The sequence below is a fragment of the Megascapheus bottae genome, chromosome 4 (genome assembly GCF_031878675.1).
Source record: "Megascapheus bottae isolate mThoBot1 chromosome 4, mThoBot2.hap1, whole genome shotgun sequence".
Taxonomy (NCBI): Eukaryota; Metazoa; Chordata; class Mammalia; order Rodentia; family Geomyidae; genus Megascapheus; species Megascapheus bottae.
In genome coordinates this window covers 71,808,469-72,092,832 of record NC_143512.1, presented here as the reverse complement: position 1 = coordinate 72,092,832, position 284,364 = coordinate 71,808,469, and the positions used below count along the sequence as shown (strand labels likewise).

The following is a 284,364-nucleotide window of genomic DNA, read 5'->3' as shown; positions in this document are numbered from 1 at the left end:
TAGTATTAGCCTTTTTCTTTTCCTTCTTCTCCTCATCCATTTTCATTTTTCCTTAGTGTTTATTCTTTTTCATAGATTTGGTAGTAATCCTTGCTTCACCACTTCTAAAATATCTGATAAAGTACATTGTAATGGGGGACAGGATTTGATCAAGAGAGACAAGATTTTTTTTTCCAGCTTTCATTGAAATACAGAAAACAGAGCCTGTATTTTCCTCAACTCAATGCAATTTAATAAAATGTGTACAATAAATTCCTTAGTAACAGAAAGTAAGTTGGGATGATCAAGAAAAAGTAGGTTAAATTGAGTTCTCAAGCCTGAAGAGTTTCTTTCTAAGGTCATGCCTTTTAAAAAATTCATTGAACTCTACACAATGAATGCATTTTAGTCACTATCACACACACACACACACACACACACACACACACACAGAAAGAGTTTAGTATTGTTATAGTTTTGTTTAACTGTGTACTAGTGTATGCATGTGCATTTATAAATGTTCAACTTCTGTTTCTCAATCATTGAATTCCTGGATCCATAAGCCAAAGAAAACTTATCTGATTGCTATATTGTAGTTAGTTAAAAACATATTTATAGAAGTCATTACTTTTCTATAGTAGCATTTTATGTGGATATTAGAGTCACTTTTTTAATGTGTATCCATGTAAGATAACTACAACCACCAGTAGATAAACTATTGGAGTATGTAGAAACCACAAGAATTATTTAAAACAAATAGCACAGTGCACTGACTTCCTTTTGGTAAATATTGTAGTCACATAAGGTACAAAATGATTCTATAAGTATGTTTCCAATTCTTTATTATTATTATTATTATTATTATTATTATTATTAATATTGGCAAAATTGGGGTTGAACTCAGATCTTTGTGCTAGCAAGCAGACACTGCACTTCATGAGCCATTCCTTCAGTACATGAACGCAGTACTGAACGCAGGCATTTAGTCATGCTGAGAAATACTCTACCACCATGCAGTGCCCTCAATCCAAGATCCTCATTCTTCATCTCAAAGGCAAAATTCAAGATTCTTAATCCTTGATTTAATCTAGTTCAACTTCATTGGATGTTCTATTTCTTGAGATCATGCCTGTGTTTCTAGAGTGATCATTGCCCACAAACACGTTACCATCTTTAGTCATCTCAGGCACGTTGATAGTACTGTTTCAACATAATTTTGCTGAAGAATAAGTCTCAGGAAGTGTCATCAGATTCTTGAAAATGCTGCCTATTTTCTTATCTGTCTTCTTTTAGACACAGGCCTTTGCTGGCTTCTGCTTGTAGAATCTGATTCAAAGCACAAGGAAAAATGGTTTCTCCATTTTCTTATTCTGCTCTATGCAAGAAACATCTTGAGCAAAAAATGGAAGGCAATGTCAAGAATCCCAGTCACTCAGTACCTGAGGAGCAGGAAGTTGATGGTTGAAGACATAAACCAAAAGTCAGGAAAATTCCACTTCTAAAAATAAATTAGGCAGCTTAGAGGAGAAATACCCAAAAGAAAAACAGATTTAGGGCATGATTTGTGTGGTAAGGTGCTTGTCTAACATGTCTGAAGGGCCTGGGTTCAAACCTCAAAATTAACACAAACACAAAAATTCAACTTTGATACCAAATGTAATAATAAATTTGAGTTTTGAAGCTGTTATTAAGACTCAAATTCAGACATTAATCTTTCTCTTACAAAAAATGGCTTTAATACTCTTTATTAATGTTGTATGTGACCTAGAAGTCTATAACATATACTGTTTTTACTTCTGTAATCTGTAGAATCATTTAAAGATATTTTCATTTGGTTAACCTGTCTGAAAATATTCAGATTTTTTATTTCAGGAAAAAGTTATTTTCTACAATCAAACTTCTCATGATCCTGATCTAAGAAAGTGGCATGTTATCAAACTGTAAACTTAATTAGCATTTATTTGTTATCATTAATAGTTTATTTTGTGTTCGATCACTTAAAACATATTAATATGTATTAATTACATTAGAAAGATAAATATGGATTTTTTCATATCCAAAACTTTATCACAGGATTAATGTATTTGAAATTCATGTCAGTTTTGTAGAAGTGAAAAATAAAATTATTACAAATTATGAAGATACAGAAAACAGGTGCCTTTTAGACCTGAAATTAAAAGGGAAATGTCAGGGAATGCAGCTAAGATTTCTTGCTAACTCTGAAAGACTTATTTTTCTGCCAAGAACCATGGAGTTTCCATTTCTTTCCCACAAAATGGTATTTTGACAAATCAGTTATAACTAAAAGAAAGTTGATTGGTAATTTACCTACAATTTGCAAATTATATACATTTATGCCAAAAAGCACATATTTTCCACATGTTAAAGGGCTTTTAATTTGCATCACATACATAAAGAAGCAAAGTTATCTACTTTACATATTGACATTCTGCTGGCAACAATTTGTATTTTATATTTTCTTTACAATTGCTGTAGAGCCTTTGTCCTTGAAATAATCAAGAGTAAGTAGAGTATCTAGACTGAAAAGGGTCATGATAATAATAACAATAAGACAGGATAATTAAAGGAAAACATCCTGAAGGAAGAATGGTTGGGGAAGGGAGATGGTGAGCACGGCTGAAGGTAGAAGATTCAAGATGCTACTTATGTTTATATGAAGGTACCGTAGTGAAATTTACCAAATACTACTTGACAAAGGGGAGGCAAAGAAAGAGGCTAAGGGAATATAACTGAGCCAATGAACTTATTCAAAGTACAGTGAAGTATCTATGGAATTATCAGAGTAAAATTCCCTTGTGATATTGATGTAGACTAATTTTTAAAAATCCCTCTAAATAATAAAGCAGTTCAATAAAGAAAAGAGAAACAAAAAAATGTATAGAGTAGTTTATTTGTATCAGGATTTCATGCTCATGTATTTTAATTGAGTCATGATAATTAGTAGGATGATTATTTTTGCCTGAAGTTAAGTTTTTTTTTTCCTTTCTATTTTGGCTCTTAGGTCAAAGACATAAAACTAAGTAGAAATTTGTATAATTATCCTGTGGATTTCAAAGGTTCTAAAATACCTAGTGAATTTAAAATCTGAAACATTTTTCTAGTGAACTACAAAGCCCCAGGGTCATAATTAATCCAACCAAGATACTATGTTTTATATTATTTTTCTTACCCTCCTTCTTACACTCTCAATATTCTTAACTTCTATATTAAAAATAGTTATTTTTATTTTAATCTCACTATTTCTGACATTTGAAAATTAACACTTAGACCAATTTACACAACTTCTCAGATTATTTATGCAATCCACAGACCTGTGCCAAATACTGAGCTTGCCAATGAATAGAAAGGTAAATAGGACTTTTCATTACATCAAGTTCAATACACATTCTGAAGAAAGAGACAGAAATAGTCAAAGTGGAATAGAGTGAAGGTGGTGATTGATAAGTGTGCCTCTGATTTTAGTAATGTGGAGGAAGCCTCAAGTAGACTGGTCGTTGGGGGACCTTTCCAAGGAAAGTTTGCTTGCTAGCACAATCCTAGAGTGCTGGATAGTCCAAGTTTTATTGGATGAAGGAAGACACATCCAAACATTCATGTTCTCACACTGACACACACACACACACACACACACACACACACACACACACACACACACACTACATAGACACAGATATCAAACATTATAGAGTATTTAAACAGATAAATGTGTGTGTGTGTGTGTGGTGTGTGTGTCTTGGGGTTCAAACTCAAGGCCTGGTGTTGTTCTTGAGCTTCTTTGGCTCAGGCATAGTGCTCTACCATTTGACACAGTGCTGCTTCTGGCTTTTCCTGAGTATTTTATTGGAAATAAGAATCTCTATGGACTTTCCTGCCCAGGCTGGCTTCAAATCATGATCTTCTGATCTTCAGATTTCAGCCACTTGAGTAGGTAGGATTACAGGTGTGAGGCCCCCAGTGCCTGGCTACCATATATAAAGAAGTAATAAGAAGAAAAACAAACAACCAAAAAAAAAAAAACCCCACTATAGACCAGAGGTTAGACTGATGAAAATTTAAGTGTTGAATTTGAAAATGATACTAAAATAGAGGTGAATTGCAATAAAGCTTCCTTGAGCTCTGCTTCTTTTTCTTTTTTTTTTATAATTTTTTATTGTAATTAATAAAAGGGGTTACATGATATTTGCCAGATAGAAGGTGCATTAATTCACATACATTGATACCCTTTCATATGTCTTGGTACCCATCACCCTCCCCCTCACCCCACCCCCCCCCCGTCTTGGTTTTCCCCCCTTCCCTATCAAATTTCAAATAACCAATATACAAATAAATTCAATATATCAGATAACAAAGTGAGATACTGTAACAATATGAGATACCCAAGAGACAGCAAAGGAGATGAAAGAGAACATAGTACATTAGGGACAGCAATCATTCATTATATGGCTTTTGTTTCAGTATCCTGGAGGTCCTTTCAATTAGCTCTACTTCTTTTTCATAATTACTATTTGAGCATAGACAGTTTCATGACAGAATGGTCATAAAACTCAGATTCTGTATTTGAAATATTGGGATAAAATATACCTATATATTACAAATATGTGGATATTTCTTGTATGAGTTTTTAAGGTTCAGTAAAACCAATATTTATATACTGAGTAGACTTCTTAATTCCTTAGCTCCACTCATGTTTCATCACGTGTTTGCTGAAATTATTGCTGATATTTTATGTATTTTCATTATATAAATATTATTATTATTATTATTATAGCAGCTCTATACAGAAGCAATTAAGAAGAAAAGACCCTCAGTCCAGAGAACCCTTTAATAGAATCTGACATCTTTCCAGACTATAAAACAAAAAATAGTAGTAATGTTAGCAATAAAATTAAAACATAACCTCCATATGCTTAAATATATTTTAGTGTCTTATATCATGACATGAACTATTTTAATGCATTATGAAAAACAGTGCTCCAATTAAGATATCTGGGTTTATGTGTGTCACTCTGTTTCTCTATGCCTCTCAGTTTCTCTGTCTCTGACTGTGTGTGTCTTCCTCCATCCCTCCCCCTTATCTCTCTTCTTTCCTCCCTTGTCCTCTTTCTGCTCAACCTCACTAGGAGAATTGTAATCACACAGTGCAATATCATATAAAAATTACCCCTGACAGAGTAATTATTCACAGGGGTATTTCATAGTATTAAATAGTAATGTGTGAAATGTCTGAACTGAAGTTGAGTGTAGAATTAGATGCCCCAGTACATACTCAGGATGTGGAACCTCCCACTAAAAATATAGAGAAGAAAGAATGTTAAAGAAAGTACACCTGTATGTTTGCTACACTTTATTTTAAATGAGTAGGAAGCTGGTGGTGAGATTCTGAAAAGTAATGGTGATAGAGGAAGAAGAAACAGTCTACTTTGGATCAGTTCAGTTTTAGCCTCATAAAACATTAAGCAAAAACTGACATACAGCCTCTTTATGTAAAATTGTTCAATGAAATCAAAAGCATTGCTGTCTCCAGCTCCTCCATTTTCAAATGCCATCCTATTTCCTGAACTATCTTTTCATATTGAACTACTCAGCACCCAATTTGTCTGTCAACATGCACTCTGTTCATCCAGTCACACTGCCCTGGGTGAAGTGACATCTAAATTTTTGGTTGGGTACTCAACAAGTAACAAAATTCCTGATCCCTACCATTAAGGAACAAATTGTTGGTACAAATAAAAAGTTGCTGTTCTTGCTCAAAGCTTGGTCAAGCAAGGATGCATATTTAGTTAGAAGTATAAAATAGTAGGGCAAATTAATGCGTACTTTTAAGTCTCCTGATTAAATTTTCTTCAGGATGTGACTTGCTAAATGTAATTGTCTTCATCAATTGTTATGGTTCATGGACATGGTCATCCCTTTCATATTGAGCTATTTTCAAAATGCACATCATTCTTCTGCCTCTGTGCTCCTGTAATGAGATTTTAAAAGCCAATAATGCATTCCAATGCTGATTATGAGAAACCTGAACCAATTCCAAAATAAAACAACTAAAAGAAGAACTAATAATCAGTTTGTATTATTTTTGCATATTAACCATTTTTCAAAAAGCTCTATTTTCTCTCTTACTGGCAAAAAAATAGCACAGCCTTTTCCTTTCTTGGCATCAAATCCATGTGTTTTTTCCTATTTCCTTAATTTAGTCATCCTTTAAATTTGTTTTGATAGTGCTTTGACATTTTGATAGAATTTTTAAATGCCATAAATTAAAAGGTAAGAATTCTAATCACTAAAATATAATGATGGAAACTTTAGAAGCTCAAATTCTGAAAACCTGTAATGTACATGGATTTATGTATTTCTGAAGGGAAATCAATTCCACATGACCTGATTTATATATTCAATTTCAGGTCCTAAAATTCCATCTGCCTTGTGACATTGGGTCATATAACAAGTGGGTGAGATTATTTCAGGGGCACATAGGTGTCTGGTAAAATTGTGCTCGCCAACATGCACTCCTGATTTTTCATCCCAGTGGCTGTCATAAGGTCTCCTTCTCCATTGGAACCCTTCTTGTCAGGAATGCATGCATCTGCAAATGGATTAAAGCTATAAAAAGAGTGGATGAGAAGGGAATTTGAGTAATGAAGATTCATTGGGGATATTTATAGCACAGTCTCTGTACATGACTAATTTGAATAATTCGCTGAGAAAACTCAAAGACAAAGAGAAGTATCAACAACTTGTATTTAAAGCATGATCCCATCATGAAAAATGAAATTGCACAATAGACTCCCTTATAGTAAACACACTTAAATCAATAATAAGCAACAAATCCCAAAGTTAAAACTTTCCTTTACTTATCTATATACTCTAAGCAAAATATAATTCTTTATATGTTTTTGACTACATTTGATCCAAGATTCTAGTAAATGTGGACGACTTTTGTCTAAGTTTCTAGTGAATAATGCAGTGTTAACAATATTTGTGAAGAAAATTACTTACACACAGATAGAAAACCTCATGCTTCCTATTATCACTAAGATAGAAGCATATTACAAAAAATATAATTTGGTCGCTATTAATTGAATCATACTTATAAGTATATTTTGTTAATGGGTCTTATTTTTTAAGATATGAAAATGTATATGGAATATTATACCTTAAATGTATTTTTTTTTAATTTGCTGCTAGGGGAACATTTGCAAGGCACTTCAGTGCAAAGTCGTCTTACCTGACCTAGCTGTAAGCTGAAGATGCTTTACGTGCTCTGCGCACTCCATTGATGCTGCCCTCATTTTCTTTATTTTATTCTAATGTATAAAGGGGTTACAGTTATTTTTGCAGATAGTAGGTGCATTACTTCTCACCCATTATACTCCTCATGTTTTTGTCCCAATTTCCTTCCCCCTATTCCTCCCCAATCATCTGGTTTCCCCACTGCCTTCCCTTTCTTTTGTCCTGTAACACAATTCAACAAGTATTTGGTGAGTGCCCACTAGGTGTCAGTCCATCTCCTAATAATTACTGAACAATTATCCTGCAATCACCACAGGCATTGGTGAAAATAGACTGACAAAAATACGGCGTAAAAAATATATTTACTACTTAAAAATGAAGAAGCAGCCAAACGTTTTCTATTTGATTAACATTTTTGCACCTTTTTAGAAACACAGCTTCAACTAAAAATTGAGGATAGTAAGGTACTTTTTTTCAATTTGTTGACACTCATATTTGACAATTTCCTGAGTCCATGCCCAACAACATATTAATATATTAAAGACTCATTTCTAGAAAATGTTGCATTTTCCATCCTAATGGAATATGTGAATCCAGTCTTTAAGTAATTGTTTTTTATTTATTCTGAAAGCATTCTATGAATGTCTATTTTATGATCTGTCCCAATTGCCATTGTTGTAAAGATATAGGACAAAAAGGAAATATTTATCTTTGCTTTGAGAAGAAAAATGAACCCCAGAATGGCATGTTGAAATGTGTGAACTACACAATTGGCAATGACCAAATGTTAGCTAAACTGTCAACCAAATCTCTTCCTTATACATTTGAATAATTTTTAAGTTTTCTTTGTTGTAACTAAACTATATTTTTTTAAATAAAATTTCAATTCAAGTTCATTAAAATATTTTAACTTCTTCGTATTTTATAACAACAAAATTCTTTTACTTTCTCTCACGCAATTAATATTTTTTTTCAAATACCTATACTTGTCATTGAAAGATGTATAATTTAGAAGAAACTGATGAAGGCTGCAGGTCTTATGCTTGCCTAGCAAACATGCATGAGTCTCTAGTTTTTATCTATAGGAAATATTTTAAATTAAATTATAAAAAATTATAATCATTTTTTTTCACAGATGTTTTTCCTGCTGATTCCAGGTATTGAATTTAATATCTTGCTCTTGCTCTCTAGTATGGCTTTTCTATCCAGGGCTGGTGTTCTACCACTTGAGCCATACCCCGAGTCTCTAATTTTGCTGGTTAACTGAAAATTAAATCTCAGGTGCTTTCCTGTCTGGGCTGGCATTGAACATTGATTCTCATATCTCAGCCTCCGTAGTAGCAAAGATTATTATAGTTGTGTGCTACTGATACTGCTGACATTTGTTTTAAAGCTATACCATAAGCTACATGTGAAAAATTTCTTGCAGCTTTAAATTTGTTTCCCTGAGAATGTTTGTTATCCTAACCAATAGTTATTTACAGAAAAAAGAGGGAGGGAGGAGGTAATTGTTCTTTATGTACAAGAAGTGGCTCTACAAAACCTCTGTTGATAGAATTGTCTTTCCTAGGATTCTTTATAAAACCTGAAATTCAGTTATTAAAGAACCTGGAATTCTAAAAGAGAAAAAGAAGGAAAGAGAGATTCTATAATCTTAGAAAAATAATAGATAATCTCAAAGTTCACTGTGTGATATTTCTTATAATTCAAGAGCTAACTTTCTGAAGTTGCTTATTCTATTCATTTGGAATTCTTCTTTGAACTATCTTCATTCTCTTTTTTATATAGATTTAATTAGTTGTTTCATTATGCTTGTGGAAAATTTTTCTCAGTTGATTAGAATTAGTATTAGTATTAGTATAATTGCTGTTAGGGTTGCCTTACTTTTGAGTATTTCTGGCCAGAGATATTAGGCTTACTCCTTGGTGAGAAATCTGTATATTATTTTGAGTTTATTTCTTGTGAGGCTGAGTCTCACTATATAGCACATCTCACTTGGAACTTGAACAGATAACCTAACCAGTCTTCAACGCATTATCTTCCTGCTGCAAGTTCCTAAATATGGTATTCCAGCCATCACTTTGAGTCATTCTTATTTTTCAAATAGCGTGTGTGTGTGTGTGCGCCAGAAATAGGGCTTGAACTTGGAACCTGAGCTTTGTCCTATAACATTTTCTTAAGTCTGGTGTTTGACTACCTGCTCTACTTCTTGTTTTTTGCTGTGTAATTGGAAAACAAAATCCCATGGACTTTTTCTGCCTATGCTGGCTTTGAAATATAGTCCTACATTCTAGTCACTGAGTAGATAGAACTAGAGGCATTAGCACAATTTTTATTTTTTACTAATACTTTGAGAAATATTAAGTGAGAAGAAAAATATGTGTATTTCTCACTTTAAGGATCACTAACTTCTAACTGTCTATATTGTAAAGCCACATTAATCTTTGAGTACTCTGCACACAACACTCATTTTTGCTAAGTTTAATTATTTAAATGTAACATATTAATTTATAAGCCTGTTTATTTTCCTCAAAGAATGACAATAAAATCCCTCTAATAACCCAATGAAAACTTCTATATTTTCTTTCTGTGTTCTTTCTAACTTATTATATTTAATCCAGTTACTGGAATTATTTTGGTTCATAAATTAGAGAATAGTTTACTAGCTTCTATAATAAAACCAACACAGACGTGGCTTTATATATTTAATATAGTACATTGCTGCTTATTGAGTTAAATTTAACATTTTTTTCTGCTAGAATTTTTAACTTTTAAATTAGATTTTTTTCTTAATAAGGATTCCCTTAGTTATATATATATATATATTCCTGCAATTTATATTTATCTCTCCCTCTCCCTCTTCTCTCTCTCTCTCTCTCTCTCTCTCCCTCTCTCTCTCTCTCTCTCTCTCTCTCTCTCTCTCTCTCTCTCTCTCTCTCTCTCTCTCTCTCTCTCTCTCTCTCTCTCTCTCTCTCTCTCTCCCCATCCTTTCTGTCTTTCTTTCTATCAGTGGTAGAACTCCAGCTCTGATGCTTGCTAGACTGTACCACTGATCCATGACTGCTTTTTGCTTCTTACATTTTAAAATACGGTCTAGTGAAATTTTATGCTTGAACTAGCCTTAAATGTCAATCCTCCTGTACTGAGAATTCTGAGTAGCTAGAAATACAAACACAGGGTGCTAACACCTGTCTTGATACCCATAATTTCTTGACTAATCAAAGATATTTACCTCAATTGCCATTGACTTCTTGAATACTCTCAAAGCTTTTCATGCAACAGAAAACATTACTTCTAAAATGTCAGTTGTGCCGCATTTCCTCCGAATTCTTAAGGCCACTTGAGAATGACCTGATACATGGTATTTTACATTGAGCTCATATCATTCTGAGTCCCAGAATATACCATATTGAGGGATCCTCATTTCTGGTTCTCCATTCATTTTCTAGTATTTTTGAGTTGAAAATCACATCACCCTAGTACAGACATATTTCACTTGAAAATTAATCCTTAAATACTCTGTGGGGCATGTGCGCGCGCGCGCGCGCGCGCGTGTGTGTGTGTGTGTGTGTGTGTGTGTGTGTGTGTGTGCATGTGTGTTTAATGGGACTTAAATTCTAGGTATCTAGGCCTCACACTCTAGTGCTTTGTCTAGATTGTTGTGTCACTTTAGCTATTCTTGTAATTCTGGCATTTTGTTAGTTAATTAGAGATAGGACATCTAATATTTGTTTGCCTCAAATGGTTTTGAAAGTTTTGCTCAGATCTAAGCCTCCTCTGTCGCCAGAATTATATGCATGAAGTATGTGGCTCATCAATACTACCTGAATGTGTATTTATAACGGAAACTAAATGATGAAAAAAAAGGCAGTGTCATTACAATTGTTTAATCTCTTATTTTTCCTTTTCTAGCAACCTTACCTCTGTTCCCAGTCCTATGTACTGTTTTTAAAAAAGCATCATCTTACTCAATTCATCAAATTTTGAATCGTTTTATTGATCATCAAGCTAGAAAAATTATGCTGATATTTACTGTTCTACAGTACAAAAGTTCAACATTCAACTTATACACTAAGTTAAAAGATAGAACAGTATTTCAATTTTATTGAAACTACTTAAATATAACTTTACTAAATTCAATTATATTAGATATCAGATATCTGTTTATATAACAAATATCAATAGATATTTGTTAAAGTTCTTGTATGGGAAATTTTATGTGCTTTAACCTAATGTGTGTAGTATAAAGTTCTATAAAATGTCTCAAAAAATCATATTATTTATATGATTTCGCTTCTGGTGTTTACGTAACAATTATCATAGATTTATTTCTCAAGCACAAGACAATATAACCATGTCTTTAATGTGTATGGTTCAGACATTTTCTCTAAAAAATAGTTTCATCACCTTTTTTAATAGAGTTTACTTTAAAGAAAGTAATAATTCTATAGCAAAATGCATGGAATGTTCACATAACGTTCACATATTCTCTCCCTTGCTCAAAAATTCATCGTCTTGTGTATTAATGCTAATACCAGAGTATTGCATCGATTACAACTGGTGAAATTGTCTTGGCACATCATTACCAACCAAGGTTTACAACTGACCTTAGGATTCACACTTGTTTTATGTTTTTTATGTTTCTTTAGCAAAGTATAATGTTATGCATTCATCATTACAATATCATCCATGGCAGTTTCACTGGTCTAGAAAATCCACTCTGTTTTACTCATTCAGCCATCCCTCCGCATTAATGTGTTAGAAGATGCTATCATTTTATTGCCTACATAATTTTTAGTTGAAGTAATATTGTTTAAATAGTATCATTCAATAATATATAAAAATTTCCAATTAGTTTCTTTTCTCAGTAAATAATATTTAGGTATTTTAACTGTATATTCATGATTTCATAACCAATTTTAAAATTTCTTGCTTGTTATTGTGGCTGCTGTTAATAATGGATGATACTCCATTGCCTCACTTTGTCTGTTGTAGACCTGCCTAATTACTTCCAAGTATTGCCAAAGTGTAATAAAATTATAAATGGATTGCAAATAAAATAGTAAATCAAATAAGTAAAAGTGTCATAAGTATTTGAATTTAGGTTTTATAAATCTATACGTTTTTATTCTTTTGGCTCTAGATCATAGAGACACATTGCTTAATCATATGGGAAAATATACATTTTTGTTTTTGGAAAAAGCTACTAACCTACCCTCTGTACCAGTTTGTATTCTTTCTTTTTGTGACTCCTGGGACTTGAATTTAGGGCCTGAGCACTGTCCCTGGGCATTCCTCAAGGCTAGAGCTCTAACACGTGAGTCTTAGCACTACTTCTGGCTTTTTTCTATGTATGTGGTATTTAGGAATCAAACATGGGTCTTTGTGCATGGTAGGCAAGCATTCTATCACTAGGCCAAACTCCTGGCCCCCCATTTTGTATTCTGATCACAAAACAGATTTTAAAATTCTTGACTATTCCCCCAGCAAGGGATTATGTAAGGATTTTGGCTAAGGAAAAAGTAGTAGATTGAGTTTACTAAGTAATAAAAATAGTAACATTGTGTTGAATCTTCATTACAAGCACATATTCATGTTTTAGTTTTCCTTATAAAAGACTAAATCTATCAGGGGTTAGTCAGCACAAGCAGATTGGCTGCTTGATTGACAGCTGTCACACTCATCCACCGTGACCAGTCACAGTAGCCTCAGCCTCAGGTCAGGCAGAATCTCAGGCAAATGGGATTTTATTACTGTCATCCACATAGCCCCCATGTCTTGCTGAGCTTTAATAAGGTTTCTGCCACTGGAGCTCTAGTGGCAACTGTAACTTCAATACATCAGTTTTCAGTCAGTAAGGGAGTTGCCAATCAATTCGCTACTTTTTCCATGATGTAGGAGGCACCATTAAGACAGCCCACATGGCTTGAAATGTCCCTGGGCCCTCATAGAGACTTTATTCCATCTACACGAATTGTTCCACTGCAGTGGAAACACTAGATTTTCTTCTAGAGCCCACAAACATGACAGCAAGGACTATGGGAAAAAAAATCTTTTTTTTGGGTGGTATTATGTCAATGTATTTCCTTTTTTTGTTATCAGGATAATGTAAAGACAGATTACAGTTAAATTCATCAGGTAGTAGGGGCATTACTTCTCACACAATGTTTTTGTCCTTGTTTCTTCCCCACAACCTCCCAATCATCTTGTTTTCCCCCTTCCCTTCCCTATTTCAAATAAACTTATATACAATATACCAGGTATATTGTAAGATACAGTAATAAAATACAGTAATAATATGAGATTAACCATAAGGGCAAAAAAAGAGAAGAGAAATAACATAGTACATTAAGAACAATCACATAAGATAAACCGCTTGTTTCCATATCCTAGAGTTCATTTCATTTGGTCTCATCCTATATGACCTTATGTTCTAGGTTTTGAGCTATTGTAATCCTCTGATAAGAGAGTCTTAGATGTGTACTAATTATTACAAATGAGGAAAACTATGTTCCTTTGGGTTTGGCTTACTTCACTTAAAAAGATTTTCTCCAAGTCTTTCCATTTCCTTAAGAATGGGATGATGTCATTCTTTCTGATGGCAGCATAGAATTCCATTGTGTATAATTACTACAGTCTTCTTGATTCATTCATCTACTGAGGAGCATCTGGAGTTGGTACCATATCTTTGCTATGGTAAATAGTGCTGCAATGAACATTGTAGTGCTAGTGGCTTTAGTATGTTCTTGTTCCTGGACATTTGGGTAAATGCCAAGGAGTGGGATTGCTGCGTCATGGGGAGCTATATGTTTAGTCTTTTGAGGAACTGCTATACTGCTTTCCATAGTGGTTGAACAAGTTTACACTTCCACTAACAGTGTAGTAGTGATCCCTCCTGGCCACATCCCTGCCAGCATCTGTTGTTTTTAAATTTCTTGATAATGAACATTCTAACTGGAGTGAGGTATAATCTCAAATTTGTTTTGATTTGCATTTCTTTCATGGTCTGGGAGAATCTTGTTTCTCCTATGACCACTACAAATCTTTCTAATCATGGCACCAGAAGCTTCTATCCCAGCCATAATGGTTTCAGGTGACCCTTTCCCTGCACCTTTTTCACTCTATCTCATTTGCATATTCAAGTTTGACAGTAACCTTTCCCTTATCCTATTTAACCTTGAAAAATTATGTCAGAAAAGTGTTAGATAACAGATAATAAACTGCATAGAAGAGATTGGTTACATTACCAGCCAGTTCACATTCTCATTAGGTCTGTCTGGGGGGCTTCCATCTCGTTCAATGCCCCTCTTTTTGCAGCAGAATATCTAATAAAACTCCTTCCCATTGGATGATTTTATTGCTTATTCATTAATTTAATCTTCCGCAGAGTTTAAAGAGATAGTTGTTTGGAGAGCAGATAACACCAGAGGTCTGTTAGCCCCAAGTACTTCTACCAGCTGCAAAGCAAATAAAGAGCCTGGAGTGGCTCACATCTGTAATCCTAGCTACTCAATAGACTGAGATCTAAGGATGACAATTTAAAACCAGTACAACAGTGAAAGGGAAAGTCCTAGAGAGACTAAGAACTGTGGAGAGTTACAAACTGAAGAAAGCCAAGGGCTCTGGCATGCTGAGAATGGTAGGGGGTGAAATACAGGAGAGAGCAGATGGAATAAGTAAGAACTTCAGGCGGTATCTGTCCATGGTGTCTGAAAGACTTCTAGATTGCTGCCAAGAAAAACTTAGCTTTGGTTACTGCCAAGCCAAGAGTGAGTGAGAACTGAGTTGCTGAGTCTAGGGTGTAAACTAACAATAATGGCTGAAGGCCACCATTCAGTATGGCACTCACATGCAGACAAAGCCACTCTAAGTACATGCAGATCACCAGAACCCAATTACATATAACATGCATGTATGGTTCCATCTTTTGTGGCCTGAGGACAACTCTGCTCAAAGATATAAATATGCTATCTAAAAAATAAGTAAAACGACGATAACAAAAAGAAGGGAGTGTGACTCAAATGGTAGAACTCCTCTGGGTCAAGATCAAGGCATGAGTTTAAACACCAGTGCTACCAAAAAGTAAAGAGCTGACACCACGTGGTCAAAACCCAAAACTGTAACGTTAAACATCGAGGCCTCTGATCCTAAGCTGTGTTTTTATCTTTTAGTAATTCTTTCTTTCTTTCCCTTTCTTTCTTCTTTCTTTCTTTCTTGCTTGCTTGATTTTTGTTGGCCATGGGGCTTGAACTCTGAGCCTGGGCACTGTCTATTGAATAGGTAGGATTATAGATGTGAACCATCTGCCCGCTACACTGCTTCCTCCTGGTTTCTACAACAGTTTCAGAATAGGCTTTATGAAAAAAGTACCTAATTTCAATTTTGAGTCATTTTTAAAACTGTGATCTCTACAAAAATTTACAAAAGGAATTTGGAAAACCATATAGAAATGTCCAGAAATCAGCTGACTTGTATCAGTCATTACCTTATAGGTAATAGGCAGAGAAGAATTCTTGAAAAATTGGAATCAGTAGAGGATTAAATATCTTGAAGAAATAAAGTGTGTGGCTAAAAAAAGTGTGTATATATCAGAATCTACTACTCATTAGGATTACTCTTGGTTTGCTGTACCAACATAGTATTTCACTTGGAGATAAAATAAAAATTATTGTACTCTGAAACAACATGTTATTGTAAGAAACAAAATTATTTTTAGATAAATCAGTACCATTATTTAGATTTTATGGGTCTAAATAATCACATTTTATTTATATAATATTGAATATTGGACACTAATAGTTTTATTTAGTTTGTCAATTCAATTGTGGTCATTCATACCCACTATGTATTTTTATTTTTTTTAATTTTATTTATTTTTATTTTTTTGCTAGTCCTGGGCTTGAGCTCAGGGCCTGAGCACTGTCCTTGGACTTTCTCAAGGCTAGAGCTCTACCACTTGAGCCTCAGCACCACTTCCACCTTTTTCTATATATATGGTACCAAGGAATCGAACCTGGGTCTTCATGCATGATAGGCAAGCACTTTAACCACTAGGCCAAACTCCCGGCCCCCCACTATGTATTTTTTTTTTTTTTTGCCAGTCCTGGGCTCAGGGGTTGAGCACTGTCCTTGGACTTTCTCAAGGCTAGCACTCTACCACTTGAGCCTCAGCACCACTTCCGGCTTTTTGCTATGTATATAGGGTATCGAGGAATCGAACCTGGGTCTTCATGCATGCTAGGCAAGCACTCTACCACTAGGCCAAACTCCTGGCCCCCCACTATGTATTTTTAAACAGTCTTATTTTTGATACTATTATTATCAAAGAAAAATTGTATTCATATATTTCTGTTGATAAGTGACTTGAGTAAATGGAGAATTTAATAAAAATCTTCCAGAGGACTGAGCTATTACAATCTCAGTTTCCACACTGAAAAAAAAAAAAACAGTAGGTTTAAACTGTATGTTCACATATATAACTGCTTGACAAATAGACAGTGATTGTTTAAACATTGTGTTTTTCTCATCATTAAACAAAATGAAATTGACAGAAACAAGAAGCTCTGCCAAGAAGAGGAATATTTATTTCCTACTTAAGGAGGTAATACCTTTTAGACATCTCAATCTCTCAAATATCCAAAGTTAGAGGAAATCGTAAAAGTTTGGTTTTATTAATTTATATTAACTTAGATTACCAAATTCATTACATGGCATTATTTTTAATATAGATGTTATTGCATGTGTTTCTCATCATTTAAATGGTGTGTGTGTGTGTGTGTGTGTGTGTGTGTGTGTGTGTGTATGCTTCTTAATGGTTGCTTTTAAGATTTTTCCTTGTCTCATAGAGGAGAACATAAATTCAAGTGTCAAGTCTTATTTTGACAAATTTTGTATCTGTATGACCTTGAGTAAATTAATCATACAACTATCACGATGTGTCATGTGAATTAAATAATCTCACATCTCTAAACTACTTAGATTAGTCCATTCAATTTTCAAAAATCATTACCTTTATAGATTATAGTATAAAATACATATAATTATCTTAACATGGAAATAGTTTACAAATTTCCAAAACAAATTATGAGCTAGATGTACAACCTAATATCAATATTACAAAAGATATTCAGTAATTTATGATAACCAGTGCACTGAATGGACCATAAATGCCAAATATGGGCCAGGTATGGTGGCTTATGCCTGTAATCCTAGCTAGTCAGGAGGCTTAGATCTAAGGATCAAGGTTCAAAGCCAGCCCAGGCAATACAAAGCTGAGAGACTCTTATCTCCAATTAATCATTAGAAAATGGGAAGCGGGGCTGTGGCTCAAGGGTAGACTGGTAGCCTTGAGCTGAGAGCTCATAGACAGCTCCAAGGCCAGATTTAAGCCCCATGACTCCCCCACCCCACCCCCAAAAAGCCCAAATATGGAAATAAGGCAAGAGTATACTCTCATCTCATTACTTCTAGTCACCATTGTTCTTAACTTCCTAGTTGAAGAGAAAGAAACACTCAGGTTTAATAATAAAAATAAAAAAAGAACATTATCCTTTCTGGAGTAAAGATGATTGGTTATTTATATAATACAAGTACATAATAAAACAAATTTAAATATGGGAGAGTGGGCAGGAAAGAGCGGAGTGAATGCCCTAAGGCTCTTAATAATGTGAGCTTTATTGAGGTTTTGCAGACGTGCATGGTTATATCTGGAAACTGGGTTGTGCACCATTAACTTCTCCCACATATCTAATGGAACAGAGTTGTGTTCTTACTTGGTCACATCAGTAATTTCATGACACCTGAGTGGGTGGCTATTTTGTTTAGCTGCAATGCTAATGATATAATAAATAATCTTAAGGTCACTAATTGATCATCAGAGCTGCTGGGATTTTTTTTTTACTTCCAAAGGCTATATGAGCAATGAGGGTCATGATTGTAGGATGCAGATTCATATTATAAATTGTTCTATTAATGTCAACATGAAGTTTTCTTAGTTTCCACGATCCTTCCTTCCTTCCTTTCTCCCCTTTCTCCTTCCCTCCCTCCTTCCTTCCTTTCCTTCCTTCTTTCTCTCTTTCTTTCTTTCTTTCTTTCTTTCTTTCTTTCTTTCTTTCTCTGTCTCTTTCTTTCTTTCTCTGTCTCTTTCTTTTTCTTTCTTTCCTCCCCCCATTCCTCCCTTCCTTCTTTCTTTCTTTTCTTCTTTCCTTCTCACTTTCTTCTTTCCTTTCATTCCTCCACCTAACCTTAATGTCCAGTCACTCAAGGAAAGTGGACAACACTTATGATCTTACAAGGAGGAAGTATTGTTGATCTCTTCTTTTTTTATTAAAGAATTTATTAACATTGATTTTTACATTATATTTCAAAGGATGTGTTTAACAAACAAGTATTCAAGAAGGGAATCTCTATATAAAATCTCAGGCTCTTAATTTTTAGAACATAATCAAAATTAGGCTATGGGTTTGTATATCATAGATACATATTAATCAATGTAATAAAACATTATGCCTATAGAGTCATAAGTTTTTATGTCTATGTATTTGTGTTTATATTTCCAATACCATGACCATAGCATTGGGTATGCAAATATTGGGTCCTCGCTCTTGTGCTGTTTGGATTTAATAGCCACATATTAAGGACACCATGCACCTTTTGTTCCTTTGGTCTTGTCTTGTCTCACTCAACATGATTCACTCTAGATTCATCCACCTCCCTGCAAATGCCATTAGTTTAAAACTGCTTCATAATAAGGCTATTGACTCAACATACAGGTCTACTTTTTGTCTTTGGTGACCGTAAGAAGAGTTCAAAACTGACATGGTACAAAAAAAAAACAATGTGACAGATGGATATAAAGATATTAGTGGTAGATTTATCCAAATTGCAGAAATTGGTGGATGACAATGCATCACTGTTTGACAATTGTGAAATTTAAATAATAAATGTAAATTTACAGGAAAAAATGGAGAGAGCACAGGCCAAATTCCAGGTCTTCACCTTAGTCCTCCTCTGTACCTGCTGCTTCACCTCCTTCCCAGGCGCCAAGCACACAGGTAATGCATGTACAGCTGGCATTTTTGTTCATTCCCACAATGCTCGGGGGGCGGTCGAAATAAAGAATTATCTGGAGAGGAAAAAATATGCTCTGAAAACAAAATTATTAATACTATTGGCACCAAAGATAAATATATGTAGTTAGCCATAAAAAGATAGTTCTTAAGTCAACTAGTAAAAAACATTTGTAAACTTAACATAGATTCAATAATATTTTTAGGTCACAGAACATACTGTGGTGTTCTAACATTATTCTCTTCAATTGATGTTGGTGAAGAAACATAAAGATATGTTGATCAGAGCACAAACTACGCCATGAAAAATGGTGTGGTACAAAGGACCACTGACAATCAAAAACCATTTGGGCAGATAGCAAGTTGGAAATAAAGAAGTTTTGACTAATTTCTATTGTTGTGTTGTCCATGGTGTCTATTTTCAAATTTTTTCTGGAAAAAGTAGTTTAATTCTAGAAAAGTAAACATAACTTGTAAGATGTCTTAGCTTTATACCAGTGCCTGGGGCTCTGGGAAAGGAATTAACAGAACATGGTGAATGGTGAGATCATGGGGGTCATGGAGCTTGAACTCAGCCTGGGCATTGTTCCTGAGCTCTTCAGCTCAAGTCTCAGTTCCTTTTGTTCCTGGACTGGCTTTGAGCCTTGATCCTCTGATCTCCTGGGTAGCTAGGATTACAGGTATGAGCCACTGCATCCGGCTAGGAATATTTTTTTTTAATCACGGAAGGAAATATCATCCTTAGGAGCCATCCAGACTCTCAAAAGGGCAATGGAGAATTTCAAGATCAGGAATTTGACATATCCTCACATAATTTATCCAGCATTTTATTTAAAGTCTGCTTTTCCCTCTGTACTTTTCAAGAGAGCAGAAGTCTCAATATTTTACCCAACATCTCTCTGTTAAGATGGCCCAACTATAGAACAACATTTTTTCAGCGAACACTTCACAGTTCCTAGATTCTTTGCAACATGAGTTTGAAAGTCTTACTTCTTTTTTCATATATTTTATTGTAATTAATAGAAGGGTTACATGATATTTGCCAGGTAGATGGTGCATTAATTCCCATACATTGATACCCTTTCACATGTCTTGGTCCCCATTTCCCTCTCCCCCACTCCCACCCCTAATCTTGTTTTCCCCCATTCCCTATCCAATTTCAAATAACCAAATACAAATATATCTGATATATCAGGTAACAAAGTGAGATACAATATGAGGTAACCATATGAGATAGGTAACAATATGAGATAACCAAGGGACAGCAAAAGAGATGAGAGATAACATAGTACCTTAAGAACAACAATCATTCATTATATGGCTTATGTTTCTATATCCTAGAGATCCTTTCATTTAGCATCCTACTATATGGCCTTTATGTGGTATTTGTACACAATGGAATTCTATGCTTCTGTTAGAAAGAATGACATTGCCCCATTTGTTAGGAAATGGAAAGACTTAGAAAAGATCATATTAAGTGAAGTAAGCCAGACTCAAAGGAACTTAGGCTCAATGATTTCCCTCATTGGTCATAATCAGTAGAAACCTTGGGCTCTCATAGCAGAGATTTGCAATAGAGTACAACCTTGAAAGTCTTACTTAAGTGAAAGTGTCAATAAATCCTAGCAAATCCATGTGACACATATATAGACACCTTAGTGAAATCTATCTGCCAATCATCACCCAAGAGGATTTCCTCTGACTTTTCTTTGCATGGGGCTGTAATTTTGGAGGTTTTGTAGATTTACCTATATATCATATTGGCACACAGTTACCCAGTTTAGGTGTATATATACTAGAAGGTATCCCCTAGCCTGAAATGAGCCCATGTAATTTGGAAAGAGATTATCCTCTAGATAACAAGAATAATGATATTTTTAGATTAATTGAGGGATTCAAAGATTTTTTTTTCTATCTAAAAATCCATAAGAGTTGACAGTGAATCCCTGCTGAATGGCCAAATCTTGCTTCCAAGGAATATTTAAAAGGTAGGGTATCAGAATGAATTTAGAAGGCATCTCAAGCATGTGAAAATACATCTCTGATGAGAGTCATGATTAACTCAGGAACTCCCATACACTGTAGGAGACAGGAGAGAAGGAATTAAATGGGGTAAGAATAACTTACTCCTTTTGGAGTACTCCTGGAAGGCTGGAAGAAGAACACTGCATATCAGAGTTTCTGATATTCTTATTTGCTGTTCCAGAGAAAGAGGACCACTTGAAGAGATCATTAACTGATCTCAGCATGATCAGTAACAGGCATCACATTTCCCAGTGAACATATCCAGGCCTAGTGCCTGCCACCTCAAAGTTAAATAATTTCCTGAACCATCCAAAAACTCTATAGCCAGTGATCACTTTGGATATCTGAGGGTGATGATCTCTAGATTTTGTTGAACTCAGCTCACCAAAGAACCTATTCCCCTTTTTAGAGAGTCATTCATACCAAAGAAAACCTGTGAGTGTCAATAGAGAAGGGATTATATCATCAAGAACTCTTTTTCAGTAAAGTCAGACCTCCAAAAGTTAATAGTCCATCCAAGTCAACCCAACTAAGGGATGCCATATTTTCATGCTAAAGCAAACCACTGGCTGACTTTTTTTCTAGCCAAATGAGCCTTTTATTAGTCTATTTGTAAAGTTTGCCTTAACTCATTTAATATACTGTTTATCTGTTTCTGAATGAACTTTTTGAATATTTAAAATGATTTGAACATCATATTTTGGAATTATTTTTTCTAACTCAGATTTTGAAGTCTAATTAATAATAGTTTATAATGTACCTGGAATTTTATAATTGTGTTACAACCAATTGGTGTTGCAACATGCATGGTCTTGCCTCTGCAATGAAAATAGTGAATTGCCTTTACCATCTTCACCACAGCTTCAACCGTTCTCACCCTGTAGATAAGTTCTATAGTTCTGAAGGGTGGTGTTAGTATAGCTTAAGATTCCCACAATAAGAATTTATCTTTCTCTAAATAATTCAACCTTGTCACTAATAACTACCTGAACTATGATAAAAGAAAAACAATAATAATTTCTTAAGGTTTATAATAACTTAACATAAATAAACAGTGTTGTTAAAATGCTGAGTTAAATTTAAATGAATGTATGATGATAGTATAAATTAATATTGAGCACAAGTCATATTTATGGAATTAATATTTTTATTTTATCATGTCAGGATTTATGTGTTGTATGTTAGAAGTCAATTTTAATTGTGTTCTTTATGTAAAACTAAATGAGTAAGAAAGGAGAGTTTGTTTAAGCTTTGCTGCTGATATACTTCCTGTATAAACTCAGGTCCTACTGTAGCTGTCTTATTCCTGTAACCTATGAAAACCACACTAAAGTGCTCAAACCTAAATCCCACACCAACCTTTATCTTTTAAAATTATTCTTATATTCAGAACTGAGTCCCCCCCCAAAATTTCCTTGCATATTTATGCCTCTTTAATTAAAAAGCAATCTCTTAACTAAAGACAATCATGTAGAATAAGCACTTTTCCTTTATAAAGAATGTGATAAGGGAAGTTAGTCGTTGTGTTTCTATACTTCTTTCATTATATTTTGAAAAGATAGTTGTATTTATCATTTCTTTTCTATTTTTTTTGAATAGTGGTGCATGAGGAGAAGTCTGACATTTACTTATTTTCTTTTTAATTTTTTTAAACTTTTACTATAATGGTAATGTTCAGAGTTACAGTTGCAAAAGTAAGGTAATGAGTGCATTTCTTTTTGAACCGCGTTACCACAGCCTTCACTTTTTTCCACATTCTCATCCCAATTCCCCAAATATAGAGTTCAAATAATCAGCCCCTCCAAATCATCAAAATAACAATCTCATTAATAAATGGGAGAAAGACTTAAAGAGAGACTTCTCTGAAAAAGAAAGAAGGAAGAGACAACAGACACATGGAGAAAATGTTCAACATCTCTGACCATAAAAGAAATGAAAATCAAAACACCCCAGTTAGAATGATCATTATCAAGAAAACAAATAAGAATAGGTTCTGGTCAGGATAACAAAAAGAGTATGCTATTATATTGTTAAGGGGAAAGTGAAATTGTTCAACCACTCTGGAAAGCAATATGGAGGTTCCATGAAAGACCCAATTTAGACCTCTCTTATAACCCAGCAATCTCACAACTGGGCATTTACTCAAATGAACACAGATAAGACGAAAGTACCTGCCAACACAGCCATATTCCTTTCAGCATTATTTACCACAGTTAAGGAATCAACCCAGATGTCCTTAAGTAAATGAGTGGGTCAAGAAAATGTGGTATTTATACACAATGGAATTCCATGTTTCCATTAGAAAGAATGGCATTACCCATTCTTAAGGAAATAGAAAGACTTGGAAAAATGGTAAATTAAGCAAAGTAAGCCAGATCCAAAGAAACATAGCTTTGTTTTTAATCAATCGCTAGAGTATGTCTAGGATATTTTTAGATCACAATAACTCAACAACTATGTGCCTATAAGCATATAAAGCAATGCTTATGAAAATCAACTCCAGGAAATAGAAGAATTTTTTATTGTACTGTTTACAATTATTTTTTATCTTTCACTTCATTTTCACTTTGGTTTACTCCCTGCTATCATTTTCAAAATTTTTGCAAGTTTTGTCATATGTTTATTTGATTCAGGGAAGGGAAGTATAATCACAGAAATGGTGAGACAAAGGGTGACACAATGCAACAGTGACACTCACTAGATACTGTATTGGATGGTTTATAAAGCAAGAAAGAGGCAGAATGTCATAGCTTCTTGTATCCTCCAATGGGATGGAGCTAAAATGGTTGAAACTGAATGTTTAAATATGCAATCAAATCAGGCATTGCCTGTTGGGAGCCAGAGTGGAATCAAACTGTACCTTGACTTGCATCAGACGATGGCTATATTGTCTTATTGCTTTCTGGCCCTATTCTATGTAAATGACCTGAGAATTACCATATGAATGTAACACCTGGAGGTTCCCTGGGAGAGGAGGAGGGAAGAAGGGGGAGTGGAAAATAAACGCGGCAGTCTCGGCAGTCTTTGCCTGGACTGCGGACATCCCGGACCCGGTGTGTCTGTCTCTCTTGTTTTTCTTCCTAGTCCTTGTCCCCTATTTCAGGAACCCCAATCTGCGAACCCTGGTTTGCTGCCGGTTGGCCCCGGCAATTGCCCTCAGGAAATGTCTAACTACAGTACAGCAAAAATAATCACAATCACTTCCCACACCACCATGGAAACAGGGTAGCAAAATAAGTCTAAATAAAAATAAGAACTGGTTGGTGCCAGACAAGAGGGAAGAGATCCATAGAAAAGTGCTAAGGATGAGATCGGGTGCATTCAGGGTAGTAAGGCTGTAGACATTTGTTAGGAAATGGAAAGACTTAGAAAAATCATATTAAGTGAAGTAAGCCAGACTCAAAGGAACATAGGCCCAAGAGTCTCCTTCATTTGTCAAATTCAGTAGAAACCTTGGGCTCTCCTAGCAGAGGTTTACAAGAGAACAAAATCTAGAGACATTAGGCCAAATAGTATGACACTAAATGTAAGGACCTCCAGGAGAAGGAAACAAAAGCCATATAATGAGTGATTGTTGGCCTTAGTGTACTATGTTATCTCATCTCTTTTGCTATCCCTTGGTTATATGATATTGTTACAATATTTCACCTTGTTATCTGATATATTTTATATGTGTTTAATTGGTTATTTGAAATTGGATAGAGAAGGGGGGAAACCAAAAAGAGCGGGGGGGGGGGGGGGGGGAGAAGGAGGGGGTAATGGGGACCATGTCATGAGAAAGGGTATCAATGTTTGTGAAGTTATGCACCTTCTATCTGGTGAATATAATGTAACCCTTCTATTAATTACAATAAAAAATAAGTAGAATACCAAAAATAAAAGTGCTAAGGAAATTGGGAAGCAAGTAAAATATGAAGTAGACAAGATTCTATAGCTAAAAACACACAGGAAGTAGTTTGCTTGGACGATTCCCATCATCTCTAAGTCAAGACATACACATTAATTTATGATTGGTCAGATGCGGCGCCCGGCACCCCTGACCAGCAGGGATCCTTCTTGTATCACGCTTTATTGAAGAGCAACTTGATTGAAGGGAGAGCTGAAGCAGAGGGGCGCTGGGCAGGGAAGTACAATTGCTTATATAAGCCCAAGGAACACGGGGCTCTTTACCATTGGCTGCTCTGCTGCCAGGGCCATTTTAAAACTCCAGATTGGTCAGGCCCTTAACGTCATACGCGCAGGCTCAGTGGGACGAGTAAAGGATCTGCACTCACATACCAAATAAGGAGAACTAAGAAGTTGTTTACAAGGAGTGAGGCAGGAAACAGGCACCATCTTGTAATGGCGGCCGCTCCGGCTCCCCACAGTCAGAAGTTTTTATATTAATGTTACTCGATCCCATTTGGTCACCTGCCATGAGATCGTTATGTATGAAGTCTTCAAACGACATTTAATTTGTGCACTCTGTATCTAACTTGTGACAGCTTGGTTTTAATCTCTTTGAAGTAAAACAAATAAACAATAATTAGCAAAGGGATAAAGTCTAAACCACCAGAAAAAAAGGAGGATGAAATCTCCTGATCTGGTAGAAATCTTTCTCTTATTCAGTCTGTTTGATGGCAAGATGTCACTGATCTGAATATGAGGGAGAGTTTTTTTTTTATTTTGCACAAGGAAAAAAATATCAAAAATGGATAAAGATTAGCCATATTATGAGTGTTTTTACAACACTTTTGAGAAAAGAGAGTTGGCTTCTTAAAAAGGAACAGTTGTCTGAGTGTCTCAAGATATTTAAATTTTATTAAAATCTGCAGATATCAAGTTGGTAAGTTGGTCATCAGTGTGACCTCAGGTTGTGCTATTAACTTCTCCCAGAAATCTGACAGGGAAAAGGAGTTTTTGTACTTAGATAATCACATTGGAATGGTTTTAGTATCTCAGTAGGTGGAGATTTTTTTCTAGCAATAATGATAATGATATGTTTACTAGCTTTATGGTTTTATCAGAACTTTCTACTTTGCTTGGGTTGTATGGGTTTCAAGTTAACAGGATATGACAGCACATCATGAATTCTCATTAAAATGAACATGCCAAAGTTCTCAGTCATCAAGTGTCCTAACTCCCAACCCCTATGTTAACAAGATTATAAATTGAAGTCAATATTAAAAATAAATTACATTTTAGCATGAAAAACGGGTTGACAGATAATGTCAAACTTGAACCTCTGGTATTGTTAATATGTCAAATCTTCAAAAAGAGTGGAAGTGATAGGTTTCCTTCTTTCTTATAAAAGACACAAGCAAATTGGACAAACCATGAAAGCAGATCTATGGTCTTGACTCTAATATCATTGTTAATATAAATCTATACCAATGAAAAAGTGTCAGGTAGTACAAGTAGATAAGTAACAGAAGAGTACAGAACTAGACATAATATCAATTAACTTTATAGTAACTTTTTTTTTTTGGTCAGTCGTGGGGCTTGAATTCTGACCTTGGGCTCTTCCCTGAGCTCTTCAGTTCAAGGTTAGCACTCTACCATGTTAAGTCGCAGTGCCATTTCTGGTTTTCTGGTAGTTAATTGGAGATAAGATCTCATGGAAATTTTTGTGCCTGGGCTGACCTTGAACCCTGACCCTTAGGTCTCAGACTCCTGATTCCTGAGTGGCTGGGCCTACAGTTGTGAGCCACCCGAGCCAGGCAAGCTAACTAATTTTAGCTTAGTTACCTAATTTTAATTGATTGGGAAACACCAATGATATCTGCTACAATGAATGAGTACCTGTTTGAAGGAATATATATCTAAATTCCTGCCTCAATGGATGCACATAAATTGAATAAAAAAGAACCATAGTTGAACACAGTAGTTTAACCATAAGACTGTTAAGAATTGGAAGAATACTTTGTGATCTGTAAATTTTATCCTGAATAACATCAAATTGGCAAGCTGATAGAGTAGTTTTTACCAAATATTTTCCTTTCATCCTAAAATATATCTTTGGGATAACAAAATACAGTTACCAGTAATCAGAAAGCATGTAATACCTGTCTAAAAAATTGCCTATAACATACATGTGTGTATTTGAGATGTCTGACAAGTTATTAAAATTACAATTAAAATTATAAAATTGGTAAAAGATCACTAAATTACATTATGGTATTTTCAAAATCATTAATCATCAGGAAAATGCAAATTAAAACCACCAAGAAAAATTAGTTGATAAGTTATTGCTTTAATAACCAAAATTAAATTAGATTGGCTTCAAATGCTAGCAAGCATGAAGTAGAACTCTATTCTATATATGGTCCTATGGTAAAAAACAAATGCAATAATTTCAGAACAGAATTTTTTGTTTTGTATAAAGCTAAATAACACCTAGGCTGTGAGCAATAAATTCCAATCTGAGGAACATACAGCAAAATGATTGCTCGCCAAATAATATTTATAAAAGCTTCATTTAGAGTGTCAAAAGGAATAAGTGGCAATAGATATCCATTTACAAATAATGGCTAAAGGAGTTTGGCATTCACAATAATACATTCAACAATGAAAGGAATATAAGGCTGACATTTGTAAGGACACAAATGTATTCCACAATCTTTGTGAAATGGAAAAGAAGCCATTTACAAGAAACTGTGTATAGCATGGTTGTGTGTTTACTCAAGTCTCCAAGGCAAAACTGATGATAATAAAAATACTGAAGTATGTTTGTAACAGGGACTAGATAATACAAAGTTATTGAAATAAAGACTACAGAGTTGAAAGTTTCATAAACATTAACTGGAATTAGGATTACACATATCACAGTTCATTAAGCTGAAATAAATCCTATACTTAATTTTATGTTATTAAAATCTGTGACAGCAAGACAACTAATTCTGTCTATAACAACTAAATACTAATAAAAATAACTCTAAAAATATACCATGCAAAGCCACATACATTAACTCTGTAAAAACATATAGATATTACATGTATATATGTGATATGTTCATATACATAATTTTATTAAAATTTTATTATAAATACTTGGTTTGTACATATATGTATTTGCACATAGGCATATTTGTTCTCATCTGATAAATAAGATATACTTATTTTATTCTATCAGGCTTCCTCATGTTATCATAAATATACTGAACTCCGAGCAAACCTCTGACTGACAGAAAAGTGATAGTCAAAGTAATGCAACCACTGTCCTTGAGTCTCTGTCTCCAATTAACCACCAGAAAATGCGTAGTGGTGCGGCGAGCTCCTCGACCAGCGAGGAAGAACGACCACCGCTCGAGGATTCTTCTCAAATCATACTTTATTGGAGAGCCTTTTGATTGAAGGGGGAGCAGGAAGCGAAAGGGGTGAGGCATCAAAAAGCAGCTGCTTATATAGGGAACAGGAACACGGGTCGCTCCACCATTGGCTGCCGCCCTACTGCCACAACGAGGTGCCGTGGGATTGGCCAGGGATCATCATGTGATTCGCGCATGCGCATAACTTAGGACACGTAGTCGAGCACAGCCTTACCTTATATTGAGTTGTTTACCTCTAAGGAGTCAGGAAACGGGCGCCATCTTATAATGGCGTTTGTCCCGGCTCCCTACATAGTGGAGTTGTGTTTCAATTGGGAGAGCACAAGTCTTGTGCTCAATAGCTCAGGGACAGTGCTCAGGCCCAGAGTTTAAACCCCATGACCAGCCAAAAGAGAAAAAAAAGAATGAAGGAAAGAAACAAAGAAAGGAAGAAAGAAAGAGAAGAAGAAGGAAGACACTGTACTTAAGAAGAATGAAAGAACAAAGAAAAATAAAATAAAGATAAGAAGGAAGATAAAATAAGGAAAATAAGATTTAAATGTTAATTAAATGATAGTTAAATGATATACTAGGAAAATATAATATCCATTGTTCAAAAAACATCTAATGAAGAAAATATGCATGCAAATATGAACATTACGTGTGTGTACACACATGAACAGGAAGGGATCAGTGGAGCTTTGTGACATGGATCAACTCCCACCATTAGGGAGCCATGAAAGTGCCCAAATGTGTTATCTGTTAGCTGCAGATCCAGAAAATCCCGTAACAAATTGTATCTGAAATCTAAATCTGAAAAAACCAAAAAACAAAAACCAGGAGGCACACTGCACAGGGCAGGAGGAGGTGGTCCTTTCTCTGGTGAAACATGCCACACTTGCTTGCTTTTGTCTTCCTCAGCCCCTTACAGAGCTAGGGGCTGCCTGACTGTGGGTGAGCACCCTTACTCCATGACCCAATTCAAGTAGTTCTTTTCAAAGATACATTCAGAAATGATGTTTATCAGGTTGTATCCCAGGCAAGTTCATATTTAAAATTAATCACAGTAATTAAATATTCTATGTTGTCACAGAAAAGAAAAGATACCCGTTGGGAGCCAGAGTGGAATCAAACTGTATCTTGACTTGCATCAGACAATGACTTTATTGTCTTATTGTTTTCTGGCCTTATTCTATGTAAATGACCTGAGATTTACCATATGAATGTAACACCTGGAGGTTGCCTGGGTCTGGAGGAGGGAAGAAGCGGGAGTGAAAAATAAATGCGGCAGTCTTTACCTGGACTGCGGACATCCCGGACCCGGTGTGTCTGTCTCTCTTCTATTTCTTCCTAGTCCTTGCCCCCTATTTCAGGAACCCCAAACTGCGAACCCTGGTTTGCTGCCGGTTGGCCCCGGCAGATATCAGTAAAATATGGGAGAAGTTGGAAAGAAAGGGAACATCAATCGTTTAGGTTATTAAGAAACCAAAATTATAACTTCAGAGAGCATGCATGATACAAGGATTGCTAAAAATTTCTGAGAAAAGGACTGGGGATTTTGTTCAGTGGGATTGCACTTACATGCAAGGTCCTGAGTTCAGTCCTCAGCTCTGGAGGAAAAAATTGCTGTGAGGAGTGGTAGGGGGAGACAAGAAAACAAAGAAAACACACATACAGACATGTATGGAAGAGAGAAGAGGAGAAAACAGAGGCAAGAGAAGATCAAGAGAAGTACCAAATCTACCTTGTGCCATAGGCTGGAATGTTTAGCTTACCTGAAGACACGTGATACTGACTAGAAAGAAATCTCACCATGTTGTCCAGAGGTGGAAGAATGGACCAAGAGCAGTTGGTTCCACACATCGTTCCCTTTGACCCACACTATTTAAGGCTCTAAGTGTAACAGGTTAAGCTACGGAATGGTAGCATCATTAGCTTCCTCACTGTCTTTGTCCTCGTATGGCCAGAAATCCAAGGAATAAATATTGTCACCTATGTGCAGGAGGCAGGCTCTATTTAGAGGCAATACGAGCCTTCTCTGGATATTGTGATGAATATAGAATTGTTCCATATTCAGTAAGAAATTTGGGAAAGGAAAGGTTTGTTTTAGAAATATGAAGGGTGATGCAGATACCAGAATTTTCTCAGGAATGTACATAGATTGAGTATCACATTAAAGAATGTGATAAAGAGCCGACAAAAATAAATCAGATCAATACATACATAGGTTTAAATTGGCTATCCAGAGTAAACTGATTGTCTCATAATACAAAACCCCATCCTTTCTTTTTATTATATGCATGTTAGTAATTTGTTTGAATAGCAAAAGAATACCAAGTCTTAATGAGTTTATCATTCAGTTGTTTTTATGGCAGCCAAAGGGACTAGTGTAGTAACACCATAAATCACAGGTATATTTTTCCTTCTATGTTTCTTAATGTACAGGGTGTTCATATCTCAGACATTTCCTGGCATTTATGCAAAGTATCTAGGCACTACGAAGCCCAGCTTTTCATGATGAAGAACTTTCATGATGAGCTCATCAAGCAAGTTCAATTTCACTAAGTACAGAGCATTCAATTACAGTGTCTGTGCAGCAAACAGCCTTTGTTGAACCAGGTACAAATTATAAGCTTAGTGATTTTTCTGGAAACATGCTGTCTGTCTACAACCAACTCCTCATAAGAACATTGTCCATTGTCAGGCTGTGTGTGGTAGGAAGTATCTGTAATCTTGGCTGCTTGTGAGAAATAGGTAGGAAGATCACAGTTTAAGCTCAATACTTAGAAAGTTAAGTTTAGGCACTACCTGATGAAACAGAACAGAAAGCTTAAAGGACTGGGCAATGGTCAAGAGTTAGATCACTTCTATAGTGAGCAAGAAAGTCAACAGTTCAAACCTGAGTACCACACAGTTTTTAAAGAAGCAGTCATATATTTTAAAATTTCTACGAAGGTATTCTAAGCTGTCAAGAACCGGCCAAAGGCCATTAGCTCCAGAAATAGCATATCATAAATAAAGACAAGTTAATATCATCCTACACCAAATAAGTCTGTATATAGAAGATGTACTAAATCCAGATAATTGAGATGGAAAGCAAAAAGAGAAAAAAGCAATGAAAATGCAAATGGCAAGAATATAAGTTACCAAGTTGGTATCAGGTCAGCAAATCTACTTGAAAAAACTAAATGAAAAAGAAAAGGAAAAATTATGATGTTAAATGGATCTGCAATGTAGACCTGGCAGTTATTATTGACACTCTACCCAGCAGAAAAGTAATTATTAAATATTGCAGCAAGCACAGGAGAGGCATTCGGAGAAATAGATACCCATCACTAATAGATTATAATAACCCATAATTACAAGACATGTTCTAAAAACAAGAATGCTTATCTGCATTCAAATTGCTGAATGGCAAGTAAAATTTAGCTCCAAAATTATTGGAGTAAGAAGTCTAAGTTAGAAAAAAAACTTAGAAACTCTATTCAGATTTCTCCTAAGCTGTCTATAAATACTAAGAATTAAGCAAATTACAAATGAAAAGTAAAATGCAGGCCCATATATGGGTGAAGAGACACAAAGGGTATATTTTTATATGGCAAAATGAACATATTTTCTGACCTTATTCCAACTGGCTTTCTCTTTATCCACTCAAGTTTGCATGCTCATCGAATTCATTCTAATTTAACTACCAGTAAAGAAAAAAATCTAAATTTGTCTGTGTTTCTTTTGACTCTTACTTTAACAGTTCCACCAAAGCAAACTAGAAGAAATCTAGTTTCTAATGTTGATCTGTGTGAAATTATTTATATTCTTTTTAAGTAAAAAGAAAATTTGAATTCATTAAAATTCTTACAAAGTCAGTTGTGATTTCCCCATTATTGGTATGTTAGCTAGGTATGAGTTTCAAATACCACCTTTATAGTCCAACCAATGTGTCAACACAAGTTGATAGGGATCTTTTCACTATCATAACTACCCCGAGATACAGAGTATCAGTAATCACAGTTCACTGGTTAACTGACTGTAGTTTGCTTTGCTTCCATATCCACTTCTAAACATAAGTGTTTTTGGGAAATATTTTTTAACATTTATTCCAGAATTTTCTTAATGTATAAAAGAAAGATAATATCACTTACCTCACAATGTCATTGTGACAAGTAAACAAAATATATTTAGTTTATGTAAGGTAAGAAATATTCTTAATATATCAAAGGCAAATAAATGTCAGTTATTCTCATCATCTGCCCTATCTGTATATCCTTAATCATTTATCTTATCATATTAAAACATATTCTGCAAGGCCCAATGACTCACACATATATAATCCTAGCAACAGGAGAGATACAGAATAGAAGAATCAGAGCTCAAGGTCACTCCTGGAAAACTGCTAAGGAAGGTCCTATCTCTATCCATAAAGGGGATATGTTGTAATATACCTGTAAGCCTGGCTACATTGAAGACTCTACATAGCGATTCAAGGCCTCAGGACACGCTAAGTCAGAGTAGATATGGCTCAATTGCATAATGTTTTCCTAATAAATGCCAGGAACTGAGTTCAAGCCCAATGCAACAAAAAAATCCCACCAAGTTATTATTGCATATAAGTCTCCCCCTCTTTCTTTCTTTGCTCTCTCACACATACATATTGAAGATAGAATATAGTAAAGACAGTTACACACACATGTTCATTCCTAAACCAGTCCACATAGACAAGAACATGAATAGCTAAAATGCCCATCAATGAACAAATAGATCAAGAAAAAAAACCTGATGCAGATACATATATATATATATGTAATCTATAGGTAAATGGGTAAATATAGGAATTTTACTTAACAATCAGGAAGATTATTATGCCATTTGAAAGGAAATGTATCGATTCCTCTGGAAAAATAACTAAAGTAAGTCAGGCAGAGGGTCAAAGGACAAATGGTTTCTTTTATATGTGGAAATTAAGTCAAACATACAAATATATATGTGGACCTACAGAATATCATCTGCATTTATACAAAAACATATTTGCTGAAGTATGGTATATGCAGAGGAAAATTCCAATCATGCTACTCTTATGAGCAACTGAGTTAGGTTTTAACAAATTAATACCAGGAAGTTAGAGCATGCGTTGCCCAACTGGGAGTGGGGGACAATAGGGAGAGGAAAGATGGGTGAGTACAATTTTAATACATATATAAAACATGCACACCAATTTACAGTTAATGTAGAGTGAAAATGGAACAAGATAAATAGAAGGGATGAGTAAGTTTGGGAAAGATTGGGGAGAATAACTGTAGAATTGATCAAGATGCATATGATTGATAAAAATGGCATGTTGAGTTGCAATTCTTTTGACATTTAGTTAAAAGATAATAAAAATTAAAGCAGCAGTATATGTGAAAAAATGGTAGTGTTTATCCTCGGCATTGTGTGCGTTTAGCTCTATCACGAGAAAGATACAAAATAGCATCATTGGTTGTTTGGATGAACTTTACTTTCTCTTTATCTTTCATGCTTCTTTCAATAAAGTTGAAAAATATATACTGAAGAATGTATAATGAAACAGAATTGTTTCCTATTCAACATTATACATTGATTAATTTTTTTCATAGCTTGAAAGAATAAAGATACAAGAAGATTAGTTTTTACCATGTTAAGTCAGCCCGCTTACTAGCAAAAACAGCTGGAACATTAAATTTCATCAGAGCTATTTCTGTTTCAAAAATAAAGTTTATTAGAGAATGTATCAGATTTTTGCTTCCTCCCATTGGATCATCTACATGCTGTCTGCTCAGGCTATCACTTTGGAAAAGATGATGTAAAAAAGTTTCAATATATAGCTGGCATAATTGCCCATAGTTGCTGTCAAGAATTCCTAGGCAGAGACTGTCATCTTAAAAGGTTACTGTGACATTTCTAGAATATGCTTTTTTCAAATATGAATGAAACATGTTGCCTTTTTGGTTGAGGGAGGGGAAGGTATGGAACCTGACATTTTCCACACTGCCAAAATTAGAAAACAAAGTATTGCCTTGCCAAGCCTAATCAATCACTCAATGAGTGCTTATGCAATACCTACTTAGATGTCCAGTGCCCTATTGGAATGTGCATTTTATCAAGCGCTTAACCAAATGTAACCTAAAAGGCAAAAAGTTGCTTTCATCTAAATAAAGTGGATCTGTCAGCACAGTGTAACATTCCTACATTGCAACTAGTCATAAAGCTGCATCCTTTTGCCTGCTCAAAGTAATTACAATTGCAGCAAAACTCTGACTTCAATGAAATTGAACTCTTTGAGGGAAGAGAATTCTGAATATGATTAGGGGTTTGATACTATTTTCAAAAATTTCTTCACGATACCAATGTTCTGTTTTTCACCAAAAAAAAATGACAGAATGTACAAGAAGCAGAAATAACCCATAGACTCTCTTACTTTTGTCTCTATTTTTACAAAGATGAATTGATGTTCATAAAATCACTTAGGGAGGTTTATTTAGATTTTGTTCGTAGAGACAATGATGGAAATAGAATAAGTGGACGTAGAAAGCCACAGAGTATACATAGGGAAAAAAATAACTGTTTTAAATCAGTTTGAGGGGAAAAAGGTAAAGACCAGACAATTCTGGGGCATGCTTCTAAATATTGTACATCATGTGGGAGGTTGCTCAGATAAATGTGGGAATGAGATTTCTGTACTGCTGTCCTTCCCGTCGAGTTGTAAATGTCATGTTCCAAATTCAGGATAATTCCACAGCTGGAAAAAAAAAACATGTTTTCCCAAATGCTGAACCATTTTTATGTTATGCTCACTTTTAATTAGTACCTGAATTGATTCTTTAATTTAATAAATACTGGATCTGTGAATATAGTTTAGTTGTAGTGTGCTTGCCTAGTATGTATGAACCCTTGGGTTCAATTCTTCAGTACCACATAAACAAAAAGCCAGAAGTGGCACTGTGGCTGAAGTAGGTAGTGTGCTAATCTTGAGCTAAATAAGCTTAGGGGAAAATGCCTGGGTCATGAGTTCAAGCCCTGGGACTGTCAGAAAAAAAAATCAAAGAATATTGTGTTGCTTTATATGCATTCCTCTAAAATAACCCCATTTATAAGAGTAGGAAGTAAAGTGGTGCAGGTGATTTTCATGTGCTCTTTTGACTGTGGTGCTCACTGATTAGATTTAACAGCAGCTTCTTCAGCTTCAAATTCAGTGGAAAGAGAAGGATCATGTTTCAAGTCTAGCATGGGTAAAAAGATACTGAGACACTGTATCAACCAAGAAGCTGGAAATGATGATTCTAATCTATAAAATCTGCCAGAGAGGAAGCAAAGATCAAGGGATGTGGTCTTGGGCTAGCCCTAAAGACAATCATTCCTTCCCCTCTACTCCTCCTTTTTTTCTTCTTTTTTATTATTTTTGTTGTTGTTATCGTTAAGTAGTTGTACAGAGAAGATTCAGTTCAACAACCTTGTAATGGGTAAGATGTATCTTGAGCAATGTCATTCCTTTCATCATTCCCTCCTATCTCTCCAAACCCTACCCATCCCCTTTTTTAGTTTCATTTTCAGATATTTATATTGAGAGTTATGCCTGTTTTTTCTTACCTTTCCTCCTGGGGCATGAGGCTCCAGTGACAGAGCCCTGAACTTAAACTCCAATGCCCCCAACTCCATATTGAAAACGCTATAGGTACATTAAAATGTTTTTATGAATGTTTGAGTAGAAAAAAAAAATAGAACTCAGTGTTTGGTAGCCCAAACTGTGCTACCATCTGGAAACAAAATATTTGCCAGAAAATGAAGAAATAATTCACAAAAAATATCTTTCATAACTTTGGTCTAAAGGAGAGAGAGATGCTATAAACATGAAATATTTGAAATTAAGTGGTAAAGTATTTGGTCATTTTTCCCAACAAATATTTATTGTGCACACAGATAGACAAAATACTATGCATGGAGAATCTTTATGAAGGAAATATATGCCAATCAAAATGTATGATTTAATAATGTTTCAGAATCCTCTTTGTTAGGAAGAAAGAAAATATTCCTACTAAAAATGTATGATTAAAATGTCAAGAATATAAAATTTCAGGATGGACAGTCTGGGACCACAGTAAAATTTTAGTTTAAAATTTAAACCAGGTAGAAAAACAACTTGGGACAGACAGGAAATAGTGTCAACACAGGACAATGGAAAGTAGTAAAATTTTGAGATGCTGGCTTTTAGAACATTATTGCAATTATTTCTTGTACTCTGATTAAAATTGAGAATACTCTAAGAGTTTAAAAGAAGAAAACAATCACACAGATTTTCATTGTGAAAGCTTTTTTCTAACATTAACACTGTTTTAGTAAGTAACTGGACCAAAATAAGAAAGGTCTGGAAAAGGAACACAAATGTTCATAATTATATTAGGACATCATGCCAGGGGCCATAGAGTAGAAATGGGAGATGTTCTGGAATTCTCTGAACCTTACAAATAAACCAAATCAGACTACTTGATTGGGAGAATTGTATCATAAACAAGAATATGTTGGGAACAAACTTTACAATTTGGGAGTGGGGAGTAGGGGTAGGGAAATTGGGAGAAAAACAATATTTGACAAGAAATGTACTCATCACCTTATATGTAACTGTTATTCTTCTGTACATCACCTTGACAATAAAATTACATTAAAAAAGAGAAAGCAGAAAAGTGAAAAATAGCTATATTGTACTTTGGAAACTTTGTAATTGGAACCTTTGTAACTTTATTACTGAATAATCATTTTCTTTGTAAAAACAAAATTGTCATTGACACAGGTAACTGTAAATCAGTAGATTTCTAAAGTGGAATAATGGATACCAGCTGAAGAATTAAACCTATGCTTGTCAGATAGATGAATGAGCAAGTTTTATGAATGTTTTTGGAAGGTAATACCTAACCTTGATGAGCAGTTCTCCGCACTGGGAGAAATCAATGAACGTTTGGATTTCAAGGTACAATCCAGGTTTGAATATGAACAAATTATCAATTCTAGGGTGAAATAATAATAATGATAATGATGACAATGATAATGATGATAATGTAGATGTCAGAATGTCTCCAAAAAGTTGGCTTGAGAAATCATTGGAGAAACAGCATTGTGAGAGATAGTAGATGTGGATATCAGGTTGAACTGTTGAGATGTTTGTCTGGTGGGGAATAGATGTCACTTCTATGGATTGTTAAGAATATGATATTTCTGTTAGGTTGTAGTAATTGTTGGAATTTTAGGAAGAATCCAGAATAAATTCAATGACTACTAGCTTTAAGATGATAATTAAATCTCTCATTGGCAGTGAAAAAATCATAACTAATATTAAATTAAGAATAAAGGTGCTCTGGTTAAGTGAGAAATTAATCCTGAATAAAAGTAAAGTTTCTACATAAGGATCGTTCAAGCCTTTGAGAATAAACAACTGTATTGTTTTCTTTCTTAGCTTTAGGGAAATTATTAAGCTTGTTGTTTATTAAAATAGGCTAGATGATGAGCAAGAGTAGAGATAGATGGAAAAGTTTGGAAACAACTACAAGAAGTTGTTTTATTACTTGGTTATTCTATTAATGATTTATTATTTGCAGTATGATGGTATTTCAACCCAAAGTAACTTATTTTCATGAATAAAGATCAGCATTTCAAAAGGAGTGATAAATATTTGAAAGCTAAATGGTGGTAGATCAGTGCATGTTCACTTTTGAAAATTCTACAACAAAAGTAAATTAGTATGGATAGGAAGATGATAGAATTAAATAAAAAGGCTTTGATTTTAGCTTGAATAATCATAATTAATGATGAAGAGTCATATTACTGACTACAGATAAGATGTGTTATATGGATGTTACATGTAAAATATGTTGTATGTAAAATATGAAAGTGAATGCCACAGTCAGAGTATTATAGACTTGCCTGAGTCCTGGAGGGAAAGACAAACCTTATTTTTGAATTAAAGTAGTTTTATTTCTGACTTTACATCTGCCTACTCTCTATTACTTTTGAGCATACATATAATACTTTCTGTACATAAATGGCTAGGGAAAAGGCCTCACACATCCTGGCTCTCAAAGAAATTGAACATCTGTGAGCTTTATTTAATTTTATCCACCAAACAATCTTATCAGGTAACTATTACTCATGATTAATGTGCTCTAAATAATTGTAGGACCACATCTGTCTTTTAGTCTTTTATATGAGCATTTGAAAACAAGGAATTCTTGTATATAGAGAAAGGCGGGATATGTACACACATGAAGATGACATTATTTAGTGTGTGTCTCCATGTGTATTTATAACTGAACACTGCAGTCATTTTCCTGAATATTTTGTGTAGTCTATCACAATTTTAATTTATATGTGAATACATTTGTATAAAATAGAAATTTAAATTATATAAGCCTGAGTAAATATCTTGATAAATGGACTAAATTATAAAGATATCCTTAATATTAAATATTAGGCTGTTTATTTTAGAAAACTTTGCATATAGTTAGAAAGAAATCTTAATATCAAATTATGCATTTATAAGAATGTATTAATAAAAACAATGGAAGTATATGTAATTATGACCAATGAACAATAGACTTATGACTAATTTTCTCATTTATCAAATATTAAAAATGAAGGCAGAACAGTTTTTATAATTTTGCTTTAGAAATTTCACGTTAGAAAAGCTAGTTTTTTTTAATGAAATCAAACTTTTTCAATAATTTTATATCTTCATTTTTATTTCTAGAATCACATATTTATATAAAAGTTTTATGTATGATTTCTTATTACAACTGTAGGGATTAGAACATTCCTTTATTTTATAGTAATTTCTCAATAAATATTTGATGAATGAGGATATAAATTGTTGAACAAATGGAAACCCCACATTGTTTCAATAGAATTAATCATATGCTATTGAGAGATATTGCCCATTCCCACTAAAACAAACTTGAGGCATAGGATGATGTGTACATTGGGCATCTCTGAATTAGCATAATGGCAAGGGGAGCATTTATAGAATTAAACATAATGTGCATATAATTTGATTTCTAGACTGTCAACAAATCAAAGCTAACATACCAATCCCATTGCTGACAAGTAATTAGAATACCTGCTACTGAAAAAAAAAATCTTTATAATATCGGCCATGTCTTGTCAAAGAAGCCACTCAAATTAATCTTCATAAAGATAATTTTCAAAGACATAGCTTAGATGACATCAGACATCACTGTCACAATCCTTGAATTTTTAAACAATTGAATGACAAAATAAATGACTAACTCAAGTCAAAGTCACTTTGAAAATAACTGAATGAGACTTAAAAAATCTGAATAGTGATTTCAATGACTGATCTGTAATACTATTGATAAGCAATAGTGCCTGACAAAGTTGTTTTGTAACTAAAGTTAGGCTTTGTAGTGTACAATGCACATACATATTTTTTCTGTTCATTTTTCCTATGTTGCCAATTTTGTTTTTAATGAATAATCTTTCTACAATATCAACGGTATTTCACTGCTTGCAAAACAATATAAATAAGAAGGCTGTGTGTGTTCATGAGCTAGCCTTCAGTGTGAATTCGTAGGTCTTTCAACTGGCGGTCTTCAGATGAATCCTTAATATATGTGATTTGCAGCATCATGAATTTTAAGTATGATTATATTTTAAATAAGCCACAGTAGTTGTCTTTCCACAATAAAATTACGGCACAGATCAAAACATCTGTGGCGAAGGATGTGGCCTGGAAATGAGAAAAAAAGAAATGACCATTCAAGGAAATGGAAGTCTCATCCCCCGGCACATGCCAGCAAAGATTAAGATAAATAATTCAGTATTAAGATTATGTCAATATGGCATCCTCACTTCAAATATGTACCATCTTCTTTAATTAGTACACACATCTCTCATTTACAATGTACTCAACATCGACTGGCAACTTATGTGTGTCAGTGTCATAAAGTTTCCATTCATACAAAAGTCATGTGGTAAGAAGCATGAAGAATAAGGAATCAAGAGCATTTAATTCCCAATTCTCAGAAACTTTCGATGATTTGCTGCCCATATTTTTATTTTCTTTTACTTTCCATAGAGTTATTTACTGACAGACAAGCAGGCTTCATTTCATATACATATGTAATACAGTTTTGAAAATATGACATAAGATTAATGATCTGTCTTCATGGGTTTCTCATCATTTTGGTTATCCACATGGATAGCCATGTATAACTGATCACAAGAAGCAAATATATTTTTCCACTAAACTATTATTTCAATCTAGGTTCTGTCTACGCTACTATTGCTTATAAAACCCATTAACAGAATGTCATGGAAAGTAAGAAAAAAGTCTTATTATTTGGGGCATTGCTTTAACAAATATGAACATGATTTAAATTATATCTTACTACAAGTATAGCAGTATTTTAAATTTATTTGAGTGATAGATTTTAAGAGGCTTGTAAATGGTTACTATCAGCATAAAAAACTTAATGAAAAATAATTCTTACCTTCTATCTTAATTTGACTAGACTTTTCAATATTAATATCATGACTTTGACTTTCTCCTTACCTGGATTGAATGTAATTTTGTTTCAATGTATATATTTTCTGGAGAAAAAAAAATTCTTCCTAGGAGGAAAATAAAAGAAGCTGGAAACAAAATAGTTGTAAAAACCTGTTTATTTTTTTAAAAATAAATACAAAAATATAAATATAAAACATCAGCAGATAGAATTTGATGAAATGAAATTGCACGTTTGTATACCAGGTTGCATACCACACCTACTAACACCACATGTACACTGTTTTTTTTTTTTTTTTTTCTCTTAAATTTAATGTACAGAACAGGATAGGCCATACAATTTTTTTCTTTCTTTTTTTTTTTCTTGACCTTTTAAAAGCTTTCTTTGCAAGGGCAGGGCAGATAGATATCTAACAGAAGCGCTTTGTTTGTGAGGTTCCTTAAGGGTCAACTATCCTGTTCGTGTTTCTGAAATTTCTTTTATTTACTAAGATGGACAACACGAAATTTCCATAGCTTTGGCTTTTGGAAGTGATTAAATAAAATGTCATATATATTCCAGGAGACATCCTATGGGAAAGAGTGAATGTTAAGTAATGGACAAATTAAGGAAGAAAGGAGGGGACCGTTGTGCTGAGTGGCAGGCAGGCTCTCCTGAATCTCGAATCTGGTGACAGGTCAGGCCTCCTGGTCGCTGTCCCCGCCGCCGCCCCCGCCGCCATACATCTCGGCCAGCTTGTTAAACCGCGGGCCCCATTCTCGAAGGTAGTCGTAGTTCTGGTCTCCCTCGGTGGTCCCCGACTCCAAGGAGCTCAGGGACTCGGCGATGGAGTCGTTGCCCTCGTAGGCATAGGTGGCCAGCGAGTCGTAGGGCGGGGCGGTGGGGTCCAGGTCGTGCTCCTGGAGCCGGTCGTGGATGAAGTCCCGCACATCGGTGTGATCCGGGGCGGTAGGCGTCCTGCGGGGGATAAACAGTGTCTCCGGGAGGATGTCCCTCCGGAGCTTCTTCTCCTCCATGGCGGCGGGGTTGCGCAGGGTGCCAATGTCGAAGGCCTGCGTGTCCTCCTCTCCGCCGCCCTCGTCGTTGTAGCTCACGATGTTGTCGCGGATGTCCTCCTTGGACAGGATCAGAGGCTCCTTCTTCCGCTGCCTCTTCAGAGCCGCGAACAGCACCACTATCACTGCAGGAAAAGACAAGACTCAGGACATGGCCAGGGCGGGATGGGTGCTATGGGGACAGGCTAGACCCCAGACCGCTCCTATGCTTTGTTGTCTTATTATTATTATTATTATTGGAGGATGTTATTATTATTGGAGGAAGATTTATTATTATTATTATTATTATTGGAGGATGATATTATTATAGGAGGAGGATTTATTATTATTATTATTATTATTGGAGGAGGATTTATTATTATCATTATTGGAGGACATTATTATTATTATTACTATTATTGGAGGACGAGGTGAGCTTGTAGCTAGGATGGATATTTCCAAGAGGCATTTTTAAAGCAATGTGGAAGGTTCCTCAGGTTCAGTGACATATATTTATTTTACCTATTTTTTGTTTATTTTCCTGAGAATGGCCCAGAGTTAGTTCCTCACTGTGCAGAAGGTATTGATCTGTTGCAGTAAGTAGTGACAAAAAAAATGCTACATGAACCTTCCATCTGGTGAACATAATGTAACCCTTCTATTAATTACAATAAAATATATGGAAAAAAAGAAGATATTTCACAATTATGTGGATTAAAACCCAAATAATATACATCTATAGATGCATCTGCAACAGAATTCCTTATTAGGAACACAATATACTCTTTACAATAAATTAAGCTGAATGAAATTTAAAAAAAAAATAATTAGAAAAAAAAATCGACTTTGCTTCCTAATCAGAGAAAAAGGGCTAAAATATGGCTCATTTTTCCCATCCTTACACACTATGAAAAATGATATTCTTGGCAAGGTATGCACTGATTTCTATTAAATAGCTTTGCTGATGGGTTGCCTTAGTTCTTTTTTTTTTTCTCTCATTTTATTAAAAGAATAACTCATTGAAAATAAAACAGACCAAGTTATTTAGACATCATACCTCCTTACAGATGTTTAAAGATTTTTAGGGATGAATGCTTTTTTAAAAAGGAAAACCTTGAATATAACTATCTGAAAAGTCTTAGATCAAGTGACAAAGTATACACTTAAGAACTACAGGAAACAGGTATAAACCTTGAGTAAAGTAATTGTAAATGAGACCCAGAGGAAAACACATATTTCTTAGAAAGACTTCTCTACTTCCATGAGAAAATCTAATAAATATAAAACTGATGCTATTACCAATTAGAAAAATGTTCATAAAATAAACTCAACAGGAAATTTGAATTTGTGCATCTCTGATTGCAGTACAATTTCCTACTTTTATTTCACCCAAATGTGTCAGTCTTGATTATTTAAAATGATTTGCAGAGACAGGTATAAATTGAATTAGGCAAGAAAATACAAGGACCAATCTTATTTCTTGAATGAGTTTTATATAAAATTGTATAAAGCATATGTATATTTTATTATTATATAAATGTATATGCAGTGATAAAATTTTTCTTTTTTATTAATATTAGTCTACATGTGTTCAAATTTTTCTAAGGGTCAGCTTTGAGCTTTATTAATGCTATAATATCAGATGTTTTAATGAGCTGGTATATGTTCTTGAGTTTAAATAATTATAATAATAAACAGTTTATTACAAAGGTAGAAGACAAATATTTTGACTTTTTAAGAAAAACGTATTTTGTTTTGTATAGATTTGTATACTTGGAGGCACACAAAAATGGTAGATTTCAGCTGGGTGTGGTGGCTAGCTACTCAGGAGGCTGAGCTCTGAGGATGGAGGTTCAAAGCCAGTCCAGGCACAACTGGAATACCTGAGACTTTTATTTCCAATTAACCTCTGGAAAATGGAAAATGGAGCTTGGCTCAAGGGTAGGATGGTAGTTTTGAGCTGAAGAGGTCAGGAACAGTGCCCAGGCCCAGGGGTAGAACAGTAGCCTTGAGCTGAAGAGCTCAAGCCCGAGTTCAAGCCGAGTTCAGGCCCAAGTTCAGCCGAGTTCAAGCCCCGTGACCCACAAAAAAACAAAGAAAAAAATAGATTTCACATTAGTTATTATCAACCGATGTTGCTCAGCAAGCAATATTCTTGTAAGAGGAATGAGAGTGAACATTTGCTTCAATCGGCTTCAAGTCTAAATGTATTTCTCTGCTGCTTGGAATGTCAGAAAATGATTTTCACTTAAGATTATAGCAATTCCCCACAACAATAATGTTAAGCTCATTGGACCAGAAAGTACATATACTCTGTAATGTTTTAGTGTTCATTTGTTTGTTTGTTGCTGAACAGCATTTTTTTTTTTAATTGGTGGTCAAGTAATGTGCCTTAGTGGTAGACTGCTTGCCTAGCACTCATGAAGCCCTGTGTTTGATTTCTTGGTGCCACATAAACTCAATAAATGAATAAAATTATTTTTAAAGCAATCTGTAGGCTGCAAAGCCAAGTATTATTATTTTGGGGACAAGCAAACCAGGTTAAAGTCTAATTTACAACAGATTCAATGTGTATGGGTGAGATAAGGAGGTCTGAACCAAGCATGAGGATAAAATAATGGTAGTAATCTGAAGGAGCCATTGGAAACTAAGGGGGGCAAGTAGTAAGTCACTCAGAAACTGTAGGGCTTTAGAGAATGTATCAACTAAGTCATCCTTCCCTATCACTGTGTATGAAGTATAGATAACTATCTCTGGATGCAACACTTCGTTCTTTCAAAATGAAAAAGAAAAATACTTCTGGTAAAGTGCTAATGGGTGCTTAATAACAAGCAAACAATGAATAAAATGTTGCTATGATCAATGATCAATATTCCTTAATGTGTGAATTATTCATATGTCAGAAGGATGACCTCACTTATACAATAAAAAATATGAACTCCAATTATTAATACATAATTTCTAATGTAACTTAATTCAAATATTGGAAATTATGTATTGGGCCACTCTTCATGTGTGTACTTTATTGATGGTAAGCCAAATTGTTCTTCGTTTACTTTGAATTTCATTTTGTGAAGATTTGCATTTGTATCTCTATCTTGCCCAGGCTGAGCTCCATCTTTAAAGTCTACATTCTCACCCTCCCAAGCAGTTGGAAAGACAGATATGTATCATCATGCCTTGCAGAAAAATTTTATCAATTCTTACATAGTCTGAAAAAAATGAAATGAAATGAAGATTACTCTTTATTACACATGGAAAAGTCATGTGCTGCCTCAAATTTGTATTTTCTAATAGAAATAACATATAAAGTAACTTTGGCAATACAAAACAAAGAGTTGAGTATAGGTTGGTAGGAATGCTTTTTTTGTTTGTTTTTATGTGTTTTTTTTTTTTTTTTTTTTGGTTGTTGCGTTTTTGGTGCCAGTTCTTGTGCTTAAACTCAGGGTGTGAGCACTGTCCTTGGGCTTTCTCAAGGCCAGAGTTTTACTACTTGAGCCATAGCACCACTTCCAGCTTTTTTTTTTTTTTCTATGTATGTGGTACTGAGGAACGAAACCTGGGTTTTCATGCATGCTAGGCAAGCACTCTACCACTAGGAATTTTTTAAAGATTAAATGGAGATTTAAGATGTCTTTGTAGAAAAAAAATGGTCAGCTTGCATTTTGACTTTATGTCATCCCACTGAGATCTGTTAATGTCTAGCTTTCAAATGTTGTAGGAGTAGTGATGAGAAGCTATTGTACACTGCCAGCTGCTTCAGCTCCCACTCTACCCCCAAAATAAAAATTTGGGGGGTGAGCCCGGAAGATGTTCTGCCATAGGGCTTATTACCACACCCCTTATGGATGGAGGAAAGAAAAGCCTGGCTAGAAGGTAATTGGGAGTGTTGGTTATTAATATCTATTTCTCCATTCTTCTCTGGACATAGGATTTCAAACAATACCTGATTTCATCAAAACATTCAGCAAAGCTTATGGAGTGGGTTGTGTTGCTGGCCTGTCATCTTTACAAGCTCTCACAGAGACTATCCTACACTCATCTTCCTTGTATTCAAGTCATATATTATAATAAAAGACAGTCTGGGAGTTTAGCCTAGTGGTTAGAGTGTTTGACTACCACTCATAAAGACTCGGGTTCAATTCCTTAGTACCAAATACACAGAAAAATCTGGAAGTGGTGCTATGGCTCAAGTGGTAGAGTGCTAGCCTTGAGAAAGCTTAGGAAGGGATGCTTAGACCCTGAGATCAAACCCCAGGATGGGAAATACATACATACATATATATATATATATATATATATATATATATATATAAATGAAATTTTTTCTTTCTTCCCAGCTGGATTTGCATTTGAATAAAGTTCTGGTTACAGAGAAAAACCCCATCGTTCAAATTATAAACATTTCTATACAAATACCTACGTCTTTTGAACAGGTCTTTTCATGTAAATACTATTGCATCATTAAGTTAGATCGACCTGAAAACCTTGGCATTATTTGAGGGGAGGAAGATGTCTTAATAATATTTCCTATTCATCAACATACTGAAGAAGACACGCTGGCGGATGGTCCTGTTACCCTGGCAGTATCTTACCTAGAAGGATAATGATGCAAAGGAGAATGGCAATCAAGGCTCCTGTGCTGAGACCCGCGGGCAGGAGCAGGGCCTCGGCGCTGCAGGACTGCATGTTGCCTTGGCTGTCACAGGCACACACTCGGATTGTCAGTGTGCCTGTGCTGCTCTGAATGGGATAGTCATTGTCCGATATCACCACAGGCAAGAGATAGGTGCTGATTTCGTGTCTGCTAAAGCCATTTTTCCTGGTTAAAATTCTGGCAGTGTTATCTAAAACCAAATGTAAAATATTAGAAATTGTTTAGGAGAGTAAAATCTATTTCAAACAAACCCAAATAAAAAGAATTTATGTAAAATGCAAAACTGGCCTATTTGCTGCTACCCAGCATCTGCAAGGCAATTCCTATGGATAAGAAAATTAGGTATCCCGCCCAAAATAAAGTAATACTATGGACTGTTTATTTGCTAAGTTTTTGAGTAATTATCATATTTCTTAAAAAAGTTGAGTCTATATAAAGAACTCACAAAGACTACATAGGTGATATTATGTCTCAGAGTTGAAAACATACACTGTATATAGGAAAAATAAATTATTTTATTACATATCTGAATATGTGCCTGTTTATTTACATATCAGAATGATACTATCCATAATGAAAACATGATTTGTGGTATTCTAATCACTATTGTGTTTTAAAGCTTAGCATTAAAATCACCAGGAATCACTATAAATCACACTATATGATCAATAGTGTGTAGATTATGTGATGTTGTTTAATGATAGCTTCTGACCATTAAAATCAATGTATAGCTTTAAGTTTTGGACATAGCAGAATTGGCAAAGGACTTAGAAGAACTCTTGTAGAATGTCTAATAAAATTCTAAAGAAAAGAAAAATTCAATAAAAATCCTCCAAATAATCAAGGAATATTGAATTGCCACGAATACTAACTTAAACCTGTTGATTCACCCAGTATTCTTTAATAGAAAGTCAGGGGATTAATTAATTTAAAAGGAAACATTAAATAAATAAAACAATATTTTCTAGATCTCCAAAATCAATGTTTACAGAAATGCTCAGTAAACATTCTGTTTAATTATTTGTTTGTCTATATATAATATATTAACCATGTCTTTTTACCCTAGTCACCACAGGGATATTTAAATGCCAAAACAGAACAGAAAAACAGTGACAGTATCTTGCTGGTTTTGTGATTGAACATAAATCATCTATTAAATGAAGAAAGAGAAGTTAACATCACCAGTCAACTACATAAGCTGGAGAAGAAATTTAGAAGACAAGACAGAAATGCATGAATACATTTTAAATATGTAGTTTCAAGAAATATTATGACACACTTCTTTCACTTTGAATCTCACTTTGAATTTCATTTTGAATCTCTCAGATAAATATTAGCATACATGTGGTAATTTTAATAAGATATTCAAAGCTCCATTCATTCATTCTTTCATTCATTCAGGTTTTCCCTTTGTTTCAACTAACTTATATAGACTCATGAATTCTTCCTAGTGTAACAAAGTGTAACTGTGAAATGCTAGGTTAAGACAGCATTATTTCAATTCTACATCACTTTTTAATATCCAGTGCTGGGTTTCACAGGAACAAAAAAGCAAATTAAAATGCACTTAGAAACAGGATCTATCAATTCAATATCATCTCCTCGATCCTGTAAATTCCTTACTGTATGACAGCTCTTTTTGTTGCCAGGTTCAGAATATTGAAATGTTTGATAGCTTTTATTTCAAATTTAGATTTAACTGGCATTTTGTATTTTAAATACAGCATCTAATATACATTTTTTTTTTGCCAGTACTGGGGCTTGAATTCAGTGGCTGAACACTGTCCTTGGGCTTTCTCAAGTTCTACTATTGGCGCCACAGTACCACTTCTGGCCTATTTTTTTTTTTTCTCTATATATGTAGTACTGAGGAATCAAACCAGGGTCTTCATGCATGCTAGACAAGCACTACCACTAGGCTCAACTCCTAGCCCAGAATGTAAATATTTCTAATACCAGTAACTTTAGGTGTCTAGTACCTTATAAAGCATGTTAATTTTGCAACTCTAAGTAGGAGATGCCACCAATGGATATCTTCCCTTTCATTTATGAAATTGGTATACAAGATAAATGTCAAATAAGAGTTGTCTCAAAGTAAAATAATCTACTATATTAAACTATAATCTTATGCTTAGAAGATCATCTAAAGGTGTTAGAGCATAACTTTTAATAAGTATAAGCTAAGGTAAGCAATGCAACATAAAAAGTACTTGGCATAGGATAGTTTCTTTCTTAAATATTTTAATTGTAATTAATAGAAGGGTTACATTATATTTGCCAGATGGTGCATTACTTCACAAACACTGATACCCCTTCTCATGTTTTTGTCCTCATTTCCCACACCTAGCCCTCCCCTCATCTTGTCTTCTCTCTTCCCTATCCTACTTCAAATAAACAAATAAACATATATACAGTACACCAGATAACAAAGTAAGATACTGTAACAATATGAGAACAACCAAAGGAAAACAAAAGAGTTGAGAAATACAGTACAACAATCACACATTATATTAAGAACAACAATCACACATTATATGGCTCTTTTTTCCATATCTGGAGGTCCTTTCATTTAGCCTCATCCTATATGGCCTTATGTATCTAGATTTTGTCCTATTGTAATCCTCTGCTAGGAGAGTCCAAGGTTATACTAAATATGACAAATAAGGGAAATCTTTGAGCCTATGTTCCCTTGAGTGGGGCTTACTTCACTTAATATGATTTTTCTAGCAATTCCATTGCTTGGCATTTACCCAATCGCTCAGAAGCAAGAACATATTAAAGACACTAGCACAACAATGTTCACTGCAGCACCATAGCTAATATATGGAATCTATCCATATGCCCTCAGTAGATGATTAGATCAATAAGATGTGGTATTTATACACAATGGAATTCTATGCAGCCATCAGAAAAATGACATCGCCCCGTTTGTAAGGACATGGAAAGACGTGGCATAGGATATTACTAATAACATAATTTTCCATAATATATATTCATCAAGAAACTGTTTAAATTGTTAAAAATAATAATAACCATTTTCAACTGGGCAATTTGACTCATGCTTGTAATATCTAGCCCAAATATCAGGCCAAATGCAAGACTGGAGGCAAATGGTTAGGCTCAAGTATTAGACCTGGGTTCAAACTCCAGTTTCACTGAGATAAATAAATAAATATATAAAAAATTCATAGAATTTTTATTTAAAAATTTTCTAGCATGCAAATATAAGAAACAATGTCAAGGACATAAAATTTCTGTATTTCAGAGAACAATGTCTAATTTTTCCTGACCTGAATCTTCTTACTAGTAAATTTGACTACTTATTGTCATTGCACTATTTTATGCATACATAGCTTTAGTGAATCTTCTGCTTTTAAATCCCATTGGAGCCATTCATATGTCAACACATCTTACCTTTCCTTATTAATAAACTAATTATTCTAGCATTTCAAAAATTTTCCTAAATATGTCAAAAGGCAACCTATTATTGCAAATTCAAGATAGCAAACATTGTTAGGCAAAAAATAAACATATCACTAAATACATAGGCAAAAGTCGTGATATTTTTTCAGTCATAGTGGCAAATTAATATTGAACTGGTCACTTTGGGGGAAATTTAATGTTGGGGTCTTCTTAACTGAAATGAGTAAATACTAAAAACTTACCTTCATTATCTTGTACTGTGAAATTTGGATTGACAGCAGCTAAACTGAAAAAAAACTTCTGTCCGCCTAAGGGATCATCTTTATCTACTGCACTTATTGTTTGGATGAGCTGCAAAGAGAGATTATATAATCACCAAAGTTCCATGGATATAGCAGCATTTGTAATCTGTACATTTTTATATTGGTCAAAAAGTTTTAAAGAGATAATTAGTTTCCTTCATTGTGTATATATCTGGAAGGTTTTTAAATGATTACTTTACTTTTGAATATCTTTCTCATCATCACTAAGTATTGCCTTTTTTCCTAATCACATATTCAAAATCACAGCAGCTATATTTTTCTAAATGTGCTCTAAAGACTTGCAATGGACTTGAGATGAAGGCAACAAGGAACAGACAGTGCCATTTCCCATGGCTTTCTGTATGCAAACTCACTTTTATTTCTATTGGATGCAAATTTCTTGTAACACAGTTCCAATAAAGTAATTGACACAACTAAGAAATGAAAAATGACAGTATCAAGTATTACATCTGAACATTTGAAAAAGGAATAAAATTTTTCTGTTTCATGTCCTTAGGTAAACTATAATTATAGATAACTTGTTTTCTCAAGGTATATTTTAGTGATCATAATATTAAACAATATGAAAAATGAGTCCATTTTTCTTATTACATTTAAAGGTACGAAAGATGAAAACACTACGGTCAATATGTTTTATTACTTACCTTGAGAAGACTAGTTTTGTTTCTAGTTACAATATCCATTATTAAACAATAACAAAGGCTGCCTAGAATTTGGCCAAAAGATTATTTTACTACACTATTAGTGGGAACATCAACTTGTTCAACAACTCTGAAAGGCATTATGGAGGTTGTTCAAATAATGGGAACATAAACTTGTTCCACAACTCTGAAAGCATTATGGAGGTTGTTCAAAAGAAATAGTCATAGGATTACTATCGCATCCAGAAATTCCATTTTGGGGCAATTATTCACCAGAACACACACATGATCACAGTAAATCCACCAATGCTCATCACAGCACTACTTATCATTATCAAGATTATGGAATTAAGCTTCATGCCCCACAATAGATGAATGGGTCAAGAGAATATAGTATATGTACGTATTGGAATTTCACTGATCCATTAGAAAGAATGACATTGTAGCATTCATAATGAAATGGAAACATTGAGCAAATAATTATAGTAAGTATTTAAGCCCAACCCAGAGAAACAAAGGTTGTTTGATTTCCCTCAGTTGTGGTAGATATGATGTGCTTACAAATCTATAAGAAAAAACTTTATTCGGCAAACAAGTTGCTACATAATTAACTGAAATATAATAGGCTCTATGGAAAGCTCAAGCAGTGTAATTTCTTTTTAGAAACATTGGTCAAAACCAATGTGGGAGGGGGAATGGTAAAGAAAGAGGAATGGAAGGATGAAGGGGGGGATGTAGGGGAGAATATAGTTGAGAATTCAGTGTATAAACCTCACACTTAGGAAAAGTAAATGAAGTAGTGGGTCCAAGAGGGATGAGAGTGTTGAAGGGGTGACACAACTGATCACAATGCATTGTATTCATAAACTGCTTTACTCAAAGCAACCACTTTTGATTGTGGGAGAAATAACTGACCAGTGTCCTATGGAATATATGTATTTTTCTGACTGAAATAGTTTTGAATATGGGTTTCTATAGGTTACTATTTCATATCGCCTTTCAGAAGTGTTCTTTGAGATTCAAATTCAATTTTGTTCCCCTAGTTATGAAAAAATATTCTATTATCAGCTAAAAGAATGAGCCTAAGAAAAGGAAATGGATTGAAAAAAAAAAAAAAACTAGGCAGACCTATCTTCATTTTTCCAGTCTCCTGTCTCTCTAAGATGAAAAACATGAGAACTGACGTTGTCTATGATATGCACATGAGAGGGCATTTAATATTACATTGGTGGAATGCCACATCTTTTCTAAAAGAATAAAAACCTTCTATCCTTAGAATGAGTGAAAAGAAGACCAGAAGTACAAAGGAGACAATCACAATTTGCTTTATTTCTTTCTTCTCAATTTCTCCACACACTGAGAGCATGGAATTATTTCACATTGTTTCAGTATTCTAAGTGATATTTAAAGAAACATAGTTTCCCGGAGTATTGGTTGGGTTGAGGAGCTCTTTGGAGAACTAAAGCTCCTTCTTAGAAGAAGAGACAAGGCTGTCAAGTAAATTCCATGGAGGGTTCCTTGAAGAAGCTGATCAAATAAGCACCTGGATATCATTTCATGTCCAAGAGTCTTGTATAAGAATTTTTTAAGAAAACAAGACCAAAATGACACCTAAGAAACTGGTCTGATTAAAAATGACCAACATGAGAAACAGATGAATCTGCACCCACCTTTCCCTGTGAACTTGTTCAAGGCAAGCTATTTTTAAATTAATTTCACTTTTAATCTGAATGTTTGGCTTGTACAGGAGTTTAGAGACATTACTGGGCTAGTTGCAAAGAGGAAAATTATAAAGAAATAAAACATGATTATCTATTTTGTATTTCTAATACATGGGTTTAATACATTTAATAGTGATGACTGGAATGTTCTAAAAAGACAATCAAAATTAAATAATCATAGAAGGAAAAGGATGCACTCAGAAGTATCAAAGTGGTTAATTTATATTTTCAAAGAAAGATTTTTAACTGATATCATGCTGAGATATCAGGCAAAGGACTGTTTGGAACCTTTTGTGTAGGGTAGACTTGGTTTCCTTAAGAAGAAAGGTAGAAGCAGCTAAATTATTTTAATATCCCAAACTAAGTATTGCCATAACACTTTGAAGTAGAAAAAAAGGAATTCAATTGCTGCAATTTTACTATTTCAAACCATAGGCTATTGAAATCTTATTAAAATGTTCAAAAGGAAGAATTTGAGCTATTGCATAATATAATTTGCATAAAATATAACGCTGACATTGATGTTTACAAAGCATCAAATGATGTCAGAGCACAATACAGTTTCTCAGTTGCTTTCCTTCTTTAATAAAACCCAGTCAATTTCCAATTATTATTTATGGCATGCAGCTTCCTTCTGTGAAGATAGCACTCAAACCAATTAAGAATATTTTCTTCAACCATACATGCTGGAAATTTTCAAACAACAAAATGAGCCCACTGAGGGAAAGATTTAAATAATTATAAACAAAGCTAGTGTAAGAAGAAATTTTTAAAGAGCTACAACTGAGTCATTAGGCACTTTATGTATGGCTATAATGATGGAAGGCATGTTTAAGTCTATAAAAAGCACATTCTGCTGTCCTATTTCAAAAAAATATTTCCATATATTCATATATTATTTCAATATACCAATGGTCTCCTGCATTTGTCCTTGGGTTTCCTCTGAGCCTTCACTTCTCATTGCATTAGCAGTTTTGAAAATACGTCTGATGGTGCATCAGGAGCTGGTGTTCAATCTTATTTTTGAAAGTTATAAAATTTGGAATTATTTTTCCATCACTTTTGTGGCAAAAAATTATCTTTGCATTGGAACTTTGCAAAGAAAACCCCAAACTTGAACTAATAGCATTTAAATCTTTTCAATTCTGATAACATTAAATCATTTTTTAAAATACTCTTAGGCATTTATGTAAGGACTTCCTGTCCCTGTATATTCATTTTCTCAAGATTTGGAAAATACTGTTTGCAAAGCTGAAACAATCCCATGTTTTTAATGCTCACGATGCTTACCTGTCCAGGTCTGGCATTTTCACATACAAAGGTGTCATAGAACACAGCAAATTGTGGGGCATTGTCATTAACATCCAAAATCCTAACAAAAACAGCCACACGGGTTGTCTCTTTGGGATTATCTAGGAAAAGGAGAAGAAAAAAGATTAAGGAAATGCTTTTTTTCCACCACACTTAATTTATAGAGGTATCTTGGAATATTAAAAGCTTGCTTACAGATAAGCATGCATTTGTTCTCCTAAAACAATGGGCAACTATAATAGAAAATCTTATTTTGTCATCTGATCTTTAAAAAATCATGAAGATAGCTGCTATTGAACATATGACTACTACTCTCATTTCTCAACATCTTTTAAAAGTATAAAAAGTATGAAAGAATAAATGTTGGAGGCTGGAAGTGTGGACTAGTGGTAGACTGCTTGCCTACCATGCATAAAGCCCTGGATTAGATTCCTTGGTACCACATGCACAGAAAGAGCCAAAAGTATTGCTGTGACTCAAGCCACAGAACATTAATCTTATGACAGTTCAAGGACAGTGCCAAGGCCCTGAGTTCAAGCCCCTGGACTGGCAAAAATATGTACAAAAAAGCATTTTGAATGAATGTGTTTTATTTATGTCTCTGCTTTCCTTGTATACCATTCTGTCTTTTATATTTTGCAATACTTTTAGATTTAAATTGTTTAAAATGAATTAAGAATTAAGAATCTAAGTTACTATCCTCTTATTAATTTTAATACAAATGGAAAAGCATTAATTGCTAAGGAGATATACCTTACTGCTCTAAAAACTTATCCTCCCTCCATATTTGGTAAGTTAATGAAATTAATACGTAAAAAAATAATGTGTAAGAACTGATTTCTTTGCAGATCATTTACAAGAGTGAAACAGTACAAAAGATGACAAACAGAATTCTAAATCCAAGTGTAAAACATAGGCTTTGTCTTGAAGAGGAGATAAATTGTTGGGGACTGACTGTGGGGTCAGTGACCTTGGACCCGCACAATTGAGTACACAAGGAAGTAAGCTCTTATCATGATTTTGGGCTGTGTCAATAGCTTCTCATTTAACCTGTTTGGGACTTGATAGCTTCTCATTCAACCTATTTCAGACTTGATACTGTTTGTACGAATGTAGCCCCTGGCAGTTCCCTAGTTTAAAGATGTGTATTTAAGATTGAGAACTGGAAATAAACTGGGCTACGGTCTTGGGCTACAGGCTTCTTAAGCAGTGGCTCCTGATTTGGGCTGTAGCCCTCCTGAACCCCATCTGTTTGTCTCTCTTCTATTTTTTCCTAGTCCTTGCCCCCTATTTCAGGAATCCCAATCTGCGAACCCTGGTTTGCTGCCGGTTGGCCCCGGCATCTGGCGCCCGAACAGGGACCCTGAAAATCTGGGACGAAGGTGAAGGACCCCTCCCTGTGGTGAGTAACACATCGTAGGACTATTAAGAGAGTATAGTCAGGAGTAAAAATTATGGGTCAAGCTAATAGCCATGGGTTATTTCTACCGATCTTAACAGGCCTATTTGAAGCCCACGGAATGTGGGTGGAAAAAGGGGTGCTTCAGAGCTTCCTACAGTTTGTCGAGGAGGCATGCCCGAGGTCTATAGAGGAGGAATTCCAAAAAGCCTGGCAGCGGATAGGAAAAAGAATTCAAGATTATTATGATGTATATGGCCCCGAAAAGACCCCAGTAGAGGCTACTACTGTATGGAATTTAGTAAGTGAATACATAGATCCTCTACATGAAAATGCTGAACTTAATCTTGAATTAAGGGAACTTTATGAGTTAAAGGACCCTTCTGAAGAACCTGAGGCTGAGCCATATGCCGCAGCCCAAGAGAGTCTAAGTGAGATCTTGAAAAGGGAACAACAACCAGTAGATATTGAGTATCAGAATTCAGGTTTGAATACCAAGGAGGAAAGTTATGATGAGTCATTGGAGGGCCGGGTGGCTACGATAGAGAAGAAGTTAGAAGAAATGCTACATCTTCTATCGAAAATGGGGACAGAGCAGAGAGCCCCCCCAGAAGTAGGAAAGAAATATGACCCTCAGGCCACTATGGTGTCTGATTCTAAACCTTACCCCTCACACCCACCGCCTCCGGCTGCAGCCTTACGGCCTCAATCCCTTTCTCAACCTTTAGGCAAGCCTAAAGGCCCTAGCAACAAGTCCCTTTTAACAGGCACTACAACCAGGCACAGTGCATCACAATTAAACCTGACTCAGGCTGCTAGAGAGAGGGAAGATATTTCAGGGCCTCGATGCTTCCCTAGTTTAGTTGATCATGATGAACAAGTATACCATCAACCTGTTCCTGTTCCACTGTTACAGGATTTAAAGAGTGCCTGCTCCCAATATGGGCCAACTGCCCCTTTTACTCAAGTAATATTGGAGGCCGCATGTGCTGGTATTGCATGCCCAAATGACTGGAAGCGGCTTGCCAGAGCATGCCTTAGTGCAGGAGAGTACTTATTATGGGAGACAGAGTTCACTGCACAGTGTCGGGCTAAAATTGAAACAAATAGGTCTAAGAACCTGCCTTACACTGTTGATCAGTTGTTAGGAGAGGGAACCTATAAAAACACCGAAGATCAATTGGGTTATGCAAAGGAGGCCTATTTGCAAATAAATGCTGCGGCTAGAGAGGCTTGGAAAAGGTTACGCAATTCCAATCGTACAAAAAATCTAGTAGAAGTTAAACAGGGACCGAATGAACCTTATCTAGAATTTTTGTCTCGATTAATGGAGACTGCAGACTGCCTAGTACAAGATGAGAACGCAAGGAAGATTATAGTTAGACACATAGCCTATGAAAATGCCAACGCCGCCTGTCAGGCGGCTATCAGACCCCATAGGAATAAGGAAGGAATCACTGACTTTATTTCACTGTGTGCTGATATTGGACCCTCCCATGTACAAGGCCTTACTTTAGCCGCCGCTCCTCAAGAAAAGACTGTTACTGAATTTCTAAAATACAGAGGTCAGCGGCATTCTCAGGATGCTAGACCCCCAGGGCGTTGCTTTTCTTGTGGACAAATAGGACATTGGGTGACGCAATGCCCACGCCAAGCCAGGTTAAAGAGAGAAAAATCACCTGGCACATGTCCACGCTGTGGTAAAGGGAAGCACTGGGCTAAAGATTGCAAGTCAGCAACAAATCGCAATGGCCGCCCGTTTTTGGGAAACTGGAGAAGGGGCCAGCCCCTGGCCCCGCAAAACCATGGGGCAGTCCCTCCCTCTTCTCGGCCACAAGTGCATCTTCTAACAACCCCCCAAGATCAGTCTCCAGCCTCCTCCGTGCCACCCCAGGCAGTGCAGGATTGGACCTCTGTTCCTCCACCTGCTCAGTATTGACCCCAGAGATGGGGACACAAGCTCTCCCCACGGGGGTCTTCGGCCCCCTTCCCCCGGGAGTGGCTGGATTGCTGTTAGGGCGAAGTAGTTCAGCCCTTAAAGGGATACAGATTACACCTGGCAATATTGACCAGGATTTTACTGGAGAAATCAAAGTTATGGCCTCTGCCCCGAAACACGTGGTATCGATCCCAGCCGGTCAAAAATTAGCACAACTAATACTTGTGCCTTTACCTCCCGGGGAGACTGCTAATTCCCCATGTGGGCAGAGAGGATTTAGATCTTCTGATATCTATTGGGTACAAAGCATAAAACAAGAGAGGCCTGAGATGACTATATTTATACAAGAAAAGCCCTTTAAAGGAATATTAGACACTGGAGCAGATGTGTCTGTGATATCTAAAAAACATTGGCCAGCCCAATGGCCCCTGACAACCTCTATGACTTCCCTACAGGGGGTTGGGCAAGCAACTGACCCACAGCAGAGCAGTGCGATCCTTGTTTGGAGAGATGAGGAAGGGCACTCTGGTCATTTTCAGCCATTTGTCCTGGATCATCTGCCAATTAATTTATGGGGTCGTGATATCATGGAAAAAATGGGAGTGTATATGTTCAGTCCTAGTGCTGCGGTCACTAAGCAGTTACTTGATCAAGGCCTCCTCCCCTTTAGGGGACTAGGCCGAGCAGCACAGGGGGAGCTAGAGCCACTCCAACCCCAGTCTCACCCTACGAGACAAGGATTAGGGTATTCTTTAACGGGGGCTGTAGTTTGTCCTGCCCTTCATGCTGATCCCATAAATTGGCTCTCTGAAGAACCGGTATGGGTCGAACAGTGGCCTCTTTCACTAGAAAAGATCATTGCAGTACAGCAGCTGGTACAGGAACAGCTGGACTTGGGACATGTGGCCCCTTCTAACTCTCCATGGAACTCTCCAATTTTTGTTATAAAGAAAAAGTCAGGTAAATGGAGGCTGTTACAGGATTTGAGGAAAGTGAACGCCACCATGGAACTGATGGGAGCCCTACAGCCTGGCTTGCCTTCACCCATGGCAATCCCAAAGGATACTTATAAGATTATTATAGATTTGAAGGATTGTTTCTATACTATACCCCTGGCGCCTCAAGACTGTAAGCGCTTTGCCTTCAGCGTCCCCTCTGTTAATTTTAAAGAACCCATGAAGCGATATCACTGGCTTGTGCTTCCACAGGGCATGGCAAATAGCCCAACTTTATGTCAAAGTTTTGTAGCTAGAGCCATTTCTTCCACTCGTGAAAAATTTTCTTCTGTTTATATTGTTCATTATATGGATGACATCTTGTTGGCTTGTTCTGACCCTATCATCGTACGACAAGCCTTTGGACAACTAAAGCAAGATCTGAGCCTCTTTGGCCTTATAATAGCAGCTGAAAAGGTTCAGGAACACCCCCCTTTTACATATCTAGGCCATATATTAGGCCCATACTATTTTAAAAGCCAAAAAATACAATTAAAAACTTCACACTTAAGAACTCTTCATGATTTTCAGCAATTCTTAGGAGATATAAATTGGCTTCGGCCTTATCTAAAGCTCTCCACAGGAGAGTTAAAACCCCTCTTTGATCTCTTAAAAGGAGATACCAACCCTACATCCTTGCGCGAATTAAACCCTGACGCCAGGAGGGCCATCCAAATTGTAGAAAAGGCAATTTCCCAGCAACAAGTGAACTATTGTGACTATTCTAAACCCTGGGGAGTTTACATTTTAGCTACTTCTCACTCCCCAACTGCTGTATTGTGGCAGGATGGCCCACTTTTATGGCTTTATCTACCATCAACACCCGGCAAAGTGCTGACCCCCTACTACGAATTGGTAGCTAATCTGATACATATGTGCCGAGTGGATTCCCGTAAATATTTAGGTCAGGAACCTCATTTTATCTGTGTCCCATATAATCTACAACAACAAGATTGGCTATTCGCCCATTGCGATTCTTGGGCCATTGCTTGGGCCAATTATACGGGGAAAATTTTGCATCACTACCCGTCTAACAAACTTCTCCAATTTGCTGCGTGTCATACGTTTCTATTTCCTTCCATAGTACAGGCCTCGCCTTTATCTTCTGCTGCTTTGGTATTTACAGATGGATCCTCTAATGGAAAGGCTGCTTTGACCATTAATGGGAAAACTCAATCTTGGGTTACGGGTTTTTCCTCCGCCCAAGAGGTGGAATTAGAGGCTGTTTTACAAGCACTCGTCCTGTTACAAGACGAGCCCTTTAACTTATACTCAGACAGTCAATATGTAATTCGTGCTCTTCAAGTCATAGAAACTGTTCCCTTTATTGGAACTACTAACTCCAATATTCAGACCCAATTTCGCCAAGTACAAACTTTGCTTTGTTCTCGCAACCACCCCTGTTTTTTTGGCTTTGTTCGAGCTCACACTAATCTTCCTGGCCCTTTAAGTGAGGGCAATGCAGTTACTGACTCCGCCACCAGAGTTTACTTAACTCAGGTTGAACTTGCTAAGCAGTCACATGCCATCCATCATCAAAACAGTCGAGCCTTGCGCCAACAGTTTAAATTATCTAGAGAAGCAGCACGACAAATAGTTAAGACTTGCTCCAACTGTGTCCCTTTTTCACCAGCCCCCCATTTAGGCATAAATCCACGAGGACTGCTTTCTAATCACATTTGGCAGATGGATGTCACACATGTTCCATCATTTGGCCGATTAAAATATGTTCATGTTACTGTAGATACTTATTCTAATTTTATCTTGGCCACCCCCCTTGCTGGGGAAGCCACTAAACATTGTATCTCTCACTGCATTCGATGCTTTGCTGAGATGGGGATTCCCTCGCAAATAAAAACAGATAATGGCCCTGGCTATGCAAGCCGAGCATTTCAATCCTTCTGCCATTCCTATAATATCACTCATATTACAGGCATTCCTTACAATCCTCAAGGTCAAGGCATCGTGGAGAGAGCTAATGGATTATTAAAACATCAAATTGCTAAAATACAGAAAGGAGAGTCATATCCCGCTACCCCTGTGAATATACTTAATCATGCTTTATTTGTTTTAAATTTTTTGAATTTGGATTCAAATAATTTATCTGCTGCTCAGCGATTCTGAGAAAAAAGAGCGCAGCGTCCTTTTGCCTTAGTAAAGTGGAAGGATCCCCTAACTGGTGCTTGGCATGGACCCGATCCTGTTCTAACCTGGGGTCAAGGGCATGTATGTGTTTTTTCACAAGGAGAAAATGACGCCCGCTGGCTGCCTGAACGCTGCGTTCGGATCGTGGAGAGTGACAGTGGCCATCCAAGCAGCGACTCACTGGGCCTACACCCCCAACCCTCCAGTGGTGCATCCTGCGATGTGGGAAGGACCTGAGTTATTTGTGCATGTCAATTGGGACTGCTACTGATCCACTTGTTCCACACATTCATATGAGCTGTGTTTCTCCTCCTTTTACTATTATGTGGGGACCTTTTAACATATTCATTGACTCTACACAATTTAATATGTGACATTATTTTGTCTTTACCATCCCTCTTCTTAATAACCTTTTTTGTAAAAGATGCCCAGGTGAAAAGCAAAGGCCTCCAGAGGTAAGTAGAAGTCGGCCGACCCCCCTGTATGTCTGCGTTTTATTTTATTTTATTTTATTTTATTTTTGTTTGTTTGTTTGAAAAGGTGCACTGTGGGCCTAAAACAGAGGCCTGGGTGGTCAAGGGACGCCTTGACCCCCCTCCCCTTCTGAGTTTCTTGTCGATAACAAGGCATACCTGAGAGTCCCACCAGCAAGACATGTCTAAATCTAAAAATAACTGTTTGGTGAAAACATTCATTTGAGCTCATGTTTTTTGTGTTAAGTGTATCTGATTGAGTCCAATTTTCTTGTTATATGTCAATGTCTGATTATTTAAAAGTCTCCGTTTCTCTGTCTTGTTCGTGTTACATATTTTTTCTTGTCCAGTTTTGTCTTTAAAATTGGTACCATTTCTAAGTATGGATCCTTATGGTTTTTATGTATGTACTCAAGCACACATCCTTGTTATTTTTTTGAACATTTCTGGGCCTAGCATGGCCGCTCCCCCATGTCTGCAGTTGTAACAAGCCCTGGAAAAATAAATTCCAGCTAAGTTGCCTTGCAAAAAGTTTTGTTTTGAACCTGGTTCTCATCTGTAAGAGTAAAATTGGCAAAACTCTCTTGACACAAACTTCCGGAAATTGAACGGCCGATATTAATTTTGCGCGCTTTATGATCGTTGAGTATGAATGTGTGTGAATGAGTGAGTGAACATGTTCAGGGTTAAATTGTCAGCATGCTGTATAAAACAATGGATAAATTTATACTTAAACACAAAGACAATTGGGTAAATCTAAGCTTAAAACTTCAACAAAAATATTAGGTTTGAATGTTTACTATGCCTCAAAGGATTATTGCATTGTCTTAAAGAAAAACTGGTAAATATTTTTCTAGATCCTGAAATCTGCCTTTTATTGCAAGGCATACAGCTGTTTACATTGTAAACATTGTATCCTGTTTAGCACAGAGGTATTAGGGAATTTGGGATTTATTACCTTAAGTTAAAATTTGGAGACATGTATTAGAGATTTAAATGTAAAATTGTTCATTAACGTCAGAAACTTTGTCTGTCTGTCTTTTCTTGCAAACTGACACTAGAAATCTAATGGTAAAATGTGGATAATGTGATTAGTATTTTAAAGGAATGTTTAAAGGTTTATCTCTGTATGATTTGGTTTCATGTTACTGGATTGCAATTGGATGTATCTTAGAAAAAGGAGGAAACTAAGTTCAGACTTAGATTTTTGGTGCACTGATGATGTTTGTAGTTCTTGCATTAAGGAAAAACATATTTGGGTTTAAACTGTGGGAGTTCTAGGCAGCAATCTTAACTGAAAAAAAAAAAAAAAAGCCTCTTCTAAAAGGAGGCCTGAAGGCAAAGGGCGTTCCTTGAGCCCAAGGAGACCTGGAGAAAAGGGAGTGCCTTGAGCCCTTAAAGGTTTTTCAAATGCAAATGAAGACTAAAATGTTAAGTGTTTAAGTTAAAAAGTGTAAACGTTTTAAAGAACATTAGAAATGGGTTTCTGAATAATATTTGAAAGTGAAGTTGTCTTAAATGTTTTAAGAAAGAGAAAAAGGGAAAATCAGGACTACCAAAGTAACTTCCAGCTAGCCCATGGAGAAGTACAGCAATCCTTATTCAGATGTAACTTTGGCTTTTACCAGGTTCTAGGTAAGCTCATGCTTAGAGACTATTTCTGTGTTGACCACCTTGTTGCTTTAATTGGAGTAACGTGGCCTTTTGTAGGACTCACTGATTTGAAAACTGCAGTTCTGAGCCAACCCCGGGCAAAGCAAAGTCCCTGTGAGACTGTGGTGTCTAATCTGGCAGCAGAGTGCTAATTGAGGCAGAGTTGCTTTGGAGCTCAAAGTGGCAGAGTGCTAGCCTTGAGCTGGAGAGCTGAGGGACAGTACCCAGACCCCGAGTTCAAGTCCAGCAACCAAGCAAGTGAAATGCCCATGGGATGTTTATCCCTGTGTGGAGAGACACTACTGGGACAATGAAGCATCCAGATGCAGAAAGCCTCTGCATGGATGGCAGAGATCGTGTCAGATCCTAGAGTCACTCGTGCTTGGCCATTCAATATTAATCAGAGCCGGGAGGTCATAGAATAGTTTGTAAGCATGCCTTACTAATGCCCGTGCCTTCCATAACTGGGCAGGAACTTGTCAATCATCTGTGATAGTGGTAGTTTAAAGTTCTGAGTCAAGTTTGATTTGACTCCAGCCACAAATTCAGGAAAGTTTGTGGATCTGACAACTAAAGCATTGTTTAAAGTTGCAGAAATTTAGTTCCCCAGACAATCAAGAAAAAGCCTTTGCAAATGGGTGCTATGTAAGCTACAGTATTGTAGCCAAAGATGGTTTGTGCAGTTGTTAAATGTCAAATATGATCTCTAGTTTGGAGTAAATTATTGTTCCTAATATCTAATCCTTGCAACCCCTTGTTAAAACAGGCTAGGCTTCTTAAGGTCCCTGGTCAAGCACAGAGACAACACCCCTGAGTCAGCTTGAAGAAGTCACAGAAGTTGAATCTCCGCCCATCAATCCCCGTTAGACCAAGGGACCAAAGTCATTTTTGGAAAATGTGACAGGATAAATTAGGGGTATAGAAAAGAGTAAAAAAATTGCACTTGTGTTTCTTTTAAAATAAAGACGGTGGAGATGTTGGGGACTGACTGTGGGGTCAGTGACCGTGACTGTGGGGTAAGTGACCTTGGACCCGCACAATTGAGTACACAAGGAAGTAAGCTCTTATCATGATTTTGGGCTGTGTCAATAGCTTCTTATTTAACCTGTTTGGGACTTGATAGCTTCTCATTCAACCTATTTCAGACTTGATACTGTTTGTACGAATGTAGCCCCTGGCAGTTCCCTAGTTTAAAGATGTGTATTTAAGATTGAGAACTGGAAATAAACTGGGCTACGGTCTTGGGCTACAGGCTTCTTAAGCAGTGGCTCCTGATTTGGGCTGTAGCCCTCCTGAACCCCATCTGTTTGTCTCTCTTCTATTTTTTCCTAGTCCTTGCCCCCTATTTCAGGAATCCCAATCTGCGAACCCTGGTTTGCTGCCGGTTGGCCCCGGCAATAAATAAAATGCATCTGTTCATCAACATTATTTATGTCTACTCATGTCTTCTTAACCTTCATGTATCCAGCTGACAAATCCTAATTTCATATGTGCCACTCTAGAGATGCATGTTCTCACTGGTGAGTTTACTGGGTGGTTCAGAGCTGGGGTCCTGGAGAGAAATGAACTGTTTGATTAACAAGTCTGTTTGTCAATTATTGTGGCTTGGGGAGTACATCAATCTGGAATATAATCTAATGACTCCATTTACTACTCAATGTACACCAAAGTAGAACTGCCAATCTCTCAGTTATATGGAAAATTAAGAGAGCTCAGGCATGGAAAGTTTTTACAAAAGCACTGATGGTGTGTACTCCAGTTTGTTGATCTCCATTAACACCATCTTTAATATTTTCCTGGTGCTACTCAAGGACTAATGTCCCATTTATACATATAAACTTTTTCATGGTCAACAGTTTCAACTCATTTTCCCATAATTCACATGGATCTGAAGTGAGCTAACTGTGAAAATACAGAGGAAGAAAAAGAAAAATGTCATTCTCTTTCCACTCTCCCTATTTACAGATCATTTGCAAAGACCTAGAGGCACACTTCAGGCCATCACTAGCTTGTTACTTCTTGCTAGGGTAAAAAAGTAGTAATGTATGGAGGCAAAGCATAAGAAGCAGTTGTAATCAATACATATAATCACAATATTTATCTCTGGTACTGTCTAAACAGAACACTTGCATTTGAAAGCCATTCATTCACTTTCTTACTGTGCTACAGAACTCCAAAAGAGCAAAATAGTTCCCTGTGTCAAAAATCGCTATCAGGATCTTCCTTGAGACAGGCTGAAGATCCTCGTTCCAAATAACTCAAAAGGCAATTCAATCTAAAGTTAAATCCATGGGGATGGAAGTGCTTTGTAAAAGCACCAGGCCTGGACTCACCTATTTAAATACAGTGTTTATGGTAATCTTCATGCATTTATATTTCTTGATATATGCAGCAGCTTATGCGTCAATAAAAATATAAAGCATTCCATGCAAGTATACTGAATAGCAACAGGTTTATATGTACCAGCCAAATCTCCCTTAGATTCTTTAGGGAAATTGAACTGTAGCAAGAATTTAACAGTAATAAAGGCTCTTACAATGTGTGTTCTAAGGTAAAACCCTGGCTACATGTCCACAGGCATTCCTTTTCCTCCAAACAGAGAAAAGCTTAAGTCATCCTCTTGAAATCCCAGGCTGCCAAAATATGGACATTCGTTTCATATTTAGGGCACTCTTAGATTATTATTCATATAGAACTAGCTGCAGACAAAACTAGCTCCTGCATGCTCCACAATGACTGCACACCATAAGACTGAGTTAAAAGAACTCTATTTTTGTTGTTGTTGCTGTTGTTTTACAATAATCGTTTCGAAAATCTCAATTCCTTACTAAGACACTAGTTGTGACCTTAATTTCTGATTTTATTTTAAACATCTCCACATGGCAGTTAAAAATAATGTTAAAGAAGGAAAAGAAGATTATGCCATGGTATAATGTGTTAAATAATTATCTGCAGGAGACAGCACTTGCCACATGAGGTGATGTATAACTGTAGCACACAGAATTAAATTGTTAGAGCAAGGCCTGGAAACACATTGGTAAGGAGTACATTTACAAGTCATTCTGTCCTGCTCAAGCCTTCCTATGTGACACATTAGCTATGAAGCCAGTGTTTAAAGTCTGGTTAAAGCAACTCTCTACATGCTGTTTCCCTCCCCTTTCCCCCTCCCCCCACATTGCATTTAATCCCCAGAACAGCATAATGGGACCCTCACTGCTTGTGGTTTGGCAGGTAGGTATTTCCAGCAGTTGTTCCAAAGACTGATTTTATTTAAGGGCAAAAATAGGTTTCGTTCTTAAGAAGAAGTAATTGGCTTAGCTTTTTACAGAATCATAATTACTTCAACTAGCTTTAGCAGTTAAAATTTTCAAAGTATCTGAAATGGAAAAATGCGATTCTAAGCTCAGTGGGCTTGAATAAGAATCTTGAATTGAGCAGAATGTACAATCTGATTCTGGAATGTCCAGATTGTATCTTTTTGCACAAGGAGACAAATAAAGAAATAGAAGATTTCCATTTTAGGGGGAAAAAGTTAAATTATTAGTTAGGCTTAAAAGATATTACTATTTATATCTCCATATGAGAAAAACTGGATCTGTTGAGATTAACCTATATTTCAGAGCCTAAATTAAATGAGAAAGATAAATGAATTGTTTTATCTTGACGCATTGAATGGATTGCTGATGACCTGCGGAGATTGGCTCATGATTCTGAGACACAAGGATTAAGACTAGCTACTTAGATACCATGATCTGTAAATGAATTAGCGTAGTATTTCAAACATGAAATTTTTGAATTTAGGTTTTCATTAGGACTCCGTCCTAAATGAATGCTTCTTTTTTTAAAAAAAAAATATTTGAGTTATTCTATTCCATAGATGCTACATTATGGGATCAAACACTGTGAACAACTTTGTGAGTTCCAGAGCTTGGGATTCTGCCTGATGTCTAGACTAACACTTAAAGGAAAACTAGCTTAACTTAAGGTTAAGCTAGTTGCCTTCACAAATTTTAAAAGTATTTCATGTGTCTTGAAGGTGGATGCCTCTAGTTATGTCAACTTCTTTTTCTTTTTTACTAGGTCTCTGTGGAATACAAATTGGCTTCCAATTTACAATCCTTAAAAATTATTTCACATATTACTTTGACAGTATATACCAATGAGGCAGACCATTCTGTGAGTGCACAATATTTTACATTAAAGGAAACACAAGGCTCCGGGTGTGACTAAAATGGTAGAAGTCCTTCCCAACAAAAAGAGGTCCTGAATTCAAGCCTCAGAACTGCGAAGAAGGTCCACAATAATGACAGCAGTTACAATGTCAAAATGTGGAATTTCAACCCTGGGTTTCCACTTATGGTTGGCCAAAATTTGCAAATCATGCATAGAATTAACCACTAGATTTGGAGGTTAGATTAAGAGTCCTGAGTCCTATTCTACTCCTTTTGCCATTGTAACTTTGGGAAAGATAGTCTAGTTTCTAAGGTCTTAAACTTTTTTTTTTTTTTTTTAATTTTTGTCAGTCGGGGAATTTGAACTCTGGGCCTGGGTGTTGTCCCTGAGCTCTTCAGCTAAAGACTACTAGCCACGGTGCCACTTTCCATTTTCTACTGGTTAATTGGAAATAAGAATCTTGGGGCGGGAGTTTCGCCTAGTGGTAGAATGCTTGCTAAGCGTGCACAAAGACCCAGGTTTGATTCCTCGGTACCACATACATAGAAAAAAGCCAGAAATGGTACTGTGACTCAAGTGGTAGAGTTCTAGCCTTGAGAAATGTCAACGACAGTGCTCAGGCCCTAGGACTGGCAAAAAAAAAAAAAAAAAAAAGAATCTCACAGACTTTTTAGTGCTCTGGCTGTCTGTGAACCTTGTCCCTCAAATCTCAGCCTGCTTAGTAAGTAGAATGACAGGTGTGAGGTGTGAGCCCCCACACCCAGCTTATCTTCATCTTTTTTTTTATTCAAACGATGCTAACAACAGGTAGAAAGAGAAAACTCAGTTTGTAAATCTGAAAACCATTCCTGGCATGCAATGCTAAACACTAATTAGTATTATCTAAATATACCTTATTTTTGTCTTCTGTAAAAGACAACACAGAATAGTTACTTGCATGATTATCAAGATTTAATGATGTCATTTACATACAGTATGTCTTGCAGATGCTAATGCCAGTCACGGGGCTTGAGCTCAGGGCCTAAGCACTGTCCTTTGGCCTTTTTCAAGGCTACTGCTCTACCACTTGAGCCACCACATCATTTCCAGCTTTTTCTTTGTGATATTGAGGAATGGAACCTGGGTCTTTGAGCATGCTAAACAAGCACTCTACCACTAGGGCAAACTTCCAGTCCACCTGAATGTATTTTTAAATCTCAAGTTGAGTTGATTCTTCTTCGTTGATAGCAAACGTGGATATATAGAGAATAATGGGTTGCAGATTAAGCCATCTTTAACTATGTTGTATTGGTAGAAGGATTCTTTTGAGCCAAAATAATTTTTGTAAGGATATGATGCCCCTCTTTTCTTAAAAGGAGGTAAAACCCTTATTTATTTGGAAGCTATATCACCATAAGATGAAGAAAATACAGTTGTCAATAGCCAAGGAAGGATAACTTAATTCTCATTTCCAGTAAAATTGCAAAAGTGAGCAGTGTTAATAATACTTAAATCTATCACTCAGAATGTAAAGGAAACACTGAAAAAATGTATACATGTTTAAGAAGCCACTTAAATTTTTAAATTGAAATCATCATTTGGATAGGAAATGAGCAAATATTACTTAAATATAAGACTTACAAGTATGGTAAAATGCATAAAACAAGCACTAATACAAGCATATAACTCTATAATAAATATACAGAGAGATAAAATCCATCTTACTGATTTCCGCGGCTAGAACAGTCAGGTTGTGCCACTGAGATAGTTCACGGTCAAGTGGTTTTGATGTATAAAGTGATCCATTTCCAGAATGTATGTTAAAAATCCTGTCCAGATCAGTGTGACGATCCAAAGAAAATCTGAACAGAGAGGCAAAGAAAGCAGTATCAATGGCTTACATGAGAAGACAGTAAGATGGAAAAACACATATATTACTGATAACTGGAGGAAACAAGCTTGGACAATCTAGAAGGCAAATTATTTCATCAGCATGGAAGACACACAACTAAGCCTCTTCAATGTATATAAGCAGTGTGATATATGTGCTTGTTCATCTTACGAATGTCTTTGGTATTTAAACCATTGCCTATTACTATATCCTGTCAAAAATATATCTGGCCACAAAGTAGCATTCATCTACTACAGTAAAATTAATAACTGAGTTTCTTCTTGTTTTGTTTTGTAATTAGGGTTCTGATGAAGAATCATTACAAGTACCTATGCAAAAGGTCAAAATAAATAACCAAGTTATTTTCTTAATGAGAGATTTGTGAACAACATTTGTTTCATCAAATTAGTAGGTCATCAACATAGTGATATGTAGCTTCATTTATGATACTCAAAGTATCATTAATTTCTTAACCACATGCATCATTATAAAATGCGTAACTTCTCGCTAAAGATCATTTAAAAATAGTGTGTTTTAGGATAAGAAAATATTAAATACCTGCATCAAGTAAAACCCATATTCTCTTAAAGAAACATTGATCCACAAACATTGCACTTTATATCAATTTGATTCCTGATATAGGGTTTATCAAAATCAGGATAAGAGAATAGCCTTGCTTTTATGTATCTATGATATTATATTTTATATCATCATAAAAATATAATAAAGTATTGGAATGATTTTTATCATCCTGGAATATCCTAATAATTTTTTTTCAATAGCTAAAAATAAATCAACAACCAAACCAAATGCACCGGCTGAAACAAAAATAGACCTTCTCTGATGCCTAGAACATAAATGGAAGATCTAAAAGCATAATTAAACTTTGTTGTTGCATTGGAATTGTGTTCTGGTTGCATATTATTTCATAACCTAAAGACACAGATACAGTAATTTGCTTGTGATTTAAACACGCAGCTGACCAAGTGTCCTTGCATTCTAGGAGTGAGAGCAGCAAATACTCCTGAGAGGCAACTCAGTGATACAAGCTAAATTTTTGCCCGAGAAACAGAACAATCATAGTATGTGTCTTATACATTTCCTGCACCAAAACATTCAGAAATACTTTATTTTAAGTTTTATCCTCACCAAATTCACATAAAACCGAAAAGTACCTATCTTTTACTGTATTTTAAAAAGTCAAACAGAATTTCATAATTTTCTGTATGTATTTCAGCTCCCCCCTCCCATCATCCCCCTTTTTTTCATCTTCACCATGGATGCTTACCTAATGGGGCTGGAAGTAGAATCTGGATCCCGGGCCATTACAGTACCAATGATTGTGCCAACATCAATATCCTCATGAACCTCAAACAAATAGGATGATCTGCTGAAAACAGGAGGTTCATCCACATCTTCTATGGTGATTTTTACAATTGTAGTGTCCTTGAATGGGCCCAGGTAATAAAAACGGGGATCCACATGGGTGTTTTCTGCTTCAATCTTCAGTGTGTAAAGTCTACGACTTTCATAGTCCAGTGGCTGTATGAAGACAGAGGTCACTCAATTAGAATGAGAGAAACTGGATAATACACTCCCTTTTTATTACACGAGGACTCTACAGTGCTGGTTGAGTACTGTAAAGGTGTTGATTAACAGTGAAAAATGTTTAAAAAGATATAAAATAAAATTTTAATACCTGCATGTTATTTGTATGCTAACTTTACATTCTCGTCATTTGTCTTCAATATGAAGACCTTAGAAGTAAACAAAAATAGCTTTTTTTTGTTTTTTGCAAAAGTTGGAATGCTATTTTATCTTGTGGGGTGGACTGTACAAAAACTGGCTTGTGGGTGATATATTTGTTCTTGTGTACATTAACCCTAAGACACTCCATATAAGTAATTTTTAAATTTTATTTTATTGGCAGGGTGATGTATAGAGGGGTTACAGTTACATTCATCAGGTAATGGGTAACATTACTTCTTGAACATTATTACCCTTCCCATGCTTTTCTCCCACGTTCCCTTTCCCCATCTCTTCCCAATCATCTTGTTTCTCCCTTCCCTTCCCTATTTGAAATAAACAAATATACATATACATATACCAAAGTCAGATACAGTAACAACATGAGATAAAGCAAATGGGAAATAAAAAAGAAAATTTCACATAGTACATTAAGAACTACAATCAAGGAGATAAAACTTTTGTTTCCATATCCTGGATTTCATTTTGCTTAGCCTCACCCTATATGGCCATATGTACTTAGCTTTTGAGCTATTGTGATCCTCTGCTAGGAGAGTCCTAGACGTGTACTAATTGTTACAAAAGAGGAAAATCATGGAGCCTGTTTCTTTGGGTCTGGCTTACTTCACTTAATATGATTTTAATTTTATGGGCCCAAATGCAATCATTTCTTTCAATCTAGAATATTAACAATTAGTTACGGTAGTGCTGTGCAGCATACTGGTCTGAGTATACACATTTCTGAAATTTTGAAGACTAATATAAAACTTTCAACAGTTAAAACATTCAATATAAGAGAGCCTCATGCAATGAGAAAAAACAATTTGGGAATTCATGTTTATGAATAAACATAAAAGAGATGTTATTGATAAAATTTTATTGTCACAAGTTTGTGATCAGGTCCCTTCTCTTGCATTGACTATAAAAAGTCATGATTATTAACATTGCCATTCAAATTGTCTCCATCATCTTTTTTCATTCTGAGAAGCAACAGGATTCTAGTTGTAGTGCAACTAGTAAAGTATGAAAGTGCTATTTTTCCATTTGCTGGTGACTGGCTCTTTAAAAACAATATATACCTTAAACTGTAAAGCTACACTCACTATAGTAATACTATTCTATTTGATAAGTGTTGTGTGTATGAGGGAGAGAAGGAAAGAGAGAGAGAAGAGAGAGAGAGAGAGAGAGAGAGAGAGAGAGAGAGAGAGAGAGAGAGAGAGAGCACCAGAGAGAGAGCCAGAGAGAGTGAGCCAGACAGAGAGCCAGAGAGAGTGAGCCAGACAGAGAGCCAGAGAGAGTGAGCCAGACAGAGAGACAGACAGCGAGACAGACAGAGAGACAGACAGAGACAGAAAGAGAGAGAGACAGAAAGAGAGGCAGAGAGTCAGAGAGAGAGACAGAGATGGTTTTAAATCTCAGCCTCCTGTGCAACTAGGATTACAGGCATGAGCCACCAGCATCCAGTAAGTGGGACTGTGGAATTGTGAAACTTGGCTTTAGTCATTGCATTATGTTAGATATTCCCTTGGGATCGAAATTTCAGTGTGCTTTTTATTTTATTTTTTTTCAGTAAGGGTAATACTGACTCTACAACAAAAACTGGTTACCTTTAAATTTTATCACTGAACATATGCTAGCAGAAAAAATTAATTTATATAAGCAGAAGGGAAAATGTGAACATTTAAATTAGATTCCAGTCCATCCTGTTTCTTTTCATTAGCTACTCTAATTACTGTCTCATACATCTGGCTGGTGTGCTATTTCTTATGCTTCCAACTGTGAGGATATATTGCCATTATTAAGTATTAACAATTTTGTTCAAGGAAACAAGGCTGTCCTAGAGGTTTCCATGAACATGTCTTCAAAATATAATTAAACTCATATTAACTTTCTTCTTAATTTTTTAAATATCAAGTTTCACATTTCAGTCAACACAATCCTCAAGTCAAACGCTTATACTTGGCTATCTATCCTTATATTCATACAATATAAATTATACTTGAATATGATAGTGATGTTCCATTGTGCATGAGTAAATAGTTCATAATGGAATCTCTTTCCTAAAAACATATACATGCTTATTTCTGCAGCTAGTATGTACCTTTTTAACAATTATGATGCCTTCTTGTGTTTCCTTCTCCGTGATAATGTCAAACATATCTGTTCCATCACCATCAATAATCCGGTATTCTACTTCAGCATTTTTTCCAATGTCAGCATCCGTGGCTTTCACACTTCCAACGGCTGTGCCTACGGGGGAGGACTCAAGTACTCGAAGATGGATTGTGTCTGTGAAGAATGAAGGAAATAATCAAGATGAATCAAACAATGAAGAGAGTATTCAGAATACAATACATCTAAGAGAATACTGTGAATTTTCAACTCTACATGTTGATTACATATTGAATAAGCCATTTATGAATAATTTTATAGTCTTTGAGGTCTCGGCATAGTACAAAATGTAAGAATAGCAGGAATTCTGGTTTGCATTATGAGTACTCTCTTTTTTCATTTGTGCACATTTGCTTTGTAGGCAGATAATGTGTCCATCTGTGTTTATACAATTACAACAAACTGAAGATACACAGTGGGTATTTCTTTCAAATATTTTATTATTTATTTATTATTATTATGCTGATGATGATTAGCAATTTTCTTCTCTTCCTTCATAATTGCAGAAACCAACATTACTATATCTCCAATATGATGTAGGAACTCTATTTTTATTTGTGACAACAAAAGCATTGGATAGTCTGTAGGAGAAATATAATGATGACCCTCAAAATGTCAGAGTGAAAGCACTAAACCTGACAAACTCACCTTCATTCTTTAGCAGGACAAGAATTTATCTAAGCCCTTGGTGTGCCTAGGAGTACATTTGGTATGAAGAGTTTCTACCATTAATGAGATTTATGTTTTAGCAGGTGGTCATAAAAATATAAATTTCTGACAGATTAATTGACTGGAAGCACATTTCTGCTTATAGTACTTTCTTGCACACAAACCTTAAATAATTCTGTTTAACACATATAACAAAGTCCAGAACTCTTATCCAGTCATGATATTGCATATGTATAGCAACTTTCATGAAAGGTTTTCATCAAATTAGGACTTGTATATTTTTCCGCTATAAGAATTTTCTACATAATTCTATAAAAATTCTGCATATCGATCTACAGATTTTCCTACTTCATTCCATGCATTCTTCTCATGCCATTTTACTCACATAATATTTTCCTCTATTATTTTCTTATAACTACACTTCAGTTTACCAAATAAGAAAAAAAAATGACATTGCTGTGAGCTGAATGCTTTGTAACAAGGAACACATCAGAAGAAATCCACCTTTGGACTATACAATTCTGGAATTCCCTTTCACCATTTTTTTTAAGTCAGTCCACCCACAACACTTTCAGGGGACCCCTAAGAAACTTATAGAAGCAGGTAGATTAGCTTAATATTGACAGTAATTCTTTTTTAATTTTTTTCCATTTTTTATTGTAATTAATAGAAGGATTACATTATATTCACCAGATTGAAGGTGCATTACTTCACAAACATTGATACCCTTTCTCATGTCTTGGTTCCCATTTCCCTCCTTCCCCCCCTCCCCTCATCTTGTTTTTCCCCCTTCACTATCCTATTTTATCTTGTTATCTGATATATTGTATATAAGCTTATTTGTTTATTTGAAAGTAATTTTTTAAATATGTAGATGTTTTATGGGTTAAACTAGTAGCAAGAACTTGCCAGCTTTATCCAAATGCAAAGGAATCAGTGCCTGCATTTTATTTTTTTTTAAATCTGATATACTGTATTTATGTTTATTTGACTATTTGAAATAGGATAGGGAAAGGGGGAGAACACGATGAGGGGTGGGGGTGGGGGAAGGAAATGGGGACCAAGACATGATAAAGGGTATCAATGTTTGTGAAGAAATGCACCTTCTATCTGGTGAATATAATGCAAACCTTCTATTAATTACAATAAAAATATATGAAAAAAACTGGTATTTTCAAATTGGGAATGACCAAATCCAGTGTTGTTGAAACAACCTGAAGATTCCAATCCTGATTTACAGGTGTAGGAACCAAGATTAAACCACAGTGATGTTACCATCTCATGCCTGGAATGACAGTAGCATTTCCGCTACAGAACTCTGCTTACCAAGTGTCCATTTCAACATGAAGAGTCATAGTTAAGGAGCTGAAAATACGGGCCTATTATCACACATGAAATTTTGCCAAGTTAGGCAGAGTGGCCTGAGCTTTGATGAAGCTCCACATGTCTTTCAAAATTACAAATATGTATTTTCAGGCATGCTGGTCATGTGGCTCTTTCATATAATGGTATAACTGTGGTATATGTGATATCTCTTGCTAGATTAGTGTAGCTTTGACATTTTTTTTTAGCTTTGACATGCTTTTTTAGTGTCTACAGCACTTTATTACTTTCATAATCAGCAGAGTTTTAAGTAAACTCCTTCACTTTACCAGAAGAATGTGGGGCTACCAGGACTGCTGTTTGTTCTAAACTGCACAGCTGGTTTATAAGACATCAAAACAGAAATTTTTATATACTGGGAAATGGGTAAATATTATTAATTTCTCTTCATATATTTTTTGGATTATGAATTGAACTCGGGACCTTGGGCATGCTAAATAAACACTCAATCACTAAACTATACTGCCAACCTGAAGATGTAATTAGAATCTTGAGTTAATACTTTTCTGCTGAGAATTTTTACTATTTTCATCTAATTCTAGAAATATTTTTTTTGCCAGTCTTGTTCCTTGAACTCAGAGCCTAAGCGCTGCCCGTGGGCTTTCTCGAGGCTAGAGCTCTACCACTTGAACCACAGCACCATTTCTGGCTTGTTCTATGTATATGTGGTGTCAAGGAATGGAGCCCGGGTGTTGGTGCATGATAGGCAAGCACTCCACCACCAACCAGGCCAAACTCCTGGACCCTCTAGAAATATTTTAACATAATGATTCTTCATATTATAGATGTTCTAATGAAATATCATTTTGTATCCAATAAAATGCTTTCAATTGTTTTGGTATATAATTGGATTACCATTTATCTCCCAATGTTAAGCCATGCCAAATATTTCTATTACTATTTTTCTTTGGATTTACATGGGTGTAGTAATACACTAATAGTTTTAATATAATTACATAATATCTCAAAAGAGGAAAAAATTTACTAATTTTGTTGGCTTGATGAAAGTTTTAGCAAATCTTATTTAAACACAAAACAATGCATCAATTTAAACTTTTATTTATCATAGGCAAATTTTTTTTCAAAGATCCTTTATTATTTTCTTCTTCATGCTTGAAGTTTTCCATCCCATCTGATATTGTATGGGATGGCTTTTTATGATCATTTAAGCAAGATGATGCAATGCTTTTTCTATCTATTACAAACAGGGTTAGTAGCTTGCAAAAAAGAAAAAAAAACAACCTGAATAGCTAACTTTCTATTGCGTCTGATTTGGTCTATGCTTGTGTTTTTGTATGTTTTTCTTTACTGAACTCCAATATCTGACTGATGAAGGCAACTTCCTGCTCTTGTGTGGACTACTGCTTTCTCACTCTCTGTGTTTGCTTTACTTGTTTTTCCTCATGGGCTACCCCTGCTTGGTATCTTGATGACTCCTTCATTCAGCTGCTTGCTCAACTCTCACCAAATAAATAGATCACAAGAGCACTCTTCAGTGCTACCTGCTACATACCTCTTCTAGGCATTTTATCATCTACTGTGCATAAAGAGAATGTAAAACTCAAAAACAAGATTTTTGTGTTTTGTCAGAATTATATACCCATTCTGTTCCTTTGTGCATTGGAATCCTTTATATGATTATTTGTATAATGAATCAGTTATTTTGATACTGGGTGAACAATTGCCAACTGCATCCTGCCCAAAACCAAGCAAACTAAATTCTCTGTAGTTATTCTCATGAGAGATCTTCTTCTTTTATTCTTACATATTGATAATGACTCCAACACTGTGTTTTATAAAACCAGTAGTAGAGGAATAACGCATTCTGGTAACCATTATTGTAACCACACAAAGAAAAATGTACAGTGAGCTCCAAGTCTAAATGAATATCCAAGGTGTCTCCTAAACCAGGGCTGTGTCAGCAGCATTAGCAGGAGCATTGCTTCTCTATCACTTTGGTACTGGACTGCACATTTTCCCAAATGGATGCTACCCCCAGAACACAAAACCACTTAGACACAGTGTAGTACAGGCTCATCCACGAGGAAGCATTCCACCTCTCAAATTGCTTTTATCAGGCCCATCCAGTTCATGGGACTGGAGGCCAGAATTTGAGGGTAGGAAGGAGCCTGCAGTACACAGCTGGAGGAGGCATTCATTCTGGAGTGCCTTGTTGAGGTCTTGCAAGAGAGAGGGCCTCCTTAATTTGTGTGCCCATAAGTAAGTATGCCATTTGCTTCAGCTTCTTCTAGTCCTTCCTAGAGACCAGAGAAGTTGAAATCATATTAGCCTGCATTATGTTGTCTGTGTAATACATTTCAATTCATTGTCTGCTTACCACTTGAATCTGTACAAGTATGGCTGGCCAACCTACCCTGCGCCATGTTTCTCATATTGCTATTGTTACATGTTCTATTTACGCAGATTGTTATCATCTTTACAGAGCCCAATCAACATAGATCTATTGATTATGTAGTCTGCTTCATTTCTAAAGAAGATTTTTAGTAAATAAAGTTTCATTTTCTTTTTGAAGTTAGGAAGTGTCTAAATGCAGTTATTACCCAGACCTTGATGCAAGCAATATAGCAGCAAGTTCTTAACAGTGTGGACTCTGTTCTTGGGATGAAAATCTCATCAGATGATAGTGGGTAGGGAATTCGAAGTCTGGCTAAGGGTGAGTTCCAAGAGAGAGACAACCAGTGACAGAGATCTAAGGGACTGTACACATTATTGTCAGTATGAGTCAGAGACAGTTACTTTAAATATATATATATATATATGGATAAAGTGTATTTATGTTGTATTTAGAATATATTATATATAAAAGAATGGCCAATATATATTATTTAAGGGAGACAATTTAATATATCAATGGAAGGTATAAGAGATTATATATTCTGAGGTTGACTATTATTGTAAGTGGCAAACAGCAATATGAGCAAGGATGTACTATAGAAATGACTTGTGGGATTATTGTTTTTGATAGGAAATGAAAAAGACAGCAAATCTAAATGTCTAAAGGACTGGTGGCTCAGTCCTGTAATCCTAGCCTTTAAGGAGGGTAGGATCTGATGGTGAGATCTAGGACAAAATATATTAAACTTTTTTCAAAATTTAAAAAGTGTGTTTCTATATTTTAAGTGTTTTAAATAGTGATCCACTCATATGTTGCTACTTATTTCATAGACTTGTTATGTTGAATATGCATATACCAATTTGTCAAGTGAATCAGAATTGCTTTGAGGGTCAGCCTGTTTTCCCTACATGAATGTAAAGAAAGTAAAAATCCTTATGAACATGTTCCTAATGACGAAGAAGAGCCTGTCATCCATCTCAGATTTCATTTTTCTATAAAGATATATATTTGAATACTTTTAATTTTTTTTAATTTCAGAGATGATGGACCTTTAATTATATGGTATGTCTTCCTATCAATTCCAATTTATTGTTGTTTAAAATTCATTCCCAGGTGTCAGACTAAATCATCTGCTTCTGTGCTAATATTTAGAATGTATGAATATTTCTTCCTAGTGAGGGTATTAGCACTTAAACACCCAGAATCACTGTAATGAGAAAGGCAATTACAATTTCTAAATCATATATAGTGAAGTGTTATGAACTAAAAGTCTGGAAGAAGCATCCATGATTCCTGAAAGTGGGCAACATGTATAGATTATTTATATAAGTATACTTTGAACTTATGATAAGAAACACAAATACCCTGATTTCAAGTATTAAAGAGTATTAAAGTGTTCAAATAGCACTAATGTACTCACTGTTAGAGAGTTTTCAGTAAGTAGGACTGGTTCCTGGTCACTTGTTCTACTCTTGCATTGTATTGCCACATTAGAAATAATGGACAACTCAAAGTATCTAAGAGTCACTACAGGACTGTTACATGGTGAACTCCTTAAGATCAACAACAAAAAATGTTGCCAGAGTTCAACTGGGAGGAGAACAAAGGTGCAACTGCTTTTCTCCAGGTTTTGAGTTTAGAAACAAATAGCTGCTGTTTTGTTTTGTAGAACCTGTAGGTTCAAAGAGCTGTTGTATCTTTATCTTCACTTCCTTGCCCTTGTGCTATCCACATTTACATAAGAGCCCTCTACTTTTCCAGAGTTAAAATTAAAAAGCTCCACATATATGAATCAACAAAATAATTTAACTTTAGTTTAATTTTTTAATTTGGTTTATGTGTAATCTTACAGTAACATCTCTGTGCTGCATAATAATCTCAATACTTGCTTTAAGAAAAATGACACAATTATGCACGTTTATAAACTGTTCTATTGTATAATGCTCAAAAGATGTTTTTTAATGAGCTTAACAGGAAGAAATTAAAAACAAGATAAAGCTCCTTGGAGGCAATAGCAGAGTAGTTAAGGAAATTATACAATGCTAAATGAGCATTTAGGAGAGAGCAGAGGAGAGCTGAAAGTCACACTAGAGACTGACAGAATACGAAGGCTTCAGATTTGAAGATCTGAGAAAAGGCAGAATCCGAACTCTGTGAACAGGGGAGGTGTGATGAGGAACTTGTTGTTACATTTAAGTGACTTAACTTTCTGGTTTAAGTAATTTCACATCTACTTTTGCTCAATTTAGGAGCAAAATGAGATACTGAAGGATATCTTAATTTCCTGTTTATGCCATTGAAGAAGCAACATAGTAACAGATTTTACATCAGCTGATTCCCATAGTATGTGGTATCTACCTTAATAACTTTATAAAATCATCTCCAACTTAATTGGCATCAATGAATGAGAGAATAGCAATGTATATATGCTTTGAATTAATAATTTATAGAAAGTATTAAATTGCATTATGAAGTCTCTTTTCTAAAATGTTAAGTGTACTAAAATCTCAAGAGTAATGTAATTTTTCTAAACACAGTTACACTGAAAAGATTCTTTTTTTATATCTATACCCACCTAAGAATACTGGCATCATAGTTTGTTCTAGAAAATTCCACAATAGAGAGAAATTTGAATCCCATTATACAAAAATGTCAAGCAGTTTGGCCTAAGGCAAGTTTCCACTGAAATAACTGGAACATATCATGTAGACTTTTTTTTTCCTGTGTAACTTCCACATAGGGAGTAGTACTTAGAGAAACACATTATTTCATCACACACAGAAAACAGTGCTTCACCAGGTTCTGTCACTTCCTAACTTTTTGCTACACGTGAGTGTGTTAACTTGAGTACTGTAGATGGCCTTGTTAAATTTCTATCCTTACCTCATCTTGCTTATCTTTCAGGCCAACATGTTTGGTAGACTAGAAATTTCTCTTCAGGCATTCTCACCAAACCTGATTAGATCTGAGATGGCTTTCAGAATGACTATTAGACAACTTCTAACCTCATTACACCCCATGATCATTCTGGAGAGCTATGCCAGTCAACTACGTGGCCATGACTGCAGAAAATCATAAAAGAAATGAAAATCATAGCCCTATTCCCTGCTAAAGACAAGAAATATTTCCCTGTCCTTGTTAGCCAGTCTTCTCTTCATTTCTTAAACTATCTCCTGCCTCAGAAGTGTGAGATATCTCCTCCTACTCTCAGCTTTGTCTCTTATTCTTGGCCAAGAACAATTCTCCTTCACTGTCAGTTGATGCTAGGTCCTCTTTCTAGTTCCATAACTGCAAAAGAGGAAAATAACCAGCTTAGGAGCAAAAACTTGGACCAAGCTCCTAAATGTCTGTGTTCATTGAATTGTCACTGGTACACCTCAGAGTTTCATGTCTCAGAGCATCTAAGAGGAATTGACAGACATGCAACTATTACCTGCAGCTATCTCCATCCAAAATGTTCACATGAAATTTAAGTCTCTGGTTTCCCTCTTCAGATAAGTCTATCTGGTAGCAAGCATGAAAGTAGTGTCTTGTATTGATTCTTTTACATTTTATCCTTTAAATCTTCTATTGACCTGGTTACTAAAGCCCATGGATTATTCTCTTAAATACGTGGTAATCTCAAAGCCCTCCCTGCAGATTAGTTCAGAGGCTCATCAACTCTCATGCTAACAGGACAATAGTGTGCTTCTTCCCTATGAGTATCTAATAGTAATTAGTCCCCATAAAGAATTCTGACTAATGACCTAAAATAATTCCCTCGATGATACAGGCAACATTTTACTTTCTCCAATTTTCTTCCTGATGCTAACACTGCCTACATTATGTTTCTCAGCTTTTCATAATCCTTATATTGAATATTTAGATTCAGCCATGCCAAGTTTTATACTTTCACTGAAAATCGACCTTCTTCATGGTATTCTTCTGACTAAAATGCTTTCCTCTCAGAGCACTTTGCTTTTCAGCCTGAAAAATGTCTGGCTATTTTAAAAGGTATTTTTTAATATAATTTCCATTCCCTTGATCTCTTCATATTTGGAAGTTTATTAGTGAATAGCTTAAGTTTAAAATAGAACTGGCTTTATTGAATAAATCCATCCATGCAATATGTGGAATATATTCAAGAGAGGAGTAGGAGGATGGGGAGAGAGAGAGAGATACACTAAGGAAGGAGAATGTAGAAAGGAAAAGAAAGAGAGAGAGAAGAGAAAATATGGGTTTGCATTCTACCAGTGAAAATTGTTTGTGAGCATATGTAATTTTATTTTTTAATTTAAGGCTATTGTAATTTATTGTTTTAAACCTAGATTCATAGTCCATGACATACAGTAGGGTTTTTTTTAATCAACATTTTTAAGCTTTTGTCTTTTTTTTTCCATTTCAGTTCTGGAAATCAATCAAAGCTTAGTGAATCAACAATTATTTAGTTAATATATTGCTCTTTAATTCACTAATATCAAGTGGGAAAAACTATACACATTTGAGGGTATTATTTATTGTGGTTTATTTTTGTTTTTTGTTTCATATTAACAAGGTAAGTATAGCCAATATAAGTTGCAGTATAGCACCTTTAAATAAGGGCATTCATTTTGTTTCTGAAAATAAAAAAGAAAGATTTTTAATTTTATTTCCTCATTGCAACACTGAAGCTTCTTCCTTGGGACATACCTGACAGTTTGAGAAGTGCTTGATAACTTTAAAATATGCACATCCACCTGGGGCCTACATTACCTTGGAATCCCCAGTAGAGGAGAGGTTGACTCTATGTACAAAGTGAAAATCAGCACTTATTAAATCAAATCTCTCTTGTACCAGGCAGGGATTATGGTAGTCTCATAGCTCAGTAAGTGTACGTGCCTTCAATCCCTAAGTATATTACATAAAATTTCCTTGAAAGACCTTCTCTAATAAAAACTTGTGCATTCATCTGCTGAAGAGGTACAGAGATCATAGGAAACAGATCAGTCATGTTTTGTCAAGGACTATAAAAAACATGAACCAATATAGGTATGTTTTTCTGCTTTTGTGTAAAAATGATAGGGATGTAATGAATCCTGTGAACCCTATATTTTTTGTATAAGTAGTATACCATGGATTTAAGTACAGAAGGAATGTTCCAAGTAAAATAAAGGATTCTGAGATCCAGTCTCTCACTCTTGCTCTAGGTCTTGGAAGCCCTGATGTGAGAATGATATTAGCAAGGTCCTAACAATGTTTTTGAGATTCCAGCTGCAGATTTATGAACATATGACTTGAGTTTCTAAATTTCAGATTTTTAACTAATGCCATAGATGAAAATTACAATATGTACCTCAGGTAGATATTATAAAGAGCAAGTAGGCCTGTATTTTGTACCATTTAATGTATGTTTTAACAATGCTTACTGTTTTTTTTATAGTGCTAATCTTTCATCTTGAGGAGAACTATTTCAATATAAACTAATGGACTAAAATCAGTACTCAGCCAAGAAGATTCAAATAAAACAAGCAAAAAATAGATGCATGAGTATAAAATCACATATAGACTGACTGGTTCTGGAATTGTTTACTATCACTTCTAAATTGGCTATGGTTGTGGATAGCCTTTAGAAGAAAAATGTGTGGAGGATACAGAATAATGAATCAATGTGATCAGAATAGGAGAGGTTTATTAAGTTTATATGCACTCTACAAGATCATATATTACCTATAATTACTGAAATTAAAATCTCTGGGGCCGGAAGTTTGGCCTAGTGGTAGAGTGCTTGCCTAGCATGCATGAAGACCCAGGTTCGATTCCTCGGTACCACATGCATAGAAAAAGAAAAGCCAGAAATGGTGCTGAGGCTCAAGTGGTAGAGTTCTAACCTTGAGAAAGTCCAAGTACAGTGCTTAGGCCCCGAGCTCAAGCCCACGACTAGCAAAAAAAAAAAAAAAAAAATCTCTAAAAGTGAGAAAATTTGCATAAACCAAATGGTGGTGGAAAACTTATTTTTGTTACTATCCTCAATTATTAAAAATATAGGAAATAGCAATAATTGTGTGTATATGTGAGTTTGTTTGCTGGTCAGTGTGGTGAACAGAAAGTTTATCGTTTTATATGCATCTATATCTATATCTATGGTATGTATTTTGGGCTTGCATTATATTTCTATTACATAGAAATGGTATGATCACAATAGGAGGCTCCCTGAGCTACTTGTTCTTGTGTTTTATATTGGGCAGAAATATTAGCGATGATGATGATGATGATGATGATGATGATGATGATACTATGAGGCTAATGATAATGATGATGATGTCTCTACACAGGTTAATTTTCATACTTTAATAATTTACTGAATTAAAGAAAGGCATCATGAACCGTAGAACTCTCTAAACCTTGTATATCTATAAAATGATATTAGAATTTAAAAATTAGTCTCACAGATGCTAGATGACTTAGACTATCAAGTAACGTTCTAATTATCATGACTGAGTGTTCCCAGTGGTCAGATATGATTACATAGATTCATAATATAAAAGATAATTGACAAATTAAAAATCCATGAATTATATTTCCATATGCAGTTTAAAAATAATGAAATGAAAAGCAGAATATTTTTAAAGTCCTGGAACTCTATTATGCTATACAGCTGGATGTAGACATAGATTTCAACACATTTTTGCCATTGCTGATAATTTTTTAATGTGACAATATGCCCTTTAAAATTTATTTTTCATATGTAAAATAGAGGTCACAGCATAGGCATGAGAAAATTATTGTGATTAAATAGAATGAGTCAGTATATAGCCTGGTATAGTGGCCTATAAAAATGCCATTCATGAATTGAAATGCTGAGTATTTTCCTTCGTTACTGTTGTCAGCATGATTAAGATTATTGCCATGATGAGCATGTTGGATTTCGATTTGGTGTAATGTGAAGCACAGATGCCTGTTATAAATCTTAACTTTGTAAAAGGAGTTTATTAAAATTACTAAATCAGCCATAATATTAAACATGAAAATATACTGAAATGAATTATGATTCAACATTTTACCTTTCAGATGTCTATTTTCCAGTGAATATATCATAATGCATATAGTGGCACATTTTCCAAGTGCGCAGGCACACACACGTAGGGTTTAGAAGCAAGGTCTGGGCGTGTACCTGAATTCTTTTGGTCAAGGATTGTACTCTACCACTTGAGCTATAGCTCCACATCAGGGTTTTTGGTTTTTTTTTAATGTTTGTCTTTTGTTGTTGTTATTTTGTTTTGTGTGTGTGTGTGTGTGTGTGTGTGTGTGTGTGTGTGTGTGTGTGTGTGTGAAGATATTGTCTTACAGACTGTTTACCTGAGCTGGCTTTGAACTGTGGTCTTTAGATCTCAATGTCCTCAATAGCTAGAATAACAGAAGTGAGCCTGTGAATGATTCTCTGTCTCTCTGTCCCTCTCTCTCTCTCTCTCTGTCCCTCTCTCTCTCAGTGTCTTCTCCTCCCTCTCCCACTCTTGCTCTGTTTATTTCTCTCTCACTCTTCCCTCCTCGCTTCCTGCCCTAGTTCCCTGTCCCAGCAGAGCACGCTCACCCCTCAGCTCACTTACTCTGGGGAAATCGAGGCGGGTTGTCGTTGACGTCGGTCAGCGTGATGTTCACCGTGGTGGTTCCTGACAGGCCCCCCATCTGGCCGCCCATGTCTTTAGCTTGGATCACCACTTGGTACTGCTCCCTGTTTTCTCGGTTCATGTTGGGTAATGCCGTCCTGATGATTCCTTTGAAGAGAATACATGTGATGTTCTTAATCTCATTGGAGTAATCAATTCGTTTCTGATTAAAACATGTATTTTTGTCCTTACATCTTGTGTAACAAAACTAAAAGTGACTTCAGGGGAAATACTTTAAAGTATATGCTCTTTTTCTTAATTTCTTAACAATGAAGTATCTGTAGAGTGCTCAAAGCTAACTCACTTAGTCAGCTATTTTTAAGTATATTGTCATCATTCTTTTGTGAATGCTTACTTATTGATTGCACTGGTAATTGAGCCCAGTGCCTCATGCATGATAGGCAAGTGCTCTAGCACTTGAGCCATGACCCCAGACTTTATGTACTGTATTTGTCTTTGGGGATGCACAAACTGGCCTCAATTCCACGAATATCATGTCTCCATCTCGCATGCAGTAACAGTTACACATTTTCATCACCATGCCTAGCCTTCTATAGGTGTTAATGTTAAATTGTGTTATGTTCTTCCTTCTTTGGTCTCCTTATACATATCACAAAGATAATTCAATTAATGAACATGCATTCATTCTTCCTGACCTGTTTCAGGCTCCACAGAGAAATAGGGCTGCCCCTGCAGAATGCTGTAAATGATTCTGGCGCTGTTCCCGTAGGATGGGTCGTCGGCATCTGTAGCTGTGACTTGCACCACAGAAGTACCTGAAGTATCCAAACTCAGCTTAGTTCTGCACAGCACCAGAAGGAGGAGCAAAAGCACTGGTTTTCATGGAAGACTTGAATAGGTTTTTGGCTTTATAATTGACCTCTTAAAAAAAAGGCTGTTATGGGCCAGGAGTTTGGCCTAGTGGTAGAGTGCTTGCCTAGCATGCACCAAGACCCGGGTTCGATTTCTCGGTATCATATACATAGAAAAAAAAAAAGCCAGAAGTGGTGCTGAGGCTCAAGTGGTAGAGCTTTCACCTTGAGAAAGTCCAAGGACAGTGCTCAGCCCCTGAGCTCAAGCCCAGGACAGGCAAAAAAAAAAAAAAAAGCTGCTATATGTATGTGTGTGTACATTTATATCTCTATATAGATATATAGATATACATATACAGATAGATACACATATATCTATTTTTCTATCTATGAATGATAGATATGGATAAATACTGATTTTGGGGGGTTTTTTGGTCAGTAATGGGGCTTGGACTCTGGGCCAGGATGCTGTCCCTGAGCTCTTGAGATCAAGGCTAGCACTCTATCTTGTTGAACCACAGTGCCACTTCTGGCTTTCTGGTGGTTAATTGGAGATAAAAGAGTCTCACACATTTGTGTGCCTGGGTCAACTTTGTGCCACAGTCCTTAGATTTCAGCCTCCTAAGTAGTTAGGATTACAGGAGTGAGCCACCGGTGCCCAGATAAACTCAGTTAACCTACATGAAATAGACAATGCTAAACTATTCAGAATATCATATCTATGGTCACTTTAGAAAATATATGCTGATGTTGGATATTTAAATTCTTTCCACTTGTTTTGGGAATAAAAATATCCTAGTCACAAAGGAATAAGTATGATATTTTTTCGCTCCCTCTCTCTGCACTAATTAACTATAAAATAATTAACATCTGCTCTCAATACAATTTTATGAATAGATTAATATCCAAATTTAGAAAAAATCTAGAATGATGCCAAGACCTGTGAACTAGTAAAACCTACTGAACAAAGTTCATATTTGTAAGAACTTTGTCGATGAACAACAAAAACTCTTTGGAATGTTTATAAAGTGTTAGATGATTATTCCAGACCACATACTTTAAAGAAGATGAGGCTAAGTGAAATGAACTCCAGGATATGGAAACAAGAGAGTTATCCTTGTGATTTTTTTAATGTGCTATATGAATTTATTTTGTTTCTCTTTTTCACCCTTCTGGTTTATCCCATGTTGTTGCTGTATCTGACTTTGGTACCTGATACATATATATATATATATATATATATATATATATATATAGATAGATAGATAGATAGATAGATAGATAGATAGATGTTTTGTTCATTTGAAATAGGAAAGAGAAAGGGGAAAAATGATAGGGAGGAAGTGGGAGGAGGAAAAGTAGAGGAAAAGCACTTGAAGGGGTATCAATATCCAAGAAATAATGTACTCACTACCTGATGAATGTAAATGTAACCCCTCTAGACATCACCCTGACAATAAAATTGATTTATATATATATAACATTTGAAAATTCATTATTAATAATGTTACAAGTAAAAGCACCAGATTCACTTGTTTATTCAAATTATTAGTTTAAACAAATTCATATACATGAGAAGTGTGTTTTCTATTACATTTAAACACCTCTCTCTCTCAAAATGTATTTCTATTTCCTGAAAGTTTACATTCTTTGTCACTTTCTGTTTAGTTAAAATGTTTTGGCAGTTTTTTCCAATAAATATATTGTACTGAACTGAGAAATTTCTTCTCTGTGACTATTATAGTCCTACTCTTTTTGTGTGTTCTTTTTTTTTATTGTTCTTTATGTTGTCTGTCTTGGTATTTGAACTCAGGTCATCTTAATGTTAAATATGCTTGTTCAAATGGTGGCACACCAGTCAAGCAATTCTTCTAGCCAAGTATTTTGATAATCAGTTTGAAAATGGACTCACTTAAACTTTCCTATCCAAGTTTTCAGTAAACAATCTTCTCTATTACAGGTAACTATGCAGCTAGAATTACAGGAATGAGTCACTGACATCCAGGATATTTTCTATTTCTGAGAATATACCTAGAATATACTAGCATGTGCTTGTCATGGGATTCAATTAGTTTATTTGAATTGGGAATTTATTAAGAAACAGATCTATAAAATATTATACAGTATTTGTCTTAAAAATCTTATTGCTGGGCCAGGAGGTTGGCCTAGTGGTTAAAGTGCTTGCCTAGCATGCATGAAGACTTGGGTTCGATTCCTCGGTACCACATACATAGAAAAAAGCCAGGAGTGGTGCTGAGGCTCAAGTGGTAGGCTCTATCCTTGAGAAAACCCAAGGACAGTGCTCAGGCCCTGAGCTCAAGCCCAGGACTGGCAAAAAAAAAAATCTTATTGCTATATTAAATTATATAGAGACATATAAAATTATAAAGCAATAATATCAGTTAATAATAAGGAAAAGCTGGGCATCATGGTTCATGCCTGTAATCCTAGCTATTCAGGAGGCTGAGATCTGAGGATCAAGGGTTAAAGCCAGCCTGGACACAAAAAGACCTTAGACTCTTATCTCCAATTAACCTTTAGAAAATGGGAAGTTGAGCTTGACTCCAGGGTAGAGTGGCAGCATTGAGTTGAAGAGCTTAGGGACAATGCCCAGGCCTAGGGGTAGGGTGGTACCCTTGAGCTGAAGAGCTCAGGGACAGTGTCCAGGCCAAGTTCAAGCCCCATTATTCACAAATAAAAAAAATAATAATGAAGAATAAAATAAGCTAATCAGTCCTATTATTTGAAATGAACAATTTAATAAATAGTGAACACTGCATGTGAATTAACTTCTTATTACATGAATCCTATACTTAGTTTACCATTGGAATTCTAGAGCTATAGTGTCTGCATTTTGGCACCAGTTATTCAGGACTGAAAATGCTTAGTAGAAAGAAATACATGTGTGGTAATCATTCATGCAAAAATATTTTTGCCATTTTCCTAAACTATACAGTGCAACAATTATTTTCATAGTGTGTGGATTAAACCTTATCTAAATATAATTTAAAATATGTGAAAAGAACATGCATATATTGTAGGCACGTGATTTTATTGAGAAAATCAAACATGACTTTAGTATCTGTGTGGCTATTGACAAAATGCCTTTCAGTCAGCAAAGAATGATTATGTTCATATGATATTGGGGACCTGTTTTTTTACATAATTGCCACCTAATTCTGGGATAAATATATTTTAGCCTCCTTTTTGTTATTTTTAAGTTCCAACTCTATGCACTGTAAAGATTTATAAAACCACAGGAATTATTAATGTATTAATCTTTGTTTACTTTCATTTTTTCTTTTACTAAAACAACAAAGTTTACTCAGTAGGTAATAAACACATAAAGTCAGTTAATCTAACCTGACAATTTTGAAGTTATTTTAAAAATACTTTTATAAACAGCATAAATGAACTTACCTACAACAGACATTTCAGGCACACTAGCTGTGTAAATTTCTTCTGGGAATGTTGGCTCATTGTCATTAATATCATGGATTTTGATCACAAATTCAGACTCTGGCTCTACTGGCCTCAGAGTTCTTCTGTTAATAGCTTGTGCACGTAGAGTATAAAAAGCTTTTTCCTCCCTATCAATCCTTCTTGTGGCATGAATATCACCTGTTTTTTCATCAATAATAAAAAGAGTTCCAGCTCCATCTCCAGATAAAATATATTTGAGTGATCCATCTCCTTTATCTTGATCTGAATGAAGCTGGAGAGAATAAAATGAGCATATCCATAATGATGTCTACAGGTATAGAATGCTGATAGAATTCCCTGAGTTGAGTAAGTTCAATCACACTCATTCATTCATTGTATGGGGTAGGAATAATCTAGTGTCATGAAAAGAAAAATCATAAAAGAAAATTAAACTATCCTCCATTAGCTTGGTAAATAACCACTTTCATAGATAAATACTGAAAAGACACTGGTCTATGTTGTAAATTCTGTTCTTTCATCTTTTTCTGCAAATGAAAAATTATTTTTTTTGTCAGTCCTGGGCTTGAGCTCAGGGCCTGAGCACCATCCTTGGATTTTCTAAAACCTAGGGCTCTATCACTTGAGCCTAAGCACCACTTCTGGCTTTTTTCTATGTATGTGGTACCAAGGAATCGAACCCAGGTCTTCGTGCATGTTAAGCAAGCATTCTACAAGTAGGCCAAACTCCCAATCCTTAAATGAAAAGTTATTTTATTATCATATTTAGGGGAAATTGAATGCCATTAAACTTATTTTTTTAATTATCAGTTAAAATATCTCAGAGGCTGTAACACTGGCAAACCTGTGCAAGACCTAGCCCTTTTTGGAAATACCATGCATGTGAAAGACAGTCTTTGATGACATGGCAAATATTTGTAGGTATCAAAGCAAGGAATTACTTGCTTGCCTAAGCCTGTTACAGAAACTAAGTCCTTCAGAGGAATAGATATAGCACAATGCTGTGGTTTATGAGTGGGCACATACATCTCAGACAAGTGTATTTTTCAGCCCAATGTAAATGCTAGCCCACCAGACAGTGATTCATGGTCAAATTTTACTTAAATTGCTTTCCAATGCCTATTCTTGATTTAAGGATGTGAGTTTGTGAGTTTGTCATGTTGTTAAATGACCATCTTGGAGAGAAGAGCTTTCAAAGACTTCGAAGCAAACTTTTGAATTCAGGGCTTTGGAAGGGGAGTAATGGAATACAAGTATTTGCAGTTTTTCTTCTGACCAAGAAATAATAAACTCTCTCCTTTTGTTGGATTCTTAGCATGAAGGAAGAAGCTGAACAAATCAACTTAGAAAAAGCAGTATTATAAATTTCTCTTTTTCTGTGCATTCAACCCATATGCTTTGTATATACCAGGATCATAATTTTATTTTTCATAATAAAATATATTTTAACCATTATTACTTATCTGAGAATAAGCATAATACATATAGCTTCTCTTAATTTGTACAGGTCTATTTTATCATAGAGCTAGTTTTGTTCATTTTTTTCTTTTTCAGTATCATGTAATTGATAGATAAATCAAAATAGCTACAACAATATACCCTACAGAATTGTGAATTAAGGATAGTATTCTTCACTTTTATGAAAAAGTGAATGAAATTATACAGCTATCAAAATAGTTGCTAATTTTCTTCTTTACATTATTTCTGTCAGCACATATTTAACATAATTAAGAATAAGAATACTATGTTGAATATTAGTTATGGAAGTATGTATATATTTCTTAACAATGAATGTTTATATATATGGAAATGTTTTTCTTATAACTTAATATACTTGAATGTTAAGAAAAAAACTTTTGTGGATATAAAGATGATTGACGTAAAATATTTCATACATGATGAATTACTAGTCTTTCTTAAGTATGCAGAAACAGCTAGCATCTTCAAAGAGACTTTGCAATTTTAGAATAAGTTATATTTTTAACACTTAGCCACCATCCTGAATGCAGCTACATTTTCTGATTTAAGTATAAACAAGGCTATTCCAGAAAAAAAAAATGGGTAAGTTGTACACATGGACTTAACGAAATGCAAAGAAATGATGGAAGAATGTATTTCCTAGTACTTTTTTTTTGGGGGGGGGTGGTCATGGAGCTTGAACTCTGAGCCTAAGCACTCTCCCTGAGCTCTTCAGCTCAAGGCTACCTCCTTACCCTAGAGCCACTTTCAGTTTTCTAGTGGTTAATTGGACATAAGAATCTCATGGTCTTTAGTGCCCCGGCTGCCTTTGAACAACGATCCTCATATCTCAACCTCTTGAGTAAGTAGGAATATAGGCGTGAGCCATGGTGCCCAGCTCCTAGTAAATTTTTACCCATTCAAAAACTACAAAGTAGAGGCAGGAAATAACTCCTTTTAACTAGAAGTCTCTCAGAAGAAACTTACGACTATGTTGTCCAGGCAGCACTGTCAAAAAGTCACAAGACCAATGTTTCTTAATAATTATCAATGCATACAATTGCTGGGAAACACAATGCCAGATACAAATGACATACTGTGGTAATGCTTCAAATGGTAGATTTAAGCATTATGTATTTCTCTTTTTGAAATCAAAATATTTCAAGAAAGGATTACTGGTGTTATCAATCACATGAACTGAAAACTTCATGGCTTATAGTAGCTAGTTCTGATATCTACTGTCAGTTCATTCAAAAACTTTAATGGAGAAATACTTGCTAACAGTTAGAGGAATCAAGTATGCCAAAAAAAGCAAGTTGAAATTTGATTGCAGTTCTGTAGCAGAATCAATCAGGCATGAAATGGCAATTTGCAGGACATTCTCTAACTAGCTCATAGGAATGAGGGAGGATTTGTTAAACATGGAACTCATAGAAAGTCTAAACTACTACAAAAAGAATGATTAAAGGATTTAACTGGCTTAAAAATGTACACATTTTACATTTTTGAATTCGGAGTGAATTTAGAACATAAAACAGGAAGGAAATGACTCAGAGCAATTTGACTAGTTGAATCAGACATGTATGAAAAGGCTATTCATACAATGAGATTTTAATTTTTATCAGGCTGTGTTTTGGAATATAAATCACAGCAGGGTTTTTACCTGTACATATACTACAGACAGTGAAAATTAAATCCTGTAATTGGACCACAAACTGAGAGAGTTTCTGTTGGATTAGGAAATGTGGTAGCAGGGAATCAAAGGGATGAAATCTACAAGACAGTAATTTTAAGAGTCAGAGAATGAAATGATGCTTTATTTTTCCAATAGATAAAATTAGCAGTAACAAGCATGAAACCTAGACATTTAGAAATTTCATATTAAGAAGCTAGACTTGCAATAAATGCTTTTCCAACCATTAGATCATTGGTGATAACTTGCACTTTTTCTTAATTCTTGTTCTTAGAGGGGGAATTTAAAACAATGGTAAAATAATGAGAAAAAAGACCACACTTGGGGCCTGGATGTTAGCCTATGCTTTAATGATCATTTTTACACATATCTGAGAAATGAATGACTAAAAAATTACAATAGACATTTTCTGAGTGAGTTGAAAGTATTGATATGCCTCACAAAACCTTGAGAATCATTTCCTCTAATGATTTATGTTTACATAAACCAATACTTAACAGGTTTGTTTATGCTGAAGGCTTCCTAATAGTTACAGAAATAAACCAGTGGACAAGTTCTTTAATTACCACCTCTGTACAAACCTTCTTTTGTGATTGTAAAATTGCCATTAATCCCATTTTCTCTTTACACTTATACTTTCTGATTTCTTCCATTACAACTCATTTGCTAAGACCACATATCAATTTTTCATCACTCTCACTTTATCATTTTATATTAGGCATGTATATTTGGATTAATTAAACATTTAATTAAATAAAATTATGTACATATACAAAGACAATCAATAGATCATATGCCCAAACTTTATAGCATCTACTCTCATATTTATAGTGTGCTATTTTATCACACAAGACATTAAGTTTTCTTTAAACATAGAAAAAATATTAGATTATTGTGACTTTAGTTCCTTAGTAACACCTGTTTTCCGGTGTGAAACATTTGTGCCACAAATCTTTAAGAAGAGTTTTATGTTAATATTGACCTTTTCTTTCCTTGAGGAAAGCCTATTAAAAATTCACAACCTGCTGTGTTCCTTGTAAATTCACAGGCAGATAAAGGACATGGCAGGATACATGACAACCAATGAAAATAGAACAACTGGCTCTGCACTGCACATTTAAAAGTCATTTTCCCATTGCTTAACTTTCTGGGCTCAGAGATGTTCAAATATGACTCATTGCTGAATTGACTTATATAGAGCAGCTTTAATATTTAAAACTAATCAATCCATGCAAATTAAAGAAATATATTAAACACAAATGATTGAATAAATTCCCGGTAATTTGAATTGTGGCGTGTTTCTGTTATTTTTTCATCACTTTTTATAAAGCATTCATTTTAAGATATTGCATAGAATAGTTTATAGGCAAAAAGGAATGACTTCTTTCATATTTTAAGTAGGAATTAAGGATCAAAGACTGTATATCTGGTAGCAGTACTGTTTTTTGAAACTTACTTGAGCATATTTAGTCTGTTAACAGCAGTTTCCTCATACTGGATTACTGTGTGTGTGTGTGTGTGTGTGTGTGTGTGTGTGTGTGTGTGTGTGTGTGCGCACGCATGTGCATGTGCACACTGAAACTCCAGAAGGGCCTGGACCCTGTCCTGAGGCTTTTGTGCTCAAAGCTAGAGCTAGCACTCTACCAGTTGATCCATATATCCTTATCCAGTTTTTTTTTTTTTTTTTTTGCTGGTTAATTGGATGTAAGAGTCTCACAGACTTTTCTGCCTGGGATGGCTTCAAGGCTCTGATCCTCAGATATCAGCCTCATGAGCAGTAAGGATTATAGACATGAGCTACCAGTACCCAGATGGATTACTTTTAAATAAAAGTGTATCTTACAATTCTGGAGGAAAGATCAAGATTAATGCCCTATGTTGAATGCTAGCCATCTTTGAAATTTTCCTCTGTCAATTTAGTCTGTCATTTTAATGACAGCTTCCCACAATGTCTAAGAGGATGGGCAAAATGTGCACAAGGTTTTTGTTCTAGTGAAATGTTAATGACCTCCAGTCCATTCTGCAGTAAAGTTTGCTCCTCTAATTATCTTCTGTATCTGATCTTTCCTGTCTCCAATCTTGCTGGTATTTTCTTCTTTGGACAACTCACCAAATCACCCATTTATCTCTGATGAAAACATACTAAGATTTTTTTCTCCTAATGCTTCTAAATTTCTCCTGCAAACCAAATGCACCTGAGATACATGGTTAGGAGGGGCAAAAAGAAATTCATTCTCAGCATTCATCTCAAGCATCAGTTATACTTTATGTCACTGTGACAAAACACCTGAAAGGAAAAAAAAATACAGGAAAATAATACCTGTCTCTGTGTCAGACCTTTCAGTTTATTATCTTGAGGAGGCATGTTAGAAAACTAATATGTATTTATGGCAACCAACAAATGAGACAAAGATAAGAATGACAAGATACATTCTCTGAACACTCTCCTACTCAGCTATATCCTCAGAAATAACCACACCTGCCGGGAGTTTGGCCTAGTGGTAGAGTGCTTGCCTAGTATGCCCAAAGACTTGGGTTTGATTCCTTGGTACCACATACTTAGAAAAAGTCAGAAGTGGTGCTGAGGCTCAAGTGGTAGAGCTCTAGCCTTGAGAAAAATCCAAGGACAGTCAGTCCTCAGGTCCTGAGCTGAAGCCCAGGACTGGCAAAAAAAAAAAAAAACACACACACACACACACACACACACACAGAAATAACCACACCTTTCAAAGTTCACAGCATTGCCAAAATTCTACTCAAATTTGGTGTTCCTCCAGAAACTTAGGTAAGAGATATTACTATTGGATTGTCCTTGCAAATACCCTCAAAGACACTCAAGTGTGTTTGCCTAATATCCTATCACTTCTCTGTTCAACTAAGCTAAGCACCAAGATCAATCTTCATAGACCTCTCAAAGACCACCTTCCCCTCATCCCAATATCATATGCTTGGAGGTCGGTAACTGGAAATATGGCATTTAGAGGGAAACAAATGTTTAGACCTCTTAACATTAGTTTCTTACCTCTCAAGTGAGTAATAAAATAAGGAACTCCAGATATATGTATAAAATAAACTGAGTTTAATTTGTTACTAAAACAATGAAAAAATATATTTTTATCCTTAATATTTTGGTAGAACAAAATTGAAAAAAATAATTCTTAAAAGTTAAAGAAAACTATTAACTGAAAAAAATGCTCATTGAATAAAAATCATTAGATGGTTTCTCTTGTGAGAAATCATCTCATTCAGAATATAGCACTGATACCATTTTTGTGGTGGATAATTATTGATATTTGGCTTCAATTCAAAAACAAAGAAAAGGCAGCCGAAAAGTCAGCATTATATATATAGTAACCAGACTAGTTTTTTGAAGATGAATCAATATCTATGATACGTACTATAAATGTTTAATTATTTATTTACTTTTTCATATTCATTAACCTAAAAGTATCAGAAGTTTTTGAAGAGTTCTTAACATACAGAAATAATTTCATGTTTTATCTTCATTGTTAAATAGAAATTTTCTATTTGTACAAAATAATCTGGACTATATGCATTGGTAGCGGACTTTAGTACGCTTAACTAGTCAGGAGACTGAGTTCTGAGGATTACCCAATCTTCCCCACTTGTCCGATCCTTTCATAGAATATCTTCCTTTGGTTTTAAAAACAAAATTATATTGTGTTGTATATGATCTCTATATTTTAAAATAATTTCCTTGTCTATCTCTTCTCCTCACTCCTCTTCTTATCTTCTCTCTTCTAATCTTTTCCCTATAGTCTTTTTAATCTTCAAACTTCAATATATCCTTGATTTTTTATAATGTAAAATATTTTGCTTTCCTAAGAAGCTCCCCTCCTCTCCTCATCTCCCTCCCCCTCTCTCTTTCTCTCTCTCTCATCCATCCATACTATGACTTGAATTTAGTTCATCTAGCTCCTTAGCTTACCTATTCCTAGATGGTAGAGTCTTTTGTGTGAACAACATCCTCAAACTCTTGTCCTCCTGAGTATATAAGCATTGCTGACATCCATCCATGGCATCTGACTGAAATACTTATATATATATATATATATATATATATATATGAATGTCTTAGAGCAATACTCACAAATCAGTATGTTGGAAATGAACTTTACAACTTGGGGGTTGGGGGACTAGGAGGGAGGAAAAGTGGGAGAAAATCATGGGAGAGGGTAACAAGGTTTGAGAAGAAATGTACTCACTACCTGAACACATGTAACTGTAACCCCTTTGTACATCACCCTGACAAGAAAAGATTTTTAAGAAAATCCTCAAAAGAAAGAAAAGAATGTATTTTTCCATTTTTTTGGAGGACATGATTGAACAGTTCAGAAGTTTGTTCATCTGTTTTTCATGGGCCTCCAGAAGCTAATATTCAATATAGTAAATAAAATTCCATTGTGTGTGAGTGTGTGTGTGTGTGTGTGTGTGTGTGTGTGCATGCACAGACAAGATTACCTGACACAACATTGACAATTTATCATTCACCCACACTTTGAAAATGAACTCATTCTAGACGCTAATTTGATTTTTCTCCTTTATTATAAACCTGGCTTTTGGTTAGTCACATATTGTTACAGTATCCCACTTTATTACCTGGTATATTACATAGATGTTTACTTATTTATTTGAAACAGGAGGGGAAGAATGAGGAGAGTGGGGGGAGGGAAATGGGGACAAAAACATAAGAAGGAATATCAATGTGTGAGAAGTAATGTACCCTCTATCTGGCAAATATAACTGTAATCCCTGTATACATTGAAATAAAAATATAAAAAAAAGAATTATAAACTATTCAAAGAGGACTGACAGTCATCTGGTCTTTCTGGCTGGGGTTTGCAAACAACTGCTAGTATTTTGCTGAACTAATATGTATGAACCCTCAGCACCACATACACAGAAAAAAAAAAAAGCTAGAAGTGGTTCTGTGGCTCAAGGGAGAGTTCTAGCATTTGAGAAAAGCCCAAGGACAGTGCTCAGGCTCTGAGTTCAAGCCCCACAACTGGCAAAAAAGACAGTCATGGCTATGCATATATTACCATCTAAAACTTTAAAGAACCTCATCTGTGAATGAATAAAATATAATTACTGACATATGAACTCAAGACGATTTCTTGACTAAATCTGACAACAAATCAGACTAAACTTGTCTAAAATCAAAGTGATATTCTAGGTTACACCCATCCTGAAAAATACTCTAGATATACTTCTACCACTAATAATTTGCAAGTCATTGCTTAGTAATTATTTGGAATTAAAATGACTTAATACACAGAAAATTACAATTCATAGAATCAAAATATTAATTCCCTGTAATAAAACATTTAATACAACTATTAAACATCATCCCACCAATTTCTATTCTGTATTTCTCTATTAGTTAACTGAGCCTAATTTCTTCTTTATGATGCCATGATATTGATTACATATGAACTTCAGCTTTATATGTTAACTTGTCATGCAGAATGTTTTACACACACACACACACACTTTTTTTTTAATTTTATTTTTTGCCAGTTGTTGGGTTTGAACTCAGGGCCTGAGCACTATCTTTGAACTTTTCTCAAGGCTAGAGCTCTACCCTTGAGCCATAGCATCACATCCATCTTTTATTTTTTTTTTTTTAATATGTATGTGCTGTCAAGGTATTGAATGGGGTCTTTGAGCATGCTAGGCAAGCACTCTATCACTAGGCCAAACTTCCACCCTCCCCCCACACTATTATTTTTTATCTTAAACCATATAGAAATATTTGATCTGATGACTATTTTCAATATTTTTCTTTAAAAATCACGACAGGAAAACATATTTAGCAGTATTCGTTTTCGTATTTACAATTTTTTTTTACAATTAATACAATTTACTTATTCATTAGTACCTTCAGTGATACAAAGCAGTTTCAAGTCAACATGTCAGTTTGTGAGAAAAGTGCATCTTGATTCATGCAACCTCTCTTGCCATGTTCGTCCTAGCCCCACCCACCCTTTCAAAGTTCCCTGCTTCCATATAAAACATGCACATTAAATACCATGACCATATTCGCCCTCTCTTCCTATCTCCATTCACTCATTCTTCTAGTTGATCTCACATTTCGTCTAATTCAATTCAATTAAAAAATTATAAACAGCAGTGCAGTAGTCAAATGAGGATGAGGATGAAGTTAGATGCTTCCCTTATATTATTCATATTATTTCTTTAACTAAGGCAAAGTTGACATTATTAAAAGTATATTTTATGTTATATTTACTTTCTTTACTTCAACTTATTGTGTTTTATTCACCTCTTATGTTTACTGCTCAGAGTTCAAGTTGAAATTTTCTATTTTATTATAAATTGGAAAAATTATAATTTTATTGCTATTAGGGAAATTATGGTGTTTCATATCCAGTTTTTTCCCCTTTAATTTAAATAATGCTTTTTCTTTCCCATTTTATCCCTTTCCATTCATGTTCATTTGTGTTCAGTAATAAAGAGCCAAGTGCAGCTGAAATGAAAAAAAAGAAGAGTGGGGCTCAATATATTTCCATATTATTTCATGCCTAATTTCACTTTTGATCCTTAGCCCCTTTTACATAAAAATAAAGACAACAAATCATTAAAATTCCATAGCCTAATTTTGCTTTTCATTTAATTTATTTGCTTTAATCCTTTAGTCATTAGTCAAGGGAAAAGAAAATGAGATGAGTTCATAGCACTAATTTCAAGGGAGTTGGAAAAACGAGGCCTGTGGTTACCAGTGAGTCTCCCTGTCTAACTGGAGAGCAGATAACTTTTCCTGCATCTGTACCTGCTGAGGAGCCAGTGAAGCCCTCCCTACTGTATTGTATAGTTAAGAACTAAAATCATCACTAAACAAAACAAGGTGAATTGAATTGGATAAAAGGGAAGTAATGAGGCAAAACAGTTCTCCTCCAGTAAGAAATAAATTTAATTTTAATCATTTTGAGAAATATTGCATCAATTGTAAATTATAATATGCCAGGTAACAAAGTCAAATAGTGTAACAATATAAGATTAACCAAAGGGCAACACAGAGAAGAGAAAGAAAAAAAAAAAACATAGTACATTAAGAACAGTCACTCATAATTAAGCTGTTTCCATGGAACAAAACTTTCAACCACCCTGGCATTTGAATATTTGAAACAAGACAAAAAGGTTTAAAAACACAATGTTTGGGCTGGGATGTAGCTCAGTGGCAAAGCTTTTGCCTAGCAAGTGCAACATCCTGGGTTCAATCCCCAATACCAAAAAAGAAAAGACAAAAATAAATAAATAAATAAATAAATTACCCCAAAATGTTTTTTTTTGTGTGTGTTTGACTGCCATAATTTTGTATACTATTAAGCAAAAGAAATAGGGAAAAGGAAAAGAATAAAATATATAGGTACCTGAAAATTGAAATAAAGTCAGTCTGTTTGTTCAAAAGATCATTTAATTGTTTAAAATCTGCAGGGCTTTCAGTAAGTGATGCTGTGAATGAAGGTGCTTTTCATAATGATTGTATATCATGTCTGAATATTAGGTTATACAGTAATTAAATACCTTTCTCTTACGCTTCATTATTACTAGCTGTACCCCAGACTCTGTTTTCCAAGACATTAATTAATTTATCTTTCTGCCACTTTTTTTTTGCCAGTTCTGGGGCTTGAACTCAGGGCCTGAGCACTATCCTTGGGCATTCCTCAAAGCTAGGGCTCTACCACTTGAGCCACAGCACCACTTTCGACTTTCTCTATATATGTGGTACTGAGGAATCGAACCCAGGTCTTTGTGCATGTGAGGCAAGTACTCATCCACTAGGCCAAACTCCCAGCCCAACATTAATTAATTTACATATTTCTTATTCTTATGACACCAATAGGCAATGGCATCATAACAAAAACAAATTCAAGAAATTAATAAAGTAATAGTTTTTATCACATGGAAAATGAAAAATTGTCAGCATCTCAGTAGAATAATTCAATTTAGATGACTGTACTTTAGAATATTCATATGTGAAAGATATGTGCATTCCCTTAAAGATAAATTCATCATTTCAGGAAATGAAATTGAATGAGTTTAGTTTTGTTTTTAAGTTTAAATCAAGGTATGGAAACATTAAAAACTGAAATCCAGACAACTAAAAAGAAATGTGTGGATACATGTATGTATATATGCATGAAGGTATGTATATATATACATATATATGTGTGTATCCATATATGTATGCATATATATACATATAAAGAAAAAATTCTATTCAGAGTTTGTGTTAGTTTGTTTCAACTAAATAGAGGTCTATGATATACTCCAGAATTAGATTACTAAACATTCAACATCATGAAATCTCAGTTATTTATTTTGCAACACAAACTACCTTTACAACTTTAAAAAATTATTAATTATGAAAAACTGTGGTAAGGGAGAGATGAAAGAAAATTACTAAAGGGCTTATATTGGACAAAGATGTATTTTGTTCACAAACTTACATGTTGAGTTGAAATTCCTTTGCACAACCAATTAAACATAATGAAAGCAATTTAATTTCTTTAGGATCCAAATCAATTTCATTCAGCCTGCTTATTATTGTATTTTGTACTTTTAATGGGTTCCAGAATTGTGTCTTTAAAAGTAAATGTTGTCTTGAGGTGGATAGGGTGGAATGGTTTTCCAGTTTGAATTACTAATGCCGTGAGACAACAGTGTCCTTGCTTTTTTACTGGATTATAATTCATCTCTGATATTATTTATTTATGTAGAACATCTTATCAAGATACTTTGTGGCACAAAAATTATCTTGGATACATTGTAGTCCATTCTTTGAACAGTTTTTTTTTTTTTTTTCTGGCATTAGATGGGCAGTTTCTTTCTACATTGTTCATATCCTATTTCATGGTGTCATCCTCTCAAAAGATGCTTGATTTATCCTGTTAAAAAGTAATATCTGGGGCCAGGAGTTTGGCCTAGTGTCTACCACATGCTTACCTAGCATACACGAAGACCCAGGTTCGACTCCTTGGTACCACATACATAGAAAAAAAGCCAGAAGTGGTGCCAGAAGAGGCTCAAGTGGTAGAGCTCTAGCCTTGAGAAAGTCCAAGGACAGTGTTCAGGTCCTGAGCTCAAGCCCAGGACTGGCAAAAAAATAAAAATACAAAAACAATACCTGAAAACAAATATAAACCACTAAATGCTATCATAACTATTAGTTCTGTTGCCAGAACTAAAAAAATATGTAGCTAAACAGGTTAAATATATTAAAATCCAAATTCATACAAATATCTTTACATGCTTTCATGTTTTAATATACAAAAGGGAATCTGGGAGGTTGGTCTTTATTTTCCTTCTACATTTAAAACTTCCTTCAAAGAGAATAAGAATATTTGTTAAAATTACCCTCGTCTCTCACCTTGATAGTCAGTATAGATCAAGTATCATACTGGAAGACCAAAAACTGCAAATTCTTTAAGACAATATAGGAAAAGTAATAGATCTCATTCATATGAAAAGGAATTTCTTGAATATAATCACTTCAGTAAATGGGAGTGAGGACTGAAATCTACATAGCAAAGGATTTAGTCAGTCACTATTGTTATGGAGATTTGAGCTGAGGAACACAGTAGCTAGTTCCCAAAACATGATTTATAGATTCAATAAAATCCAAATAAAGTTCCATTACATTTCCAATATATTTTTGTTAAAGTTCAAAATTTTTATGAAAATACAAATGATATAAAATTACAGTGAAAAATATCTTGAGGGTAAAATCACATTCAGTAAGTGAAAACTTACTTTGGAGTTATTGCAATGAAGATAATGTATTGTGATATTAACATAACTACACACACACACACACACACACACACACACACACACACACACACACAAAGCAATGGTGGAGAAAAAAAGTCATTCATAATTAGAGCACAAACAACATGTTTGATTTGCTTCCGAAAAAGGAATAACAATTTCGAATGAAGAGTAGGACATATTCTCATAGTAATGCTAAGACTGGTTCTCTATATAATAAAAAAAAAATCAGCTTGTACATTGCATGTTATACAAAATTAACTCACGTTCCAGGAAAATGTTAAACTGCAAATTCCTGCAAGCAAATAATGGAAAAGAAAAGCCTCCTAATACTAAGGTAGTTAAAAAAAATTCAAACAAGCTACCCTCATCCAAAAAAAGAGAAAATATAAAGTGCATTTGATTGAGCTGAAAATATTGTTTCCCAACATAAAGAAAACAAACAGGCTAGCAAAAGATTGACAGAAAATCAATTTTCAATAACGGAATCTGATACAGACCATACATGCAAATATACAAACTCCTACATTTCAAAGAAAGGCAAATGACTCCTACATCAGTGTGAGTTGTAGGAGGCAACTTGGAAGAGTTCCAAACGTGGGGAAAAGCTAAAAAAACAGAGAACACAGGACAGTGATAACACATTCAAGTGGAAAGAAAGACTACTGGTGAATTCTCATAGCTGGGCAACAGGGAATCCAGACAATGCTAAGAATTACAGTATGTTGGAAGTGAACTTTATAAACTGGGAGGAGAGTTGGAGGAGGAAAGTGGGAGAAAAACACGGGAAGGGGTAACAATGTTTAAGAAATAATGAACTCACTATCCTATGAATATAACTATATCCCCTCCATACATCACCCTGACAAAATAAAATAAATTTATTAAAAAGAATTACAACTCGATTTTGGAAATTTATGGTATATTATATGTTCTGTAAGGTACATTATAAAAACAAAAAGTAATAATTATATTTGTAATTAATAAATAGTAACATCATATCATCACATCAAAAACATAAAAACCTAGCATTTATTTTATTTACTGGCTTCTGATCATTTGAATCAGAACACAGGAATATAATTTTCATGTACCTATCTCTTACTGACATTCTAGACAAATTTTACTTCATTTTTGCATATGTAAAAGGTATTCTAGGTCATTGACTTTTTTCTTATTTCTAGTTTTGTCTTTCTACTTGGGCTTTGCCCTTTGCAACTATTCTACTATATCTGCTTTCCATGGGCATGTGTTCCTCAAACTTATGGTCCAATTGTAATACCAATTGAAGTAGAGATCACTTTCCTATTACTGGCTTCTCCTGATGTACTATTGCTTGTCTTGCCTCTAGGATTCACTTTATTACCTTTTTTTATGTTTGTAGATAAGCATATATATGAACTTATCATCCGTTTTTCAGCAACATGGCGTAAGTTGACTAAAATGCTGTAAGGTTAAACCTTCTTATAGCTTTCTATTTTAAAAGTATTTCCTAGGCAAAATACCTGATTCAAACACTGAGGGAAGAAGTATACCAAATGATGCAAAGCATGCACATACGTACATAATTGTAAATTACATAAATAGAATATGACATTTTTGCACTTATTCCTTGAGGTGTTGGAAAATGAGGATTTGTTTAGACTATTTGTTCTGCATAAGGAGCAGGAACCTAAGAGTACAGGTTAGGAGAGTTGTTAGGAGTGGAAAACAGATTTCAAAGTTGTCACCTTCAGTAATTAGGGATATTGAAGTGATATGCCAGCACCATGACACAGAACGTTGGCAATGGACTCCATCTTGCCCTCAAAGCCTACAGCTACAGTGTTCCAGATGTATGTGTGCAGTCTATGTGGAAATCAGAAATATGCTAAATGAGATTTTTTGACAAGGTGTTTGATGCTTATATGCTAATATTATGAAAGCAATCAAAATGAATGGAATCTGTACAAGTTCTAGAAGCTAGATGAGCCCATGGCATGAAGACAAAAGACAAATACGATGTTTGCTTTAGGAATGAATGTCCTTATATAGTCTGCTCCCTCAGATTACAGAAATTGTATCACTTTGGGGACAGAAAGGTTATGGGAAGGTAGAGTGCAACATGTAATCTGCAAGGCTTAATTAATAAAGTGTACATGTTGGTCCATTATGTGTTACACATGCCTTATGGGAATTTCATTGTTCACTTTAGAGGACAGTGTGTGGGGGGCAGGACTGGGGAGTTAGAGAATTTCTCAGTTAGTCTTAGGTGCCATTACAACTAAGACTAAAACTATTACAGAGTTGATCATGTTTAAAAGTCTCTTTGAGATTATTTTCTGTGCTATTATGTGTTTGTCAACTAAAAATTAATAAAATTTCAGAATGTAGTTTACAGCACTACAAGACAAAAGGAGATTTTTAAGTAACCTCTAGTCAATAAGGGAAATAAGCCAATAGCTGAAATTGTACTACAATTCAGGGGGATATTATCAGCATGTTTAGTAAATCCTGTCCAACTTTCATGGAGGCAACAAATCCATGTCACATCATTTCTTTAACAGATTTTAAAAAATGGGGTAATACTGCCTAAAAGCCAATTTTATGCAATCAATATAAATTAATGCATAAATCTAAATAAAACAGCAAAAGGAAAAAGAATGGTGGATATACAAAATAGATGCATTTTCCTTATAAAATCAAATATTTTAATATGTGAGAAAAATAGAATAAAACAATAAAATGATATAATCAATGTGGATCTTGTCTATATAATTTAACAATTAAAATTCAAATATAAAATCTAAAGCAATCTCTCAGATTAATGCATTAAAAAGGAAATCAACAATCCAATAGATCATGCATGTATTTGGAAATGTATCACCTTTACTGACTAGTACAAATAGTAAGGAACTAAGAATAAATAGTAATCATTTATCCTGATATAAAAGTTTATTTATTTATTTTTAAACTTTTTTCTTTGGGGGGGCGGTCATGGGGCTTGAACTCTGAGCCTGGGTGCTGTCCCTGAGCTCTTCAGGTCAAGGCTACCACCTACCTATGAAGTACAGCCCCACATCCCTTTTCTTTTCTTTTGTTCTTGTTTTTCTTTCTTCTTTTTATTAAAGAATTTATTAACATTGATTTTTACATCATATTTCAAATGACATGTTTAACAAACAAGTATTCAAGAAGGGAATCTCTATGTACAATCACTGGCACTTAGATTTTAGAACATAATTAAAATTAGGATGAGGGTTTGCATGTCATAGATACATATTAATTGATGTAATAAAACATGTCTATAAATGTTTTAAAACAATTTTAAGCTCACAATAGTAACACGTTAAACTTTTCTTTGAAACCAATATCTCCTTGTTTCTGTTTTTCTTTTCTTTTTGCTTTGTTCATTTTTCTGTCTTTTGGAGGGAAAGGGACAGGGAAATGATGAAACAAAGGAACAAATAAAGCAGGGGTACTCAATAGAAAGAATGGGGAAAATGAACTATAAAACGTGTGTGTGGAAACACTGAGAGACATCAAGAGAAGGTACGACATTGTTCCAAGATAATGCACTTTTTATCTGATTTATGTAACTATAACCCTTCTGTGAATCACCTTTATAATAATTTTAAAAAGCATGAAGGAAAACAAATTGTCTGTTATCCCCGTAATATATTTTGCTCAATATTGAGTGGGTATTTTATCAATGATGAAAACCTAAAGAGACATTCTTATCTCCTGATTACTTTAACATTGTCCCCTGCCAAATGCCACTTCGTTGCATATATTTGTTCATCTCTAGTTAGACACACTCCAGTTTGCCCCATGTGCTTTCTCCTGTTTCTTCATTTCCTTTTAACTGTGTTACACATTAAGAAATGTTTACCTCAAGATGAGGGGTTGGGGTGTGGGGAGGGAAATGGGGACCAAGACACAAGAAAAGGTATCAATGTATGTGAAGTGATGTATGGCCTATCTGTCGAATACAATGTAACCCTTCTATTAATTACAATAAAAATATATGAAAAAGGAAATGTTTCTCTACCTATCACTGAAATTAGAACCATGACATCTGACAACTCTACAACTAACCAGAAAACTCAAAATTCTCCTTTTACTTTAGGAAAACCTGATCCTTTACAATAACTAAAACATTTCTTATCCATCTTCTAAGAAACAGCTAGCTCTCAGATTTAGTTACATTGAATTGATTTTTTTTTTATTTTGGTTAGACTTTTTATTGCTTTTCTCCCATGCATTTACAATTAATACCAATTCATATCAAAACAATTAATATTAGTTACCTTTGAAAAAGAAACATACTTTCTTTTCTTGGATTTCATTCCCTTCATGAATACTAATTCTAAACCTTAAATACTATTTATGCTGACAATTCCTATTAGGATTCAGATTAGAACTCAAGTCCCATTGTGTAACTAATCTGAAACTAAAATCTTCTCCATTTCCTCCCGTTTCAGTATTCCAAATGAAAACAAATCTATATTTCCTGTTACTCTGACTAGAATCCTTGAAGTCATGTATAACATCCAATAATACTTTGTATGTAATATATGAGGAATTTATTTATTTTCTGTTTGTTTTAAAGCCTGGAGCCAGCCTGAGAATTTCAAAATATAAGGATATTCTCAATCTTTTAGTAATAATTCTGGAATCTGTTATTCCACTGAATTTAGAGGCAAAGTTAGAATGTTCTCTCTCTCTCCCTCTTTCTCTTTCTCTCTCTCTCTCTCTCTCTCTCTCTCTCTCTCTCTCTCTCTCTCTCTCTCTCTCTCACACACACACACACACACACACACACACACACCACATTGAATTTGTTGTTGTTTTAAGGTAAAGAAACAGTAAATAAAATGATACAAATCAATTTTCTCATATTTCTGGAAGCCAGGTGTTATTAAACAGCTTTAAGGGAATCTTCTTCTTTAATTTTTCCAGCTATCTGAAGACCTGCAGGCCTGTCTTCATACCTTGGCATCTGGCTGCTTTACACATCATCTGAATGCATGCCTCCAGCCCCTGGATCATCTGTTAGATCTGGTTTTTTCTAAGTTTGACTGACTTCACTGTTTTAGTGGCCCTTGAGATTACAGAAAGACTGTCTGTATAATCCAAAACAATCCTTTACATCAAGTCTTAATTTAATCACATCTACATAATCTAAATGGTCATTTAAATGGTTTTATTCAAAAAACTACAGATTACACCATAGACATCTCTGAGAACCATTGTTTTGTCTATGACACCACACATATTTCCCCACAGCCCCCTTCTTGTTCCCTTTGCTCCAGAAACAAGAAAACCCTTCCCTGAAATGTTTATCATATACAGAAGACACACCACTGAACTTCCAGAAAATCAGTGTATTTAGGCTAACATCAGGCCAAACATAATATTACATTCTAACAGGTCAGTTTTCTGTAATGCTGTAATTATAATTCTGAACAAGGATTTAATGTTTGAATTTAAATTTCTAAATGTAATACTTTGATGTAGTACATGCACGCACACACACACACACACACACACACACACAGAGTTAAGTATGAAGTAAGAAAAAACTTTTTTTTGAGGGTTGAATTTATAATTTACATATGGCTCCCTATTGGCTCTTATTCTGGTTTCTGTTATGAGATAGAGCTCTTAGGAGAGACATAATTTCTCAAGGGATATTTTTACTCCTTTCCTCAATTATAGTTTTTGCACCAGAAAATTTACATGCTCTCCTTTTTCACTTTTTAATTATTTTAATAATTTATTATTAGTTCAAAATAGCAGGTTCTAAGATGCATAGCAACACAATAACAACAGAAATAATGATAGTAAATGTAAGAGTAAATATGTTGGATGTAGAAATTTCTAGTGAGAGTAATTTACTTACAAAAAAATTAATTTAATATCTTTTATTCATGCTTTTATTTGAGTTAACTTGAATTTGAATACTTGAACATATGACAAAAATTGACAAAAAGACATAAATAACATACCACTTCCTTCTTTTTCTTTTGTTTGGTCATTGGATTGGAACTCATGTCTTGGGCCCTATCACTGAGCTCTTTTTGCTCTACCACTTTGAGCCATGACACTGCTTTCAATTTTCTGCTGGTAAATTGGACATGAGCATCTCATGAACTTTCCTGCCCAGTCTGGCTTTGAACCATGATCCTCATATCTCAGTCTCTTGAGTAGCTAGGATTACCCCCGTCATGGGGCTTGAACTCTGGGCCTGAGCACGGTCCCTGAGCAGTTCAGTTCAAGGCTACCGCCCTACCGTGGAGCCTCAGCATTACTTCCAATTTTCGAATGGTTAATTGGAGATAAGAGTCTTTAGTGCTGGGACTGGCTTTGAACCTCGATCCTCAGGTCTCAGCCTCCTGAGTAGCTAGGATTACAGACGTGAGCCACTGCTATTGGCGACAAGAACCTATTATTCAAGAATTGGTAATATAAACACAACTTCATAGACATAAAAATGCATTACACTATAGACATAATGTTTTATTAGATAGATTAATATAAAAATGCATTACACTATAGACATAATGTTTTATTACATAGATTAATATGTATCTATGACATGCAAACCCTCAGCCTAATTTTAATTATGTTCTAAAATCTAAGTGCCAGTGATTGTATATAGAGATTACCTTCTTGAATATTTGTTTAACACATCATTTGAAATATGTTGTAAACATTAGTTAATAAATTCTTTAATTAAAAACAAGAATTTCTGAGAGGAAATTCCTAAAGAATTGTAGAAATTCTCTGCAATAATTTCTTTATCAGAAGTTTCTCTCAAAATAAAACTTCCAAAAATAACCAGGTAAATAATAAATCAAAATATATTCTCCATCCACTCTTTAACATTTAGGAGTATATGGAGGGAGTTGGTATTTCACTGGAATATTAACTCACAGCCTGACTGCTATCCCTTAGCTGATTCACTCAAGGTTGACATTGTGCCACTCAAGTCACAGTTCCAGTCCCTGCATTTTTGCTAATTGGAGATTAAAGTTTCAAGATGTTGTTGGCCAAGCTGGCTTTGAACTAAGATCCTCAGATCTGAGTCTCCTAAGTAGCCATGATTACAGACATGAGCCACCAACACCAGGCTTTCATTATTACATTTAATTGTTTTTTTTTTTCATTTTTCAGTTGTTATCAAACTACAGCAGAACTGCAACATGAGGATATCAGGTATTCAGCCATTGGCTATTCTGTTGTGTTTGAGGTCTCTGCTGCATCTTATATAATATATTTCTATTATATTATCATTAGTTATTATTTTTCCACTTTAAAGCCAAGTAATTTATGTCTGTTGTATACTTATTATCACAGTAAGACCTACACAGTCTTCTTGATAATCATTCTTAGAGGTGTTTGGAGAACACAGGTTTACAAAGAATGAGTTTAGAACCATTGTATGCTTACGTCAGGGGAGTAATGATTGATTTTATATAGAGTACTAAGCTTAGTAAAACAAATCCTGCTGGAATTTCTGATGGAAAGAAGTATGATGACAATTGAGAAAAGCTCATAAGAAACAATTTAAGAATAGTGAACTGCTTACTAACGGGGAAATTTAAAACCTGTGGCAAACTAAGGTCATGTAGGGCAAAGCTTCTCCATCGTACTTTATTGAACTTCAGAGAAGCCTATCCTGAGGAAATATCTCTTATGTCTTGGAAGGTATAGAGGAATCTCTTTCAGAATTACTAGAAGCAAGGAGCACACTGGAAGAAAAAAAAGTCACTTATTTTCTCTCATATACCAATAATAGACATAAAATAAACATATATAAATATATGCAAAGTTCAGAGACCCTGGTGAAACCCCATTGACTAATTAACTGTATATAATAAAAAGACATTTGAAAATTGAAAGATATCTGAAAAGGAAATTTTAGCAGTGGGAAGAAAAGGAGAAAACAAAGAATAAGTATTGTCATAAGAATCTTACATACAGGGGCAAAAAGGGAGCAAGGAAAATGGCTGAGACTGCCTGGGGAAGAGAAAATTGGGAGAATGGAAAGGAATGAAGGTGTTGATAGTATCAAGATGCACTATATCTATAAATAGACATGTAGAAATGTAACTACCTTATACAACTATTTTATGCTTTAAAAAATTAAACAAAATAGAACAGAAGAAAAAAGAACTCCAGGAGCAGAGGAATGTCCTGTGAGTGCTAAAAATATCACACAGAACAATTTCTCATCTAGGGTATTAGAGCTAGTGATAATTAAGAAAATGTAACATGGAAACAAGAGTTTTATCTCATGTGATTGTTTTTCTAATGTACTGTTATTTCTCTTCTCCTTTGTTGCCCATTGGTAAATCTCATATTGTTACTGTATCCAACTTTGTTACCTGGTATATTGTATCTACGTTTGTTTATCTGAAATAGGAAAGAGAAGGAAACAAGATGATTGGGAGGGGAGAGGGAGGGGAATGAGGAAAAATATGAGAAGGGGTATCAATATGTGAGAAATAATGCACCAACTATCTGGCAAATGTAACTGTAACCCCTCTGTACATTACCTGGACAATAAAAACTAAAAAAGAAAAAAAGAAAATGTAGACAAATAAAATAAGAAATAGAGTTGTAATAAATTGTCAAAAACAAATTTTGCTGGATGTCTTTAAGTTGGTAATTCTTTATGATCCAGAGATCTTAGCAAAAAAATACACACACACACATATATATATATATACATATATATTAAAATTTTGCTAGTGTTCTCTCATTCTGTCTCCCTTCCTGTTTCTATTATCTGTCTTCTGTTTCTTATTATAATAATATTTAATGCTATTTTTACATTTATAATATTTTAAAATGTATATATAAACTAGCCTAATCATCCTCTTGAATTTGGAAATGAGGTCAAAGAGGGTAGTTTACTATTGAAAAACAATATCAGCTGGGAGCAGTGGATCACGCCTGTAATTCTAGCTATTCAGGAGACTGAGATCTAAGGATAAAGGTTCAAAGACAAGCAGGGCATAAAAGGACCTGAGACTCTTATCTTAACTTCTAGAAAATGGTAGGTGGGGCTTAGCTCCAGGGTAGGGTGGTAGCCTTGAGTTGAAGAGCTCAGGGACAGTGCCCAGGCTGAGTTCAAGCCCCATGACCTACATATGCATATATGGTCTTTTATAACTGCTTGAATGCTACTACTGTTTCCTTCAAATTTTCTACCATTTCTAATGAGATTTTATATGAGAAATTATATGCTTTCATTTGTTTACTTGCTTGGCCAAATGATAATTTTTCCCCTTGCTATACATGCATGTAAATTTTACCCTTTTTCTTACAGCCTCATATACTGGAATGTGACTCACCCTATGTTTTCTATTCTGAACTTCCAAACATACTCATTATAGTAAGATGTCTGTCACTGACTTTTCATATGCCCATGAAAGGAAGACATAAACCTGCTTTAAATCAACCTAGAGAAACTGACACTTAGAACAAGTGTCACACTGTCTGTATCCATCAGGAAGTAAAATTAAAAAAAGTGATTTCTTAAATTTAGAAGTAGTGTAATGTAAATAAAGTCTTTATTGATTGTTTTAAAGAGAATGTTACTAGATTTTAGGGTTTTTATCCTTCATGAAAGAATGGCCTAGTGGTAAAGTGCTTGCCTAGCATGCAGGAACCCCCGGGTTCAATTCCTCAGTACCACATACACAGAAAAAAAGATGGAAGAAATGCTGTGGCTCAAGTGGCAGAGCACTAGCTAGCCTTGAGCAAAAAGTGTCCAAGGACAATGCCAAGGCCCTGAGTTCAGTTCATGCCCCATAAATTGCAAAATAAACAAACAAATAAAGAAATATAATTTAACATCACCTTACCTTTATTTAATATATATTTACTAATGTTTTTTTTTATGTTTAACTCTGATTTTAGCACACATGAGTATATATGTGTGTGTGTGTGTGTGTGTGAGTGTGTGTATGTATGTGTCTGTGTGTGCATGTATACAGGGTTTTAAATTGCAGAAGAAATGAATGTAATAAAGACAATAAGTAATAAATGCACTGTAGACAAAAAATAGTTCCATATATTCCCTAGGTCTTTTTTTTTTTTTTTTTTTTTGCCAGTCCTGGGCTTGAGCTCAGGTTCTGAGAACTGTCCTTGGACTTTCTCAAGGCTAGAGCTCTACCACTTGAGCCTCAACACCACTTCCGGCTTTTTTCTCTATGTATGTGGTACCGAGGAATTGAACCCGGGTCTTCATGCATGGTAGGCAAGCACTTTAACCACTAGGCCAAACTCCTGGCCCCTCCCTAGGTCTTATACAGAAGTAGATAGATACATAGACAGATAGATAGATAGATAGATAGATAGATAGAAAGAATCATATAATATTTTATAGAATATAAGCACTACAACAGACTTAAAATGTTGCCAAAGGACTAGGAATATGGCTTAGTGGAAGACTAAGACTAGCATGCATGAATCCCTGGGTTCAATTCCTCAGTATGATACAAATAGGAAAAGCTAGAAGTGGCAGAGTGTTACCTTGAGTAAAACAATGCCCAGGCCCTGAGTTCAAACTCACAAACTGGTAAAATCAAACAAAAAACATGGCCAAAAACTTCAGACTAGATACTCTGAGAGTTACTACCTTTACTCAATGTGCATTGAGATTGTAGTTTAGCATAAATTGTGTAAGAACCCAGTAATCACATTCCATAAAGTGATCATTAAATGTTTTTCACATTTCTTTTCATATAGAAGATTAGGGAGGATTAAATTTGACCTCCATGGTATTGATATACATATATCATGACTACTAAGTTTCATTATTTCCAGATTTAAAATTCTATATTAGTTTTCACTGCAAAAGAGCCAAATAGAACCAGATGGCTGAGGGAAATTTAGTTCACAGTGACTAAAGTTAATTTATTTAGTTAAGTTGTGTCTAAACTTTCTTCTAAAATCTACAGACAATAGGAGGTAGGTGGCAGAATGAATGATTTCAATGTATTAGTTTCTCTAGGAACTGAAAAACCAAAAAGAAAATGAGTAACATCTTGATTACCACAACAATGTATATCACATAATATTAAATCAACTTTTTCCAACTTTTATTAAATGTTTATAAAGATTAGGTGAAAGTAAACTGATGCATGGATAGAACCAAATAAAAACATAGTTTTGATGATTCAGATTGTATTATATTTTTTCACAATTGGTTTCATAACCTTATATCTTTCTATTATAGGACCCATAAACTTTACCTCCTCATTGGTCTTGAGAATTCAATCAATAAGACTTGTGATAAGTCTTCTATGTCTGGCTGCATGCTAAGATCACTTCTGCTGTTTCTTCTTTCTTTTCACCCTAGTCAGCAGGACACTTCACCTTTGTGGCAATTTTTTCCATATTACCAGGTACTTACAAAAGACTGAAATAATTAGAATATATCAAGACTTATCAAAATGTTTCAATAAAAATATAGTCTCTCAGAAAGTGTTTTCCTTAAAAGAAAGATCATAGTATGCATTTAATAGAGGAAAAGCTCTTTGCTTTCCAGTTCATACTCCAACAAGCAAATTGTTTTTATCTGCTAGAACCTTTATACAGTTTTCATCTCTGTAAGTGACTTAAAAATCTAAAATAAATTCATATATAAAAGCAATATATATACTTTTTGAGCATTTTGTAGAATATTAAAAATCTCTGATAATGCCTTTTTTTCTTAATTGATGTCAATGCCAGTGGAATATAAGCATGTTTTTATGTATGCACGTATATGTGTATGAATAGAATTTGGTCTTCTAAATAACTGTAGCTCTAGTCCATAGTTGTTGGGCAGGATTAAACAAAATTCTGCATTACATTCATTCCGGATGTTCTCAAATGTATTCCATAAATAAAAAATATTTTTTGGAGAATCAAATTGCTAAGAATCACCATTTTGAAGACCTTCTCCATTCCTTAATAAGACAAAGAAAGCAAGAATGGAAACGTTTAACATTTCAGTATGGACTTACTTTTCCTACGTATTGATAATCGGATCCTGTGTACTCCTCCAGCAAGAAAAACTGGTTCCACATCCACCCACGCTTCTGACGATGCAGGATTTTCCCATCATTCCTTGGTACTGAAGCCCCTACAATCCTTTGCTGAGGTACAGAAGTCCTTATGAAAGTTATCTCTGGAGAGCAGGGATGTGGCAAGCACACCCAGAGTAGAGACAGTCTCAACAATTGATATATTGTCATAGCTTACTTGCTGCAAGGCCCAGGGAAGAAGGAAGAGAAGGAGCGCAGTCCTGTTGTGCTGGGTTGTATTTCACTGTATTTCAACTGGCTTCCAGCATTTCACTGATGGTTTGCACATATTTCCAAATGGCTTCAAGCAAACAAATAAAAAAGAGTCAGTTGACAACATGGTGACTATTGGTTGTCACTTTAAAATGATAATAGTTTAATAATAATGGATAGAGACATGCTTATTTTCTCTTTGTTCACAAAATAATAGTGAGCTTTGAAAAAATACTTCTTATCTGGCAACTTGTCTAACATTTAAGAAATGATGATTTTGAAGATTTTCTTTCAACCATTTCATGTGAATCCCTATAATATGTGATTAATTTAGCATGTATTGATTCTGTCTACAAATTCATAAAGAGGTTTTACTTTCTTACTATTGTACTCCTTCATTATCATACTAATAAACTTCCATACAAGACAAAAAGTACAGAAATCAAAAACAGCAACAATGGGGGAAAGTAAAATAACAACAGCAACACTATCAACACTTCCATTTCTTGGAGTTCATTTTGATAAACATCACTTTATATGGTTGTATGTATATATCTATTGAGCCTTTCTGTATCCTCTTTCGGTATCACAATGTGAATGCTTACAATCCTGGTTATCATGTCAAAGCGTAATTATTTTGTCTTTTACCATACATTGTGTTTAATTGTAGATAGGCACATTATAATTAAAAGTAAATCGTTTTCTACAAGCTAAATTTTTGGGATCTGCCTTATTTCACTAAATATAATTTTTTCCCATGTCTTCCCATTTCCTCACAAATGGGGCAATTTCATTCATTCTAATGGAAGCATATAATTTGATTCTATGTATATAGATTTTATGTATATATATATATATACAGACCTACATACATATATTCATACATATATACTCACACATAAACCATTTATATCCATGTATGTGTGTATGAATATATACGTATGTGTATATACACTTGTATATACTACATTCTCTTGATCCACTCATGCCCTGAGGAGCATCTGTGTTGATTAATTTATATTTTTATTCATTTATCCCATTTTACAGTATTTTACTTAAATTTATGTACTGGGTTTTAGATTTTTTAACAAATATATGCATGCATATAATTGCATTTGCAGAAATAATATTTGTTATATAAAATGGTTTGAAAATCCCAAAGCACTGAATTCCACTTCTTCATATCAGAATGTACTCTAGATACATCAGCATTTACATTTATGCTGTCATCTACAATTAGCTGTTAGCAGTCTGTTTACTTTTTTGTTTTATTACTAAAAAGATTGAAGGTTAATGATACTGTGCTTTAGGAATAAGATTAATGGGAAAGCAATATTTCCCTGGGGTGTGTCATAGGAAAATGGCATCTGCATAACACATTAAGTCCTACAGAATGGTAGAGTTACATGATATTCAAATATGTCATATAATACTCTACTTGGAATTTAGCAATTTTCTGATGCCTAAAATAATTTTATGTACCAAAGTGCTGACTTTACAGACATTCAAACTGATCATACTCTAAGCAAAAAGGAATGTCTTCCAAAATGATGTTTGTTTTATTCTGTATCAGAAAGGGCAGGACAGTATCAGCAGATATCTACACTGCTTTTAAAGGTAGAGATTTTGTGTAAAAAAATGCTGATTTACTTAGAGTTAAAAGTTTATTCTTCAGAGTTTTTTTTCTTTTTGAGTTAGCATTATTATTACTTTTTTCCAGTCCTGGGTTTGAACTTAGGGCCTGAGCACTGTCCTTGGGCTTTCCTCAAGGCTAGAGCTGTACCACTTGAGCCACAGCACCACTTCCAGCTTTTCTATGTATGTGGCACAGAGGAATCAAACCCGGGTTTTGTGCATGCTAGGCAAGCACTCTACCATTTGGCCAAACTCCCGACCCTGAATTATTATTTTTTATATTTTTAATTTTGATTAAATTTTATCTTTAAGTAGTTGTACAAAGGAATTTCCATTCAACAGTGGCATATAAATACAATGAATATCATTTATTTCAACGTTCTCCCAAATCCACATATTCAGTTATAAAATTCATTATCTATTCTACGTATCAATGCTTGTTTTATAAATTAAAAAAGTTTTAAATGTACACTGCAACATGTACACCTTATTGCTTGTTCATTTTTTAGTGGCTAGCTCTTATTTTTTCATGGAAATTTCTTTCAAATATTATTTTCAATTGACCCATACTGTCAAGAAGGGTGAAAGAATATGTGAATAAAATGAAGGTGTATTTTCATTATTATTCTTTCACTTGCTAAATGATTGTATTTCCTTTTATAATTTTTGTGAAGTGTAACCCTATAATAACCCTTAATTTGCATAATGCTGGCATCTTAGTGAATAAAGTTGCAAGGTATATATGCAAGATATATATAAGGGTCTCAGCAAATGATGATGATACTGGGATTTGTGTTCATGGCCTAATGTGTACTCAGGCCATTTTATTTTAGTGTATTTTTCAAAGATATGTGTAGGAAAAATTTAGGTGTTATTATTTCAAATTATAATAATTATTTATAAATGATTTGCAAAGAAAGACAAAATTACTACCCAGAAATCTTACCACACCGCTATTTGCAAGCTATTAGGAAGGAGAGATTGGGAGGATGATGGAAGGGAAAAAACAGAAACAAGATCCCCATATCTTCCAATAAGTCTGCCATTGTAGGCCACTGCTGTGATCCCAACTATTTAGAATGAGGTTTGCAGTCCAGGGAAGCCAGCATAAAAATAAGAGACCTTTTTCTATGTCCCAGAAATTCCACTCCTGGGCATTTACCCATGTCCAGAAACAAGGGCATTCTAAACTTACTAGCACAACGATGCTCATTGCAGCATTATTTACCACAGCAAACCAACCCAGATGCCCTTCAGTAGATGATTAGAACAAGAAGATATGGTATTTATACACAATGTAATTCTATGCTGCCATCAGAAAGAATGGCATCGCCATATTCATAAAGAAATGGAAAAGATCATATTGTGAAACAAGCCAGAACAAAAGGAACACAGATTATGGTTTCCCTCATTTATAATAATTACTATGAATCTAGGACTCTCCTAGCAGAGGATCACAATAGCTCAAAAGCTATGTACATACGGTCATATGGGATGAGACTAAATAAAATGAACTACAGGATATGGAAACAAGAAGTTTATCTTTGTAATTGTTGTTTTTAATGTACTATGTACAGTTATTTCTTTTCCTTTGTTTCCCCTTACGGTTAATCTCATTGGGTCACTGTATCTGAATTTATTACATGGTGCATTGCATATATGTTTATTTGAAATAAAGATGGGAGGGGGGAAAGAATATGATTGGAAGGAGGTGGGGGGAGAGAAAGGGGGACAAAATCATGAGGAGTATCAATGTTAGAGAAGTAATGTTTCCACTACCTGACAAATGCAACTGTAACCCCTCTATACATTATCCTGACAATAAAATTTTAAAATAAGTAAAATAACAAGGGTTTTGTTTACTTTTGATTTACACTTTCTGAGGAATTATATTGAGTTCTGTCTTGATTTAACTATATTTCAGTTAATATATTTGTATATACTAATATACCTCTCAAATAATTTACATCCATAGTTTAACTAATTGTAACTTCTATATGAGAGAAAATACAAAACCTTTTTTCTCTCTGGACCTGTCTTATTTTGCCTATCATAGTTTTTCTGAGTCTTTCCATTTATTTCCAAATTATGCATTCTTTCTAATGGATGGTTAAAATTCCATTGTGCATGTATACTATATTTTCTTGATGCATTTATTCTCTGAGAGACATATAGGCAAATTCCATATCATGGTTATGGTGAATAGTGCTATGGTGAACTTGATTGTATGGGTGGTGAACTCTATCCTAGTTTGTAACTCTACACAAATGCCCAGATCGGTTTAATGTTGTGGCAAACTTCCATGCTGCTTTTGAGAGTATTGAGCAAGTTTACTTTCCCACCAATAGTATACAGGGGCTCCCTTTTGCCCACATCCTCATCAGCATCTCTTATTATTTGTGTTCTTTTTAAATAGGGTAAGATAGAATCTCAGTCAAAAATTCAGTACATATCCTACAAAATTATTAAAAGTGAAGGAAGAGCAGCCCAAGAGGGAGGGAAAGAGTGCTCAAATGGATTTTAATAGCCAAAACTCAAAGTATTCATAAAATACTTAAAGGAATGTCAACTCCTTTGTGCTATTCCTTAAAGATAAAAATAAATAAACAAATAAATATGAAAATATTAAAGCCAAACAATGAGAGGAAACATGCAGCAATCAGGAAAGGAACTCCTTTTGCAATAGCCTCAAAAAATAGTCACAAAGTACCTAGGAGTTAACTAAGAATGTAAAGGACCTTTTTGACGAAAACTTTAAAACCCTGAAAAAGGAAATTAAAGCAGAACTGAGGAAATGGAAAAACCTCCCATGCTCCTGGATTTCAACATCGTGAAAATGACAATCTTGCCAAGGGCTATCTACAAATTCAGTGCAATACCTATCAATATTCCAATGTCATTTTTTAAAGAAATAGAAGAGGCAATCCAAAATTTCATATGGAATAATAAAACACCCCTATAGCAAAAACAGTTCTTAGCAGAAAGAACAGCACAGGAGGAATTTCAATACCAAACTTTAGACTCTATTACAGAGCTATAATTATCAAACCAGCTTGGTACTGGCACAAGAACAGGTTTAAAGACCAATGGAAAAGAACTGAGGACCACTCAAAAAATTGAATCACTCCAAAACTAACCTCCAAAGTAACAACCATCCCATTAAAAAATGGGCCAAAGACTTAAAGAGAGTCTTCTCTGAAGAAGGAACAAAAATGGCCTATAGACACATGAAGAAATGCTCCACATCTCTGGTCATAAAAGAATTGCAAATCAAAACAACTCTAAGATTCCACCTCACTCCAGCTAGAATGGCCAGGATCAGGAAAAAGAATGACAACAGATGCTGGAGGGGATGTGGCCAGGAGGGATCACTACTACACTGTTGGTGGGAGTGCAAACTCGTTCAACCACTATGGAAAGCAGTGTGGCAGTGCCTCAAAAGGCTAAACATAGAACTCCCCTATGACCCAGCAATTTCACTACTTGGCATTTACCCAACCATCCAGAAACAAGGACATACTAAACCCACTAGCACAACAATGTTCATTGCAGCACTATTCACCATAGCAAAGATATGGAACCAACCTAGATGTCCCTCAGTTGATGAGTGGATCAACAAGTTGTGGTATTTGTACTCAATGGAATTCTATGCTGCTGTCAGAAAGAATGACATCGCCCCATTTGTTAGGAAATGGAAAGACTTAGAAAAAATCATATTAAGTGAAGTAAGCCAGACTCAAAGGAACTTAGGCTCAATGGTTTCCCTCATTTGTCATAATCAGTAGAAACCTTGGGCTCTACTAGCAGAGATTTGCAATAGAGCAGAACCTTGATACATAAGGCTATATAGTATGAAGCTAATTGAAAGGACCTCCAGGATATTGAAACGAAAGCCATATAATGAATGATTGTTGTCCTTAATGTACTATGTTGTCTCTCATCTCCTTTGCTGTCCCTTGGTTATCTCATATTGGTATAGCATCTCAATTTGTTATCTGATATATTGAATTTATTTGTATTTGGATATTTGAAACTTGATAGGGAAGGGGGGGAAACCAAGACGGGTGGGGGGTGTGGGGGGGAGGGAAACGGGTACCAAGACATATGAAAGGGTATCAATGTATGTGAATTAATGCACCTTCTATCTGGCAAATATCATGTAACCCTTTTACTAATTACAATAAAAAAAAAGAAAAAAAAAAGAACTGAGGACCCAGATATTAACCCACAGACCTATGGCCACCTTATCTTTGATAAGGGAGCCAAAAAAAAAAAAAAAAACAGAATGGAAGAAAGACAGCCTCTTCAACAAGTGGTGTGACAGAACTGGTTAAGCACCTGCAGACAACTAAAGTTGGATGGTTCTTTGTCACCCTGGACTAGGATTAACTCCAAATGGATCAAAAATCTGGAGGTAAAAGCAGATACACTGAAAACTTTACAAGAAGGCCAATTGGGATAGGAGAGTGACCCGAATTTGCCTAATCCGGATTTTATATCAAAGTCTTCTTCAGACAAAAATAAAAATAGATAATCCAAGTTTACATGAAAATAGAAATTTACATTGTACTACCTATTTGACAATATATGGAGTTTATATTAAACTCTCCTTTCATTTTTTTCCTTGAACATTTTCATTTATTAATTTCAGCTAAGAGTATTTGATGGCATTTCCAAATTTTACTCATTTATTATAAATACTACTATTTATGTCCATACAATCATTTTTATATTTATTTTTATTGTAAATAATAGGAGGGTTACGTTATATTTGCTAGATAGAAATTACATTTCTTTTTTTTTTTTTTTTTTTTTTTTTTTTTGCCTGTCCTAGGCTTGAGCTCAGGGCCTGAGCCCTGTCCTTGGACTTTCTCAAGGCTAGAGCTCTACCACTTGAGCCTCAGCACCACTTCCGGCTTTTTTCTATGTATGTGGTACCGAGGTATAGAACCCAGGTCTTCATGCATGCTAGGCAAGCACTTTAACCACTAGGCCAAACTCCTGGCCCCTAGAAATTACATTTCTTAACAATCATTGCTACCCCTTCTCATGTTTTTGTCCCCATTTCCCTCCCCCACTCCCTTCCCTCATCTTGTTTTCCCCCTTCTTTATCCTATTTCTAATAAATAAATAAGCATATATACAGTATATCAGATAACAAGATGAGAAATAACCTAGTACATTAAGAACAACAGTCACACATTATATGGCTCTTGTTTCTATACCTTGGAGGTCCTTTCATTTAGCGTCATCCTATATCACCTTATGTATCTAGGTTTTGTTCTATTGTAAACCTCCACTAGGAGAGTCCAAGGTTTATACTAATTATAACAAATGAGGGAAACCATTGAGACTATGTTCCTTTGAGACTGGCTTACTTCACTTAATATGATTTCTTTCTAAGTCTCCACTTCCTTACATGTCATGTGCAATTTTACATGAGAGAAAATACTTGACATTTCTACTTGCTTACCTCTTAAACCTTTAACGTATCCATCGAATGTGTATCCTTCACTTTGGGGGTTTTTTTCACTATTATGAACTGAACCCTTTCTCCAATTTGTTCTACTGTTTTAAATAATCAGAATTTCATATTAAAGAGTTTTCAATATCTAGCAACAAGATTTCTTAAGCTCAATCTTTCTTACTTAAAATATATCCCATAGGGTATTAGCTAAATTAAGTTTCTAAAACCGACTTTACCAAGAAGGAAATCAATTAGATTTTTTAAAACATGTCTACCTCAGGGCAGAGTACATGTAAAATGTGTATTTCTTTTGCACAATTGGAAATAGATAATACTTCTCAAAAATTTACTTCACATTGTTTCCAAATTTTTCCAACTATCAAATGTCAAGTCCATAAACTAATTTCCCACTAATATGAAAATCTGAATACTGTTCAGATGTTGTTAAGGAGTTGTTTGTATGATTATTTGAGGGGGGGTGTTTTTTGGGGGGGATTGAATGGTTGGTTTTCTTCTTCTTTTTTTATTTATGTTTTGAAATAAGATCTTTGCCCAGGTTGACTCATCATCATCCTTCCATATTTCACACATAAAGCTAAGATTGTAGGCATGTACCTCCAGGGCCATCCAGGCATTTCTTGAATGTTCTTGACATGTTATAAAAATATTTATGAATAAACTATTATTTTTGATGGAAAAAATCACTCAAAGGAATCATTATCTAGATAAGATATTACTCAATTTTATTTTTGGGTATTTTTGTTTGATCTTAATGAACTAGTATTTTTAATTATAAGACTATGTATGTACTTTTTAAATCTGTCTATTGTGGAGTTTGATCTCAGCACCTGGGTGCTGTCCCTGAGAATTTTTGTGCCCAGGCGTAGAAATCTACCACTTGAGCCACTTGTTGGTGTGATGCATAGAGGAGTTACAGTTATAGTCATCTGATAGTAGGTACATTATTTCTTGAACATTGATATCTCTTCCCACTTTTTCTCCCAGCTTCGCTTTCCCAATCTCCTCCCAGTCATTTTGACTATCTCCTTTGCTTCCCTATTTCAAACGAACAAATAAACGTATATACAATATACGGGTACCAAAGTCAGACACAGTAACAACATGAGATAAAACATAAGGAAAGAAAAAAATGAGAGAGTGAGAGAGGGCTGGGAGTTTGACATAGTGGTAGAGTGCTTGGCTAGCATGCACAAAGACCAAGGTTCGATTCCTCTGTAACACTTATCTAGAAAAAAGCCGGAAGTGGTGCTGTGGCTCAAGTGGCAGATCACCAGCCTTGAGATAGCCTAAGGACAGTCCTCAGACCCTCAGTCTGTGCTGCCATCAGAAAGAATAACATGGTCCCTATCATAAGGAAATAGAAAAACTTGAAAAAAATCATATTAGTTGAAGTAAGCCAGAGCCAAAGAAATATAGACTCCATGGTTTCCCTCATTTGCAATAGGTAGTACACATCTAGAGCAATATCTCTCACATTCCATTGTGCTTTTGGAATTCTTATGTTATAGGGTAAATGGTGAAGGTCACAGTATTCTGCACTTGAACAAATTCTTGAAGATATATGCAGTACAGGTGGGCCACGTAGCTAGAGAGGAAAATGTATCATCAGAACGCACATCTGAGTGTGTTCATGTTTCAGTGATTAGGAGCAATGACTTTGACAGCAATGACAAGGGAAAGACAAGGTGACTTTGAGGAATGAAAAGGTTCGACATTGTTTGTAAATATTCCCACATAATTTCTATATTGTTTTAACCAGGCAACCTGATATGTGTGTTCTCATGGTATAGCAAATTTTCTTCTAGCCATACTGTGTGCTGTGTTTTTCTTTCTGAGTATATTTTAATTTGTTTGTTTAATTTTATGTCGGTCTTGTAATGAAACACTTTAGATGATTTTTTAACAACACTCATCACAGATATTACTTCTGATAAATTCTGTGAATTTTCTTTTATATAAACCCAAGCAAAGCAGATGGTAGATTATACTATCATAGGCATTTTGATAAATCTCAATTGCCAGATAAGTTTCCATATATCATGGCTATCACTGCAATCTTTCCCTTGCTTAATAAAAATAATTTGTCATTTTTTTCAGAAAATAATGATTAGGCTTAGTAGGATCTAAAATCACCTATTAGCTGGGAGTTTGGCCTAGTGGTAGTGCTTGCCTAGCATGCATGAAGACCGCGGTTCGATTCCTTGGTACCACATACTTAGAAAAAGGCAGAAGTGGTGCTGAGGCTTGCAGTCCTCAGTCCCTGAGCTTAAGCCCAGGACTGGCAAAAAAATAACCTATTAGAATAATCATAGGATAAGCTAAACATTATTTAGGCAAACTAAGGCCTACATAGATAGATACTTTAAATTTTTATAGAATTTAATACAATAAATACAGCCTGATGACATTTAAACATTTAATTAAAACAGTGTATGCTAAAATCTTCCATTTTATGGAGTTAAATCCATTTTATGCTACTAGGGCAAAGCACCATGGAAGATAATTGAATCAAAGCATGAAACTAAGGATTCAAAATGAGGCTCTGTGCTAGATCATGTTTTCCAGAGTTCCTTACATATTGCCTAGTGTAATACAATATCTTAGAAAATATACAAACCAACATTTAATAGCATTTTGTTTATAAATTTTGCCTATGTGTTTCTGTGTAAATTATTAATTTAAATCAAGGCCTTGTTGGTCTTCATTCAAAGTATTCATGATTTTTTTTTTAATTAGACTGGAAATTCTTGATTTTTGTAAGACATTTTCCAGAGGAAGGAATATTGGCACCTTTCTCTTGAAAAAATATCAACAGGCATTCGTATCTTTTTCTGCCTAATCTTATTCATATGTGTATCATGATACAACTCTCATGAGGTATTTTTAAACATTTAAAAATTACAACTTTGAAATGCTCAACACAAAAAACTGATAGCCTCAGATAAGCTATCACAACTGGCTAGGAGGATTACCAATGCAGCACAAACTCCAGAAACCTCTGGACTTGCTATTCTTCTCAGATTAAAATTCTCCTTCAGGCAGAACTGCTCGAAATTAATTGTATTCTCCAGGAATGTGACTTGAACACAAACCAATAACACACTTCTCCTGCTCTGCTATGTGCTAATAATGCCTTCACATGATAATTTGCAAAGACAGATATCATCTACATAAATTCAGAGCAGTAGGTAGTAAAGTGTATGGAGAGGGAATTGCAAAGCAGTGGTTAATTAGCCACATAACACCATTTGGCTATTATCTATAAGGTTCTTGTGAACAGGCTGACGAAAAGCACCTCAGAGTTCTTCGATAACATTTTTAACTCAGCGGCAAATGTGACTGTCCCGGATGTGTCTTGTTCCAAGATCAAATTAACAGAGCCAATACAGCTGTGACATTACACCTGCTGCTTGCTCAAAGTCTTGTCTTCCTGAAGCTAGGATTTATTTCATTCTTTGGAAACTAGTACCAAAATTGCTCTTGAGGTATCTCGAAGATTTGGATAAAGCCATCTGGTGCCTACATTTTCTTTCATCCAGGAATTTGAATTGTTTCTATAAAACAATGCATAAAGAGAGAAGGTGGGGAGGGAGGAATGAAGAGGAGGGAGGGAGGGAAGGAGGAGAGAGATAGAGAGAGAAAGAAAGAGAGAGAGAGAGAGAGAGAGAGAGAGAGAGAGAGGGGGGGGAGGGAGGGAGGGAGGGAGGGAGAGAGAGACAGAGACAGAGATAGAGACAGACAGAGACAGACACAGAGACAGAGAGACAGAGAGACAAAGACAGAGACACAGAGAGAAACAGAGACACAGAGAGAGACAGAGACAGAGACAGACAGAGACGGGGAGAGACAGAGATCAAGACAGAGACAGAGGGATAGGAGGGAATGAGGAGGGGAAGAGAGGGGAGTAGAACGAAGAAGTGAGGAGAAGGGGAGAGGAGAGGAGGGGACTTGAGGGGACAGGAGGGGAAAAGAAAGGAGGGAAGGGGAGGAGAGAGCACTTGGAAATTTTATTTGTAATTCTCATCTGAGATGAATTATTTTACATTGAAGACATGATTGTTAAAGAGACAAATAAAGCTTGAAAATTTCACTAAAGACTATTCGTCTTCTGAATCAATTTTTACAAACTGCATGTGCACACAGGAATTCACACTGTGTAAACTAAGTTGGGGCACACTTTGGTGTGTTCTACAGTGTGGGTATGTGAAAGAAAAACTGTGATTTATGAAGGTGTTTTGCTGTTATACTTGAAATTGTAAAAAGGTATTGTCAATTATGCATGAAAGTCAAAGATGCAGTCACATGGAGATAGATGATTGTCTTGTAAAATGTACACACAGTCATCTACATGAGGATAAACACAGGAATTACGGAACAGAAATCTGTCACATTATAGAATTTTGGAACTTTACAGAGTTTTTTTTTTTAAAGAATAGACTGTTGAGGCATTTATTTATGGTACAGCATTAACTTGTATAGGGCTAAGAAAAAATATAAGCACTAATTTTTATACTCTTCCCATTTGTAGATAAGCTTTCTCGTCTTTATATGGAGATTGTTTCATATAAGCAGATCTTCTCCAATTTATAAGGCTGCAGCTAAACTATAATATCTGAATAACATAAATTTGATCTTGAAGACAGACTATATCTGGATAATAGTATTTGAGTAAATACTAAATTATCCTTTCATCATAGTTTTCAAACTGAAGAAAAAGCCAAGTTTATTTCCTTCCTCATAATGTTTATTTTATTTTTTTAAAAGTGTTTATGCTAAACATAGGCAGTACAGTCTGGAATATGTTGTTTTGTATGCAAATGCATGAACTATTAAACTAGAGTATGTGGAGCAATTCAAGAAACCATTTATTGGACAAATCTTGATGTTTGCTTTGGACTTTGCATTTCAATGAAATATGTTTAGAATTTCCATTCTGTAGCTGGCACCATTGAAACTCATATTTATTTTCTTTCTGCAATGTTTATGGTGCTCACTTTCTGCTCCTTCAAGCTACCCATATGGATCTGACAAATGTAATAATAATGGAAGCAATGAGCATGTGGCAGCTGGAGAAAGAGCACCTAATTTTAATTATAGGTGCTCTAAGGAAAGTTTTTTTGGTGAAAATCATGCTAAGGTAAGGTAAATTGATAAAGTGCCAATGAGTGTGCATGCCATGCGCATGTGCACACATCTACCAATGATTTATTATTTAAACTCAATTGTAGCAACCCAGTGGACTGAATTCTGTTTCATGCATTGGGCAATTGGGTCATGAATATACAAGAGATTGCATAGAAGAAAGAAGGTGCAAAGTGCTCCCTCCCCCCCCCCTCTATCACACACACACACACACACACACACACACACACCAAAACTACTATGTGGCTGCTTAAGTCTGTAGTTCATTATTTAGTGGGATACATTAGAAGATTTGAGTTCAAACCTAGCCTGGGCATAAAATGTGAAAGACTGCATGTCACCCCTTGGTTGGGCGCAGTGGAATGCACCCGCTGTCATAGCTATAGGAAAGCACCTTACAGGAAACAGTAGCACACACTTTTTGTTCCCCAGGGAAATGGGGAAACACAAGTAGAAGGATCAGAGCCCAAGCTAACCACGACAAAAGACAAGCCTACCTCAGAAACAACCAATGGATGGAAGTGCTGAAATGTTATCAGGCATGAGGCCATGAGTTCAAGTGGTAGATCATGGGCCCAACAAGAATTGAAGCTTTAAGTGCAATCACTAGTACAGCTTGGGAATGAGGGCAAAGGCATCAGTTTTCTAAGATGACTAAGTTCAAATATAAATTTAAGTCCAGATCTGTTATAATGTAGAATCTAAGTCAAATAAAGTTTCAGGAACATTTTTTTCCTATTAGCTATCCAGCATTGTGTTACAACTTTTGTGGCCTTAGGCAGTTTGTCCTCATCGTCTTCTTCCCTGATAATTTTTTTTCGAAAATATATTTCACGCTACATTCACAGAGACGCATGCATTAATAATGCATGTGAAAGGCTTTTTTTCATTTTGAAGTTCAATCTTTTTCTCTGACTTCAAAAGAAATTAAATATTTTCATGGACTCCTAAAAGTACTGCGAGCTGTCTGTTCTACCTGTACGTATCTAAACTGAAACTCTACTGGTCTTAGTAACAAACATGTAAGTACAAATGCAGATTCAATTTCAAAACAAGTTGGAAATTTTTCCATTACAGGATATGTGACAGCTATGAAAGTGTTAAGAGTAATGTCATATGATGAGTTTAGTCTCAGGAAGCCAATCCTATAACCAGGTATCTAACTTGGTCACCAATTTCCTCTTGCATTGATTTGCAATGTCTTGTATAATTTAGTAATGGCTAGATGTTATCACGGTTAAAACTTACACTTTAAGGCTTTTATTTAGGAGAAATCCTGGCTGGATTCCAGAGAAATACAAATGGACCAATTCTGAATACGGATTTCTGTTCTGGCAAAGCTTATGAACTATAGACAATAAAGTATCTAGAACTGAAGCATAAGGTTCATGGTCAAGAATGTCTCAAAATATTTTTTAAATGTGTCTGGATATTTAAATAACACTGACTGCCCTTTATTTGAAAGATATCATTGATGTGTCCAATTTTTAGTATAAATTTGCTATTCAAGGGCCTTTAGGAATAATAATTAAATAGCTAACTTATTTGAAAGAACAATGTGAGTGGCAGGCATGTTTGAGTGAAACTTGTAATTTACTTAAGAAAAGAGGTATAAAAAGGAACTATGCAACTTGAGCAGGGACAGGAGGGGGATGTTGGAGGAATATGAAAGAAGGGTGATGCTGACCATGGAGCATTTTACTCACAACCTTACTAATGGAATTATAACATCTTTGTACAATCAATAGTAACTGTATTAATAAAAATTAAAAATAGCAAAAATTATTCAAAAGTTAATATGTTTAGTGATTTCTTTTCTACTCTCATGATTTCTTTTCTCTCTTGCTTCCACCATCCTCAATTTTAGGTTCTAATATCAAAAATTTCAAATGAAAAGTAGATTTCCATTCTTCATGTAAAAGTATTATGATCACTCATGTAAACAATCAAAGACATACATACACGCACACATACATACCAATATATGCATAGGATACATTGTATGCATGAATGGAAATGTCACAATAAGACTCCTCTTATACATATAATATATTCTGATAAAAATCATAACATTTACAAAGTAAATACGAGAGATCACAATCATGATTCACTGAATTGTTGGGTGCCTGAATCCAGTGTAATGCAAAGCATTGCAACAAAACAAAACCTAACACTTAACAAACGAGGTAAACTGTATACACTACACTTTTAGACACTAATGATGATCTGCATCAGTCTGTGTCCCAATTGCATACTTAGTTTACATCCAGTTCCACTTGCTGTGGGGCTAGAGATTCACTATTTCAGTAAGACCATAATAGGCTCTGAGCAGTACTGGAAATGGTAGAGTACATCTGCATTGTGGATCTTTAAGCCACGATCTATCAGGTACCATTTATTCACTTATGTGTAAGTTACCTTCTGAAGCAGCGATTTTCTCAGCCTGTCTTATCCCTTTGAAATCTCATGTTAGTTTTGTGTATATTATTCCATACACTAAAATGATACCCTCTGTATTTCTGCCATATATCTTGCTCCAAGGTATAAAGAACTCACTTTTTAGCTCTCCTTTAAAATAGTTGTCTTTGTCCTGGAAAATGGTAATGTCTTCTTGCTATGTCTGTTTATATATCCAGCAGGGATTTGTGGGCATGCACGTTCTTATGGATCTATAATGAAAGGATTAAGCTTTTTTTTTTTTTAACCCTCTAACCAGGTGCCAATGGCTCATACTTTTAATTCTAGGTACTCTGAAAGCTGAGATTTGAGGACCACAACTTCAAGCCTGCAGAGGCAGGAAAGCCAAGGAAGCTCTTATCTCCAACTAACCAGCAGAAAGCTACAAAGGGAGCTGTGGCTTAATTTGGGAGAACACTTTCAAGCACGCATGTGCATGCACACACATACACACAAACAGGATTACCTTTAGAGGTCATTTTTAATTTATTCTCTCACCTTTTATCATTACTAAGACAATTTAATAATAGTTATCGGAAACTAGGAGGATAATAAAAAATAAGTTCAGGTTATTTCAATCACATTTTCTCTTTCTTATTCCTATAATGTAGAATGATAATAATGTGTCAAAATGAAAGAGCATATTTTAAAGCCTAATTTCCTAGAATGGGATCTGCTACATTCACTCATTAGAGACCCTTCTTTATTTTATTAAAATATGTCCAACTATTTTAACATATATTCATATGTATTCACTCATTGAGTCTTAACATGTCATGCAACTAATCTTTGATTATAGAACCTTTATCTGATATAATCAAACTCTAAAACATAAATTTCATTTTTTAACAAAGAAGTGGCAGGAAAAGTATCAATGAAGAAATAAAACATATTGAACACATGATGAAAAAGAGAAAATATGGAAGAAATAGAAACTTCTTAAGTGGGAAATAAATGCATCAGCTCCTGACATTAGGTTTCTTTCACCTGAGTTGTAATCATTCAACTTGATTTTTTTATTTTTACTTTGAATACACACACACACACACACACACACACAGTATAAGGAATAAAATACCAACACATTTTTATGATTACATCATTATTACACACCAAAATAATAAAATAGCATTGAGACAGTGACATGAAATAGATGAATAATAAATATTATGAAGATAGATACCCAAATCCTTAACCAAAATTGAGCTAAATGGAACATAGAAATATGTAAAACTTTTAAATATACCATGTATTAGTATAAATTTGGTTCAACAATCACAACCAAATCACAGTAGTTATGTTATCAACAGAATTAAATAACATGACTAGTTCAATAGATAAAGATCAAATAAGTTCCAAACTCATCATCCTTTATAGTAAAAATTCTCAGCAAACCAGAAATATAATAAAAGTTAATTTGTCTTTTGTAGAACTCTGCATCTAATGTATAAGTAAACATTTCCCAATACATAATGAAGAACAGAAAATGCACAAAAAATCTTAGAGCAACTAGAACTCCTGTAACATTCTGGGCAAAAGTCCACTAATTCTGGATTACAAAATTCTACAGCTACTTTGGAAAACAAAATTGCTCTGTCTAAAATATGTGCACTAATCATGGGATCCGACATTTCCACTACAGGTAACAGATTAGGAACAAAAAAATTAAATAAATTGACACAAGAGTCTATGCAATAGACATTACTTGATTCTTAATCATACAAACCTATGAACAACAAAAATTTTCTCAAATGGAATAATGAGTAACTTAATAAGAAATGGAATGGACTTTTCTATTATGCAACAGCATGAAAGAATCTCAAACATGTTATGTACAAAGAAAAAATCAGATATAAAATCATATATAATATCCATTTGCATTTATTTGATACTCTTGAAAAAATAAGAAGTACAATTATGGACTGTTATATAAAAATGGAAAGTTAGAGAAATACAGAAATATTCTCCCCACTAATTAAATAGTAGTCATCAGTCTATGCAGGTACTTGCCAAAATTCATAGAAATTTATCTGAAGATGGGGTATGTAGAATGACGCTAAACAATAACTTAAGCCATAATGATGGATCCCCCATCTGATAGGATAATGAGAGATTTACCTTCATTTCATTTCCTTTATCAAATATTAAGTGTTTAAATAATTAAAACCTTTTAATGTATGTAATTTTATAAATTATACAGAAAAGACATCCTACTGCATACTAATTATATATCTAAAATATGCAGTAATCAGAATACATTCAATAATTTAAAATTCTATTTCAATCATTGATTCTTTTATTCAACATTGAGTCAATAGTGTTCAAATAAAAATCTCTTAAATCATTAGCTAGTATGCTGTGTATTGCTGTCTTACTTCTTTTTAGATTCCAACTACTTAGCACTTGTTAAGAATCAGACTGAACATAATATTTAACTTCATGCCAAACACCTTGTTATTTGTTTTAAGATATATTGTTTTCATAACCTCATCAGAGTGGTTTGTTCTGTTTGTTGGGAACACCTCCAGCTCCAGGAAGCTGGGAGTTAGTGTAATGGTGCATAAAATATGAGGGTTCTGGAAGTTCATGCCTGCATAGGGGAGTGTGTAATTTAATAAAGTATTCATTGCTGTCAGCATACTGGCTCATCAGACGTGTGCTGATGTCCGATGCCGATGCCGGCAGCAGAGAGATTCCTACTTCTAACTAGATGACTGAAAGAAGATTAGATTTTGCCTTGGAGACAGATACAAGGGTGGGAGAGTTATTCTCGATGGGATTTAGATTAACAAGTGTCTGAGATAACAGAACAAAAATAGGAAAAGGCATACCTCAGAGAATGCCAACTAGGAAAATGAACTTGACAGGGCTACATTATTTATAAGAAAGTTATGAAAGATAACACTGGGAATCTATTGTTTCTACATTAGTCAAATACAAATTTTTAGCATAAATTATAAACTAAGAATAATATTTTTATGACTTGTATTCGAAATTTTCTAACGAACTGTTATATATCTCTAAGAAATTTAAGCAATATGAGTCAGAATAGCCTACATTTCCCTTCATACTTTCTCAACTTACCATGTACAGTACTTATCTCTTTTAAAATTATATCTGGAAACATTAAATTAATGATTTCTCAGAAATAAAGAAAAACTATTTACCATTCACAGAGGTAGAAAGGACTTTATCTAGGATCATATAAATGAGAATTGTGCTCATACGAAAAAAGTGAATATTATATAATTTTCCTATGTGCTTTCCTAGTATTTTCAGTACTACATAAAATTCCCACCCAGACATTTGATTGTCTAATGTTTAAAAGAAGTTTTAACTCAGTATTGTTATAAAATGTTATATTTTACTACAGAAAACCTACGTTGTTTTAATTTGGTAGTGTTCATTATGTGGCAATTTAAAAAATTGTATTGTCCATATATTCTTTCTTCATAGCTGGGATAATATATTACTGTGTTGCTTGGTTTGTCTGTTAGATGACTGTCTCACTAGCTTTTTGAATGAAATGACCTTGAACTTGGTCCTCCCTGTCTCTGCCTCCAAATAGCTAAACTTGCAGGCAAAAGACTGCTTAACTTTACACAACTTTTTAGCAAAATATTTTAAAATTGAGCTGTGTCTGTCACTAGATGTAAACTTGTCTACTGTATGAACAACTTTTTCTTCCTTCCAGAACCACAATTAATTACTTATCTAAAATATAAAATAATAGTCTTACAAAAACCCAACTGAGTTAAGAATCTGTAAAAAGTTAGACATATTATCAATGCAATCTGAATAAGCAACATTTTGCTATGAGATTATCATTCTTAGCATATATTAATTGTACAAATTAACAGGAGTGATTGTGATAGCACCTTTCGTGCATACATTATCGCTTTCATTTCATTCATCTATCTTCTAACATGGCCCACACTGGAGCTCACACTCTCCCACATGGAGGCGGAACACCCTTCACAATTCTAAGTAATTTCTCAAACATCTATTTTCAAGCCAACATTTTAAACGTTATGGTTTATTTCTCAGATATGAGACTCAATACATTATACCTTATTTCTGTCAGGGCATATTCTATCCAGCAGGATGTTTTATACTTCATTGAAAACTTTAGCTTCATATCATAGGAATTCATTCTACTTTCTGACTGAATATAAGTACATAACATAAATGTTATTTTATTTACTTTTCTTAAGTAGCTGTACAAAGGAGTTTCAATTATAGCATAATTTATTTACCTTTTTTTCTTATTGATAAGCTTCTTGGCTGTTTTGTGTCTTAGTAATTGTGAGGAATGCTGCAATAAACATAAAATGCAGGCATTTCTTTCATAAAATAATTTCATTTATTTGGAGATACATATCGAGGGGAGAATCCAGATGGATAATATAGAGATCATATAGATGGATAATAAGACATACTGTGTAAACTTACATTCCTTTTATCAGTATGGTAAGAGCTCTTTTCCATCTACATCTAGATTTTATAGCCTGATAATCTATTGGTGTGAAATATTTGTGCTTCTCTCTTGCATTTTCTTGATGGCTAATGATGCAAGAATACTTTTTTTAGGAGGAGAAGTGTGTCTTTAATTCATTAACTTTCCATTACTTTATGTGAATTTCTAAGCATAAACATAAAAATTGTGCTATCCTAAAAATAAATAATGTCCATTCAGATCATTTTCTCATTCTCAAATAAGGTTGCATATTTTTTTTCCCCAAGAGCGCACCTCTATGGCCTATTTTCTCTGCTCTGTCTCTTTTCACTTTGATTAAGTCAATTTCTCACATTTTGCTTTTGTTTCCTCTGTTTTGGGATTCCTATCCAGAAATGGTTGCCTGTACAAATGTCTTCAAAAGTTTCTTCATTTTTTTTTCTGTTTAGCACATTTGGGGTTTTTTTTAATACTTTTTATTGTAATTAATAGAAGGGTTACATTATGTTCGCCAGATAGAAGGTGTATTACTTCACATACATCGATACCCTTTCTCAAAGGACTTAATTACATTCGTATCTTTTTATTGTAATGTGTAGAGAAGTTACAGTTACAGTTGTATTCACCAGATAGTAGGGGCATTACTTCTCATACCTTTTTACCCCTTTCATGTTTTTGTCCCCATTTCTCTCCCCTTACCCCCTCCCAATCATCTTGTTTCCCCCCTTCCCTTTCCTATTTCAAATAAACAAATGTAGACACAATATGCTATGTAACAAAGTTAGATACTGTAATATGAGATTAACCAAAGGGCAACAAAAGAGAAGAGAAATAACACAGTACATTAAGAACAACAATCACACAAGATAAAGCTCTTGTTTCCATACCCTGGAGAGCCTTTCATCCTATGTGGCCTTATGTATCTAGGGTTTGCTCTATTGTAATCCTCTGCTAGGAGAGTCCTAGGTTTGTACTAATTATTACAAATGAGGGAAACCATTCAGCCTATGTTCCTTTAGGTCTGGGTTACTTCACTTAATATGATTTTTTCCAAGTCTTTCCATTTCCTTACAAATGGTATGATGTCATTCGTCCTTTAACCCATGTTGAGTTAAATTTTGCACAGATTGAAAACTAGGTCCAGTATCCTGTGGGAAGATATCCTGTTTATCCATTGACATTCACCTAAGAGAGTGTCTGGTCTCTAGTGTAGGCATTGCCTGGGTGAAAACCCAGGGTCAGTTGGCTGTCGATGTAGATGAGGGGATTTCTTTTTGCATTCTCTTTATCTATTCTGCACTTCATCTATGTGTTTGCTTTAATGTGAGCCCCAGGGTGTGTGTGTGTGTGTGTGTGTGTGTGTGTGTGTGTGTGTGTGTGTGTGTGTGTGTGTGTGTTTGTGTATTGGTCTAGATCTTTAACTCAAAAACCTGGATGCTGGATTTTTATATTGATAGTGTGTCCTGATATTTTAATAAACTGGTTTAGCAATTCTAGCAGTATTAACTTAAAGTGTTTCAATTTTCTTTCTGGTAGAATTGTATCATAGGCAATGATCTCATAATTTGGTTTTCTTCTTTCCAATTTGCATGTATTTTATCTTTTTCTTTCATAATTGCTCTTGCAAAAATTTCTAGTACTACTTTGAACAACAACAGCAAGGGCAGAACCTCTTTATCTGTTTATGTTTCTCCATGCACATATGGGTTTCTCATAGTTGACCTTCATTAAGTTACCATCTTTCTATATATCATCTTTCAGATCTTGTAAAATGCAGGAGGATTCAGTTTTATCAAATAATTTATGCATCTATTGGAATAATAGTTTAACTTTTTAATCTTGCAATTTGTACTTACTGATTTTTACATGTTAAAGCATTCTTGAATGCCTGAAACAAAACTAGCTTGCTCATAAGATGTTTAGAATTATATTTGTTAAGTTCAAAGTTATTTTAGCATCAAGGGAAGAAAATACACTTCCCGGACAGAAATGGTCTTGTGTGACAGCCACAACTCTGGCCCTTTCTTCTCTTACAGCTCTTTCTTAGATTAGGCTGTACAATAATCTTCCTATTCATGCCCCATTTGTAGCTGGGGTGGTAGGCAGGCACTTGCTAAGGTGCCTACATACCTCGTACTTCACTGGAGTTGGGAATTGGTAACTGTTTGACCTAAACGCGATAGATCCTCATCATCTCTTCTTCTGGATCTCAAGTGGGCTTACAGATATGAGCCACTGTTCCTAGCAGAGCATGTTTAAACTTTTGGCAGTTTGCATTTTAAATTTTAGTTAACAGGGTGTGTGGCCAGCTATATGACAACTAATTTATATTATTATTCTTTAGGTAATAGGATTTGGGTGCGATATTCTGAAAGTGCAGATATAATAAAAGTGTAAGAATAGTATCCAGTTAAGTTATCATTTCCAGTGTTTTGAGGATCAGTGAATTTTTTGTTTTAATGTTTTTTTTGTAAAAAAACAAAAAACATTTGTTTAGACCGGGAGTTTGGCCTAGTGGTAGAGTGCTTGCCTAGCATTCACAAAAACGCAGGTTCGATTCCTCGGTACCATATACATAAAAAAAAGCCAGAAGTGGGGCTGAGGCTCTAGTGGTAGAGCTCTATCTAGCCTTGAGAAAATCTAAGGACAGTGCTCAGGCTCTAAGCCCAAGCCCAGAACTGGAACAAAAGAAAGAAAAGAAAACATTCATTTGTAGAGAACTGAAGATACAGTGCAGGTAGATTCCCTTCCCACTCAGAGAGGGCAACTGTCACAGTTACTGAAGAAGAGCTCCCAGGAAACACCAACTACCAGTGATCCAACAGTAGCCAGCTTCTGGGAATTGGATTGTATTCATCTTCTAGACTTCTAGTCTAGAGGGCTATGCGAAGGAATGCGCAGACAAGTTATGTCAGATACTTGGGTAAGAGTAACCATTGGATGTGTCTATAGAGCTGTTTTGGAGGACATCATAAAAAAAATCTCTAATAGTCTAAAATATATCAAGGGAATAACTTGTTCACCAGAGTTAAATTTAAGAGAGACACAAATACAACATTAAGATTGTGGGGATCACAGATCTGTGCAAAACTTGGAATAGGACACTTCTAGAAAAATACTAAGCCATTCTTACTTCCTCAGAAGCCAAGACAGCCCTGGGATTATGAGCTAACATGACCCTTGGAATACTGATAGTACATGTGTGTAAATGGACTAGTTATTGTACAACAGAGAGAAACAAAAAATACATGTGCCATTATTGGTAAAAAACAAAACAAAATAAACAAACAAATAAAAACAAGGCTGTGTTTGTTTCCCCGCAATGTTTTGGCCTCTACCTTTCTTAAGTCTCTCTCCCCATATACCCTTCTCAAGCTTTATCTCTCATTTCCATAAAGGCTGAGTTGCCTAATTCTGTGGCTGTCTTTGCCTCCGTGGTCAAGGGCTCATAAAAATTACTGATATGGTGGTCAGTCATGGCTTGTCTGATATTCACACAGTGCTTTCCCTGCCATTCCGACTGCAGCAGTATATGGTGGTAACAATAGTAATGTAATGTAGGATTGAAAGCTGTAAAGCAGGGAAGGACCCAGCAAATCTCACTCTGCATTCTGCAGCAGGGTTCTGGGATATAACACACAGGGGGAAGCTGGGCTAATTGAACTCTGTGAAGAGAGCTTCCCTTTGTTTCAATTCTTTTCTGAAAAACAAACTTTCATATGAGAGTTATTATTAATGGCAATCAATAGCAAAATACTTTCACAAATGTTAAACTGGTAAAAATCCCGTGAAGCAAATTTCTAGTCACATGAATGGGGAAAGTAAGGTAAAGCATCCTAAAGACACATACTAATGTTAGGTTACAGAAAATCATCTTATATACTAAAGAGATGCTTAAATATAAATTGAATTTTAAAATCTTAACCCCAATAAACAATGGTTTGTGAGGCCATCTAAAAACTGCATTGACTAGGATCATCTGTATTTTTGCTTCCATTATGCTAATCATATTTGATTAAGTTTAGAGACAGACATTTAAATATTAATGTGGAATATTTTTCATATTATAAATATGAATGTTTGGCTTCTACTTCAAAAAACACATGAATAAAATATTAGGGTTTCTTTGAGTGGCAATGTTAAACAGCTTTACCAAGTAGAATTATTATCCTTGAATGTAGAGATTATATATTGATTTAATTTATTTTCAGTGAAATCTCTTTAATAACATCAATAAATATTTCCGGGCAATATTCTCAAGCTCAGTTTTTTTTTCTTCAGCTAAATCTGTCAAGAAGATTTTAAGTGCCTTTACTTAGATGCATTGAGTAGGTTAAAAAAAACATATTTGGAAATATCAAGGAGGTAGAGAAATGTGAATAGACAGGTTAGAATTCTGGAAAAAGAAAACAAAATAAAGGTTAAGTCACTTTATTCCTAAGGGGGTACTGCAAAGATTAGCAATTCTTACATAGAAAACACTAAAAGAGAAATTAAATTTAAAAAATTAAACTCTTCTTCAGGATCATCATTTGTTAGAGAATAGATATCATTGTGTATCATTTAAATAATTTTTGTTTCTCAGATTTGGTTACTTTTACATTGGGAAAGAGCTATTCTTTCCTAAAGTATTCTTACTTCTTATCCATGTGATCTAACACAGATACTCTGTATAGGAAATTATTCAATAAATTTCAGGAAAGTAACACACACACACACACACACACACACACACACAGATAGTGTATGGTGAGAGATAGAGACACTGAGAAACAGGGACAGTGAAAGACTTCCCTCAAAGCACCTCAAGAGGACAAGTTCATATTAAGTAACAATCTTATTCAACTGAAAATTAGAAGAAAAAAAAAGAAAGGAGGATTAAACAGTATGGTTAAATATGGCTGGTAAGTACATAAACTGAGATTGTAAAAAGTCTTTCCCATCTTTGAAATAGCATCATCAACCAATAGAAAGTTCACAACTTCAGCACAAAGAAGCACACTTATAAAGGACAAAGTAAAATATTATGTCTACAAATTTCTTGAATTCCTGTCTCTTGTTCTCCAGCATAGATTTTTATAAATGATTGACTTTTATGAAATGTTGCAATGATCCTTTCCTCTTGGTGTCTAACCTCCTTGGTAATCTGATTCTTTTATAAGTGTGGGCATGCCTACTGACTTGCTTTGATCCCATAGGATTCAGTAAACATGAAGGGATATTATTTCCATGATCAAATTAAGGAAGACTGCAGTTTAGCTCTCTGTATTGCCTTCTGGCCTGGAAAATGTATTGTACAAGCTGCCATGTTGGAAAGTTTATGACAGACAGATGATTGTAGCCAAAGGTCAAAGCCTAGCAACCAAAAGCTTCAGTCCAATATCCTGGAAGATAGTGACACAACCCAAAGTCCAGGACACCTCCAGCACTGTCTTGGTAGTTACCTTTGTGAGTTGCTAAAGCAGAAGATCCAGCTAAATCATGCAAATGGCCATCTGAAAAACACCCACAGGTCCAAACAAGTCTTGCCTACACATATAAATAAGTTATGCCAGTATATAAATTTCCTCTTGTAAAACTTGAAACTTCATTTTCTTCTAGGCATCTAGATTTTGAAATATTTTACATGCTACTGAATACCTAACACAAGAAAATATTTTTAAATCTGTCATATTTTCTCTAAAAAATATCTACTGGTATATGAAAGTATGAAGGAAAGAGAATTTTGTTTGTCTTTTTATTATCTTTAAGTTGTGCAAAGCAGTTTATGAAGGCAATGTACCTTGATCAATGCCATTTTTTTCAGCATTCTTACTCATGCCTCCCTTACTGGCCCACTCCTACACTCTTCTTAATTTTGTAGGATGTATATTGGACATGGAGCTGTGGTTCAATTGGTTAAGCACTAGCTTTGAAAACAAGAGTTCAGGAGTCTGAGATCTAAGAATCACAATTCAAAGCCAGTATAGGCCAGCCGGAGAAGGCAAGAGCCACATCTCCAGTTAACTACCAGAAAACCAGAAGTGAAACTGTGGCTCAAAGTGGATAATGGTAGCCTTGAGCAGAAAAGCTCAGGGACAGTGCCGAAGCCAAGTTCAAGCTCCATGACTGACAAAAACAAAAATGAAAGTAGATATGGTGAACATTTTGATGTGTATGCCATCATTTAGTACATATTCCACTTTACCACTCTTTATGATGTGTGAAAACAGAAATCTCATTTGATGAATTCAGTCAAACTACTTTATTATTTTAGTATCACAAAATAGTATTTGTACAACTAATGGACTACAGTAAAATTTTATTATTGTATTAGTATTTTAAATGAGTGAATTTTCTTTATTATTGAGAAGAAAAAATAAAAGCTGTGCAAACAGATTTGTTTTGAAAAAGCCACGTGTTCACTGATAAAATATGTAGCATTCATCCTTGCACACACACACACACACACACACACACATGTTCAGACAAGACTTAACTTTGTCACATCCTGTTGTTTCAGAGTTGTAAGTGCTAGAGTTACAGTTTGCTTCAGACATTCCAAAATTATATACATATCTCTTCAACCAATTTTTTTATTTTTATTTTTCATCATTATCTTTAAGTAGTTGTGTAAGAGTTGACATTTAACAAAGCAGTTAATGACTACAAAGCATCCTGAATCAATGTCACCCCCTTTCAACATTCTCACTCACCCCTCCCTAACCACCCCTTCCTTCCCTTACTCTTCTTAATTTTATAGGATATACATTAAATTTAAAAATAATTTGTGTTACAATTTACTGTTTCCAAAACCCATGCAGTCATTCACAGTAATATATTTTTAGACTATAATGTAATTTCCTTGACCCAGCCACAATGTATGTGTAAAACAACAACCTTGGTAGAATAGCTCTCTTACTTTTTTGAGCATTTTAAGGATGTTTGAACCACTTTATCAAGATTGTGCAACATTGTATTTGCCAAACATAAAAATACAACTTTTTCATGGCTTTACCTCACATTCCCACATGTTAGTCTGTCCCAGAGAGATTTTTGGTGGCATAGCCTTTATCTAGACTAGCTTAGAGGAATTCCATATTAAAAAATGATGTGATGATTTCCATTAAAACCCAGGAACCAGAACACTTATGCTGCAAGTTGCAAGGTCATAGAAGCAAGGTTACTCAAGCCCCAGGAAGCTCATACCACACCACCAAATACTCAAGGTACCTGATATAGGGCTACAGAATTTCACATATACTCTGCTGGGATTTGAGTCTTACTTTAATCCAAATTTTGCTGTCCTTCTCCTATTTCTTTTTTTTAATGAGGCATTTTATTTCTTTGAAATATTTCATTAAGGGTGTGTGTGTGTGTGTGTGTGTGTCCACGTGCACGCATACACATGCCAGTATCTGGGCTTGAACTCAGAGCCTCCTCAACTTTTCATTCATTGCTACTGGTATTGGGAATCTAACTCCATTTTCTGCATTTTACCACTTTAATTCGAGCAAGAGTCTCTCAGATCTTTCTTCTCTGGATGGCTTCAAACTGAAATAAATCTCAGCCTCCTGAGTAGCTAGAAATGCAGACATTAGCCACAGGTACCAGTCTCTGAAATATCATATCTGATTTCCACAATGACCCCAAGCTTCATACTTGCCTTGAATCTACATAGAAATTTTGAACGTGCTTTGAACTTAATGTATTTTACATTATGCAATCACACCACAATGAGCACTTATAACACCGAAAACAATGTGAATTCATTACTGAAAGATATGTTTGGAAAATGGGATCTGTTATAATACTATATGCGGTATACTCCCCTATCACTCTTGAAACTGCACATAAAATAGAAAACATCTCATTACCATAAAAATTATCTCACAAATAGCATTCTTACAATGGCAGCCAAACTTCCTCTTGATGTTGAATTTGGACAAAAATAATTCAGAATATATAAAATTAGAATTGAGGCCAGGAGATTTGCCTACTGGTAGAGTGCTTGCCTAGCATGCATGAAGACCCAGGTTGGATTCCTCAGTACCATATACATAGAAAAAAGCTGGAAGTGGTGCTGAGGCTCAAGTGGCAGAGCCCTGGCCTTGAGAAAGTCCAAGGACAGGGCTCAGGGCCTGAGCTCAAGCCTAGGACTGGCAAAAAAAAAAAAAAAAATGGAATTATGGGAAATACTAGTTTTTTTTTTTTCACCATGTTGACAGAGATCTGTAGCAATTGTTTCTTAACATCTAAATAAGAAGAGGTCAAGTTAACCAGATTTGGCAAAATAACTCATGTGGCTTTGCCAAAAAAAAAAAAAAATGAGCCACTATTTATCTCATCTCACTAGGTTTGCCTTGGCATTGGCTTTAAAAGCCTTCTTAGTATCATGGCTACCATTAGATAATGTTCAATTCAGTTTTGGGTTTGAAACCATGCAAAGGACAAGGTATCTCTAAGTGGCGAATATCACCTTTAATATCACCTCTGCTAAGTACAGAAACTTTTTGTAAGTACATCTTGGGAACCTCTTTAAAATGGGTATACAAGACCTGTGATTATCTCTGCTCTCCCAACAGTATGAAAATCCAACATTATTTCTCCTGATTTCAGTACCTGGTATGGTCTTTTCAACTTCCTCTTGGACTGCAAAAATCAAGCACCTGGGGGATCCCCACTTTGGGTAGTGGCTGAGGAACCTGATAGTCTCCCTTGGTGCTGAGAAGTTGTTAATAATGCTTTCTTCTCATGTTGACCGGGTGACCATAATGAATGACAGTACTGACACTGCTATTTTTGGAATCTCCATTTTTATCGATTGTTTTTTTTTTTTTTTGTCAGTACTCTTCTGACTCAGTAAGCTGCCTTCATTTTTACTAGTAGAATCAGTCCATTTCTGCAGCTAGTGCTTAGCAGTTAGTTACTGTCCCTTTTACCAGGAAAGCTCCTTCTTTTTGTATTTCACTCCTAATATTCCATGTTTCTTGTTCACTTTTCTCAAGCTTCAGTGCAAATATCCACTAAGTACTCCTTCTTTAGCCAGATGCTGGTGGCTCATACTTACATTCTAAGCTACTGAAGAGGCTGAAATCAAGTTCACTGTTTGAAGCCAAATAGAACAGGAAAGGCCAGGAGATGGTTCTCTTCAATAAACTATTAGAAGCTCACAAGTAAAGCTGTAGCTTAAGTGGTAGAGCACTATCCTTAAGCACAAGATCTCAGAGACAGTTCCCAGACCCAGAGTATAATTCCAAAGACCAAAACACACACACACATACATGCATACACACATACACACAGTCCCTTAAAGACATTACCAATCACTTCTGCTATGTTACCTTTCATTGTTTTTTAAATCATAATTCTATATTTTTACTATTTTATTATCCAGAGCAAATTCTTTGTATTCATGAGTTTGTAGCTCCAAGGACACCACAGTTGATGAAAATCCTCATATGCTCACATACAGAGTTCAGTACACACTATGGATATGTGGCCATTTCTCATAACACAGATCAATTTCCTGGAAACATGTCCTCATTCAACAAACCAAAATAAGCGTAAAATTGTCACCTTACATGCTCTTTCTGTCCTTGGAAGATTTTCAAAACATTACCTTGCTTCTGAAGCACTATTTGCTCCTTGAGAAACACACTTTATCTTCACAAAGTAAGGACATTCAGTGCATCACTCAATGACTTAAACATGAGTAACCATAAAGCAAGAGACTGAGCTTCCTGAATCTACCAAACTACAAGTATTCAAATTATTTTTTACTTTAAAAATCCATTATCATTTTAACCATGTTCAGAATTTTAACTATTTATCTGAACTTGCAACTGAAATAGAAGAAACAACTATAGAAGAAACCACTTACTGTTATAGTGTGAAACTATAATGTACAAAACTGTGCCATTCCATACTGTGAGTATGGAATGAATGGAAAAAGTTAGTACATATTTCCATATATATATATATATATATATATACATACATATACATATATATACATGTACACATTAAAGGTGATGAATAGAGGGCTTAGAGATATGTGAGATATAATGAGTGCATTTGAATAATATTAACCCTTCTCTCTCTCCCTGTTTTTCTATCTTGTCCCTACTCACCAGTTTAATATATATATAATATATGCATTATATATTATACATATATAATTTCAATAAGGTGATTAAACTTGATTTTGCCATATATTTTGGAAATTGTAGCTTGAAGCAGATTTTCCTTATTATGTTAACCTGAATAAATGTGTTTCAATTAAGCAATTGGAGTATGAGCTTTGCCACTGTATATTACCTTTATACGTTCACATTGCTAAAATATTAATATGATTTGTGTTGAATTAGTCCAAATTATATCAGTAAGCATCCTACTCTTTTATGCAATGCTTTTATTTTTTATTGGGAGGGGGGCCCTGGGGCTTGAACTTGGCATGGGTGCTATCCCTGAGCTCTTCAGTTCAAGGCTACTGTCCTACCCTTGAGCCAAGCTCCACTTCGTTGTTAGAGGTTAATTGGAGCTGAGTCTCAGGTCCTTTTGTACCCAGGCTGGCTTTGAATTTTGATCCTCAGATCTCAGCCTCCTAAGTAGCTAAGATTACAAGTGTGAGCTATCCCACCCAGCTTCTTTTATGTGGAGTTAATGGTAAATATTTACCTAGTGCATGCTTTTTACTGGATAAGTTATGTATTCATTGCAATACATGGATTTGATTGTTTTCAGAAAGTTAAAAAGAATAGAAGAATAGCTGGGCACCAGTGGCTCACACTCATAAATCTAGGTACTGAGGATCATGATTCAAAGTCAGCCTGGGCAGGAAAGTGCATGAAAATCTTTTCTCCAATTAACCAACAAAGAGCCAGGAATAGAGCTGTGGCTCAAGTCATAGAGTTCTAGCCTTGAGCAAAAAATCTCATGGACAGGATCCATGCTCTGACTTCAAGCCCCAGAACCTGCAGTAAAAAAATAAGAGGGAAGGGGGGAGGAAGTGGGAGGGAGAAAGAGAAGGAAAGAAATGAAGCAAGGAAGGAAGGAAGGAAGGAAGGAAGGAAGGAAGGAAGGAAGGAAGGAAGGAAGGAAGGAGAAAAGAAAGGAGGAAAGAAAGAAGGAAAGAAAGAAGAGAGCAAAGGAAAGACAGAAAAAAAGGGAAAAGGGTATATATGTAGCATTTTTAAAAAGTATACATATGCTCAATAAATTAAATGTGGGCTTTAGTCATCTCATTTCTCTCTTGAAAATAATTAACAATACTCAAATGTGAGTTAAATAAGTCAGTTAATATTTGCCAACATTAGTGAGTATCAGAAACTTCTTTAAGCATTAAACTTAGATTATAGTAGCATCATGATAAAGATTTCTCATATTTTAAGCGTAACATATCAGGTAGGATTTTTTTCCATGGTTGTTGGTGTTTTCTCAGCTTAAAGACCAAGAGAAAATGAAAGGAAGAAAGGAAGGAAGGAAGGAAAGATAGATAAAAGGACAGAAATCACAAAAAAGCAAATAGTAGAAAAATACATGTAATTAAAGTTATGTACAGTAGGAGAGACTACTAGGCTACAATTAATTAAGGGAATTTGGAAATAAATATTTCCATATTTCAAAATGCACTAAACAATCATTTCTGTTCCTTGAGGTAAAAGAGGTACATAAAGGTAAAACTTCTATTTTCCCAGAATGATCTGTTAGGCATCCAGATGCTTAGTAGTTTCTACATGGTCAGGAAGATCAAATTTATACTTTTATTACACCACTGGATCAAGGCCAAACAATTCTGCTTATCAATTTGAATGAAAGCTTAACTCATTTTGTAATATGACCATAAATTATGCTTGTCCTCAGAGTGTACGCAGTAACACCAATTAGCTCATGAGTCTATCCTATATTCAAAGATATTTCAGCATGCTTGTGATTTAATGAAAGTACAAATGACTTATCATTTCACGGAATTTAATCTCCTCTTTTTAACATTTATATTTTGCTAATGAAAAATCTTTCCTCAGCTATTTGTCAACAGGAAAAGCCAAGTTGGCTCTTTGCAAAAAGCATTACATTACATTTCAAATGCGTTTATATACACATTTTAATAGTCAATGCTATATTTTGGGCAAAATAATTTTAAGAGTGGTTAGATGCTGTGTTCATTATGACATATTTAATGGGGCTCCTGTCTTCTGTTAGCCAAACTTCAGTATCAGTTCCCTCCCAAATCATCATGAGCAAAAGTGCTCCCTGACGTTGACCAAATGTTACCTAAAAAAAGAGGGACTAAATTGCCTTTCACTGAATACCAAAATTTTGGAGCTTTGCCTAGAACATTCAAATTTATATGAATAACTTAATTAAATGCTGAAAGAAAACTCTAAACGAAATGTGCAAATCTTAAGAAGAATTTTAAGACTGAAATTAGGTCCTGGCTAAAATACTGGGAGGAAGTAAGCATTTAGGCATTTAAGCATATGTCTGCCAATTAATTTGTACACAAACTTATAAGCCAAGTGTTGTAGGATACTATTTTTTTTTTTTTGGCCAGTCCTGGACTTCAGTTCAGGGCCTGAGCACTGTCCTTGGACTTTCTCAAGGCTAGAGCTCTACCACTTGAGCCTCAACCACTTCTGGGTTTTTTCTATGTATGTGGTACCCAGGAATTGAACCCAGGTCTTCATGCATGCTAGGCAAGCACTCTAACACGAGGCCAAACTCCTGGCCCTTCATAGGATACTATTCGTTTTTTCTTTTTCTACTTCTATTAAGCCATTTTTAAAAAATGTATAAAATTCACAATGACCTCAAAATCAATCTCATCAAAATCAGTATCTGCATAAATGAGAACTTACTAAATCATTTTTTCCGAAAAGCAAGTTAGTCACACTTCATAGTAGTCCCTCATCGAATTCCCTAAAAACACTGTCTATGCAGTCACACCTACTCATGGGCTCATTTCCATTGTACTGAAGTAAAACTCAGAAAACGAAACCATTATTTACCTTAAAGAATCTACCTGATCTAAAAAAATAAGTTATTTTATGCAACAATTGGCAAAAATACTAGTTAGAAAAGGACAATTCTCATTGAGGTACATAAAAGATGGTAGAGACAACAACACATAGGCGTGATTATTCTCTCCAAAAGAGCACTATAGGGCTGGGAGTTTGGCCCAGTGATAGAATGCTTGCCTAGGATGCACGAAGACCCAGGTTCGAATCCTTGATACCACATATGTAGAAAAAAAGCCAGAAGTGGTGCCGAGGCTCAAGAGGTAGAGCTCTAGCCTTGAGAAAGTTGGACAGTGCTGAGGCCCTGAGCTCAAGCCCAGGACTGGCCAAAATAAATAAATAAATAATAATAATACATAAATAAGCGATGTATGTTTATATTCATTGGAAATTATGTCTGATCTACAATTTACGTTACTTTCTTTTTTCTTACTATGCGGGCACTCTACTACTTGAGTCATACCTCCAGCTATTTATTTTTTTGTGGGTCATGGAGCTTGAATTCTGGGCCTGGGCATTGTCCCTGAGCTCTTCAGCTCAAGGCTACCACCCTACCCCTTGACCCTCAGCCCCATTTCCTGTTTTCTAGTGGTTAAATGGAGATAAGAGTCTCACCATCTTTATTGGTCTTGATTGCCGGAGCTAGCTTTGAACTGTGATCCTTAGATCTCAGCCTCCTGAGTAGATAGGATTACAGGCATGAGCCATCACGCCCAGCTAATTTACATTATTTTTTGCCCTCATTTCTATTAGACTGAAATTACTTCAATATTCATGTTTGAGGGAATGTCTTATTTTTTTCCTTGTCAAAAATAATGAGCAAACTATTTCATTTGTGATACCTATAGCCATTTAGCAATTTGGTTACATGATATTTTTCAATACTTCAAAACTTTTTCCTACTAAAAGCAAAATATTGCTACTAATTTTTATCATGGGAATTTAATTAATATATTATAATTGCTGATAAGTTAAATTTGTTGATAGAATTAAGCTTTGAAAATTGAATCCGCAGAACCTAAGTATGTTAATACCATTCTCAAAAAAATCTGTAAGAGTAAATTCAAAGAATGATAATGTTTTCTTCAATGTTCTAGGAAAATGTTTCCTATTTCTTCAGAAAATACTGCAAAAAGAGCTAAGCACAAATTAAAAATAGATATAAGAAAATATAATCAGATAAACTCATTAGCTTTTTATGTTAGAAATGAAGAGCCTATGTAATTTATATCCAATTTTCATGAACCTTCCTAGCATCTCCTTATAGAATGGAGGGTTTGGACATTGCTAGCTACAGTATTTGAGTATTGGCCATGTGGCCAACTGATTGACACATTCAGGAATAAGAAATGCTAAGATTTTTCTGTTTTCTTCCTTCACAATATAAATAAAATAGCTGAGAATTGTAAGCTTTGATAAACATATTTCCATTTTTGTTGTTGTTGAACTTATTTTTAGGGATTAGGGGATACTTTTCAGGGGTTAGGGGTTGGGTTTCAGGGGTTAAGGGTTAGTGTTTAGGGGATAAGGTTTAGGGTGAGGGTAGGATGAGAGTGAGAGACAGTGAGGGTGAGGATTAGGGGTTAGGAGTTAGGGTTAAGGTGCAGGTTGTTGGTTAGGATTAAGATTAGTGTTAGAGGTTGTGAACTTTTTTTAAAATTGTATTTTATTGTTGGGATAATGTATAGAGGGGTTACAGTTATATTCTTCAGATAATGGGTACTTTACTTCTCAAATTTTGATACCCCTTTTTATATTTTTGTCCCCTTTCCCTCCCGGCACCCCCTCACAATCATCTTGCTTTCCCCCTTTCCTTCCCTATTTCAAATAAACAAATTAATGTATATACAAAATACTAGGTAACAAAGTCAGATTTCCTTCCATATTTCAAATGAACAAATTAATGTATATATAAAATACTAGGTAACAAAGTCAGATTCAGTAACCACATGAGATTAATCATAAAGAGAAAAGAAATAACATTAAGAACAATCAAAATGATAAACCTCTTGTTTTCTTATCCTAGAGTTCATTTCATTTAGTATTATTCTGTATGACCATATTTACATATCTTTTGAGCTATTGTGATCCTCTGCTAGGAGAATTCTAGATGTGTACTAATTATTACAATTGAGCGAAGCCATTGAGCCTATGTTACTTTGGGACTGATGGCCAGGAGGGATCACTACTACACTGTTGGTGGGAGTGTAAACTCATTCAACCACTCTCAAAAGACTAAACATAGAGCTCCCCTATGACCCAGCAATCCCACTCCTTGGCTTTTACCCAATCGTCCAGAAAAAAGGTTATGCTAAACCCACTAGCACAGCAATGTTCATTGCAGCACTATTTGCGATAGCAAAGATATAGAACCAATCTAGATGCCCCTCAGTAGATGATTAGACCAAGATGTGATACATATAAACAATGGAATTCTATGTTGCCATCAGAAAGAATGACATTGCCTCATTCATAAGGAAAAGGAAAGACTTGGAGAAAACCGCATTTCCATTTTAAATACAATATTTTTCATTGTGGGAAGTCACCTCAGTAATCTTATACTGACATTTGACAAAAAAAGAAGCAAATGAAAGCCCAGCAAGGTGACCTACACCTGTAATTCTACCTATTCAGGAGGCTGAGATCTGAGGATCACAGTTCAAAGCCAGCCCAGTCACTAAAGTCTGTGAGATTCTTATTTCCAATTGACTACCAGAAAAGCAGAAGTGGCACTCTGGCTCAAGAGCTGAAGAACTCAGGGACAGTACCCAGGCCCAGAGTTCAAGTTCCATGACTGAGAAAATAAATAAATAAATAAAAAGCAAAGGAAAATTATTATCTCACAGACTATAGATCAGAACAACCTAAAGGCAATTATGAAAATATGCTATCTATAAATATTGTTAGACACATTACAGTGCTAGAAGTCTTTACAATTTCTTGCTCATTCTATAAAGAAGAAAATAAAAATAACATCTATAAAAACATATTTTAAAGGTTATACATACACATTTGATAAAGGACTATTTCTTTGGATTAAATACTTTGACCCTTCAATAAGGAAAGCATGATAGGAATCTTCATGAAAAGACAAAGAAATGAAGAGGCACTACCCAAAAAGTAACTGAGAATTGCTGTATTTACATATTTATAATTACTTTGCTGTCAAGTGTACTTCAGATATTTTTCTAATGCGGAGAGAATGCCCTGCTTTAAATATTTTTAAATATTATCTTAGAGCCTTTGCAGTTAGGAAATCTACTTGTGCAGATGACACTACAAACCTGATGTATTAAAATTCTAAAATATACACCAATTGGTAGAGAAAGAGATTGTTGGCAATAAAATCTCAGCACAAGTGAAGAAAAATTGTCTTATTAATGGTCCTAGTAGAATTTTCACTTTCCATACTCTTGGTAATTCTAGCTATTAAAGGTGAGACATTGCTTCGCAGCAATGGCCTAAAATAACCTAGAAAGCTTTTCTTATTGAACACAAGACTTAGCTAGACTGAATGTTCCAAAAGAAAAGAGAGGGCATGAGGAAGCTTGTACTATGAAGATAGGTTGGTTGTTTCCAAGGAAATAAAACAAATCAGGAAAGTTGTATTGGAGAAAAAGGATCATAAGCACAAATGCCTGAAAATCTTGGCTGAAGACAAGGAAAATTTTATTATTTATGAAAAAGTTGTACAATTTTCCATTGCAGATCTAAATTAATAATGTTAAATGCAAGTATAATCTTGTCAACTGCAGAATTTTAACTTTGCTTGCCTACATAGTACTATTATAGCCAATGGGCTAACTTAGAACATGTAAGATTCTGAGAACAGTAAGAAAATATGACACAATTAACATGTCTAGAAGTACCACCATCCTTCCTGGGTCCCCTTGAGACTGAATTGTTAGCAGAGAGACACAGTCCTTTCTTAGCAACCATAAACAAAGCCCCTTATCCTTTTGTATAAAATATACTAACAACTTCATCTGAGAGATTTACCTTACAAGGGAAAGTCTTTCGCCACCACTTCTAATTATCTTTAGACTTAAATTAGAAACAGAATTCAATATGCTCTAGAGAGGTAATTATAAACTCTCAAGAAGATTAAGCACAAAAATATTGCTAAAATTTTTAGGATTTGTGTCTGAAAAGACCAAGAAAACGTGTAAATGAAGAAATTCTCTGACTACTAAACCACAGGTTGTAGAAAGTCATTATATAACACAACATCTATTATTTAGGTGGTCTTTCTCTAAGCTTGTAATTATGGTTTTTTGTTTTGGTTGTTTTTAATTTTATTTTATTTTTGTTTGCTAGTCGCAGGGCCTGAGCACTGTCTTTGGGCTTTTTCTCAAGGTTAGCACTCTGCCACTTGAGTCACTTCACCACTTCCAGCCTTTTCTATGTATGTGGTACCGAGGAATCTAAGCCAGGTTTTCATGCATGCTAGACAAGCACTCTACCACTAGGCCAAACTCCCGGCCCTGTTTTTAGTGTTGTTTTTTTTTTTTTTTTTTTAGTTGTATTTTGTTTTGCTTTATGGTCAGTGGGCTTGATCTCCGCCACAATACTGTCCCTGAGCTCTTCAGCTCAAGGCTATCACCCTACCCTTGACAGAAGCCCCACTTCCCGTTTTGTAGAGATTAATTGGTGATAAGAGTCAGATTCTTTTGTGCCGGGGTTGGCTTTGAACCTTGATTCTCAGATCTCAGCCTCCAGAGTACCTGGGATTACAGGTGTGAGCCACCTCTCCCGGCTGTAATTACGGTGTTTATCATGAGACTCTGAGTATGTAGTTTGCTGACTGCTTGGTTCCTTTACTAAAATAGTTAGGACTTGGGGATGCCTGAGAATCATTTGGTATAAAAAGTTTCAATTAGTTAAACAAAAGAGCGATTTTTATCGTTGTGATTCACTCGGCCACGCTGTCTGTATTGTGAGAGAGGGTATTAAGAAGTGCTCATGTTCTGAATTACACACGGGTGCGGGAGTATTAATTTCTATAAGAAAATGTGAGAAAGGTTGCTTTCTAAAACAGCTGCGAAAAGCGCCTGCGGGATTTCCCTGGGCAGAATGGTATCCCTTGGTTCTGAGACTAAATAACATCAATGATCCGTAAGAACCGAGATGTGGTTTCTGTAATTAATAATGGAGCTTCAGGGAGTATTTTCCAGTGCCTCATTGATCACACTGTCTCTGGAAAGACCTAGGCAGTGTCCGGAAGACTCCATGGGAAACCTCAGTCTGTGGAGCAGAAATGTGTGGCATCTCAGGATAACTCCAGCCGTGAATCACTTCAAGGACCTGTTGTCATTAAATGACAAGAGTAGGGTACGAATATGATCACCCGTGTAAGAGCAGAAGCACCCTTTCCTAAAGAAATCGAAATATTTTACGACTATCTAAACTGAAGAGGGAGAAATACATATTAACAAATCTTTGAAAATATTTTAAGAAGATGCATAGGGATTAATAAGATTTCATGATCCACTACCAACGAGATGGAGAGAAATGTGTCATAAAATCTGCATTTGATCTCAATTTACCTCACGATCAAGTCAATGAAGCCACAAATCTTTCCAATGCTAATGTACAGTTTCTAGGTAAATTAATGAAATAAATGAACTTGAAAATTGGAAAGCTACCCTCATTCACCAGCTTTCATTTTTCTTCTCCTTTCCTAAATATTATATTCAGATTTGCTACACTGCACACACATCTTAGCAGGGAATATTCCATTGTATCCTGTGTTTTAAACTCCATTCACTTCACAGCCTTCACTCTTGATTGAGAAAAGATTATGTCTACTTTTTTCCTCCCCACAGTTAGCCACAAACTATGATCCTTCCTTTGATTTTTCCTTTTAACCCTTTCTCCTTCCTTCCTTCCTTCCTTCCTTCCTTCCTTCCTTCCTTCCTTCCTTCCTTCCTCCCTTCCTTCCTTCCTTCCTCCCTCCCTCCCTTCCTCCCTTTCTTCCTTCCTTCCTTTCTTCCTTCCTTCTTTCCTCTTTCTTTCATTTCTTCTTTCTCTTTCATTTTCTCTATTTCCTTTCTCTCTTCATTTTCTTCTTTCTTTTCTCCTCCTCCTCCTCCTCCTCCTCCTCCTCCTCCTCCTCCTCCTCCTCCTCCTCCTCCTCCTCCTCCTCCTCCTCCTCTTCCTCCTCTTTTCCTCCTCTTTTCTCCTTTGCTCTCTCCCCACATTTAAGTCATAAATAAAAAAGGATGCAGACTTTTACACCTAGTCCAATTAGCTACTTTTCTAACTTTGACAATTCTTATCACTGGGAGAAGTAAAACTCCGTGACTTGGAAAGAAGAAGGAACTATGTAAATGACTTGGCTTTGTAGTTAACAGAGACGGTGGATCATCCTAAAATTCTACCTACTCTCACAAACTAAGGAATTATTTGTTAAAATGTTCAATCAAAATCACCTTAGGCCTAGCTCAGTGGCTTACGCCTGTAATCCTACCTACCCTGGAGGCTGAGATCTGAGGATCAAGGTTCAAAGCTAGCCCAGGTATAAAAGGACCTAAGACTCTTATCTCCAATTAACCTCTAGGATATGGGAAGTGGGGCTTGGATCAAGGTAGGGTGGTAGACTTAAGCTGAAGAGCTTAGGGACAGTGCCCAGGCAAAATTCAAGCCCCAAGACCCACACAAAAAACCAGAAAAACAAAACAAAACAAAAAACTCCATTTCCTAGGTTGGAAATAATTTTTATTTTGAAGTAAAATAATTACTTCATTATATTTAGAAACAAAATAATATTTCTGGAAATTATTAAAATATGTAGAATAGAATTCTCTCTTCTACTACCTTATAAAAGAGTGTATCCTTGCATCATTGGTGTATGGGATTTTCTTTTCTCACATTTAATACATTGTATTAGCAATCTTAATATAACACACAGAGTATGAAAAACACCTCAATGGCATTACAATGAGGACACAATATTTCTATCAGTGGGATTAGTGTTCAATGAGAATCTCCATTTGAATTTGTACAACATGATATAATATTATATTTTCTTACTCATTACATGCACTAATATTACAATTTAATGCCGGATATTTATTGAGGTATTTTCAAAGTATTGACAAATGAATAATATTGAGCAGGTTAAAAGCTTCCTTCCCCAGAGTATATATGATTGCATATGCAGGTTAATATTGGACAATTTTATGTAAGCATGAAATAATAATTATGCTTGGGAGTTTTTGAGGGGAAATAATATTGAGGTTTTGGACTTGGGGCCTGCACTTAGTAGACCTCTATCTACTTCATCAGGGCAAGAATTTTCTTTATGTACTACACACATTTTTGCTCTTGTGGTTGCCTGTGATGTTTAGCTACATGGGAGGTAAAAAAAGAAGGTGGTTACTTGTGTGTGGGGGTGGCAATATTGACATGACCTTTTCTCAAAGAACAAGGTCTATGTGACAGCACCCACTTGTAATTTCAGCTATAAGGAATTCTAAGTAAAAGGATCAGTTTCTGAGTCTGGCCTAGGCAAAAGCAGAAGACCTTATCAGCAAAGTAATTGAACTATGAAAAGGGACCGGGGCTATAAGCTTGACTCAAGTGGTAGAGAGCTTTGTAAATGGAAGACCCCGAAGTTCAATCCCTGGTATATCAAGATAGATAGATAGATAGATAGATAGATAGATAGATAGATAGATAGATAGATAGATAGATAATGAAAATAAATTCTCCAATAAATTGTCCTCCCTAAAATTTTTGCCACTGCCAAAACTGTATATGAATCTGAGCACGGTGGCTCATGCCTTTCATTCTAATTCCTCAGGAGATGGAGTAAGACCATGAGTGCCAGAGGGAATCTTAGATTCTAAGTAAGCATGACCCTATCATATTTAGACACTACTGGTCATCCTAGCTAATATAAAAGCAATAATAGGAAGATCAAAGTTTGGTCTTGACTAAAACCTACATGTGAGATCATTATTTAAATTTAGGATAGGCACAGATAAGTAGTGGAGGGCCTGCCTACTAAGTAAGCTCTAGATCTGATGTTAATCCGCAGTGGTGAAAAAATTAAAATAAATTAAAAATGATTTTACTTGTATTACAGATAATTGGTAAAAAAAAAAAGAATAAATTCATTCTTTGCTCAATTGCTTAATTTCAATCTTTGGGTTCTTGTTTTTGTTTTTGTTATTTGGATACAAACTTACCATTTTTGAATATAGTACAAGTTATCCATAGTGTACTCGTACAAAAGCCCATCTCATAAAAGCAAACCACAACTTTAAGCATAATTATTGGTAGAATTAGAAGCAAACAATTTGGCACGGACAGGATGGCAATAACTTCTAAGTCTTTGAACACTCTATTCATGGGTGTGACAAAGTACAGATAGATTTTGAAACAAAAGTTGAGACAGGTTCAGCTCTTGAACAACAAAACTCAGTAAAGGGGTTCTGAGTGCTTTCTTATCACTTGCTTTTCAGTGTTTGCAATTAACAGAATACTTACTCAATAATTTAGACAAAAATATGAAACCTTGGGTGGTGTTACTATTCATGTTATGTGGGGGAAACATTCAGTATCTTTCATCATCATATTGTGTTGTATTTCTAGATTTGTATTGCTTATTTTTTAACTCCAGCTCCTTAATTTTATTTGACAAAGTGATTTCAAACAATTAGTGCTTCCACTTAACTTGTAATTATCTAACTGATTACATAAGTGGTCTATTCACTAGTGATGGCCACTTTATAGGATTATGAATAAGAAAACATATCTTCAAACATACCTATTTAAATAATGCTTGAGGTTTCTAATCAAATATTTATTCATAATCATGAATCTCAACATCTACAGGAGTAATTTCTTCCCTTGCTCTTTGTTTCTGGGTATCTTTCAGAGTTTATGTTACACTGGAATTAAAACTATGAAATGTTAAGATGCATTATGTAGTAGCAGTAATATTTCTTGTCTTTTAATCATCCATGGTGTTGATTTGACAAAATACTTCCTTGATTGATTAATTTTGAATTACTTACAAACTTCAAAGACCTCTGTGTCAAAAACTTGATGTTTAAGCTGTTATTTTTGTATTCTAGTGTATTTAAAGGCATTGTTGAATAATATACAGAAACAGTCATACTTGTTATACCTTAACATACCAGCTCATGTTGCAGTTGGTCAGATTATATACCTTAAGTAAACTGAAACAATTATACAGGTTCATACCATGAATCTATAAACCTAAAATTAGAAAATAGAGATCCATTACAGCTTGAGAGCTAAAGGAGAGTGAAAACCACAGAGAGCAGCCAGTGAAGAAAAGTGCCCACCCACAGGATGATCGAAGGCCATGGGTCAGAGCCAGCTCCTCACCATGTGTCTGAAAGGTGACACTTTGGAACTAAAATGATTATTTTAATACTTGAAGATCTTGAACTTTCCTGAGACCTGCTATTCTTTCTTTTATGTATTTCTCCCTTTAGCAGAGAATGTTTCTCCTATGTCTGCTTGGTCCATGGATGTGCTCTGAAATAAGATAGCATGTTTGATTTCACTTTTTAAAAATTTATTGGGTGATTTAAATGTAATTTAAGCTAGGTTCATAAGTGGGAGTCTATTGGGATGTTAAGCTTTGTCAGGCTTATTAGAGTGGATTCAATGTTTCTCTCTTTGTGGAACTCCTAACCTCTGGATAGTATATTTCAAACTATAACTTTTAAGACATGATTTAGTCCTAGTTGGGTTTAGTACCTAGCATTACAACTGGGCTTATTACTATTACAAAATGAACTCTACAAAGCTAGTTAGGACCCACCAGGTGAGAACACGTAAATAAAATGTACCCTCAATAGATGTTAAATCTACTAATAATTTGATTTTGGACTTTTCAGTCTTGATAAACGTTAGAAATAAATCCCTCATCTTTACAAGAAACCTAGCTTATGGTGTTTTCTTATACTAGCCAGAGTAGCCTAATGTAGTCACCATTGAGATTTATTAGTAAAATGGAATAGTACATTGTCATAAAATGTGTATAAACATTTACATGTGTCAACCTATATACACGTCAAGTCTACAGTCTTCCCATTTTTAATTTTACTTTGGTAGTTTCCGATTAAAAAAAAAAAACTCTTCTCTATACACACTTGAGTAAATGCAATGATGTTCAGTCAGAACACTCAGAGCTGTAGTTTCTGTAATGTAATTGCCCTTATACTATTCTCTGCTGTTCTTTCTGACACACTGATGAAAAATGTACTATTTCTGCTTATTGTATTTTGAAAAAAATCACACATTTAAAAAATGGCCATGGTATCCTTAATATGTGGCTATTAGATTCAAACAGTACAAGAGCGAGGACTCAATATTTGCATACCCAATGCTATGGACATGGTAATGGAAATATAAACATAACTACATAGACATAAAAACCTGACTCTATAGACATAATGTCTTATTTCATAAATTAATATGTATCTATGATATACAAACCCTTAGCCTAATTTTGATTATGTTCTAAAAACTAAGTGCCAGTGATTGTATATAGAGATTCCCTTATTGAACACTCATTTGTTAAACATGCCATTTGAAATATGATGTAAAAAAAATCAATGTTAATAAATTCTTTTAAAAGGGGGGGCACTATATTTAAGCCCTATAAAATGTAATTAAAAACAAAACTTTCCATTTTGTAAAATATGAACCTTTCCTAATTATCAATAGGAGATATATATGATAATTAATTTTCTCTCTCAAAGTCTAGCAGTGAATTGAAGAAAGAGCTTCAAAAATAAATACATAAATCTACCTTTGATTTTAACTCATATATACCCAAATAACTTTGCAGACATATAGTAAGGAGATGACAAAAATTTATTGAAGTGGAACTTTCTGACCATATATTGTTTAGAAGGATGCAGGGCTATCAGCCCTGAATATGTCAGTTATATATTGCCACAGTTATAGGATAGTGTAGATGGTTGGGGTTTTTTTCTTATTTCCTTCTCTGATTGCCACCTCCTTATAAGTGATGCTTGTACCACCCCATAGTCATATTGGATATAAAACATGTTGACAGAAGAGGCTCCGAAAAAATAACAAATGATATAAAACAGCAATCAATTTAGCTGAATGACTAACTCTGGACAGTTTCTTTCACTTCTTGAAGGTTTATGGAAAACTCTTTTTATCCATATATTATCATCAAGGTCAATATGATAGAATAATATACAAGACACTGGGATCTATCACCATTAGACTTAATATTTTGAGATTAAAGGTGAGATATATCTGTCAGCATAAAACAAATGTATGTAAGTTTGATGCAGTTTAATTCAAGAGGCTGCCTCTGTGAGTGAGACCCTCAAGGAGGGTGCGAAGTCTGATTCAGGTGAGTGTTTAGATTTTGTGTGCACCCTCCCTGGTCCTCACACACAGTAGTTACAAATATCACTGCAGGAGGTGGAGTGGGGAGAAGTATCAAAATAAAAAGGTGGACCCCCTGAAATCTCTGAGATTAGTTGCCATGTATAATTCCAACATGTTTGCTATATTCATCCATTTTTATGCATTTCACCAATACATTTCACTTGATAGGACACAGAGCTAACTGAACCAGTCTTCTCAGTCATCACACAGATTAAGGTTTAATGGAAGGATTCAGACATCTAGTACATACATAGTACAGCCGAAACCACTGTGGATAAGAGCTTGATTTGTTGCGGACACTAATAATAAACATATGGTGTAAGTAAAATGTTCAATATATATCATATGATAAATGGTTGTTAAAACGCAACAGGGGGTCCGGGAGTTTGGCCTAGTGCTAGAGTGCTTGGGTGTGAAGGCCCAGGTTCGATTCCTTGGTACCACATAAATAAAAAAAGCCAGAAGTGGCACTGAGGTCAAGTGGTAGAGCTCTAGCCTTGATTAAAAAAAAGTCCAAGGACAGTGCTCAGGCCCTGAGTTCAAGCCCCATGACTGGCCAAACACACACACACACACACACACACACACACACACACACACACACAAAAAAAAAAAAAAAAAAACTAAAAAAAAAAAAAACAGGGAAATGTCAATCTGAAGTGCTGCTGGCTTTCAATTGCACATACAAAATAAGTCTCTATTATTGCACATAGAAGTCTCCTCAAGACTGATTACAGGTCTGAAAGAAAATATAGCAATATTAATGTGTGTGATCAATATATATTTAAAAGAATATATAAGGAGATACATATACACATGCATTTATGTAGACTGTAAGTATCAAAGATTGTATATAAGGGGTAGGAGAATACATAAAAGTTATAGCAAAACAGAATGATGGAATACTTGAAAAGATGTGAGTTCAGAGAAAGAATAGATGAGATTATAGTAAAGGCATTTTATAAGCCATTCCATATCTTTTGCCTGGACAACAAATCAAATACCTCCTTACTATTTGCCATTATTTCAGTCACTTAGATTGAGACTGAGATATAATAAATACAGAAAAAGAAATTCATCCAAAGATTATTTACTTTCCTTCTGAATACAGACTCCAGATAATATGGACTCAAATTCACTAGTTACAACTGACTTTTGAACAAATATCAATTAGATATGATAGCAAATCCTTCACCTTAATTTTTAGTCTTCAAATATTGTGGGAAAGAGTATGTAGATTAATCACAAAACAAAAATAAATAAGTAAATACTCTAGTAATCCAATCAAGCAAAAAATATCCAAATACTTCTCAAGAAAAAAATTAATGTCCTGGGGCCGGGAGTTTGGCCTAGTGGTTAAAGTGCTTGCCTAGCATGCATGAAGACCCGGGTTCGATTCCTCGGTACCACATACATAGAAAAAAGCCAGAAGTGGTGCTGAGGCTCAAGTGGTAGAGCTCTAGCCTTGAGAAAGTCCAAGGACAGTGTTCAGGCCCTGAGCTCAAGCCCAGGACTGGCAAGAAAAAAAAAATAATAATGTCCTGCAAATAGGTAGCAATCTTTATACACTATTGGAAGAAATTTATATTAGCACATTCACTATTGAAATTAATATAGGGGTTCTTTAGCATTAAGATAAAACAAAACAGAGTTACTTCACTATGCAGCTATATTGTTTATATATATATATATGTATGCATGTATATATGTACTAAAAGGAATGAAAAGTGTACAATAAACCTATGCACAGCAATGTTTTGGATTATACTGAAAATAACCAAGTTATAAGAGCAGTAATCTAAGTGCCCATCATTTAAAAATAGATACAAACAATATATATTTGTGTAATTATTGTGTTATAAAAATGAAACCATGTCACTTGTTGAAAAATTGATAGAATTCTAAATTAAATTAAGCTAAATTATCCAGATTGTCTGTTGTTTCTCATGGGTAAATTAAAAAATAAAACTTCTTAAATGTACTGGAAAATAAAAATTGCTCTATTATAGAAGAGGACAGGAAGACAGGTGAGAGAGAGAAAAAGGGGGGAAGAAGGGGATAAGAAATATTAACAGGAAGGATAAATACAATCAAACTAAAGCATGCGCATACATGTTTGATATACAATTATAATTTTAAATATATGTACATATTTATATAATTATAACTGGCTGGTGAGAATTGTCAGGAGCAATCTTGAAGGGAGAGAGATATTTTCTTTCTGTGAGACTACTTATCTCTGTTGGTAATGATTAACATGTTCTAACTGGTTGCAGAATTTGGAAAGCATATGGTAATTGAGAATTTTGTGAACAGATATGTCCTGGATTACATTAACTTCTGATTATAAAGTTGATCACAGTTTAATCCTTTTCAGTTTGATATTGAGTATCATTAAGCATATTAAATGTACCTCCAGAAAATTTTGAATTATAGACCCCCAACTCTTTATCAAACTAGACAGGACTTACCAAAAATCAGGAAGAACTGAGGCATTTATAGGTTGTAGGAACATTCGTGAGTCATCAAACATGATATATGCTCATTACAAAGAAAAAAATATTGGTAGTCCAGGGGTTAAAACAAAGCTCTAATATGAGACATATTTTTAAATTCAATATTTATTTAAAATCATTTTTTGGAAAAAGTGAGGTGAGAAATGCTACTTTCATCTTTTCATTAAAAAAGAAAAAGGTTATTTTAAACCAAAATGCATGTGATTTGGGCACATTCTAGGACACAGAGCAGCCACAGCACCATTTCTGGCTTTTTCTGTGTATATGGTACCAAGGAATCGAACCCCGGTCTTCATGCACACTAGACAAGCACTCTACCACTAGACCAAACTCCCGGCCATAAGATACCTTTTAAAGAGTTCTACACTTCTAATGCCAAGTATATAAAATCAACAAAGGAAAGTGTTTTTTCCTATTCTATATGTTAGTGTGATTTCACCTTTTCTTACTTTCTGTCCCATGGGAGCAAAAGGATTGGGTAAAGGCTATTCTTGTGTTATCCATTCTGCAGCCATTTCTCCTCCCAGCCATCCAACAAGTGCAAATACAGAACTCAGGCAGAGTCCTTGTACAGTACTAGTTTTATTTAACAGTCTTGAACATCTGGAGAGCACACAACTAATGGCCACTTATGCATGAAAGTATCTGATGATCACAAATAAAATCAGATGTGGGATGAGGAAAAAGTAATAACAATATACAATGCAGGCACACAATAAGACATGTAAACCGTAACAAAATTCAAAAAAAAAAAAAGACTGCTGTTGTAATGTGCATTCCTAGAGTGGAATGCTTCTTACCAATAAGAAACCATTTAAATAATCAAAGAAACTCTCTGTTTCAGTCACCTGAAAAACAGTGTGAAGGTAACGATAGGAAAAAGGCAAGAGCTCATGTCTGAGGTTTAGTTTGGACAGGAATATTTGGATGGCATTTAGGCATGGTGTGAAATAAAAATATTTATGATTTGAAGTAACCTTCTGGTCAGGGTTTTCCTTCCCTTGTAGAAAAGGAAAGTGTTTAACAATCAAAGGAAGTCAAAAGCAAAGCTGAATTCCAAAAGCAATAGCAGAATAAACCATGCTTTTAAATAACCGCATATATGTATTTAGGGACTTGTCTCACAACATGGGCCTTTTGTTTTTTTTTTTCCACCTGTCAACCATATCAGTGATGAAAATGAAAAATGTAGCACTGCAAACTATTTTTGCCTCTTCTGAACTGTGTCTTATGTAGTCAGAAATGAAAGACCTCTTTTTCTATTTCATGAAAAAAAAATCTCTGTAACATTTCTTCACTATCAAAGCATAACCTAAAGTTGAAGGAAAAGACAGGACACAGGCAGCGCCCACAGATTGCTTTTGAAGTTCCAGCAGGTGCTGTGGCAAAGGAAAGAGCCAACCACCAAGAAGCAGGGCCCTGCTGTGAGGAAGAAACAACTTTTAATCCAGTAATCCCCTGCTTCATAGCATTGTTTCTTTCCTGGCACTGGTTACAATAGTGCATCATAAATATTTATTATTTAATATCTATCCCAAAGGTAAATTCAAGATGTCATAGATTTTTAAATCTATTTTATCTGTCTTTATATGATTTTTTCCTATACCACGTCAATGAACACTTAAATTTATTGAAAAAAATTACCAAATATTGTTAAATGTTCCACAGTCAAGTAGAGAGCACACAAAGAGAAAGGGAAGTGCAATCTGGGAAGTACAGATGCTTAAAGAGAGCTCTGACAAATGACCGTAGACAGGATGGAATGATTAGACCCGAATGGGGAGGATTCTGAGGCACTTCATAGAGCCATTAGCCTTCTGCCATGGTTGTAATCACCAAGCTTCAGGATCCGTCATGGTACTCTATTGTTTTTCTGATTATCTGACTTAACGTACTATATCCTGTTTTCATAAATGAACATTTTTCAAGTTCTGATTTGACATTCTTTAAATCAAAATGAAATATAAGAAATTTTTTCCCTCTGAAAACTGGTGGTGATAAAAAGATTCTAATCTTAGTTGTTTAAGAGGCTGAAATCTTGATGATCATAGTTTGAAATAAGCGTCAGCAGAAAAGTCTGTGAGATTCTATAGCCAAAATCACCACCAAAATACAGGGCTGCTGATGTGGCTTGAGCTGGAGTGTGGCATCTGAGTAAGCAAGCTGCATGAATTCAAAACAAGACAAAATAAATGAACGCAAACCCTTGGAAGTCAATTCTTTAGAATGTCCATTTTTTTGAAGAATGCAAACTCAAACTGGCCACCTGATTTTTGTTAAGGACAGAATTGGAACCTATATGCTCTTCCCTTTCTACTACTAGCTTCTATGTGACTTTAAAAAAATTAATATTTAAGTAATTGTACAAAGAAAGCTCAATAATCTTTTATCAGTTCCCCATCTCTCCCAATCCCATCCATTTCCTCAATGCACCTATTTCCATGTTCACATTCATACACTGAGGTAGGCCTTTGCCTACCTTTCATCCCTCTGTTCTTCTTCCTGCATTCCCCATTGTCCTCATTACACCTCACCAACACGTGCCCATCTTCCTGGTATTCATTTTGCTAAACTATGAATTAGTTGTTCAAAGGAGTTAAACCACTGAAATCCTCCCCTGAATATACTAAGTGCCTTAATCTCTCATGAACTGAAAGCATTACTTCAAAGAAATATAATAGAACTAGAAAATGCTCTCAAAGACAACTAAACTATCATTAAAGAAATGGCTTTGTACAGGAAGACCCTAAAGATTAGCATCTTCAATCTAGAAACTCTGACATCTATTAAATCATGAAGGAAGTAGTGGGTGTGAAAGCCAAGTTATCCACAAACTTCAATTATACTAGGTCTAAGGACTTCCTTTGAAGTTTAAAAGAGATAAACTTAGTACAAATAATGGGTGTGCCATACTATTTTATTTATTAGGTAGAGTGCTCATAGAAGTCACACTGGCTGAAAATATAATAGGTTCATAAAAGGTTTAGATAAAAAACATCCTATAAATCAATTCTAGACTATTAAAGGGAATTGGTACACTGTACCATTAATACTGCTTTTATCTTTGTCAAAGGACAGAGCTCTCATGGTCCTACTTGTATTTGAAGAGTCCAAGCATGAAAATTTTTGCATTAATATTCAAAAAAGTCTTCAGTTTAACACAAGTTTAACCGAAGGCATTTGTGTGCTATAATACTCAATAGTTAGCTGGTGAATTAATCATTTTTCTACCGGCAAAGTGAAATTTCCATATGATCATTATTAAAATATAATTAGATATGTTAAACTCTCTCTAAGGACACAGTTCTCAATTGTGTGGACAAAATCTTTCCTGGATAGGATATGCTCACATTATAAATTTGCAAGCATGTAAATGAGGTTTAAAAATAGGTAATGTATATTTCATTAAACTGAAAACATTTTACTGAAGCATTCTAGATCCATTATGTTAGGAATGCATAAAGTTTGTATTTATCATGAGATTTTATCATTTTGAAATGCTCATCAAAGTAAAATGTTTTCTATCTGTATTACTCTCCCAGTAATGAAAATTTGCAGTAATTTTGAAACACCCTGTCTAATTTACAGAAAGAGCTCAATAAATAAAAGGTATTATTACTATAAGTGTTACCAATAGTTGGTGAATTGCTTTAAAACTTGGGAATAACTATCATCTACCTATAACATTAGGTTTAGCATGTGATGTCTTTGATTATGATAAAATATACACTGTGTATCACGTTAGTATAGTTAATGTATAATATATTGGTGGTTTATAATTACTTTGTTCATATCTTCATGCTTACTGTATTTAATTCAGCTTTTGCTTTTATTTTGATATGACTGTCTCATTATGTTTCCCAGACTGGTCTTACTGAGCCCAGCAATCCTTCCTCTTCTGTCTCCATACTGAAAAGACTACAAACATTTACCATCATGTTATACTTCTCTAAATTATTTCCTAATAAGAACTTTTGAAGGGTGACTATGTTATAAACTTTTTTTGTCATGACAATTCATGTCTGAATTGTTTAAGCTAGTAAAAGTCCATGTTTTGGTATGGTTTTATTAGTTAGCAGTCTGGTGATTTGATCACTATGTTTTGTGCTCAAGAGGCAGGAACTTGGCTCTTTTCTTTTTTACTCTTTTTGTTTGTTTGTTTGTTTGTTTGTTGTTTTGTTTTGTTTTTAGAAAGGTTCTCACTAACTTTGCACAGTACTCATCTAGGATTGCAGTCCTCTCTGCCCTCCCAGTATGTGGGAAACAGTAATTCCTACTCTGCTCTGGTATACATGTTTCTTAACAAATAGCATTATTCTCAACACAGACTCAACTGAATTCCTTAGGCCAACCAGACTTGTATGTGCTCTCCTGCCTGGACTCACAGGGTACACATTGTTCCAAGCACACCTGATACACAGCTTCCAAAGCAAGGTCAACTAAAAACTGCATGCCCTCTATTGCATCAGCTACAGGACTTGTCCTGTTAATTCCAAGTACTTACTTATTGGTTTATTAGTCATTTTTGCACTTAGGTATGTTTCACTGAGTGCAACTGTCAACTATTTTATTTCTGAAGGACATAATATGTCTCTTAAGTGTGTATATTCTGTTCATCTTGTTTTAGAACGCAAAGCTCTTTATCGGAATATATGCTTGTGAGTAAAACAGAACCAAACTTAATAGATCTCTAACCATTTATCTCAAATGATTAATATCTTCTTCAGTGAATAGGGACTTGCTGTTTTAGATGAATTTCCTTGTATTTTTGAAATATTGATGCTTTGAAGAAATTTTCCCTTTTAAAACTGAATTTTAGAATAAGTTGACATATTCAGACACTAAAACATTTCAGTATTTTGTGGTTGACATTTTTTTTTAAAAAGCCAAATGTAGGCCGGGAGTTTGGCCTAGTGGTAGAGTGTTTGCCTAGCATGCACGGAGGCCCGGGTTCGATTCCTCTGTACCACATACATAGAAAAAAGCTGGAAGTGGTGCTAAGGCTCAAGCGGTAGAGCTCTAGCTTGAGAAAGTCCAAGGACAGTGCTCAGGCCCTGAGCTCAAGCCCAGGACTGGCAAAAAAAAAAAAAAAAAAAAAAAAAAAAAAGCCAAATGTAGCCAACTTGTGCTTTAAAAATTATGCTCAGTAGATTTTCGATGAGGGCAATTATGCAAATGAGCTAACAAAAGACTGATTTAGTGTTTGAATAGGAAAGAAGAGTTGCTTTTGAGTTTCTATTTTAAAACATTGTTTTAAGTATTGAGGAGGTAGGAAGTGTCCAATAGAACATAATTAACAGCAGAAATGTCTTTTGTGTCTTTCATGAATTATTCAGTCTTCCACTTACCTAAGAATAATATATTTATCTGCAAAGTGAAAAACATAATACGTGTTTTACTTAGGTGATACTTGGGTTTCTAACTTATCACATATGTGTACTGCACATTTGTAAATAGAGTAGACAATGAGCTAAGTGTTGGGGTTGTATTTAAAATTAAAATGATCATGGTTTTAAGAGAATAATGACATCAAAAAGGAACATATTTTTATAAAGAATTATAAACAGTCATAAATTTTCCAAAGCAACATTAAATTAAGCATTTAAAAGAACATTGATACACAGTGACCAAATTCAGCGTTTAAAGAATCTATGTATGACCACAGAGCTAAAGGACTCTACAAATAATCTTAAAGAAAAATGACTGAAAATCAGAAAGTTCAAATATGGATTATTTTCATCAAGTCATTTGACCTGATATGTTGCTTCCTGTATAAAAGTTCATGTTTATTAATAATAATTAATATTAAAAGACATTATTATTATTATTATTATTATTATTAATGCGGCTCTTGGAGCTTGAACTCTGGGCCCAAGCTCTATCCCTGAGCTTTTGTGCTCAAAGTTAGAGCTCTGCCACTAGAGCCACAGCTCCATTTCAGGTTATTTTTTTGGTTAACTGAAGACAAGATTCTCCTATATTATCCTGCCCAAGCTGTTTTCAAATCCCAATCCTTATATCTCAACCTCCTGAGTAGCTATGATTATAGGCATGAACCACCAGTACTGGACCACAGATTGTATTAAGTGAATACTTCTAGGAGCAAATAAGAAAATAATATTTCAGGATAGCATTGAAAAAAAAAAAGCAAAGATGCAAACATGAAGGTAAGCTAGGAGTCCTTTGGATTTACAGGGGGTTTTGTTGTTGTTGTTTGCTTGTTTTCCTTAATTCCTCTCCAGCTCCTTTTGAGGCAGAGGCCCAGTTTCCTCCTCCACAACCCCTTGAGATTCCTATCATAAGCAACGCACCGAAGAACTCACATTGTATTTACCTCTAAGTGTTCATCTCTCCTCCAATACCTCCAATGTCATTGAGAAACAACAGTATCTTACTGCACCCACTTCCCAACTTCTGATTAGCTTGCATCAGATGTATCAGAAATTACAAAATTTGGGTGAATTGCAAAGAAAGTATGAATTTTGAAACTGACTAGTAGTGAGAGCTTCATATCAAAAAGAAAGTGTGAATCTCTTTATAATAGAACTAGAATTAAACTGATTTATCCAATTACATTTCAGAGTTAAAAGACTTATAACTTGTAGTGAATGCATGTTTAATTCTAGGTCACTGAGATAACGGTAGGTGAAAACTAACCTCAGAGAGAGGATTGGCCATGGAAAACCCCTTAATAATGGAGAATCACTATCTTGAATAAATGATTGTATGGTTATATATTTTTTAAATTGTGAAGTGGGAATTTCTAGTGTATTTTCAGTGTTTTCTTGGGCTATGATCACCTTCCTATATACTAAGTAACTTCGCACTATATATATATATATATGTATTATATCATATTATATATGAAAAGCTTCCATCTGAATTTTGAAGTCCCCAGACCCATTTGTGTTTCTCTTTTTTATTTTATATTTTATTTGAAATAATATCTGACATATAGCCTGAAATAAAAACAATACTTGGCAGTCTTTGAAATGAAAATAAATCGATAGTATTATATCTTACAGCAATCACATTTTGTTGACAGCAAGAACATGGTTTTCATGGGGAGCAAAGGCATCTTTTTTTTCGGTCAGGTTATGGGGATGTGTAGGAAAATCCATAGAAAACATTTAAAAATATATTAAAAGACATAAGAGAGCCTGGTGCAGGTGTCTCACATCTGGAATCTTAGCTACTCAGGAGGCTGAGATCTGAGGATAGCGGTTCAAAGCCAGCCCAAGCACTTAAAGTTCAAAAGAATCTTATCTCCAATTAACCACCAGAAAACTGGAAGTGGCGCTGTGGCTTAAGTTGCAGAGTGGTAGCTTTAAGCTGAAGAGGTCAGCGACAGTGCCCAGGCCAAGTGTTGAAGCCTCATGCCCAACAAAAGAGATATGATAAAGTCATAGTTTTAACATAGAACATAGAGATGACTCTCAAAATGTTTTTTATAATGTAATAAATTTGTCTTCAGTTTCAATTACGGATTCGTTTAACTAAATGAAATCATTACAATGGCACAAAGACAGACAATATGGGAGCTATTACACTGCAAATTTTAAGTGGGATGAAGCTAGCTCATATCAAGTCATGGAATGTAAAGACTGCTCAGGGTCTGCTAACAGTGATGATGATGATGGTGAAGATGGTGATAACTCTATTGGAGGATGAGATAGTTAGATGGATGGATGGACAGAGAGGGAGAAAATGAGAGGGAGGTAGATAGAAATAGCTAAAGAGGTCTAATCAGTATGGAGAAATAGAGAAAATGCATAACCCATCTTGATCTGGGCAATAAGTACATATAACTTATGTTAATGACATTTTTCCATTATTTACCTTCAGATGGTAAAAGAATTAGAGAAGACCACATAAGCAATCAATGTCTGTTCTATATTTACAGTACATTTCTAGATTCTAGAAAGTAATTTTATGGTTTTCCAATTAAGTAACACTGTCCTGTAAAATTATAAGGGAAATACAGTTTCTTTTAGATAGTAAACATATTTTTTAGGAAGCTTGATATATCGTGACTTCATGTATTCTAATAAGTAAATAGAAACTACTTTGATATGCATTAAAACATGAAAAAAACAAATTTTTCTTTGAGCTGCCATGGAGCTCAGTGAACAAGCATAATCAATGACCACGATTTAAGGGGATCCATTTGTGGCTTTGAAGTTTTGCAAGATTCAGAAATGAGCCAAGATGCTGCTTTCTCAGGTTCCCGTGTGCTGTAAGGAATTTTGTCTTGAAAAAGTAAAGGAGTTATTTGAATTTCTTTATTACTGTTCAATTCCACTTAAAATAAATAATAAAAGTCGGTTGCAGATCAGCACATTTATCCCTATTTGTACCTGAGGTGCTCCCACCTTTGCAAGCCTGGAAACTGGTAAAACCAGAGATAGAGGCACCAACAATCCCTCAATTCTTCTGATCACCTCCTTAAGGGTCAGGCCCAGCCGGGATGGAAGAGAGGATACTGATGATGAACAAGACACGTGTCATATATATCTCTATCAGAAGCAAGTAAATGTCCATGAAATAAAATATACAAAAACTAATATTGAAAGTATTTTACCGTGTGCGAATATTTATTAAGATTCATGTCAATGCATAAAAATATAATTTCATTCAGCTATCATCCATAGTAATGCCATTGCGTAGGGCCTCATTCCTCATTCACATTTGTTTCAAAACTTTCAAATAAAGTATTTTCTTGGAAAAGAATCTAATCACAAGGATATGGCCACAAGGTGGCTCCAAACACTAAACTTTGTTACTTTCTGGACAATTGACTACAAAGTGACCCGAAAAATATTCGAAATAATTTACCATACAACTAAGTCAATACTTAAACCAATAAATGAATTCATCTAACACCTCTGATTAAGTGTTGAAATGCACTTTGTGTTGTTTGTAAACTGAATAGGAGTCAAAATACTATAACAAATGGTTGCAAACTTTCTAATTTTCAAAGGCTTTTGAAAGGTAATTCCTTCAATAGTTTGCATAATTAATAATTCAATAAGATTTATTTTATTAGAGTATTATAATTAATTTCTCCACTAATATTACACAATTTTATTCTCACTTTATTTCCAATTAAATGAAAGGAAAACTCATTCAAGTTAATGAACTTTGTCTCTAGTATAATTAAAGAATTTTGAAAGTAATGAGAAAGTATTTCTAATTTCTTTGAACTTTGCAAGGCTGAATAATGACGTATACTTAGAAAATCTAATGCACTAAAATTAAAATGTATATAATATTAATATATTTAAATATTATTTTTGATTACTCAGTCATTAAGTTAAATCAGTTATTCAGACTTTGCATGAGAAAAAGCACTGCGTTATAGAAATTAAAAGGTAGTAGGTCCTGGCACAGTGGCTCACTCCTGTAATCCCATTCTTTTGGAGAAAAATCACAAATTAAGGGATAATCTGAGATAATTTAGCAAGTTCCAGACCAGCGTTGAGCATAAAGTAAGATCCTTTGTCATAAAGCAGGGAACCTGGTGTGTGGCACACTTCAGTAATCCCAGCTTCTTGGGAAATGGAAGAGGAGTATCAAAAGCTGACTCTGAAAAAAGTAAGAGACTTTATCTGAAAAAAAGAACTGGAACATGGCTCAAGTGGTAGAGTGGATGCATACCAAGTTCTAGACACCAAATTCAATACCTAGCAAGATCTCAGGGAATGGGACAGAAAGGAAAGAGCAAATACACAAGAGAGTAAGTAAGCAAGCAAGACAGATGGACAGATAGACAGACAGAGACAGATAGAGACATAGAGAGAGACAGAGAAAAGACAGAAAGGAAGGGAGGGAGGGAGAAAGGAAGGGAGGAGGGAAAGCAAAGAAGGAAAGGAAGGAAAAAGGGAATAAAGGAAGGAAAGAGAGAAGGAAGGGACAGAAGGAGGGAAGAAGGGAGTGAGGAAGGGAGGAAAGGAGAAAGGTAATGGATACAGTCTTCAATAAAATTCTGAAAAAAAGGGCTGGGAGTTTGGCCTAGTGGAAGAGTGCTTGCCTAGCATGCACGAAGACCCGGGTTCAATTCCTCGGTACCACATACATAGAAAAAAGCCAGAAGTGGTGCTGAGGCTCAAGTGGTAGAGCTCTAGCCTTGAGAAAGTCCAAGGACAGTGCTCAGGCCCTGAGCTCAAGCCCAGGACTGGCAAAAAAAAAAAAAAAATCTGAAAAAAAGACAACTGAATTTATTAAGTAGATAATGCATGATAACATCAAAATGTATAGGTATGGCCAAATATGAGAAACATCTTTACTCATAAAGAAGAAACATGTTCATTCATCTTAATTCATAAAGTTATGGTGGTCATCAAGGTTTAGTGTCCTCTTTTGGGAGATGTGATTTTTAAAAAATAGCATTGTGAGTAACACTATCCATAAAGAAATCTACTCATTTCCTCACTTATGTAACTGTAAACTTTTGGTACATCACCTTAACAATAAGCTTTAAGTAACAATACTGCTAATAAAGAACATTATGTATAACCTTAAACATATGTGTGCTTGTGAAAACAAAAAAGATGAATTATAAAACTGAAAGATTAAAAGCAGTAATACCATTCTCATTTTTCACATAAAACTTTAAACAAAAGAATTTAAGCACCTCTAAAAATGTATTCTATATGACTTCATTCTTTCAATCTGTTCATGTAACTCATAGAAATCATCCTAGAGGCTTTTTAATTTCCATATAGATTCACAAAAAGAAGAAAAGATAGAAGTAGAGCTGTTTAAACTGATCTTCATATCACCTTGAATATAAAGAGTGGGAGAAAATTATCTAAATAAAGCCTGGTACGTTTTTCAAGTTTTGTAGTAGGTGCTTTGTCTTCATTAAATGGTTCTAAAAAAACTAGTCTAGCAAATCAGTAGCCCACTGACCTTTTAGCTCTTCATATCCACTGCTAAACCCTTCCTGAGATTTATAGGAATCCAAACTTTAATGGGATTATGTCGGTAATGCACTGCCTCTGTTCATCATTTTTGCTCTCATTCTCATTACTCTGACCTCAAGGAGAATCTGAGAAAGGAGGCACTACCGCAGTACATTCTGAAATTGTTTCACCTGAGTAAATCCATGCAGCTTATGGAACTCATGACCTTTATCCCCTTCTTTCCAACACATCTCCCTGTGCTCATCTTCTTCCGAGTTCTTTTCCTGAATTACACTATCCTCACTAGTTAATTATCTAGTCCATGCATTGACTACATGAAAATGCAATTTATGTTATGAAGTTTCAGTCAACTTTGTGCCACTAACATTTTCACAAACATCAGGGAATGGAGATCTTTCCAGCTATAATGATTCATAAAAATGGACTGAGTCTTTGGAAATATATGGTCCATATGTATTTTTCCAGAAAACTTTAGAGCCAATAATGGTGTCAGTAGAATGAAAAGCACACATCAAGTATAATATTATTATCACATAATGCAAATCAACTTTTTTAACTGTTGTTGGCTCCTTTCTGTAATCCTAGCTACTCAAGAGACTGAGATGGGAGGATCACGGTTCAAAGCCAGTCTGTGAGACTCTTCTCTCCAATTAACGACCACAAAACTGGAAGTGGCACTGGGGCTCAAAGTGGTAAAGTGCTAGCCCTAACTTGAAGAGCTCAGGGATAATACCTGGGTCCAAATTCAAGCCCAACAACCTCCAATTAATTTTTTTAAAAGATAAAGTTTTAGCTCAAATCACTTAATTTGTTATTGTTAAAATGAAATGTCTTCAATATCAACAAAAAGAAAAAAAATCTGTCATGGAAATTTACAATATGTAATTATGCTAATAAAAAGTTAACAATATCGAAGTCATTACTACAACAGTTTGTATGCTTGGTGATGTTAGGTATTTTTGTCAGATTTCATAGTAATGATTCTTTTTTTTGCCAGTCCCGGGCTTGAGCTCAGGGCCTGAGCACTGTCCTTGGACTTTCTCAAGGCTAGAGCTCTACCACTTGAGCCTCAGCACCACTTCCGACTTTTTCTATATATGTGGTACCAAGGAATCGAACCCGGGTCTTTGTGCATGCTAGGCAAGCACTTTAACCACTAGGCCAAAGTCCCGGCCAGTAATGCTTCTTTCAATCATGGCAACTGCCCTATTATGTAAGCTCAATGATTAAACTCACTTAACAATAACAAATATCTATCTGGATATTAAATATTAAATACCTGGTAAGTGGCAGTTTAGAATTTTAATCCAGACAGACCGGTGCCATGGTACAAGCATTTAGTCATTAGAGGTCCTTATGTGAGTACTTAAGGTCATTACACTTGCTAAGGAAGGGAAGGCAAATGTTGCTGGAATGCAGCTTTATCACTCCATGGTTTTCTTATTTAAAAAAATGATCTCCTCGAATTTCATATCATACAGACTTTTCACAGAATGAACAAATTTGTTACTCAGGGGACTTGTATGTAGCACAGATTTCCTTAACTTGCAAGACTGGAATCTTCTCTTGCAAAATAAGTTTATAATCAGAACTTAAGTAAGTACCTGACATTCAGTGACATATTTTTTCTCTCCACTTCTCTGAAGTGGGGCTTAGTCTCAGCTTTGAGCCTTTTGCTTTATTCCATATAGTACCCTGAATCTGGAATGTGAAATCCAGGGAAAGGTTGCTTCTAACAAGGTAACAAATCACAACCACAACAAAAATTCTTCTGAAGAAACTTAAGACTACCTGGAAACATATCTAGAAGCAAGCAACTAGCTCATTCTGATATATTCCTGAAGGACAAGGGGTCATTTTGCATAAATTAAGGCAGCTATAAGACCATAGGCAAAATTAGAGCCTTTAACTTCTAGGTGAACTTAATTAGGTGAATTTTCAAAGCTCCTCCTGTTGCCCTACATATATTATCAAGATTGGAATACAATAACATGTAACTATTCAAAGTCCCACAGTGCAATCTTCAGCTTCATTTGTTCAGTTTTGCAATTTCTGGTCCCAGGTTTGTATCTGAACCTACTTGAATGGTACCTGGACCTGGACAGTAGTGGTAGAGCAATTAAAGAATGTTTGGTGAGCTGGGAGTTTGGCCTAGTGGTAAAGTGTTTTCCTAGCATGCATGAAGACTAGGGTTCAATTCCACATACAAAGAAAAAGCCAAAAACCCAAGGACAGTGCTCAGACCCTGAGTTTAAGCCCCAGTCCTGGAAAGAAAGAAGGAGGGAAGGAAGGAAGGAAGGTAGGAAGGAAGGAAGGAAGGAAGGAAGGAAGGAAGGAAGGAAGGAAGGAAGGAAGGAAGGAAGGAAGGAAGGAAGGGAAGGAAGTGAAGGGAAGGAAGGAAGGAAGAAAGGAAGGAAGAAAAAGAGAAAGAAAGAAAGAAAGAGAGAGAGAGAGAAAGAGAGAGAGAGAAAGAGAGAGAGAGAGAGAGAAAGAAAGAGAGAGAAAGAAAGAAAGAAAGAAAGAAAGAAAGAAAGAAAGAAAGAGACAAAGAAAGAGAGAGAGAGAGAAAGAAGGTAGTTTATGAAGTTTGAAACATCCTGGGGTGTTAGCTCAAGCCTTCAGGGATGGCTAATCTGGAAACAGAATTTGTATAAGTTCACAACTTAAAGCTTGGGTCATTAGCATGTATCTGTTTTTTGAGCAACATGAAGAGCATAAATAGGAGGACTGCAATCCAAGTGAAAATGAAACTCTATTTCGAAATCCGCCATGGAAAAAAAAGCTGGAGGCATAGATCAACTGATAGAATATTAGTGTGTAGCCCTGAGCTAAAGAGCCCAGGAACAGTGCCCAGGCCCAAGGGTCTGGTGATAGCCTTGAGCTGAAGAGCTCAGGGACATTGCCCAGGCCCAGAATTCAGACCTCATAACCAACAAATAAATAAATAAATGAAGCTAGTGAAAGAAGCATTCTACTTCTACAAGGTTGAACAATGTATGTAGTAGAAGACCAAAATTGAAGAATGGTCTGGTATAGTAAGAATGTCTGTAATCCAAGCTACTCAGAAAGGTCACATATAAAGATGTCAAGATTTAAGGCAGCCAAGGTTGTGAGGAAGCCATTGTCTTGAGAACACTAAAAACAAGCGAATGAATAATGGATTTATAGAAGAATAAATGACTTCTCAACAATGCTCTGCCATCTAGTTTTACTTCTATTTCATTTAGAACATCACGATTGATATTTCCACTATGAATTATAAAGTATTAAAGTGAAAATACCTCATTGGACACTGTCTTTCCTGAGTTAATGTTTCTTTTAGATCTAACCTTTTATCTCTGGATATAACACAAAGAGGATGACTTATAGTCACATTCACAAAAGTGAATGAAATGAGCAAGCAACTAAGAAAAGATTGAACTAGGAATCCATTTAAATGTATACTAGAAAATGCAAAAGAGGGGCCCGGAGCATGGCTTAGTGGTAAAGTGCCTACTTAGCACGCATGAAGCCCCAGATTCCTTGGTACCACATACACAGAAAAACGCTGAAGTGGTACTGTGGCTCAAGGGCCTTGAGGAAAGCCCAAGGACAGAGAGCAAGGCCTTAGTTCATGTCCCAAACATGAGGAACTGACTTCAAATACATTAAAAAAATGAAACTAAAAATAAATACAAGGAGTTAGGGCAATGAAAAATCTTTACAGAATTAATTTATCAGTGAAGAAGATGGCTGTCATTCATTTACATATATATATATGTAAAATTCTTCGAACTATACAGAAACAAGTGTGATCTAGCCTCAAGTTATAAAGTGAATGGGATTAATATATTTGTTCTGAAATCAATACCAGTGTTGCTACTTATCTAACTTTATATCTTCACTGGGCTGGATTTCAGATTTCAACTCTATGCATGAAAATAACTTTTAAAAAGCAAAAGTATTAAATGAACTGTCACTCTTGACTTTCATTTTAGCAATATTACCATATATAAGCACATATGTGTAATGGATATATACATATAAGCATAGATAATTACATGATTGAGTTGGTGAGTTGTATATATAGTTATACATGTAATAAAATAGATATATAATTGCATTGATGCATACATAGGTAAATTGTATTATAAACAATTACTTGTGTCTATTAATAAATTACTAAAGTTTTACAAAATAACAAAAATCACATGGTAATATTAATTGTTTAGTGTTCAAAAGTGAGATTATGTGTTTTTTTAAATTATGGTGCATTTTAGTAGAATATATACATCTACAAAGAGTTGCATTGTGACATTTTCACAAATACATATATTGTACTCATCCCATCTATTATCCTTCTTCTTATGTCCTTTTTCTTGAGTTAGGGCATATATTTTAATAAACATAAAAGTAGATGATAATAGATTCTTGAAAAACAGTTTTTATTTTTTACTGCACTCATATCAAAAGCTTTAAGTTAATATAGAAGAAAAAATCACTTATTTACTGTAGAATGTCTAAAAAAATCAATAATCCTCCCTAAAGAGTAAAAAGACAGAAAAGGAGAGAGTTAGTAAAGAGTAGTTCTAAGTGTCTGTCCACATTTGGGATTCTTCAATTGATCTCTACAAGAACAACTGATTTCTGTTTATGGGAAATAAAAGAGAAGTGTTATCCATAAATTCCTAGTGATATAGGAAAGCTTTGTTTAATTTTAAGAAGCTAAAAGTATGCAGAATATAGCTGAATTCGATGCTGTCACCCAGTGGACTACATAGGTCAATATATATATATATATACATATATATATATATATGTATATATATATATATTCTGCTGAATCAGCAGGATTCAGAAATGTTTAGACATATTTAATGATGAATATGATGAATGTACCATTATGACATAATGTTGTAGAGTATCTTGTGGTCTATTGTTTAATCCTTTCTGAAGCTTGAAATGTCATTTCACTTTAATCTGTATAACTATGTGTATATATACACACACATATGTATATATTAATCCAGAACTGCTATTATTTAAACATACAAAATGTGAATAACCCTCAGATTAAAAATTAGCAAAAAGTGTAGGAGATAAAGAAGAAAATGTCTTATTTTGTTAAATTTAATACTTTTATTAAATAATGGAGATGTCCAGAGGGGTTATAGTTATATAAGTAAGTTCATGAATACATCTTCTGGAACGTTGTTACCCCTCACTTGTTTTCTTCACTTTTCCTCCCTCTTGACTTTCTTTCCTCCAAGTTGTAAATTTCATAACTGACTAATGATTAATCTTTCTATACTTGAATTCTTACATAATAAAATAACATACACTTGACTTTATCCCAATAGTTTATTTTCTTTGTGTCTGCATATAATAAGCAAATATCACAGTGTTGAAATTAAGTGCTTAGTTTTTATTCTTAATTCTATTAGTGATTAATTTAAACCAAATTACTTAATGGTAGTAAAACTGAAATGTTTTGTTAAAGAAAATATTGTTTCAAATGTATCAATTAATGAATACAATTTACAGGTAGGAAATAAAAATGTGGAGGTTGTGTCTGTGTGTGCGCGCGCGCGTTTCTGTGTGTGTGTGTGTGTGTGTATGTGTGTATGTGTCCATGTATATGAATAGTGAGTCTTGAAATCCAAGCCTATAACTCTTGCTTGGCTTTTGTTCTGGATGACACTCTACCATTTGAGCCACACCTCATCTTTCTTTCTTTCTTTCTTTCTTTCTTTCTTTCTTTCTTTTTTTTTTTTTTTTTTTTTTTGCCTGGCCCTGCTGTTTTGGAACTGTAATTTTCAGATCTCAGCCTTATGAGTATCTAAGAATATAGGTGTGAGCCAGAGGTAACTAGCACAAAACCCTTTAAATCTATCACAGTTCAAATATTTTTAGAGCAATTCAACTATGAGGATGCTGATTTAAGCTTTATCCTAAGAAGTCAAATCACCTAAAAAAGTCATGATGCTTCATTTTAATCTGAAAGTTGATTAAAGATCATAAAATTTGTTTGTTACTTTTAAAAGTTTCAGAAATTACAGAAGGTTCAAAGAAAGTTTATTGTAGTTAATTTTGTTGAGAGAGAAGCTTCATGATGAAAGGAAATCAGCTGTTTTAAAAGCTTATATTAATTCTAATACAAAAGATTAGCTAGAGGTGTTTAGTTATCTATGCAAATTTATTGCTTGTCTTTGATCTATTCAGGGAATAGTTATATTGTATTTAGACTGTAGAGAATTACCAGGATATTGCACATTAAAATATGTACTTTAAAGCCAGGTGCCAATGGCTCACGCCTGTAATCCTAGCTACTCAGGAGGCTGAGATGAGGATCATGGTTCAAAGCCAGCCTAGGAATGAAAGTCCATGAGGCTCTTATTTCCAACTAATCACCAGTAAACTGGAAGTGGTGCTGTGGCTCCAGTGGTAGAGCATTGACAAGCTCAGAGACAGTGTCAAGGCTTGTTAATTTGCAATGATAATAATAGCAATTTGGTTGCTATTCTAACATTTTTTTCAATTTTATATTGCAAACCTGACTAGCAATAGTAATTATTTATAACACAATATCAAATGTAACATTCACCTCCTCTCCACCAAGGTTATTTCTGAGACTGTGAGTTGGTGTATTGGGTTTTTACAGCAAGAAGAATCAACGTGTCTAATGAAACTCTGCTTTCTGGAAACATACAATTTATGTTTAATTTAGTTTTGAAATCGGGGCTCTGTCAAACTACTTCAATATTCTCTCTTACAGTAAATCATCTCAGATTCACAATCAATAACTGATGCACTGAGTATAATAATTCATGTGTATGCAGTCTAGATTCTGATTATTTGCAAAAGCTATTTCACTAATGAATGTTGAATTCCCATATTTTCCTTGTTGGTACAGTAAACTATATTGATGCCAATTTCCTTGCTTAGAAGTGTCTGTTAGAAAAAGAACACCTTTCCTTTGAAAGCACACACTCTAGCCAACATAACCATCATAACTGCTATGCTGTGATGCAAAGAAAGGATGACACAGTAAATACAGTAAATGGCATGTCAGTCGTATAAACACTCTCCATCAAAGTCAAAAGATTTAAAGAAAAGATTATTGCAAATAGGATAATATTTTTAAATCACATAGAAAATTTATTCAATGATTTTATAATTGTAATAGTTGAGGGAAGAGAAGGAGGAAGAAAGAAAAGAAATGGGGGGGTAGAGATCTTCTGCTGAATTATGAGGCTCTGCAGGACTCAGAAGTGTTTAGACATATGATTTAATGCTGAGTGTCCCATTATAATACATCAATGCAGAGCATCTTATGGACTATTGTTTAATCCTATCTGAAGCTTCAAATGTCATTTTATTTTCATCTGTATAAGTATACTGTAAGAGTATGAAGAATCAAGACAGTTCTATTATTAAGAGAAAAGAAAGAAAAGGTTGAAAATTGAGATCACATGACTTGGTAAAGTGCTTATAATATTTCTGGCAAACTGCCTAAGGATATGAATCCCTTTGCCAGAAGGGATTGCTGTGTGAGACATTTAAATCTCTCACAAACAGGCTATTTTTCAGATTGTACTATATTCTAAATTCATATAGAAAGAAATTTTATTTCATTCAACTTGCAATTTACTATTTCAAGGAGGGCTTACTTTTGATGTGGTTAATGTTTAAGTGATGTTTCTTGGATATAAGGCATAACACACACAGCTACAAAAAAGAACAAAATTGCAAAGAAATTGGTAAAAATTAATAATAGATAATAATAATAACAATAAAAGGGCTTTTATACTTAAAAACTATTTTTGTGAGAAGTGCATTGATAATAAACAGTTAAGCAAAAGTTATTTCTAAAACATGACTGGAACTTGTTAGATTATGAAACTGATCAATGCCATAATATCATTTAGGATAATACATTCACAGAAATGTGCACCCTTCATTGTGAAAGATCTGATTTTTTAACATTATGTCTTTGAAGTTTAATTTGATTGATTGGTGACAAGGAAGGAAGGAGAAAGCAAAATGGCTTCATGTTCCAAAGCACCTTTTCAGTAAAGGGGAAAGACAGAGAGAGAGAGAGAGAGAGAGAGAGAGAGAGAGAGAGAGAGAGAGAGAGAGAGAGAGAGAGAGAGAGAGAGAGAGAGAGAGAGAGAGAGAGAGAGAGAGAGAGAGAGAGAGAGAGAGAGAGAGAGAGAGAGAGAGAGGAGAGTGGACTGTAAGTGATTCAGGGGCTCATATTAAAATGTCTAGGGAGGAAAGTCTGCTGCAAAGGCAAAAATAAAGAAAGAACACAGAGGTGACCGTGAGATGATACACACGGTTATCTGAGTAAGCAAGCATCATTTGTTGATTGAATTTTTTTTAATGCTTCTTATTTTATTTTATTTTTCATATATTTTATTGTAATTAATGGAAGGGTTACGTGATATTTGCCAGATAGAAGGTGCATTAATTCACATACATTGATAACCTTTCACATGTCTTGGTCCCCATTTTCTTCCACCCCACGCCCACCCCTCATCTTGTTTTCCCCCTTTCCCTATCCAATTTCAAGTAACTAAATACAAATGCATGACAAAAATCTACAGGTTTTACTGTGAAACTTAATGAAGTAAAAATGAGAAAGAAAAGAAAAAAATTGAAAAATGTAAGTATGGTCCACAGACAAGATCCAAATTCTTTAGGCATGTACACACTTTAAAAACTTTTGCATCCAGCCCTTTTTATTCCCTGTCTGTATATTTCAGGCTTTATAATCAGAATAAAGTAGAAATTTCTAGATAAACTCATTGATCCAAATGCTATTATGAAAAGATAAGCAGAAATTTCTATGTTAAACTTGATCTTTCAGTTATATATTCAGAATGCTATTCTACAGACTCTGGATTTTCCCTCAAAAGCTCACAATATTTACCATATACTGTCATTAAAGCAATGCTTTAAAAAATTAAACCTAATATGAATATGTAAATGTTTCTTGTTACTTTGTTTTTAACTTTAGTCTGTTTCCGACATGTGTATTAAATTCAGTGTTGCTAGTGAATTGGAACTTCTGAAACTCTATGTCAAATAATATTTATAAGATAAAGTATTTTCAATATATAGACTTAAAACTCAAAGATCATGTATGTGTACTTAATTTTTTAAACTGTGACCTGAATATTTGTTATACATCTCTATATCACCAACATGATATCTTTCAGTTGTTCCACAATCACTTCTAAAGCAGCATTAATGTTAGAACATCATTTGCAGAGTAGATATAGGTACATTATGGCTATATCTATTGAAATACAAGGACTAGACTGCAGGTAGTTGAGGTTACATCTCTAACTTGTATTTATTACTTGCTGTGTATCACAAATACAGATAACAACCTTTAACCAAACTATGGTTCACTGTGGTGCTGAATCAGCACCCACAGAGCTGAGCTTGTCCCTATACTGCAGCCTAGTGGAGTGATTTGGGATAAAAATTACATTCCAGAAGCCCAGGGAGATACCAATTGCTGCAAAGTAGGTTAAGAGACAGCAAGTAAGTAATGGGCCAAGAAGTCCAGAAGATAATTCCACTTGGCCTTGGCTATGTATTTATATGATAAGTCAAGAATTTCACTTAGTATTTTAATCAGGATTCCCATATTTTGAAGTCATTCTTTTCAACCCCAAAATTTTACTGAAAACAAAAATTCATACTCTCACATTGAGTGAACTTTCTTTATAAGGTGCTAGAATTTACACTTCTTTCTAGGAAGGATGTTTATAAACAAGAGCCTCATTCAGGATATATACATATATACACATATGTAGCAATAAATTGTGTGTATCACACTATCCTCATTAGCAAAAAGCTAATTTTTAAACAGATCATCTGAGCATTAACTAGGAAGCAGACAACTTAACCATTAACCTTACAAATATGTACATGAAGGTGGGTTCATATGTTTTATATTCTGAATCACGCTTCCTTGATTGTTACCCCTCTCATGTTTCAGTGTATGGATTTCTATTCTTTGGAGTCCAGGAAGGCATAGGCATTCACCAAGGAAGTCAATTTGTTAGCAGCAACTATTTGAAACCAAAGAAATGTCTGATTTAATGAAAGCAGACACTGACTCATGCTTCAAAAACACAGCCGAGAACAAGCGAAAGTACATGAAAGAAGCATTCCCTTGTATTTTTACCTTTAGCTTAATTTTGCTTTTGACAATGTCCCTCAGCCACATTCACATGCTGTACACCTGAGCTCACTTTCCAATCTCTTCAACTGCACCAGCGGCTGATAAACCATGATTAGCTTATGCATTGCACACTCATTACACCTGTGCCACATTCACCACACAAGGCTATGCAATATGTCTTTTGCCTATTCTCTAGGAGTGAACCTCTTCCTCTTCCTTCAACACTTGAACTAAAAATGAACATGCAGTTTTGTCAATCAATGACATAATGTTTTCATGAAAGTTCTACTAATTCAAAATCCTCACCATACCAGACCTAAAAAATGCGCACATTTGCCAAGTGTTATTCACCACACAGAAGCTCTTGTAGCTATGTTTTAAAGATAGAGGGATGGTGTGCAGGGAGAGACTATACCAACATATTCATTCAAGTACAGCAGCTGCCAGCAACCTCAGAGAGAGAGAGAGAGAGAGAGGAAGAAAAAATAATGCATTTCCAAGGAGCTGAGAAGTAATCATTGTGCAGTTTGGAATATTAAAAGCCTTTACTGGAATGAAAGATCACAATTATAGGAAACAGAGCTTTTTTTAAAGCAAAAGATGATAGGTCTGTTTTAAAATGATGTTTGTCTTTGACTTCACCTGCAGATATCCCCCTCTCTCACTCTCTCTCTTTTTTTAATGATAAAGAGATTGTAGGCTTTTATTGTGGGGGAATAAAAACAGTTGCAGAAGATTGCTTTTTCCCATACTTACAGTGCTATCAATAGTTACTTGTTGGGGACATGCATTTAGAATTGCAATATGCTGCATTAATTTAACACCACATAAAATATGGATTTTATTGCAGTGGAAGCAATAAATGCTGTCACTGCTGACTGCATGCATTTAATCTTCCCCCTTTTATCCCACTTCTAACTCAAAAAAAAAACTGTGAATACAAAAATTAAACCTATTCTGTTTTTGATGGATGTCAATCTCCTATGTTTATGGCGATGCTGAGTGACCACTGACAGCTCCATGGAATCTGTCTTCTGCCTGTCATCTCTCTTTACATCGAAGGTACAATGAACTGTGACTATGAATAAGTACAGAGTGAATCCATTCATATGGAATGCAAAGTAATGCTGGATAAGATTTAAAGCAACAATGTGATCCCCTGAACGGATGGTAAAAAATACAGATAAACAAGTAGGAGCCTGGCAAACCGAGCGTCATGAAATATGTTAGCATTTGTTCAGAGTGAATGAAATCACAAACTCTAGGATCATGACCCCCTATTGAACATAATGTATAATTTATCCAGTTTTGCATTACCTATGGCATATCTATGTACATACACATATGCAAAAGCAGTTGCTTCTGGAAACTAATATAAAGAGTTGTATGCTCACTGATTCAAGATATTTAATTCAAAATTGCTACTGTAACTTAAACACAAATACACACGCATACACATCCCTCCACACAAGGGGACAAAATAAGAGGTAAAGGGAGTTAAAAGGAAAGAGGTGAAGTCTTCCTACCTTTTTGTTTGTTTGTTTGTTTGTTTGCTTTAAAATCAGCTTCTGAGTAACGGAAGTTGGTTGCAGCCAATATAACCCTGAAAAGATTGTCCCTATGCACCCCCTCTTTTTTTTATTTGTTTGTTTTCTGCTATTATTTTCTATCCTTGATTCGACTTCAATCTAACTCAAGCTTTTCGCTCAGCAGCACTTTTAACTCTGGACGGCAGGGAACTGAAGAAAACGGGGGGCGAGTTCTGGCTCGCGCGCTCTCTCTCCCCCTCTCTCCCCTCTCTCTCTCTCCCTCCCTCTCTCTCTCCTTTTCTCTCCCCTCTCTCTCTCTTTCTCCCTCCCTCCTCTCTCCCCTCTCCTCTCTTCCTCTCTCTCTCTCTCTCTCTCTCTCTCTCTCTCTCTCTCTCTCTCTCTCTCTCTCTCTCTCTCTCTCTCTCTCTCTCTCTCTCTCTCTCTCTCTCTCTCTCTCTCTCTCTCTCTCCCTCTGATTGGCTTTCATTCAGTGATTCTGATTAAGAGGAAAGAAAAAAAAAATAAAAGAAAGAAAAGAAAAGGAACAGGGAGAAGAGCCCTTCCTCACCCAGAGAGAAAGGTTCTGCTGATGAAGCTGCAGCTCTCGCCCGGGGAAGGTTAGAGTCCGGGAAGTGTTGGCTGCGGCTGGCAGCGGGCGATTTGCAAGTGAATGCTTGGGGAGGGGAGAGGCGAGAGGGGCGAGGGCTGGCGGAGGAGGGCTCTGCTGGAGAGGCCTCCCCTCCCCCCGCAGCGCAGAAAGACTCTCTGTTTCCAGGCTAAGGTAATCAGCCCCATCGAATCCGCTGGGGTTGGTAATGCAATCCCAGGAAGCGAGATTCTGGAATTGCTTCTTGCAATTAAGAAAGAAAAAAGAGAAAGAAGGAGAGAGGGGAAAAATAAAAAATAAAAAAGATACCCCTGCTCTTATTTCTGGCATGTACATTCCTACACCATCCTTCACGCCAGATCATGGAAACAAAGTCCTAAAGGGGGGCTAAGTCAAATAGCAAACACGTACATCCCTGGGAGATTTGGTTTCCTGGGGTGTTCGATCTTTATTTGTGATTGGGGGGAACTTTCTCCTCTTCATTCTCCCAAATGCTCTTTTGCTTTGCTTCCTGTCGTGAACACATAGTTGCTCATCATTTTTGTAAGATCTCTGAGCAGTGTCGCTAGTTTAATCTAAGCAGCTTTGCTTTTTCCATGTTTCCTGGTTGAAATGTTTTATCATTCATTTAAATATATTACCGGTAGCATTTTAATATTTCGATTTTGAACTTACAATCTCATTCTTTGCTCTATAAACTTTTTTTTTTTTTTTTGGTCTCACAGACACGGATTTCATGGCCAGAACACTGTCTGCCACAAATGTGTATGAATGATTCTGAGTTCTCATCAACCATCCAGTAGAGCGCCTGCCTGTTTGTCAATCTCTACATTAAATTATTATCAACTGAAACCTTACCAAATGATGTCAGTATAGCACTGTAGAATAATTTACACCTTTACCTTTTTCTGGCTACATGTAGGCTCAATTTAAAATGTCAGGCATAAATAAATTATGTATATGCAAATTACAAAAATAACTAAAGGTAGAGGAGACATTATGGAGATTATCTTGTCCAGCTATACTTCTTTAGCAGATAGTATGTGCTCAAGTAATAAATGGCTTGCTTAACATCACTGAGCTCACAGACATCAGCGGTAATACTGCAAGGTTCTAATTTCCTTTATTTCAGCCTAGTACTGAGTACAAGATCACCGAGATCATCGTAATCCAATGGGGGGAGGGGAATTAAAGTTGATTTAAAAATATTTTACAATATGACAATGTTAGACTTCCAGTGTTAGCATCTAGTTTATATTGTAAAAACATCAACATCAAACATTTCCACTCAGCTAATCGTATTTGTAGAAAGGATAAATTATCTTTTCATATTACAAATGAAGGCATTAAAATGTGGAGAACCACGGTAATGACTGTGGTAAGGTGTTGTAATAAAAGAACTCTGACAGTTATCACTATATCTTTTGCCCACAGTTTTTCTAAAAGGTTATTTGGATTCAGATGAACATGTGTATTCCATTTTTTTCCTGCAATATGTGATTGTGTTAATACAGTGCATGCATGCAGGCCATATATTATTGGCAAAATTAAAACTGGATTCCAAAAGAAATTGCAAAGTTTCATATTCTGTGGGAAAAGTATAGAGTACTTAATTAAATTCAGAGGAAAAGGTACAGCAACCAAACACATATTTTTCTCTTATTAAATTTGTTTGTAATCTAAAATTTTATGCAAAATATGCAGATATTTTGCACCATATTTACATTGATCCAATTAAGAAAATATTAAATGATAGCTATGTTGAATAATATTTATACTCCCAACTATTCACCAAGATGAGATAAAAATGTTGTGTTTACATGCCAACTCTGGCAGAATGGATTCTGAGACTCTGTGTCAAAATAGCCAGCAAAAAAAAAAAAAAAACAGGGTTGGAGGTGTGACTCAAGAAGTAGAGCACTAAGGTAGTAAGTACAAGTCCCTGAGTTGAAAGTGCAAAAATACAATAAAAATAAAAGTTAAAAAGAAAAAAGGAAAAGAACCAAAGGTGAAAATATGAATAAAATAGTACCTTAATAATCAGAATACATGATAAAATATGTACAAATATATCCCCCCAATGATTTTCTTATTTTATTTCATTTATTTATTTTTAATTTTTTTTCATAGTGATGAATAATGGGGCTACAGTTGCATTCATCAGGTAGTGGGTGTATTACATCTTGGTCATTGTTACCCATCAATGATTTTTCTCTGGCTTTTGCTCCCTCTCCATCCCAAGTTGTAGAGTTCACCTCCATCATATTGTCTTATGAATATCACCGTTACACTGGTTCATTCTTTGTCAATTGACTCATCATGTTTTTCTCTTTCCCTTCCTTGATTCATGTAAGCAAATAAATGTATATAAAATGCACCAGGTACAAAAGTCAGATAAAACAACAACAGAGGATAAATCATAAGGGAAAGATAAAAGAAAAACAAAAAGAAAAAAAAGAGGTGTGTGTGAAGAAATACCTTCACATCACATAAAATATTAAAAACAATAACCACAAGGATGTTTGCCTATCCTGAAGCTCATTTTGCTTAGCTTCTTCCTATATGACCTTATACACATAGCTTTTGAGCTATTGTGCTCCTCAGCTAGGAAAATCTTAGATGCATACTAATTATTACAAATGAGGGAAAACATGGAGCCTGTGTTCCTTTGGGACTGGCTCACATTGTTTAATATGAGTTCACTTCTTTCTTACATAAATTTCTGATTTGTGGTAGACTTTTACTTCTTATAGCCATCAGAAACTCAGGTTCTTTGTCTTGATGCAACAGTTTTAATATATTCTTTATTCTTGTTAACAGTTTTAATATATTCAACAGTTATAATATATTCTTTATACGATACAAGAAAGATCCCTCTGTAGCTGCCTTTTCAAAGAGAAATACAAGGAGGGATGCTTCTTTTCAGTGAAAAATGAAATCCTGTTGAACGTATGGCTACTATGACCACACTGGCTAGAAAATAATTATTCAACCTATACAGATATTTGCCCTGCTAAAGTCATTGGTACTAATAAAGCTCACAGTGACCTGGCTGGGAGGGAATGGCAGCAGTGCTTGTTATCTGTTAATATGATATGCTTTTCCACAAAAAGGAAAAATTTGGTTCTCATGTGAAATGTCATAATGTTAACGAATGAGATTCTTTTTCATGATCAGAGAATATGCTTAACTAATGAGCAAAACCTTTATTAATTCCAACTTTTAGAATGTGTGTGTGTGTGTGTGTGTGTGTGTGTGTGTGTGTGTAAGAGGAAAAAGATGGAAAAGAGGAAGGAAGGAAGGAAGGAAGGAAGGAAGGAAGGAAGGAAGGAAAGAAGGAAGGAAGGAAAGAAGGAAGGAAGGAAGGAAAGAAGGAAGGAAGGAAGGAAGAAAGGAAAGAAAGAAGGAAGCAAGGAAGGAAGGAAGGAAGGAAGGAAACAAGCAAGGAAGGAAGGAAGGAAGGCAGGCAGGCCAGAATAGTAGAATGGAGGAAGGGAAGAAGAGAATGGTGAACAAGAAAGAGAAAGTAATCACTTGTAAAACTGATGGGCTAAACGTATCAAATTTTATAATGTCCTCTTGTGAAAGTACCACATACTCTTTATCTAAGAATGCATGGTATTCTAATTAACATATTCCCTAAATGAAAATTAAAATAAAGGATAAGGCACAAATTGGGTAAAATGAAGACCTTTGGAAATAAATTTTATATCATTGAATACCATTTTTCATTATTTATTTTACTCCACATGGAGTTAACCTGAGAATGTGTGTGTGTGTGTGTGTGTGTGTGTGTGTGTGTGTGTGTGTGTATGTGTGTTTTCTTTCAAGTTCTATGCAAACTGTCCTTGTCAACAGAATAAACTTTCCATAGTCACCACTCTCAGGGAAAGAAGGAGCTTAAAAAGTAAAATAATAAATGCAAATGCAAAAATGAAAGTCAGGTCCCTAGCACCTCACAAAAAATATCCTTTTATGTGAGCAGATTCAACACAGCAATTAAAAGCAAATGGAAGTTGATGTAATCTTTATAAAAAGATATTTTTGCATACATTTTTAAAAACTATGTATAACATTGAACCCAAAAAGTCTTACTTTAATCATAAAACATTTGAGATATTTTCATAAAAACATCATTTTATTCAGTGAGTGCATTCTATAAAGGCTGAGTTCTATATACTAAATGAAAATTTTTTTTTAATTTATCAAAATCAGTTAAATAGAATAACTTTCCATTCCAAAGGGAACAGGTTGTTGCTAAAAAATAATCCTAATTTTTCAACTTGTCACTTTCTAAGATGATATATACTTATTTGTTTTCATTTGTCGGCCACTCTTCCCTCATTTTTTGGATGCAATATGAGATAATAACAATTTATACTTGCAATTAGTTAGCTGACCCAATCTAGTTCTCACTGCATGGCTACTACAATCTACATCAGAACTTAGTAACACGACTATTTTGGCAGAAAGCTTCCACTGTAATCATGTTAGAATATGAAAGATTCATATACAATTTTCAGATTCAATAATTAGCCTTAATTAGAAACTAGGTTAATTAAGTAGAAAGGAAAATGCAGATATTTATTTTGCCTTCTATACAGTGGCTTTGCAGTCACCACCACCACTGCTGTCATCATCATCATCATCATCATCATCATCATCATCATCATCTCAATGTTTGAACCATTTCTTGTCCACAGTCACGGATATGGGATTTTGGGCAGCAACATTGAGTGCTCTTGAAATTTTCTAGTACTTTTCCTATTCATGTTGTATTCTACTTGCACTCAAATTTAAATTAATTGACTGAAATAGCCACATTAGTTTCTGTTGTGTACAGATGAACTATGATAAGTAACACTGCTTATCGATCTTGCAGCATTCAGGAACTGGGAGTGGGAAAAGTAGTGAAAAATGGAGCTAGGGCAAAAGGAGGTGTCAAATACTGAAAGATTTCCATCAAGTAATTCTTTTGGAAAACAATCAAAAGGGTATCAATACATAGCAATGACATGTTCTCTCTCTATTTTTTTTTCTTCCTCTTATGAGCCACCAAACTATGTACGTTAGGGAAAAGGACACATTTTTTTTTCTTTTTAGTTTTCTTATATCAGACATAAATTACACTTCTTGATCATCTCCCTATCTGTGCAAAAAAAAAAAAAGTGTGGGTATTGTTTGCTTATGAAATGGTTTATATGAGTAAATTGGACCTTACTTTCACAGTAAAATTAGAAAAAAGTGCATAATTCTCAGGCTGATTGGTTACCAAATTCTAATTCAAAGTTATGATTTATGTCTATATAATAAAACACATGAATAACGTTAGTGCTATCCTTTAAATTTTGAAATATTGGTAAGATAAAATAATACAGAATGCATTTCTTGTTATCTCACTATTTAACTTAATATCTGATGATGTGAATGAAATGGTAATCTTTGAAATAAAAATAAAATTAAGTTATATGTCTGATGTGTTCATAATTATATTTAATGGATTCCAATATCATTTATTTTTTTAATTTTCTTTTTTTCATTTTTTTATTGTAATTAATAGTAGGGTTACATGATATTTGCCAGATAGAAGGTGCATTAATTCACATACATTGATAACCTTTCACATGTCTTGGTCCCATTTCCCTCCTCCCCATCCCCACCCCTCATCTTGTTTTCTGCCCTTCCCTATCCAATTTCAATATCATTTATTTTTATGCATTATTTTCCTTGAATTTTTAATTTAGAGACTCCAGAGTAAGAACAGTATTTAATCAATATTTTCATCCTCCAGAGCAATTGTAAAAATTCTTAGAAACTTTTTTCATAAAATACAGCAATTTTAAATGAATTAATGCTCTTATAAAAGCCCAGACAAACCACAATTATTTTGACTCTTCCCTTAAAAAATATCATTTCATTCATCCTCCTCCTTTCTTCCTCTTATTTGGCAATCTCTCAATCAGGTCTTCTATTCCTACTGTTAGTTTACAGATTTGTCTGGCAGTTTGGTAGATATCATCAGATGACAGGACAAACTCGACTCAGTGACAAAGGACCCAGGAAGAAATCAGACCTTCAAGTTGGTGTTACTTTTCTTCCTTACCCTATATCCCAAAGGGATACCACCTGAGATGACCTCCAGTAGATTGTGGCACCTAGACTGTGGATTTTCACTTTAGTGAGAAACCCAAGTTTAAAAAAAAAGTCCCCACCCATCCCCTTAATTGGTGAATGTTCTTTCAAATGGGAAATACTTTATATATTTTAAAACATTCTTCCTAATCTAACAGTAGACCATTTCTATTTATAGGAGACCATCCTTATGAAAATATGCTTAAAACAAAAAAAGGAATTCAGGCACAGTAACTTCAGAGGTAATTGGATAATTGTTTCTAAGATTAGGAATCATTTATTCAATGATTACCATGTAAACAGATTTAGACCAAATACAAAAGAGTGTCTTAGGATGCAACACTCCATGCTGGATTTATACTCATACTACAACTCTAGCTACTCTGAAGGTGGAGAATGTGAGGATTTCAAGTGGAGGGCAACTTTATCTCATTTCATAAGTCTGGTGAGATAGCGGGTATGTTTCATCCCTATAATAATGTAGGTGTAGCCTAGGGCAGCCCCAGTTCAAAACATAAGACCTATCTGAAAAAGCATATGGTCTTGAGATACTACTCCAGTGGCAGATCACTTGTGTAATAAACACAAAGCTCTGAGGCCAAGGCCCAGTACTGCTAAATAAAAAATTAATAGAAGTCAGATACAGATGGCTCACATCCCTAATCCTAGTTATTCAGGAGGCTGAGATCTGAGGATCACAGTTCAAAGCCAGCCCGTGAAGGAAAGTCAATGAGACTCTTATCTCCAATTATCCACTAGAAAAATGAAACTGTCTTAAAGTACTGTCTTAAAGTGATAGAGCACTAGCTTTGAGATAAAAAACAAAACAAAACAAACAAACAAAAAAAAAAACCCTCAGGGACAACACCCAATCCCTGTAATCCCTGAATTCAATCAAACCAAACAACCAACAAAAAATATAAAATAAATAAAAAAAATAAAAAGAGAAATATTAGTTATCATTGGTACAATCAAGTAACATACAAAATGTGTTTATTTAGTGAAAACTCCCTTTGTGGAGGAAAACACCCACACGCTCACTTTAAGTAGACAATGCAGACAGGATTCTATCTTAGGTCACAACTGCTCATAGTATAGCTATCTTCTGTGGCTCTTTTCTAATAAGATTTTCTTTTTCCTATTCACTTGTGTTAGTAAATTCTTTTTGCCAACCCAGAGCACCAGAAATTCAGACAATCCCTACTTTTCCCACCCACGTCAGTTGATGCAGATTCTAGCTGCCTCATTACTACGCAATTCTGCTTCTTCTTTTGTGACTATTTCTAGACTATATCTAGTATGTTTCTTCCACTGTTTCCAGACTATGGGGATTTTATTTTTCATTATTATGTTTGGATATTTATACAAAAAAGTTTCAATTTCACAAATCCATATATATGTATACAGTAATACATTTAGATCAGTGTCATTCTTTCCACATTCTCCCACTCTCCCATCTATTACATCCTCGCCTATCTTCTCGTTTTTCCTCATTTCATTTTCATGTATGTGTGTTGAGTGTTATAACTATAATCATCCACTGTTCCTCTCTGCATTTATCCATCATGCAGATTTTAAATTTAAATCTTTGCTCCAAGACTGATACCAATGTAGGTGTCATATAACATAATACACATAACGAAAGCTACTCCTCTGCCTGGCTCATTTCCTTCATAAAGTTCCTTTTATGGTGGAACCAAAGGGGTGAATGTAATAGAATCAAGGTAGAAATAGGTCATTGGAAAGGGGTGCCAAATAATTAGGGGGATTTGCTGAGGTCAGGCAGGTGTGACTTCCTTGTGATGCACTTCGTGGAACAGTGAGCACCATTCCTAACAGTGAATTTTACATTCTCAATTTATGAGACTAGAGTATTTCAAATTTTCTCACCATAAAAAAGTTGAGATGACCTAGATGTATATTTTATTGCATCCCACAGTGCTGTACAAAACAACTGTGTCAATTAATACAATGTCAAAGAATTATACCTACATCCACCAGCAGGCAAGGTAAGATTGGAGAGGCTTCAGGTTGCATCAGGCAAGAAGTGGCCAAATGTGAGAACACTGCCTAAGGAAGTTTCAGAATCGTCTATTAGTTCAGCCTATCATAATTCACTGGGAAGTATATTAAATAAAAGCCACTGTAACTTTATCATGTTCAGGATTTCATTTCCACAATTCACTTTGACCAGCAGCAGGGTACCAGATAGATTTTTTTTTTCCCAAATTGTTTTCCCAAATGTCTTTGAAACTAGAGATTATCTAATCTATTTTTTTCATCTTTTCTAACTCTCCCATCCCAACACACACCAAGTGCTTTTAACTGCCCTATTACTCATTGCCTGACTTCAGAGAGAGCTAAAGCACCAAGTATACACTTTCCAGCTCTAGATGGTGAGCCTATAATGATTTACTCAGTATGTCCTCAGGAAAGCTCACTGATACTAAGGAATAATTACTTCTTCTCTAAAAGCAAAACTAAATAAAACACAAGACACAATTCCATATAGATGAAATATTCCTATTCAATGAAATTCACTTAATCCAGAATAATGGCTCTTGAGACATAATACATGGACCAATAGTATTTATCCTTATTTTGATGTGGCCTTATGTGAGTCCTAGTGATGGTAATTGGTCATTATGGTATTGTCATAGTTCTGTGTTTTCAGAAGTATAAAGATGATTCTGAGCCAAAATTAGGAAGTCATTACCCCCAAAGAAAATGCTTTATGGTAATCCAGAAAATTGAAATTGTAAAAACTGATGTAAATTTCACAGTTCACAAGTGAAAGATTTGCTTATGAATTGCTTATTATTTTTAATACATATATGATTTGCAGAATCATTTCAAAATATTATGCTATTTTTGAGATTGTGGAGGGAAGTTGTAATCATAACCTTGGCTAAATAAGGGTTTAACCATCTAATAAGAGAGAGAGAGAGAGAGAGAGAGAGAGAGAGAGAGAGAGAGAGAGAGAGAGAGAGAGAGAGAGAGAGAGAGAGAGATTAAGACAAATGACACACAGACATAAATGAAGGGGAAGAGAAGAAGGAATTTTGCCAAGTGTGAGAAGAAGGAATTTTGCCAAGTGTGTGATGGTTGTAGAAGTCATTACTCTTGAGGTTTCAAAGTAAGAGTCTTAAAACTATGATGAGTGTCAGCTTTGATTTTCATTTCAGAAATTGCCTTGCTGGGAGAGTGACAGGGAAAAGCCCAGGGCTCCGTGGCACCCTCCTAAGCAACACGTTGCTAACACAATGTCTTTTCCCAGTTGCTGAGGAAACAGACCTAGAGGAGGGGCTCCTCACTAGCCTCCCTTCATCCCCATTGATGACTGTAGCTTGCTTTGCATATAAATATCCATCCTTTCTCTAGTTATTCCCGTGATAATGCTTTCCTTGTACAATCCTTAGTGTGTGACCTAGTAGAAGAGAAAAGAGGAACTGAGACAGTGAGTGAAATCAGGGTGAGGGGAAGGGAATTCATAAATCAGATTTGGAAACTTACGGAAACTTGCTGACAGGGCTGGCTTTCTGTATTCCTAACCCATGCAAATTCACAAGACTGCCTCTTGGCTTAATGCATGGCGGTAACATTCCACATTTAAAAATGTTGAACAAGGGGCTTCACAGTTCCATTTTTATTGGGACACATGCAGTCCCAAGCTTATTGACAGCTTGATGATGCAGAAGTGGTATGAATGCACCCATGCATTGAAACTGTCCCATCACAGGTGAAGGTTTGAATAGTAATCAATGTTGACATTTAACAGACAAACACATTGATAAATCTGTTAGCCATCAGTAAACAAGAACAATAAAGCGCACTTGACTCCTATTAAAGGAGACCCCTGTCTCTCTGTCACATTTAAATTCTAGTGTCAATAAACTGAAGTCTGTAAGTAACAATCCCACGGTCCCCCTCACCTCCCATTCTCCTGCTCTATCTGGAGGAATAATGATGTACCAAAAGGATTGTGCTGAGGAGCTAGGAAGGATTGCATACTTTTCAACTTCAGGACACACATTCTCTAGAAGGGAAAATAATCATTATTAGCTATGTAAATGATTATACTATTAACACAGAGGAAAGTACTCTGAAAAATCTTATAATAGCTTATGAGAGTCCTGAAGCAGTTGGGAAAACAAAGGTGAGGCATTGAAAAGTAGATTGGAGAAAGTTCCTACATGGAATGAAATCTAAACTATAGTGGAATACCCTATACTTCAGTGATTTATGGAAGAAATAAATTTGCATGTTTTCTGGAAAACCTTAAATACTGCTCTCATAACACCTAATTGGCCAAGAAGATCCTTGACTGCATATATCTTAACAACTGCCACAATAGACAGCCAATTTATCCCATGTACTTAGTTGCCCCGAGAATATCTTTCTCATGTTGCACAAAAATAAAACAGACTTCAACTATTACAAGGCACTCAAAGTCACATTTCTTTAGCGTCTGTAAAATATTTAAAATCCAACACTTTTCCCCATACACTTGTTATCACCAGCAAAAGAAAGTAAAAACAAATGGCAAATAACTAATCATTTATTAATTCTTTGGAATCAGATCATATTTGCAGAAAAGCATACAAAAATATGTTGTAACAATTCACTTACACAGTAAACTCCATCAAAGTTTCTTTAATATTATTTATACGTGGATGTGTTCCTTTTCCTAACATCGAAACTTGCAACTGAATACCCTTTGGATGAAGAAATAAAAATCCCTAGATTTTTATCATTAAAAGGAAGAGAAGAGGAGGAAGAAAAACAGGAAGAAAGAGGAGGAGGAGGAAGAGGAGGAGGAAGAGGAGAAGGAAGAGGAGGAGGAGTAGAAGGAGGGAAGAAGAAGAAAAAGAGGAAGAAGAATAAGGAGAAGAAGGAGGAGGAGGAGGAAGAGGAGGAGGAAAAGGAGAAGGAGAAGGAGAATCTGATTAAATGCACACTTAATTTAAGAAATTTTATGGTTTTAGATATATTTAGTTTTGTAAATATCTTCAGTCAATTAAAACACTAACTACTCCGATAGATACAAAACTTCATGTTAAGTTTAGTTGTTTATTTTTTTTTCTTATCTGAATACACTTTAAGCTAATGGATCAAAATTCTTTGAGAAAAAATACAATAAAAATAATTGTAAGTGAGTAGTTAATACCATTAGTAGCTTAACTATTGACTAGCTTGCAAACTAATTAAAATTTAAAAACTAAATCAATCCATGAAGAGTGGTCATTTGTAAAAGTTCTGAATTGAGCTTAGTAAAATCTGTTCTAGGAGTGAAAAATAAGTCTACTCTTTTTCAGTTTTATTTTCATAATTTGTCATCAGTTCTAGGAAAGTAAAATTCTCTTCCTCCAAAATAAAAGTGAAGATGGCTAATATTTAGGAAAATTAAGAGTACAGCCTCATTTAACAAAATGATTAGTGATAAATGGAATAGAATTTCATGGTAGTGAGGCTTTAAGATCATTCAGTGTCAGCTTATCTCTAATGTGAGGGTTACCATACAAAAATATATAGATATATTCAAAACGCTAGAGATAAAGCCTTGTAACATTTTATTTTTGAAAAAAGAATTTCCTTTTCCATTTTCATCTTGAGCTATCTTTCCATCTTGCTCATAGGTGACATTCATAAATATGTCGTATTAACCTGTCATTTCTTTAGACATTTACATTCACTTCAGTTTTTTAGTACCCTATGTTTTGCATTGGATCTAGAAGAGAAAGGTAAAGAAGAGAAGAGTGGAGTTTGGTAAGAGGTGTAGATGCCTGGGAGACAGTGTAAATGGAATGAGAGTGAATTGGAGGCCCAGGACAGCTCAGAGCCCTTCAAATTTGGCCGCATCCCCGGAGGGTTTTGGTCTTAATTGGCACAGACAAATTGTCTCCACAGAAATGGATTACCTCCTTTTACAAAAGTGGAATTTATGCTGCATAATTATAACATTTGTCCTAAATCCCACATGCTTTCTTTTCTGGTGTGTTTTATTATTATAAATGAATTGTTCAAAGGCCGTCATTGTGTTAATTACATATGTACACACAGTCAAGTTCACCGTTACCATATTACACCTTTCCTCTGCCTTTCCTTATGTGGATTTAATGCTTCTTACATGCATATAAAATCAAATTCACCTTCTTTATATCATTCTTTGTTAGTCTTCCTCCTCACTTCTTCCTTTAAGAGAACTTCAAGCATTTCATTATACATTTTTTTAAAATATGGAATACACTTCCAGAATAGTCACACTTCCTACTTCTAGACTACTCATATCCCCTGTCATACTCTCCTGTTTCACCTTCCACCACCTGCAGATTTCTCTTGGCCCCAAACAATCTTCCTTTCAGAATCATGGAATTATATACAATTAATATATAGAAACAAGAGATCTATTTTTAATTTTTTGGACAAATCTATCTTTTTTTTCCTTACCTCTGGTGTATTCATGTGCATTTCTTCAGGAGGATGGGAGGAAGGCACCGGACTCAAGGGAACAAAGCATGAAAAGTACAGCAGTGGAGTTGACTGGACACTGATGAAAATGAACTGTCCAGCTCATGGATGGACAAGAGAGGGAGGGATGCATTATTTTGCCTTATTAATGCCTTATTATGATTGAAAATGTGAGGGAACAGATGACACTGCATGAAAGGAAATATGTTCATTACTTGACTCATGTAATTCTAACCCTTCTGTTTATTACCCCCTACATAAAGTAAATTATATATGTATATATATAACCCAGAATCAATATATGAATTGAAATATGTGATATTTATCTTTTTTGAATTTGTCTTATTTCATTTAACATGATGGTTTCTGTGTTGAGCCATTCCCTCACAAATAGCAATTTTAATTTTCTTTATGGTTAAATAACAATACACTAAATACTCACCTCTGTTGGTGTTCATTTTAAATTTAAAAAATCATTAACATTTTGTAGTTCACAGAGAACAAATTCTTTCTCTCTACATATATATGTGTGTATTACATAAGTCTGTATAACTCATCTTTAATTTTCCATATTAATTTCAATTTTAATTTTTCAATTAATTAACTTTAATTACAATTTTGTTTTAATTATTGTTAAAATATATATTATTAAGATTATTAATAGAGTTAACACATATGCTGATCAGATAATTTACATATTTCTTATTCCAGACAAATCCATATACCTATGTAGATTCTATATTGTGTGAATAATTTCAAGCTCATCATAAGTTATTGTTACATTTAAGTGAAGATATCAGTAATTAGGACTTGTAAAATCTTTATCAGAATAAACAGTATCCTTTGTTCTCATATTTCATCTTGTTAATGACACTCTGTGGTATAGGTAAAACTGCATATACCTGCTTTTAAGCTACCAGAAAGAATGACTGAGATGTCATTTAAGTGTAGTAACCAAAAAATATAATACTGTAGAGGCAAAAGTTAAATTATAGCAATCAGGAAACACTTATGACTGCACAAAAGGGAATGCATTGTGATGATAAATTAATTATTTTAATGAGTGTTAGCATATTTTAATTAGTAGAATGTGAGGTACAAAGTTCTTAGGATGAAATGTATGGACATTTCTTTTCTCCAGCACCTCCTCTGAATAGATTGGAATCTTTATGAAGTGAACTGGTTTAAATCTAGTATGCAATTTTATTGTTACAGTTAAGAGTATAAAATTTTTATCTAATTACCATCTTTCAGTACAAGTAGGCTATTTTAAAAGTTATTTCTTATGTAAGTATGAGGGTTTTTCAGACTGAAATGACATACATTATTTTGTTACAAGCATTTTTACTTTATCCTTAAATCCAAATGAAATCACAAATATGTGAAGTAAAATTACTGAATTTAATATTGAATGTAATAATTCTAGTCACGGATACCTGTTTTGCTTATTGAACTTAACAACTATTCATTTAACAGGTATTCCTTTTTAAACTTAAAATGTAACATATACATATGTTATACATACTAATGAATTACTTAGTGATATTACTGTATATATATATATATGCAAATGGTATATTTTAGCAACATTACATGTTATCCATCTGGCATTACCCAAGCATTACAGAGAAGACACTCAACATTCTTTTGTTAAGTTTTGTCATAGGGTACATTTCTATCAAAGGTTGTCCTTTATTGTAATGAACTAGGAAAATAACTTCTTGCTCCTATGCTATTGCAGCTTAACACACATTGATCAATCTGTAACAGCTGCCCTAATTTATACTGCTGACAAGAGTATACAGGAATTCCTTTCCTCAACAGCCTCACTAGCAACTGCTACCTTCCTTCTTTCTAATATTTATTCGAAAGGGCACAGGTGATAGTTCATAGAAATAATGGTTTCCATTTACACGCTGACTAGTGATGTTGAACACTTTTCATATATTGTTCATTTGGGTGCCTTCTGAGAGATATCTATTGCTTAATTATTAATATTGCTTATCATACTGAGTTTTTTTTAACTCTTTATATTTTGGTTAGCACTCCTTGCAAACATCTCTTTCCATTTCTGCAGATTTCTGAGATTTCTAAATTTTCGGATTTTAAGTCGAAGATTTCTTGTTGGGGTCCTTCTCGGACGTCTGGGAGATGGGTAGAATGGCGAGGAGCCCACGAATAATCCCAGGTACACAGAATCCGGAGACCAGACTCCAAGTGCAGATCTAATTTTAAGAAACGGTGCTCGTTAAAATACAGATCAAGTGGTGGCCGCCATGTCATACCAGCAACAAGTAAGGACCTCCCTGAATGTGACCTTCAGTCACTGGTGTCCTGAGACACGCCTCACCTGCAGGGAGCTTCCAGGAGCTCGGGCTCCAGGCTGAAGCAGCCAGGGCCCGCTGGCTCCGGCCTGGATGTGCCCAGGAGTGTATGAGCACAGAGTCCTGGAAGCATAGATAACAATCTAGGCCTCTACGCCGTCAGCTAGGAGGCCCCACAATTTCCTCTGTTAGTTACTGTCTGGCCATATTTTATTATTATTATTATTATTATTATTATTATTATTATTTTGTTGGTTGTGGGGCTTGAATTCTGGGCCTGGGCACTGTTTCTGAGATTGTCAGCTCAAGGGTACCGCCCTACCCCTTGAACCACAGCACCACGTCCAGTTTTCTGGTGGTGAATTGGAGATAAGAGTCTCATATTCTTTAGTGGCCGGGCTTGATTTGAACCGCGATCCTCAGATATTAGCCTTTTGAGTCTGAGCCACCGCATCTGGCAGAGTCGTCATATTTTAATGCTTTATTTTTACAGTGAGATCCTTGTTTCCTAAAAGGTCTTGATATTTGTGGATGTACAAATGCTACACACACTGAGACGCTAGGCATTAATGCAACTCTGTAGTCTGGTTTTGTTTGTGCTCATCTTTCAAGAAATTCAAGCCGGCTACTTATTTTTCTCTGAGCGTGTTGTCACTTTTGGTATTTCAGCATCTTAAATCTATGTTTAATGCAACTGGCACCTTAAATCTACTTTTAATGCAGGTGCACTGTGTGTTTATTTACTGTTTCGTCATGGGACTTGGATCCAAGCCAGGGTTGTCCTATATGTGCAGTAGTTTTCTTCAGCATGACATAGAGGTTACCTACAATGAGAACTGACCTGGAAAGCTTCTCCCTAGATGACAGGATCATCTCAAATGGTTCACTTGGAATTACTCGTCCTATCATTGTGCACCACAGAGTTCTGCCTACCTCTGAATAGAATCACTGTAGCATTCAGCTGGAGTCTCCTATGCCAATGGCACTGCAATGTTGAGTCAATCCCAGTGGTAAATTCTAGTGAGTTTTATATAGTCATTATAGGACTGGCTAGCATAAGGATTGCACTAAGTTCTGCTTTCTGCTGAGGTGGTCCTGGGACCCGGTATTACAGCTACAACCCAATTGAGGTGATGCTGGAAAGAATAGATGTCTGATTTACAGGATCTGCATGTCTCTACATCTTCTGACACTATTCTAGAGTCTCTGTCCATGGGCAAGTCCGTGGGGTAGGATATCCTAGAATCTGTCCAAAGTTACAGTGCCTGGTTAAATGAATGGAGTCTCATTCCATAGTAGAATTATACAGAATAGTTTTGGAGAAAGTCACTGAACTAACAAGAAGGGGGCAAAACTCATTTGTATTAGAGACTCAGAGCCAAAAGAAAGCATGTAGCCTCAGGGGTCTCAGATTATGCTGGAACCAGTTGTGTATCAGGTGGGGTTTGGTTGGCTGCTTATGTCAGGGGAAGTCTAAAAAGGAATCAGCAAGCCTGCGGATAGTTGGGCTCTGTGATGTTGCTAGACATTTGTACACAGACCCTTAGCTACACAGATAGATATTAAAATAGTTATCCCTCTTGTGCCCAAGATTCGTAGTCCAAGGAATATGTGCAGTCTGTAGTGAAGTGTGCCCACACCAGTGATGTAAAAACTTCAGGCTTCCCACTAGGGTTCAGGTCACAGGTGACACTGGGAAAAATCTGGAAACTCTACATGTGACTATGTGCTCCATGGGTGCAAGTTTAATGGGTTTCAAGCTGAAATCCAAGACAAAGAGCTAGGCCAGGTTGCTTGCTCTGCTACCCAGAGGAGAGGTAGTAGAAGCTGTTCCTTAGTTACCTAACACAGGTCCAGTAGCTCAAAGTGTGGGCACAAGTCTAGATCCAGGGGTCATGTCACTCTGGGTGACACTGTTTTTCACCACTGTGAATGGGTAACTGGATTTCAAGTGTAAGGCCTGTGTGAATCAATCTCCTTTCTCAGATAAGATCCTTTGCTTTGTTTCTTGTTTAGCAGATGGAAGATATGGGCAACTCCTTCCTTTCTACCCATGTCAACATAGATTTTTTTTTTTTTTTGCCAGTCCTGGGCTTGAGCTCATGGCCTGAGCACTGTCTTTGGACTTTCTCAAGGTTAGAGCTCTACCACTTGAGCCTCAGCACCATTTCTGGCTTTTTTCTATGTATGTGGTACCGAGGAATTGAACCCGGGTCTTCGTGCATGCTAGGCAAGCACTCTACCACTAGGCCAAACTCCTGGCCCCTTCAACATAAATTTTCTTTTCTTTTCTTTTTTTCCACTAAATCCACATTCAGTGACATCCCACATAGTTTCCTGAGCTCTTGTAAATGTAGACTGGTGTGAAAGTAGTGATCAAGGTCTCTGACTTTGGATGGATCATGGGTAGAAGATCTTAATGCACTACCATCTTGTTCCATCTCCATTCTGTCCTTATTGGTCCCTATGGCTATCTCACAATTTTTTAAAATAGTTTTAATGTTTTCTATATTCCAGGTACTATTCTAGACCTTGGGGATGCAGAAGTAAATAATATGTATACTAGAATGTGCTTTTGAGAAACTTAGTTTCAATTAAACCAAGACAGCCCTAGCAAATAAACAAACATGAGCAGATGGTGGTATTATATATAAAAATGAAGCCGGATGAGGTCAGCATAAGAATGGTTTCCAAACCATCTACAAGCTTCACTCTTGAAACCTGTGAACCTAGTAATTTACGCAACAAAAATGGCTTGGCAGATGGGATTGTGTTTGGAATCTTGAGATGTGATTTAGTTAGCATCAGTAGGATCATTTGAGTTCTTAAAAGCAGACAATACTTCTTTGTTCAGAAGGAAAAATTGAAAACAGAAAAAAAGGATCATTGAAATTGAAATTGAATCATTTCCCCATGACTCCATAATTAAAGATGGAGGGTCAAGAAATGTGGTTATTCTGTATAAACTAGGAAATCATGGCTTAAGTGGCCAGAGTGCTTGTCTAGCAAGCTCATAGCTCTGAGTTACTGCTAAAAAAATCCAAAAAAGGAAAAATAAAGAAAAAGAAAAAAAGAGAAGAAAACCCTAGAGAACAGATTTTTCATAGGACCCACAGGAAGGAAAAAATGATTTTCTTGGTTTTCTTCCTGTAAGATCTGTGCAATCTTTTTATTCTAAAGAACTATAGAAAAAAAAAAACAGGAAATCATTTGTGTTGTTTAAACCAACCAATAAGAGCCTTTTAGTCAAAGCAGTGATAGATAATGAATAAAGCATGAAAAAAAAGACTGTAAATATGTGTTTTAGAAAAACATAGTTGAGAAAGGAGTATTTGGTAAAAAAAAAATGACTGAGAAGAACTAAAAGAAGAGATAGATCTAGCATTCTGCATATACACAGAAGTGCTGTTATGTAAAGAAAGAGGACATGCCACTACCATGGCATGCATGCTTGTTTGAGAATAGTGGGGAACATATAATGGCACAAAATCAATAAATTTGGGACATAGGATAAGTAAAAAGGTGGCATTGACATCAAGAAACCAGACATTCTAAGACCAAGTTGCGCCATAACATTTTATTTCTTTGGAAGCAATCCTGGGATATTTTGGAGAGAGAAAAAGCAAAATCTTACTTAGATTTGAAATTTATTTCCATTTTTTTTTGCAATGGAAACCAGACTTGAGGAGGAACAAAAGAGCTGCCCTATAAGCAATTACTGAATTAATAACAAAAAAGTAACTATGCATAAAAATTACCATATTCCTACTGAGATGAAAGCTAAAGAAAAGTACATCTAAAATAGTTAAACTATTTGTCAGTCTTTGTTTTCTGATTTTTTAAAACTAATTGGACAATTTATTTATTTTATTATTTTTCTTCATATTTTTATTGTAATTAATAGAAGGGTTACATTATATTCACAGACAGAAGGTACTAAATGATTGTCATTTTCTATATACAATACTTCATATAGGTTTATTCTGTATTTTGCCCTTCCTTCAGCATTACGTATAATTTACTGTGGGCATTAATTTACAAATGACATAATACTTCAAATCATCAGTGATTTCATGCTTGAGTCACTACCATTAAGCTGCTCCAACAGCTCTCTTTTTGTATTTTACCTCATAGTCTTCTTCCACTTGCAAACCCTACATTTTTCACTTGAGTAGACCTTGGTCCGTGCTTTCTTAGCTAATACATAAGTTTAAAATCTCAATAAAAATGACATGTGAAGGGTTATGCAGATTCATTGAGATGAGCAAGTTTTGATTTTTAAAAATTTTTCTCATGAACAGCAGCTGATTCCTATGTTTCCTGATGTGGGGGTGAGTAGCTTTGTCCTGTCAGATGACAGATTTCAAACACTAAATATAACCACTATTGTTTTGAATTCAAAATGTCAGCATTCTATATTAAAAATTCTACATTAGAACTGAGAAGGCTTATACCTGAAGGTTTTAAATTAAAAAGTTAATTAATTAGAATCAAAGAAGAAGTGCTTTTTACTTAATTAAAATATGAAAAAGAATTTCCACCCCTTTAGATAATGGACTATCTCTAAACCACAGGAAGAAATGAATCCTGCCTATAAAATTTTAAATAATACAAAGCAATAGTTTAATATAGCATATTATGTATCTCATAATAGAGGAAAAATAGTGCATTTAGCAGTAACACAAAGCTCCGCCAAATTATTTAGAAAATAACTTCAATAAGAAGTAATAAACAGAATGTTGAATGTATACTCTGGAGACTGTAGCTAAATACATGGGGAATTGCAAAGAATTTAGAATTTTTTTTTTTCAGAAAAAGGTATATTGTTTCCTGTGTGGGCATATGAACTTGCCATAGGCTAACAGATATTCCTACAAGACTGTTCTTGTTACTGATGATCTTGGATGCTGTCATGTAATTACACAAAGCTTGGTGAATTCTTCTAAGATTATAGTATGAAAATCACCTAGTCTTACCAATATTTTTCTAGTAAATATTAAATACTTATTAATAAGTATTAGTGCCAGCTGAGTTAGTATCTAGCTTCTAAATGAGTAATAAAACAGTACATTCTAATTATCTAAAACTAATTTATATCAAAACACATCACATTCTCTTTTACAATAAAAGTGGATATTTAGAATTATGATAATAACCTTAAATTAATAGTACTAAATTAATAGTGTTATATTAACATCCCATTAACTTCTAAAAAACATTTAAAACTTAGTGATGCAGAATCACATTGGATAATCTCATTTTTAAAATGTAATGTGCACTGTGATGAGTAGCCACACTCAGGGAAACCATGATATTATGTGCTTTAAAATTAAGATTAATTGACATTTTTCATTTCCTAGCATATGACATGTAAAGATGTTAAAATTATGGTCAGTTCTTCTAATCAAATATTTAGATAACAAAATGACTTAATTCTAAAGTAATAGATCTTATTTTCTCCTCACCAAATTAAAGCTGGGTGTTGCTAATTTTAATTCTTTCCATATATTTGTTAGAAGGCATTTCATTTGTAGCTCAAGTCATCAGTCATTGCAACTCACTATTTGTTATTGATTTCTAACTCAGAAAAATTTATGTGAAGACTGATCACACAATTTTAGAAGGGAATATTGGTAATATTCAACAGTCTTCTCTGATCACAGAATATGTACTTCTCCAACAGAGTAAGAGATTAAAAGCCTATTAAATGGAGATTCAGAATCCTGGACAAGTGTTTCATTTTCACTTAGAAGATATTTATAAACTTTTATAGAATACTACTTCTAAATTCATAGACAATACTTTACATTTTCCTCATTAGAATAGTACTTTGCTGCAACAAGATTTTTGCCTTTTAACTGATACAATTTCAGAGTCAAGTGTCTGACTTAGAATAAATTCTCAAAAGATAGTAGTAAATTGAAAGTGGAAAGTCCGTGAATACAAACAAATCCAATGATTCTATATCCATGGTTTTTTATGTAATGTGATATTGCATGAAGACTGCTGGTTAGTTAACACTCAGTAAGTAATATCTTAGTCTGGAGAAGACTTTGAGAATAAGTCTCTGTAAAAATCATTGAGAGTGGAGTAAACTTATGTAGAGAAATATAATCTGTGCAACATAAAGTGTTGATTCTTCAGCATTTCTTGTCAAACTATATACTCAAGCAGTCATTTGTTCTTATGTACGTCATTACAGAGTTAGGCATAATTACATCCCATGTCCTTTGATGTCTAAAATATGTCCTAAGAGGAGTTTCATGTTAAAAGTAGAGGATTAAATCTTTGAATTCACTTATATATTTGCATAATGCATATTTATGAGGTGATACACTTTAATGACATTGTCTTTTAAGACTTGTAACTTGATATTATTAAATGAAGGACTTTTAATCTATTCCTATATTTCCATTTAAACTGTTTTACACCATTCTAAAGTATTTAAGAATATAAGCGTTGATATTTTTGAGAGCACTTTCTAAGGTTAGGATACCAGTCTACGCTTGATGGATGGACTCAAGGATACAAGGGAAAGTAGATCACTGACCTTTGCTAGTTTGTTTTGATTCATTCTGACCTCACTAGTTAAGAAACCTGCTTGTATATACATTGCAGAATTATTGTGGCATTGTAGGCTGTAATTTATTTGACAAAGGTTAAGGTACAGGAGTCAGTACAGAATAGCAAAAAGCTATTTCATGAGAATTTTTAAAAAATATAGTTCTGAAGAATTATTATTTTTCATTGAGTATAATAGTTCAATTCTCTAAGGAAATTGTTATCTCCTTATCTATAAAAAGCACAGTGAAATAAGAACACAGAAGAAGAATATCATAGAGAAGGAAATAAAAGGAAATTTTAGTTTGAGTTACTACTTATACTTTATTTTCCCAAAAGCAATACGCAGAAAACAATGAATGTGAAGAAAGGCCAGGGGTCTTTATTATTATTATTTTTTTAATCTAGAAACTGGAAACCAGCTTCTTTCTTTCTTTCTTTCTTTCTTTCTTTCTTTCTTTCTTTCTTTTTTCTTTCATTTTTAAACACTCTACTGCCTACATTTTCCTAGTTTTCCAAGAAATCAAGCAAAAGCTTCCTTCTTGTTCCCTCTTGTTCTGAGAATGAGAAACTTCTAGAAACTTGTAAAGTGTGATAATGAACAAATATGAGATATAATGAAGGCCTAGGGGAGGTTATTAGACTATATTTTAAAGTCTCAGTAATGCTTGTTTTTGCTTCACTGTTTGTGCTTCAGTTTGAAAATTTCAGTTAAAAATTAACTATGAGCCATGAAATTGGATATATAACTTATTCAGCATCATATAGAAGAATCATATTTAAGAATTACTTTCAGACATTTTTGTCTATTTAATGTTATTATAATAAAAGAAAAGAATGTCTTTTTGTTCCAAACGGTTACTATAGTAGAATTTCAAAAAATACTTTGTTTTCAGTAAAAAAGAAAATAGTCAAGCAGGCGGTGTGGATATGCCATATGCATGCCTTGAGGAGAGAATTCTTCAAAGAGAATTTCTTCTAGATATTATTTTAATTATACACATCACATAGCAAAATTCTAGGATGAGATGATCACCATCTGACAATATCTGGTGTATTTTCTTCCATTTGCATTTTCATTATTGGCCAGTTATCAATGTAATACTTCCTAACAATTACTTATCTCTTAATGACTCAAGGAACCATAAAATACTCCTTAAAACCACACAATATGAATAAAATATTATACAATATATATAACATAAAAGCTATGCTTCATTGCCTTGACATTTACAGGTTTTTCTATTGGTAGTTGTATCAACAAAGAACTACTTACACATTTTTTTAAGCTTGAGTTGTTTTCAAAATGCTTTATAATACTTAAACAGCTTTTGGACAAATTTCACTGATTCTGAGTACTGATTTAAGCAACTTTTGATTTAGTCTAGACACTGAGTTCAGCTGTCTAGAGAATTAAGCAAAGCTTTCTTTAGAAAATGAAGCATTTAAATGTCTTTGCTGTTTAATTTATACTATAAAATGAGATATGTTTGCTTCTAACATGTCATACTTGGTCTATATTTGCAATGCTAACATCGTGTAACCTGAGGAATTTTTTTCCCCTTTTTATTTCATTCTTGAAATCAATGATACAGATATGGTGGGCGTTGTTAGGACTCATTTTTCTAAATGAAGAAGAGGCATTTTTATCAAATCACATTAGAGAATATATGCCATAGGTCTTGTCCAATATTGTCATTCAGTGTATCATACCTCATGTGCCATAATTTGTAGATCTTTTGAATTTTCTTTGTTTCTGTCTTCTTAGCTATATAATGAAGTATAAAAATAACCCAACTTTTTCCATACTACTTTCAGTAGTACTATTAACATATTGAAATTGAAATTTGAAAGCACATTTAAATGTATTAAAAGTTTGATAGGAATGATACAGTTTATCTTCCTCATCAATGAAGAAGAATTGTTACTTCCATAAAGTGATTGTTAATCAATCTTCCTGAAAATCACCAAGTTTCCTGGAATATGGTAGAATGGTTATATTACTTTCTCTTATTACAAAACATTGTTGTTTTCATTTTAGAAAGATAGGAAAAATGCTGATAGATCAAGTTTAAAAATGAATGCATATATCCTTTTATTAGAGATTTAAGGAGTAAATATGTTTTTCTATCAGTAAAATTGTAACTTTAATTATTCAGTTAGTTATTAGTATATTTAAGATTATCTCATTTTATGAGAAATGCTTAAATTTATTTGAAATATTCGATATTTTCGTTCATTTTAACCAAACACCTAAACAAGAAATATATAACCATAAAATTTCTCTAAACAATGTCAAGAAAAAGATTCCTTGAATATCTTCATCATTAAATTGTTTATTTTCATGCATATGCTGTGCATTTTAGTTCTGTGATTTTCTTTCTTTCCTTCTTTCTCTCTTTCTCTTTCTCTTTCTTTCTTTTCTTTCTTTCTTCCTCCCTTCCTTCCTCTTTCTTTCTTTCTTTCTTTCTTTCTTTCTTTCTTTCTTTCTTTCTTTCTTCCTCCCTTCCTTCCTCTTTCTTCCTTCCTTCCTTCCTTCCTTCCTTCCTTCCTTCCTTCCTTCCTTTCTTTCTTTCTTTCTTTCTTTCTTTCTTTCTTTCTTTCTTTCTTTCTTTCTTTCTTTCTTTCTTTCTTTCTTCTATGTTGTCATAGGGCTTGAACTCAGGGCCTGGGCACTGTCCTTGAGTTTTTCAGCTCAAGCTACTACCCTACCCTTGAGCCAAGCCCCATTTCCCAATTTTTTCTACAGGTTAATTGAAGATAAGAGTCTCTGGTCCTTTGTACCCAGCTGGCTTTGAACCTTGATCCTCAGATTTCACTCTCCTAAGTAGCTTGGATTACAGGCATGAGTCACCATGCCTGGCTTCTTTTTCTGTCTTTCTTTCTTAGCTATCCAGAGTCTTGAACTCAGGGACTGCAGTGGCTCTGTAGAGTTTTATTTGCTCAAGGCTAGTGCTGCACCACATGAGCTACAGCTCCACTTACAATTTTCTTGTGGTTAATTGTATATAAGATTTTAAGAGACTTACTTGCTCATACAAGCAATAGCTTGAGAGCCTCAGATTTCACCCCTCTGAATAACAAAAATTGTAAGCAAGAAAAAACAGTGCCCAGTATTTGAAAACTTTTAAGAAAATATGTCTATGTGCATTTCAATATCAGTTTGTACATCAATTTAGCCAAGTATAGTTTATTTGTACATTTATAATGTATTTTCCTGCCAAGAAAGTAATCATTTCATTTGACTATCATTTTAAATGAATTCAGACAAGATTCTAAGCTAGTATTTCAACTGGTACCTAGGACTGGAAGAATTGAGCATGAACTAAATTGTTCTACATTAAAGCTCAATCTATGGGCTCGAAGGGACATTTTAACTTTTCTGGGAAGAGGCTTGCTAGACTGTGCTGGTATGAAGTAAATACCTAATAGAATATTTCATGGGGAATACATTTCTGGTCCTACTTTGCATGCACTATCCTCATATTTTGTGACTAACTCTATGTGCTGCTCTCTGTTCCTCAAGATACCTTTATCCATTGATATTTTATGAAGGCCTTAGCTGAGTATATCAATACTAACTATACTGTCACTTTGATATATTTTTTTCTTTTTTTCCACATATTTTTATTGTAATTAATAGAAGGATTACATTTTATTCACCAGATACAAGGTGCATTACTTCACAAACATTGATACCGTTTCTCACGTCTTGGTCCTCATTTTACTCCTCGCACCCCCACCCCTCATCTTGTTTTCCCCTCTTCCCTATTCTATTTCAAATAACCAAAGAAGCATATATACAATATATTGTTGGTATAATTTTTATGATGCAAACTGTATAAACCATTTTATATTAACCTGGGTCTTTCCATGTATATTTTGTCTATAGAAACATTGAGCAATGGGGCCGGGAGTTTGGCCTAGTGGTTAAAGTGCTTGCCTAGCATGCATGAAGACCCGGGTTCGATTCCTTGGTACCACATACATAGAAAAAAGCTGGAAGTGGTGCTGAGGCTCAAGTGGTAGAGCTCTAGCCTTGAGAAAGTCCAAGGACAGTGCTCAGGCCCTGAGCTCAAGCCCAGGACTGGCAAAAAAAAAAAAAAAAAAAAAAAAAAAAAAAACCTAAAACATCAGAATAATTTCTTTGGCAGCTAAAGTTCTACAGACCCTAAAGAAACAGGAAGATAGTTATTCTTCAGTATTCAGATTCTTGGCTGTGCATGTTTAATAGCTTGTAGATGTTTGGAGATATTTGTCTATGAAAGATGTCTATTAACTCTTAGGTAACAGAAAACTACATAAAAAATAAAGATGTTGAATCCCAGTATCTGACTTTGTCACCTGGTATATATGTTTATTTGTTTATTTGAAATAAGGAAGTGAAGGGGGGAAAACAAGATGATTGGAAGGGGGTGGAGGGAGGGAAATGGGGGAAAAACATGAGAAGGGGTATCAATGTTCAAGAAGTAAGGCACCTATACTATCTGGCGAATGTAACTGTAACCCCTCTGTACATTACCCTAACAATAAAAAATTAAACAAAATAAATAAGAGTGTGAGCTTTGTTTTCAAGCAGGTACATGACAGTTGGGGTCGATTATCCTTTCTATAACTCATTTTTATCACCTACAGAATGGGGTGAAGTAATAATTTCCTTCTTTCTAGATGCATCTTGAAAAGTTAATTAACATAATTTGTACTCAGCAGTGAGATAATCAACGGAAATAAAAAAGGTCTCTGATCCCATTTTCACTCCACCAAAATATGTGAAAATTACTTGTATAACAAACCAAATGTTAAAATGCAGCATATGTGTAATGAAAGTTAGATGACTGTAACATCTATCGTTTTCTTTTATGACTAATATTAGCAACATTTAAGAATTTCCCCTTTTAACACTGTAAATTTTAACAACTGATGTCTCACAAAACAATAGCTAAAGGAAAATAATCAAACTGGGAAAACTCTGGTTTATCATCACAATCTTTGTGGTTAGAGGGAAGAAAATGATGAGATTCAATTGAAAGGACATACAATTTGAGCCAATGCTTTATATTTATTAAGACTTCCTTCCTTGGAACTGAAAATAAAATAAAGCTCTATATTAAAAAAGTCTTAAAAAATCCTCCAAGCAGGGCAGCAGTGACTCTTCTGTGTAATCCAAGTTACTCAGGAGGCTGAGAAATGTCACTCTAAGACAGCCCGGGCAGGAAAGCTTGTGAGAATCTTACTTCCAATGGACTATTCAGAAAAATCCTGAAGTAGCACTTAGCTCAGGTGGTAGAGCACTAACCTTCAACCAAAGAAGCTCGGCCATAGCACCCAGGCCCAGACTTGAAGCTCAAGGTTCAGCAAAATAACAACAGCATCAACAAAATTCAGATTAAAGCTTACCTTTACTTTGTTTATTATCTCTTGTTTATGTTCAACCAAAATTTGCTATACTTAGTTTTCATTTAGTTATATACTGAATCTCTGAATATCCTCTGGTATTATTAAAATTCTTTAGTATTAAAGGTATTTATCCAAAAATCTATTATCCAAGTGTAACCAGCACAAACACGTCTATGAAATATAGTTTATTATTTTCCATACCTATGGCAATAAAGCCTATAAACTTTTCCAGATTTCTCTTCAGCTATAAAAAATATAAAATGGCTACAGCAAACAGAGTGAAATACACTAAACTACCATGTCAAATTGTCAGAATCAAATAAATTTTTTAATTCATCTAAATGATGGGATGAATAAAATCAGGTATTTGTACAAATCATTTCACGCTTTTACAGATATTGAAGACATTCCATCTGAAGTGAGAGAGTGGTATATGCATCTCATCTACTATGCAAAATTAAATAAAACATCATCAGCCTCACTCTGATCATCATCGAATTATTCATTTGAGATTTTATTTTGGGGTTGAGCCTGACTTTCTTTTCACAATGCAAAAAATGTTTGAATTTTCCAGCTAACTTTTCATTTTATCAAGGACAGATATTATATCTTGACAGTTGAGGCTAACTGCAGAGCTTGTTAAGCTGGTACCCTTGCAAATCAGACTGAAGGTCTAGAAATTGCTTCTCACCAATTTATTCATTTGTTACGACATGTTTTTTCAGCCAGAGTAGTATATCCTATCTGATCTCCCATCTGTGTCCTAAATGTCATTTCAGTCTTCTGATATTGATATCAGAATATCTAATTTGGTATTTATACTCCTAAATATTAAAGATGTGGTTGTTTGAGATGCTTTAATAAACAGAAACACACCTTTAATTTTTGTACCCTTAACAAAGGGAGAACAATGAAGAAATAGAATTATTACTCAAATATAATGACTATTAAAAAGACAGAATACACAGAATCTTCCTAACACTGAGCCAAAATCCAGGGAAAAGAATAGTATAAATGGAATGATGTAAAATCTGTAGACAATATCCCCTCAGTTACCCTTTTTTAAAAGGTGAAATGACGAAAGAAAATAGGAAATAGTCTCAAAGTTACTTAGATAACTGTTAGGTCCAACTAACATATCTATTTGATAACATACATCACATACATCTTGAGCATTCCGGTTCTACTATGAACTGCTGAAAAATAGACTTACACTTGCATTCATCTTAAAGAATTCTTCTCGGAAGTTGAAGATGGCATGAGGAATGTATCTCAAAATGTGAGAAAACAATCTCTATATGAAAAGTAGTGCCAAGTTATGTTTTAAATATCAGTGTGTGTTAGCACTCATTGAAGAATTCTTTATTTAGATATGTGAATTGAATTAGACATTAAAGGAATAAATAAATAGGATAGTTTGGGATGTACAAATGGCAAAATATTAGATGCACTGGGTCTGTAGGATGGAAATAAAAGAACTTACAATACTTTCTTAATAAGAAACTTCTGCTCCCTAATAATGTGTGTCTGATAATCTGGGTGTTTGGCCTACTGGTAGAGTGCTTGCTAAGAATGAAGGAAGACCTGGGTTCTATTCCTCTACACCACACACTTAGAAAAAGCCAGAAGTGGTGCTGTGGCTCAAGTGGTAGAGCTCTCACTTTGAGAAAGCCCAAGGACAGTGCTCAGGCCTTGAGTTCAAGCCCCAGGACTGGCAAAAAAATAATGTGTATCTGAGTAGATATTTGCATTGACACATATGTCTTCATTCAAACTTAAGAAGAGATCATAGAAAGAATAAAATAATCATTATTATTTGCATTATCTAAAACATTGTTAGCATGTTCAATAAAATGTCAATAGGAGGTTGTGGTTTGGTTGCAGCAGGACAGCTCATTGCCAACTAGTATCAGAACCATCTTTTAATAGACAAATTATTAGCTTTGGATAAAATAGAAACTCTGGGATAAAAATAGATTTGGCTTGATAATAATAAATTGATATCTTATTCAATATAGCAATGTGGTTTTGTTAATACTGAACTGGGTATGAATTATATAGAAAACTTACACTATTTTCATTGTTCCATGGACTGAAACTTACTGTAAGGTAAATGTTGCTTTCAAAATAATACTTAAAATTTGTATACTGCTTTTCAAAAGACTATTATGTAACTGAACAAAAAAATCAAGATTACCAGATATTTATACTTGTACAATGAGATATTTGTGCTGTAGATGTTATATACAGATTTCACATGAACTACGACTACTGACAATAATATTAATTATAACAGGAATTAGGAGGAGGAGAAAAAGGGAAAGCAGGAGAAGGAAAGTAGGAGAAGAGGAAGAAGTTATTCAAAAGGAGAAGCACTTCTTCAAGGATCATGTGAAGATGAAATAAGTAACTGAATAAGTATGTAAAATAATTCAGTTTTAGATAATTGCAAATCAAACTATATTGCATGCAGTCAAAAGAGTAAAGTGAAAAGTATTATAAGCACCAACTTCTTATGCCTGGAGGGATGGAGTTTTATGATCACACATAGGTGACAGAAGGAATGTAAAAAGATGCAACTTTAGAAAAATGTGTCTGGAAATGCTTCATTTTTTATTTATTTTTTAATTTTTTTTGCCAGTCTTGGGCAGGAGCTCAGGGCCTGAGCACTATCCCTGGATTTTTTCTCAAGGATAGGGCTCTACCACTTGAGCCACAGTACCACTTCTGGCTTTTTGCTATATATGTGATAGTGAGGAATCGAACCCTGGTCTTCGTGCATGTTAGGCAAGCACTCTACCACCAGGCCAAACTCCTGGCCCCTGGAAATGCTTTATAAGGCTAATTGTAAATCAATCCTGTAATGAAGGAATTAAACCAGTGGTGAAAATATATGTACAGGTCTACTGAGAAAACCTCATGAGTGTGTATAGCAACTAAATTTAAACAAGTTCAACAGGTACAACTCAAAACATGATCAACAGGGACATGAATGAGTTAATTTGGGTATATTTAATGTCCATTATTATCCATGGTATAAACACCACATGAGCAAAAGAAGAAAAAAAAGTAGATAAAAACAAATCAATCCAAGAAATACATGGTCTGTAGACCTAATTTTACTAATTCTAGAATAAATGAAACTAATCTCTTAGAAATTAGTGTAGGACTTACTTACAAGAGGACAGGGACTGACTGGAAGATGGCATAAAGAATTTCCTGGACGAGCAGATATATATTTAATTTTAATTACCTTAGTCTTTATAAGAATGCCTGCATGAATAAACATTCATAAGATTTATTTCATTGTATCCAAAATTTATCTTAATATAACAACTTGTCATGTTGGATGAAGTGCTATTGAACTGTGTTATTTAGAAATGTCTATGATAAATATTGAGAAACTTAATTTATTTTTGCCAGAATTTCATTTATTTTTCAAGGGATGTGATGACAGTTGTCATTTTCCAAAGATGTGTGGATGCTACACATCCACTTATATTTTACAAATTATGCTTTCAGAAGGATAACATTTAAAATGTCCACATATTTTGGGATTGTATTTTATAGCCGTCTAATTATATGTCATGAAATGTAGAGGATTTTTTTCTGTTGTTGCTTTTGTCTACTGAGCAAGTAAAGGCACAATGAAAAGCAGGTATGATGCTCTTTTCATTCAGAAAAATAGTGGTGGTTGCATTACAGGCAAAGGGTAGATGCAGTGGGAAGGAAAAAAAAGGATTGAAAGTGAACTCTAGAGCAAAGGGCAGTGAAAGGACAGAGGGGCTAGAATGACGAGCACAATTTGTAGTTTTTCATATAATTTCCACATTAATAAGGGTTTACCTGAGTGACACAATAATATCCCTCAGGCTAAGAGATCTTTCTGGAGGGCAGTTGTCATGTTATTTCCCTAGTGTCAGAATGCAAGAAAGTCTGTTACCTTCAGTTTATTTTAAATAAAATTTCTCTATTTATAGAAATCTCTACCATACACTAGAAAGCAGAAGGATGACAATGCAGCATAAACGCTGAAATGGAGACACTAGGCCAGCTAAGGAATGAAACTGGCACAGTCTGCAGCAGACAATATGACATTCCAAGAAAACACAATGCAATGGTATTTCAGATGGAGCGGGAGCTGGTACTAAACAGGTTTCAAAAGGAAATGTGGTGTATGATTCTTGAGGTGAGTTCTGAGAGGTGAAACTGTTTTTACATAGCAGATAATGAAGTCCTAAGAATGAATTTATTTATTTATTTATTTATTTATTTATTTATTTATTTATTTATTATCAGTCCTTGGGCTTCCACTCAAAGCCTGGGCACTGTCCTTGGACACTTTTTGCTCAAGGTTACTGTTCTACTACTTGAGACACAACACCATTTCTGTCTTTTTCTGTGTATGTGGTACCAAGGAATCAAACCCAGGGCTTCGTGTGTGCTAGGCAAACACTCTACCACAAGGCCACACTCTCAGCCCCAAGTCCTAAGAATTTTAAGCAGATTTAATGCAATATTTTATTACACTCTGCAGTCACAGAAACCAGGATGATTATTAAGACAGTAATGCAGAAATCAACAAACTATGACTCCCAGGACAAGCCCAAGCAATTACCTAAAGGCCTAGAAGAAGGAAAATATACATAGACAATATTTTAAAAGTCCAAAGAGATTTTGGCAAATGATGAATATTTTAGGCTATCACAAAGCCTAAATACTTAGCAGTTTGACCATTTACTACAGATTATGTCTTCCCAGTATATAGGACTGTAATTAAATACTTAGTAATCTATTTATTTCTTCATCTCACTGTGCCAGACATTGTGCACCCCATTTTGGAACAACATTAAGGAAAGTTCAAGTCTAGAATGCTGTTTTCCTACAGGTAAAAATGGTGAAAATAAATAAATATTTTAAACACAAATACAATACTGACATTTTGTGAAGAAGCAAGTTTATTCTAACAGGGAATTATGGAATTTTTCTAGTTGATTGTTGACCATTAATCACAATGCCAGATAAACATGAACTAGGCAGAAGAAAAAAGGATAATGAATACACAGAGAAGAAAGCTTGCCTTAAAGACCTTCAGCACGATGGAGTTTTGATGAATTTAAAGAAAATAAAATGAGGCAAATCTACTCAGAGTATAATCAATGACAAATCAGAGAGGGCAATGAGATACATGGTCACTGAAGCAAGTAGCAATGAGATTTCTCTGTGTTTTGCAGGCTAGAAGAGGCTGACAATGTATCTGTTTACCTGTGGCATGGGTAGAATGAGCCTAACTCAACTTTTGTCCTCCACTATGTTCAATGGGAGACCAAGTATTTGGCATATCAGTTGGTTCAGGGATATGTTGATATTTTGTATTCTTTTTTGGACATTAACTAAAGTGATTTATTGAGAAATATGCTTTCCTTTACTTTGGTATCTCAGCCTGTATTGATACGTAAGTTTGAAGGTTCCATCGGTCATCTTCATTTAGTCATGGCTGAAAGTATACCGTCAGAATCATTGCCATGCTTTTCTTTCACTGTTTTGTATTTCCCTTTCATTTAATTTCCTTTCTTTCTTTTCTTTCCCCTTTCAGGTTTTCTTGTCTCCTCTTTTTCCTTCCTCTCCTCTTCCATTCCCCCTCTCTCCTTTTTTCTTCTTCTCCTTACGATTCTCTCACGATTCCACAATTCACCTCTCATGGAAGAAACTTTTGCCCTCATGACACTGCTGGCAATGTCATTGCCCAAATATGTTAAAGTATTAAATAAATCACGGATAATACAATATGTTTCCACATGAGTTGGATAGGAACATATAATATACCAACTTCATCTTTATAGTCCAATTTGACTTGGTCTTAGAAGAAATGAAGCAACAGAAATGTGCTCTGGTTTCTGATATAAGCACCTTTGCAAAACAACAAGTAGGATGGTTGTTCAGATCAGTCTTCTGAAAACTTGAGCCTCTCTAGTTTGTACAGTGTTTCAAGGTATGCATATCTTTCTTTGATTTTGTGTGTAAAGAAATAAATAGGCAAATGGGGACAGGTTGGGATGCATCTTTGTCTCAGAGGAGCTTACTCTAAAGGAGGTAAGTATCATTTCACACCTTCAGTTATGCCATTATTGGATACAACAAAAGGATGTCATTGTTGTCACTTCTCTTTAAAGGGTTAGATTTTTCATTGAGGACACTCACTGGTGACTGCTGAGCCACAGTTCCTTATGTTGTATGAGTGTCCTGGTTCAGGGCACTAAAACATCAGTGAAGACTCTGGAGAAGAATACACAGAGATTAGACAGATATTCAGGGGTTCTGCTTGGTTGTCTTTTGTTATTGACCATACATAGAAAGTAAGAGACAAAAAGGACATTCTAAGCATTTTGATGCATTTGGTAAGATACCTTTAAAGGTAGAAGTTTTGTGTCTGTGTATATCAAAAGATGATCTTGACCTAGGACGAGTATGGAGTGATACATATTTATCCTTTTCTATACTCGTATTGAAATAGGAAGTAAGTTAGGAAGCTTGCCATTTTTCATTAAATATCCTTTCAATTTGTCTGAGGTTGGCTTTATTTTTCTGCTTCCCTTCTTATCTGTATAGGATTCTAAGTCTTAGGAGTTAAGGTACTTGAATATATTCACTGCATTCTACCTTCTTATAAAAAGAGTTGAGGCTAACAGGCTTTAACTCAGAAGTAAATGTGCAGTGTGGCTACCCATTGGGATGTTCTTGGGCAGCCAGTGGAGCATGCAGGTATGGAAGAGGACATCAAGAGTGGCAACAGACTCAGGAGAGATGTCCTAAATGCGGCAATTCAGTGAATGGTCCACAGATAATTGAGCATGAGCACCGGAGGAGTGGCTTCTTTTGAGAGTGAGAGCCTGTTGTGACAGGCTCATCACAGGCTGGGCGTCCATTGGGATCCATTGCCAGTTGAAAATGATCATTCAATTTACTTGTCAGGAGCAATTTTTTTTAAAAAAAACTTTGCTTACAGGCAAAGAATCAGTGTGAAGTGTGAGTTCCAGTTGGTAATCTTAATCTGGTGATCTGTTACAGCTATTCCAAAAATAGTAAAAATTACTGGATGGAGAGTGAGGGCACACCACATGCAAAACAAAAAGAGATTTTACCACATGAGAGAAAATAACTCATGTTCTTGAATTATTTATAAATCGCCACCTGTTACAACATGAGCTGTTGAGTACATTGTCTTTCCAGAATTTGCACTTTGTCCTTTCACTGGAAATCCACTCAGAAATCTTCTTACTCTGTTTCCTTTTTCTTTTCTTCACCCACTCCTCAACATTTTTATTGGCATATATCCGTGGTACGAATGTTTCATTGTGATATTTCTATGCATACGCACAATAATCTTGATCTAAAGTACTCCCTTCAACATTCTCGCCCACCCTCTTTTCTTCTTTAGACAGTTTCTAAAGATTTTATTATTCATAGTAAAGTACTTTGACTATATTCACCTTCTGTCATCCTCTCAATTAGTGTTCTAACATCTCAAAGGTAACCCCTAATTCTGTATATTCTTTAATTCTTTTGATTGTGTTATATTACAATTATATTCATTGTAAAAGTGGTATTACTATGCTAATTTACATGTACATGCACTCAAATTTAGAAAGATAAATCTTTTCTTTCCCCATTGCCCTTACTCTTTTATTATTAGGTGACTCTCACCAGGTTTTCTTATGCTATATTCACATATAGATATTCTGAGATAAAGTGTCATTCACCCACTGCTTTCTTAGTCTCATTCTGCCTCTTGACTTTTTGCAGTCAGTCTATCTCCTTCATTTGTGAATTTCATCAATTTATAGAAGAGAACCTAGAGATAGTGACCTCCACAATTTGAAAGGCCTGAGAGATTATATATTTAAAACAGTACAATTGGTATTTTAATTGATTAAATCTATGAAAAATATCACTCTATGACAGAGTTTAATCTGATAACATACAATTGAAATGTAAGGTGACCCTTGTGCATTGCAATTAATTTCACTTCAGGGGAAATGTCACTTTTTGCATCCTATTTTGGTGCTAGTGAAGACAGACCAATTAAAAACAGCAACTGGTAAATATACTGCCTTGATCATCCAGGCTAAAGATGTGCCTCTGTATAGATTCCTCGTTGTATTAGCTTGGCTGAACTTCATGTTTCCCCCAGACACCCTGGTGGTTTCCAGCATATGTGTGTGCAATTATGAGAGTGTGACCTTCTACTGCTTGCCACTTAAATATCTCTTTCCTTGCCTTTTGCCAGCTCTCCTCCTCGATGCACCCACATAGATTTCTTGTCTGTCAGCAATTTAACATCAGAACAAACAGTACAGTGTTTCCCCAAATTTCTTTCTTTTCATGTGAAGTTTCCAAACTTATACAGTGGATTATAAGCCACATATATGACCTTGTGATTATGTAGCTGTTTTTTTTTCAGTTCAATTTCAGCATCTAAAATATATGTCTTACAAAAGGGGATAAATCCATGCAAAGAAATCAAATAATAAAATGCACAATAAATATATGAAACACTAGCAATTATTTCCTTAGTGATTTTTTTCAACTCCTGTTTCTCTTGTCTAAAATGACATAATCAAACGTGGTTATAAGCTGAAAAAAGTGGCAACACTGGTCAAAATTCTTAGTCTTCATAAGGATATACCAAATAGTCAGACCATGTTAAAGCCTTACATACAGATATTTGTGAAGTTGATGTCCTTTAAGAGATATATCAACTTCTTCAAGGCTACCTGAGCATTATTTATTTTAGTACTTTACTACTGTCTTTATATTACTTTTTCAGTGGGCCTAAGTGACTCAAGCTGTGAAATATGAGTAGATTGTTGAAGCCTTAAAAAAGGGTAATTTATATATGTGAAACGTGTGGCTTGATGAATAAAAATAAGCATTTTGTTTTTTCACATTGAACTTTTTTTGTCTTCCAACTACATTTTCCTCTTCCTTGAACAGGATAAATTTCAACTGGCAGAGCTACTAATAGTCTCAGCTTCACTATCTAATGATAACTGTATTCAGATGCAATGGTCTTTGACAAATTGAATTCTAATGTTTAATGTATTCAGAACCTCTTTGTTCTGAATGTCAGAAGATGGAATCCTGTTCTTGAAGCAGACAGCCAGAGAGGTTGCTGTGAATTACTGACTGTGATTTTTACAATATCTTATGATCTAGGACCTACTACGGTATTACAGAGGAGGAAGTAATACTTGACAGATATTTGAGTCTATTTTGGTCTTTCTGTAGTAATTTTAAACTTTCTTCATTAACACAATCAAAGGCTCTAGAATTCTAATATACCAGAGAATATTAGTGATTCTTTAACTAAGGAATCATGTTTCCTGAATACTTCAACTTCACAGTCTTTTCTGCTATAATATTGCCATTCTTACTGTGCAGTTTTTTAAATTCTTGCATTTGTCTTAGATCCATTTCTAAAAAAAAGTATACACATATATAAACACATCTGCACATGTGTATCTACAAGGTTTTGAATTCATTTAATTTACACTTACTCCCTTAATCCTTTGGCTTGTTTTATGTATTGTGTTATTAGCATTTCTTACTATTATTTATGGTTTTTTTTTTGGTCAGTCCTGGTCTTGAGTTCAGGGCCTAATCACTGACTTTGGACTTACTCAAAGCCTGATCTCTACCACTTGAGCTTCAGCACCACTTCTGTTTTTTTTTCTGTGTATGTGGCGTACCGAGAAATTGAACCAGGGTTTTCATGCATGCTAGGCAAGCACTCTACCACTAAACCAAACTCTTGGACCCCATATTTATTTTTAAAAAGGCTAAAAGTCTACTTTTATAAAGATAGCTATGAAGGACAGGTGCAGGTTCAGGCTCACACCTGTAATCCTAGCTAGTCAGGAGGCTGAGAACTGAAGATTGTGATTTAAAGCCAGTCTCCAAGAAACTATATATTTTGTTTCTGGAAGAAATCTTATGTCACATCTAGTTTAAGCTTCTTCATTCCATAGATAATGACATGATTGCTGCCTTCATTCAAGTTATAGATTAAATACATTTTCAAGTATCACAAATCAGGAATTTGAATATTTCAACTACTAAATATTTTGAAGATGAATTCACCTAATGTTAATTGAGTGTTTTATGGATGATGAGTATTTTTTGGTTGACATCATCACATATTAAACTATTGACATTGTGAAGAAAATTGACCTTTATCTTTTCTCAGATATACATAAACACTAAACCAGAAGTTTTATATTTTACTTTTTTTCCTTTATTTGTTTTGTTTTTGTGCAGGTCTGGAAGCTTGACCTCAAACTCTAGGTACTTTCCCTTACCTTTTGTTCAAAGCTCATACTCTACTACTTGAGACATAGCTCAGTTTTCAGAATTTGGGGTAGTAAATCAGAGATAAGAATCTCATGGAGTTTCTTGCTTGGGTTGGGTTGATTGAAATCCTCAGACTTCAGTTTCTGAACCACCAGTACTTGACTTTTGCATTTTATGCTTTTAAAAACGTGCAGATAAGATATTTAGTCAGTGTAAGGTAGCGTTCTTTATACATATTTCTTCTTATATAAAATGGACAATTGAGGTTTAGTGAGATTTTTGAGGCTCTTTAGATTCTATGTTCAATAATATCTACACATATTTTTTGGTAAAATTTATGGATACCTCTTCAATTAAAGTAGCTAATTTTGAATTGCTTTTCCCAATTCTTTCATTTCTGCTCACTTTAACATACTAGTTGTCTTAGAGAGTAGGGGTGTAGAACCTTACTCCTTTTGTGCTAAAACCAATGTAGTCTTTATAATACCTATTGAAATGTATAGATTACTTTGTTCTCTATATGTAAGTTCTGTAATACTTTATATTTTTTCATGAGTAATCATTAATGAGTTACTTTAGCCATAATAAACGTTTTTTTTCTCTGTACTTCTATCTCATACTCTTGCCACCAATAACTATCAGAAAACCAAAGGTAGTGCTGTGTCTCAAAGTGATAAGATGCTAGCCTTGAGTAAAATGTTTAGGCCTAGTGGAAGTGTGCTTTTCTAGCATGCATGAAGACCCAGGTTCAATTCCTCAGTACTGCATATATAGAAAAAGCCAGAAGTGGTGTTGTGGCTCAAGTGGTATAGCTCTAGCCTTGAGAAAACCCAAGAGCAGTGCTCAGGGCCTGAGTTCAAGCCCTAGTATAGACAAAAAAAAATACATTTAGGGCCAATACCCAGGCCTTGATTCAAGGCCCTCACAAAATGACCAGCAAATAAATAAATAAATAAACAAATAAAGAGTGTGTGGGGGGGGAGTTTAGGATTGTTTAGTATAGAAGTATGGAAGTTAAAGAATCAGGTAAAAGTGGTATAGCACTGTTAAAACAGAATCTTAGCTAGTAATATCTTTCGATGGTGTTTTCTAGAATGCAAGTACTAGGAACATGTATATATCCATAGTATAAATACTATTCAGAACTAGGGTTTTGATATTATTTGTTCATGAAATTTCTTCATGGATTGATACTGCTGTAGAAATAACCTGATGCTATGAATTTTCTTCCATTCTCATTCATGGTAGAAATCACATTTAGATTGCTCTATTAAAAGTGTACAATGGAATACTGGTAACCTTAGGTACTCCAGAGGTGCTGAAATCTAGAGTGGATTGTGGTTTGAAGCCAGACTAGTTAAAAAAAAAGATCTGTAAGGTTTTTATTATAAAATTAACTATAATAAAGCAAAGTTAAAGCTGTGTTTCCCTAGGTACAGCAGCTGAGTAAGTGGGATGTCCTGAATTTGAGCCTTAGTTTGTCACAAAGAAATAAAAGAAAAAGAAAAGTGGATACTGTCATTTTAAGACATTAGCTTGCTGGAATTCTCATGATTTTCTGGACTCAAGAAACTGTGAGTAAATATTTTTTCTTCTTTCCAAGCCACTTTATCTGTACTAAGTGGAAATAGTTGTAGAAAATGTATAGAGACAGAAATCAGCGCAATGGAATCTGTGGATTAATGTGAATTTAAAAAATCATCATGCACAAGAGAGAGACAACTATGAAGGATTAGTATTTAGTATGTTGACTACTGGTTATATGAACAATGTAGCATGTTGTACCCAGCATCTTAAAGCCGCCCAATATGCACTAATAGATACTGCAGGTAGGGTAGCTTGAAGCAATACTTATTTTTCACAGTTTTAGATTCTAGGAAGTCCAAAGCTAAAGTTTTGACTAATTCAGTTAGAATTATTCTATTACCTATCAGTTAAGCTTAATCATTTCCTCTGCCAAATTGATAAGTTAAATGTTACACTGAAAAACAGTTATAGTACACAGAGAGCTTGGTGAAACCTGGTTTCAGGTTCCCAGCACAAAATTCCAAGTATGAACTCAAAAATAATTTTTAATATTATTTCATGTGTAGCCAACTCTAAAATAATAAGAAATGTAGATGGTACTTATGTTCATATATGTACTTGGCAACCATGGTTGCAAAGAATACAAAAACAATTCAACTATCTAGTGATAAATAGCAAACCAAATTTGAATTGAATGTAGTTGAACCTTAATAGTTCAAAAAATAGTCATAGGCCTATTTTTTCAATTTCATATTTATACATGCAGAAATAATTGTAGAAATCAAATCATAAATTCTAGCTGTGATTAATGTAGTTATACAATACTTACAACTTATTCCTTTTTTTTTCTCAGTCGTGGGGCTTGAACTCTGGGCCTAGGTATTGTCCCTGTGCTCTTCAGTCCAAGACTACTGCCCTACCCCTTGAGTCACTGTGCCACTACCAATTTCCTAGTGGCTAATTAGAGATAAGAGTCTCATGGACTTTAGCAACCGGGCTGGCTGGCTTTGAACACCCATCCTCAGATTGCTGAGATTATAGGTGTGAGCCACCATGTCCTGCTTTTCTACAATTTATTCTAAGGTTGCTATTTTCTTTTCTTTGTTTTGTAAAGTTATTCTCCTACCTAAAAGAATTTGATTATATGACCTAGAAAACAAAACAAGGTATTACAAACGTCAGAGCAATATCCCCCCAAAAGCAAAGTTGAATGATAAAAAATGTAATTATTTTTAAAAAGTTCATTTCTTGTCAATTAATGGGTATTTCAAGGCAACTGGGTAGTCCATTGAGTCTCTCAATTAGAACACATTTGGCTGTTTCTGACAGTGTTCAGATTTTGTTTTCATCCTCTGAGATACTGAGATTCACTAGGGAAACCTAGCATTCCAAATGTGTTAGAAAATACATAATGTGTCAACACATTGTGACATGGGAGTGATACTAGTAAAAGCTGTTTGAGGCTATTAATAACACAACACCAACTCTCTCTAATAACTGGAAAATGCAAGTAGAATTCTAGACTCATTAGTGGCTTCTTTTCCTTCCTTCTTTTCTTCATTCCTTAAATCTTTCCTCATTCTTTTCTTGCTCCTTCTTTCCTTCCCTCTCACATTTCCTCTCGTTTAACTTCTGCTTATTCGTTTCTACAACTTTATTTTTATAAATAAACAAAATGCTATTATTATTTTTAAATGATGTACACTATTTTTATATTCTTTCACAGTGGTAGCTTGAAAATTATCTGGACCATTTCCTGTTTCTGATTCCATCTTTATTAAAGTGATAGAGAAAAGATAGCCTAGGAAGAAGAAATAAGTGAATATGGCTTTAGCCAGATGTATTCATACTAGGACTAGATGTCATCACATGACAGGAATCACAGGTAGAATTTATCAATCACAGGTGGAATCACTGAGCTTCCCAAACGAGAAAAGTGTTACAAAAGATATGCACAATGTTCATTAGTTTCATTATTTTTATTATGAGTCATTTTCATTGACATTCTTAACTTAAAAGTGTGCTTTATAATAGGATAGTTTGTTTAGATTCATCAAGTGTATTTACCCCCTAACACACACACACACACACACACACACACACACACACACACACACACACACACACACCCTTTGGCTCATACATCGAACTGCTTTAATTATATCAATAGAATTTTTGGAGAGATGACATTGAAACCTGTCTGGATGTGTACTGATTATTGCAGTTTCCACCAAAATATGCGTGACTAATGTGATATATGACAAGGTGACCCACTGGTAGTGATGATGATGATAACAAGTAGACTAGAAATCCCTGTACTGTTGTTACCTTGATTTAGTGAACCCGAAGCTCAATTTTCATCTAATTTTCTCTCACATGATTATTATAAGTGGAAATTATTTCCTTTATCATGTCTTTAAAAATGTGAAGATATGTCAAATACATCTAATTGCATTGAACAACTTGAATGCATCCTATTTTAATCTTATTGACTATATTGATCTCATTGTAGTCTTCAAACAGCACAGCCAAAAATATGCTATCCATTTCAGCAAATGAAACCTCTGGGTGAAGGTTAATTATAAGGCTTCTAAATGCAACAACTGAAAAGAGACAATGATCAATGGAAAATAGACCCTAACAGAGTATGTGAATTTTGCATTACACCATAAGGGCTGGAATTAGAAGCTACAGATGCCAGTTCCCAGTTCCCCATGCCAGCTGGGGGTTGGGGGGAAGGACATGTGCTCCCACTCTTTCCCATTGGATTTGAAAACTGCTTAATTATGGTTGTATTCCCAGATATGTGATTGCAACAGGACTCTGAGATCTCAATCCATTCTCAGACACAGAGATGAATTCAGTATATCTGGCTAAAGAGAAGATTATGTTTTGCTCATACACGTATGTATTTGACCCTCCTATAGTAGGAAAAAGAAAGCATCGCCTCCATCAAAATATAAAAAGAATGCAGCAAGTCTGCTCTCTGTCTGTGTTTAAGGGAGGCTGAAAAAGAGAAGAAAACTGGCGCTTTTTCAGGGACAGTCTAGCTGCTTGCTATTCCACAGTTGCTTCAGGAGTCTGCGGTGGCAGCTGGTACTGCTTCTCTGATGACCAGGCTTCCAGGAAATGGCAGAGTTAAGACTTAACCCAAAGCAATAAACTCAATCCTATTAACACAATACTGCATTACAGTACTTCCTCCTTGATTTCCACTCCTTTTCAGAAAACATCTTTCTTTCTGGTCTCCATTTTGCAAGCACAAAGTCACTTACAAAGTTCACAGCTTCCTGGGTATTTTTTCTATTGTCTATTTAAAAATGTGTTTTTCACACAAACCTCTGACAGCCTCTCAGAGGCAGGGATTGTGACTACTGTTTAGTTTTACAGGGATCCTGCTTTGCCCACAGGAAATGTGGCCAAAGCCCCCAAATGCAAGTCAGAATGCCATATCATATGAAACTTTACATAAACTAAATGTTTTCTCCTATGCATATGCATTATAAAATGCAACTCATATGTGTATACTGACAGATCAGCTACTTTAGTAATAAATTATAATTATATAATGTCATAAAATCATATGAATGTGTTTCCCTCTTAAAATATTGGGGTACACTGGTCTCTCCTTTGTTTCTTGCCTTTCTTTTTAGATGTAATGTCTGTGTGAAAGGCTGCAGGACTTTAGTGACACAGGCCTTCTTTTATAGTACTCAGTAATGGCAGGAAAAGTGAACAAAACATAAGCATCAGAGACAAGATGGCTACAGAGTGACTGACTGAGCACAGTGCAGTTGAACTACATAAAGGCATCAATCACTTTGCAGGTGGGAAAGAGTGGGCTGGTGTGAGATTTCATGCTGTGACTAAGTGCAGCAAGCAGTTTTTTATTATTAAAGAATTTATTAACATTGATTTTTACATCATATTTCAAATGCCATGTTTAACAAACAAGTATTAAAGAAGGTAATCTCTATATACAATCATTGAAACTTAGATTTTAGAATATCATTAAAATTAGGCTGAGGGTTTGTATGTCATAGATACATATTAATCTATGTAATAAAATATTTTGTCTATAGAATCATAGATTTTTGTATCTATATAGTTGTGTTTATATTTCCAATACCATGTCCATTGCATTGGGTATGCAAATATTGAACCCTCGCTCTTGGATTGTTTGGATCTAATTGCCACAAATTAAGGATACCATGTGCCTTTTGTTCCTTTGGTCTTGACTTGTCTCACTCAACATGATTCACTCTAGATTCATCCACTTCCCTGCAAATGCCATTATTTTATCTGTAGCAAGCACTTTTTTTAAAATAAAATATATGACTTTTTAATTTATGGAAACATATATTTAATATTTCCAAACCACGGCTGACTATGGGTAATAAAAGGAAAATCGTGGCTGGGTCAATTTTCTGAACAGTCTTGATGAAAATATCCTGGTCATAAAGTCATCAGTGAATACCATATCTGATAAATGGAAGGAAAAATTACTATGGCCAAAGTAGGTGACATCTGAGTTATGGAGCTTTAACAATTATTGCCTGCTTCTGGAGCTTATCCTCTTAGTTCTTGGTTTGAGTTAAGCCTAATATTTTTATTGAAGTACCAGGATATTGCTTTTCAGAATGCTCATTCTACCTCAAGGACCATGGAGTCGATTTAGATTATATACAAATGAAAACCAAGAGAAAACAATATAAAACAAAATAAATTCATGAAAATCAAATAGGGAATTGAAAGACAGAAGTGGAAAGGAAAAGGAAAGAGAAAAGGGAACAACAATGAATGATGAAAGGTTGAATATGATCAAATATATTGTACACATGTCTGGAAATGTCATAAAGTAACCTCTTGCTTTGTGAATTTCATACTCAATAAAATGCCATCTGAGCATTTCAATAAAACCTCTTTTCCTCCCAGCTTACTTGAATGTTTTTAATCATGACCCTAACTTCATCTGACATTCTTTGCACAGTAGAAAAGAGAGTCCAAAGTGCTAGTCTCATTTTATACCTCTGTTTACTTTATAAATTGGTCATGTAGCTGTGTAGACTGAAAAACATACAGAGCACATCAGTCTGAAGTTTAGCTTGCATTCATATCAGTGTTCTGTTCTGACTAGATTTTGGATTCCAGGGTTTAGTAAAGTTCATATAAGATATCTATCAAGGCTGAGCGAGGTGGCTCATGCTTATAATCCTAGCTACTCGGGAGGCTGAGTTCTGAGAATCAAGGTTCAAAGCCAGCCTGGTCATAAAATGACCTGTGACTCTTATCCCCAACTAACCTCTAGAAAATGGGAAGTGGGGCCTGGCTCAAGAGTTGGGTGGTAGCCTTGAGCTGAAGAGCTCAGGGACAATGCCCAAGCCCATGGGTAGGGTGGTAGCCTTGAGCTGAAGACCTCAAGGACAGAGCCCAGGCCCAGTTCAAGCCACACTACACACACACACACACACACACACACACACACACACACACACACACACACACAAACACACATCTACCTAGTGCTGGGAGTTTGGTTTAGTAGTAGAGTGCTTGCCTTAGCATGCACAAAGACTGGGGTTCAATTCCTCAGTACCACATACATAGAAAAAAGCCAGAAGTGGTGCTGAGGCTCAAGTGATAGAGCTTTAGTCCAAGGACAGTGCTCAGGCCTTGAGTTCAAGACCCAGGACTTCCAAAGAAAAAAGAATATCTATTTATCTATCTATTGATTGATCTATTGGTTAATCTATTATCTATCTGCATGAGCTGGAGGAATCAAATTGTTCTAAGCAAAGCAAAAATCAAGGCACCACATGTCAAAAAAGTCTGGTATAATAATGGAGACAATCATGTTATGTGTGAAATAAGCCCAGGACAAATAAGAATGTATCACATATTTTCCCTTGGTGGAATTTAGAAGAATAAGGAGAAAGGATACGAAATTAAAAATAGGACCACTAACCAGGTGTTGACAGCTCACACCTGTAATCCAAATCACTCAGGAGGCTGAGGCCTGAGAATTGTTTCTCCAAGGTGGCCGGAGCAGGAATGTCCATGAGACTCTTGTCTCCAATTAACCACCAGAAAACCCGAGAGCATGCTATGGCTCAAAGTGGTCTAGGCTTGACAAAAGGAACTCAAGTAACAGTAGCCAGGCTCTGAGTTGAAGCCCTAAAGGCAACAAGAGGAAAACAAAAAAGGAAAAATACTTCTGCTAGGGTTGCTGAAAGTGAAAGGGGAATGGTGGTAAGATATTGTCACAAGTAGGGAAGGATGAACTATGTATATTTTCATGTATGAAACTTATAACAAAATCATCACTTTGTGAAGTTAATATTCAGTAGATATTTTTAAGTTTAAAATAACATCTTGAGTTACTTGGAACCATATTTATATATGAACCTGAGTAATATGGGATATCTGTGAATAGAAAGATTCATGATGCAAACTCACTTGAGTCATCACTCTATACCACTTGTATGGGACAGACCTTAAAATGCCATGAAAAAAAAAAAGAGTGAGAAAGAAAAAAAGTAAAATGTTTCTTAAGACTAATTTAAGGGGGGGGGGAACATAGCAATCTAACAAAGTATCTAAAATAATCTAATAGAGATTTATAAACTGTGGAAATTGCTTAAATAAAGCGAGGTAATATTCTCTGTTTTGTTACTGGATCCATATGTTGGCCAGAGCAATCCACATTAAACTTTGTCTAAAATTTGCTGGTCTTTTCTCCATTTTTGTATGACTTCCTATTAAAAGCACTCACTGTGGATGTGGGTGGTTCCCTGAGACTACCAGGGCATCTGTTGGGAATCATAATTGAGGAGAATGCCTTAAAAATAAAATAAAACCTCAGAACACTGCCCTGATTCAAATTGACAAGAATCATCAAAATAGTACTGGAGCTTTGCTTATCAATTCACATGAGTGAAGCATTGTAAAAATGTATTTTAGCTGCAGAATTTAAGTACTTAGGAAAGCTAAGTTTTCCGGATTATTTAAAAATCAACAAGTTCTGTTTAAAAGCTGATAGATAGATAGATAGATAGATAGATAGATAGATAGATAGATAGATAGATACATAGATAGATAGATAGATATTGTTGTTGTTGTTAGTCATGGAGCTTGAACTCTAGACCTGGGCATTGTTCCTGAGCTCTTCACCTCAAGACTTCCACCCTACTCCTTGAGCCACAGCAGTACTTCTAGTTTTCTAGTGGTTGATTGGAAATAAAAGTTTTGTGGACTTTAGTGCCCCATCTAGCTTTGAACCATAATCCTCAGATCTCAGCCTCCTGAGTAGGATTACAGGCATGAGCCATTGCCCCCAGCTATATTCAAATATTGTTAGAAAGTGTATTATGACTATCCAGGTTACTAATATGTATTTTCCAGTTCTCTTTCTGCCATTAATTATCATAACACATCTGTTTGTCTTAGAAATAGTATAGTTATACTCAGAGGTCTGAAAGTATTTTCCAGTTGCATGTAGTTTGTACAGGTAAGAATGTGTGAACATATGTATTCCTGAACTGTATGGCAAATGTTTTCAATATAAAAATTCTTTAGTTCTTTTTAGAGGTTATATAAAATTCCACCATATATAGATACCACATTTGTTTCAGGGAAATGGATGACACAAATCATGTTAAGTGTATTAATCCAAGTTATGAGAGACAAGTGGCACATGTCCTCTGATGTGTGGAAATTAGATGTGAAATACACTGGGATATGATAAATTATACAGAATTCTAGATATTCACATTGAGACCAAAAGAGGATTTTCTTTTTAGTGAAACAATATATATATACTGGAACACCAAGATATAGAAACAAGAGCCCTCTTTTGTTTTCCTTTTGTCTTATTTTTAGTTTTTGATGATTCTGTCTTCTTTACTTTCTGTAAGGTGTATTCAAGTATACATTATCTGGAGTCTTGAGGGGGAGGAGCAGAACTGGAGGGAAAAAGGGTGAAAAACTGCAGCAGTGGAGTTCACTGGAACTTGATGAAAGTGTATTGTACAACTCATGGGTAAAGATAGGAGGAAGGGACTGGAAGAAAATGAGGGAACAGAAGAGACCATACAAAAGGAAATTACTCTTTCCCTGACTCATGTAATTGTAATCCTTCCATACATAACCACTACACTAACAATAAAGTAAATTAATAATAGACTAAATTCGTTAATGTATATTGTTTTTCGTGATCTTCAACTATAGAATCTTGAAACTAATGAATAGCTTAATTACAGATATGTTGACTAGCTTCCCTTCTCTTTGTACCTTCAGATATTTATTCCATTTGCTAGACACAATCTCATTATGAGTTATTTATTTATTTTAAACTGATATATGCAAACTGAGCACTAATGGATATTGCTTTTGATCCTGGGCTATCAGAGTTTGAACTCCACTTGGCCAGGTATGCTCTCTTATCTACAATAATCCATGGGAAAAGCAGAAATAAAGTTATAGCTCAAGTGATCGAGTGCTAGCCTTGAGATAAAAAGGTCAGGAACAGCAACTAGAACTTGAGTTTAAGTCCTAGGACAGCTGAAAAACAATTTTAAGAGAGATATGTATTTTTTGGTACAGGAAAAATCAACTCTTAGAATAAAAGAGTACAATTTTCAAGAATTTTTTTTTCAAAGACAGATAACTCCAAGTTGACAATCCAAAAGTTAGTTTTTAATTTTTAGATGCTAACCACTTACCATTAAATTTAGTCATCTATTTTTGGCATTTTGTTTAATCTAATATTATATAGAGTCATTGTTTTGTTTGATTTTGTTTTTCATTTAGACATGGAGTTTAAACTTAGGGCTTGAGCCCTTTTTGCTCAAGGGTAGCACTCTACTACTTTGAGCCACAGCATCATTTCTGGTTTTCTGTTGTGTAATTTCAGATAAGTCTCATGATTTTCTTGTTCAGGAGGGCTTCGAACCATGACCCTCATATCTCAAGCCTCTTGAATTGCAAGGGTAAGCCACCAGTGCTAGGCTTTATTTCCAATTTTTAATTGACAAAATTAATTATACATAGTCTTGGGATATACTGTGATGTTCTGATAGACGTATGCATTGTAGAGGATATAATTCAGATCCATTACCATCATCTGTTTGTTGTTTGTTGTTGTTCTTCTTGTTTTGTTTTGTGGGGGTCTTGGAGCTTGAACTCTGGTCTGGTCACTGTCTCTGAGCTCTTTTGTTCAGTTAGCACTCTGTCAGAATCAGCCATGGTTCCACTCCATCATCCCTGTATCATCATTGCTTCAAGGTAAGAACATTTTAAACATTGCTTTCCTGGATTTCATTGAAGATTTTCAGGGTGATGATAGCAAATATTGACCTGAATGATGAGTCAATTAATTTTGATCAATAACAAAACTTACTGAGTGATCAAATAATCTTATTTGAAGCTTCCCGGATGAATTACCAAGGTAAATTGAATTAGTAAGAGATAAAAATGTTTTTAAATAAATCTCATATTTTGATCTTTTAATAATATACATTTTTTCAAATATAGTTAAAAGAAAATCATTAACTCTTAAGTAACTGCTAAAATTGTTTAATAAAATATTTTTAAAAACTACTGCTAATAACCTAGATAATTATACCAAATGTTTAGCTGTTATACTGAACTGTCTTCCTTAATATCCCATTTCTTATTTTTTCATTGTTTAAAATACTCTTTATGTAATTACATAAAATAAGTGGCATAAGGGTTATGAAGTAAAAAGACAGAATCATGTCTTGCAGTTTAATAACACAAAACTAAGAGGATGATCAAATTACAGATAAGAATATTCCAATTAGAGAAGATAATCATATTTTCTTCAATTAGCTACATAAACAGGACTTTGTATAGTGCAATATTTTGTTGAATGTATCATAACATATACCAATGCATATATAAACAAATACATATATATATATATATATATATAGTAGATTCTTTGCAATGTATGTAACATACAGATTATTCTGAGGGTACTAGAATAACTTTAGAACCTTGCAACAGTTGGGTAAGCATGCCACATTGTAAGCCTGCTCTAGATCATTTCACTTTCAGCATTTTTTTCAGTGTCTCATATTTTCCTTGGACTGTCCAAGGAACACAGTCAATCAAAGTATACTTCCCAGTTTGCTAGGATTTCAGGTAAAAGCCACTGTACTCATTTTACTTGTTGAGGTGGGGCTCTAACCTTTTTCCCAGGTTAATTTTTAGACTCATGAGTCTTTTGATTTATACACATGAACTACCACATCTGGAGGCAGATACTTTTGTAAGTTTTGTGGTTTTTTTAACTGTATTTTTTCTATGATTTTGGCTGAGGCTTGAATCCAGGATTCTGCAAATACCTTTCCACTGAGCTACATCCCAGCTCTGGCAGATTATTGTTGTTGTTATTATTATTTTTGCCAGTCCTGGGTTTTTAGCTCAGGGCCTGAGCACTGTCTTTGGTCTTTCTCAAGGCTAGAGCTCTAACACTTAAGCCTCAGCACAACTTCTAGCTTTTCTATGTATGTGGTACCAAGGAATGAAAACTGGGTCTTCATGCATGTTAGACACTCTACCACTAGGCCAAACTCCCAGCCCCTGGCAGATTTTTTTTTAAATAAAGTTTATTTTGTACATTTGAAGATGTAACATGATACAATATGATATATGGAGTTAACAAAACAGTTACTATAATAAAGCAGATTAAATAAATTTATTATTTCACATCTAATTTTCTAACAAAATATTCTAATTCAATTATTTTGATTAACTTGGTCATGTGATACATCAGTTCTAAACTTATTCATCCTACATATCTTCCATGTTATATCCTATGACTTATATCTGGAATACAGATACCTGGGAGTGGCAATTTCCTTGTGCTCTTTACAACAGAGATTCAGAGGATATTGTTCAATTTGAGATCCAGGAAATATAGATTTTGATGAAACCAATAAAGTGACCTTCAATCAACACTTCGTTTTCCTGACTTGTAAAAAAATGTTGTGAGCAATAAAGAGAAAATGATCATACAGAGATAATACTAAGGTCTTAAAATAAATAGCCATATGAACTTGTTTCTGAGAAAGGAAGTATACTTTTCAAATAGGATGCAGAAAATCTTTAAGGAATTATGCCATGATAAAGAGCAATAAAATTTTGTAGGAAGTTATAAAAACAGAGTTTGAAGGGGTAAAAATAGTGAACTAATAAAGTAGGCATTAAGATAAAAATTCAGAGATGTTCAAGTAGTAGAATATAAAGAACACAGCACAGTTATGCTTCATTATAAAATACATATGGGCAAAGTCTGCAGGTGATGACTCCATTTTTTAATATTCAAATGAACCTATTTTCATGTATAAACATACAAAGCCTGACGAATTACTAATTTATTTACATATAAGAACGCATCTTGAAAAAATTCTTTTTCAATTGGTGCTGAGTTTATTGATCTTCTAATAAATTTTATCTCCTATTGGCAATACTTGTTGATTCTTTTACAAAGAAATATATGCTTTCAAGGGCACTTTAAAATATGATGAAACTTGAGTAGCTTTCAAAACAATGGTTGATCTTTGGATTCAGTCTTTGTCAGTAGAAATGTTTCAAGTCTATACTTATTTCATTATTTTTATTCTTTTTAAAATTGTTATTCTTATTATTCTTCTATACCACACATTTGCAAAGATAATGTTCAAGAAAGAGGATTGGTAGGAATGAGATTATTAATTCTTTTTTGGTGCGTAATGGGACTTGAACTCTGGGCCTGGGCACTGTCCCTGAGCTTTTCAGCTTAATGCTACTGCCTTATCACTTAAGGTTCAGCCCCACTTCCCATTTTCTAGTGATTAACTAGAGATAAGAGGCTCACAGTCTTTAGCGCATGGGCTGGCTTTGAACCACAATCCTCTGATCTTAGCCTCCTGAGTAGGTAGGATTACACGCAAGAGCCACCAAGTCCAGCATGAAATTATTAATCCTTAACCCAAAACTCTGAGATTTTCTAAAGTTTCCACTGTGCAAAGCCCAAAACTAGCAGCTCTTTGTGGTTGTTGTTCTGAATGTACTATGTGAAGCTATTTATTTTCTCTTCTTTTTTCCTTAAGGTTTATCTCCTATTGTTACTGTATATGACTCTGGTGCCTGGTATATTGTATATGCAATTTTGTTCATTTGAACACGGGTAGGTAAGGAAAAAAAAAAAAACAAGATGATTAGGAAGGAATTGGGGGAGGGAAAGTGGGAGAAAAACACATGAAGAGGTAACAATGTTCAAGAAGTAATGTACCCACTACTTGATGAATGTAATTGTTACCCCTCTCTACATCATCCCACGAATAAAAAAAAATTAAGGATTATTCCTATGGACACTGAGAAATTTATCAGACATTTCTTGTTTTTAAATTAATTGACTTTATTGTTATTATAGAGGTGATGTACAAAGGGATTACAATTACATGAGTCAGGTAATGAGTACATCTTGTTTTGTACAGTGTCTTCTGTTCCCTCACTCTCTCCCAGTCCCTCCCTCCCGTCTCTACCCACAAGTTGTATAGTTTACTTTCATCAGTGTCCAGTGAGTTCTACTGCTGCACTTTTTCTTTTTTTTAAATATATTTTTATTGTAATTAATAAAAGGGTTACATGATATTTGCCAGACATAAGGTGCATTAATTCACATACATTGATACCCTTTCACATGTCTTGGTACCCATTACCCTCCCCCCCCACCACTCACTCCCCATATTGGTTTATCAGACATTTCTAAGACAGATGAAGATGAAGAAACACTAGTATTTGTGATAATGAGAAAATATGGCACTTATATTCAAATATCTTCCCCTTTCTATAGTTAAATTAGAAATAAGAAGGTATCTAGTAAAAAGAGAATAATATGAGTATGTGAGAATTAAAGGAAAGAATAGGATTTGCAAAATAGTAGTTTGCCATATATGCAAAAATAAAAGAAACGTGACCTTAATAGTGCATTTCTGCATTCAAGGGCACAGATAAATGTGTGAAATTATTTAGAATTGTGTTCCCAGCACACAATGAAGATGGGAACTAAGTTGAAAGATTCATTAAAGAAAGAATAACTAAAAATCATGGAAAACAATGTAACCATGGGTGAATTGAAGACATGAAAAGGGAAAATTAAAAGTGAAAAAGTGACAGGATTAAAATTGATTCTTTGGGAATCAAATAACTTCTAGTCATGGTGCTAGAAAATTTAGAGGGAAGGTAGCTCTGCAAATGGAACACTTGTGATGATACTTGCATATGATTTCAATTTTTAATAATGATGTGAGAAATTCTCAAGGATGGGGTGCATGTGAGACATTCTAAATTTAGGTAAGAAAATCTTTGAGGCAGTTGTTGGTGGCTCATGTTCATAATCCTGCCAACTCCAAAAGCTGAGATTTGAGGATTGGCATTTGAAGCCAGTCTGGGCAGGAAAGACCTTCTGATTATTATCGCCAATTAACCAGCAAAAAGCCAAAGGAGAACTGTGTCTCAAGTTGTATAGAACTATCCTTGAGCACAAAAGCTCAGGTACAGTACCCAGGCCCTGAGTTCATGCCCCAGAACTGGCACAGAAAATAAATAAGTAAAAAATAAATAAATGAAATTATTTGATTAAAGAATATTAGCCCTATGGCTTTAACAAGGTTTCCTATGGAACTATTAAATCCATCACCATTTTGCATTATAGTAGTATACGAGAGACATGACAACAAACTAAGAATGAATGTATTTAAGAAGCAAAGATATATTTAGATGAGTAGTGAATAGAATAACCTAATAGCATTCATTTTGAATATGACTTTCTCATACTATTATTTATTTCTGCTGTTTAATAAATTCTATATTTTATTCCTAATATTATCACATAGTAACACTCCAGAGAGGTACACTGAGTGGCATTTGTACCTAAGGATACTTCCATTAATTTCACATGTCCCTAGCTAGAGCTAGGTACAACTAGTTACAATGGATCAACCACATGAACTGTGATTCTTTGTCTCCCTCTTTTTCTCTCCTTTTTCCAGTCTCTATTTCTCTTAGCAGCTTCTTTCTTCTTTTTTTCTTCATTAAATTTTATTTTCTTGTCGTGGTGATGTATAGAGGGGGTATAGTTATTTCATCAGATATTGGGTACATTACTTCTTAGGCATTGATACTGCTTCTTGTGCTTTTCCCCCATTTCTCTTCCTCCCACCCCCCAATCATTTTGTTTTTCCCTTCCCCTTCTCTATTTAAAATAAACTAGCAAATGTATATATAATATATCAGATATCAAAGTCAGATTCAGTAACAACAGGAGATAAACCATAACGGGGGGGGGAGGAAATAACATTACATAGTACATTAAGAACAATGGTCACAAAGACAGTCCTCTTAATACCATATCCTTGAATTCATTTCACTTAGCCTCATTCTACATGGCCATATGCACATAGCTTTTGAGCTATTGTGATTGTCTGCTAGGAGAATCCTAGAATTATACTAATTATTACAAATGAGGGAAACCATGTTGGCACCCCCATTCTTGACTTCACTATTCATTTCATTAAGCTACAGGCTCTGTTGTATAGAGTTCTGAGCAGCTTCAATGACTTTACGTGCTGAAACTGCTGTACAGACAAGAAGGCAAAAGCAGATCTGCCTGTCTCCAAATAGGATGACAAGTACCTGAAAACAAAGCAGGATACAAAGTCACATCCCAAAGGAGAAAATGCTATTCCTGAACCTACTAGATGAAGAGAATTTTGAAAGTTGAAGAAAAACAGAAACTTTTTTTTCATATAATTTTAATAGAAGGGTTACATTATATTCACCAGATAGAAGGTGCATTACTTCACAAACATTCTCATGTTTTTGTTCCCATTTCCCACCCCCATCCCAGTCCCCCATCTTGTTTCCCCCCCTTCCCTATCCTATTTCAAATAACCAAATAAGCATGTATACAATATATCAGATAACAAGGTAAAATACTTCAACAGTATGAGATAACCAAGGGACAGCAGAAGAGATGAGAGATAACATGGTACATTAAGGACAGCAATCATTCATTATATGGCTTTTGTTTTTATATCCTGGAGGACACTAAATGAAAGAAACAGATTTTTGTAACCAGGAAAATCATTTTGACATATTTGGAGACACAAAATACAGATAGGGGCAAAAGCCATGCTCACACTTGTGATGGGTGAAACCAGTGGGGGTGAGCAGGTTCTGATATGGTTAGGATTCAGAGCTTGTTCACGACTTGCTCATAAAGATTCAGAGCTTGTTCGTGAAGATTATTGCATTTGTACTCAGCAGTCAAGTAGCTTATGGCACTGTTCACTTGGTTGCTTTTTATTTTCTTAATATCCAATTGTAGTGTGTTCATTCTTTCTTGTAGGGGACCCCTGCACTTCATTAGAGAATATTTTTGTAAATTCTATGTTTATTTTGTCTCATCCTTCTTAGTAAAGGTAAATATTTTTCTCTCTTCATCTGTTATGTTTTTCTAGAGGTCAGTCTTTCCTTCTTTTGTACTTCTTTTTAAGGATGCTCCTTCCATTTCAATAATAGCTTGCCACCCAACAATTGCTTTCATGTAGAAAGCAAACCTTGTGAAAGCATGCTTTCATATGCAACTTTAATTTTTAACTCTAGTTAATCACTGTTTGCTTTTAATTTATTGTTAATCGGAGGCTGACTCAGAAGCATTGTTAAAGTCTGTATTTATGATCTCATTCCTTATGTCCTTGATCATTAAGCTTGTATTGCCTGTTTTTGTAATATCCATGAGAACAGGTGTTTCATGTCCTTGTCCTTCACAAATGTAGCTGAAATGAGTATAGGAGGTAGGAATGTATGGGGGGCTGAATAGAACATGAACTAAAGTTGACTGCATCAAAAGGGGAAGTCACTTGATCCAATACATATAGGAGAAAATCCATTATCATTGAATTTAAGGAAGAAACTTTGTAAGAGTTAACTTTAAAGATAACTATAATACTATGAGCTAAGAGAATATTTTAATGGTTCAGGGAAGAACTCATATTTATTTATTATTATTATTTTTGGGGGGAGGCATGGAGCTAGAACTTGGCCTGGGCTCTGTTGCTGAGCTCTTCAGCTCAAGGCTACACCCCTGCCCTTGAGCCAAGTCCCACTTCCCATTTTCTAAAGGTTAATTGGAGATAAAGTCTCAGGTCCTTTTGTGTCCAGGCTGGCTTTGAACCTTGATCCTCAGATCTCAGCCTTCTGAGTAGCTAGGATTACAGCTGTGAGCCACCACACCTGGCTAAGTGCTCATATTATGGAAACATACCAGTGATCATAAAATAAAATGGACTACAAAGATATTTAAATGGCATCCAATAAATAATTTAATATGTAGCATGAGAGAAACAGTGAGTTGACAGTATAATAAAGTATCTTTGAAAGCCTCATTCAAAAGTCAAGGAGAAAAATCTGCCTTCTTTCTGTTTTTTTTCTTTCTTTTTCCTTCCTTCCTTCCTTCCTTCCTTCCTTCCTTCCTTCCTTCCTTCTTTCCCTTCTCTCTCTGTCTCTTTTTTCTTTCTCTTTCTCTTTTTCTTCCTTCCTTCCTTTCTTTCTTTTTTCTTTCTTCCTTCCTTCCTTCCTTTCGTTCTTCTTTCTTTCTTTCTTTCTTTCTTTCTTTCTTTCTTTCTTTCTTTCTTTCTTTCTTTCTTCCTTTCCCCTTCTTTCATCTACAAACTTAGCTGACTAGTTAGTTATCATGGTATTTTTCTTTTTACTTTGAATTCAGGAAAAATAAATTTTCTGTAGCAATTAAGCAAGCTCTCAAATAACCCAGTGAGATGAAATAAAATAGAAAAGAGAAAGAAATGCTTCAGATTTTCCCACATGAGTGATTACTGTCTATTGTTTGGGGAGGTCTCAGTCAGGTGTAGGTCAGCAAGTAGACCATCAGGTCTTGGGAGTGACTGGGAACGAAACTGTTCCACAAAGGGGCAGACTACTCCTGGGAGAAATTCAGCAGTGTTCAGAATCAGAGGGAGAGTCCCTCAAGCATTGGAACAACTTGAAGAAGAATTGTTAAAATAGAATTTGATTCAAATGAAGGGATATTTCAAAGTAAGAACACTTGTTTTGCATAATGAAACCTTATCTCCTAAATAATTCTATTACCTACACAAAGCAAATTGCTCAGCTCTAAAAATATCCACACTTATCCTGCCAAAACATGTAGTATTTAGATTTTTGTTCCATGTGAGTGCACCAATGTTTGTCCCTTAATATTTTAAACTGAATGTTAAGGTGATAAAAAATGTTTTAATCAGCCTGTAAATGTATTGTGTGACTATGAATGAATGTTTAATGTTAAGCATACTCATTATTCTTTTACCAACAACTCTTTTGGGGAACTGAGTAGTTATTTATCTCTATGAGAGACTATTTTTAAGATCCTATGTAATATCCGTAGACAAGGTTTTCAGTCTTTTTTCGACAGTCGACTATTTATCACTGGCAGTCATTCTTGTTAAGAGTGCAGTCTAATTTTTAAACACTCCTTTCCTCACCTTCAACTAGTTACAATGTCACTCCATGTATTAAGTCATAAATATTTCATGTTGGAAATTTGTCAAGAGAAGAAAAAAAGCAATATGCACATAGTTATTCCCTGAGGTGTGTTCTCTAATAGCTAAAGTGTCTTACAATAAGGAAATTAAGTAAATTGTAATGCATTAACTCTGTAGCATACGCGGCCTTTAAAATAATGATGAAAAAAACCTGACATTTAAATATGATGATTTAAAGTTCCATTAAAAATGGACTATAGAATGTCTTGGCAATTACTATTTGTACCATAAAAGTATCTTTCTATTGACAAATATTTGAAAGATAATACTTAAGATAATGCATTTGGAACATTAAGTTGAGATTTATTTTTCTTCATTTATAGTATACTCTTTATTCATAATTTCCTGCACTTATTTTCAATAAGAAAAGAATACATCATAAGTTGAGTTGCTATTCTTCCAGGCTGTCCAATTACATACAAGAAACAATAGAAAATAGAGTTGGAGATGATTGGGAAGGGGAGGGGAGGGAAATGGGGCTAAAATCATGAGAAGGGGTATCAATGTGTGACAAGTGATGCCTCTGCTACCTGAAAAATGTAACTGTAACCCCTCTATATATTATCCCGACAATTAAAAAAAAAGAAAACAGAGTTAGCATTTAAACTTTTGAAAACTCTTATCAAAAGATACTTTGAATTTGTGCAAATACAATTAGGTTAGCAATTTTTTGTGTTAATTATAATGCATTCACCAACTGGTAAATGAGCTTATTTCTTTGTAAAATCTCATGGACGCCTCACTTTCTAGAATTCCATCAATGGTCACAGCACTTCTTCACCTATCATAGAAAATCCAGAGATGTTTTTATATTCTGGAAGATCATATCACGCTTTTGACTGAAAACCCAATACCACAAATATTCAACTTCACAGGCAGTTAGGAGGTCTGAGTTGCCTCGAGACAGAATCCTTGTTAAACTATGTGTTAACCATATTTTTTTGAAATTAATTGCATTCTAACCCCAACAGAAAATTCAAACAAACACACTTTGGAAAATTTGGTTGCTTTCTCTGATGTAAGTAGAATTGAAATTCATGCTTTCTTTTGCTGCAGTTTTGGTTATTGTTGCTGACTTAAAAATGTATTACTGTTTACATAATGGTCCTTGGATTGGACATAAAGATAACTGCTATATAAAGTGAATTTGCAGAGTCCAGCCTGGTGATCTTGACTAAAAGGCTCTATGTCACTAGGACGCTGATGTATGTGTAAGACAATCCTTTAATACTTGTTTCTTTCAGAACATTTCTCTGTTTTCCAACTCACATTTTAGAAAACATATTTCCCTACTGATAAGTGCCTAAACATGTCCTCAGGCCTGGACTAATTTTTGGAGAAATGAACAAACATCCTTTCATTTATAAAAGTAAGCTAAAAAGAAAAGTCATCGTATAATTTATGATACAGTCAATGGTAAATTACATCAGCTTTTGCTTTGACTGATCAACTATATCTCAATATATTTTTTCAAACAAAAAATCTGAAATGATTTCTATGATTATCTTCTAGAATATAAATTCACAAGGAGTCACAAAATATGTTATTTTTTTAAATCAGTCAGAACGAAACTATCATTTCTATCAGTCCTTTCTTTTTGCAAATGAAGAGGTCATGAAGTTGAGATGAAATATCTTCCCTATCAAACTATAAATTCATATGTACGAAGCATTTTTTGTTTCCCAGTTCATTAATTTCTTTGGACCCTCTTTGTTATATGATATTCAATTTTAATAATGTCTTAACCAGTGCAATGCTGCATCAGAAGATATTTTTAAATGGCAAGCATTCATGGCTATATTTAATGAAGGGTCCAAAATCATGTTTTATACTTATATAGTTTATTATGCTGTATATAGCTTTCTATAGCATATTGTAAAAATTCGTTCTTACTTCATAATGGGCTTATATGGTCAAATAAAATTGATGTTTCTATTTTCTCAAAGTTATAAAACCTTAAACTTATGCAGTGATTCTAAGAAAATGTAGCATCATTTTTTTCCCTTCAAGATTGTTCCTCTTAGTTATATGTGAGCAGAAAGGCAAAAATCTCAATTTTCAAAGCCATGTTCATATACAAGAGGTCACTGTTATGGTTGCCTTGGGAGTTCTAATTCTGAATTTCCTGACTTTTGTGGTTTTAAATCATAACTTTAATGTTCCATTAACGCAGGGTACTTTTTTTTTTACACTGAGTTGTTTTTATGTTTTTATTCTGCACTAATGGACATTGTTTTGATTTCTGTGAATCTCAAGAAAAGCTTAGTATTCTGGCAAATTCTTCTTAGTTCATGTTTTATTGTTTAAAGTCCTTTTATTTCACTCTAAAGTAATATATAACTTTTTTAATCGTATTCATTTTCTTACATTTTACAGAAGAGATCATATCACACTGCATGCTTTTTTAAATGTATTTATCATTAAAGTATAGTTCCTGAAAAATGCAATTTTATGATTTGCTTTACTGATTATATAGCTTAAAATGTGATTAAACTATTAGGATATAATTTTGTCAGGCATTTTAATCACACATTCATTACTATCCAGTTTTGTGTATTCTGGAATGTTTTGTGCATTTCTTGGAAATGTATTATATTTCAATATGTTTATACTCATAGTTCCCGTTTAGTTGCTCCACATGTTTTGATTGAATTCGATACTCTAATTAAAAATGGTTTTATTTATCTCTATTCATCTTTTCCTAATATGTGTTTTTTTTTTAAATTTATGAGATGAAATTACCATTCCAATTAACTTAGTGGTATTGTTTAAATTGATCATTATCTTGGGAAAATTATTAGGAAAAAAACTAGTGACTTTGATACAAATGTAGACTCCAATTTTACCATAAGAAGAGACAATATTTTGTTTATTGCTTTGAATTACCCATTATAATGAAATAGCACCAAGGCTATAATAAGTATATATCATATATGTTAGTTCAGTAACATTAAAACACCATCAATCATGAAAATTTATGATAATTCTCACGCAAATTATACGTACACATATACGTGTACTGGCATTTGGACTCAAGCCGTTGGGCTTGGCCAGCACTTCACTATTTGAGCCTTATCCCTTGCCCTTTTTGTTTTAGCTATGTTCAGATCTTATGCTTTTTGTCTAGTATGGACTCTCACATCTATCTTCCTTCTGCCTCCATGTAGGTAGGAAGACTGGTATAAGTAGTCAAGCCTGACCCAGACATTCATGATCAAATATATATATATATATGTGTATATATATATACACATATATATATATATTTATGTAGTTGGATTGCAAATACTCTTTCAGACACAATAAGTTTGTGAGGATTTGAGACATTAGAATAAATAGAAATGCATTGACCATTTAAAAAATTTGATGATGCTCTACTAAAAGAATAGAAGAAATCCAATACAGAAGCAAATCAGTAAATTGCTAGTATTAGTCCAGCACTTCTAATGACTAAATATGCTAGAGTATTCACTTTTTACACCTTTGCCCAAACAACCTCTGATATTTTCTGTTATGAAAATTAATAAACAATATCTTGGTAAAACATAAAGCGAAGGATCATGATATGGAATGTGAAAAAGCTAAAATGAAAATAAATATTAAAAAGATAAATTTTGAACTCCTTTATGGAGGAAATGGGGACCAAAACATGAGAAGGGATGTCATTGTATTAGAAGTAATATGCCTACTATCTGGCAAATGTAACTGTAACCCCGAACAATATTATTACCTTAACAATAACAAGTTAAAAAAAGAAAATGATTATTCAAAAAGATACATTTTGAACTCCTTTATGGAGGGGCAGAGGACATGTATTACAATCAGATATCTACATAATTTTTAAATTGAAATTCTAGTTCTAGCCATATATTCAACATAAATACATAGTGATATTCAGAAAAAATTTATACACAAAATATTCATTGCCTTTATTGTAGAATTTATATTGAATACAACTCCCTGCTCTTTGTACGTGTATTTTCAGAAAGCTGCAATCTACAGAAAGGATAAGGGGCAGGCTACAATTACATACTTCAAGCAAAGTGGCTATCACAGAAAAAAGGCAAAAGATTATTAGGCCATGTGATTCCAGCTGTATATTGTACTTGTCATTTGTATTTCAAAAATAGAGAGTAATAGCGTGTGCTTTTAAAGTTAAACTAAAAATTGCATAGATACAGGGAATGATCACTAGGGATTCTTTCATGGAGATTGATAACTTTTTTTCCATTGATATTTTTTCTGTAGGTAACACAAATGTAATTAGTCAGCAAAATATAAATTTAACTACTATTTTATGATATTTTTATTTTCATATAAATCTCCTCAAACATTTTAATTAACCATAATTTCTGAAATGCAGGTAACATCTATTTTAGAACCATATAGATTCAAATGTATCTTTAGAATTTACTTAAGTTGATTGAAGTCTCCTATGAAGAAATTGCACCTTGTGTGATATGCTATACTATTCACATTATAAAATAGCTTGAAATATTACAACTAGTAAATGAAATCCTTATGGATTATAATAAATATATTGCCAATAGTTATTAGTCTTTTGTACATTTTAATTAAATTCTCAAATTATTGACAAATACAGAGATGGAAATCAGATCTGTAGCTGTTTGTCAAGGTCATAGTTTTACCTTTAGGTATTTTTTCCTTTTGTTTTATTGTTGGTTGTAGAGCTTGAACTCAGAGTCTGGGCACTTTCCCAGCCACAGCTCTACTTCTAGATTTGGAATAGTTAATTTGAGATAAGAATCACACAAGGACTTTTCTTCTCTGGCTGGCTTTGAACCAAGATCCTCAGATGTCAGCCTCTTGAATAGGATTAAATGCATGAGCCACTAGCAACTGGCTCCTTGTATCTTTTGATATGCTTATGATTTCCCCCAGAAATGCAACACATTGCAAAAATGAGGAAATTATTGCAGTGGAGTATATGAAGAAACATACCTGGAAATTATCAGCTATAGGCCAAGCACTGGTGGCTCATGCCTCTAACTCTAGCTACTCAGGAGGCTGAGATCGAGGGTCTTGGTCCAAAGCCAGCCAGGGCATGAAAGTCCATGAGACTCTTATCTACAACTAACCACCTGAATACCAGAAATGGTACTGTGGCTCAAGTGGTAGAACACTAGCCTTGATCTGAAGAGCTCAGGGGTAGTGCCCAGACTCTGAGTTCAAGCCCCACAACTGACAAAACAAGAAAAAGAAAAAGTTATTAATCATTTTTAGTATGAATCTTTGTTTTTTTAAGCTAGTATTAATTAAAGAAAAATATTTGAGATTACAAATTCCTTGCCCTTTCAATGTTCTAAAAACAACTAGTCATGCCAATATCAGATGTTCCACAGACAAACTTTGATTTATCAATTGACGTCTATTTCATGAGAGATTATAATGGATATAATGGATAAGGTAAAAATAAATAATAGCAAAGTTCAGAGAGAGAGAAAGCAGAAATGTGGGAGAGAAACAGAGGGGTGTGTGTGTGTGTGTGTGTGTGTGTGTGTGTGTGTGTTTGTGTGTTACAGAGAGAGGCAGAAAGAGAGAGAGAAAGAGAGAGGGAGGGATAGATTACATACTTGCCTTTATAATCTCATTTTGTCACTGAGAGTTCCCAGCTGTCATTGAAATCTTTATAAGATGTTGTATATTTCTCTGCAGAAGATATTGACTCTTATATTTTAAGGATAACCTTTGTTAACTATGAAAAGTAGCCTATTTTTTATTTGACTTACTGAATGCAGGTAAATTCTGAATCACACTAACTTATCAAAGTGTTAAAATGGGACAAAAAAGCAGCACATTTAATGTGGAATAGAGATTATTTGTTTGACCTTATTCTAATACAAATAAAATTCTTTTCATGAGTTAAAACTCACAAAGGTAACATTAGGGCAGTGTAAAACAAATTATATTGAAATGAAAATGTGAACCCTGAGACCCACACAACAGATTCCAGCGGACTCTGATAGAATGACTGTAAATGTAACAGAATTTCAGATGTACACAGTATAATCTTGGGGATGAAGATTACTCATCCATAGTTGATGGTTACCGTGTGAAGTTATCACACTTGGCTGGTTAGGGAAGAAGACATACCCTTGACATTAGGGGCGACAGATTCATAACTAACAGACATAGGCAGGTGTGTTTGTTCAAACCCATAATCTCCATTTACTTTGGAGGAGTAGATGGGAAAATCACAGTTTGAGAGAAGCTCGGGCATCAAAGTTCATGAGATATATCAATCAACCGATAGCTGGCATAGTGGCATCTCCCTGTTGTATCTGCTGTAAGGTAAGCACAATGGCTGAGGCCTGGCCTGCTGGCTCCAAGCTTTGATGCTAGCCACCACTACCCTAAAGGGGGAGAAAAAAGGGAGGGGGAGACCTATTTCCTCTCTGACTACTCCCCACTGAGAATTTCCTTATTTTATTAGAATAATGAGCATGGGTTTACAGTGGAAAACAGTGAATTTTTTATGATGTTTTCAGACAAATGCATTTTATTTTTTGGGCATGACACCAAAGCAGAAAGCCTTGCCATTATGAAAACCATCAAAACTAAAGAATGGTATTAGAGTACAACATGTATAAAAGAATAGCCAATTGCCAATAAAATCGATCCCTAGAATGGAGGTTTAGGGGATCACTGGACGTGGTTCTGATAGAGCAGGATTGAGTGAGAAATAAAGATTTCAGCTTTTTGTAGCAGAGTTCCGGGGGTATTGTATCGCAGGTGACAGTGGAGTTGAAGGTTCTAAGCCAGAGCTGAGGTTTGAATCATCTTTCTCTGAGGCCTGGGGGCTGCAGTTTTGTCACTCAATCATGGCAACATTAGTAAATAGTAGAACACAGACATGAACTGAAACTTTCAAAACTGGTTCAAAATCAACTTTCTTATTTGTAAGTTCATTTATACCTTAGGAATGGAAAACTAATGAACACATCACATTTGTAAACCTTTGTTGTCACTGGCTAGAAATTTGTTCAGGACTACTTGTCAGGAAGTCTCAGCTGGTGAGAATTGAGAGTAACATTCTTATTAGGAAGTGCTGCCAGGAAACCATGGCTCACACCTGTAATCCTAGATACTCGGGAGGTTGAGATCTGAGGATTGTGATTCTAAGACAACCATGCATGATAGGCCATTCAATTCTAATTTCTAATTAAGCACCAGAAAAGTTGGAAGTGGAGTGGTGGCTCACAGAGGAGATTTACTCTTGACTAAAACATCTCTGTCACAGAGCCAGGGCATGCGTTCAAACTCTAAGATGACTACTATGACAACAACGAGGGGCGACTACCACTTCTACGATTATTACCATGACCACCACCACCACCAAACAACAATAACAATAATAGTAGCACAAAGTCCCATCAACAGTTGTCTATAAATCTTGAATGTGCTACCGTTGTTTATTTTTACAAAGGCCTTTTCTTTAAAAAACAAACGGAATGATTCCCATGCATAGTGTAAGGCATGCTTGCCTAACTGTAACTTTACTAAAATTACTTGACCTGTACAGTTAATTGGCTTTTTATGGTGTGCAATGATACCTTCATAAACCTGTTTAGAAAGTCTTTGTTGTTAGACTTCTCTGATTAACTACCTTCACTCTTCACTGACTTTTCTTTACAATAAGCCGTTTTCATTAATTATTCTTTGATTTTGTGTAAATCCCTTTAGTTCATAGGGATGCTCAAGAGAAAAACAATCCCAAACTAATGCTTAGATTGCTTAACACTGTAGAAAGTTATTCTTGCTTTGCTTCTTGGAAAGCAGAGCCAAGGCACAGATTCAATCAGTGTTTGTTAAGATACAGAAAGTCCTTGAACGCTTAATAAAATACAAACTTCTCTCCAGTAATGAGTATGGTCATAACATGTTTGTAATTTTCTTCTTTCATATCAAAATTATATCAAACTTTTTGCTTTGATATTTACATAAAGGAGCAGACTTCAGGTGCCCTTTTATTTTGTCACCATACATCACCTGTACAAAGGGACTGAATTCTGCTAATTACACATGTGTATAATACATGCATATAGTATACCAGGATCACATTCCCCTCCTAGCTTCTTCTTTTTGCTTAATGTGTTCAGAGAACTGAGATAAAATGCTGCCAGAGAGTTGGAACGATGATGGAAAGAGCAATCTACACCCTAAGGCTCTAAATGAAAAAGGGTCCATAATTCCCTTTGAAGACTCGTTGTATCCTGCCCTGCTTTCTCCATGTAAGCAAGGACAATTCTTTTTGGAAGACTGGTAAATGACTGGACAATCCTGCCTTTGTTCAGTATAGTGCAATAAAAGATATTGTGTTTACCTCTGAAGAGGATTTCATAAAATCTAAAATGTTTACAGTGGGAAGGTATAGAAGGGACAAGAAAAAAAGAATAATAGAGTAGGTTAACCAGATTACTATATACATATATGTATATATACATATATATACTTATGAAATATCAAAATTGAATCTCCATTTTGGTGTGCACAAGTAACAAAATGACTAGTTTTATACATTTTGTGTACAAATACATAGGATTAATAAATAGAATTATAATATAATGTAATAGGATTATTAAATCATTTCAGTTTTAATTTTCTTTATAAGGAAATTTTATAATGTACCATTTTACAAACCCATCAATAATACATATTAATTGAAATTTCTTCATATCCTGAACAGTGCTTAGTATGCTTTTAAATACAGTAGCTATCCTTGTGGTTTCTATGATGCCTAGTGAACATTTTTTCTTGTTTGTTGACTGCCTTGTGTGATCTCTCTTCCAACATTTCACCAATCTTTTGTTATTATTATTAGTAGTAGTACTTTTGGAAGTGTGCCCAAAAATTCTTTAACCAATTTTAAGATCCTAATTTTTTTTTCTAAATTTATAGTTCAAAGTCTTACATTCACATATCTTTTTGAGTTAATATTTATATATTGTAGAATAAACACAAACAACTGTCTGTCAACTCAGTGTCTTTATATCATTCATTGAAGAAAATTGACTTCTCTCTGGGTAGTTTTGAAACTATTGAAGGATTTCCTGACCATATTTGCTATGATTTATTTTGGGATCTTAATTCTAATATTCTCCTTCTCCATATAACTCATACTGTTGTGATTACAAAAGCTTACATGTTTTGAGAAGAGGACTCTAACTTCTGCATTTGCTAATTTGTTTTAGAGCCCAAACTACTTTACACATTTATGATCCTAGGCTAGTTTTAGATTGGAATTTGTTATTGAACTTTCGATTTTTTCTACTTCTTCTTTTAATGGAATTTAATTTAAATTAATTTGATTGTGTTTATTTTTTAAATTAATTTGATGTTTAGTTCAAATATCATACTGTCTTAAATTTCTTTAATATTTTTGCAGTTTATTTTCTTACATTTTTGCTCCTGTACAAACTGAGATCCAAAGAGGCTGTGGCTTTGTCTTTAAGTACATGTAAATAAATACTTGCCGAGTTTGATATTAACTTAAGCCACCCATTTTGCTTTATAAGTTCCAGAGAGGGAAACATATGGGTAAATACATGTGCTGATTAGCTTCCAGTGCACAGATGTCATTTCTATTGCATTATTTTTTAAGTGACACTTTAATCTTTAAATACATTTCATATGACATGTAAAAGCTGCCACATCTCCAAACACATTCTGCACTCTATAAATAAAACTCCTCATATAAATTCAACATCAAGGTGATCACCTATCTAAGGAAATATGCTATAGAAAATTCATAATGCCCCTAGTAGAAAGATGACCAAATGTGCTCTGATTCCTAGAATTGATAAGACACAAACTTCCATTTTGTTAGATGGTCTATGTCTTGTTTTTATGTTTTGCCATGTTTCAAGACCATTTTATTCTAATTCATTTTCACAAACATAAATATAAATTCCTTCCTTTGCTGATAATGTGAGCTATAGACTTTATTTCTTGCTTTTTACAAAATTTAACCAAAAGAAAAAAAAGTAGAACTTAATCAAGGGACCCTTGAAATCCACTTAAGGTACTATTTATCTGAAACATATTTAATCAGAAAATCTTAAGTGATATAAATTATTTCTTTACTGATAATTGTATAATTTTATGTAAAATTTATTTCTTGTCAAGAAAATAATATATTTTTATTTAAATATAATTTAAGTTTATTGTCAAGGTGATATACAGAGGATTTACAGTTACATTTCTTGTTGAAGATTGTTGTACAGATTAGATTTCTTCTTGGACATTGTTACCTTTTTCTAGATTTTCCCCCCTAATCTCCACACTCCAAGTTGTACAGCTCATTTCCAGCATATAGTATTATAAGCCTATGGTCTGTTGCATTGTTCTACTCTTTCACCTTATAAGATGATACCTAAGCTCAATGAACTCCCTGATGTGGAAACGAAAGGTTCTCCTTTGCAGTTGTTGTTTTTAATGTATCATGTGAAGTTGGCTATTTCTTTTTTCTTTCATTTTTTCAGAAAGAATTATTAAGTTTTTTTCAATCTTCAGTTAACAGAATATACACATTGGGATTTGTTTTTTCATATATTTTTATTGTAATTAATAGAAGGGTTACATTATATTCACCAGATAGAAGGTACATTACTTCACATACATTGATACCATTTCTCATGTTTTGGTCCCCATTTCCCTTCTCCCACCCCTGCCCCTCATCTTGTTTTCTTCCCTTCCCTATTGTGATTTGTATGTTATTTACTTCATGTAATCGGTATATCCTCATTGTAATGTAAATTGGGATGTGAGAAAAGAAGATGAGATACAGATAAGTATTATGTGCTTACTATCTCCAGTTTCTAGAACTGGCATTTAAACGGTATTCAATAAATATTTTGAATAAATAAATAAGCAGAGAAGAAATTACTGTAACTTAAAATCACTCACAAATCACTCTAAATATGATGTACTAGAACTATTTCTAAATAACTAATCTTTCATAATTATCTCAAAATATATTCTTCATTTCTTAAAATTATTTTTATGTATGTCTGTGAGGAGCTATATTTTGTGGTTTTGTTTTTTCATTCCCCTCCCATGGTTTATCCTCTGTTGTCACTGTATTTGATTTTTGTATTCTGTATATTGTCTATGAAATTATCTGAATTAAGTAAGGAAAGGGGAACTAGAAAATGGTGAGACAATTTACAAAAGAAATATTCTAACTGGGTGTGGTGGCTCATGCCAATAATCCTAGCAACTCAGGAGGCTGAGATATGAGAATCAAGGTTGAAAGCCAGCCAGAGACTCTTTTTTTTCATATATTTTTCTATTGTAATTAATAGAAGGGTTACATTATATTCACCAGATAGAAGGTGCATTACTTCACAAACATTGATACCCTTTCTCATGTCTTGGTCCCCATTTCCACCCCCCTGCACTCCCATCCCTCATCTTGTTCCCCCCTTCCCTATCCTATTTCAAATAACCAAATATACATATATACACTATATCAGACAACAAGGTAAAATACTGTAGCAACATGAGATAACCAAGGGACAGCAAAAGAGATGAGAAATAACATAGTACATTAAGGACAACAATCATTCATTATATGGCTTTTGTTTCTATATCCTGGAGATCCTTTCATTAGGGTCATACTGTATGGCCTTATGTATCTAGGTTTTGCTCTATTGTAAATCTCTGCTAGGAGAGCCCAAGGTTTCTACTAATTATGACAAATAAGGGAAACCATTGAGCCTATGTTCTTTTGAGTCTGGCTTACTTCATTTAATATGATTTTTTCTAAGTCTTTCCATTTCCTTACAAATGGGGCGATGTCATTCTTTCTGACAGCAGCGTAGAATTCCATTGTGTATAAATATCACATCTTGTTGATCAACTGAGGGGCATCTGTGTGGGTTCCATATCTTTGCTATAGGACCTGAGACTCTTATCTCCAATTAACCACTAGAAAAGGGGAAGAGGGACTTGGCTCAAGGGTAGGGTGGTAGCTTTCAGCTGAAGGGCTCAGGGACAGCTCCCAGACCTAGTTCAATCCCCATGACCCACACACACAAAAAAATATTCTATTTATTTCCAAAACATATATTAACAAGTTTTGTTTCAACTATATTTGAAAATATTAGGCTAAATCAATCATTATGTTTTGAAATTTATCTGACTCATCCCAGATGAGGTCTAGATCTAGACTGTCTCTTTTTTAGGAACATGCCATGATTTTTTTTCTCCATTTGGCAAAGATATTTCTAAATTCATCATTTTTGTAAGTATGTTTCTTTTTGATCCTGGCATAATCCATTTTTCCTAAGTATTTCTTTCCTTGCAAGTTCTTGTCTCTCTTCAAGCTGCTTTTATGCCATCATTACTGAAACCAACCCTTCATGATGCTCTACATTGCTCATTAAAATAGAGACCTAGGTCTGTGAATCTACTTTACTGAACCATATTCTTATGATCATTCTTATTAGTACTTTATTAGTACTACAATGAACTTGCGATGACCTTGTCCACACTCAACCATTTCTTAAGTGCTAAAATAATTTTGGCTAACCTGAAACAATTTGTCATTGCCAAAATTATGGAGTTATCTTCTATATCTGGAATACACAACACTTAAAAACCAAAGCTATCTGAAAATTAATTAAAATTATGACAAAGTGATTTCAGATCATTTAAAAAATTGGCTTCATAGATTTTTATAACTATATATTTATGTTTATATCTCCAATACCATGTCCATTACCTTGGGTACCCAAATATTGAGTCCTTGCTCTTGTACTGTTTGGATATAATATCCACATATTAAGGATACCATGCACCTTATGTTCCTTTGGTCTTGACTTATCTCACTCAACATGGTTCACTCTAATTTCATCCACTTCCCAGCAAATGCCATTATTTTATCAAATCTATGATAGGCTATATGTTCTATAGACGTAATGTCTTGTATATATGAATATGTATCTATGACTTAAAAACCCTCAGCTTAATTTTAGTTATTTTCTAAAACTATGTGCCAGTGATTGTACATAAAGAATCCCTTCTTGAATACTTGTTTGTTAAACATGACATTTGAAATACGATGTAAAAATCAATGTTAATAAAATCTTTAAAAAAACAGGCTTCACTTTAGGTCATGGGAAGATGGGCATGATAGATCTCAAATATAAGTAATTAAATCTATCCCAATTTGACCTCCAATTTGTCTTGGATCAAATAACTACATGTTAATTATTGAGCAACTAGTCAAGAAATATAACTCTTTATAAAACATACTATTTTATTGTATAAATGCATTTGTTCAAAATAAAGGAAAGTTCCATTTAAAATATTGTTGAATTTGCTAGGACATTTCACAGCTTTTTGGATCTACAGAATTTAAAGCCATGTAGATTTATTATTGAATTAAAAACATAAAATATATACAATTTAATTGAAACAAAAATAAATTCAGAAGATATAGATGACTATGTTACAGTCCAAAAAGCATTTGGCTTAATAAAAGCAAAAACTAGTTTTTGAATTACTGTTTTTAAATATAAATGAAACCATTTATAGAATAGATTATATAATTATGACAATTATGTTATATCTGTATCTATAAACAACATTGCATTTTGATCTAACTTAATTATGCAGTTTTATGAGCTACCCATTAGCTCATGTTTATGATAGTTATTTTGAACACACATATATATATGAAAAGAATAAGAATTTCTCAAATAATTTATGCTTGTTATGATTCTTCAAATTGTGAATTATTATGCATAATTCACTAACAGAACAAGATCCTGTATTATATGACCTGTAGACTTTTTTCTGTCTTGGGGCTTGAACTGTGGGCCAGGGCAATGTCCCTGAGCTCCTCAGCTCAAGGCTAGTGCTTTACCACTTGATCTACAGCACCACTTCTGGTTTTCTGAGGAAAAAATTAAACCCCCCTGTACATACCTTTATAATAATAATAAAAGTGTGGAAGAAAACATAAATAAATGAATAGATTTCTTCTCAAATAAAGAAATGCAAAGCAAAAAAAAGAAAAGAGTCTCACGGACTTTCATACCCACGCTAGCTTTGAACCACGAACCTCAGATCTTAGCCTCTTGAGTAACTAGGATTAGAGGTGTGAGCAACCAGTGCCCAGCCAGATTAATTTTTTAAAGCCACCCAAATTATTTTGCACTTTTTATGAAATGTCCTAGAGTCTCCATTAAATACCAACTGAAATGATCTCACTTTTTCAATGTGAAACCCACAAATATGTGTCTCAAGCTGACTTTTCCAGTCTTATCTAATCTTATCCCCTGATAAAATCTTTCTAGTCTATTGTGCTTTCAACTACAAACCAATTCAAGCATTCACAATACATCTTTGAGTTAGTGACTAGTCTGTTTTTTATGTTAGAGGTAGTCGTGAGTCTATTTTATGTTCATGAAGTTTTAAACAGATTGAAGAAAGTGTTCTAAGATCATATAACGTGTGTCCTTTCCCTATTAACCTCATTTTTCAAATTCTGTTAAATAATGAATTTCACATAAGTCTAATTTCCTATTCCATAATATACATTGTAAAAAATATATTCTAGTCACATATATCCTCAGAATGTATTCAGATCTGACTCAATTTGTACATTATATATTATCACATATGCTTTACAAACACCAATTATAATGTAAAATTTTAATATTAAGTATCATATGCAACAAGAAATCCCAAATCAAATCATATCACCAATTTTTATTGCTTACTTAAAAACTTCAAAAAACATAATTTTAAAAATCTAAGGAAAAATTTTAGCTGTCACCATTATATTTCCCTGACATTTTAAAAGTCTTGTGATCTTCACCAATGTTAATTCTAGTAATATACTAAACATATCACAAGAAATATTTGCAAAAGAGAAATATTTGCCATTCATATGCTTCACTGTGTCCTTAACATATGTATATAATCATCATATTTTTTGGATTGATATCAACTTGATGTAACTGAAAAACATTGATTAGTCATATCTTATTTAAAATGAGTGATACTATGATATAATTTCTATGCAAATCAAAATGTATGTTATTCAAAACAATCTTGAATATGTTATATAAATGATGATGACAGTGAGCTTTCTATGTAACCATAAATACAATGCAATGATAAGACAAAAATGGGGATCTTTTTGTATCTTCTGAAAAAGTAAAATTTAGTTTAAGGCCAAATGAAAGTGGTCAAGCCATATCTAATTTTTGAGAGCAGTTTTCATGGTGAATCAATAGGTGTTCATTGGTCTTTTACAGAAACATTTATTTTTTGTATCTGGTAATGAAAATACATGCACTGTTTTATATATTTCAAGCTCTGTTAGATTGCCATCTAAAGGGTGAGGCTGTAAGTCAGTGGTAGGGCATGTGTTACATGCATGAGTCCCTGAGTTGGATGTACAGCCCTGGAGAAAATTGTGTCCAATATGATTAGAAATTGCCCTCATTATCAAAATAAATATGTAATGGAAGTTAAATGGGCCTGATAAAATACCGCCCCAATATTGGGTCCATGATCTAATGAACAAGCTGGAACAAGAGTGAAAATTAAGCAAGCTTTGTTTTTGCATCAAGCATTGAGAATCATACTGACCTGTTAGGATCTCTCTAAGATGAGTGAAAGAGTGACCCTAATAATGCCTAAGTTACCTGTGTAAGCCTAGACAGATCAATAGGAACACACCCTCAGGTCCATAAACTTCTTTTCTGAATTTGTGACTGGTGTCAAATCCAAATATGCTCGGTTAGGGCTTGGAGCAAATACAGGCAGGTTAGGATTGTAAACTACCCATTCATTTTGACAACCTTAAGTTTTAACTACTCACTATTACAGATGACTGACAAGTTCCTGCCCAGTTATGAAGCAGACATGGGCATTAGCAAGTCATGCTTATAAATTATTCTATGACCTCCTGGCTCTGATTAATTTTGAATGGCCAAGCACATGAGACTCTAGGATCTGACACCATCTCTGCCATCCAATCAGAGGCATACTGTGTCTGGATGTTTCTTTACTTTTGTCCCAGGAGTGTCTCTTCACACAGGGGTAAATGTCCCATTGGCATTTTACTTGGTTGGCTGTTGGACTTGAACTCAGGCCTGGGCGCTGTCCCCCACCTCTCCAATTCAAGGCTAGCATTCTGTCACTTGGAGCTCCAAAGCAACTCCGCCTTATGAGCACTCTGCTGCTAGATTAGAGACCACGATCTCACAGGGACTTTGCTCTACCTGGGCTGGCTCAGAAATTTGCAGTTTTCAGATCAATGAGTCCTTTTAACGGCCACCTTGCTCCAATTAAAAGCAACAACGTGATCAACACAGAAATAGTCTCTAAGCATGATCTTACCTGGAAATTATTACAGGCCAAAATTACATCTGAAGAAGAATCTGCTGTTCCTTCCTGTGGACCTGCTGGAAATTGTTACAAAGAAACATACAAGGGCAAAATGAAATAGCAATTAAACAGTCATTTTGGTAGTCTTATTTTCCTTTTTTACTCTTCTTTGAAACAAATATTTAGGACAATCTCACTCCCAAATTTTTCCAGAAACCAATTTCTAATTTTTTTTAAAAAAAATTTACTGTTCTGCTTTAACACTTCACAGTTTAGCCTATATTTACATTTGAAGAACTCTTGTAGGCCCAAGGCACCCCCTCCTTTGCCTCAAGATCTCCACTTAGAAGAGGCATTTTTTTCCTCTGCAGTTTGAGCTACTGCTTGAAACTCCAATAACAGTTTGAACTCAAAGGACAGTTTTTTTTTCCCTTAATGCGAGATTTGCAAACATCATCACTGCACCAAAAGACCAGACTTAGTTTCTTTTTTTTCTAAAATACATTTAACTCTAAGTAACATGAAACCAAATCATACAGAGATACGCCTTTAAATATTCCTTTTACAACCCCTTCCCCAATTTATTACATTTTAGGGAGCAGTTTAAGAAATACTAATCACATCACTCACATTTTAACATCAGATTTCCAGCTTCAGTCTGCAAGGAAAAGAGACAAGATGAAGATGGTCTACTCAGTCTATCAGACCAGGATTAGATGAACAGCATTTGTGCCAGCTTATCTTCTTTCACCATTCCAGGACCACCCCTCCCACCTCAGGGCATCTCTCACCAAGGAAACCCAGAGCTGCACCTTTGCCAGTTCACCTCTCACCCCCAAAGATAGGCATGCAGACCTATACTAAGTTTTCCCTGTCCTTTCTGTTGGCATTTGATTACCTTAACTAAACAGTTTTCAGCAGATAGAGAGGCAAAGTTTCTGAGACTGGTAAATACATTTTCATGTTTAAGTTTCTAATATGTATCCCCAAATTTTAACCCAAGGAAAGAAATCCCAAAATCCCTGAGGCCTTTTTGCTAAACCGGATACAATGTTTACAATGTAAATAGCTCTATGTATTATAATACCAGATTTTTAAAAATGCATATTTCAGAATCTTTAGAAAAGTCCTTTTTAACCAGTTCATCTTTAAAACAATGCAATGATCCTCTGAGACATTTGAAACACCAAAACCTAATCATTTTTCTTGGAGTTTAGACTTAAATTTACACAATTATCTTTTTGTATTTCAAGTATAAACTCACTCATGTTTTACAACGCATGCTAACAGTTTAATCTTGAGCATGTTCTCTCACACACACATTCACACACACTCATACAAAGATCTTAAAGTGTGCAAAATTAATATAAGCCATACATTTTCCAGAATTTTTAGTGTCAAGAGATTTTTGCCAAGCTTAGTCTTGCAGGTGACAACCAAGTTTTAATGCAAAACTTTTTAACAAAGTAACTTAGCTGAAATTTATTTTTCTAGAGCTTGTTCCTGATGTCAGACACATTACCATAATACTTTCTGCAGATGAAAGCTGGGTGGGAGTCTTCTGGGCTGAATTTAGCCCAACTAAAGCATGACTCCAGTCGTTTTCCCTATTTTGACTAGAGCATCTCACATACCAGTTTACGTAGGGGATAGATTTAAACCTGGGGGAACTAAGACTGATGTCTGTGTCCTGCCACCAATTGTCTTCAGATTGTCACTTCAGCCAGGTTGCTAGGAAAGAAAATTTGACTAGGCCTGCAGCTGCCTTGCTTGACCTCTGCCTGTCTAAACTGCAGCAGAGTGGGAGGGGCATACCAGGCCTGAGACCCACTCCAGGTGGGGCCAAAACTTTTATTCCCCAGAAATATTCAAATAAATAACAAACACACACACACACACACACACACACACAAGGATCCATATCTCGGACTGGTACCAATTTTAAAAACAAAATCAGACAAGTCAAAATACCTTAAGAAAACATGTAATAAAAGAAAAGCCGAGAACTTTAAGTAACCCCCAAAGTTCTGATGGCATGTCTGGCCTCAAAAAACAACTGTCAGAGTTATGGAAAGACCACTGGGGCCCTAAAAAAGTCTCAGGGGTGCCTCCCCTGTGGAGATTTCAATTCTCTGACAGCCTGCCTGCCAAGGCCATCCTAACCTGTAAAAGATTCTAAGATTTCCTGAGTAAGTTCTATTTCAGGGCTCTGAAACTTTTCTTTTTTGCTCTTGTTCCAGTCTTGTTCTTTTGATCAAAGACTTGATATTGGGGCACTATTTTCCCAGGCACTTTCAGAAGTATTTATGATTTCCTCAAAAATCATGGAATTTAGTTAGAAAATAGATTTTCATATCATTTGTTCACTTATGTGTCTACTTATTTTATTTACCAAAAAGAAAAAAAGAAAATAAAAAATGACAAACCCAAGATTTCTCTGGTTACATGTTTCAAGTGGTATATTCCTTGACTACCAAGCTTGTGAGACTCCTGGGCTACATCCCTAGAATCTCCAAGGGACGAGGAAGTCAATGGAACACTAGAAATAGATCAAGCAAAAAAAAAAAAAAAACTTATGGAGGGATTACACAGGTCAGTTCCTCCTCATCCCATCCCCACAGCCAACTCATGAGATCACAACTTCCAGGCTGCCCACAGTCAGAAAAATGCACACATAAAGTCAATTCCAATGTCTTAAATAATTTACTCCGGTTAATATACTTTAATCTTTTACAAAAATGCCTGAAGGTGAGAACTATTATTTTACATTACAGATATGAAGATTGCGGTACAGAGAGATTCACTTTTAATACTTCAGAACTCCTAAAGCACAGGGAGTAAAAGATGCATCCAAATAGAAATAGACCAAGTTGGGAAGAGTGGAACACACAGGGATGGTCTTGGCATCCTTGATTTTTACCTTCCCTTTCCTTATTTTTTGCTTATGTCTCCTAAACACACATTCTGAAGTCTTAGCTCACACAACCTCCAAATGTTACTTTGTTTTAAACAAAATCACTGCAGACATAGTAATATTTGAATAACAGAGGACCTGGAATCTCACATGACTGGTATCCTTATACAAAGTCTAAAACGAGACAAAGAGTAAACTGTGACCTCACCAAGATGTTCTGGGACAAGATGGGCATGTGACTATCACACACATGGAGTTTGTATGGTGAACCTGCAAATTCAAGAGCCACAGTCAAGTGCAATAGTTACCAGCAGCTAGGACAGGACGGAAACCTTTATGAATTCTCCAGAAATGAATCCTGTTGGTGCATCGGTCAGTATATATTGGCCCTCAAGTTATGAGGGAAAATTTATGTTATTTTCACTTGTCTAATTTGGGTCACTGATTACAGAAGTTCAAGGAAACTAGGGAAACTAGTGGCTATATCAGGAACTTAAAGAGCTAATACTAAGAAATAGAGCAAAGACAAAAATGGGAGGGGAAAATTACACCTTTATTGAATTGTTACTGATATGTCCAAGCTGATACAATAACTACAGAACTTGTGAGACCAGCAGACAATACAGACAATGCAATATGATTTCCAGAGCCACTAGTATGATTATCCCACAAATCTACTCTGACAGAAGTGCCCCTTGGAAAATTGGGGCATAACTTTCCAAGAATACTCTTTATTCCTTGCTTCATGATAACTGAGAAGTACTGGTTAGATACCTTGCAAAAGAAGATAAATTAGAACTACAATCCTAGATACGGAGTTTGAGAAATCATTGCTCAAAGTCCACTGAGGCACAAAAATCTGTGAGGCTTTATGCCAGAATATATGCATTGATCATGTAGTAGAATTCCTATCTATCTACAGCACATCTCTGAGTTTAATTGCTAATGAAAGACAAGAAAGAAAGAAAGAAAGAAAAAGAAAGAAAGAAAGAAAGAAAAAGAAAGAAAGAAAGACAGAAAGAGAGAAAGAAAGAAAGAAAGGAGATAAAGAAAAAAGAAGGAAGGAAAGAAGAAAATAGATGGGAAGGGAAAGGAAAGAATTATAATAAAAATACACCATTACCCTTATGAACAGATACAGTAGAAAACTAGAAAGCAATTACACTGAATTAGTAATTATAAATGACCCAAAGATGATTTAAATTAGGTAGATAGGTTATATGCAAATACTATTCCACTGTGTTTAAAGATCATATTTTGGCTTCTAAGTTGTCTTAGACCCCATGACTGTATTTTATGGAGACGTGAGAAATCTAAAATGGTGTACCACCATCTCAAATTCATATGTTAAACTGTACTCATCCACAATGGGATTATACTAGATGATGAAGGACTCGTGGATTTAAATACAATTTTAAGGGTAGAGCATCCATGATGACATTTGTGGCAGACATTGGATCTTGCTCTGTTGTCTAGGTGAGGGTGCAAATGCAACCTTCTATATTAAACAGTGGTTCATCTGCCATCACCTTTATCTTTGACATCTCAGCTTTCAGGCCTGTAAGAAATCACTTTTTGTTGATTAAACCACCAGTCTAAGGCATTCTGTTACATTAACTCCATGTCCTCAGGGGTGAGGAGGAGTCACACACTTCTGTTATCTGAAGTAGGCTCCTATTGAGAGATAGGATGGAAAATTTGGACCATGCCACACTTTGGAGTGCCATTAAAATTTTCTGGCTAGAGGGAAATTATGACATGAAGTGTACTTCAGAAAGATGACTCTCAACTGCTGAGAGCCTGAGCTTATGGAATAGAAAGAGACAGAGAAAGCATGAATAGTTAGAACAATTCAACTCTCAAAGCCTCTAAACTAGGTGAGGAGTATGAAGATTCCATCTAGTGTTTGAGAAGAACTATTCAAAGGTATTCTGCAGAAGGGGAAAAAGCATTCTAGATAAAATCCACAATTACACACAAGGGAAGTCAAAGATAATATCATATCTCATAATTGGACTCTAGGTATGGACATTATAGTATGCACCTAAGAGGAGCTTGTTTTGAATTTAATTTTGCTTTATTAATTCTATATGACTAGGGATAGACATAAAGATAGCTGGACTTGTGCAATGTAATGTCAAAAACAGCAGAAATAAGAGCAATGAATATCCTTCAATGTGCTGTTCCATCTTGCCCAGGCAACGGCAGACATTCGGACTTCTAATCAAAATGGTACAATCCTATAATAAAAAGTCAGGTAATATAATGGATGATTGTTGTTCTTAAGGTACTATGTTATCTCTCATCTCTTTTGCTGTCCCTTGGTTATCTCATATTGTTACAGTATCTCACTTCGTTATCTGATATATTGGATATATTTGTATTTGGTTATTTGAAATTGGATAGGGAAGGGGGGAAAACCAAAATGGTGGGGTGGGAGGGAGGGTAATGGGGACCAAGGCATGTGAAAGTGTATCAATATATGTGAATTAATGCACCTTCTATCTGGCAAATATCATGTAACCCTTTTATTAATTACAATAAAAATATTTTAAAAGTCAGGTAATAAAAAAAAAGGATTCCTAGCATCATCAGCTCTCCCTCACTATTCTAATGTCTTTAAAATATTTATAATTTTACTGGTTTTAATGATGCTTCTAAATTTCCTGGGAAACTATAGTATACCAATATTTCAAACTGTGTTTTTAGACCTAAAGAGCACAGAGGTATTTAAGCTGCTATGGGTTTGGAACTGACATTGAGAGTAAAGTAAGGTTGTGAGTTTACTGAAGGCAGAAGAAGCAAGAAAGCACAGTATTATTGGAAAACACTGCACTCTCTTAGTGGATGAACAAAAACTCAACTCTAGAAGCTCAACTCATTTATCTTTGTGGCATTATTTGTAGGTAAGGAGCAGAATTTTACAAATATCAGTTTTTGCAGTCACTCATATTTAAAAGTTAATCAGAATTATTTATATAAGTTACCCAGAACTTCAAATCCTATCAAGAGGACCACAGTCACAGTGCTCTGACTATATGAAGAAACACACTTCAAAAAGACTATTTGCTAGAATTTCTTTTATAATTTATAAGAAAACAGATAGAATTAAAGGTCTTATTGTGTAGGGCAAGTCAAAGTAACTCAGACCGCTCTGCTGCTCTGTCCTAAATTTAGTAAATATACAGGTAGTTTTTATTGCCATGTAAAAAATGTGTTTTTCTTTTCCAGTATAGACTATAAAAACATCTTCAGTAAAAAGTCCATGAAACAATCATAGCAGAGTTCTGGAAGGGGCACACTGTTCCATGCATGCCTTCCCCCAGTGATGGATTACCTTTTCTACATTTCCTTTTAACCAGCTTTGACATGAGTATAGTAGACTGCTAGGGCTCTATATTTAGCCCCAAGCTTAGTGAATTTCACTGAAGTGTGAAGTATTTTAAATATGTTTTGTATAAAATTGTGCTGAATGTTAAAGCCTGTTGACTTCTTAGGGACTAAAACTGGTTCAAAACACAAAGCAGTGTATTTAAATATAGGGACCATGTTTACTGTTTAAATGTGGCACTATGATCGTATTTTTGGCCCATGTGGGAATTAATATGTTTAACCATAACCATTGCTATTTATAGAGAAAAGAAGTATGCACTGAATTGGATAAAATTTGAAGTATGCCTACTTACTGTAACTTTAATATTTTAAACAGAAAAGCACTCATTTAATGGAAAATAAATGCTCTTTGAGTTGCCAGCTTTTACACAAAGCGAGGCTGCTCTGAAAGCGAGGCTGACAGTAAATGGCTGAGTAATGTGCACAGGTTTATACCACCACGGATAATTTTAGAGAAGCTTGCTTGGTCAGAATTGTGGAAGAAACATAAGATTTATATAGACAAAAATTTAATGTCTTTAATCAATAGAAATTAGAATTGTTCACCTTTCTTATTACCCTTTACTGACTCCAGAAATCAAATTAACAGAATTAACAAATTAACTCCAGAAAATATGCCTGCGAGATCCTATCTTCAGAAGAAAATGCATCATACTTGATCAATGGCTAACCTGTAATATGTTTTTACAATAAAATACTATCCACCCATACAAAGGAATGAAATCCTGTTAAATGCCATAGAGTATGCAAGGCCTCGAGTATTTTACTGAGTAAGACCAGAGACAGAAATGTAAATACCACACTTTCTCACTCTTTTATGGAATCCAATAAGTCAACCTTGTAAAAGTACTAGATGGAAGAATGGACAAAAATGAAAGTAAGGCCATTTCTTCTTCAAAAAATTAATTGGGACTTTTAGAAACTTGAAAGAGAGCTATGACTAGAGTTGTATTAATACAGAAAACCTAAAAAGATGGATAAATCAGATCAATGTATGATGTACATACACACATACATGTAGAATATACTTATTGTGTTAATTTTTTCTAAAGATATATATTTAAATAATATCATAAATAGCAACTCACTTGACTTGTGATTTGATTCTTCAACAGCTATCACATTACTGGACGACTTTATGGTGGAATATCTTTGAAATGGTCGTGCTGATAGCATTCATTTAAATCTTCCAGCAGCCATAGTTTTACTCCATGGAAATACTTTAGGTTAACATGGTATCTTTCAGTTCATTGTTAACTGTGTGATGGTAGCCTTTTGCTAATAAGTATGTGTTCAGTGCATAAAAGAATGAGCATAAACCTCACTGAAGTATGATTTCCACTGATATGCATGCTAGATGCCATGTGAGTGCTTTAAAGAGAAACTAATGAATGAGGGAAAAAAATGAAACAATGTGTTCTCTTGTCTCAATGGCTTTCTGAAACACAACTAAACAGATGGAATAAAAGATTCTAGATGTACTGTATATGAAAATATTTGAATTTTATATAGAAATCTCTCTTTATCCCCCTGCTTTGGCTTTGGTATCATTGAAAAGTGTGATTCTATATTGTGAGCAATGACATGAGCCTCTTCTCTCTAGGGTACAAATAATTTCTAAGAGAGAAATAATCAGCCTTCAAGAGTATTGTACTCAATATTTGCTTTTCAATCGAAGATGAACCAATACTGCTCAGTAGTGTGGAAACGAAGCAGACAGCTCTGGATGGCCATGGAGAATTCAAACTATAATTACATAAAGAAGTCACTGGATAGTCTAGCTAAAACATAGTTTAAAATAAGACATGATTTATTGTGGAAAAAAAGTCTGATATTCATTTTCTCCTTATATCTTCAGTTCAGTGCTGGGAGAATTTCTTATTACAGCTTCACTGAACATAGTTCCCCAAGCTGCATTTTCTTTCTGTAAAAAATTCTTTCCCTGAAATGTCTTCATTTTTCTCAGTACCAGTTAAGCATATGGTGTCATTTTACGAACAAGTGTAATTGTAGAAATATTTTCTATACAAGTCAAATAAATGTTTCAATAATCAAAACCTCAATTATATTTTGGGGAGTGGGGATAAGGAAGGGGAGACTAACTTGAAGTTATGACAAAACACTTGCAAGATTTACACTGGAGACATAAACTGCATGTGTGTATGTGTTTGTGTGTGTTTGCTTGTGTTTGTGTGTGTTCCTGGGGATCAAACTCAGGGTCTCTTGCAAGTGTATTTGTATAACTAAGCCATATATTTCAAACTGTTTAATGGGATTGCTTATTGTTCCTAGTTTCTCTGGGGGATGAGATCTGATGATCACAGTCCGAAACTAGCCCAGGCAAAGAAGTCCTCTTGAGACTCTTATCTCCAATTAATCCCTCAAAAACCAGAAAAGGAGCTGTGGGTCAAAGTGGTAGAGTACTAGCCTTGAGTATAAGAGCTCCAAGACAGCAGCCGGACCCCAAGTTCAAGCCCCATAATTGCCACAACCAAGAACAATGAAAAACGAGCACACATACAAACAAAACAATCAAGAAAGTTTTATGGGAACCTATGGAACAAATCAATAAAAAATGTAAATATTGGTATATTGTAAATATTCTCATTATATTTGTTTAATCTAGAAACATTCTTTTTATTTATTTTTTATTAAAGCATTAATTAACATTGATTTTTATATTATATTTCAAATGTCATGTTTAACAAGAAAGTATTTAAGAAGGGAATCTCTGTATACAATCAATTTCACTTAGGTTTCAGAACATAATTAAAATTAAGCATTAATCTATATAATAAAACATTATGCCTATAGAGTGTATAGTCCATCATAGATTTTTATGTAGTTATGTTTGTATCCCCAAGACCATGTCCATAACATTGGGTACCCAAATATTGAGTCATCGCTCTTTTATTGTTTGGACCTAATGTCTACATATTAAGGATACTGTGCACCTTTTGTTCCTTCGGTCTTGACTTATCGCACTCAACATTCACTTCCCAGCGAATGCCATTATTTTATCTTGTCTGTTGGCTATGTAGAATTCCATTGTATAGATTCAATTGTATATTCCATTTTTTGTATCCATTCATCTGCAGTAGGGCATCTGGGTTGTTTCCATTGCTTGGCTATTGTGAATAGTGCAGAGATGAACATAGTCAAGCAGGTGTCATTCTTTTTAAATTAAGTCACTTTTTAAAATTTAAATAAGACCATTACGGATTGAGTACTATTTTAATCAAGAGATATATATGACCTAGAAATTATACTTTTTTATAATACTAAATAAAAGCAAAAATTTAGGGAAGGGGGTTTATTGGTAATTTTCATTTTTGTATGAAGAGAAAAGAATCTTACAAAAAGAAAAGCAAGTATTTCAACTAGAAGAATATTTGGATCATAAGGTTTAATTTCTTATAAAGATTAAGTAGTAAAAGGTTTATCTCTCACAAGGACAACCAAATAAAGCTAGAAAGAAGCAGGTGTGAGCTAGGTCACTGAAGGAGTATGGTATAATTTTACAGCCAATCACAGAATGCTTTACCCTAAGGTCAGCCTGCTCTCAAGAGTGGTGTATGTGTTTGCTGGCTCAAGCTATTTGGGCCAAATCTAGGAGTGTGGAGAAGGAGAAAAGCTTAGTATCAATTGGTAAAGCCAAGATGACAGATATTCTGCATAAATTGTTCTGTTGATTCAGAGAGTTCATCTAGTCAGGTATGAGATTAAAAAAATAATCAAGAATGTGAATGTGTTTCTCTGAGAGTATAGCACCAAGATAGCAGCAAATGGCCTTCTCCTCTGTAGAAGCATTGTAGGACTCCTGGTTAGCCAAGAGTTCAGTATCTGTTTAGATCTTCTGTCTCACTGTCTTTCACCCTCTTCCTCCCCCTCCTTCCCAGAAAAGCTTCATTATAGGTTTGTGTTCATTCTAAAGTTGAGTGGGAATCATATACTTTTCTTTTGATGTTTGTTGCTGATGTGGCTGATATAGTCTTATCTTTGAGTAATTGTGGGTTTTAATTCAACTTGTGATTCATATGTATATATAATTGTCATTAAATAGTTGTACAAAAAAAAAGAATGTGAATGTGTGTGTCTAACATTGACTCAGGTAAATGATAGGGCATAGATGGGTGTTTTTAAGTCACACAGAAACCATATTTGCTTGCAGTAAGGTATTTCCAGGAACACAGATCATATAGAAAATCTCTTTCTCTTAGTAAATATGTTTTTATTTTTTCATGATTTTGATAGAAACATTCTTTACTAGAGACCACAACACATATACATGAACGTTAATAAACATAGTATAATGACATAATTGTGCTAAAGAACATAAAACCTACCTCAAATATTGAAGCAATATTTTAGTAAGAACACTTAAAATCTAATTTATTTCGTATTTTAAAAAATATATTTCTATTAACTAACGTAGATCTCAGGTTTAATATACATGTTTTGATCACATTTACTCTACATAAGCATTGTCTCCTTTGAAAAACATTTATTCTATCCCTAGTCCCCAACCCTACCTTCAGGTAATATGTTTTTAATTCTCTGTTTTTCAGGGGTGGTGCAAGACTAAGGCAGAAACAGACATCATCAAAATAAAGTAATTAGGAGTTCATCTTAATTTAATTGTGATATTAAGAATTTATTATACTCTAACAAGCATAGAGTAAACACCAAGGTCAACAATATTTTGCTCATTCATCATTCAGCATGAAAGAAAGACAGAAAACACTTTGGAAATTTTAGAACTTTCAGAAAGTAAAAGAAGATTATTCAATAAAATAACATGATAAAATAGACTTGAAGATTGGTAGAAGTACAAGTAATAAAATCTAGGTAACATAAATGTGTGTAAAGCATCATGAATATAAAAGTATTTCTAAAGAATTTATTCATCTAAGGATGCAAATGTTTTTTCATCAACAATTATCTTTTCTGACTTACCCAGGATAATATTTTACCAAACATCTCTATGCCTATTTAAGTTTACTAATCATGTTAAACCTCACACTAATTAACTGATAATAATGAAAGGTTGTTAAAGTCACATGACAAAAGGATAGTTAAATGAGATATAATATCAACAGTTGGTGGTACAAATTTTTGTATTCCTGGGCTTTCAAAAGTGTCCTTCTACTTGAATTTTAAAAGAAAGTGTTGAAATATATGAATACATAATTGGTTCTTCTTCTCTATATGAATTATTCATGCAATTATCTATTTTGCTTTTTTTTTGCCAGTCCTTGGGCTTGAACTCACCTCTTGAGCACTGTCCTTGGGCTTTCTTAAGGCTAAAGCTCTACCATTTAAGTTGTAGCTTTGTATGTGGTACTGAGGAATTGAACCCAGGTCTTCGAGCATGCTAGACAAACACTTTACCACTAGTCCAAGCTCTTGGCCCCATATATTTTGCTTTTTTATTAATAGATTTTGAACTTAGAGGATAAAGACATTATTGATAGAGAAGAAATGATAATGAAATTCTGTGCAATATTATCCTGTGCTCTATTGGTGCTGGCTTTCTGTAATCAGAAATACTTATAAATATTAATTTCCAGTTTCTATAGCTGGAGAAACTCATTCATGTAATGGTTCATTTTCTTAAGATGTTCCCTATTGTTTAGTGTCAAGAACCTAGCCCCATCTTGATTCTCTGTTTTCTAAATTGACAAGTAAATTTCAAGAAATTCTGTGCCACCAATGAACCCTTTTAGGGAGAGAGAACTTTACATATAGCAAAATCAATGATCTGTATTAAAGCCATTTTGATACAATATCTGTCAAAAATATTTTCTCTACATTAACTTAGGATACATTCTTTGAAGCTTCTAGCTTTCAATTTCAAATTATTCTCCAGAGCTGTATTGAAAGGTTTAACTTTCTCCCAACATCCATCTAATAAATGAAGAGTTCTAGTTACCTCATTTGGAGGTAAATATCCTAGTTCCAGGCAGATAATTTGCTGCATGTTGTTTATACCAAGATAGTTCTGGTTGCACCTACTTTACAATTGCACTTGAGACTTTCATGTATTTTAAATTACACATTGTTTCCATTTTAACCTTTCACACTTTTTTAATGCCACATTTGCTATCTGTCATAGTTGTGTTTAGGCAACAACAGTATTCTTGAAAAATCCTCTAAGAAAAGAGTTCTGTGATTCACTAATAGATATATTCAGCAAATTATCCAATTACACTATCTAGAAATAATCTTCCGTATAAACATAGGCATACTGGATAACATTTGATAAGAATAGTTTTATAAACTGAGATGAGCTTTTCAGCAAAAGAAAAGCTAGAAATGAAAACAAAAATGGGAAGCAGGCAGAAGAAACAGTGTAGGACAAGCTAACCACTACTTTAATTTTTCATAATGTGGGTGAGTGTTCAGATACTTCTATTTCTAAGTGTGAGTGTTTAATAATAGTCATGTGTTACCTGGGATTTAAGAATTAATCATGCATACAATTGCGAAGTTGTACTTTAGACAAAAGACCTCACTGGACTTAAGATCAATTTAATGGATGACTGTTAAAAATATGTCTTAAAGAAAATAAAACACAAAGCTAAAGTAAACTATCTCAATTAAGGAAATGGAACAATGAGTACCATTATTACATGTCCAAGCTCTATCTATGATTTACTCCGAAAACTTCACAGAAATAAATAGGAGACACACTTGGGTTGCTTGGCACGAGTCAAAACTTTAATAAAGGCCTAGAAACACAACAAATTAAAGAGAATTTGGACAAATAGGCCTGCATTAAACTACAGAGCTTCTGTACGGCAAGGGGCATAACTAGCAAATTGAATAGAAAGTCCAAGAGAAGATCTTCACTACCCATACAGCACACAATGGCCTCATTTTAAAAATGTATCTACAGCTCAAAAAATCGAATCTCTAGACTACAAATCCTCAAAGAAACAGCCATTCCATTAAAAGGTGGGCTAAAGATTTAAAAAGAGACTTCCTGAAGAGAAAATAAGAATGGCCTATGGACACATGAAGAAATGCTTGACAACTCTGGCCATAAAATAAATGTAAGTCAAATTTTTTTGATATTTCATCTCACTCCAGCTAGAATGTCCATTATCAAGAAATCTAATAACAACAGATGCTAATGGGGATGTGGCCATCACACTTTTGTGCGAGTGTAAACTTGTTCATCCAGTCTAGAAAGAACTATGAGATTCCTCAAAAGACTAAACATAGAGCTTTCTTATGAACCAGCAACCGCACTCCTGGGCATTTACTCAAATATCCATGAACAATTCCATACTAAAGCTACTAGCACAACTATGTTCATCACAGCATTATTTACCATACCTAAGATATGGAACCATCCCAGATGCCTGTCAGTAGATGAATGGATCAAGAAGATGTGATATTTATACACTATGAAATTCAATGCTGCCACCAGAAAGAATGACATTGCCTCATTTGTAAAGAAATGGAAAGACCTGGAAAGCATCATCAAATGAAGCAAGCCATACCCAAAGAAACGTAGATTCCTTGGTTTTCTTATTTGTAATAATTAGTACATATCTTGGATTCTCATAGCAGAGCATCACAATAGCTCAAAAGCTATGTACATGTGGTCATATAGGATGAGGCTATGTGAAATGAACTCAGTATAGGGAAACAAGACATTTATCTTTGTGATTGCTGTTCTTAATGTACTATGTGAAGTTATTTCTTTTCTCTTTTTTTCTCCTTGTGGTATTTCTCATGTTTCTGTGTCTGACTTTGGTATCTGGTATATTATACAAAGGTTTACTTGCTTATTTGAGCTAGATGAAAGAAGCGGAAAAACAAGATGATTGGAAGGGTGTAATGGGAGAAAAATATGGACATCATATCAATGTTCAGTAAATAATATACCCACAGTCTCATGAATGTAATTGTAACCCCTCTAGACATCACCCAACAATAAAATATAATAAGAAAACAAATTCTATTTCACACTATATTTCAAAAATTATGAATTCATATAAAATTTACAATATACATATGACCTGCTCTCATTTTTCATGCTGAGCTGCAATTGCTTTATGTTTTTATCTACAATGTAAATGTTCTATATGATCTGTTTCTTCAGTAATGACATGCTTCTTTTTGTTTATACTGTTTATTCAATTCAGTATTTGTGAAATTGGTTTCATATCCTGTTCCAGAATCTAGTTAGAACCAGGATAAATATTACAATTTTGTTTTTCTAGAATCTTTTCTTCCTTTATTTTTTTCTTATTTGAATAAACTGCTTTTTAATGCCAACTAAAATTCTACATTTTATTAAATGCTATGTTTTAATGGTCACTATTAATATTCAAAGTATCATGCCTTTACAATCACACTTATCATATATTACTTTATTGTCATATTTTTTATCTTTCAATTTACAACTGATTCTCTTTTACAGTTAGAAATTAAAAAAAACAGTAGCAATGTTGGTTTCCTCTCTCTTTCATCTTCATGCTTTTATTTTGTCTAAAAATATTATTTTTTCTGTTACATTTTTCCTTTTATTTTACATTGAAACAAAATATTTATTTCTATGATAAAAAAAGCACACCTTTAGTCTGCCATAAGGTTGTTTCTTTCAGCTTTGGATATGTATCCCTTTTACTGTTTTATTATTTCCATTTAAAAAGTTTAAGTTTTACCTTGTTTATGGATACAATGATTGACATTAAACTTTTATTTATATGTTTCAATATGAGTTTAAGTCTAGATTCTACAGAAGTATTCTACAGAGGTAATGTACCTACTGTTGACAAATGTAACTGTAACCTCTCTCTACATCACCACAGCAATAAAAAAAAATCATGAATGTCGTAAGAGTGGGAAAGTGAAATGGAGTGGATAGGGAGAAAGTATGGAACAAAAGAGAAATGACATGAATGAAGGCTTTGGAGTTCATTTCATACCATATAATTTTGTATGACCATCTGCATGTAGCTAGAGTGCCTTTATCCACCACTCCTATGCATGTCCTTCTTGTGCTTTAGTATATGAATAACTAGATTTCTACATAACTTATCATGTCCCAGTATGTGTATCTATCTACCTATCTAGACAGCTATCTAGGTATCTACTTCTATCTATCTATCTATCTATCTATCTATCTATCTATCTATCTATCTAAATCTTAATCATTCACTGTGATTACTTTTTCATTTATAGGCACATTCTAGTTACCACAAATGAGGGAAATCATGCATCCTATGAAATTAATTCCTAGAAAAGGAAGCAAGAGATATTTTCAGCTTATTGTTGTGGTTTTTGTTCTCTTTAACTTTTGCCTTGCTTTTTGTTTCTATATGGGAGGGTAAAAGGAAGCACATAAAAAGTGGAACAAGGGTAAACAAATATAATAGTGATATTCATTAGACACTATGTGGAAAATGAACTGGATGTCCTGTGAGTAGGTACGGGAGGGGAAAATTGGAGACAGCAATGGAAGGGGAGATATGGCTGAAAAAGAATTGCTGTCATTACTCATCACCTGATTCATGTAAGTATAACCTGTATAACAACAAAAATTAAATAAGAATAAAACTCTTCACATATATATGTAAGTAGAATAATCATAAAAAAATCATGCTTACAAAAGGGTAGAGAAGACATGAAAAAGAAATACAGTTTGATCGAAGTAAATTAATAAAGGAAAACATCACAAACAAAATCCTTTTTTGTTCAATTAATATAAAGTAATGGAATGTAAAATTACATTTTTTTCATGAGGATTCCTTTAATTTATCCATGGGAAAGAATTTAAACTTTATCAGTCTAACATGTTATAAATAAAGAAGGATAATCATTCTGTGTATGACACATGAAGTGTGAAGTTTATATTTTCACAATGTTTTGGAAGTTGAGCACTTATCAGGTTGGTGTGACATTGCTTTGCATGTAGTCTGACTATTTTCTTTCTTTCTTTTTTTTTTTTTTACTATTTTCAATCTATTTCCTTATAACAATGAAACTCACTGAAAGGATTTGTACATTTGTATTTTCTTGCTGCTTCTTTGAGTACTCTTCTCATAAAACTATAGGGAAATAGGAATCATTTTACCTTTTTGGTAACAACTCTCTTTTGTATATATGATAATATACTTACGGCTTAAAGTTTTATAGCTTCGAGCACCACATTAATAGATGACAATCTATCAGTCCTTACAGTATCCAGAGTAGCTTAACCCCTGTGTCCACATGAAGTGGATGATTTTAACTTTATGATATGCTATCATCTGATTTTTCTATTATTAGTTAAATTTGCTCATGAGACATATTAGTAATAGCTCTCAATGGCATGAATGATGAAAGGAGAAGTTTACAGTGGTAGCAAACAAGTTCTTGATTATAACTTGTAAAATACACATGAACGATATTGACCCTCATGGTTGGTAGACAATTTGGCTTTACTTTAAGTGGTCATTGTAGAACTCTGAATGGAGTGACCATTTATTAGTGTAAGTTCAAGGTCTCTTCAGAATGCACAGCATTGAGAAGTAGCTCATTTACCTTCAACCTTGTCAAGAACAAGATCATGTAAAACTTCAGAGCACCTATGAAACGCATAGAAATCGTATAAAAGATTATTATATAAGTATCCTTGTCCTTGCCCAAGAAAGAACAATAATTCTGTGGCCACTTAACTGTCTGGTTCTTATGAGACTCCTTTGTAAAATGATTGGCCCTATGAGACCGGTTGTAGGAGAAGGTGGTGAGGAGCACCGTGACTGCTAAATATAGATCTACTTTGCTACCTGAGAAGCACAGAAAAGCTTTACATTTCAGTAGTGGACTTTAAGAAGTTCCAAGTGCCAGGAATAGGTCAAAGCTTACATGAAATATGGATACTCTTGCACACTATCCTGGCTTTTGTCGGTCCTGAATGCATAGCATGATGAAGCAATGAACTAGAAATGGCCTTGGAGTCTTTAGAGAATTTCTCTGTGAATAGTCTTCTTTCTATTTCAGTCATTTAAATGTGTCATACCTGTTCTGGATAATTTTTACTTCACTTGTAAGCCATTTGAAGTTGGGATATTTAAATAATTTTGTCATATAAAAGTAAAACTTTTAAAGCTAGGCATAGTGATTCATATTGTAATCCCAGCTACTGAAGCTGAGGTCAAAGTGATTACAGTTTAAAGCCAGACCAAGGAGAGAGACAAAAAAAAAAGGAAAAAAAAAAGAAACAAAACGAAACAAAAAGAACCTCATGAGATCCCATCTCAGCAAATAAAAACTGAATGTGGGGCACATACCTGTCATCATTTCTATGCAAAGAATATAAATAGGAGGATCACAGTTCAGGATTGCCTGTACAAAGAGCAAGACACTGTTATAAAAATGAAAGCAATGACTACAACTCAAAAAAATCAGAAAGATCGAGAAGTACGGCTTATGTAGTACAGAACTTGCCTAGGAAGTACAACAATCTAAGTTCAAATCTCCTACCAGAAAAAAAATGGGAAGATGATTTCATATGACTTAAACTTCTGAGTGTCAACTATTTAAAATAAGTTCCTTTTTTTTTCTAATTTCAATGTGAGTTCTGGGAAGCATACTCTACTAAAATCATGACTCTACTGTTACAGTAGTTTGTTTCCTCATTCTATTACTGTTTTAAGTACTTCTAAACTGGTAGCTATTTTTGTTTGCTTATTTTAGATTTTGATTCAGAACAGCAGCTTTTTACAATAGGTCCATCAAAATGAACTTAAATCAAGCGGGAACTTAAGCCAGTAGTTCCTTTATTCTTACTATATAATTTGCAAATATTCAAGTTAATACCACTCTTTCTCCTAAATTCCTTTTAACTATACTCATTTATTCCTTGGAATTAATAAGTCTTTTACCATCCTGGTAGATGTTCATTTGTTAGATCAAATAGCATGGTTTTTGTCCTCTTCTTATTAGATAATGATGCTTCATATAATATCCATTTTAATAATTTATGTAGTCACTTTCTTTACATAAATTTTCATACTTATGATATTTAGTTTTGTTGTGAAATATTTACACTAATATTGCTTATTACTAAAAACTGTTTAGTACTTACATCCAAAGGCATAAAAACTGTCAAGATTTGGTAGTTAGGGGATTTTAAATTATTGAATCTTTACCAAATGTCTTTCAATGCCAAACATGATCTTCTTCCATGCCTAGACTGAAACTTTTCTTTTGGGATCTGTCACTGATTATCTCCTACATAGTCACACTGAAGTTGTCATGATTAGATGTCATGTGCCATGTCAAAAGAAATGATCTTTATTCCATGGAATTTGCTATAAGGGCAACACTATAGAACTGATTGTCATTAGTGTAGTGAATGTAGCCAGCTGTCCATTGCATGTACTGTCTTTACTTTGTAAACCTGATTGGAAGAGGAGCTGCGGCTTAAAATGGTAAGGATCTAGCCTCGAATGAAAAAAGCTCAAGGACAAGCCAGGCCCTGAATTCAAGCTCTAGGACCAGCACACAAAAGAAAAAGAAAAATAGATTTCACATCTGATTTCTGATTAGAGGGACATATGAAATTTCAGCTGAGATGTCTGATACTTGAGTGTCATTTCCACATCAAATAAAACAATTTCTCTTCTAACAGAAAATATAGCTTCTTAGATAGAATTTAGTCATTCTTTTTGAGTCACTGTTCACGAAAACTTTTGCTATGACTTCTTTTTTATTATGTTTCTATAATTACTCGTCATAGGAAACTGCTACATGCATGAGCCAATAGAAAGCATCTACAATTCAATTCATTAAGTTATTTTTGTTTCCTTATTTATTAAGCTAAGTGAAGTAAAATGAAAATTCTCAGAAACTTGTTCCATAGAACCAGCTGGCCAGGAGGAGATCTTACTGCAAAGGAAACATCTAGATGCTCTACCAAAGATTGCAAACATGGCTTTGATCACCACTTAATGTACAGATCAGCAGGGAGAACATTTGCAAAATGGCTGCACAGATCTAGCTTATGAAGAATATCTTCTGAAATGAACTTGCCAAATTAAAGCATTTTTCCCACTATGAAGCCAATTTTTACATCCATCCACACCATCTGTTCCTCCTGAAAATGGAAAATTAGCTTCCCGTTGACCTGGCATCAGTTTCCTTATTTCCAACCAATTCATTAAAAATTGCTGGAATTTCCTCTGCTAAAATACATTGCTATTTTTTTAGTGCAAAATCTATGCAGTCACTATAACACTCTTGTGCTCTTATTTGCTATTTTCCTCTTCAATATTTATGACATCAGTTTACATGATATAGGACCTTATTTACACTGCCTTCTATTACTGACAATGTATGCAAGAATTTTTGCATCTCTGCCCCTTCCCCAGGAACTACAGATTCAATCCCATTAAGACACATTCAAAGAAAACTAATTTTTCTTTAGGTTTGAATTCAATATAATGGCTCAGTTGCAAATAGTATTTTAAACAATTACTTTTTAAATTTATTTATAATTTTTTCATAAAGTTAACTAAGCAAAACTACCAAGAGAGTATAACAGATTGCAACAAAATATCTAACATTTGTGAATGAATTATATTAATTCCATTTCATATTTTCCCCAATGGTATCTGTTCTCTTAGAACAAAATTATTTTTTCCTCTAACTAGCTATATTAGAATGGGGAACATTTATAACTAAAACATGACATACGTATACATAATTCTAAGAAAATATATGTTTTGCATATAGGCTTTACAATGGGTTGTAACACTGGAAATGCAGAAAGTATAATTAGCAGTTACATAGGAATTCCCTCTAAATTAATTTTATTCATCATTCAGGAAGATTTGAAAAATAATTTCACAGTATTTGCAGTAGTCTCACTAAATCTCCATGAAGGTTTGCAATAAATGTATACATTTCAATATATTGTTTATGATAAATTGATACTTTCTGTCTAGAACAGGTATATGCTAATTTATAAAATATATATGATCTAGACTAAAGCTACCATATATATTAACCAACAAAAGGAAAGGTTCCTTGTGTAAGGGAAGGGATGGGAGTCCATAACTGGTTCACTCAAGGATGAGATTCGTACTGGCAGGAACTGTTCAGTCAGCAAGTAAAGAAAAGAGAAACCTGGGCAGTCAATCTCCATGCTTGTCTGAAAAAATTGTCATCATGGATTTGTGATTAAGCAGCACATCCCACAGTGGTTAGCATCCTGGTGGAAAGAGGCCCGGTTGAGCTCTCTAGATGTAGGACCTCTGAGCCTCAGAGCAAGGAGTCCACAGGGCAGTGGGCGGGACTCCAAGGCTCTGTGTGTTGTGGAGGAGGAGCAGGTGATGGCAACAGGGAGGCTGAGCCAGAAGCTTAGTTAGAGATAAGGAGGGGATGGAAGAAGTAGACTAATTTGTTTGCCATTTGGCGAAAGGAACATTTGCCTTTTGGGGGAAGAGATTTCCTTTATCTAAGTCAGTTCAACTGAAACTGTAGATTCCCAACTCATTCTACATATTCTGATTTCCTTTTTTCTTCTCTCCCTAAATCTATCAAAAGTTTCTATGGGTCCATGATTTAGAATTTTATTCTCTAACCACAAATCAATATACTGTGTATTTAGTTTAGAAAACCTGAAGTAACCCAGGACAGCATATTAGTTTCATTATTTTCCTATTGAAGGTTATTTCCAGGAAAAGAAAAGAAATAAAATCTGCCTTTTATTCATATTTTCTTATTCTCTATTTGTGCCTCACTAATACAATATTGGGTTTCTTCAAGGTGCCTGGTTTGACATGTATGAAATCCTCACTTTATAAAGCAAACATCCAGAAAAACAGACTTGTCTTATCATAATTGGACTCTCTTCTTTTGATTTATCATTTTATGGATTTTGAAATAAATATCAGTCTTCTAAATATTTATTTGTCAAGCTTCATTAAGCCACTTATATTTTTGCAACACTGATTACTCTGATGAATTCTCTATCATTAACTAGGTAACAAGTCAAGTGTTATCTCTATGAAAAAGAAATGTTTTGTGCAGGTCCTGAGGCTTGAACTCAGATCTCGGCACAGTCCCTGAGCTTCTTTTGTATAAGACTAGCATTGTACCACACCTCGCCATAACTCTATGTCTGCTTTTCAAGGAGATAATCTGAGATTGGAGATAATATGACCAATTTTCCTTCCTAGCTGACTACAAACGTTGTAATCTAATCTCTGCCTCTTGCATAGCTAGGATTAGAGGAATGAGTCACAGAGTATAGTTTGGAAAATAAATTTTATGGTATGCAATCCAAACTTCAAGTTGATCCATTTCTAGTAATTTCTCAGAGTGACAATCTCTTTACTGCCTTGAATCTTTGGCATGCTGATAACTGTGGGAGTTCACAACAATCTAAGTCTTATATTTACTATCAGACAAACCAAGCCTAACATATTTGCCAGACTGAAGCTTCTCTTAGGTTGGTAACAGCATGCATTACTTTCCTAATTTTGCAATAATAAATCCCTACCTAAGGTTGGAGAATAACAAAACTGCAATTCTATAACAGTTGTAGATGTCATAAATCTTATTCAAGTTGGTGGCAGAGTTGTGTCTTCTGAAAATCTCAAGGGAGAAGCCATTCATTGTCTTTTCTAGCCACTATAGGGTTGCCTGTATTTCTTTTCTATGGTCCCTTCATCATCTTCAATGTGCATCTCTTGCTTCAGCTTTTTCCCCCATTATAGCCCAGTTCTTTTTAATCCTTGATATGAACTGAACTACATTAGATTCCTTTAGATAATCCAGATTTATTTTTCTGAATTAAATCCAAAAGTCTTTAACTTACATATGTAAGTCCCTTTTGGAGATGTCACATATTAAAGGATTCATTTTGTCATAATCCAAAATATGACACACTTATCACCATGCTATATAAACTCACAATTAAATTGAAATATGGGTAGAATTTGGAGAAAATAATATAAACACAAAACTGTTATGTTTCCAGTGTTGTTGTTATTCTTTATTTTTAAAACTGATTGGACAGCCAAGCATGGTAGCTCATACCCTAATCCTAGCTACTCAGGAGGCTGAGATCTGAGGATTGTGATTCAAAGTCACTAAAGAACGTGAGACTGTTATCTCCAATTAACCACTAGAAAATGGAAAGTGGAGCTGTGGCTCAAGGGGTAGAGTGGTAGCCTTGACTGAAGAGATCAGGGACAGTGCCCTCTTAAGTGATTCCCCCACCACCCAAAAAACTGATTGATTGGAAAATAAAACAAAATATCATCAAACTATAGGAAAACTTTTAATTCAAATGCCTTTTCAAGATAAAATAATCTTTGTGGACATGTTTTTTTTTTTAATAGAGATGAGTTTGGCTTACTGTACAAAAAAATAAGAAAACCCATTAGTTTCTTAACACTTACAAATACTGGAAGTAGGGAAAATTAAGGATAAACAAAAAACGTGTAGCTATTGCTATTAAGCAAGATGAGGGGTTTAAGATGGGAAACAACTTTCCAGACACAAAGTTGAGTTGTGATTTGATGTTTGCTTAATTTCTGATGACAATTCCAGTTGACATGTGCACACAATAACTGTGAATGAGAGTCACTTGGAATCCCATACTAAGACAACTCATCTAAGATTCTTCAGTTTTGCTACTTTCATCCAAAGCTGGTATCTCTGAGTAGACACACCTATACCATGAAAAGCAGAAATGAGCGGTGAGAGGAAATTATCTTTAATGTAATTGATTTAGTGCCTCCTGTTTAGGTCAGCTGTGAGGACACAAGATTTTTCTATAGCTGTCTAGTTATTAGATTCTCTGTCAACTATGAACAACTTCCTCATGTATGGTATATATCTCTGTATATCTATATTAATATAGATATATATCTATGTGTGTATATGGTATATATATATATTCCATAAATCACACACATATACATATATATATATGTACCTTTTCCTTTCTACTAATGTCCGTTTCAATGTCACCATTTCCTAAAGTTTTAACCAAGAATTTGATATTGCCACCTCATTCTTCCCTTCACTTGTATAGGGAAGATTCAACAACAAACCAGTCTAAAAATTCATGTAATATCATTCTATCATTAAGCCTTATTTATTGTTTACTATCGCATCTTTCCAGACTCAAGGCAAGATCAGTTTCAGATTTCAAGATTCTCCACTCTTGACTTTAGACAGCTGAGTAATTATGTGTAAATTTGTCTAATCAAGATTATCCAGCTCTAAAAGTTCACACCAGCTAATATCATGTGTTCACTGAATATGTCTTCTTGATAAGCCTGTGCCAAATTCATAACACAGCCTATTCATACAAATACACACAGATATGTACTCACACTCACCATTTTGTTCTTTGATCTTTACATCTGAGAATAATGTACTCATTATTTCCAAGGCAAACCTTTCGTTACTTAACATATCTCCTATTTTATCCAAGATTTAATTCATTGACTCATTCAAAGATTTTTCAAGGTCATTAGTAGAGAAATAAGTTATGAATTTCAATATAATGATGAGATAAAGCTTACCAAAATGATACCTTGAAAGAATCAGCGAATCACTGAATCTCTGCAAAAATATTTCTTATGAAAAAGATTATTTCTTCTCCCCCTCTCTCTCTTACACACACACACACACACACACACACACACACACACACACACACGGGGATTCTGATTTCAGGTTTCCTGGAATTTTCAGAAAGTATTCTGATAATAAGAGTCACTAATGAAAGAAACTTTCAGGATGCTGTGTGTGTGTGTGTGTGTGTGTGTGTGTGCGTGTGCATGCGTGTGTGTGTGTATGTGTATGCATGTGTGTGTGTGTGAGAGAGAGAGACAGAGAGAGACAGAGACAGAGACAGAGAGACAGAGAGAGAGAGAGAGAAACTCTTTGAATTTTTTTTCCAGCTGTGGGGTTTGAACTCAGGGCCTGAGAGCTGTCCTTGGACTTTTCTCAAAGCTAGAGCTCTACCACTTGAGCCACAGCACCACTTCTAAGCGTTTTTTGTATGGGTTACCGAGAAATCAAACCAGGGCCTTTGTGCATGCTAGACAAGCACTCTATCACTCCACCAAACTCCCAGCCCCTGAAAAGTATTTTTGCATGTACTCTAAGGATAGTCTCTGTATCATGGGATTATATACTATTTTCGGGGGGCTTTAGTATACATGCAACTTCAAATTATATAACTTGATTTACCTTGTGTTTGCTATAAATTCATTTTTAAATACATCCTAATTTTAAAATATCTTTCATGACTTGTAAACTGTTTTGCAATAGTTGAATTACAATTTTCTATTCAGCTATTAAAATTTAATGTTTTCTTCACTACTTCTATAGTTTTTAGACTTAACACATAGATCCAGCAGCAGTTTATTTTACCATAATATGAAATACTGATACATAAATAACTCTGAAACTGTACCTGTTTTTCCCCCATACTTTTCTTTGAAAATCAAACACTGAGCTGGTCTGAAGTCATGATCCTCCTGTTATCAGGCTCTCAAGCACCTCGAATTGCAGTTGTGGGTCATCAGATTTAAATATCATTTCTCACTGAAAAAGGGTGTAGATATATTTAGGAGGGTTGGTAAACTAAGATCACTTGTAGTGCCAAAGAGTAAAATTCTCTGAGACTCCATTTTATTGTAAAGAAAAACTGACCTTCCTGGTTGAACAAAGCTGTCTCCTCAACTACAGTAGCTAAAGTAGGTGGATCATAGTCCAGGCATAGTCCAGTCTTGCAGGAAGCAAGAGTTTATATCAGAAGGAGTTCACTTTACATTGTAGTCACAAAGTCTTTGAGTAAATGACAACTCCTATGTACAACTACTTAAAAATAATGATAAAAATAATTAGTGAAAAGAAAGAGCTGGAAGCATGTGTCAAAGAACGGAAAGAAAAAAGTAAAGGAGAAGAAATGAAAGAGGAAAAGAAAAGATATGAAAGGAAAGGTTGAAAAGAAAAAAAATCAAAGCTTTCCAAGTTGTTTGAAATATTGTCTTAGTTGTTAAAATTATGTATATTGAAGCTATTCTTGTTTTCCACTTTTTCCTGTTGAATTATAAGTTTATTATGACATATCAAGTTAAAGGATGTTCAAATATTATAACTAATTTTTCATGACACCAAAACAGTTAAATACTGTCTTAATATCTATTTGGATATGTACGTTTTCTTATTTGTTTTTGTATAGGTCCTGGTACTATCTCTGAGATTTTGTGCTCAAGGATAGAATTCTTCCACTGACTCACAGCTTTATTTCTGGTGTTTTGTTTCTCAATTAGTTTTTATATACTTTCTTGTCTGGACTGGCTTTGAATTACCATGAACCTTAGATCTTAGCCACTTGAGCAGCTAATATTACAGACATGAGACTCTGGTATCCAACTGGATATGCAAGCTTTTGATTCAAAGCCATGAGAATAATTTTACTAAAATCTGACATTAATCAAGCAATTTTAAGTGAATTTTTAAAGAACAGATTATTTTATTTTAATTTCTAATTATTTATTGAGAAAAGTTCTCGTGACCTTTAAAAGTTTAGAAGGTCCAGCCAACACTGTGTGAACAATTGTGGCATTTTTTTTTTACAAGTAACATTTATGCATAAAACTTTTGTTCTGTTTCAGTAAGGCTCTTTAACATATGCTGGTTAAAATTCTGTCTTCTTCTTATAGGCTAAATCTGTTTTCATTCAGGTTGGTTGCTGTATGCCTCCAAGCTAAAAAAAGGATATTTAAAATCTTGAGAGAAATGATTCACACTCTCTTTGGCAGCTAAAGTTACAATCTTTGCCTTTTGCTCACTCCTTGGAATTTGACGAACTAAAAGATTAAGACATCCATACCACATGTATAAACCAAATGCTTTTAGTTCTGGTACTGACAACACAATTGCTTGTGGCTTCTCACAGAAAAGTCACTCACTCCTGTTGTTAAAACTGTTTTCATAGATGAAAAGTGATGGGAACCTGTCTTAAGAATACTTTCTTTTCTCCCGTTTTGTCCTGTAAAGTGGTGCTGAACAGACTTCTCATATTGAGAATAGAGAAAAAGGTCAATTCTCAGTGACATGTAAAAGTAAAAAAAAACCCTGCACTGTCTGCACAGTGCTTCACTGAATGTTTTCCAGCTGAGACCCAAAGAATATGATAAAGGTTGTAATGTCAAGGAAAGCTAATCGCATGACAAAGAGAAATCCTGGCATCTATCTACAGATTTAAGGTAAACCTTTCCAAAAGACAAGTGAAAATTAAGGGAGCTTAATTTTCACTGCATGCAAACTGCTTTCAATAGTCACTACTAAGCATACGTTTGGAACAATTAATGTGATAAGCTTTCTGGATCACACTAAAATGGGAAGTAGCAATGACACTAAGACTTAACAGATGGATCTGTTATCCCTCCCAAATCAGAAATTTTGATTACTGAATCGGCAGCATCTCCATGATTTACATCTGTTCATAAATATTGCTAGCTAGAGTGAGAAGAAAGTTAGGATATGAATCAGGATGTATTGAGTTCTATCCTTGACACTGTTTTATAAAATAAAACAATTATGGTATGTGACAATAAAGGTTAAATCATAATAGAGTATCTTACAGGCTAGACTAAGTATGATACTACACCTCTGTCTGCTAGCAGGACCAGCTCTGCTGTGGTTTTATGAGGCTGTATATAAAAGCATGCTTACAAGAAGTTGGAATCTAATCATAAAATCACACTTAGCTTTTATATTATGACACTCCCATTTATAGAGTTGATATTCTACCAAAGAAGACAGTACTTTTGTCTTCTTCAGGATTACATATCTGCAATCGCAGCATGGAGCACTGCATGGAAGATTGTTGAGTTTGATACCAGCCTAGGCCACATAGAGAGTTCCAAACCAGTCTAAGCTCTCTGTTCAAACTCTATTTGAGAGGAACACAAGCAAAACAGAAGCAATAATAACATTGACAACAACTGAGGCTCTTAAAAACCCTTTCTAGTGACTACCTACAAATTTTAATATAATATAGTGTTTAAAAATTAGTAATAGCCCAGTTGGGTAAATACCTTCAGTCTCAGCCGGCAGGTAGGACTGTGAGTTTGATGCCAGCCTATGTCACAAGGAGGAAAAGAGTCCCTCTCTCAAAATTAATAAATACATAAATAAACAAATAAACCTAGACCAAAACAAAACAAAACTCCCACATACATAATAAAAAGAAAAGAAAAAATTGACAAATATCCAGGCATCAAAATAAAAAGAACCATCACTTCTAGTTGAACAATGAACTTTGAGACTCTTTAAGATTCAACCTTGAGATGATTAGCCTAAGATTGAAAAAGAAAAACATCAATAAGACAAGCAGGTAATGAGGGGATTTAGTATTGGAAAGAACTGTGGAATAGAAATACTATTTATTTAAAAAATGTTTAGGAAATGAGTTTTTATTTGATTGCATAAACATTTCACGACATTTGCAAAAAATAATTATTGACAGGAAAATCTGGAAACAAAAACTGCAAAGTCTGAGAGAAAAAGTTAGACCAGTCTGGACTGTGGTTGACTAATGATATTAGTATTAGCATTGCATGCTAGATGAAGTACAATTTGG

General features: G+C 34.7%; 1 protein-coding gene across 1 annotated transcript; it reads right to left on the bottom strand.

The window, feature by feature from the left end:
* Positions 1-41,269: 41,269 nt before the first annotated feature.
* Positions 41,270-183,723, bottom strand: LOC150064635 (cadherin-10). The gene is made up of 12 exons (XM_090332099.1): positions 183,640-183,723; positions 114,058-114,418; positions 89,068-89,362; positions 85,492-85,611; positions 84,776-84,943; positions 72,735-72,922; positions 70,176-70,429; positions 68,722-68,858; positions 54,220-54,341; positions 50,487-50,595; positions 46,760-47,011; positions 41,270-42,310 (listed from the first exon to the last, which is right to left on the bottom strand). The coding sequence occupies exons 2-12, from the start codon at positions 114,286-114,288 to the stop codon at positions 41,808-41,810; spliced, it is 2,379 nt and encodes a 792-aa protein (XP_090188225.1). The 5' UTR covers positions 114,289-114,418; positions 183,640-183,723; the 3' UTR covers positions 41,270-41,807.
* Positions 183,724-284,364: the final 100,641 nt, after the last annotated feature.

Coding starts and splice junctions, on each gene's coding strand:
- LOC150064635 (XM_090332099.1), bottom strand. CDS start 114,288: ATGACAATATATCAATTGTTGAGACTGTCTCTACTCTGGGTGTGCTTG. Junction 89,363..114,057: donor ATTATCAATACGTAGGAAAA/GTAAGTCCATAC, acceptor TATTCTCTCCAG/CTTCATTCAGATCAAGATAA. Junction 42,311..46,759: donor TTGCATCATTATCCTTCTAG/GTAAGATACTGC, acceptor CTTTTCCTGCAG/TGATAGTGGTGCTGTTCGCG.